This window comes from Mauremys reevesii, linkage group 1 (assembly GCF_016161935.1).
Source record: "Mauremys reevesii isolate NIE-2019 linkage group 1, ASM1616193v1, whole genome shotgun sequence".
In the NCBI taxonomy this organism is placed as follows: domain Eukaryota; kingdom Metazoa; phylum Chordata; order Testudines; family Geoemydidae; genus Mauremys; species Mauremys reevesii.
In genome coordinates this window covers 253,496,501-253,724,995 of record NC_052623.1, presented here as the reverse complement: position 1 = coordinate 253,724,995, position 228,495 = coordinate 253,496,501, and the positions used below count along the sequence as shown (strand labels likewise).

Sequence of the window (228,495 nt, the reverse complement as noted above, 5' to 3'; positions counted from 1 at the left end):
ATCCTCTGGACAGACGACCTAAACTCCCTCACAGATTTCTACCACAACTTTAACAACCACCACCCATCCATCAAACTCTCTTTAGAACACTTCCACACTGGCATCAACTTCCTGAACTCCATGATCAGCTTCAACAATGGAACACTACCGGCTGCTATAGTCAAGAAACCCACAGATCACAACACCTACCTCCACAGATCTAGTAACTACCTCAAACACACCAAGAAATCTGTTAGCTACAGCCAGGCACTCAGATACCACAGAATATGCTCCAAGGAGAAAATCCAGAATACACACCTTAACACACTTAAACCACCCTCACCAAACAAGGACACTCCACCAGAGAAGTAGATCACATCATGCATGGGTCACCCGAATACCCCAAGAGAACTTGCTTTAATATGGGGGAAAAAAAAACCTTTGACGGCACACCCTTAGTTGTCACCTACCACCCCACACTGAAACGCATATGGAATATAATCAAACAATTACCACCCATACTTGATGGGGACCACATCCTGAGAGAAATTTTTCCTGAATGCTCTCTTCTGGCCTTCAAACCATCCTCCAATCTCACTGAGCTCGTCATCAGAAGCAAGCTTCCCACTCACTAACTCAAAACAGCACCAGACTGCCATAACAACCAATGCAAAACCTAACTCCACTGCTACCATGATCAATACCCTCCCCTGCCCCCAAGATACTTTTCAAGATCCATGGGTCTTACACATGCCTACCACAATATGTGGTGTACCTCATTCTGTGCACTAAATGCCCCAATAACAACTATGTGGGTAAAACCAGACAATCAATATACTCTCAAATTACATCACACCAGAAAATTATAAAAGCCAAAAAAAAACAACCCACCAACCCTGTGGGCAAACACTTTTCACAACATGATCACCTATATCTCTTAGTCCTCGTCCTCAAAGGAAACCTTCACAACCCTTCAAAAGATGAGCCTGGGAGCTTATATTTATAACTTTGCTAGACACTAAAAATCATGATCTTTATAGACACTGAATTTATGGCTTTCTACAGCAATCTGTAACCCACTAACCCCTCCCTCCCTTTTTTGTCCTATGACTGCAGAGTGTTAAAGGCCACTTGACTTTGAATGCTTACTTACAATATGTGAGAGACAAGGTGGGTGAGGTAACTTTTATTGCACCACCTTCTGTTGGTGAGGAAGACAAGCTTTCAAGCTTACACAAAGCTCTTCTTCAGATCTTACAGTACGTGTTAACTACCTATGCTGAACAATCTGTCAGTCTGAGTGCTTTTCCTAGAAAACCTTGTCTCTCTCACCAACAGAAGTTGGTTCAATAAAAGATATTACCTCATCCACCTTGTCTCTCTAATATCCTGGGACCAACACCGCTACAACAACACTGCAAATAGCTATGACAGTACAGTTAGAATAGGACGTAGAGGCCCCAGAAATCTTTAATCTGCCAGGATTATCTCTAGGTTTATAACAGTGTTATTACAGTGATGTGAACACGTGTTTGCCAATTATGAAACACAGAATAAACAATGGCCTTTTGCCATTCGATTAAAAATATGTTGAGTATTCATTTCAGTATGTTGTTCAGAAATTTCATTCATCTCATTTTTGTGTATTCACTATAGATTCTGGGACTCCTTAGCAAACCTCTTGTGCTTTTGTAACTGTGCTGTGTTGCTTTGTAATGTAGATGTCTGGCACTTCTCCTTGAAATCAAAGTGCACCAGTGGGAAGCCTGATCACAAATGCTGAAATCACACTTCAGTTCAATTTGCATCAAGACAGACCACACTGAGGAGGTCAATTTTTAAAAGTGCCTTAGGAGAAGTTCTGTGTGACTCACTGACTTATTTTGTCCAAACTGCATGATACTATTAGGCTGAATGCAGCTCCCACTAATGTCAGTGTATGCAGGATAGGGACTTTCTTTGGGGATAGCAGTATGGAAAAAACATGTTTTAACCAGCTTGAAACACCATGTCTTTGCTTAGCTCTACATGAAGGCTAGAATGAATTTTTTGTTATTTTAATCCCAGATACCCATATTGGCTGGCCTAATTCTGTTAAACATTAGTTGTCCACTGCCAAATATAAATGGTCTGCACTAAAGCTTGGCTTAGAATTCACATTTTGATAGTGGGGATACTGCCATACTCTATTACTTCAATCTGCAAAAATATGCATGTCTTAGTTCTTGTGTCACAAGACTTCTGGCACATTACTGGTTTGGACCTTTCCCACAAAACAGATTCTGTGACATCAATGCTAGGAATGTCCTGAGGCCTTGATGTCAGAGATGTCAATGGTTATCTGTTTCCAGGCCTACACTGACAGACACGTGCCATAGGTAGTATATTCCTAACAGAAAACACGTGATCAGTTTTGGCCCAGATAGTCACTGGACTGGAGATTCAGTATCATAACTAACAAACCTTAGTGCATCCTAGATCCAGCACGAGTTTACCTTCATCAGCCTGCAGCAATGCTGAAGTGCACCTGAGGGCCCACACTGGAATGACTCAGCAATGTCTGCCAACACCAACGTTTAACTTAATGCCAAGTAAGAGAAGTGTCTGCATCGTGGTATGACAGCCACAGGGTTTGCTTTATTAATAACGGTGCAGTGCACTTACACGGCACTTTATCTGCAGATCTCAAAGCAGCTTCCAAAGGTAAGGATAAGCGTCATTATCTTCATTTTACAGATGGGGTAAGAACAAAGAGTGTAATGGCCTGATTTATGGGAGCTGAGTATGCTCAGTACTTCTGAAAATCAGGCCTAAGCAACTTGGCCAAGGTCCCACAGCAACTCAGTGACACTGTCACACAGTGATGGAATTACCACAGTGTGGGTGGTTTTGCTTGATGCTCATGGAATAATGTTTTCATCGGTATGTGACAATGCTGATCTATCTAGTCAGCATACTTGCAGAGAGTTTGTCTCACCAGTGGTCACAAAGGACTTTAAATCTCCCATGACCTGAGCATAGGCTGAATACCTTAACTGTCCTAGAACAGCACTTTGGTCTCCATGATTTGGACACCAATTCTATTGGAAAAGGCCATAGGTCTCACATGGCTTCGCTCTTGAGTCCACTGTGTTCAACCAGCGAGTCCACTTCCCAGGCAGTGACAAGAATGCACTGCGCAGGCATATCCGATTTCATTAATCCTCAGCACAGTACTACTATAAGTACTACTGCAGTAGCACAAATCATCCTAACAGCAATCTCAGCTAAATAACATCATGCAAATATTACTGGATGTGTCTGAAACAAACAAAATGCAATGAGCTCCAACCGGTACTGATTTTTATGAATTTGTCATACATGGAAAAAGCCACAGAAACTCCGACAAGATCATTATAGTGTAAGAGATGGCAATGGTAAATCACAGCTAGAACAGTAATAATTTTTGAATGCATTATGTGTACCATTGCTCAATGAATAATTATGCCAGAGAAAAGCACAATGTTTCTGTTCAAGTTTAATCTTTTACAGATATGAGGCTGGCACTGAAGATAAGCCACTCACTTGATTGGGTATTATAATTTGATTTAGTTCAGAATATACGCCTGCAGTATCTGCTTTCTCAGTAATTGTGAATTTGCGCTAGGGGAAAACCTATTAGTTGTGTGGTTTATGCCTACCAACTTGGCTTATTCAGTTTTAAACTCCAAAAGCATACTGAAGTCTCCAATCTATTATTTTTTAAAAGTGTGTTTGCTTCATGCACTTTGTCAGCTGTTCTTCTCTTGCTACTTAATTTGTCTCCTCCCACTTTTGCCTTTGTGCTTTTCTTCTTCATCCTTCCCCCTGTGCTTAGAATGATCTTACTGTCTTTAAATTCCTCCTTAAAACCAACCCACTTCTTTCAGATAGTTCTCCAGTTAACTCCTACACTAATGTGATCTATTTAATTTTCTTATTGTCAAAACTAAAAATCTGTTCTTTCAAGCTTTATACACATTTATTTGCATCTTATTTTCTGTTAGTGTTGTCCCTCCATCCATTCCCTTATGGCACTATCTAACTATTTAGATACAAATAATAAAGACTTTAAATGGAAAATCAATGTGGCCTTGGCAGATGCTGAAAATTCTATGCAGGAAATTTTGGACCAATGTGAGAGATTCAAGAGCAGTATATCACCGGGAACAGATGTCTTTCATTGAAGGATTCTGAAGCAAATGAAGTGTGAGAGAGAGAGCAGTGTCACTGACAAATATGTGCAATATATCCTTAAAACAGAACATTTTAAAAATCTTTCTCTGAAGCACTGGCCACTGGCAGAAGTAGGATGCAGGGCTTGATAGAGCAATAGTCTGATTTTTTTATGGCAAATCCTAAGAGGAAAAACTGAAAAGCGGTGTTAGCATTTGACCCAGTTTAAAGTGACAGATTTTGAAAAGTAAGACTTGCTATGAGATTAAGGAAAGTGCAAGTAAGGAAAGCAAGAAATGGTAATAACTTGAAACTGCTGAGAATTATTCATTGCTAGCAAACACAACTAACTGGAAGAGTAACACTGCCCAGCCAAAATCTTCCCCTCTGACTTCCCACAAATAAGAGAGAAGCTGGTAGTTGGACAGAGCTGTCACTATAGGGATATGGATTAGGTGGGGGAGGGTTCCATATTCTTCCCTGGGCCTGGTTCTCTATTGCCTTTCCCCGTGTGTACTCATTTATGCCCATGCAAAGTGGGGGTAAAATGCTACTAGTGATTTGATCGTGTTGTACAGCCACTGTGCACAGGTGTAAATGACAACACATAGTGCAAGGCAATGGAGAGCCAGGCTCGGGGAAGAATACAGAAAAGAAAAGCTGGGCATAAACTGAATTTCCAGGCCAGACACTGAAGTGAAAAAAGCTGTTGTCACAAGATCTAAGGAAAAGTGTCTGGGTATAATTAGTACCCTGCAAATTGCTAGCTGTGCTTGCTACTGTTGCTACTGAATATTTTGCTACTGTTCCTCATCAAAGATCTTCCAAAAAAACACAGACTCCTGTTAGGAGCCAGGGTAAAGAACAACAAGTAAATCATGAAAAAAAGCAACTTGCTGTGTCTCAAACTAGACCAGTCTGGAGGGAAAGAATCAGACTGGATAAGAACAACTTACACGGGGGGATTTGGACAAGAAAAATCCTGCCCAGAGGGGGCCATGTCACTACTTGCTAGTTCACAGACACTTGACCCAGTGAAGTGCTTGGGAGGCAGCTGGGTCTGCCAGGGTTACTGAGGATGAATTGAGTGATTTTTGCAAGGGACAATGCGAGGCCTGGGGCTTCCTCTTTATTAAAAGAAGAAATGAATACTAGGGTGAAACTCAGAAGGAAGTACCTGGCTCTTCTATTGGTTATGTTGGAGCTATACTTACAACAAGAGGAGGGGTGGTGTGAAGGAGGGATGACCTTAAAGGTAGATCAAGAAGAGTAACGGTGACAGAAACCTGTATGTGTCAAGAGAATGGGTTTGTTGGATATTTATAGTTACAGTCGAAAGGGTTCTGTTTTACTCTTGTTTTAAAAAGTTATATTTATTATTAGTGTGATTGAAATGTCTCTGTACATGAGTAGTGTATTTGAATAAAAAACATTGCTCTGTGTAGGAGATGGCTAAAACACACCAATACAAAATTGCCCCTTACATAAGTGAAAAGTCAGAACTGAAAAGTTACAGTTTTTGAGTACTTCTTTTGGGAGGGAGCTAATTCATATAGCTTTAAATACCTTGTATTTTCTGCTTTTCAGGGATGCCATATCATATACTCATCTCCAGCAGAGAAGCCTGCAACAAAAGAACAAGATAGTATTATCTCAATAAAAAACAGTTTGGTTTGGATGAAATTGAGGGCCTGAGTGAACTCTAGGCATATGATCTAGAGCTGAAGGGCCAAATACTGGGGGGAAGGATAGCTTGGTGGTTTGAACATTAGCCTACTAAACCCAATGTTGTGAACTCAATCCTTGAAGGGGCCATTTAGGGAACTGGGGTAAAAATCTGTCTGGGGATTGGCCCTGCTTTGAGCAGGGGGGGGGGGGGTTAGACTAGATGATCTTCTGAGGTCCCTTCCAACCCTGATATTTTATGACAAGTTAATAAACAAACCCAACTACATAAAGTAACCTAGCTCTTGGTGAGAGGAGGGGGGAATAAAAAGCCACTCAGCTGATCCTACTTACAACAGGCAAAGATCCTGATAAACTCCATGCTGCAGTCAGAGAAATGACAAGCATACTAGCAGATTTTAATTTTTTTCTGTTTATAGAAAAAATATCTGCTGACAATACATCAATGTAAGTAGCTTAAAAGCTAAAAAGGGTGAGCTGGAATGCCCACCATTGAGATATAGTTGGGCATTGGGAGCAGACATAACTTGTGGTCATTAAAAAAGGCCACTGTAATTTGGGGCTGCTTACATAGAAACTTCACATCACAGAGCAGGAAAGTATGGTTTTCTCCACTTCTCCCTCTGCATATGGCTCTAGTGCTATTACACCTGCAATACTGAATTCCGTTCTAGACACTTCATTATCAGAGAGAGATTGCTAAACTCAAGGGAGTTCAAACAAAAACACAAGAAATGATTAGGCAGTTGGAGGAGATGGTTTACAAGGAAAGATTAAAATGTCTAAACGTAGAGAGCTTTGCTAAGTGAAAACTGAAAAGGGACATAGTGGTCACCAAATAATTGAAAGGTATAAACACCAGGATGGGAGAATATTTATGATGATACAAAGATCATGAGTAATAATGGGATGAAATGAACAAAGATAAATTATATGTTGAGTAGTGGGAGAAACCTCCTTACAAATAGATTGTTTAGATGGTGGAATGGTTGTCTAAGACACATGGTGGAAGCCTGACATTTGGGATATTTTAAATTTGACACAATAAAATTCTAGAAAATATAGTGTAGGAAGCAGTCCTGCAAGAGTAAAGAGTGGGGCATATCACTACTGGATAATGGGTCCTTCAGTAGGTATTTTAATTTCTAATGTCTTTGAATCTCAGATTCCATCATCCAAAGTAGGTGATCTGAACAACTGACCTTTCTAAGATTTTTCAGCTATCATGTAATACTAAAACGAGGGGATTAAGGAAATGGGGAGAAAAACAGACTAAACTAATTCCTGGAACACGTCAGAATGCCTATAACCCTCACTGCCTTCACAGCAAAATATAAAACACTTCTTCATTCTCACTCTTTGGCAATAACAGTGCACGTAAACAAACCAAAAAACTCCCTCCACCTAGGTTCTATAGGCCAGATCCTCTGCTAGTGCAAATTGATGTAGCTATGTTGAAGTCAGTGGAGCTAAGTGATTAAAACAGGGTTAGGATCTGTTGCTATGCAGTGTTGCCAATCCCAAACATTCAAAAATAATGAGTCAGGCTTTAAAAAAAAAAAAAAAAGTGAAATCCTGGCCTATTGAGTTTAATAGGAGTTTAAACAATCACTTCAGTGGAGCCAAGATTCATCCCATGTGATTGGCTTAGAAAAATCATGAGATTTTTAAAATAATACCATTTTTTATCCTTTTTGACTTCTGGTTTTTGAGCCTTTGGGGTTCACATGTTCAAGCCTGTCACCTCAATTATAAGGAATAAAAATGTATTTTTTTATATATTTGAATGAAAGCTGAGCCTCTTACACAATCATAGGAGTATAGGAACTGGGACTTTATGACAAAACTGTGAAAACTGTCTCATAAAATTTGTAAGGCATTCAAACACTACAGTGATGAGCATACTATAAAACCCTAGATAAGAAAGAGAAATTAAATAAAAATGTATGTTAAAATCAAATGTATCAATAAACCTTAATTGCAATTTATGATCAGTGCAATCCCACAGAGGGTATATCACCATTTTTAAATGCAGTCTTTTTTCAGGTGTACATGAGTACACTACCATTCTACTATGATTGCAACCTCATAATTATTTTTGTTTCTAAGTTTGTACACAATAAAAGAGATTTTTTGCCAGCATCCTACCTAAATTTTAATTTGGATAATTACGTTCTACTAGCATACAGTAAATTCCTCTTTTTTTCCATATGGATATGATAGTCTTCCCTTCTTTTCCTACACTGTTGGGCTGCTGTGTGCTGCTTAACAATTGCTACAAACTACCACCCTACAGATGACTATCTTTCAATGTTGACCTTAGTAATTCCTATATACAATGGGGGACTACTGTGCCTCAAGCTGGGTGAGGTAATATCTTTTATTGGACCAATGTCTGTTGGTGAAAGAGGGAAACTTTAGAGCTACTACTGAGGCCCAGTCTACACTACAGTTAGGTTGATGTAAGGCAGCTTACCTGGATCTACTTGTGTCAGTGTCTACACTACAGCCCTGCTCCCGCTGATGTAAGTGCTCTATTACACTGACATAATAACTGCCTCAACGAGAGGTGTAGGGCTTATGCTGGCATAGACACTGCATTACTTACATCTGCTGTTGGCTGTCATTCTTGTCAATTTCACGGCTCCCAGCTGGAGCCATGAAATTAACAAGAAAGGCTGGTAGGCTCCCTGCTGTGAACCCAGGGTCTGGCTCACAGCTCAGACTGTCACCCTGAGGATGACAGGGGTGGGGGAAGCCGGGAGCTCTCCCTCAGGCTCCCGGCTTCCCCCACCCAGCTGGGCTGCAGCCCAAGCTCCCCGCTAGCAACCTGGCTGCCCCCAGAGGCTCATGGTTCCCTGCTCCCCACTGGGAGCCTGGGCAGCTAGCGGGCTCCCAGCAGGAGTGGGGAACTGAGAGCCCAGGCAGCAGTGGTCGCTGGTCTCCCAGTAGGGAGCAGAGCTGAGAGCCTGGACTGGGCTCCCAGCTGGGAGTGGAGCTGAGAGTCTGGGCAGCAGCTGGGCTCCCAGCGGGGAGCTCTGTGCAGAGCTGAGAACCCAGACTCTCAGCCCCCCCAAATTTCCCCTCATGTCGGTGGAAGTGCTCCTGGTGAGGATGTGCACCACCAACATAAGGAGGGCAGCGTGGATATGAAAACTGCAGTAATAACTGCATTGGCTGTAAGTCGACCTAATACAGGTCAACTTAAGTTTGTAGTATAGAAATGCCTGCAGAGCATTTCTTCAGGTGTGGGAAAGGTATTGAGAGGGCTGGTCTACACTATGAGGTTAGGTCGAATTTAGCCACGTTATGTCAGTTTTATAAGCAATGCAGCTACACAACCAACCCCGTTCCGTCAACCTAAAGGGCTCTTAAAATCGACTGCTGTACTCCTCCCCGATAAGGGGAGTAGCGCTAAAATCGACTGGGTCGAATTTGAGGTAGTGCAGACACAACATTGTGCAATTCGACGGTATTGGCCTCCAGGAGCTATCCGAGAGTGCTCCAATGTGACCACTCTGGACAGTACTTTCAACTCCAATGCACTAGCCAGGTACAAAGGAAAAGCTCCGGGAACTTTTGAATTTCATTTCCTGTTTGGTCAGCGTGGCAAGCTCAGCTGAAGAGGTGACCATGCAGTCCCAGAATCGCAAACGAGCTTCAGCATGGCGCGAACGGGAGACACTGGATCTGACTGCTGTATGGGGAGAAGAATCTGTGCAGGCAAAACTCCAAACCAGCAGAAGAAATGCTGATATATATGCCAAAATTGCACAGGGCATGGTGGAGAGAGGCTACACCAGTGATACGCAACAGTGCCGCATGAAAGTTAAGGGGCTCAGGCAAGCCTACTACAAGACAAAGGAGGCAAACGGTTGCTCCAGGTCAGAGCCCCATACATGCCGCGTCTATGATCAGCTGCATGCCATTCTGGGGGGGACCCTACCAGTACCCCACCACTGTCCGTGGACACCTGCAAGGGGGGAGTCTCACGCAACATGGTGGAGGATTTTGTGGATGAGGAAGAGGAGGAGGAGAATGCACAGCAGGCAAGCGGAGAATCTGTTCTCCTCGGCAGCCTGGACCTTTTCCTCATCCTGGAGTCGATAACCTCTCAGGGGGAATTGTTCCCGGACCCTAAAGGTGGAGAAGGCACCTCTGGTGAGTGCACATTGGTATCTACACTACAGCAGTTAAAAGCAATTATGTTTAATGATTAATTTGCCTGAGGACTTGGGATGCATTCATGGCCAGTACAGCTACTGGAAAAGTCTGTTAACGTATCTGGGAATTGAGCGGGAACCCTCCAGGGACATCTCCGTGAAGCTCTCCTGGAGGTACTCTGAAAGCCTTTGCAGAAGGTTTCTGGGGAGGGCTGCCTTATTTTGTCCTCCACAGTAGGACACTTTACCACACCAAGCCGGTAGCAAGTAGTCTGGAATCATTGCAGTACAAAGCATGGCAGTGAATGGTCCTGGGTTTTGGGTGCATTCATGCAACATTCGATCTTTATCTTTCTGTGTTGGCCGCAGGAGATTGATATCATTCATGGCCACCTGGTTGAAATAGGAGTTTTGTAAGGGAACAGTAATAGGACCCCGTTCATGCTGGGCTGGTTGTGCTTGGCTAAAAGGGATCAACCCGGAGAATAGCCAGGCGGTGGGGGGAGGTGTGTGCTGCACATCCACCCCAAAACCACAGCCCCTCCTTTTAAACGGCAAACCCAACTGGCATTGCATGCTATGGGAAAGGAGGACACTGCAGTTTGAAAACATTCCCACATGTTATGAATGCGGAAGAAGTCAATCCCCCATGGCTGCCTGGAAACCGAATTCTGTTGCCCAGCCGTGTGTGACGTGTCACCATACTGGCAGGCGCTCAATATAAAAGGCAAAATGCAATCTTGTACCTAAAACACCTCTGCTGCCTGCCCTGAATTGCTTGATTCACTGTGAAAGAGTCTCCCTTCTGTTCTCAGAAATGTATCATCTTAAATTGTACTCTCCCTTTTTATCCCTCCTGCAGGTGCAAATGTTTCTATACTCCCCGTATCAACTCCGTTCCTGAGGTTATCAGATTAGAAGGTGAAAAAAAATGCACTCGCGATGACATGTTTTCAGAGCTCATGCAGTCCTCCCGCACTGATAGGGCACAGCTTAATGCATGGAGGCATTCAGTGGCAGAGGCCAGGAAAGCATACAGTTGAGTGTGATCAGACAATGCTGGAGGAGATGCTGAGGCTAATAGGGGATCAAACGGACATGATCAGGTGTCTGGTGGAGCTGCAGGAAAGGCAGTTAGAGCACAGACTCCCACTGCATCCATTGTATAATTGCCTGCCCTCCTCGCCAAGTTCCATATCCTCCTCACCCAGCCACCCAAGAAGGCGGGCGTGGGGGGAGGGAGGGCTCCAGGAACCCAGCCACTCAACTCCAGAGGATGGCCCAAGCAACAGAAGGCTGTCATTCAAACAGCTTTGATTTGTACTGTGGCTACAATAAGCAATGTGGCCTTGTCCTTCCCTCCTCCCCCACCCCACCCAGGCTACCTTGTCAGTGATCTCTTTTTTAATAAATAAAGAATGGATTCAAAATAATAGGGACTTTATTTCCTTTGCCAGCTGTGGTCGAAGGGGGATTGGCTTACAGGGAATTACATTCAACAAAGGGGGCGGGTTAGCATCAAGGAGAAGCACACACAACTGTCACACAGTAGCCTGGCCAGTCATTAAACTGTTTTTCAAAGCCTCTCTGATGTGCAGCACGCCTAGCTGTGCTCTTCTAATCGCCCTGGTGTCTGGCTGTTCAAAATTGGCCGCCAGACAATTTGCCTCGACCTCCCACCCCGCCATAAACGTCTCCCCCTTACTCTCACAGATATTATGGAGCACACAGCAAGCAGCAATAACAATGGGAATATTGGTTGCACTGAGGTCTAACCTACTCAACAAACAGCGCCAGCGGGCTTTTAAACGTGCAAAGGCACATTCTACCACCATTCTGCACTTGCTCAACCTATAGTTGAACTGCTCGTTACTGCTGTCCAGGCTGCCTGTGTATGGCTTCATGAGCTATGGGAGCAAGGGGTAGGCTGGGTCCCCAAGGATAACTATTGGCATTTCAACATCCCCAACGGTAATTTTCTGGTCTCAGAAGAAAGTCCCTTCTTGCAGCTTTTCAAACAGCCTGGAGTTCCTAAAGATGCGAGCATCATGCACCTTTCCCGACCATCCCATGTTGATGTCGGTGAAATGTCCCTTGTGACCCACCAGTGCTTGCAGAACCATTGAGAAGTACTCCTTGTGGTTTATGTACTGTTTGGCAAGGTGGTCTGGTGCCAAGATAGGGATATGCATTCTGTCTATCGCCCACCACAGTTAGGGAACCCCATTTCAGCAAAGCCATCCACTATGACCTGCACATTTCCCAGAGTCACCACCCTTGTTAGCAGGTTATTGATTGCCTTGGCTACTTGGATCACAGCAGCTCCCACGGTAGATTTGCCCACTCCGAATTGATTCCTGACCTACCGGTAGCAGTCAGGCATTGCAAGATTCCACAGGGCTATCGCCACTCGCTTCTCAGCTGTCAGGGCAGCTCTCATCTTGGTATTCTTGTGCTTCAGGGCGGGGGAAAGCAACTCACAAAGTTCCATGAAAGTGGCCTTACGCATGTGAAAGTTTCGCAGCCACTGGGAATCATCCCATACCTGCGACACTATGCGGGCCCACCAGTCTGTGCTTGTTTGCCGGGCCCAGAATTGGCATTCCACTGTATCTTCCCCACTGCCGCCATGATGTCCCAATTGCCACATCCTGTGCTTTCAGGAACATTTGTGTCCATGTCCTCCTCAAAATCGTCCTTGTGCTTCTTGAGCTCCTTGCCAGGCTCTGCACATACTGCAGAATAATGCGCAAGGTGTTTACAATACTCACAACAGCAGTGTGCAGCTGAGCGGGCTCCGTGCTTGCTGTGGTATGGTGTCTGCACGGATAACCCAGGAAAAAAGGTGTGAAACGATTGTTTGCCGTTGCTTTCAAGGAGTGGGGGGAGGGAGGGAGGGGAGAGGGGAGAGTGATGACATATACCCCAAACCACCCACAACAATGTTTTTGCCCCATCAGGCATTGGGAGCTTAACCCAGAATTCTAATGGGCAGCGGGGACTGTGGGAACTGTGGGATAGCTACCCACGGTGCACTACTCCGTAAGTCAATGCTAGGCACTGTATTAAGGATGCACTCCGCCGACCTACTGCGCTTAGTGGGGACATAGATGACTGACTGTATAAAATTGCTTTCTAAAGATCGACTTCTATAAAATCGATCTAATTTTGCAGTGTAGACATACCCAGAGTGTCACAGCTAAATAGAAGGTGGAAAGATTGTTTAGCATAAGGAGTTAACACATATTGTAAGAGACCATTCAAAGTCAAGTGGCCTTTAACATCTCTGCAATCATAGGACAAAAAAAGTGGGGGGAGGTTAAGGAGGTTACAGATTGCTGTAAAAAGCCAACAATTCAGTATCTTTATTAAGACCATGATTTTTAGTGTTTAGCAAAGGTATGAATATAAGCTCCCAGGCTCATCTTTTGAAGGCATTGTGCCGGTTTCCTTTGAGGACGAGGACTGTGAGGTCAGATACGGATTGATTGTGTTGTGAAGTGCTTGCCCACAGGTCATATGGTTTCTTTTGTCCTTTATAATTTTTTGTGTGAGTTCATTTAAGAGTGTAGTGATTGTCTGGTTTCACCCACATGGTTGTTATTGTGGCATTTAGTGCACTGGATGCGGTACACCACATGTTGTGACTGTCATGTGTAGGACCCATGGATCTTGAATGGTGTGTTGTGGGGGGCATTGATCATCGTAGCATTGGAGATATTGTCTGCAGGTTTTGCATCTGTTGTTATGGCAGAGTCTGGTGCTGCTTTGAGTTGGTGTGTCCTGGTGTATGAGGTGCTTGCTTCTCATGGTGAGATTGAGGGGGTTGTTTGAAGGCCAAAAGAGGGGGGTCGGAAAATGTTTCTTTTACGATGTGATTCCCCCAAAAAAGATGATACCTCACCCACCTTGTCTCTCTAATATCCTGGGACCAACATGGCTACAACAACACTGCAAACTATTGTTAATAGACCACAATAGTCCTGAAGTGAATTTATGATAGTACTGTGCAGTACAGACTAACAGGGTTCCTTACTTAGTCATTTGGCAATGACTGTAGTAAGGAGACTTGTAGGCACTTCCAAAGGCTACCTCTTACAGGCTTTTCTACACATACAGCGCTGCAGCGACACCAATGCAGCTGTGCCGCTGCAGTGCGTCTGGTGAAGACTTTCTGTGCCGATGGGAGAGAGCTCTCCCAGCATAATAAAACCAACTCCACGAGCAGCAGAAGCTGTCAGTTGCAGAAGCTCTCCCACCGACATAGCGCTGTCCACACTGGTGCTTATGTCACTCAGGGGGTGGTTTATTCATATCCCTGAGTGACATAAGTTCTGCCGACATAAGCTGTAATGTAGACATAGCCTTGGAAGGAGGTGGTGAAGCAGCCATAGACTGCTAATGTTTTTGTGGAACTCTTGCTTATGCCTTATGGGTGCCAAGTGAAGGAGGATTGGTAGCTCAGCAGCCACCGATTTTTGACAGAGACTGGTCAGGTATGTTTTTATACTGGCCATAGTTTCCATAAATAGTTTATGAATTTTAAAGTAAATATTAATAGAATCCAAAATAATCTATTCCTCTTCCAATTCTAACCAGTATTACTGACTTTAGTCTGCCTTACATTTTTAGAGTGTCTTAGAGTAGTTTTGATGGCTTCTGGTATTCTTATATCTATGTTGATTAAATTTACTCTAGTTGCTGCTGGAGCTTTGTATAATACGGGGCTCTCTCCAGCACTAGCACTTGTGCAGTTGAAACAATGGTAGTATTGGTGGGAATTTTTCCTACCATCCTCCAGGACAGACAAGTCTCAAGGCACGGATTGCATCTTACTCTTTGTTTACACAGCATCAAACACACTGTCTGGGCTGTGCTCTGTACTCACCCCTCCCCTCTTTAAAATTCCTTCTGAAAACATACTTTACTATAAGCCTCACAAAAACTAAGGCACATCAGTGTCCTGTGTACTCCACAGCAGGAGGGACACACATTCTGGATTCTGCAGCACTTTAGTGGAAATTCTGCAAACTAAATTTTAAAAATAAAACTTTTATGAAAGTTGAATAATACTTTCATAATTTTTTATTATTTATTTTTACATTACAATACTCTATAGAAACACATTTTCAGTTTTTCACTATGCCAAATATTGTTACCTTTAGTTCCCGAGTCAATGGCTAAAATTCTCAAAAGCACCTCAATGACTGTAGTGTAGACAAACCCTAAGTCCCATGTCATTACTGAAAATGGGACTTAGGGTTTGTCTACACTACAGATGCTACAATGGCAAGCTATGATGCTGCCGTTGTACCATAATAGCACTATAGTGTAGACACGTCCTCCAGCGACGGAAAGAGTTTTTCCACTGCTCTAGTTAGTTCACCACCTCTAGAGGTGGTAGCTAGGTTGACAGAAGAACCTAATTCACAGCTTCTCAGTGACATAGCTGGGTCAACCTATGACTATTTCCTCATTAGAAATGCTGCAGTGGCACGCACCAGTGTAGCGCTTTGGTGAAGAGTCTCATTACAGCAATGGGAGCGGTTCTCCCCTTCATTGTGGTTAATCCACCTAGAAGTCTTCCGTTGACCTAGTACTGACTATACCTGCACCTAAGGCTATGACTACACTACTGCCTATGTCAGCAAAACTTGTCACTCATGGGTGTGAATATTCCACCCCCTTGAGCGACATAAGTTACACTGACATAAGTGCCAGTGTGCACAACGCTATGTCAGCGGAGCTCTCCCGCTGACATAGTTTCTGCCTCTCGCAGGGATGGTTTTATTATGCAGATGGGCGAGCTCTCTCTGGTCTGCATAAAGCAGTGGCTCTCAACATGTGGCCAGCAGGCTGCTTGCAGCCCCATCAGCACAGAGCTACGGCCCATGTGACATCCTCAGGGCCATAGAGGTAGTATTGTATGTGGCCCACAATGGTAAATAGGTTAAGAACCACTGGCACAGAGTGTTTTCACCAGATGTGCTGCAGCTGTATAAGTACACATGGCCTAGGTTGATCTAAATGTTAAGGCTTAGGCCTTGGCTACACTGGTGCTTTACAGCGCTGCAACTTTCTCGCTCAGGAGTGTGAAAAAACACCCCCCTGAGCGCAGCAAGTTACAGCGCTGTAAAGCGCCAGTGTAAACAGTGCCCCAGCGCTGGGAGCGCGGCTCCTAGCACTGTAAGCTAATCCCCTCGGGGAGGTGGAGTACGTGCAGTGCTGGGAGAGCTCTTTCCCAGCACTGGTGCCGCGACCACACTCACACTTCAAAGTGCTGCCGCGGGAGCGCATTGGAGTGTCGAGTGTAGCCAAGCCCTATGTCTACACTGGCAATTGAATGACAAAACTTTTGTCTTTCAAAGATGTTTAAACCTCCCTCCTCCCCAGAAGACAAACGTTTTGCCAATGACAAGTGCCAGTGTGAAGTGCCAGAAGCGATATTTGGCGCTTTTTAAAACATGGGCTCCTATTACCCCCACCCCATCCCGATTTTTCACACTTGCTGTCTGGTCACCCTAGCCAAAGGTCTGTGTGGCTGAATGGAGCAGCTGGCACCTCTGGAGCTGAGTGCACACCCCACACTGCACTCACTAGCTGCAGCGGTTACAGGATTGTTTTCCCTACCAGGAGATCCTGTCATAGACTTTTTCTAAAATGAAAGCTGAGACTATGGAGCACAACCGGGCAGCCAGAGGCGAGCTCCAGAATTAGGCAGCAAACTGGGCCGTGAGTCTAACCACGCTCCGTCTTTACCTCTCCAGGCTCTGCTTTGGAGTCCTGCTGGGAGAGACCGCAGCCCCCGGGGGCCACGTTGTTAACCAGGAGCTGCGCAGAGAGCTGCGCGCCGGCGCCGTAATACAGCAGCCTTGGGCTGGGGGGAGGGGGAGGGCCGAGTGTGCCTGGGCGGTACCCGCCCCCCACTCCAGTGCAGTGATTTAAATGTCCCGCTGTGCCCACCCCTTCCCCTCGCTGTGACTGGCTGCTGCAGCAGGGAGGACGCTCAGCCCAGCCAGCGCTGCTCCCCCCTTGCTCAGCTGACAGCGGCTGGGGGCATTGCCACCGCCTGAGCGCTCGCTGCTGGCGGCGCCAGCCCTTCGCTGCGCTCTAGCGCCCGGCGGGGTCCTGCGGGAGCGCGAGCCGCGGCCCGCCCGAGAGAGTCCGGGAGCGGCGCGAGCCGCGGTAACCGCCCCCCTCTCCCCGGGGGACCCGCGCGAGACCTGCCGCTGGGGATGGAGACGCCGCTGCTGTGACCAGCGGCAGGAGCGCGAGAGCGCGGCCCGGCCCCCGCGCGCCGGGGCTAGCGCAGAGCAGCAGCAGCGGCGGCGGCAGCGGCTACAGCAGCAGCAGCAGGGATGAGCGGGAGCGCTGCCCCCGGGCCCGGCTCGGCCCCCTGCCGCTTCGCTCACTACTTCGTGGTGTGCGGGACCGACGCGGACAGCGGGCTGGAGCCCGACGAACTGGCCGGTAAGCGGTGGGGGAGGAGGGGTAGCGATGGGGGGCGCTGCGCTGCAGCGGGCAGGGGACGCCGAGTGGTTCCCAGGCTGCATTTCATTTCCCCTTCATCCCTGGTGCGATCTTCTGCCGTATTCTCCCTGGCTGCCCCCTGGAGCCCCTTTCTCTGCACCCCCACCCCCGGACGGCGGTAGCGTTTGTTTGCCCTCGCTGTCATTGCGATGTATTCTCCGTAGCGTTAGCAGGCGGGGGGGGGGGGGTCTGGGCGGGTGCGTTTGCGCGCTAACAGGTTAATAGCGACTATTAATATCCCGGCGAGAGCAGCGCACCCAGGGATGCTGGTCCCGCGGGGGCTGCCTGCCCGTGTCTCTGCACAAACCTTCCAGCAGGCCTGGGCACTCTCTTCCCTGCACATCGAGGTGCACAGGCTGTTCGGCGTTTTCATTGTGTTCCTAGTCCGCTCCCGGGGAGTCGCTCCCAAGGGATTTGCCTGGGGGGAGGCTGCTTCTGAAATCTCATTTAGTAACTTCTCCTTGTATTGCTCGAACTCTTCCCACCCACCCAAGAAGCCTGAGTTCCAGCCACTAATTGCAGCAGAAGAAACCAACTGGATGCAAAGCACGATTGCATTCACCGTTCTCTGAAAAGGCTTCCGGCTTCCCTCTGCCCAGCGCCCCACTTTCAGTGGCGGTGCTTTATAGAAACCAGCTGCAGTGGCTAGGGCTGGTTATGTCAGTGGGAGTAAGCAGATCACATTTAGATGTGCTGCTGTAATCTTATTACCACTTGGACTTTATCCTTTAAGTTTAGCTGCATTTGCCTCGTACTTCAGAGGTTGCTGTGAAGATGTAATCATTCAGAAACGTGTGCATTTAGCGGTAACTTGGGCTCAAAGAGCAGGAAAGCTACCTTTGTACCTTCTGGCACTGTGAAACAGGCTGTTTCTGGCCCTGCCGTGGTTCTCCTTCTTGAAGGTTTGGGTTTTCTGCCATTAGTAGAAAATCAAAGTAAATTGTTTTGGAGGGTGTGAAGCACACTAGTATTTCATCGCAGGTCTGAGTTAGGAGAGGGTGAGGTAACCGTTGGGAGGGGGTAACTGATGTAGAAGTGGGTCTCAAACTTTATTTACTGGCAACCCCTTTCACACAGCAAGCCTCTGAGTGTGACCCCCGCTATAAATTAAACACACATTTTTTTTTAAATGTATTTAACACCATTATAAGTTCTGGAGATAAGCAGGGTTTGGCATGGAGGTTGACAGCTTTCTACCCCCCTCCCCCCCCATGTAATAACCTGGTGACCCCCTGAGGGGTCCCAACCCCCAGATTAAGAACCCCTGATGTAGAGGGATACAGGGACAACTAAGAGGCCTTCTCCAAGGTGGTGAACCAAGATCTTGGACTGCAGTTGTATTTTAAGTCCTCCAATGCATTCAGCCTCAAACAGAAAAGGAGAAGTGTTTGAGGGTACTGTTAACATCAGTCCTCCTGAATCAAAATGTTTTACTACTTCTCCCCTTCTCCCTCCCCTTTTTTGGGAGGGGAGTGGGGGGGGATGAGAAAGTAATTAAAAGTATCTTTTTTTTTTAAAATGTAACTTGTCCAGCCAGTGTGGAGATAGTAAAATTTTGTTAGAAACCAGTTTATGTGAAAGCACTTTAAATGCTGTTTCCAACTCAATTTGAAGGCCAGTGCAGAAATAATAAAAATGGGGTGTTTATTCATGAATCTTACTGATGAAAACCAAAAAGTCTGCATTTATTCACTGCTGGTCAGTACATTATAAACATACAGTGGTTGTGCTTCACCCAGTGTGGTAGGACTCCCTTAGATGGACATTGCAAAAGGAGAATGTTGCAAATATAAAAATAACTGAATGTTCTATCAAATGTGAAACCCCCCTCCCCAATTTAAGTCTGGAATAAAATAAAAAAAATCTAGGGGGACTGGAAGTTTTGAATAATGTAATAAAATCTTGGAGGGAGAGGGGTTTTGAAAGAATGGGTGAAATAAAGAATACTTTAACTATTCTGGCAGGATTTTCTCCAAAATTTTCATAGAATCCAGGGGGGACTATCCCAATGTAAAAGTGACAAAATTTACTGCAGATTTCTAGAAACCCAAATTTTAACTTTCTGAAATAACTTTTGGAGATAAGGTTACTCATACTTGTTCTTAGCATTGAGTTGAATATTTTGGGAAGTTAATAGAAAATCCATTTAACTGTATTTCAGGATTGTACGTTCAAAGAAAGGCAGGTGAAGTTTAGGGAACAAATAATTAGAAAGTTATTTAAAATTGAATTTTTACTTAAAAATACCAAAACATTAAACCAACCACAGCTTTGTCTGAGGTTAATTGCACAAAGTCAAGAAATTCCACACCAGAGCCCTAATTCTGCAAACTGTTATGCACATGTATAACTTGACTACTCACCTGAATAGTCCCCATTGCTGTCAATGGGACTACATACTTGAGTAAAGTTACCCATGTATGTAAACATTTGCAGGATCAGGGAGTAAGGTTGCTGTGGGAAGCTTAAATCTGCCTGGTGGCATGCATCACTGCAGTAAGGATTGTCATTATATGATGGATCTTGACATACTGGACAATAATAGAAAGATCTTTATTTTCTGAACTTTTTTAGTAAGACTGACACAATTTGAATTTCATTCTCTTGTCTAAAATGCAATTATTTCGAACCTTAGATTAATGTATCTGTCCTGTTGTATTAATGTAAATTGTGTAATCACATAATGAAAGACCCTGTGTGCTGTGCACTAGGCACATAGATAAGGTTATGCTGGGACTGTTAATTTAGAATTTCTTGTCTTAAAATGATAGTTTAAATGTTTAAAAAGGTGTGCAGTTATTGTGTAGCATTGCTTTCATTTGTATATCTAAATTCTGCTAGTTTCAATAGCAAACTCCTGGTTTATGTGGCACCTCACCACTGAAGGTGAACAGTGTACTAAATCTGACTTGCATAATATAACCTTTTAAGGTTTTAACACTTGTTTCTTATTCCTGTTTCTGAAAATAACTTGCTAGCCAACACTGTCTTAAGAAGAGTTTATCACCACCTCATGTATGAATTAGCTGACTTACTATGTGAAACAGCTTAAGCAGAAATTGTAAGACAAAATGAGGACTGTGGGTGAATATAAATATACTGTACTTTTTTTGATGTTTCATTTCACATGTTAATTTAGTGTCTTCAATTCACCAGTTCTAATACCACTACAGTGGTCAGAATTTTTTTTTCAGTAGGAAGAATTGGCATTGTCAGGTCTAGGACAAGGCGTGTGTGTCTGTGTGTGTGAACCTGAAGAACTCATATGGGATGTATTAAAATATTTTGTTTAAAAATAAATGACATGAAAGCATTTAAAAAAAATTGTCTTTAACTCTGTTGATAAAACAGGCATTAGAATAACTCAAGTTTTAATGTAGTCCAATTCCAACAATATGGCTTGAGTATGTACATTACACATTTTGCTGTTCAACTTAGTAACAATCATATAAAAGTAATATACTTTAACTCAATATGTTTTACAGTAACACTGTAAAAACATCCTAAACTCTCCCTCCCTCCCTCTCCTGGTATACCATATTAAACAAAATTGTATGGCTAAGCAATAGATGTTGCTTATTGTGCTTGTTTGTCTCACTGTTACCTTGACCGTCCTCTGCTTATTTGTTGTATCTACCTGTTTTCTCTTGTCATATGCTTTGACTATAAGCTCTTTGGTGCAGTGATTTTTCTACTACATCTGTGCACAGCACCTAGCACAGTGTGTCCCAGATCCTCAGTTGGGATCTCCGAGTGCTGCAGCAGTACAAAAAAATGTTATTATGTAAACTGATCAAGGTTCTTATTGGACCCTTTTGCATCTTACTATAAAGGTGTAATGAGAGCACAGTAATAAGGATAATGTATCTTATTGCATTAAAATAATGTAAATTACTCTTGACATTTTTAATTAGATTTATGGTACTGGAAAAATATTGCAAAACCAGCAGCATGGACATTAGTCTGATTACAGGTCTGGGCAACAGTAACAGCTTCCTTCCTTGGTTATGATTTAATGGCAAGTGAAGTGGCTTGTTGACTACTATATGATGGAGATAGAGGGGGCCTGGAAAGCAACTTTCTTTTTCTTGTTCATACAACATAAAATGTGTGGACTGGCCTGAGGCTGTAGTATAAATTAGACCTTTGAAGCTGTTAAAGAGAAATATGTTCATCTGTATAGATTGTCATCGTCTGTGTGTTTTAAAAAAATAATAAAAAAACTAAATACTGGCATAATGGCATTTATGTAGCTTCGATAGGGTTCCCATTTCAGTCAGACTGCAGTAAATCGTAAGCTTCCAGGAGAAGGACAGTTACTCCAGTGACAGGAAAACTATCTCCCAATCCAGCAAAGTAATTAAGCACATGCTTAACTTTAAGCATGTAAATCCTGTTGTAGTCACTATTCACATGCTGTTAACCACATCTGTAAGTGCCTTGCTGAACTGTGGTCTTACTAGAATTGAGTTACAGTTGGGAACTCAAAATATGTCAGAAATTGGAAGAGGTTAGCTCTCCTGCTATGTGAGTAGTACCATATTTATTTTCCCCTAATGAATTTTGAATGGAAGTTAGATTCCTCCCCACCACACACTCATTTTGGGATCAGCAGTGAAGCACAGACGACTTCACTAAGTCATGGGGCTTACTGACAAGTTGCCAGATGAGTCAGCATTCCAACCTCAACTGGAATTACATGACCTATGTGTTCCCTTTAACTAGGGATAGCCTTTGTAGTACACGTTACCTACATTTAAACATAAATTGGCCATGTGTGTGAATTGTGCTTAATATTGTGGAGACAACCTAGTGACTTATTTTATAAACAATGAGTGTTTATAAATAAGCTGTCCTTGTAAATTAAATTTGCCATCACAATGCAACAATGTCTTATTTTGCTTAGTTCCTCTGTGCTCTCTTTAATGTTAGTTCAGTTTGAGTGCTTATTTATAAAATAGGAAATGGATCCAATGCCATAATATCCAATTAATATTTTTATCCTAAGGGTAATTCACTGGCAGTTTAATTTACTGGAAATGTGTGTCTGGTTACCTGGCCTTTAATGTGTTGAATGCTGGAGGTGTTGTAATGTAGTGATATGTGATTTCAAGCCAAGAAACTACTTGGCACTACTACAAAACTGGTTTAGAGGCTGGAAGAAAATCTCTTATGGTGGGTGAGAAAAAAGAGAATTCAAGCTTGTGCTGGAGCTTAATAGCTAGTTGGCATCGGAAGAAGAGCAATATGTTTGATGTGACCTGTATCCTGAAGAGCATGAAAATTCAGTATTTGTTTGTGTCCTATTGAACTCTATACTAAATAGCATGTATGACAACTTTTCTCCCGTGTCCTGAGATGGAAACACAGTAAATTCAAGTTTATTTTTATCTTTAAGCCTCCTACTTTCAGATAGAAACTAAAGCAGCTATTAAATTGTCAGCTTCAGATTTACATGGCTATAAAATGAATCCATCCTAGTAAATACTGGGACTTGGCCCAAGGTGTAAAAGGAAAGACAACAGTTCAATTTGTGAAATTTATGGACATGAATTAAATAAGTTTGGGGAGTTTTAAACTTTGAATACTAACTGTACTTTGAAGATAGCATTTATCAAAAATGTTGTACTTCAACTTAATTTTTTTATACCTTATTGCATTTATTATGGTACTATGTAATGTTGTTGTAACCATGTCAGTCCCAGGATACTAGAGACACAAGGTGGAGGGGGTAATATCTCTTATTGGACCAACTTCTGTTGGTGAGCCAGACAAGCTTTAGAGCTACCTAAAGCTCTTCAGGTCTGGGAAAGGTACTTAGTGTGTCACAGCTAAATACAAGATTGAAGAGAGAGTTTTAGCATATCTCTATCTCTTCAATCTTGTATTTAGCTGTGACACTGAGTACCTTTCCCAGACATGAAGAAGAGCTTTAGATAGCTCTAAAGCTTGTCTGGCTCACCAACAGAAGTTGGTCCAATAAGAGATATTACCCCCTCCACCTTGTGTCTCTAGTATCACAATAAAACTTCAGAAAGGTTCCATCATAAGCAAAAGAGTAGATTGTAAGTAGGCCTGTCAAGTGATTAAAATCGCAATTAATCATGCGATTAAAAAAAGTAATTGAAATTAATCATGCTGTTAAATGGTATTCTATTATTTTAATATTTTTGGAGGTTTTCTACTTTTTCCAATATATTGATGTTAATTCCAACACAGAATACAAAAAGTGTACAGTGCTCACTTTGTAATCAAAAATATAAATATTTGCACTGTAAAAACACAAGAGTATTTTTCAGTTGACCTCATACAAGTACTGTAGTGCAATCTCTTTATTGTGAAAGTGCATCTTACGTGTGTGTGTATGTATACACACACACACCTGCATTTTAAAAAAAATTTGTAAACTTTAGAGCCTACAAGTCCACTGAGTCCTACTTACTCAGATAAACAAGTTGGTTACAATTTGCAGGAGATAATGCTGCCTGCTTCTCACTTTCAGGTGATATTTTAAACAAGAACTGGAGTTGGCATGGCACTGTTGCAGCCAGCGTTGCAAGATATTTACGTACCAGATGTGCTAAAGATTCATATGCCCCTTCATGCTTCAACCAACTTTCCAGGGGACATGAATCCATGCTGATGACGGGTTTTGCTAGATAACTGTCCAAAGCAGTGCAGACCGACGCATGTTTATTTTCATTATCTGAGTCAGATGGCACCAACAGAAAGTTGATTTTCTTTTTTGGTGGTTTTGGGTTCTGTCATTTCTGCATCGTAGTGTTGCTCTTCTAAGACTTGTGACAGCATGCTCCACACCTTGTCCCTCTCAGATTTTGGATGACACTTCAGATTCTTAAACCTTGAGTTGAGTGCTGTAGCTATTTTTAGAAATCTCACATTGGTACCTCCCTTTCCGATTTGTCAAATATGCTGTTAAAGTGTTCTTAAAACGAACAGCATGTGCTGGGTCATCATCCAAACTGCTAACATGAAATATACGCAGAATGTGGGTAAAACGGGACAGGAGACGTACAGTTGTCCCCCAAGGAGTTCAGTCACAAATTTAATTAACACATTACTTTTTTAATGAACATCAGTATGGAAGCATGTTGTCTGGAATGGTGGCCGAAGCATGAAGGATCATACTAATATTTAGTAAATCTGGCATGTAACTACCTTGGAATGCCAGCTACAGAAGTGCCATGCAAACGCCTGTTCTCACTTTCAGGTGACATTATAAATAAGAAGCAGGCAGCATTGTCTCCCATAAATGTAAACAAGTTGTTTGTTTTAGTGATTGGCTGAAGTAGGACTGAGTGGACTTGTAGGTTAAAGTTTTACATAACTGCACTCAAACACAAAACAATGTAACAAAATATATATATTTATAAGTTGCACTTTCACGACAAAGATTGCACTACAGTACTTGTATGAGGTGAATTGAAAAATACTATTTCTTCTGTTTATCATTTTTACAATGCAAATATTTGTAATAAATATAAAGTGAGCACTGTACACTTTGTAGGCTGTTTGTAATAGAAATCAATATATTGGAAAATGTAGAAAAACATCAAATATTTCATGTCAATGGTATTGTATTGTTTAACCATGCGATTAATCATGATTAATTTTTTTGAGTTAATTGCGAGAGTTAACTGCGATTAATCAACGGCCCTAATTGTAAGGTGAGATATTTTAGTAAGAAAACTGACTCAATGTCTTGTAGGAATAGATGTTTGATAAATGGAAAATTTTCCTTTACTCTGTGGGTTGTAAAATTGAGTAGGGAGCCATTAAAATTCTCACTTAGGCTTTGTCTAAACTGGGAAACTTACTGGCCCTACTATAACATAATTTCACAATTCATTATATTGGTATTAATCCCCATGTGGACTGTCATATTCAGAATAATAGTGACCTTCTTTCAGTTTGGTTCATTGAAGTATAGTGTTATAGTAGTAATGCTGGTTAACTTCCTTGTGTAGACAAGACCATAGAAAGGGATCTTCTCACGGTTGCAGGTCCTGTTCCTGATTTTTTTTTTTCTTGTTAGAATTGTAAATGAATGGACAGCCCAAAGGCTTTATTTAAAAAAAAAAAAAAAAGGTTGGAATTAAGATGCAGAGTCTGGGGCCTTTGTAAATTTGTTAACATAGGATTGTCAAGGTAAACCATCAGGATGTGACCCTGGAAAGGACAGAGAGAAGCTGGTTACTGACGCCATACAGGTCAATGAACTTTTTCTTGCATCTCAAGAGTGTGGGGTTGTGATGGAATTGTTTGGGGACCTGGAACTCAGTCAGAGCTCTTGGAAGTGAAGGAGTTTTAACATCCGTCACTTGAACAGAAGGGGATGCTTTCTCAAATTTAAATGCTAGGAGAGAAGGTCTGTAAGAGGGGTAATGGGTCAACTAAACAGGTTTTACTGAGTCATATACACCATGTGATGTACATATGGATGGAGAGAGTAGACTTTCTATTGTAATAGCTGATAAAGACAAGCTGGAGTTTCCATAATAAAACACTATGTACAAGAAAACATGGGGAAATGTATATATGGAAAATGGTGTTCCTGGTGTGTTTAAAATATCTGTCTTAGATTTTTGTCAATGTAGATGAGAATTGCTTTTTTTGAAGATGTAATCATCTTGTATTTAGCTGTGACACTGAGTACCTTTCCCAGGCCTGAAGAAGAGCTTTAGGTAGCTCTAAAGCTTGTCTGGCTCACCAACAGAAGTTGGTCCAATAAAAGATATTACCCCATCCACTTTGTCTCTAGTATCCTGGGACTGACATGGTTACAACAACATTACATAGTACCTGTCACCCATCTAGTTAAAGGGAATATGGTGATCCTCTTCACTTTCATCTTCTTGTGACATTGCTACAAATAGGACATAAATGGGATAATGTATTTATGTTCCCCTGAAACAGCTTCAAACTTGAGGGTAGATGATGGCAGTAACACCTTATTCTGTAACTTTTAATAGCCAAATCTCCCCCTCTTCTCCCCCCCCCCCCAAAAAAAAAACCTTATGGGTGCAATAAGCAGATGCCCAGACCCAATGAATCTAAGTGAAAATACTTGGGCATTAATGATTCTATCAAATGTAAAGAGACCATCAAATAGAATGAAATTAATTTGAGCCTAATCTACATAACTTCCCACAAACTCCATCCTCAAAAATGACCTGTTTTCTTACTGGCCAGTAGCCAGTAACTAATTCCTGAGTTACTGGGAGTGTCCTATGTCAATGTATTCCTGGTATCATGTGGCAGCTCATAACAAGAGTCAACAATCTCAATATCCTCTGACCCCAAAATCTGCCTATAATATATATTTTTTGATAATGAGACCAATAGCCAGTTTAAAGTGGAAAAATTAGACAAGACTTTTTCTTGCAAAATACACAATCATAGAATTAGTATATAATGGAAAGTCAGTGCACTGCTTATAACTTTCTGAATTACGTATTAAAAATATACTCTCCAAGGAAAACTCTTGATGCTAAAGGAATTAAGGCATCCTTTGCTCATATTTGTCAATGTTCTTTATTAGCAGAGAATCCAGCTACAATAGTCTCCAGTAAGGAGACTGGCTTGTTTGGTTACCCAGCTAACTTATCACTACTGATGTCACTATTTGCTGGACTGTATTGATTTATTCTAACCATAACAGTGAGTTCCTTATTTTCAGTTATACATACTGTAGATTAACTCTTACTATGTTTGATCATGTTATTCTCTGAAACAGGCTTAACCATTCACTTGCATTTGCCTATGAAAATAAATGCCTCCTACACAAATAACTCCTAAAAAATAAACTAAAAGTAACCTGGAATCGTTCACACTACAAAAAAGAGAACTTCTCACCTGCTTTCTACTTCACCCAGCACTGAAAATGAATAAGGCTAGTATCTTTGTAGTCCAGTTTATTTCTGCTGCACTAGCACAATAATGTAGTGGTGTGTGGAAAATCTCCTAGAAGAACATGTGACGGACATGTTAAAAGACCACTATCTAGTAGTAAAGACCTGGAATGTAGTTTGTATAAAGGCTGGAGGGGAGGGGGGAAATGGAGGGGACAGACTTGCAGACATTCACACCCCAAAATTAACAATGTTTTCATAAATGGCTTTTTTAACTAGCCTAGGATACTGAGGTCCTTGCTAGGATCCATATAAAAAAGATAGCTCAAGGATTGTTGACAGGCTGAAAGAATAGTAAATGTTGTACCCTACCTGATGTCTCTTTAATGTACCATTATTCAAGAGCTTGTTTACAAGGACTTGACTGTGTTGCTAACATTACTCAAGATCAGGTTCTCCTTGGCACCTGCAGCAGACAGTTGGAAATAAGGATTCATCAAGCTTTTTCATAGCTGCCTTGTCAATAGTGATGTTCAGGTTGCATACCAAATCAGTGACCTAGTTGGAAACAGATGTCTCTTTACTATTCATACTAAAAACATCTGTTAGGTCACCTCATAATGTAAAACTAAATCTTATTACTCATGGATTCAATGTAAAAAACTTCTGCATTTCAAAGTGACGTTTGAATTTTTGAAGGAGCATTCCCTGATAGAGAAGTTACTTTTTTAAAAATAAGCTTAAAGATCTTTTAGATCTGAAATGACCCTGCTCTGAGTGATGGTATAAAAGTTAAGGTAACTTTAATCAGAATGTACTTGATGGATCTGCAAAGAATATATGCTTTTTGACTACAAAAATAACCTTTTAAAAACTCATATTAAAATATTCTTCTAAAATAAAGAATCAATATGACACTTCTCTAAAACTCTCACTGGGGAAAAATGTATTGATCTTGGAATATGTATGCTTAATTTCAATTAACTAGTAGCTTGCTTGTCTCCTTAATAAAAAAAAAAAAAAAGGTGGGGGGGAACGACTGAAATTTATGATGTGAAGTATCTAGTGCTAGCTAATCTAATTATTTAACAGGTTTTAATTCAGCCATAAAATGCACCCTGCTTCCGGGCAATCTACATAATATTTTCAGGGCTTCAGTGGACCTTCACAGTGGGGAAGCCAGAATTACTCTCCTCACCTCCTCCCCAGCTTTTTCCCTATTCACTTGGATCCTGTAAAAGGGAGAGATGTGGGTTTGGGGGAGGGATTTAATCTGAAAAGCCCTATAAGGCATAGTGACAGCCATTCTATGTAGTTGACAATGGCAGAATTTTTCCTTAATTTGAGGTGTCATTTTACATACACTGGCTGCTGCAAATAATTTTACCTGCTAGTGACATATATAATTTCCATTATTTTAAAAAGTAAGTATTTTGTGCTTATCTACACATTCATGCATGTTAATATTTTCTTGCACAAAATGGCCAGCTATGTGTCTTAACTGCACGCTTGTGCATACAATTGCATGTCTGATTTCTATATGCTATTCCTACAATCACACATCTCTAACATTTGGGCTGTCCAGCAATAAAATGCTTCAGGATTCTTATAAATGAAAGGCAATAGATGTAAAGGGTTTATAGTAGAATCATGAAGCAAAGCATTAATTTACTCAACTACTGCTCATATCAATGAAATGTACTAAGGTATTTATAAATTGGTTGGGGAATGAGCTTTTAGTCTGTTCATTGAAAATTGGGAGACAGATGGAGCCTGCTGCAGTAGTTAATGGAGAACACACATTGACTTTTTTCTTGATTAATGATTGGGGCTTTTTTGTTTTACATCACACACTAAAATAATAAGACAAATGAAAGTTGCATGTAATTGGATAAATCTTTCTTGCAACCCACTCACAACTAAAAGCAAAAAAGGACATACTGCTCAATTATTTAATCATGTGATAGTATATTTTTTCTCTGCAATCTCTAACTACTAATCTTTTTTTTTCTTCTTCCATACTAGGTGATGGTATTAAACAAGTTGTAAAATGTTAGTTTTCAGAATTTTGTATAAATCAATTTCCTTATTTTAATATCTCAGAAGCTAGCATTACAACTAAGTTATGAGTATAGCTGGTTCCCATATATGAATCATTTTTTATTAATCTGTATAAATATTAACGCCCACAACTGAGTACTGAAACTGGGCAGAACATTCAGAAATAGTTCAATACTGAGTAAAATAAGATGTTGATGATGGATGGCAAGTGAAAGGATATTTGGAAGAAATACAGAGTAACCATTTTTACAGATTATCAGGAATGTTTTGTTTCTAAGTTTTTTTTTTTTTTCCAGAGTGAAAACAAGTGCTATCTCTGTACCTTTAAAAAAAAAAAAACAGTCTTAAAATTTCTAATAGTGTATTCTTGTGCAGCTTATTTCATTATATTAAATAAGAGTTGTTATGAAGAACAAGTTTTTAAATATACATAATGCACCACTTTTCATTTTGTGATCTTCGGCTGCAGTCACTACAATTATCATTCAACTAAGTGTTTGTCTACAAAGATCATAATGACTGGCAAATATTCAGCGCAGATGGATTCTGTGATCAGCCTTTTCCCAAGATAATACTACTTTGGGTGGATTGTCTGCTCTACTACTTGCAGATATATATAGACTTTTTCAGGCTTTAAAGATGTGACAACAGATGTTGTGCAATTTTAATCCAAGCAGGAACATTCAGATTTAATATTTTTGTTTTTTAAACTGAGGAATGACTAAGATCTAAATATTCTTTGTTAAAGGAATGACTGCTTAGTAACATTCCTTAAATAATTAATAAAGTGGACCTCTGTTTTGGGTGGGATAAGACGCTTCATTTAGTTATGTCCTATAAATAGACAGAAAGTGCCAGAAGAATGTCTCGTAAATCTTCTATCAGAGTAGTGACTTTTTACCATATTGATCTTTAACCATAGCACTGCAAGATATCGAGTACATCTTTGGTTGCTTGTTCAATCTTTTCCTTTTGAAGCTCATAAAAAAAAATATTGTGCAGTATCATGTAGTGTGTTACATACTATGAAATGGTTTTCTACTCTTGTATGTAATACAGGAGGTCAGATGTCTCATAGAAACAGTTTTCCTGAACTACTCCTGTCCCCTCTTCTGTGCTCTTTGTCCTAACCAGCAGGTGAAAAAGAGCTGAACTTTCTGATGAGGTTGCCCTAATCATGACCTCAGAAAGCTTAGTGCCCTGATTTGTTCCTGCTGACTGCACAACAGCTGAACAAGAGTGAGCCAATGTCTTAAGTGGTGTTTTGCAGTCTGGATGTATGCGGATTTCCGCACCTCTTTCCATCAGAATTAATGCAGTTGAGAGAGCTAGTATAGTCTCGGAGCAGGAAAATAAACACCCGCTCAGATCTCTTCTATGGACTCTTTTGTGCACTAGGAGTTGCCAGTTCCCTTGCAGATGCTCAAGTATAAATGTGCTAAAATATGTCAGTTTGGTGTTTCTAACTGCTCCATAACATTTGGGTGTGATAATCCAGTAACTTCTAGGGCTGTCAAGTGATTAAAAAAATTAATTGCATGATTAATTGCACTGTTAATAATAGAATACCATTTATTTAAATATTTTTGGATGTTTTCTACATTTTCAAATATATTGGTTTCAGTTACAACACAATACGAAGTGTACAATGCTTGCTTTATATTTATTTTTGGTTACAAATATTTGCACTGTATAAAAACAAAGGAAATAGTATTTTTCAATTCACCTAATACAAGTACTATAGTGCAATCTCTTATCATGAAAGCTGAACTTACAAATGTAGAATTATGTACAAAAAACCTGCATTCAAAAATAAAAGCATCTAAAATTTTAGAGCCTGCAAGTCCTAATTCTTCAGCCAATTGCTCAGACAAAGAAATTTGTTTACATTTGCAGAAGATAGTGCTGTCCGCTTCTTGTTTACAATGTCATCTGAAAGTCAGGCGTTCGCGTGGCACTGCTGTAACTGGAGTCACAAGGTATTTACGTGCCAGATGCGCTAAAGAGTCATATGTCCCTTCATGCTTCAACCACCATTCCAGGGGACATGCATCCATGCTGATGATGAGTTTTGCTCAATAACAGTCCAAAGCAGTGCAGACTGACACATGATCATTTTCATTATCTGAGTCAGATGCCACCAGCAGAAGGTTGATTTTTCTTTTTGGTGGTTTGGGTTCTGTAGTTTCTGCATGGTAGTGTTGCTCTTTTAAGACTTCTGGAAGCATTCCCTACACCTCATCCCTCTCAGATTTTGGAAGATGCTTCAGATTCTTAAACCTTGGGCCAAGTGCTGTAACTATCTTTAGAGATCTCACGTTGGTACCTTCTTTGCATTTTGTCAAATCTGCTGTGAAAGTGTTCTTAAAATGAACATGTGCTGGGTCATCAGTCGAGACTGCTATAACATTAAATATATGGTAGAATGCAGGTAAAACAGAACAGGAGACATAAAATTCTCCCCCGCAAGGAGTACAGTCACAAATTGAATGCATTATTTTTTTTAAAGAGCGTCATCAGCATGGAAGCATGTCCTCTGTAATGGTGGGTGAAGCATGAAGGGGCGTACAAATATTTAGCATATCTGGCATGTAAATACCTTGCAATGTTGACTATAAAAGTGCCATGCAAATGCCTGTTCTCACTTTTTGGTGGTGATGTAAATAAGAAGCAGTTAGCATTATCTCCCATGAATGTAAATAAACTTGTTTTGTCTTAGGAATTGGCTGAACAAGAAGTAGAACTGAGTGGACTTGTAAGCTCTGAAGTTTTGCATGGTTTTGTTGTGTGATTAGGTAACAAAAAAAATCAATGTTTGTAAGTTGCACTTTCACCACAGATTGTACTACAGTACTTGTATGAAGTGAATTGAAAAATACTATTTTTTTTGTTTTACAGTGCAAATATTTGTAATAAAAATAATATACACTTTTTTATTTCAATTACAATACGGACTACTATGTGGAAATGTAGAAAAACATCCAAAATATTTAATAAATTTCAAGTGGTAGTCTATTGTTTAACAGTGCGATTAAAACTGTGATTAATCGTGATTCATTTTTTTTTGGGTTAATAGTGTGATTTAACCGATTTAATAGACAGCCCTAGTAATTTCCTCTTGGATTTCAGCTACCGGTAAATATTTTCTGTTCTAAATTCTACGTCCCTGATTTTGAAGGAGCCCAGTGTATTTGTTCTTTTGGATGCAAAGTGGCCACCATAATGGGGGCTGTGGGAAGTGATGGCCAGCACATACCTTGGCTCGCGCTGCTTCCCGCAGCCCCCATTGGCCTGGAATGGTGAACCATGGCCAGTGGGAGCTGCGATCAGCCAAACCTGCGGATGCTGCAGGTGAACAAACCATTCTGGATCACCAGTGGATTTCCCTGATGGGCTGCGTGCCAAAGGTTGCCAATCCCTGGTCTAACTAATAAAATGGGAAACTAAGACTAAACCTGAAACCAACGCCTTTTTTTTTAAACACTCCAGTGTCCTCGGCAGAAACCGGGAGTATTCTCCTCTTTCTCTTTCCCTCCTCCTCTCCCCTCCCCTCCCCACCCTACCCGCAACATTTTAAGGGAAAAATCTTTTGTCTTGCTGTGTGTCCTTAGTAACTTCAGTAGGAGCCGCATAAGTATCTGAGACCACCTGAAGTGTGATTTCATTCAAAGCAAATTCTTAGGACCAAAGTCTCAACCCTGGTATATTTTGGTAAATCAATGAAAGTGTTGCCTAAATCAGGTGGCAGTATCCAGCTCAGTAGCTGGTTTTTAAAATGTACTAAGTGTGGTATCCATCTTTCTTTTGGTGCTCATAGCGCCTCATGCATAGGAAGTGTTTATTGATGCATCATCAAAAATGTTGGAAATAATTTTTGTAATGAGCTTACAGAGGTTTACCATGACTCAGTTTCCACACAAGCACTTCTTTATTAGTCTAAAGGACACTTGGTGTTTGGTTACATCCAAACTAAAATATAGGCATATACACACTTATACTGTATTATTGCTACCATATACTGTATAACTGTTGGCCAAAATACTTACAACAGGATCAGGTCTGTTAGATACCTTCCCATCATGGTACCTCATCAGAGGGGTAAATCAAAACTCTGACAAAGAAATCCCTAAAAACCTTGCCTTTTATACACTGTAACTTTCAAGTGATGTCTTTGCTGGTTACTGGGCTTTAGCCTAAGGCCAGATGAGGCATTTTTTTAATAAATATATTATATTAAAAACCCTATATAGTTACTGCATGGCATACCCCATTAACTGTGTGGTTTTATTTTAATTTCTGTTACCTCAGCCCAAACATTTAAATAAGGGAATGCTGGTATTTCAAGGGACACTACAAGTTTAACACAAACAATTTTCTCATGATTTCACTTTTTTTAGTTACGTGCTTTCAGCATATTACTTGTGCAAACATCCAAACTGAATTAAAAACCATAGTTCACCCAGGACTCGTGTAGGCTTACATTCCTACAGTAAGCATGCATGGTGCTTTATAAATGCAGACAAAGTTCCTTCCTTGAAGAACTTACAATCTTGGGCCCTGATCACACAAGCAGATCCACAGAAATCAAATGGGGCTCCAGGTGGGCGCAAGATTCTTCCCTTCCTGGATCTGCTTGTACGGTCAGGGCCTAAGTTAGAATGTGTGGCCAAACGGAACTGAAGGCGATATGACCAAAGATTTGTATTTTGAGTAGTGTATGTATAGGCGCTTCACTTCAGGTGTGCGTGCGGGTCTCAAGCCCTTGATTAGAGGCTTGTCATTAGCAGTGTCTGTTCTGCCTGCTCAAGTACTCTAAACAACTTTATGCCACACTCCAAGGGTGCATGGGGCTGCATGGGTCAACTGCCCTCAGTTACTTCTGTACCACCTCAGCCTGAGACTGAGCTTTAGCGTGTCTGCCTCATGAGTGCCTCAGTATGTGGTGTTGGTTGTTGTGAGAGGTTTCAGGTTTTTCCTCCTCCCCAGGTTTGCAAGCTGCAACCTTTTGTCCACCTCCCTGCTCATGAAGGCTTCCCCCCCCTTCCCATTTCTAACAGGCCTAGCAGTGTATTACAAGAGATAAGTGAATCTCATGGATGGTATAGCCCAGTGTTTTATAGCCTGCACTTCCCTGTCCCTCTTCAGGAACCCCTCTCATGGGACTATACTGAGTCAAGAAGTATGCTCCCTCCTTTGTTTAGGAGCAGCAGAGCCAGACCCATCCCCTCACAGGTGGAAAGGGTTTTATTCAAAGTATTTGTACCAAAGAGGATGGAGGGCAGGGGTGCTGGAACGGGCGGATGACCGGGGACCATTGCCCTCCATTTTTTATCTGCAGTAAGGGCAAGCAATGGGGGGAGGGCATGGAGAGGAGCAAGCCCCTCAAGAGGGGAAGGAGTGGCACTGGAGGGCTGGGTCACAGTTCAGGTGCCAGTGGCCTCTCCACTTTTAGGGGAGATGATGCTGCTGCTCCTGATGGAGGATGGAGACCGACCTTAGATCTAAGACAACTGAGCAAATTTCTGAAGTCTTAAAAGTTCCATGTGGTAACTCTGGCAGCTATAATCCTTTCTCTAGAGGCAAGAGATAGGTGTTGGGCTGAAACCCAATTTCCATATAGCGATACATCCCCCACACAGGAGATAGCTGTGCTTTGCCATGGGCTGGGATCATTTTCAGTACAGAGTACTTCCCTTCAGCCTGTCTTCATCCCCCAAGAATGTTCTCAAAGATAAATACAATGTTTACATGACCATTGTTATTAGAGGGGTTCACACTTCAACACACTCACAACTCAGGAAACTTGTCTCCATATCAACTTGCTGGAACTCAGGGCAGTCGAGAATGCCTACCTTCAGTTCTTACCCCTCAAGGGCAAATCAATAAGAATCATGATGGACAACGTGGCTTTTATGTTCTATATCAACAAACGGGAGGAGCAAGATCCCACTCTGTGCACTGAAGCTATAAAATTATAGAACTGGTGTATAGCCCATCAGATTCAGATCTCAGCCTTCTACCTTCCTGGAGTCCAGAATGTCAAAGCCAATATACTCAGCAGGTGAGTCTCCCAGGGCTACAAATGAGAATTGGACTCTCAGATCTCTTCATGGGATATTCCAGAGATGTGGACTTTGAGAAGTGAACCTATTTGCCACATCCAGTAACCGGAAGTTCACCTTATTCTGCTCAAGAGGAGGCTTAGGTCTCCTCTCTTTGGGAGACTCCTTTGCCCTTCCTTGGATAAAGGGCCTTTTCTATGCATTCCCTCCAACACTGCTAATTTCAAGAGATGAGGAAAATCAGGCAGGATAAAGCCACGGTTATCCTTGTAATACAGACCTGACTGAGGCAAGCTTGGTATCCTTACCTGCTTTATCTGTGTGTCCAACTGGTGCTCCAGAATCTTACTGTCCCTCATCTACTCTCCCAGGCAGGGGCGGCTCTAGCGTTTTGGCCGCCCCAAGCAGTCATGCGCAGGAGGCGCCGCGGAGCCGCGGGAGCAGCGGACCTCCCGCGGGCATGACTGCGGAGGGTCCGCTGGTCCCGCGTGGCTCGGCTGTACCCCCCGCGGCTGCGGACGGTTCGCGGACGCGGCGGCTCCGCTTGAGCTGCCGCAGTCATGCCTGCGGGAGGTCCATCCGAGCCGCGGGACGAGCGCCCCCTCCGCAGTCATGCCTGCGGCAGGTCCGGTCCTCCAGTGGCTCCGGTGGACCTCCCGCAGGCATGACTGCAGCAGGTCCGCCGGCGCAGCCTGCCGCCCCCTAGATTTGGCCGCCCTAGGCAACAGCTTGTTTTGCTGGTGCCTAGAGCCGCCCCTGCTCCCAGGACACAGATTGTGTGCTTCACCCTAAACTAGGAGTTCTCCTTCTCCATCTCAAAGCACGGGTTCATGGAGTTAGAATCCACCTGCTTGACTAAACAGTAGAAGGGAGTCAACTCCAATTACTTGCCTTCAGAAACGGAAGAGGTTCAACCACTGGTGTCACCACCACCATCTTGTGCCTGAATCTTTTCCGCTCTCAACCAGCTTGGATTATCTGCTGGATTGAAGCCTGACCCTCTTTTTTTTTTTTTTTTTTTTGTGTGTGTGTGTGTGTGTGTGTGTGTGTGTGTGCACACCCTGTGTCCAAGATTTATTAAGGGTCTGTGGAATCTTTATCCCAGATTAAAGATCATACTCAGACTGGGGGTCTCCTCTTAAATACCTTTTTTGGGGACCTTCGTTTGAACCTATGACAACCTGCTCCTTGCTTCACTTATCTGTGAAGACTTCCTTTCTAGTAGCTATCATGTTAGCTTGCAGGGATGGAGAAACTGTAGCCTTAGTGGCTCACCTCTACCCCACATTTATGATTCTCCCCCAACCCCCAAGGACAGTGTCTCCCTGTGTTTACATGCAAAGTTCTTACCTAAGGTGCTGTTGGATTTACATCTTAACCAGTCTGTTCATTCATTGGGATTTTTTCCTAAACTATGTAAGTCTCAGCAGGAGACTTCCCTTCATATGTTAGATGTGTGGCAGGCATTGACCTTTTATCTTGATAGGGCCAAGCAATTTTGGAAATCACCTGGATGCTTTGTCTCCATCACAGAAAGATCCAAGGGCTCCATGATCTCTTCAGAGTCTGAGATGGATCTCTAGGTTTATTTACTGCTTGGTATGTTGCAGCTGGTGCTTTGCTTCCCCAGAGGGTAATAGTACGCTGCCAGATCACAAGCAACTTCTGCATCATGACTCAAACATTCAAGTGCCTGAGATGTTGAGAGCAGATACCTGGATTTCAGTGCACACCTTTTCTAAACGCTACGCTTTGGTCCACACCATCAGATCTGATGTAGAACTTGGTTCTGCTGTACTGTCTTCAGTCTTGGACTTGATTCTGAAGTGCCCTCCTCCCTGTGAGGATACTGCTCAGGAGTCACCTGAAGTGAAACACCCACAGGGACACTACTCAAAGAAGAAAAGGTTACTCACTCTGTGCAGTAACTGTTTGTTCTTAAAGATGTGTCCCTCTGGGTGCTCCACTACCTGCCCTTCTTCCCTTTTGCTTTGGACTGTTCTTGTTGCATGTTGGGGTAGAGAAGAAACTGAGGGCGGTTCACCCATGCAGCTCTCTGTACCCTCCTGAGTGCAGCACGAGGTTGTATAGAGCACATGCGCGAGCGGAACAGATGCTGTGAAGGGAAAATCTCTGATCCCAAGCTTGAGGCACATGTGTCCTTCTATAGATGCTCCTTTTCAGGTGCACATCAGGAAGAACCACAGTTACGATATAAGGTGAGTAACCTTTTCTTCTGTTCTGGATGGTTCTGCTATTAAATTTCTAGAATGGTTTCACTATCGTGTGTGTGTTTAAATTTGTTTTAATTGTGAGAGAGAGTGCACAAACACACACGAGAACACGAATGTGAACGGTCTCATTAAGGCAGTGGTTCTCAACCAGGGGTATGCAGAAGTCTTCCAGGGTACATCAACTCATCTAGATATTTGCTGAGTTTTACCACAGGCTACATAAAAAGCACTAGCGAAGCCAGTACAAACTAAAATTTCATACAGGCAAAATGAGTATTTTTCAGTAATAATGAGTATTAGTATGCTACAATTAGTGATTTGAAAGGGACTATTTTAGGAGACTATTTTAAGGAATTTTGCTTCAGCATGAAACTATTAAGCCTTGTAATGATTATTTTTCAGTAATAATGAGTATTTTTCTGGTTTTTGTAAACAAGTACTTTTTAAGTCAAGTGAAATTTGGAGTACGCAAGACAAATCAGACTCCTGAAAGGGCTACAGTAGTCTAGAAAGACTTAGCCACTGCCCTAAGGGAGAGTGTGAATGTATAACTGGCTCAGACGTAAGTGAGCTCTGAAGGATGCAGTAAAGTGGGAGGAAATAACTGAGTATATTTCATGGGCCGAGATGAAGCAGGGAACAAGAGTGGCTACACAGCTACCAGTGATACTGTAGGTTTTTATCTAATCTTGCATCTAACTCACTGGAAGGATTTAATAAGGTGATGGAAGGCAGTATTGTGTTCACAGGGGAGGGTAACTATAAGAACATACCCCTCAGTTTAATAGAAAAAAAATATTTTCAGATAAGCTTGTGATTGGAAAACACTGCTCAAAAATAAAACAAATGATGTAGAAATGTTTTGTGCCCTTTCCTTCAAGCACACCCCCCTCCCCTAACCAAAAGCACTTTACTATAGTTTTACATGTAGCCCCTAGAAAAACTGTTTTTCTCTGACTCTCTTAAAAGATCAAGAGTAAAAATTAATATAATAGGAATAGCTGAAGATTGCTACAATTTTAGCAAAGTGATTTCAAGTTTGTGTTAAGTGCATTATTTACTTTGAAAATCTGTGTTTCCTAGTAGAAAACATGAAAGTGAATGGCTAATCATGCATTATGTTTTCTAAAATGGCAGTGTTCAACTGAATTTGTTGACTGAACCAGCCTTAAAGATTACAGCCTTTGAACACTTAATCAAATTGTAGTACAGTAGGATATTGGTGATTCACATTTTTACTAATCCACAAACTTCCTAATAGGTACATCCCAAAATAAGTCTTCCCATTTTACAGCATAGCTCAACAGATGAGTGCAGTAATGAGCTCTCAAATTACTATGACTACATTTAATTTGACAAAAATATTATTCCTTTTCCTACATTTGCACTGGCATGAATGGAACCTTATGCAATGTGATTTCCCCCATTGAAGCCAAGGGAACACTGTAAATGGGCAAGGGTCTACTCTATGTGGATCTAATCGCAGGGACTGAGGCCTGTATTGCTGAACATCTACTAGTGTAACTGAAGAATTATAAATTCAAGCTTAGTTATGCTAGACGGATAAACATGTAATTTGTCAAATTACATAAACTGTTATGATTGTACCAGTCTTCAGAGTGAATTTGTCAAGTTATTTTCAACATTTACAGTAGGTCTTAGTTGCCTATTCTGTTTCACTACTTCAAAAACTTGGTTTGTATCACACAATTTGTATGTATATAATATTGAAGAACATTTACATATCTATCTTTTGTGAATGTCACTAGCTGGGCAGCTGCATATTCTACCTGGTCAGAGACCATAAAATGTGGGTGTAAGCAAAAGGTCAGGGAAATCTAGTTAAGTCTAGTGTACGGTGCTTACCAATACTTAAAATGTCTGCTAATGCCTTTTTAATTGATTCGCCACCCCATCTACTTGTCTCCAATCATGGCTCTGAGGGCTTGTCTACGCTTACCAGAGGATCGACGCTGCAGTGATCGATGCATTGGTGGTCGATTTTTACGGGTCTAAATCAACCACCGATTGCTCTCCTGTTGACTCCTGTACTCCACCTGATCGAAAAGCATAAGGAGTCAATGGGAGAGCATTGACTGTCGATGTGTAGTGTGGACCCTGTTACCTGAAACTGGGCCAGCTAGTAAGCTTAGGGAGGACTAATGACCCAACAGATTTTGGCAGAAAGCAGCACGTTTATTATATTGATAGCTAAGCTCAAAAAAAAAAAAGGGGTGGGGGTGTCACATTCACACTTGCATACTCGCGCTCCCAGGACAGGCATGGCACTGGAGATGTTAGGATCCTTCAAGGTAAGTATCCCACAGCACAGCAATGGATGGTGTGATGAAAAGTCTTCCCGAGGCACGATGGAATGCAACGCACCAAACCACTGGTCAGGCAGTACGGGCAAAGGGCCTTCACGGGAGGTACAAACTTGTGAGTGCACTCCTGGGCACATGGCCCCTTCCCCTTTTAAGGACCTGCTCCTCATGGCCTGCAACTAGAGATGACTTGGCTGCGTTTGGTTTAGAGTGGCCAGATGTCCTGATTTTATAGGGACAGTCCCGATTTTTTTGGGGTCTTTTTCTTATATAGGCTCCTGTTACCACCCCCCCCACCCCTGTCCCGTTTTTTCCGATTTGCTGTCTGGTCACCTTAGTTTGGTTGGTCACACTCCACCTCAGCCAGTGTCCATGCATTGAGTGTGTGATTGCTGCCTAATTAGAGTCCCAGACACTTTGGCTATCCGGGAGCTCTTCTGATCTTCCAGCTGTTTAAGCAGCCCATTCATCCCACAAGCATTCCAGGAGGGAGGAGTGGAGGAAAGCCACTTCACAGGTATTCAAAGAGAGAGAGGAGACAAGGGGGTGGGGAGGAGTGTAACAGACCTTTTGAGCATACAGGTTATATGTAGTATACAGACCACTGCTGCTCCTACAACAGACTCCGCGGTAAGTAGATCTAAGTTACGTTGATTTGAGTTATGCTATTCCCGTAACTCAAATTGTGTAGCTTAGATCGACTTTTCCCTTTAGTGTAGACAAGGCTTAATAGTTTCATGCTGAAGCAAAATTCCTTAAAATAGTCTCCTAAAATAGTCTCTTTCAAATCACTAATTGTAGCATATTTAAATTGCATAGCCTTCATCGGTGGGATTTTGTATGGTGTATCAGTTGTCATTCATAGACCATTTGGAATCCTAATGGTTTAAAGAAATGAACTTTCTGGAGACTTTGTTTTGCGGAGTTTCTTTATTTCCTAAGTTGTGATAATTTTCTGAAGTGTCAGATGCATTAAAGTAAAACAAGATCTTTTATTTATCTAAAAAAAATTAGAGAACTTTCACTTTATGGTTATTTAAATAGATGTTTTCCTATAGTAGTCCTGAAAACCTATTATGTAGTTTATTTCACATCACCAGTTTAACATGCTGTTTAAAGTGGAAACTTAAGTCTTTCTTTCTGTCTACAGCTGCAGTTTTAAATAGAGCATCATTGTCATGTGATGAGCATGGATGTCAAAACATTTGAGAGTAATTGGTAACCTGAACAGTTCCTGTACATTAAATATTTATAGAAGAAAATGAACTCCAGAGCACCCTGCTATGCAGGCAGTTATAAACTGTTCAGATACACTGCTGTGTTGGTAATAACATGAACATCCATGTATGGATTTAGGAAGAACATAACACACAATTGTTCACTTGTGTTCAGTTTTAATGGTGTACCTTTCATGCATCTAAAAGCTGACATATGAAAGCTTATAAAAAAGGAACTGAAAAACATCCGAAACTGTAGAGAACCATTTGGCCTTAGCCAAACTAATTGCTAGTCAGCTGCCACAGAAACAGTCCATTATCTCTCCTTTCCAGTCCTCTGGTAGGAGGTAGGAGAGCCATAGTAAAACCTTTAAATAAACAATCTCTTGTATGTCTAGTCCTGAGTTCCAGCATATCTCTGTTTCATGTCCTCTGGTGCAAGCAAGTTGTAAACTACAAAAGAAAAGACAAAGAAGGGCAAGCCATGTTAATTTAAATCTAAAATTAGATTACAATAAAAATTTATTATGCTGGACTCTTTCAGACAAATGCACAATGGCCATGATTATTAAGACTTGGTTGTACAACCTTAATTTATGTAATAAACTTGAGTTGTCAGGCAGGTAATATAATGCAATGCTGTGATACAAGTGTCAAATTCACGTTTGATTTAAATGCCTCTAATTTCGGCTTCATTGTTGCAATTTCCTTATTAAATCAATTTAATGCTTAGGAAATCCAGTAGAGGGAGTTTAATTTCCAAATGAAATCTGTTCGCTTTACTGGAGGAGTCTGGAAAAAACGGTCCAGCCAGTACATTACTGTGAAAACGTGACACACTTGTTTGTTTTTTAATATGAAAGCCTTAACTATCTCGCCATTGGCTCCCTTATGGCCTGGCTTATTCATGAGTATTAACAAAGACTCTTTTCCTTTACAAATTAGTTTTTCCTTTCTGTGATATGGTTGCAGCCAGTACAGATGTTTTGGGTATTCCCTTGTCAGTCAAGTGGTGGTAAATCCAGATAGAGCATTTTCATGCCAAGATTACTTCTTTGTTTCTTCACCCTGCCCCCAGTCCCCACTAGCAGGTTTCCATGTTTCTTCCTGCATTGTTTGGAAAAAAAACCAATGTCTTGAGACAGTCACCATCTCTTCCCCCCCCACCCCTTTTAGTCTCGGCTGAGTCAGAAAAAGATGGGGAGAAAGTATTCCACCTGTTAATTTTCCCTGCAGCTATTTATAAAGAACCTTTATCATATGAATTTGCTGCCGAAAGCTCATGCTCCAATATGTCCGTTAGTCTATAAGGTGCCACAGGACTCTTTATTGCTTTCTGCATGTCAGTGCAGCTCTGCTGCAAAACTGGGTGGGAGGGCAGAGGCTAGATGTATAAATGGGTCAATGTGCTCTGTAGTACACTGGGCCTTGCCTTACAGCTCTGGATGTGTACGCTTGACTAAATGGGCAGTATGGTTGACATACATTGTGCACCTTCGTTAAAGCCAGTGGGGCTTCATAAGAGGTAATCCGTTTTAAAGCATCTGTCTCAAAATAGTGCATCATTCCTGACTGGCAGTGCCTGAGAGTGAGGTTGAACTGTTCTTCAGTGAAGGATCTGTTAAGAACAATCTGCCTTGTAGTTTGGGGGTATAGAAAATCCTTCCCACCCTTTCCCATTGTCTGACTCGCTTGTCTGGTTTAGCATTGTTGTAGAAATAAGCATAATGGATTTGCTAGGGTCAGTGCTTCACAATGTGACCATTGACTTTGATGGGCAATAGAACCTAGTTTGCCACTCTCTCTAGACAAAGGATTTGTAGGTCTTGCAGGCTGCCATCTGTTTCTGGAAGCAAGTGTTTGTGCCGGAGTGATGCAGTTTGCATGCAGAAAGCTTTTGCTTGAGGTGTGGAAAGAACTACTGAGCCTTTGTATTCCGGCTGTTCGTTTCTACATGAAACTCATCCTAATTTATTAAGGGAGAGTTGTTTTTTTTAAAGGCAAGTTGGACATCCAGCTCCACTGAATACTTTCTTAATTATCTGCTAAAGTATCTGAAACGTTTACCTTCAAATAGCTAGGAAAAGGGATAAAACAACTTAAAGCGTAATGTCAGATTAGACTCTGTCTTCACGCTTTGGTTTATTATTGAACAGGAGCTCTGCATCCTGCTTAAAGTTTCCGGAGAGGAGGAGAGATATTACATGCTCTGGAGAGTAAGGTAGATATTAATGATACCTAATTATTCCAGCAGAAGCTAGACATATTACACGGGCCAAGTAACATCTCCATGTATTATAAAACTCTAATTATAAAAGATTGTGTGCATCCCTCATTCATAATTTCTATTTATTAAAATGTATAGTCAGTTGTGTTGCAGCTCTCGTTAGAAGCTGAGCATACCACTGAATTTTTACTGCCTTTTTCTGAAAATAATGGACTCTGAGAAATTAAGCTACTTGGTATATTTCAATATTTATCTTGTAATCTGTTAATGTTGGGAAAATAAATGCTAATGTCCCCAATTTGTTAGTTTGAATTTTTTAAAGTATACCAAAGTCTCTTGCAATACCATATGTTGCAGAAAATTAGAAATGTGTAGTCCTTGAAAATATTGCCAATAAGTGTTTTTTCTCTGCTCTTGGATAACAGTTGGGAATAATGTGCATGCCAATGGACAACTGGATGTGATCGATGTGTCAGTGAACTTTTGAAGTGACCCATATGCTGGTCCTCTTTTCTATGATTGGATTTTGTCTTTTGTAAAACAAAAGAGCTTCTTATTCTCTTACCTAATTGCTTTTAAACCTCATCCAGTTTGGATTACTTTCCTAAATGGACTTTGTACTGTAAAGACTTGTTAATAAAATGGCCTGCCTATATGTAAGGCTTAAATAGAGTAATAAATTAAATACAGTCGCTTCATACTATGTGTAATCTGGCTGCTAGCGGATTGCATTTCTTTGCATAGCTACTCTAAGTAGTACAGAGCTGTGATGCGTGGCCTGCATTGTGAGGAAGATTCTGAAGTCTAGGGTCACAGGACTTTAAAAGACAACTATACAATGAATTTAATAAAGGCCTTACAATTCTTGTTCTCTCCAAATAGGAGAGTCCTGCCAGAGGAGAATGTGTCTAGAGGGCTCTGGCTCTATGCATGCCCCTCTCTGTAGCGTAGCCAGTCATGGGCCTGATGGAACCATGTGGCCTAAAAGCCATTCCTGGACACCCCGTGGCAGGGCAGAGAGGAGCTGAGGTCGGGCAGAGTTGAGGCCACAATTCAACTGCATTTAAACTGGGGCATGGATGAGGTAGGGGTTTGGAAGGTCATGCTCCTGTCCTAAAAGGAGGGGGAGTTACCCTCTGCTTTCCCTGGCTTGGCTGAATGAGCTTCCTCTTCTCTTTGACAGGTTTCATTCTATGCATCCGAAGAAGTGAGCTGTAGCTCACGAAAGCTCATGCTTAAATAAATTTGTTAGTCTTTAAGGTGCCACAAGTACTCCTGTTTTTTTTCTCTTCTCTTTGGTTCATGGGGTGAGAGCTTAACCACTAGAGGCATCTTTGTAAACCTGTCTCTCTCATGTTTTTATCTAGTATGTTTCTTCCATGACACAATAGGAAGGAGAAGGCATTCTGATGGACAGAGGCCTTTGCATCTCTGCTTTCCTCCACGTGCGCCCCCAAGCTGCTGATCTAGAATGGCCTTTTTTGTCTGGTGTGTGTTACAGCAGCACTGCTCTAGTATCTTAGTGTAACAGGATGGCAGCATTGAGGATCCAGATTGGAGCTGGTTTGGGGTTGGAGCAGGAAGCAAAAAGAAACATTTTTTTGGGGGTGGGGGGGAGGGCAAGTAAATGCCAGGGGGTAGTGGAGAAGATTGCAAGGAAGGTCTAAAAAACAGGACTTCAACTTTCAGAGCTGTATCTATGCCGTTACTGTTGCAAATGTGACCACAGTAACTTTGTACAAATGCATATGTGTGTGTGATGGTACAGTACATGGTATGGTACTAAAAGCACACTAACTTTAGGGTGGCAGTTGAGTTTATATGCTACCAGTGAATTTAACTATCATTGTTAAAACTGCAATGATAAAAATTTCTTATAGCTAAAAGAAATTGCCATCTTTTACTCGGTCCCAAACACAACATTAAACTAAAATCCTAGATCCTGCCAGAAACTTCTGCCTCTGTGACAATGATTAGCAATTTAGCACATTACTGCAAAACATCATTTTCCATCTACAATTTTTATTTCTGTGAGTTGCCCGTAACTGGTAGAAAACTGGTAATGTCTCTTTATTCTCATTGCCCATCTAAGCATTCTATTTTTGGTCTCTTTGCATTAGCCTTTCTTAATATCCTTCTTCCTTTTCACCTCCCCCCAGGTGGCATTCACCCACTGTTCCCTGTCTGTGTATAGTTGCCTTCTTGCAAAGAGTTGAGGGGCATTTAAGCAGAAGTGTTGGAACAGTTTGTATAGCAGGGATGCTGAGAGCCATTGAACCAAACTGTAAATCCTGTATATGATGGAAACCACTTCAAGCCAGGGATTGCAGCAGCACCTCTCATTCCCGCACCTGTGCATTTAAACCTTTCTGCTGTCAGCAAGATTCTAGCCAAATGGAGGGAGATGTAATCAGCAGGTGACCGGGCCGGCCCACAACATTTCGGCACCTGAGACGGGGAGCTCAAATGACGCCTTGTTCAGAATTTTTGAGTAACACTTACATTTGCTGTTCAGACATTTGAAAGTGAACTTTTCTTGTCTGCATAGTAAACACTGCCATTTTTATCTGTTTCAATAATCAAAGTGGTGCTTTCCATGCCTTCTTGGTTGGAAAGATTTGAACTGCTTCCTGCTGAAGATCCACAGTCTGGGCCAGCTCATGCCCTATTGAGGTGGTTGCAAGGCCAACCAGCCTCTCATGTGTCATTGTGGAGCGTAGATATGTTTTTTATTAACTTCAGCTTGGAGAAGCTGCGTTCTCCACTGGTAACTGTTACAGGAAGTGTTAGGGTACGTCTACAGTACGAAATTAATTCAAAGTTATTTTATTCGAATTTCCTGAATCAAGTTGATGCATTCGATGTTGTGTCCCCACTAAAGCGCGTGAATTCGGGAGAGTGCGTCCACAGTACTGAGGCTAGCATCGAATGGTGGAGCATTGCACTGTGGTAGCTATCCCACAGTTCCCGCAGTCTCTGCCGCCCATTGGAATTGTGGGTTAAGCTCCCAATTCATGATGGGGCAGAAACATACTCGTGGGTTTTTCTGGGTGTGTGCCATCACTGGCTCCTCTCTCCGTGAAAGCTATGGCAGATGCCATTCTGCCAGCAGATGGTGCAGCACGGTGCACCGCCTGTCTCCTGGTATGTTGAATCCACTTCCAATGTCCTTTCCTCTTTCGTCTGCTCTTTCATCTAACCATTTCCCGCCATTTCTCGGCCATCATGAACAAAGCCGCACAGCTTCCGCTGCTTTTTCTATGTTGTCTGTCCTGGGCTCCTGTGGAAGCTACAGAAGGCAACAATTCCCTCCTGTTTGTCTGTGCGGCCGTGTTCACGATAACTGAGAATCTGGAGAAAGTGGCAGAAGCTGTCCTTTTCACGCCCTTTTTCAAGGATTACCCGGGCAGGCGCCATTGCACAGCAAACATGGAGCCCGCTCAGATCTCTGTTGCCATTTTGACCATTGTAAATAGCTCGCGCGTTATCCAGCAATATGTTCAGTACCTGCAAAAACCAGGCAAGGAAGCGATGACAGTGTGATTACTATACTGATGAGGACATGGACACAGACATTCCTAGATGCACAGCATGTGGTGATTGGGAGATCATGGTGGCATTGGGCCAGGTTCATGCAGTGGAACACCGATTCTGGGCCCAGGAAACAAGCACAGACTGGTGGGATCGCATAGTGTTGCAGGTCTGGGATGATTCCCAGTGGATGCAAAACTTTCGTATGCATAGGGCCACTTTCATGGAACTTTGACTTGTTGTCCCCTGCCCTGAAGCGCACAGACACCAAAATGAGAGCAGCCCTCACCGTTGAAGTGAGTAGCCATAGCACTGTGGAAGCTTGCAGCGCCTGACACTTACTGGTCAGTCGGGAATCAGTTTGGAGTGGGCAAATCTACAGTAGGGGCTGCTGTGCTGCAAGTAGCCAATGCAATCATTGAGCAGCTGCTATCAAGGGTAGTGACTTTGGGAAATGTGCAGACCACTGTGGATGGCTTTAATGCGCTCGGGTTCCCTAACTGCGGCGGGGTGATAGACGGAACACACATCCCCATCTTGGCCCTGGCACACCGTGGTGGCCAGTACATAAACCGCAAGGGGTACTTTTTCCATGGTGCTGCAAGCAAACCACTGATCACAAGGGACGTTTCACCGATATCAACGTGGGATGGCCGGGAAGGGTTCATGACGCTAGCATCTTCAGGAACTCTGGTCTGTTTGAACAGCTGCAGGAAGGGACTTACTTCCCAAACCAGAAAATTACTGTTGGGGATGTTGAGATGCCTATAGTTATCCTTGGGGACCCAGCCTACCCCTTAATGCCATGGCTCATGAAGCCATACACAGGCACCCTGGACAGTAGTAAGGAGCAGTTCAACTATAGGCTGAGCAAGTGCAGAATGGTGGTAGAATGTGCTTTTGGATGTTTGAAAGGGCGCTGGCACAGTTTACTGACTCGGTTAGATCTCAGCACAACCAATATTCCAATTGTAATTGCTGCTTGTTGTGTGCTCCACAATATCTGAGAGTAAGGGGGAGACTCTTATGGCGGGGTGGGAGGTTGAGGCAGCTCGCCTGGCTGCCAATTTCACACAGCCAGATAACAGGACGATTAGAAGAGCGCAACAGGGCGCGCTGCGCATCAGAGAAGCTTTGAAAGCTAGTTTCATGACTGGCCAGGTTACGGTGTGACAGTTATGTTTTGTTTCTCTTGAAGTTACCCGCATATTCTCTCTCTCTCTCTAGAAAGTCAAAATTGTTTAAAAACTGTTCTTTATTATTTGATGCACAACGCATTGAGAGCAATTATAAGGTAGACTGTGGGGAGGGGCGTTAGGGAGGTGGAGGAGGGGGAGGACAAGTCCAGAAACCAAATCAAAAGTTCGCATATCCCAGCTTTCTGGTGCTTGGGCGATCCTCTAGGGTTGAGTGTGTGGGTCCCCATAGCCTCCCCCATCATGTTCTTGGGCATCTGGGTGAGGAGGCTATGGAACTTGGGGAGGAGGGAGTTTGTCGCTGCAGCCCCTGTATAATCAGTCTGTGGTCTTGCTGCCTTTCCTGCATTAGATCCACCATACAATGGAGCATGTCAGTTTCCTCCCCCATGAGCTTGACCATAGCGTCCTGCCTGCTCTCATCACATGCCTCCTTCCTCTCTTTGTGTTCCTGTAATGCTTTACAGGAGTCCGCAATTGTTTGCCTCCATGCATTCAGCTGGGCCTTATCAGTGTGGGAGGATTCCATGAGCTCGGCAAACATGTCGTCCCGAGTTCGTTTTTTCAGCCTTCTAATCTGGACCAGCCTCTGGGATGGAGTAGACAGGGGCCGCGTTGAAACATTTTGCACCTGCGGGAGGAGAAAGAGAGGGCAGTATTTTAAAAAATACATTGCAGAGAACAAAGGGGGCACTTTGGTATGAGTAAACCATCACACACAGCCAGGCAACAGAATTCATCTTGCAGGCAGCCCCTAGGGGCACACAGGGTTCTGCTTCTTCTACATTCATTTCAATGCTTTCAAACTGCTGGGCCCCCTTTCCCATAGCAACCAATGCCTGATGGGTTTGCCATATAAAAGGAGGGCCTGCGGGCTCTCTGGGATGATCACTGCACATCACCACCACCACCCTCCCCGCCCCGCACCGTGTGGCTCCGATCAGGCTCTCACTCGCCAGAAGTACCTTTTCCAGGGTCATGGAACAGGAGCCCACCTTGGGAGTGAGCGTTAAGACTATTTCCTGGCTAGAGGGAAAACGGATTCCCCACTTGCTGCCTGTGCACTGTCCTCCTCCTCCTCCTCTTCGTCCTCCAGTGTCTCTTCCTCCCCGCTCTGTGCAACTCCCCCCTTGCAGGTGTCCACAGACAGTGGTGGCATCACCCCCCATAATTGCATGGAGCTCACTGTAAAAGCAGAAATGTATGGGGCTGTGACCCAGAGTGCCCGTTTGCCTCCCTGGCTTTTTGGTACGCTTGCCTGAGCTCCTTGATTTTTGTATGATGCTGCTCTGTGTCCCTGGAGTAGCCTTTCTCCATCATGACCCTGGAGACTTTAGCGTAGGTATTTGCGTTCCTTTTTTTGGAACATAGTTATGCCATAACAGACTCATCTCCCCAGCATGCGATGAGATCCAGTACCTCCCGTTCAGACCATGCTGGAGCTCTTCTGCAAATCCGGGACTGCGTGATCTCCTGTGATGGTGGACTGTGCTGATGGTCACCTGTGCTGATGGTGACCACACAGGAAATGAAATTCAGAAGTCCCTGGGGCTTTTCCTGACCACCTGCTTAGTGCATTGGATTTGAGAGTGTTGACCAGAGCGGTCACAAGGGAGCATCCTGGGATAGCTCCCAGAGGCCAAGAACATCGAATTGTGTCCACAATACCTTTTAACCCAGGATTGCAATCTCGATTTAAGCGCTATTCCACTTGCCAAGATGGAGTACAGAAATCAGATTAGAGACCTTTAAATCGAAAAAACAGTTTTGGTCATCTAATGGAATCATTTTTTTCGAAATAACTCGGCTAATTCCAAAATAAAAGGCTAGTGTAGACCAGGTCTTAGAAGTATGCGCAGAGCAAGAAAAGCATTTGGAAAGAGGAAGGTCATGTTATATTTGCACATATATTCCAGAACAGCCTTTGGGGTTTATCCTGCTGAAATGTATCTTGAAAAGGCTTTCAGTTCATCACCTAAATCACTTGCACCAATATCACGCATGTCATCGTGTGTCAGCACTGTCTCTAGTGTCCTGCATTGCTGCTGTAGGTCGTCTTCAGGTATAGTGAGGAGTTTTGGAATATCATACAACATCCCAAATATACTGCTGTGTTCCTTGGGCTGCATGAAACATTCTTCAACTGACTGTATTGCACAATCTAGCACCTGGTTAAAGAATTCAACTTTGAATTGTTGTTTGGGGTCTCTTATGGGATCATCTCGTGCCTTGTAATCAAAATGTTGTCATCTTCGGTGACTCTTGTATTCTTGAATGGGTGGGGAAAATAGTTTCAGTGTCAAGTTCCTCTGCCAACTTCTGTGCGCTCTTCAGAATGTCTTGAAATCCCTCATCTGACCGGTAAGACTCTAGGTATGACTTTGCTTTGTCCAGTTGTTCCATTGCTCCAGATATATCAAGGTCAACACCTTGGAGTCTCTGGCTTACAACATTTATTTCAAACAGTATGTCATGCCACAACACTAAGCCACACAGAAATTTGAAGTTATGTATATTTCTGGTGATTCCCTTTTCCTCTGCCACCGTTCTCCCACAAACAGTTCCTGTCATAGCATTATCCTCCATAATGGCAACTATGGCATCATCTATCCTCCCAATTTGGTGTGTGTTAGGCTTTATCGCCTCCACATGACTTTCCAATCGTGTGGCACTCAGTGGTTTCAGTGTCAGAGGATGTTCCCAGATGTTGCTTCAAAATTTTGCCATCGATGAGTTGATGCAGAGAAAAATACATAGATGCTTTGAATTACATTAAAAAATTCAGCAGCCTCACTAGAAGCTGATGCTGCATTACTGACCACCAGGTTCAATGAATGAGAACTGCATGGGACAAAAAAAGCTCGAGGGTTTAACTCTTGGATCTGTGTCTGCATTCCTCTGTTCTTTCTTCTCATGCTGGCACCATTATCAGACCCCTGCCCTGTCATGTCAGCTATCACAATTCCTGTATCTTCTAGCTTTTTAAGAAGCACATTTGTTATACTGGCTCCTGTTTGTTATTCAATGTCAATAAATTCTAGAAAATGCTCTCTGACAGTCACCATTGCAGGGACATTGTCACTAGGTTCTGTTGTTGTTACAAAACGCACCATTAAAGTCATTTGTTCTGTATGGCTGATGTCAGGTGTGCAGTTCAGAATAACCGAGTAATATCTTTCTGACTTCAGATCTGCCACAATCTATTTGACTTTTGTTGCCAGTAACTATGTGATCTCATTTTGAATTGTTTTTCCAGGGTAGTGGTGTATGTACATTTCTTGGGCTGTGACTCTTCTTAGATGCTCCTGGAGTACAGCATCAAACTCAGCCATCAGCTCCACAATTTTAAGGACGTTTCCATTGTTTGGCACATACAGCTGATCTGAAGTGCCACACAGTGCTAGGTTTTGGGTAGCAAGCATTCTCACAATGGCAATGAGCCTTTTCAGAACATTTTGCCAGTAAGGAGACTCTGATGCAATCGTCTCTTGATGCTGATCATCTATGGTGGCCTTTAACCTTAGTCTCATCTCAAGCTCTTTCCACCTATGGAATGCTCTCTATTGATTTACTGCCTTCTCATGGCATGTCAGATTTCTAGCCAGATTTTTTCCAGTCCTTTGTTCCTGTAGAACCCAATGTGGCTGGAACATTAGACTGGAAGAGTTTGCAACAAAAACAGTATGCAGCATTCTGGGTTTTTTGAGTACATAAGCCATGGCCTCTCCACTTTGTCACCATTGGGGATTTCACGCCAGTAATGTGTTGGATAGAAACTTCTTCTATTTTCATTGTCTTTGGGGAACATCAAGTTTTTTCACTTGCTGTGGCCCATGCAGTACAAAGAAGTCCCTCAGGCTACTGCTCAAGTGGGTCCACAGTCCTGGATCATCTAGACTTAAGGAACTAAACTCAGCAGCAGCTGTTTCTTGCGCCTCCACCACACTCTTCTCTGATCTACACTTTTCTTCAGGAATGTGCATGGTTACATCCATTTGAGATGGAGATATGGATGCTGCAGTAGCTGCCAGGTCACCTGCACTCTGACTGGAACATCAGGCATTTCCTCACTGGGGCCGGAAGGCTCACTGTGAACATTTGTGTCTGTGTATCTCAGGAGAGCTCCTTCCTGCTTAGCTAGAAAAGCTTCCCTTGCTTGCTTTCTTTTTCTGAATGCTGCCCCAGAGGGGCGTTTTCTTCTTTCACTAATGACTGCTGTTCTGTGCCAGCTCTAGTGGCTCTCAACACTCAATTGAAGGGGACAAATAAGCAGGCTGGTATCAGGGCCTGAGTGAGGGAAGATATCAGCATCTTAAGGGCCTAGCTGGCTCCTACTACTTCAGCTGATTGCCTGTTCCCCCTCAAGTGGGTTCAGGGAAGTAGCAGGAAACAGGAAGCTCCCTGAGAAGCTGGTGTTAGAGCGGTACATAAGAGGCTCCTCCTCTCTCTCCCTGCAGCTCCTGCTGCTTTGTTATTCCCTCACCTTTTCTCCTGCCTGTCATGTCTCTTGTGCCCCCCTTCCTCCACCACAGCACTCCACCATCTTTGTGCATCTAGAGCAGAGAGAAGACACATGCTCCAGCAGCAGACACAATGTTCTACACTCTGGGTCCTAGTGGTGCCGCCTCCCCCCTTCCCCCCACAGTCTGGCACCTGAGGCAGCCGCCTCAGTTGGCCTCATGGTAAGGCCAGCCCTGGCTGGTGAGCAGCAGGACAAGCTCTAATTCTATACCCTGGCTTTGATCACAGTTTTACAGATGGTTTTTTACACTGCTACTCAAGTAGGGAAGGATTCTCCCTCATGCAGGCACAGCATGGACGGTGGAGGACTTTCTCAAGGAATGAAATGAATATTTCCAATGGAAGGATTTCCCTTGATTGTAATCAACTAATTCTACACCACACTTTTACCAAGCCCTCTGCATGACCATCTTTTAATAACGGTTTCTGTAGAGCCGTCCAGGGAATAGTCTGTCATTAATGAGGCTGATTCAGAGACACCAGTTACCTTTTACCTCCCTTCTCAAAGCCTCCAAGCATAAAAGGACTTCTTCCTTCACGTCTCAAGAAGTAGCTCCAAGAAGTATAGATTCTGCGTTCAACTTCAGCAGCAGTTCTCCTACCAAAGAGAGACAACTCACAGGTTAAGTGTCTGGCAGCTCTGGTAGGAGAGACGCAATGTCCACTGTGGAATTCAATTCAAAACCATGGTGTTTAAGCATCAAAATCCAAAAGGGAACATGCCCAGGAAGAATCCAAGTGAGAAGTGAAACACAAAGCTAAGAAAGAATGCATTCTTGGTGAGTGGGAAAGCCTGAATGCTAAAGAATGAACCACTTCCTCCTCCCCACCTGCCTGAAAGGACGAAATTCATGTCAGGTTTTTGTGAAATTAATAGTTTGGTCTCAGTCTGATTCCCAATGGACAGACCTCCCCATAACAGAATTGTTATCACTCTTGGTGACAGCTCTTGGAGAGAGGAATGGACCAGGGACATTAAATAAGACCTAGGGAGAGGTCCTGCCAGTGAGGTGAAACCTGCTGGCTGCCCAGCATGGGGAAGCTTGATATAGGTCATGACGTGACATCTCTGAACTGTCAGGTATCTTTTTAAGAATACTAAATACATAGTTTGAAGGGGAGGGCTGGTATTTTGATGAAGTATCATCTTTATTTTACTCTTGCATCCGAAATAACACTTCAGATCCTGTTCTTAACACGTATTAAAGCAGATGGGAAAGACTCATGATTGAAGGTAAATACGTTAAGGATCACTGTCGTGCACAGTGGAAAGTTTTTTTCATATCCATTTATTTTGTGGAGGATAGTGGAGAATTCTTTCCCTAACTTTTAATAAGATGCACTGTAGCTTAATCAGTCTGTTTTTAAGTCTCTTGATAGCTTGTGTTTATTAAGCAAAGTACTCAAATGTGACACTCACAGTCCTAGTTTGAGAACAGCCAATTAAACACTCAGAAGGACTTGATGTACCACCTTAGTTATAACGACGCTGATTAAAATGACAAAGGTTAGGATTTTGTCCTGGGTATTTTTAGTAAAACACCAGGAGAGGTCACCGAAATTCATGGAAACCTGCGACCTGTCCTGGACCCTACTAAAAGATACCTGGGGGAGAGGGAGGATTAAAATTCGGAACCCATCCGGGGGCTGATTGCTGGCTGCTGCTCCAGCCCTGACTGCTGGGAGCTGCAGGGAGAGAGAGGAGGAACCTCTAGTGCTGATGGCAGCTGGGGCAGGCTAAAGCTGAAGAAGTCAGAAAGGTCCATGGAAATCACTTAATCTGTAGTGTCCATGACATAACTAAGGATCCAATTCTAACTAGTATTAAGTCAATAAGGCAGCTCAGGTACCATTTGATTGTGTCCTGTGTACACTCAATAATACACATAATACAGTCTGAGAGCCACTGACTTATGCTAGAGTGCCACTTACAAGGGTTCCAACATTTTAGACACTATGCACACACAATAGACTGTCTCTGCCTCAGATACTATATAAGCTGTACATATGATGAGATACAAAAGGTGGATGAAATAATTAACTTGGGGATGGACAAGGTAAACCATGAAACACTGATCATTCTAATAAGCAGCATCTTAATTGGTTTAGCCAAACAACCTTCGGACACTAGACCCTTTCTAGCAGGTTGGGTAATCAAATTTTCCAAATCGTATCAGACTAGCGGTGGCTTATCAGTTTTAACATGTCTCTGCTAGTGATCAGTTCTTCACCTTCCTCTGAAGCTTCAAGATGTAGGTACAGCATTGCTCAATTGTCCTCATACAACAGTTGGTATTGGGAATGACTTCTTGACACTGGTGCAATCTGCTTAAGTGAATACTGGCTTCTTGTGACAGCAGAATCGCACTACGTTGCACACCCTGACTCTAGCTGACTTTGCCAGTTGTGCCCCAGCAATCTCTTTTTCTGCTAGGTTTGATTGGATGTGAGCACAAATTGTGTGAAGTTCACAACTGGCATGACTGACGTTTTCATTGAGAAGGAAACTGAAGATCAGTTTTGGGGAAGAGAGGAGGAAGAGTTTTAATGCCTCTAAAGGAGAGGCATTGGGGTCTGGAGGAAATAAGCACATCGTTTGGGACATGAAACCTGAGTTCTAATCCTAGTCTTGCTATTGACTTGCTTGTGTGGCTTTTGACAGATCACTTTCACTCTCTACTTCCAGTTCTGTGTGTGTGAAACACGGATTCTTGCTTCTCTGGCAGGGATGTGCTGAAGGTTAATTATTTTATATTTGTATAGCGCTCTGAAAGCGTTAAGCGCAATATAAATGTTCAATATTAAGTACTGTAATTTGTGTGCACAGTAGACTTTTTTTCTTTTTTGGTGAGGTATGCTTATGTAAGTACTTTGTGAGCCCTAAAGTAGTGTAGAATACTGGGAACACTACCACAACAGTGGTTATTGTTTCACACTATATTGCCTATTGTATATGCAGTAGGCAAATTAGTCTGGGGCTTGTATGAATGAATCCATTTAAACTGGACCCATTTGGATTAGTGGACAAAAAACTGATAAGTAGGGAGGAAGAGGGGCTACTTTTCTGCCTGATGAACCTATCCTATGTGATAGGAAAGGAGCAGTTTGGCTCCAGGCCAGGAAGAAAGCTTCATTGATGCCTTTTAGATAAGAGTTACAAATATGCCTCTTCCATGAGAAATGTACTAAATGCAACTCTGTTACCTAGAATGACTACTGCTGCTCTAATTTAAAGGTTAATCTGTTAATTTATTTTAATGTACTGTGTTCCTCAGTGTCTGAAAGAGATTTTTGCACAGAAAGATTATATGCAGTGAAAAACTCTTGGTTAAAATTAAAAGGCTAAACCAAGCAGGAAGGGAGTGGATCTGTTCCTCTTATTCTTACCTTTCTTTTTTTTTGTTTTGTTTTGGGTCAGTGATTTGGGTTCTATTTCTATGCACATGCTCACTTCCTTTGAGGGAAATTTCATTTAACTGGCTTAATCTGATACTGTGAGTAATGTTTACTAGCAAGATTCTACTTGTGTGTGGCATTTATAATTCACTTAGTATGTTAGGAAACTGAATCAAGACACATTACTTTACAGCAGTAAAATAGCTTTACTTATTTTAAATAAAAAAATCCTCAAAAGCTTTTCACTTCATAAAACTGAGATCTTAAATCACTTAACCCAATATATGTGTAGAATTTAAAACTGTAAAATTATTTCCTCTGTCACTTACTTGCCAAGTCCAGAGTTCATGTCCTCTGGTCTTTTTTCTTTTCTTTTCTCCTGCATGGCTAATGTCAGTAATGCCTGAAGCAGTATAAGAAAATGTAGCTTTTTGATCTATTTTTAGGTGGTAATTTCAGTTGGAAAAAAACCAAATTGAGGTGGAGAAGGAAACTTCAGGGCTCAAATTGAAGTCTTGTCAGGAAAGACTTTTCAGTTACCTTGTAAAATGCATGTGGTACACCTCTACCTCAATATAACACTGTCCTCAGGAGCCAAAAAATCTTACCGTGTTGTAGTGAAACCACGCTATATTGAACTTGCTTTGATCCACCAGAGTGCGCAGTCCCGCCCCCCCGGAGCACTGCTTTACCACTTTATATCCGAATTCGTGTTATATTGGGACGCGTTCTATTGAGGCAGAGGTGTACTAAGAGAAGTTGGAAGTGTATTTTCATATTTGCAGTCTGTCTGCATGTTCAACCAAATACAGATCAACCATCTTTTTGGCGAGTTAAGCTAAAACTCACATGAGTCACATGGAAGATTATATAGGTTCCCCATGAAACTATATGCAATTTCTCCACTGGATTAGTGTTTCTGCTCTCAATGCTAGAATTAGAAATAGAATTTTCTGATAATGTTAGTCAAAATACTTGTAGGTCAGGCACCCTGGTACTATTAATCTGGAAAAATGTAATACTCTTCTAAACCACATTTTTAGATAGAGGCATAGTAAGAGATGGGGACTGAATTCATTTGTGGATGGGCATGAGTATGTCTGTCTGGGGTTCCTATTTGGCTAAGTGGGAAGTATACATGGTTGGGGTCCATAGGAGAAAAGACTTCATTTTTAATGAGCAGTTGACTGAAGTGATTGGGATTTTGGAGGTTAAGAATGAGTGGATGTATGGCGGTCCTCTCCTAACTTGTACCGTTTTTAAAAATTACTTTAACTCCACATTCTTTGTTTTAAACTGGATAGATAGGGAACTGAACATTTAAAGTACATTATAAAATTGGAATACAGAATAGTGTTGGAGAGCATTCAGTGCTTTTCAAACCAATGTTTCCTAGCCTAGGAAGTAAAACCCAGTCAGTACATGCAAGAGGAAAAAGTAGTCAAAGAATCTGGCCAGGGTTTACTGCTACCAATAGGCATGCTATATAGAATTTTACAGAGCTCAGTCCTTCTATTCCACCAAAGATAAAGACCATTTCTGATGTAATGAAGTTTTTGCATGTTCTCAATATTGTATTGGCTGGGATAGTCACAGGGGTTGAATATCCCAGCTCCTACTTATTTTAATCTTTTGTTTAGAAGCTCCAATTAATAGTGTGGGGGCAGAGGGATGGGAAATTCAGGTGACTAAAAATTTGCTAAATAAAGTTTGTGTTCTGGAGTGTATTTCTTCAAAAGTTGTGAAGTCTGAGTAACAGGACGTGTAACTGCAACATTCCCCTATCAAATCTTGAAGATTAACACCTGTCTTGGAAGAAGTGGATTAGAGAAGTGGGAATTATTGTCGGGGTTAATGAAGAAACTTCACCATGTGGTGTGTTTTGGTTTTTTGGTTTGGTTTTTTGTTTTTCTTTAAATTTTATTTTAAAATTTGAATTCAGATAGCAGTAAGTGGGGCTGAAATTTTGTAGGGGTCATAAATGAGGTCCAAATGTATTTGATACTGAGTAAATAATGGCTTCCTCATATTTATAAGCTTACTCCATTGGAACCCTTGGATAATTTAATTTTAATTTGATTTAACACCAGTGAGTGTGGAGTGGGCCTCCACAATCAGGATTTCCAGAGATAGGTTTGTAGGAAACCTTTCAGCACCTTTCCTTATGTTACTAAGGGTGTGGACATGGGAGACCAGTTTCTTCACTTTATCCCTCAGTTATTAATCAAAAGTTCACGGGTGAGTTTGTGGAACAGCTAGGGGTGCTGGAACAATTTGTATAGCTGCGGTGCTGAGAGCCATTGAACCAAACTGTGAACTCTGTATATGATGGAAACCAGTTCAAGCCAGGGGGTGCGGTAGCACCCCAGCACTCATAGCTCCAGCACCTCTGGAAACATCAGGCTTTTTCAGGTGATCAAAATTTGGTCACTGTTTTGTAAAATAAGACACTGTGTCCAAGTCACTTTCTGTGTTTTGAAACTCTGTTCGTGGTACCTCAAGATAACATTCTTACCTTAATTCTTTCAATACAAGATAAACATTTCTATCTTCATATTTGCCTTTTCTTACTTTATCACCTATTAGCACGAAGTTGCTCTTGCCAGATCTTTCTAAGAGGATTTGTCTAGGTAGGTGTGGCACACTGATTACCCCATATATTAATGCTACTTGACAGACTAATGCTAAATCTCTAGAGTAGGCTGCAATATATGTCGGGTTCTCAACCTTTTTCTTTGAGGCCTTTCTTCCCCACCCCCCACCCAACATGCTATAAAAACTCTACAGTCCACCTGTGCCACAATAATTAGTTTACTGGCTTTTATATGCAGAACCAGCATTGGGGGTAGCAAGCAAAGTAATTGCTCGGGGCCCCATGCCACAGGGGGCCATGCAAAGTTACATTGCTCAGGCTTAAGCTTCAGTGCTTGATAGCTGGACTCAGGGCCCTGGGCTTCAGCCCAATGCCGTGGGGATTCAACTTTCTACTCTAGGCCCTAGTGAGTCTAATGCTGGCCCTGCTTGGAGGCCCCCCCTGAAACCTGCTCATGGCCCCCAGGGGGCCCTGAACCCCTGGTGGAGAACCACTGCTCTAAGTGAATATAGAATTTCCATTTCTCAATGGTATAGAATGTTTTTGGTTTTAAAAAGTGTTTTGCCACAAACTTATTTTACAAAGGATTCGTTTTCTGTTTCTATGAATGTACAAGTTCTACTGATCAGTGCTGTACATCACCAAAATGTGTAGTAAACTTTAGGAGTTTAAGGGACTCATGGTAACCTTGGCTTCTAAATCAATAGATATTGTGCCATCAACCAAAAAAGTATAGATTTCACCTCCTTGTTTGTGTGTCATGGCCAATCTCCATAGTGTCATATGGTTTGTCAAGCCAGGCCATTGTGAGACAAAAGTTGGTCTGAAATAATGCCAAGGCTGCTTATGAGTTGGCCTGCTATGGTAACCTTTACAAAAAGGACTGAATCACCCACTGCAATATCAATGTATTGTAATAAGTGTCGTGGTGGTAGGCCTAACATCAGTTTATTGGTTGTAAGTTATAATTAAAAAACCCACGAAACTTAGCATTCCCATGTAGCTAGTCAGGAGTGGTCAGGCTAGTGATTTGTGGATATCAACAATGTTCATCTAAATAAAAAACATAGCTATGAAATCTAGCCTTTGGGAGCTCTGTATGGATTCTGACATTCTTCTGAAAGCTTGGGTTCAGAAATCAATGAATGGATTTTTGTTCCATAAACTTAGTATTTAAAATACATTGACTGATCACTTTAGCCTTTTACAGTACCTCATCCATATTGGAGAATGTGACAAAATGGAAACTGATCGTACAAGGTAGGGGAAGATGGGGACATCATGTTTGGGCTCTCATGACATGCGACATCTAGCTGATCTGCTTTGGAATATCACCTTGTCTGTGTCTGGCCAAAGCTTAGATGGAATGCCTTGGCCAAAAACACAATGACATGATGTGTTTTTCATGTCCCAAGAACACATCCTAAAATACTAATAAATGTTGCGGTTTGTATTGATTGTGTGTTACTGGGTTAGATGTATTTAGTAGGCTTAGTCCAAAATTAGGCTATTATATTTGTGTCTGTCTGAGTCCGCAAACAATTAGGTCATGCCATGCCTAGACTAGGAAAATACTGTTTTTTAAAAACGAGTCTTTGAACGTCTGTTTATACCCTAATGTAGGTAGAGGTTTTTAACCGTTTTAAAAATACATTTAGCTAGTCACGTTCAACGCATTGGCTTAGTATTTAGCAGTTTTAAAGTCCATCTGCTTGGGAAAACACTACACTGCTTTCATTAGCATTAGCTGTGAAAGGATGCAAATATATTCAAAACAATGGGGGTAGTACAGCTTGTTTGTATGAAATAGTTGATGTTAAGCTGACTTCACAGTGAACTCTTTATCATGAGTGCGCACACACTCACAGTATGGGCCTGACTCTAAGGACTGGTTGCCTGTTTCATCAGATAAAGTCCATGGGAACTCTGGATATTCAGCACCTCCGAAAAATCAGACTCGGTGTGTAATTGTGAACCTAGGGTGACCACAGCTAATATATTTTTACAGGTCTCAGTCAAATACAAAGTTAGTTAGCTATATTCAGCATTTTTTTCTGGCAAAAATCTGCACTTGCATGCTATAATTTATTCCAAAGTGCTGTATCACAGAATACCAGAAGGAACTCGTTCAAATTTTTACGAAGTAACCCACCATCTGTGCATGCCCCCACCCCCCATTTTCGCCTTCTTCTGAGAACTGCTGCAAAAGTATGTGATCTCCCCCCCCCCAAAATGGAAGAACATCACATTTATGCTATTTTGGAGTTCTGTTTGAAATGGTACACCGGTTTCTCAACACATGATTAGTCATGCCCAAGAAGCCAGAGCCTTTCAAATACAATAGAGAACTTTAAACAATGTAAAAAATCAGTAGGCTGAAGTTTACTGTAATCACTGCGTAAATCAAAACTATCCTGCAGTTTAGCTTAAAAAAAGGTGAAACAAAATCTCCCAAAAGGTAATGTGAGGATTTCAATTCCATTGACAATGGCTCTGTCAGTATTTAGTTCATTGGTGTATTAATTTTGTCTAACTTGCTTATTTTCTCTTGACTTTGGTGTTTAAAAGCTTCTCTGCTTTTTCCCCCACTACAGAGTCTCCCCCCTAAATTGGGGGGACACCTGTATAATCAGAGGATAGCTCAGTCTGTTAGTTTAATTTTTGATCATCCTGTGGAGTCTTCCAACAAAATGTTAAGACAGTTGCGTCTGTCAGGCTTGGATGACTATAGAGTAAAACTTTCTGGGTGGCCCCACAAGACCCCTCTGGGCCATAGCAGATTAAATGGAATCTGTGCTTAATCTTTGGTTAGATGTCCTGGCTAGCAGAGGGTCCAACAGAATTTTATCCCATAGTTGGGATGTGAGGGACCACCAATGGCAGAGTGAGGTCAGAGGCATCAGAATTGGGAAAGTCACATAAACTTCCTCTCCATAGCACCATCTTGCTACTAATTTCCCTCAGAACCACATTTTTATAACCTTCCACGCATGGACGTCAGTGTGGACTACTCTATGAAGTAAGGGGCTGCTAAACAAGTGAAAGAATATAGGAATTTTGCCTTTTGTGAGGATTGTACTGAGTGTATTTTGAGAGAGGGGAAAACTTGACTTGCTTAACTTTATGGGGAGGGGAGGAGCAAAGTTTGTGTTTAGACCAGTGGTCCCCAAACTGGGGTGCTCCCTCTGGCAGGCAAGCCCCCATGGGTGGGTGGGGAAGGAGCGCCCCCTGAGCTCTGCTGCGGCTCATGGCTCCCAGCCCAGCTGCAGCTTTGGCCCTAGCCTCAGCCCCTTACCTCTGTCTGTGAACCCACCTCCCCAGGGGCCACGGCCTCACTCGTGGGCCCAGCTCCCAACTGCCGCTCCTGAGGGGGATGCAGATGGGGTGGGGGGCGTCATGACTTGAAAAGTTTGGGAACTGCTGTGTCATGAAATCAAATCATAAGACAGGAGAACTTGGAGACATGACTGGTCTCTTTTAGATTCGCCCTTAACTATCTGTTTATGACATGCTGACTGACCCTACTCTGAATTTTAAGGGATCTCTAGTATTCTCTCTCCCTTTGAAAGTGCACTTTAAGTCGCACTCAGTTTAATATGATGATCTACAAAAAAACTTTGTTCAAGCTGTTCCAGCTTTGGAATCTGTCTGGCCACCTACCATTGGTGGGACTTGCATGAGGTGGTACTTACGGGTGCATCCACACTGCAGCTGGGAGGTGTAATTCCCATCTTGGATAAACATGCATTACTACTTCTGCTCTAGCTAGCACCAAAAACTAGCAGTGTGGCTGTGGTGATAGGGGTGGTGGCTATGGCCAGACAGTGCCACCTTACCCTGGCTAAGTACTCATACAACTAGCCCAAGCTGCTGCCTCTGCCGCCATGGCCATGTTGCTATTTTTAGGTCCTTTTGTGAGCAGAGTTCGTGCATGTACATCAGTGGTTCTCAAACTTTTGTACTGGTGACCCCTTTCACATACCAAGCCTCTGAGTGTGACATCCCCCTCTCCCCCCAATACATTAAAAACACTTTCTAAATATAATTAACACCATTATAAACGCTGGAGGCAAAGTGAGGTTTGGGGTGGACACTGACCGCTTGCGACCTCCCCCCATGTAATAACTTTGTGACCTGAGGGGTCCTGACCCCCAGTTTGAGAACCCCTGATGTACATCTACCTGAGGTGGGAATTACACCTCCCAGCTCCTGTGTTGATAGACCCTTTGAATGACTGTGCTTCAAATTGCCTCGCTTCCTGTGGTCTAAGTACCGTTAGAGTAAGAATACATAATCTTTCTTCCTGAAATATCTGCAGTCTAGTACTTCTCCCTCCACTCATTTCAAAATAAATACTTAATGCCCAATACTGAAGGCTGTATAAGCTATTCCTGAACCCAAGAGTGAAATGACTAAGAGTTGTGGCCTTCAGTACTAAGCTTGCTTATTGTCAAGTTCTTTTTGATATGTAGACTACTGGAGATGATGCGTGCAACTTAATCTTTTATCTCTTAAACCTGAGTAGTATGTTACAATAGAATTCTATTATAATTCCAATATTGTATTCTATTACTGGTTTTGAATATATCCTGTGACTTGCATATGGAAGGCTATCTTAGGTTAAGTAGGCCAACTGGAAGCCTGTGTAAGTACTCAGTTGCATATAATGTCATTTATATATTACACCCTATTAGTTTTAGGGCAAAGCACGGTAATGAGAAATGAAAGGGATTCATTAGAAGTCATCTTCTGACACTAGCTGATGTTAAAGAAATGGTAAATTGATTAGGCTAGTTTTTAATTAGGTTAGAACTAACTTGCTTATAGACTGAGGGCTTGGCTACACTTGTGAGTTGCAGTGCTGGTGGAGGCTTTCCAGCGCTGCAATTAGTAACTGTCCACACCTGCAAGGCACATCCAGTGCTGCAACTCCCTGGCTGCAGCGCTGGCTGAACACCTGGTCTGCTTGGGGTGTAGCGAGTGCAGCGCTGGTGATCCAGTGCTGCTTGTCAAGTGTGGACACACACCAGCGCTGTTATTGGCCTCCAGGGTATTAGGAGATATCCCAGAATGCTTTTAAGTAAATTACTCTTTTGTTTCGTTATGCAGCCTCTCTTTGTTTTGTTGTGAACGCAGAGCTCCCGGAGCTGCTTATCTAAACAAACACAGCTCCTGTTTGCTGTGATCAATCTGTAAGTGACTGTGAACAATCAAATGAGAGAACCCCCTGCCTACCTCATTCACAGGGGTTGAGTGTTTGTTTGAGAGAAAGAGGGTGGGGGGGGAGAAAGGAAGTCCGTGCTGCTTATCTGGTCTGCAGGCTGTTTGCAATTAAGAGTAAGGGGTTTGGAAAATTTTCTGATTTTTAAGGCAGGGAGCTAATACACAGTGTCGGCTCCAAAAATCCACACTCTCTCTCTCTCTTCACCCCCCCCCCCGCTCCCTGTCACACTACACACTACACCCCACCCCCATCTTTTGAAAAGCACGTTGCTGCCACTTGAACGCTGGGATAGCTGCCCATAATGCATCACTCCCAACAGCGCTGCAAATGTGGCCACACTGCAGCGCTGGTAGCTGTGAGTGTGGCCACACACCAGCGCTGTAACTCCCAGCACTGCAACTCTCAAGTGTAGCCAAGCCCTGAATATGGATGCCTAAAAGGCCACAAAGGTTAGTTGATAAGCTAGTGCATGAGTAAAGAGATGAAGGAATGGAGAGCAGCAACATTTCAGGTAAAACTGTCCTCTATCCTTCAAAAATACCTACATCATCTCTTCCCTGGAATGAATAGCTCTGTCAGGTGACCAAGTCTAGTGGGAACAGCTGCTTCTCAAAACTCAAGTGATTAAAGTTCGCTTTTGTCCATTGCTTACCCCTGAGCTACAAAAAGTGCCAACACAACTAACACAACATTCCAGGGAAGATATTGTACTCATAGTCCTGATGGTTCTCCTTCTGTCCCTTGCTAGATTCAGTGCTGTAGAGCTCAGTTGAGCATGCTTAGAAAGTATTTGTCTGACTTCATGAGATGGATATTGTTGGACAGTATTACCTGCACAGCATTTTGCTCCAGAGACTTTTCATCTTCTTTCCGTTTTCAAATGACCTTTTTGTGTCTGTATCCTCTTAACTTCACTGTAGAACTCACTGTATCTCAGTGATTCACCATATCCTCCTTCCTGTCTTCTGACTCATCTTTTCTGTGATGGCCCCTCAGTATTTTGGGCTACTGTTTGTTTCTCATTGCAGACAAATCTGTGAAACGATAGCCATAAGATTTCTCTTATAAACCATTACCCCATTACCTTTCTCACTGAACTGAACCCCTTCAGCTGAATGAGCTTCGTAGAGAAAAGACCGTTTCCTGTACCTCCGTGTTATTTGCTGCTCACAACTGGAGAATGGTGTCTCAAATGTGAGGCTGTAGAGGGTGATCCCGGTGATACAGAAAGAAATATCCTAGAAGGCTTTCATACAAAACTTTTTATTTGGAGGACTTTCTCAATTTGCTTAACTGTTTGCTCCTCTCTGACCTTCTCCTCTTAATTCTGTTTCCAAAAGCAAAATGATCCAGTTTTATAATAGTTACTCTGATCTTGTAGTAGATGGTTTTTTGTTTATAGACACTGTGTTTCAAGGATGAGTCCTTCCTATGATCTTTGGCTGCCTTTTTGGAGAATTCCAATAACTGGCTCTATATAAAAACTTTTTTTCAAGCTGGGCAAATAATTTGTTTTGTTCTGGATTCAAAAATACCTGCCGGGTTTTTCATCAGTTCGCTGGCTAGTACAGTACATTATGAAATATTAAGGTTGAGCCTAAAATCTTTTTATAGAAAAAGGTTCATTAAATTTAATTTAAACCTAGCATAGCTTGGAGTTCAGACGTTTTAACGAGATAGCTGTGTGCAGTGTGCTTAACACAGATAGCAGTAGATCATGATGAAATATCCACAAACTGTCATAACCTTCCTCTTTTCTCCTCCTCTATTTTTTTCTGGGGGGAGTAGAAGTGGTGGGCAATAAGAACTTGGTAAAGCATTAACAGTGCCAGTTAAAGGAATTCCACTGTTTTAGTCATTGAATTATTTACATACTACATGGCTTATTCAAGCATGACCTTCATTACCAGAATATTGTCAGTGATATGTTGGTGCATGAAGTAATACATAATTGATTTATTGGAGGCTGTCAAAGACTTTTATAAGAAGATTAGGCTTCATGACATCCACAGTGATCGATCCCTATTTGATAGATGAGCTGTGGCTCAGATTAAGGGTCTTGCCTATTTCCTTGGGTTAATCTCCTAGACCATGCTACCTCCGTTACCTGCACAAAGTTGGTAGGCCTCCTCCACATGTGGTGGATGGTTTTCTTGAGCAACCTCACAATAGCAAACCAATGTGTTTGTGATTAAAGGTCATTATTCAACGGGGAGAAGACCTGTCTAAATTAATCACACTTTTTAAAAAATTGCTTACATAAGGTAGTTATGGGAAGTCTCTTAACAACCTCATGTAACTTAAAACTGTTTTACTTTTTTAAAAACTTCTCTAAAGTACTGAAAAGAGTAGTTTCCATTGGTGTCTTTTTTTCTCCTCCCCCCCCCCCCCCTTGTGCACTAGCTTTGACGTTTGGACTTTCAAATACTAGAAGTGAATATTTGTTTAAATCAAAACAAAACCGCCATTTAAAAAAATTCTTTTTAATTAATTCTTCCATTATATTGGAAAAATCAAATGGTTGTTTCTTTAAACAGTTTTAGGTGAGCGCTACTGCCTTTTTCCCTCCCCCACCCCCACCCATCTCCCAAAGTAAGTCTGTCTAATCAGAAACTGAATATAAAGCCTTGCTAGCTTAGCATGTGGTACTGTATAATTCTTGGAGGTTTTAATATTACAGTTGACTCACAGATGTTTAGCATGCAAATTTAATATGCAATCCTGAATGCTTGTCATTTTACCATCTGTAAATATAGCAACTGTGGAGTGTCTTCTCACCAGTAAGGAGACTAGTCTATCAAAATAAGTGTGAAAATGTGAATATGCAGCAGGTGGAAAAGAAGAGGTTCATTTATGGAACCATTAATGGAGTAATTTAATTCATTAGTCAAATAGAAGGTTAATTGGAAAATAAAATGCTTTTTATGAGTTAAATAAGGCATGGAATGACAATAAGAAATGGAACCGAAAAATGAAAACTGTGGCTTTTTCCAAAATTCTGAATTTTTGAAAATCTTGGAATGGAAAAGCAAATCAAAACTGTATTTAACAATAACTAAGTTTGAAAAGTGTTCATTGCTTGGTGGCTGCCATTTTGCCTGTGGAAAAAGATAAACTGTGAATAGGATCTTATCCCATTGACGTCTGTGAGGGAGAACTCTTAAATTCCAAAACACTGATGTATTGCTTCACTAGTAACTTATTAGCTTATTTACTATTGGTATTATAGTGCTGCCTAGGGGCCTCAATCAGGGATCAGGGCCTCGTTGTGCTAGGCATTGTGCGCGCACACACGCGCGCGCACCCCTGCTTTGAGCAAAACTGGATTAGAACCAGTTAGTTGCAGGACAGGTGAAAATGTTCACCTCGATAAGGTGGTAAATCTGGTACTGTGTGACTTTAATTGTGAATAGGAAAGTTACAAGTATTCCACAAAGCACTTACAAAAAAATAATAATAGGAACCTGACCACCTATACATCTTAGTGTTGAATACAGACATTCAGTTTTTCTCTTAGGCTAGAGAGAGAGTTATCCTTGCAAAGCTCTCTAGAGCCACCTTTGAGATAAACTTTATACCACTTGGAGGTAAACAATATTGAAGTCTATTGATCTTAGGCCAGACTTTCACAATATTCAGCACTGCAGCTGGGCTGGATTTTTCAGAAGCGCTTAGCATGCAGCCATCTTTGATGGGATCCGCTGGTTGCTGAGCATTTCTGAAAAGATGGTCCCTTGATTTGAGATGTTTCTAGAAGTTAGAGATAAGAGAAAATGAGTCGCAGTGACAAAGCTCAAGAGTTTAGTCTTAAAGTGAACCTACATGATGGAAACAATGATTAAACAGCTTGTCTGGGCAAAAGTTTCTCTCACCCCTCCTCCCCCCAAACTGCAAATAACCTGGACAATGACATAAAAATTATTAAACTATTGTAAGCAAGATGAAAACTGATTAGTGCACTAATGTAAGGTTTAGAATACTTTGTCATGTAATTTTTTAACAGGTTTGGAGAGATGGGTACTCCACAACTTTTTTCCAGACGTACCTTGAGAGCAGTGACATGGATGCCACAGAAGATTGTAGCCACTTTTGCTAAAGCTTCACCAGTTTAGATCCTAACTTGCTCTTTGATTCCTTGTCTCATAATTTCAAGGTCCATTACATTTTAGAAATCATTTCAGATCTTATTTCAACACTTTACCTTTAAATTGTTTGATTTGTACAAATGTGTATATTTAAAGATGAATGTAGAGCAATTATCTGTATTCTCCTAGCAATCTGCATATACTGTAAAACTAGAAGTATTAGCTTTAAAGTAACTGCCATTATATTTATCTATAACCTCCTGAGAATGAGGTGAGTGTTTCTAATGGACAAGCAATAGCCCTTGCTGGCAGAGGCATGAATGTGTGGCCACCTCTCTTGCACTACAGTACAAATGTGTAGTATTTTAAGAAGTTGTTACTGGATAATCTATATCATGTGTTCAGTCTTAAATATGCTTTTTGACAATTCTTACTGTTTTGTGTTTTAAAAACAGCTACTATAAATTCCTGTTGCTTTTGCTTATTTTTACTTTATAAATAGGGAACACTTTCTTAAAGCCCTATTTATGGGATTAACACCTTTTTTCATCTATATACTTTATTTAGTTTTCATTAAAACTTCTAGGCTCTTTCACTTATTCTTCATAAAATACTCATAGATCATAGTTGGTTCCAGTTCTTTAGTGTACTATCCATTTAGTATGTTTCTCTTGTTTTGTTCTGTAACTTGCTTCATACATCATACGCTAATTTTTGCCTTAATAAATCCACACACCATTTTTTTTAAAACAATTGCATGGTATACCTTTGTCAGTTCTGAAATATAGTCATTTTAAATCTTTTACCATATAGCATTTATGACTGAGTGCTAAATAGGTTATAATAATTGAATGCAACAGTCATGTTACCAAAAACTTGCCTTATTTGTGTTCTTGCTCTCAGTCCCCCTCCCTTCCCTCTGCAGTATTTTGCAAAGCAATTATAGGGTAACTATGGTAGTTAACGATCTCTCTTAAACTCAGAATTCTGTGCTGCTCACAGTTTTCTATCTCTTCTACAAATTGTGGTTGTATTGTATTGTATTTATTGTGCCTGCTTGTAGAAACCTGTTGTGGATTTGTTTTTGTTGGTGAAATGGCTTGAATGGGATTTGTCATTCTCCAACTTGCTCTTGTGGCAGTTGATATAATGGGATAGTATGTTCCCCTCACGGATGTCTGCTTTCTGTGGTAGACCTCCTTCAGTTAAGTCTGATCTTTCTGGTGCTGTAACGATGTTTGACTGTTAATATTCTAGCCCAAATGCGATCTCATAATTTAACCTACCAGCAGAAGTGAAGACTCTTAAATTAGACCCTTCATTACAGTTTCTATGGTTACATTAGAGGAGAAACCTGCTAAATGCAAGCCAGAAGGGCATAAAAAATGTGCTCTGGTAACAGTTGCTATCATTATTGTAGCTTTACAGTTTCCAGTTTAATTCCTTAGTTTCTCATTAAAATCTATTCCATTTAAGTGGGAGTCTGTATTTCTGAAGATTAGCTGCTGCTGCTACTTCTAGAAAATATTCTTAATGTTAGGATTTAAGTTTTACAAACCAAACTGAGCATCTCTAACTAGTAAGAGCTATGGCAACAAAGATTTTGTTGTGCTTTTTGAATAGACATTTCTCTAGCTGTCTCTGTAAACGATAGTAGACTTGACTTAAATTGCTTTTTTTATGTATGATTGAATTACTGATCCCGATTGAGAGCCAATTGTCTTTTTATGCTAGTTAAAACTGGTTTGTCGTTACTACACAAAACACCCTGTAAAAAAAAATTAGCCCATGTTATATCCACATATAGTTTGTTGCTTGTATTTGCTAATGCTAATATTTAATTTTTTAAAATCAGTACCTACCTCAGTGCACACTATCTGCTTGAAAATTGGCTTTTTGACTCTTCTCCTGGTTACTGTTAGATGTTGCCCTCACTAAAGTGACCTGTGGTGATAGAGGATTCTGAAGACACTCTTACAGATCTCACAAGGAACAGAATGTAACCAGGCACTGATAAATAATAGCAAGAAAAAATTAAAATGAAGTGTTTTTCTCCCCTAGTTGCTTTGTGGATATGGGAGGAAAGAGGCCCAGTAGTTGAGGTACTGGTGTCAGATATGGGAGACCCAGGTTCAGGTCTCTGCTGTACCACAGACTTCCTGGGTAACCTTGTGCAGGTCACTTAGCCTCTCTGTATCCCCATTTCCCCATCAGTAAAATGGGGATGATAATGCTTCCCTACCTCACAGGGGTCCTGGAGAGGAGATGGGCACTGTTGGGATAAAAATTCTGCCCGCTGAAAGGTCACAATATGATGCTGATACAGCTAAGTCACTCATGGAATTTATAAACATAGGTCTATGGCCACTTCTTGTCTGATCTGTTCTGTCATTGGACTATGGGGTTGGGGGGATGGGGGAGACAAACAGATACTGTGTCATCATGGAGGAGAAGCAAAGAAAATCAAATTATTTGTATAACACACACTTTCTTTCTGTGTGATTTTTTTTGAGTCAAGAGTAGCTAATATGAATAAGCACATGGTAAGACTTCTAAAGCAGTGATTCTCAAAGTCGGGCCGCCACTTGTTCAGGGAAAGCCCCAGGCAATCCGGGCCAGTTTGTTTACTTGCCACGCCTGCAGGTTCGGCCCATCGTGGCTCCCACTGGCCACGGTTCGCTGCTCCAGGCCACTGGGGGCTGTGGGAAGGGCGGCCAGCACATCTCTTGGCCTGCGCAACTTCCCGCAGTCCCCATTGGCCTGGAGCGGCGAACTGTGGCCAATGGGAGCCACGATGGGCCGAACCTGCAGGCGTGGCAAGTAAACAAACTGGCCCGGCTTGCCTGGGGCTTTCCCTGAACAAGCGGCAGACCGGCTTTGAGAAGCACTGTTCTAAAGCATAAGAAAGGGAAAAACATTGTAATATTTTCATAAGGTGGTGTGGTTTGGGGGGAGTACAAACTGAATTAAGGATTTGTGTCCTCCTCCTTTATTAAACTAATGCTGGAAATAATCAAAAGTGGCTGCAGACTTCATTTTAATCTGCCAGTAGTCCTTGCTTCTATTTATGTTACCATGCAAAGAATAAGTGTGTTCATCCAGGAGCATAAAAAATGGCAATAAATAGCCAATGGGCAAAAACCTCTCTATGAACCAAGCAATAGAGATGGCCAGGTCTACATAATTCAACATCATTTTGAAGTTACCACTAAATATTTTTTTGGGGCGGGGGGAAGGGAGAGGGAACACTGCTGTTTCTGCATTCAGTAGAATAGATCTTGAGATATAAATGTTATGTGGATTAATACAAATCTATTTCAATGCCTACTTCTTAACAAAGAGATGACAGATCCCTAAGCAGACTGCTAGTCCTGTATTAAATTTGAGATTTGTACTGTGAATAATAACTTTTTGGCAGAAATGAATTTCAAATGCCAGTGTAGTAAATAATTCCATAGCAACAAATTCACCATGGAGTCAAATGTTTAATTGTGGCTGACTACTAGATTGTAACTGGTATTGGCTTCTTTCCACTCCCCAACCCCCTTCTATTTTGAATCAGCAAAATTGTCATTCCTGAAAGGTGGTGGTTGTTGATTTTGAGATGTTAAAATCTTCCACAGTACTTGATTTTATATCCTTTATAAATAATTTGTCTTGGATATAAAGTTGGAGAGTTTCTCCATGGCAACCACACAAAGTAGTTTGCAAACAGAATTTAACTGAAACTTGGAGTTCAGGTAAATTTCTCTGTTTCTGTGCTTTCTATACAGACACCTAGGTGCTCACTCTGATTTGCTGTGTCTATAACTGAACTTGTGGCTTAAGATTTTTATTTGTCATCTTTCTAACAAGAATTTCTTCTCCTTTCATTCTGCATGAGTGGAAGGGCTGGTCTTTTCTGTGTGAGTAAAATTGTCCGGCAAGAAGGTTTGGGTGGCAGAAGGTATATTCAGTAGTTCCTGGGTCATTCTGCCCTGTCTGTGCTGCTAACTTGGTGCCTCCAAAGCTAACTTCAAATGCCAGATTTCTTTGCTCCATAGCACCAGGCAGAGGTTTGAGGATATAGTGGAAAATGTCCAATTCTTCTCCTTCCTTTCAAGATGTAAATTTAGGGCAGAACTATTCGCAAGTTGGCAAGCAGAGAACTCTGCCAAACTCCCAGTATCAAAATTTTCAGTCATACCTCGTTAGATTATAATGAACACCCAAGGGCCTGCATGATCCATACAGTTGCATTGTCAGACCCTTGTCCACTACCTTGGATAACTTCACCAAAGCGTGACCTTTCTTCCTCCTTGGCAGACACCCAAAGACTGGATGGTTGAAGTGAAAAATATTGGCAATCTTTGTAGACAAGGTGGGTGAGGTAATATTTATTGGATCAACTTCTGTTGGTGAAAGACAAACTTTTTCAAGCTAAACAGAGATTTTCAGGATTTTGCATAAGAGTGCAGTGGATAAGACTTTATGCTTGATCCCTCATGTACTGTTTTGAGATGTATTTGACACAGCTCCTTAATTTATTCAAAGACTCGAATGATAATGGCTGAAGATAAGCATTGACTCATCCTCAGAAATGACCCATGCCTGCTGATTGAGGGGGAGAGGCACCAGAGTGAGGGCAGCCAACTTCAGCAGTGTTACAGTGGAGTCGCATCTTATGCGGGGGGTTAGATTCTAAAGTCAGCGCATAAGGTGAAGATCACGTATAATCAGAATTACCCTTGAAAATCCCTTAAATGGCACGTAAAGTACAGTATACTGGACATGGTTTTGTGTATACAACCCTGTACAGTAATGTATATAACGTATACAGTAATGTACAGTGTATATAATAGAGTACATATGCAAAATATAACTTTACAGTACATGCATCCGATGAAGTGGGTATTCACCCACGAAAGCTCATGCTCCCAAACGTCTGTTAGTCTATAAGGTGCCACAAGACTCTTTGCTGCTTTTACAGATTCAGACTAACACGGCTACCCCTCTGATACTTTACAGTACTGTATCTTTTAATTACAGGGGGTAATCAGGGCTTGATGTTGATCCAGGAAACAGATGATGGAGAGCTTGGGTGACGGAGAGCGAATCGTAGACGAAGTGGTTGGCTCTGGTTCAGCTCGAGAAGTTAATTGCATAGGCTTATCTGCTGCTGGCTGTTTTTTCCTTGAAAAACATGATCAGCAACTGTCACTGTCTCTTGAGCTGCTCAAACATTTCTTGATATGGTCTCAAATAGTCCGTAATACTACATGTGATTTTGAGGCTTCGTTCCACAGAGGGATTGTATTCAGAAATTAAATCCATTCAAGTGTTTCACTGCTTGGAAAACTTCAGCAAATTTTATGAAGATTCCAACTTGCTGGCTTTTCTTGTTTGTCATCATCATCTTCGTCTTCTGTAGATTATTTTCAGTTCCTCTAACTCTTCGTCAGTCAATGTTTCTCTATGGCTCTCAATTCTTCAATTTCTTCCTCAAGGATGTCGACGAAGCTGTCACCACTCACTTGCCTGGCCACCTGAAAAATGCGTTTCACTTCTTTGTCAATGGTCAGGAAACCCTTAAAATCATTCACACATTCTTTCCATAGGTTTCGCCAACATGCATTGACTGTTTCAGGCTTGATTGCATCCATTGCCTGTTTAATATAAGTGATGCAATCAGCAATGTTGAAGGACTTCCAACACTCAATCACATTAAGATTGGGATCAGCATCCATAGTGCTACGTATCTGAGAATGTAAGCCTTGTGTACGTGGCCCTGAAACAGCGAATCACGCCTTGGTTGAGAGGGTGGAGGGATGGAGGTGGTATTGGGGGAGGGGGGGAGAAGGACGACTTCAATATCGTTATGTGCAAACCGGAGTACCACAGGGTCACTAGGAGCATTGCCTACAATCAGCAACACTTAAAGTCAAGTCCTTTCTCTTGGAGGTACTGCTTGACCTCCAGAATGAAACACTTGTGGAACCAATCCAGAAATAATGCTGCCGTCACCCAAGCCTTTCTATTTGATTGCCAGAACACAGGCAGGAGTTTTTTGTTCTTGCCTTTTAGGGCATGGGGATTTGCAGCCCTGTAGAGCAAGCCCAGCTTTATTAAATGCCCAGTCGCATTGCCACTAAACAACACAGTCACACGGTCTTTAGCGTCTTTCAAGCCAGGGGCTTGTTTTTCTGATTTTGAAATGTAAGTGCGGTTGGGCATTTTTTTCCAGAAGAGCCCAGTCTCATCAGCATTAAAAACTTGTTCTGGAAGATGGCCCTTTTCGTCTATGATTTTCTTTAATTGTTCAGGTTAGGCTTTTGCTGCCTCTTCATTGGCAGATGCAGCTTCACCAGTAGTCTACACGTTCTTGAGGTTGAAGCGGTTCTTAAAACTGTTAAGCCAACCTTCACTGGCTTTGAATTCCTTCTCATCAGAAGGCTGTCCCTCTTCGGTGGGAGGTTTGAACAGCGCGTAGAGGGTAAGATCCTTTTCTTGCAACGTGTTGCCATCGATAAGCACATGTTTACGATTCATGTCTTCTGGCCATAAGTTTAATGCCTTTTCAGTCTTCACTAAAGTCTTATCACGCACCTGGCTCGTCACCGTAGCAGTTATTGGAGCACTTGATGCCATGGCTTGACGAATTCTCTCTCTCTTGAATCTTGATGGCACAGATGCTAGATTCGTTGAAGCCATATTTACGCACCACGTTGGAGACCGACATACCGTCTTGCAATAAGTCCAACACAGCCAGTTTTTCCTCCAGCATTGGAACAGATCTGTTTCTTTGGTTGAGTACCAGATGAAATAGTTGGCTTGCGTTTAGGGGCCATGTTGTACAAAAAAACCCGTATCTTTAAACTCTAGAATCTCACTCAGCGCGGCAAGATGCTCACACTATGAGAGGCACACGGGAACTGAGACCGACTGAAGGAACAGCAGATTCATGTCTCCCATCTCGCGCTCACTTCGGGGCATACACTCATTGGGTGGAATCACCCACACTATTTACAGGTATCTTGGTTTTTTTTTTTGTTTGTTTTTTTTTGAAAAGCATATATAGTTGAATTTTGCATAAGTTAAATGTGCATATGATGCAACTCGCTTGTACTTCTTTATTTCATAGATTCCAAGGCCATAAGGGACCATTGTGGTCATCTAGGCTGACCGCCTACATAACACAGGTCATAGGACTTAACTGAAATAATTCCTAGTTGAACTAGAGCATATTTTTTTTAAAGAAAAAGGCCAGTCTTGATTTTTTTTTTAAAAACTGCCAGAAATGGAGAATCTATCCTTGTTAATTTATTCCAGTGGATAATTGCCTTCAATATTAAAAACTTGCAACCTGTTTCCAATCTGAACTTGTCTAGTTTCACTTCTCAGCCATTAGATCTTGTTCTACCTTTTGTCTGGCTGATAACAGACTCTTCATTTTATCAAATATTTTTACTCTTAGACGGATCGTCACCCCTTAACTTTCTATTTGTTAAGCTAAACAGATTGAGTTCCCCAAGTTTCACTATAAGGCCCATTTTCCAGTCCTTTAATTCTTGTGGCTCCTGTTTGAACTTGCTTCAATTTATTAACATCTTTCTTAGAACTGGACAAAGTATTTTGGCACTAGTGCAACCTTTGTGGAACAAGGAGGTAATATGATTTCTCTATTCCTACTCAAGATTCCCCTGTTTTGTACATCCAAGGATCATGTTAGCCCTTTTGGTACAATGTTGCACTGGGAGCTCATGTTCAGCTGATTTTGGCTTTTCCTGAATACAGAAGAGAAATATTTTTCTTGTTTTAAAATAAAAAATAAATTCAACCACTTCCATCAAGTAATGGACAGATACTATTGTTAGTATTCTACTTGTCCCTAAAAAATAAACAAATTTCTTCTTGTCCTTAATATTAATGGCCACAGAGTTCTTGATGTGTCCTCTTGCTTCCCTTATCAATTTTCCTCAGTTCTTAGCTTCTGACTTACATTTATTACTGTAAACTTCTTCTTCATGCTTTCATCTGCTATATATTTTTATTTTTATAGCTACATTTGCTTTTTGTCTAAGCCAGGTTGGTCTTTTTTAAATCCAATTTTAAATCATTTCCTATTACCATTCATATTCTCCTCCCCCCCCCACCCCCCGTTTAAACTCTCTCCTCCAGTGGATTTGGCTCATAATTTTTGGCAGCTTTGTGGAACTGGCCCTTCTAAAGCAAATACACACATTACCAGTTTGATCTTTATTTCTATTTGCACATAAGTGTGATCAAGTAATGATCACTTATACCTAAGATCCACTAATTTTAATTTATAGCTGAAGCTATGACAGCTTGTGCTTAGTGTAATTCCACCTCTGCTAGGGAACTTGCTGTATTGTCACCTGGAATTTTTTCCATGTTACCTCCTAAACTCTACAAATTAGATATGGGTGCCTTATTTTATGTGGCCTTCGGCTTCAGAGTGCATGTGTTAGTAGTCCCTGCAGAGTAGGCTTAGTATGTGGTTTCTATTCAAGATTTCGTTTGGTGTTGCTGCCTAGAGTCAAGTTTCACTATGGACACCTAATCTTGAATCTTCATAATTTCTTCTAATTTGTTCCACCAATGTAAACTCTTCATGTTTTGGGTTATAACCAGTGGGTTTTATGTCTTTTGTGGTGTGCTATTGGGGTAGTTGATGAAACTGTTCTGTTTTTGCTAAATGAATATTTGTGTGTGGGGGGGGGTGCACGTGTCTGGGAGATGGAGTCCCTGTAGCACCAAATCTTACTGTTTGTGTGCCTACACGTCCATAGTGCAGAGCCTGGCTTATTATTGGAAGAAAACAAACCTAGGAGTATAAGGCTAAACTTCTTCTAAAGGTTTTTCTCAATTATTAGAAAGTGGAAAACCACCTTTTATGATAGCACTATTGAGCTTAGAGTAAAAGGGTTAAGATTGCAGTTACATAAAGTGTGCAGAGGGTCTGCTTGCTGGCTTGCAAGATGTACATAATCTAAGGCAAGGAAAGAGGGGCTTTATTGAAGAACTTCTCCCATCTAATCAATTTAATGGATGAGTTGTTCTAATATGCCCAAAGAACAACTCATCCATTAAATTGATTAGATGGGAGAAGTTCTTCAATAAAGCCCCTCTTCTCTGCTTCTGCTAGGCAGTCAGGTTCTGCTGTAACTGATTGATTGATTGGGAGGTAGCCATATTTCATGTGACTGGCTGAGTTTCAACTCTGCATAATTTCTTCCAATGAAATGAGAGCGATAGGAGGAGGAAGAGGAGTCTCAAAAACCGTTTGCCTGCAAATAAACAAATGACTATTTGCCTACCTGACAAAGTATGCATTCTCTCTCTGACCCCAGGAAAACTGCAGGATTACTACCAAAGAAGAGAATATGCTGCTATAGTGAGCTATTCCTGTACAATGTGCACAGATGGAAGGCTTTATTGGGAAAGAGGTTAAATTTGGGGGTTTTATCTTAAGCAACCATAAAACTAAGTGGATTGAGGATTTTTTGTTTGCTGTTTCATGAATGACCTGAGCTCGCATGAAACTGGTGAATTTAAAATATTAGTTCTTAATATTTTTATGTTTTCCTGTCTATTTTTAACTAGATCCGATGCATCTGCAAATAAATATCCGTCATTTTTGTGTTCTCCACTCCACGCTGGGGCCGCCTTATTGGTGATAAAGCTGTGAATAGATATAAAAATCAGATGTAGCACATTTGGTTTGTAAGTTATTGTCAGGGTGGCTCATTTTGCCTCAAATTTGATCACCCTGTAAGGTGAAGGTCTCCATAAACAGAAGTCTTCCTCACTCCCATGTCACACATTGTGGAGTGAGTCATGAGCAAGAATACCAGCCTCAGGGCAGATGATTAAGAAGCAGGACAACCCCCCGCCCCCCTCCCCCCCAACTGTTTGAGTTCTGTGCTTAGATTTCACCAACCAAATAAGTGTAAACGTCTCAGGCACTATACAGCTTTAACATGGAATCACAGACAGTCCCCTTGGGCATTCTGATCTATCTTGCCACCCAGGCAATATTGACTCTGATAGATGGTCACTTTATGCTAAAGATCACAAAATACTCTGGTTACTCCCACCCCCAAAGGACCAGTCACTTACCCCAAGTCAATTTGCCCTTTAGATTTTGCTCCAAAGAAACTGTTTGTAGTTAATCCTGTAACAAACTAACTAGAGATTTATTAACAAGGAAAAAGAAATAAGGGAGTTATTTACAAGGTTAAAACAGATAAGTATATACACAAATGAAATGCAATCATAAGTTCAAAAGGTAATAGAAACTTCTATAAGTAAGCAAGCTTTTATGTCCTTTGGGTTTAACCCAAGCCCAACAACTTGGGGGTCTCTTGCTTATGTTTAGGTATCTTTGCCCCTTACAGTCTAAACAGCATAAAAAGACCTGAATTCCTTCTGGTCAGGGATTTGTATCACTAGCTCCCTAGAGCCCAAGCTGATGGGCTGAGCGCTTCTGCATATAATCTCTTTTCATGGGTAGGTGAAGGGGAGCAACTGACAGTCTGTTTCACAATGGGCTGTTTGGATTCAATTGTCTTTTTGAGAGGCAGGAGATAACACCTTCTGTAGGAATCCAGCACTTTGTGTTATGTGACTTATTTTTTCCCCCGTCTTTGAGTTTAGTCTCAGAACAAACATTTTATCATTATAGAGCAAACACTTAAGTGTTGCCTTTATAGCATGGGATTCACATACTAGAAGTAGGATTAATACATGCAGCATCCTACAAGCATTCCATGAAATCTAAACAGTCTCAGAACAGATCTATTTTAACTATACTAACCCACTGGTAAGCCAGACTGATTTCCAGCTATGCCTCTTTTCAGTGTTCAGCGAGGCTTGGGGCCTTAGCATGAGCTGGCACCTGCTCTGCCAGCATCACATTCCCTTTCCTCCCTCCTGTTTTGAGGGTCATTTGGTGCATGACTGACTGATTCAACAAATATTGAATGATTTTCTACCTCCTCTGCAGACTGATATAAAAATTAACTAATGTGCTGTGCAAGTTAACCCTTCTTTCCCAAATTGTTTTCGAGAGTGCTGAGGGGAAAAATCTGGGAGCTGGAAAAGTGAGGAAATGAGACCGCTACAAAGAACAGAAGAAGGGGAAAAGGAGGAAAAACAGACTGACAAAGCAAGTGCTCAGCTGGAAGAAACAAGCTTGGCGTTATGGGATGGTGGGAGAAGAGGTGAGCTTGTTGGTGAACAAGGGAGCGGTTAGTGGCCAAAAGGGCTTCAGGGGTGTTTGTGATGAAAGGACTCAGTGCTTTGAGCATCAATAGTCTTTTGAGCTGCTTTTAACATGATGCATTGGAACTAAAATACTCTAATGCTGCATCTGTTCAAACATGCTACAGACATTAATTTAAGACAATTAAAAGATCATATGGTCTAGCTGTCTCATCCAGTTGCATAATCCTGACACATTAATTGGCCTAACAGTACTATAAACTGCTGTTTGTGTCATCCCAGCATATGACTTGGGAAAACTGAAGAATTTTAGCCACTTTGGACTCTTTCTCTGAAGAGTACACCAAGTTAGGAAAGATGTGTTATGGAACACACACTACTTTGGAATTCTTATATATCAATGATAACTGGGGCGGCGGGGGAGAAAGCTTCATCATAGGGGTCATGGATTTTAGGTTGTAGAGCACTTAAGCTTTTTGAAGTGCTAAAGAGAAAGAAAGAGGCAACAGAATCTTCCATTTGATATATACTGCAGTAGATTGGGTAACCTCAATCATTTTTTAAAGCTTACCTTGCTCATGCAATTTGGGTGTGCACATGTGGATGCATACTGTAAAGACTAAATTTGAACGAATGCAGTAGTGCTTGAATTATTGTAATATCTAAAATCAAAAGATCTTTGCATCATTTAATAATTCAAATAACTATCTCAAAGGTAATATTTTATGCAACTTCAGAGCAAAGAGTGTATTTTTAAACTAAATATTTTACCATATTTGATTCAACAGTCTGTATCTGTTTAGGCAAATACATGTCCCCAGTCACATATCTGAGTGTCTCACAATCATTAGTAGCTTTTATCCTCTCAGCATCCCTTTGATGGAGAACTGAGGCACAGGGTAGATTAAGTGACTTCCCCCAAGGTCACATAATGAGGCCATGTCTTCACTACAAACTTTGGTTGGCGGAACTTACTTAGTATGGCAGTGTTATGCTGGTGTATGTCATATGTGCTGTATGTAATCACCAGGAGTGCTTGTGTTGATACAGAGCGCAGTGCATTATGGATAGGTATCCAAGTGTGCAATCCACCACCTTTTGGTGCAATACAATTTGACATATTTCTTTAATGCCATTATGAGGCGCACACAAGTTTTGCCTTGGGGCTGGAAGCAAGGGATCAGATTCCCATGATGGACACTTTTGCCATTCCTAACCCATAGCTTTCGTGCCTTTTTTTTTTAAAAAACAAAAAAACAAAAAAAACCCTATGTGGCACTTGTTGCTGTCTGCCATCTCTGACAGAAGCATGGAGCCAACACAGCTCTGCACTGTTGTCATGAAAGTTGAAAAGATGGGCTGACTGATCCTCTGGTATTTGCAGAGCCACAGGAAGTACAGCACAATGGGGGAACATGACAATTTCTTTGAGGGCAGATTGCTAAGGGACATAGCAAAAAAACAACAAAAAGCTTGTTTGGTGGCATTAACAGAGTAGGTGCACATGGTCAAGTACTGCTTCTGGGCCTGAGAAATGAGCAATGACTGATGGGATTGCGTCGCAGTGCAGATTTGGGACAATGAGTGATGGTTGCAGGATTTTTGGATGTGAAAGGCCACATTCCTTGATCTGTATGCTGAGCTCACCCCAGTCCTCCAGCATGTAGACATCAGAATTAGAGCTGCATTGACAGTGTGGAAGTGAGTGGTGATTGCCCTGTAGAAGCTTGCAATGCTGTATTGCTACCTATCAGTGGGAGATGATTTTGGAGTTGCAAAAACCACATTGAGGGCAGCTGCCCTTCAAGTTTATAGGGCCATCGATTGTATTCTATTAGGCAGGAATGTGACTCTCTGCAATGTGTAAGAAATAGTGGCTGGATCTGCAGTGATGTCCTTCCCAAAGTTTGGTGGGGTGATAAATAGCTCACATATCCTCTGTTTTTTGGTACCAGCCCACCTTGTCACAGAGTAAGTCAACAGAAAGGGCTACTTTTCTATAGATAATGCAAGTGTTGGTGGATCAGCAGGGATGCGTCAGAGATCAGTATGGGCTGGTCAGAGAAGGTGCATGACTCATCTTTAAGAACACACGTCTGTTCAGGAAGCTGCAAGCAACTTCTTTTTCCCCGAGGGGCAGATTACCATGGGTGGTGATGAAATGCCAATAGAAAGAAAAGAAAGATTCAGGGTATGGCTACACTGGCGATTTGCAGCGCTGGAAAGCCTCCACCAGCGCTGCAATTAGTAAGTGGCCACACCTGCAGGGCACTTCCAGCGCTGCAACTCCCTGGCTGCAGCGCTGGCCGTACACCTCACTCAGCATGGGGAATAAGGATTCCAGCGCTGGTCATCAAGTGTGGCCACACACCAGCGCTGTGATTGGCCTCCAGGGTATAAGGATGTATCCCAGAATGCTTTTATAAATTACTCTTTGTTTTGTTATGCAGCCTCTCTTTGTTTTGTTGTGAGCACGTTGCCGTTACCGCTTATCTAAAAAACAAACAGAGCTCCTGTTTGCTGTGATCATCTGTACCTGGCTGTAAACAATCAAATGAGATTGCAGGCAGGGAGTGAATGAAACAGTGGGAAGTCGTGTTGGCTGCAGGCTGTTTGCAATTAAGAGTTAAGACTAAGGGGTTGGAAACATGTTCTGATTTTTCAAGTCAGGAAGCTAAACACACAGTGTTGGCTCCAAAAATCCACTCTCTCTCTCCCCCCGCTCCCTGTCACACTAAACCCCACTCCACCACCCCCTTTTGAAAAGCACGTTGCGGCCACTTGAATGCTGGGATAGCTGCCCATAATGCATCACTCCCAGCAGCGCTGCTAATGCTGCAAATGTGGCCACACACCAGCGCTGGTAGCTGTGAGTGTGGCCACACACCAGCGCTGCTCCTACACAGCTGGATGACCAGCGCTGCAAACGGTAAGTGTAGCCATACCCTCAGTTACCAGTTTAGCAAATGCAGAAAGAAAGTTGAGTGTGTTTTTGGCAGATAAAAGGGATGCTGGTGGTGGTTACTTGCTAGATTAGATCACAGTGAGAAATGTATCCAAATGGTTATAGCTGCCTGTTGTGTCCTGCATAATGTGTGAGGCAGAGAGGGAAAAGTTTGCTGCCAAATGGCAGCGGGAGGTGGAGCAGCTGTTGGCTAACTTTGAACAGCCAGACACAGGGGCCATTTGAAGAGGTCAACGTGGAGCTATGCGGTTGAGGTAGGCCTTGAAAAGACTTCTTTAATGGTCAGCCACAGTAACATGATGTGGTGAACTGTGCTCTCTCTGGCCCTGAAGTTTTAGAGGTTGTTCAGAATTGTGCAATGTTTAGTGTACATTTATGAATATCACATTATCTTTTAAGAAACCTATGAACTATGCTGTGCTTATTGTACACTTATAATTATTACACTGTTTTCTGTTCTCCTGTTGTATTAGAAGCAATGCATACTTTGAGAAGTGCTGAGCATTCTGCAATGTTTTAATTAATTTATTAAAAAAAATTGCGTACCAAAACGGTACATAACATTACTGTGCAATTAAAAACCCATACTGTGCAAACTTATAAAATTAATGGAACAAAATTTTAATCTTAAAATGAGCGAGAATGTTCATGTCCATTTCAGCTAAATATAACACTGGCCTGTGAGTGCCACAGTTGGTGATGTGAAGCTGTGGTTTTCCTTACCATCCCCTGGTGTGGAGTGGTAACTATGACAGAATGCACCCCTGTATTCACATTTTACATACTATTGTAGTAATCTTTGTACAAAATATGCTTTGAGGGATCATTTGAAAACTAATAACTCACTGGTCAGTAATATGGGGGGGGTAGTAACATCATAGGTAAAGTTATAAACATGAGCTGAAATTAGGTTTGAAATGTGTTTACCAGACAATTCTGGGTAAACCAGTTTCTCAAAGACAAAGGACAAGCTGATGCTTCGGGTGTCCGCAAAGTGGATGGGTAATCACCATCACAGTGAATGACAAGTGAATGACACAGTGAATGACAAGTGGTCATTCTTTGGCAAGGAAGGGTCAAAGAGTGACCAAAGAAACAGTCTTTGGACTTTGGGGAATTTGGTCAGCAGTGTTACTGGGAACATGTGGTAAGGGAACTTCACCTTGAACCAAGTCGAGTTTAAGTTTTAGCACTAAGAAGCATTTTATCTTTATTTCTCTTGTGACCATTTCTGACTTTAATGCCTTATATTTGTTCTCTCTTAAAATCTGTCTCTTTATAGTTAAATAAACTTAGTTTTGATTAAAGAATAAAACAATCCAGTGTTTTATGTTTAAACTGAATTGTGTGGGTAACTCCATTTAAAGTATCAAACTGTTGGCTCTCAGTCCACTTAGAGAGGCAACAGGCCTAATGTATCTCAGCTGTCCAGGAAAGAGCCAGACAGTGCAGAACACACATTTTGGGGGGAAATTCAGGACTGGGAGTGCATTTTGGAGTCACCCGGCAATTAGTAGCCAAGGCTGGTGGAAGCCAATGTGGCTGGGGGATTTGCTTGGCAGGCTTTTGGGGTCAGAGCTGCTGGACCAGGACCACAGCTATACACAACACTCAGGGTGTGACCTGCATCCTGTTTGGGACAGACTCAGATTGGAAGCTATAGCAGCAAAGCATTGTGAGGCACCCCCGATTGCAGGGCAGGGATAACGCAGCCCATTGCTCATCTGGATTGCACCCAAGAATGCCATAGTAGGGGTAGGGATGTGGCCCAGAATGTCGTATGGAATGTTGGGGGGGGGGGGCAGGGTGAAGGGAGCTGCTGAAATTTAGTTCTTCAAAGACTGCAAAGGGAGGTGAGCCTGTGACTGCTTGACCTGTAAGCATTCATGTGTGCTGCCTGAGAAGCCCTATTATGTCCTTATGCATTCCCCTGCCCTTTTCCTATTGGGGCTCCTGGACCTGTCTCTTGTATGCTCTTTCCTTCTCCAGCCCATCTGCCATATTCACCCCCCCAGGCTCTCTGTTCATGGTCTGATGCAGCAGTAACTTGCAGGATCTCAGTGAACATGTCTCCCTAGCTCACGTCTTTCTCCCTCTCATCAAGTTTCCAATGGCTCTTTATAGATAAAATACAGATTCTCTCTGGGTTTTTTTTTTAAAAACAAACAGGAGACAATCCTACAGGAGGATTCCACACCTTAGCATTGCATAGCTGGAAGAGTAATTTCTCTGGTTGTGGAGGAGGCACTTCTCAAGGCTGCAATGGCAGCAACTATAGATGTATTATTGTATTTACAGACGCAACAAAAAGTGAAAGATAAGCTTCAGAACTCCCTTCTCTTATTCCCAGAAGGGTGTTAAATAAGACATGCTTATTGACACTTTAGCCTTGGAGCAGAGGAACTCCAAAGTATGCCTGATACACTAACTGCACCTGGAGTTGTCCAAATGATTCCCATTGGCTACTGCCAGCTCCAGGAAAACAGAGGGAAGGTGGTGTGGGCCACCTCCCCCTTTTTTTGTCCTTCAATATGTTAAATGGAATGCTGGGGGTTGTAAAAGGAGGTGAAGAGCTTGTACATTTCAGCAGCTGTGGGATTGGGTATGTGTGTTAACAAGACGTTGAAAGGGGAGTGTAAGGTTGCATGGGCAACCTTAACTGCATTTCCAGTCTTTCAGAAGTTTGTTTTGCTCAACTCAATGTTATGCATGGGGGTGACATCCCACCTGAACTCTGCATTAATGTAGTTTTTATTCACTGAATTTCTTAGGGTTTTTTTTAAACAGGAAAGGATACATTGGTAGGAGTTAAGTCATTTAGGCAATTGTACATATCATGACCTGCATATTAAGACAGCCACCCCTTTCTTCCCCGCCCTATTAGCTGGGCCCCACCAACTGTGCTGCAGCACACTTTTCCAGCCATCCCTTGAGCCATTCACTGCATTTCCCCCCTCCAATCTGTATCCTCCCCACTATTGTAACCAGGCCGCACCCCCTGCAAGCAGTAAATGCATCTCCCTGAAGTCTTCACTTTCGTGTGTGTGTGTACACAAACATTTCTATTCCTGTTACTTCCCGTCTCCTGTAACCTGACTCATGTGTAGCGCCTGGAGTGAAGGACGATCATGTTACAGTGGAATTGTGTTTCAGAATGGTTGCAGGGTGGAGTTTGTGGCAGGGCTGGCAAGAGAAATCAGACAGTGTTTCTGTTCCGAACGACTGACAGTTTTGCTTGTCTATAAGGTGTGTGTGTGTGTTTACATTTTCCAGTCAGCCATGAAATTTCCAATTTCCCAAGTTTTTTTTCCAACACGTAGTAACTTTCATACTGTCACTGTAGCAATTGGTCTGCTCAGCCAAATCGGATAAAACTATCATAGCTCCTGGAAGCAAATATCTGACATTGTATGAGGTGCACAGCAGGATTAAGGCCCAGATAATTTCAGCCCAAGTGAAGCACCGCAATGTCTGGTAGATCGCAACCTCTTATGTCACCAGTTCAGTGTTGCAGAGTGGGCAAAACATGATACCAACACGGACCACCTCTCCACCCAAATCAGCCTGTTGTCAGCAATGTCTATGTTCTGTTGTACTCCTTGCTGTCCCGTAAACTTCTGCAACCTCATGATCTAGGAATCGGCCAGGACCCCCATGCTGGCAGTGCACACATTTGATTTCCCTCAGCAAACATCCCCTCTGTGTGTCTTTGGAAACCTCACATTAATCTGCCCTGAGATCAGGAAGTAGCCACTTGCTGCCCTCTCCCCGCCCCAACCCCAGGGGCTAGTAAAATGCAGATTTTTCTCAAACAGGCAAGCCTGCCTACTACCAGCCTTCGTTTCCTGCTTCTGCAATCTCTCTCCCTGTCATAGTCCCTCCACTCCTTGGTCTCCACACTGATGCAACAAATTTTTTTGACTGGTGTGTTCACAGTAAACCTCCCAATAAAATAGAAACGCATTATAATAGAGACTTGTGGCAAGCCGTGTCAGTTATTAAATCTTTGCTGCACAGGGGTACAAAGCTTCAGACTAGAAATGGCCATGGCGGGGTGTTCACTGGTGTAGTGGTGAACATTTCCTTGAACTACCCTTGTGTTTTTTACTTTATTGGTGCATGCACTCTGTAATCCTCCCAAGATACGCACTGTACAAGTGAAGTGAAGAAGTTCTTAAATATTGTTCTCTGTTTGGGTCTCCCAAAGATTTAGTGGGTGCCATGCAGTTCCTTGTGTACAACTTGACAGAATGAGACCATTTTTGACCTTCATTACATCAGTAGTTAATTCCTAGATCTACATTAAATAAAGAAAGAAAGAGAAAGAAAACAAAACAAACACAAACTCCTCTCCTGGAAACTTTTAAAAATGGCTCTTCTATTCAGGGCTTATATTTCTGTAAGCCGTAGATGGAATGACCCCAAATTTGAGTCTCTCTAGTGGTATTCTTCATCTGACTCTGGCTTACCAAATTTCAGAGGCATCAGACTAAGCATGTTGAATTTAGAGGACTTAAAATTGTTTGTGTTTAAACAGAAGTCATGATGCAACCTTAAGTACAGTGCACTGCTGCACCACTATCATTTCCCACGATATCTTGGGTCTCAAATTTTGGCATAAGACTTTTAGTTAGCAGATTCCTTCAATTATGCAAGACTCATTCTTTCTTATCCTCCCTCCCTCATCTTTAAAATGTTTTTAGTAAATATCTTGAATTCTTCAAAATCTCAGAGCAAGAGAAAGCAATCATCATATAGCCTATTAAATCAACCTTTCCTTGCATTTTTTTCCCCCCAATTGTGATTATCCAGTTCTTTCTGTGAGCTCTCCCGGCACTTACAGAATGTTAGTAGCAGTAGCGTCCCATTGGCTTGGTATAGACTCTAGTCAGCCTGGGGCAGGGTAAAACACTGAAGTCTGTCTCCTCATTAATATGTAGTTTCATAGTTAGGTATACAGTTTTGAGTTTTAATACTCTGGTATATCTTTAGATAAAATACAGACTAGATATGCCTCTCTTCTTGCGTGAAAGATGCTCTGATATTAGGGTGAGGGGTGCTAGTATAAAATGGTTTGATAGATGTTTTCTTAAACTGGAGCCAGCCTGTAACTTCCCACAATATTTATAGTGGGGGGAGGGGGAGAATCATAAGACTAGTGTGCTTATGGCATTATGGGGGCCTGTGATGCATGGTGGAACTAAACAACTGGGCCTATAAAGGGAAGAGGAAACAATGTATGCTTGAAGTAAATCATATACTGCAAGTCACTCTTGCTTTGATAACTGAGGGCTTTCCGCACATAACTGATGTTGAGTTTTTGTTACACTTGCAAGTCCTCTTTAAATAATTTAGGAAATAAAATGGTTCCAATTTGAGGGTGCATTTGAAACAAAGCTTTTTTTGAACATGCATTTTGTACTGCTTACCCTACGGTTTATTTCAACCCTAAAATGATCTCTTCCTCACACCATGTCCTCACACCTTTAGACTAAGCTAGTATAGCTGGTTTTTAGAAATTGTTTTATCCTTCTGTCTCATGCTGAGCTAATTTAGCCTCATCTTGGTAAACAAGAAAATGGTTTTCATTCGACTGATTTTGAGCTGCAGCAACTGCAGCTGTCGTCTGGCCTGTGTGCAAACCAATTTTGTTCATTCTTTTGCCTGGCAGGGAGCCTACACCAGAACTGTGTCAGGACTAATCAGCATTAAACCAATGTCAGGATAGCTGCAGAAAGCTGCCCTGCAGTGAGGCAATAGCAACAAGGCTTTTCAGACAGGATTAGTAGGAACACTGCCTAGGCTGCAGCTGTGTACAAAATCTCTGAAGTATTTCACTCATGACTCATGGTTAGGGATTCCTAGCCTGCCACAGAAATGTGGCTGCCCAGTGGCTAATACACTAAGGAATCTAGCATGATCTACAGAAGGGGGTGAGAAATGCTGCAAGACCTATAAAATACAGAGCGATTGTTTCAGAACTTGGATCAGTGGGTTTTTTCTTCTTGGGGAGGAATTCAGTTCCTGGTGTCTGGCCAAGGGTTGTTACTCGTAATGCTCATCCTCATCTTGTACTGGGTAGACGTACCAACCAGCTTTGACTCAAAGGTTCTGTGATCTCTCCTGAATTGCTTGGATCTTGCTTTCACAGTTGAATCAGTGGTCCCCAACCTTTTTGTGGCCAGTAGCACATTCATGTTTTCAGAAGAGTGTGGGCGCCAACAATTTTTCAAGGCTTATTTTGTATTTGTACATTAAATAATATGAAAAACATCATATTTAATACACATAATATATGAATCCATGATATAAAAAAGGTAATTTTACATGTAAAAGGTATTAATTAAATTATTCTGCAATTACTTTCACCTTACCATGTGAATTTGCTCTTTTTTCCCTACCTGTAAGAAAAATTAAGGAGTTTTTACAAAATAAATAAGTTTCCATCGTATTTATTTTTAAAAAGTTAAACATTGTTGAACTGCTGGTCCAAATATATTTTATTTATTATTCTTACTTTAACATAGAATGAAGTCTGCAGCCCCGGAGTTCTGTCCCTGGCAGGCACGGGGCTGCGGCTTCTCTCCCCTGCTGGGCACTAGGCGGGCACACATAAATGCCCCAGCGGGCACCATGGCGCCTGCAGGCACCACGTTGGGGACCACTGAGTTGAGTAGTGCATATTTGGGCTCCTTCCTTACTTTGGTTGGTGGGGAGGGTTGCTCAATAAGGGCCAGATTCACAAGAGTTCAGATCCCATTTAGGCAGAAAAATGGGTGACTAAATTGTCAAAAGAAAAAAGCCTGTAGACAAAGTAACTTTTTTGTTTTTATGGCTGCTGGGTCCAGTTCCCGTCCAGAGTGAAGAGACCACCTCAAGAGTGATTGTTTAAACAACCTGTTTCCTCAAGGCCTCTCCGTCAAAAGTTAGCTCTAGTGAATCTGTCTCCACTATGCAAAAACCTACGGACTCAGCTCATTCTGGACTCCTGATCCCTATTGCAAATGGAGAGCACCTGACACTAAGACTTTCCTTCTTCCCACTCAGACCAAGTTCTTTACAAGCTCTGAGCTGCAAAGTGGTAATGGTAGATCCAGTACAGACTATGGACTTTTTCCAGCGGCCTCTTCTGCTGGCAAAGTCCCTCTTTACTAGAGAAAACAGCTGCATACTTTCCTTGGCCCTCATGGTACTGGGTACTTGTGAGAGAGTAATGCTTAAGAAAATGAGGGTTGGGGCTAGTTACAGCCCAGATTGGGACCTTCAAGAGTCACATGCCTAATGTGATGACAGGCTTAGACCATGTCTACTGGGCTGTACAGTGACACGCCTACAGCACTGTAGCTATGCTCCTGTAGCACCATAGTCTCAACTTTCTGCAGTGACAGAAGGGGTTTCTTTATCGACTTAGCTAAGTGGCTGTAGCTACATGGAAATGGAAGAATTCCATCAACTAAGCTTCCTCTACCCTAGGGTGGGGTGGGGTGAGGAGAGGTTGACAGGTCAATATAGTTATGGTAGCTAACTTTTAAATGTATACCAGGCATTAGATACACTTTTTTGATTTGTGGTGGTGTGCATATTCACCTGCTGTATTATGCACATTCATTATGCCCAGTGGCTCCCCGAATTATCCTGAAACTGATAGCAACAGCTGATGGTTTACATAAGGCAGGCATGACCTTGTACCTTAATTGAACAATTAACAAGTTTGAGGATGGCCCTTGTGGGAAGTGCAGGTCGCAGTTAAATGGGCACTGGCATGATTTCATTCATTCATTCACTGGCATGATTTCATTCTTTTTCTGGCCTAGTGGTGAACCAGGCTTCAGTCTCCCACATGGAACTTATTGAACAGAATCTGTTTCAACAGAGCAGAGAACAGACTCACTTATCCCTGGTGAAAGTGGCAACGATTAGTCACTATGCTGTCATTCCAATCCCCGCAATGCAGTACAGACTGAGGGTTTCACCTGCTGACTCCTGATATCCTGCCTTGAGGTTATGTCCTGTGCTCACTTCCACCCTGAATTTCCATCTGTTTACAAAGCTCTCTAGAGTCCAGCTATCAAGCATTAGGCAGGCCCTTTTTCATTCCTCTCCCTATGCAAGACTGTTTGGTGATTTTTAAACAGGAAAGTCTCCACTAAGGGATCCTTGTGCACCATGAACATCCATGCCAGTGGAGGGAGGGGGTTCATTTAGGGTGAGGGATGATGCAGGGAATAGGTCCTTTTTTTCCTTAAAGGAGGGAGACCTGTTCATGCCTTAGACCTCAAGGCTGTGAGGCATGGGCTAGACAACATGATTATAAAATCACCATAGCTTCTTAGGGTAGGTTTACCCAAGAAAGGTAAGTTGTCCTTTATTAGGTCAAGGTACATGCTACACTACCCTCCTTGGTAAAAGGGCAGTGTGGGGACCCGAGAACCCAGTCTCAGCTCCGCTGGTAGCTCTCAGCTGAGAGCACAGCTGCCTCACAGGCTCTTGGTGGGCTGCCCCCTTCTCTGTTGGGGGCGGGAAGGAGAGAAGCCACCTGGGGTTTATCCAGCTCCCCCCAGGAGTCGAGCAGCTTTGTCAATTTTATGGCTCTCTGAGCTGTGACATTGACAAATTTTGCCTGGCTGAGAGTGGGATCCAGCCTGCCGGGCTTGTCACCATGCTCCCAGGCGACTGGAGCACCGGGGCTCTAGCTGCCCAGCTTTCTTGTCAAAGCATGGCTTCTGCCACAAAATTGACAAGACAGCCAACAGCGGATGTAAGTAATGCAGTGTCTATACAGAGACTGCATCATCCTGATTACACCAACATAAGCCTTGTACATCTCATGGAGGTGGATTTCTATGTTGGTGTAGTAGGCACTTAACATCGGTGGAAGGAAGGCTGTAGTGTAGACACTGACATAATTAGGTTGTCGTAAGCTGTCTTCTGTCAGCCTAACTATGTAGTGTAGACCAGCCCCCAGTCCTATATTCTGCCACAGCTTCCAGTTACAGGTCCCATTGTCACCAGTGTAGATTAGTCAGTAATGGTTCTCAAATTTGACACAGGAGTAAATCTAGCTGTGAACATACCTCCTTTTTTTTTCTCAGCAGATACAGTGAAAAATAGAGTAATTTGCATATGCTGCTCTTGTTGTTTGGGTATTAATAATTCATCACTGAAAGAAAGGGCTCTTCAGGAAAACTTGATCTAATGCGACTTATCTCAATTGAATTCCACACTTGTGTCTTTTATGCATATACAGCTCACACAGAATGAGGCGAGGGGCAGGGGGGAATAGAAAGCACATTCTGGTACCATAAGATCTTGAGGTGTTAAATACTTGAATTCTTAAGTTTTTATGTACATTTTAAAAAAAAGGTGCTGAAGGAAAAGCTCTGTCACACTTACTGTACTAACAATGTTATTAGCATATAGCTTTTACATCTTCCACACTCTCTCTTAATGTTACCTAACCCTCATTTTTCCCCCACTCATGAGTAAGGAAGGTAAGTAATAACATCCCAGTTTCTCAGAGAGGGAAGACTGTAGAGTAGTTAAGTGCCTTGTCTGAGACCACCTAGTATATCACTGGCAAAGCCAGGTTCAGGATTTGGGAGTTCTGGTGTCTTAGCCCTCACTTAATCCCCTACGCTTATACGGTCTCATTTTAATGTTTCCCAAATGTATATGTTGGCACTGTGGCTCAGTAACACCTGCTAAGGTTAAGGTTGAAAAAGTTGGGGGGGAGGTTGTACCATTTTTTTAAAATCTTCCCTCTTTCTCTGTTTCATTAGTTACTGGAGTAGATAGCTTTTAGAAGCTATTTTAAGGATATCCCAGTGGTGTCTCAAATATATCTTTTTGTTAGTCTTACTTTTCAGCTTTTTTGTTCTTTGAATACATTCCTGACAACATATTTAGTGAACTAGGATTGCCTGGGTTACAATACTCTGACCGTGACCTGGCTCAAAAAAGCACTATTTCTAAATTTACTTAAACTGAGGATTAAAGAGGGAGGAAGGCAGTTATCCTTTAAGTTCCAGGGCCGCCCAGAGGATTCAGAGGACCTGGGACAAAGTGGGAGAGCGGACATAAAAAAAATAAATAGGCACCACCTGCTGTGGCGCTTGTACTCACTGGGCGGCGCTCCGAGTCTGCGGCTGCGGCAGCATGTCCTTCACTCGCTCCGCGTCTTCGGCAGCACTGAAGGACCCGCTGCCGAAGACCTGGAGCGAGTGAAGGGCCCGCTGCCAAAGTGCAGCCGAAGACTCCGACTGCCACCGGGGTCAGTAGCCAGAGAAGGGATTCAAAGGCCAGGGCTTGTGAGGCCCTTGCGGGGCCTGGGGCAAATTGCCCCACTTGTCCCGTCCTCCCCCGGCAGCCCCGATGAGTTCACCTACTGTAAGAAATGCTTGTGATTTGCTAGCTGGATGTGGGGTTTTGATTAAGTGCTTTTCAAAGGTTTGAAATAAAACACAAGAGTTTTTTAGGTGAAACGTCATCATTTGGTAAGTGGTTTCTTAGTTGCTATTGTTTTTTAAGCAAATCACCTGAATTTGATCCATCTACCTGCACTTTGAGGGTATGTCTCCCCACACCTCATTGTTCCCCTACACACAAGAAACACAAAACAGACAACAGGCCGCTCCTTAAGGCAGCATGGCACAATTCAGCCCACCTTCCTTTAAGTTTCCTAGATCATCCATGAAACTTAGTGATGAATGGAAAATTCAGCATTTTGGGGGTTAAAATGTACGGTATATGTACTGTATATGTAACCTTATACAGTTTTTGTTTTTAACTGGTATGAGGATTGTGAATTTAAAGTCCTAAAAGGGAGCACTCCCTGTAGCTGTTAACAAGCAACCTCATTCAAACTTTTTTTTTAAATTTTATTCCAAAGCTTAACTGGCTTTGGTTCAGAAGTAATAGTTGAGCTATAGAGTTTAGTAGAACTCTAAATTCCATGAAGCCTCTTGAGTTTTGTAGTAACAAGCCTTCATTTATGTAAGTGCTCAGATTTCTTCATTGTAGAAGGTACATATGTATCCTTTCCTATTTTTGAAATGGGAATTCTACTCCCGGTATGCGCTGTCACAAATTTGCAGAGGCATCTGACAATAACCTGATCTCATGATGTTTTTCCATATACCTGTGGAGCCCTTAATATCTTACTTTGTAACAGCTTGTGGTAAGCTGATGTTTAATTTGTCCCCTTCCATTCTTTTTACCAAAGCTGTTAGCAGCCAAATAACGAAGGGATGGACATGTTCTCAGTGTCTTTCAGTCCTTCTGTCAGCTAACCAGTTCACTGCTTGTTTGTCTTGAATACAACAGAAGAGTTGCAGATCCCAATAATCTCACAGCTGTGTGTCTGTTACCGTTGCTTCACTGACAAATATTTATGGTCTGAGACTTCCCTTTGATGTGCCTTTAAAAAAACAAAAGGGGAAATCCCTGCGTAAATATCTATATACAGAGTACATTCATTTCCTCTTTTTACAGTTTAGACAAGTACACAGGTGCATATACCATCTTTCCTTTTTGTGTTGATAAGAGCTGGTATGTGTTAGGGGGACCTTTTTGGTTTTTGTATATTGCAGAATAATGAATAATACAGCACCAAGAAAACATGTTAATAAAATACTGTTTCCCTGCATGTATAACTCTGCAGAGTGTTATCAACTGGCTGGTAATTTATGATGTCCATATTATAGAAGCATCCTTACTTTGTGTAATATCTTCTCTATAACTCTCAGAAGACTGGAGAACCTTGATTAACTGGCAAGGGTAATTTCTTGACTTGTTGCAATGTTCCATTACAGTGTCCGTATTTTTGGGAGAGATGTATGTGTTTATATGTGCATATAAAGTATCCTACAAAAAGTGGAAATGAACTAATTGCTAAGGAGGAGTACAAAAGAATGGCACAAGGATGTAGGGCCAAAATCAGGCTAAGGCACAAAATGAGTTATACCTAGCAAAGGACATTAAAGAACTTTCTTGCTGCTTTTTAACACATTTGGAGCAAAAGAGAGACCAAAAAAAGTATAGTCCCACTGCTTCGGGGGGGGGGAGCTGATGACAGCAAGAAGACTGAGGTGCTAATATCTGTCCTGCTCCAGTCTTCACTAAAAAGGTTAATGGTGACTAGGTACTCAACACAATTAACATTAACAACAAGAGGGAAGGAATGCAAGCCAAAATAGGGAAAGAAGAGGTTAAAGAATATTCAGGTAAGTTTGAAATAATCAAGTGGCAGGGCCTGGTGAAATGTATCCTAGAGTACTTAAGGACCCAGCTGAAGCAATCTCGGATCCATTAATAAATATCTTCGAAAACTCCTGGAGGACGAATGAGAGGACTGGAGAAGGGCAAAGATAGTACTTGACTCTAAAAAGGGGGACAAAGAGGACTTGGGGAGTTACAATAAGTTGGATTCCTGGAAAGGTACCCAAACAAAGTATTAAACAATCAATTTGTAAGCATCTGAGGGTTAAGTAATGGCTAGAATGGATTTATCAAGAAGGGGGGTTGCACTCAGAGGCTTGCTGTGTGAATGGGAACACCACTACAAAAGTTTGAGAACCCCTGAATTAGAACCTTGGAAATAAAATCCAGCACAAATTTAAGCTCTCTTCCTTCTCCCACCCCTCTTTGCCTACCTTGTAGTCACACTTAAACACATTGGCAGAAGGTGTTTGCAGTTAATTTGTTTCCATAATAGCAGAATGTGAATAGGCTCAAGTTTTCAGTAACAAAACGCTTACCCAAAACCAGCTATCCTGACTAGCAAGTGTGGAGGTAATACATATTACTTGTAATCTGTAACTCAATGTCATATGACTGGAGAATTGCTAATATAGTACCTATTTTTAAGAAAGAGGGGAGGAGGAGAAAGTGATCTGGGAAACTTTAGGCCCATTAGTTTGACCTCAATATGCAAGGTCTTAGAACATTATTTTGAAACAGAAAGTAGTTAAGGACATAGAGGTAAACGTAATTGGGATAAAATCCAACGTTGTTTTATAAAAGATAGATCATGCCAGATCAACCTAATCGTTCTTTAAGATAACTGATTTCCTTTGTCCAAAAAAAAAAGGTGATGGATCGAATCGACCTGGGTTTCAATAATAGCGATACAGTTGTGCATGGGAAATTATTAGTTAAATTGGAAAAGATAGGGATTAATATAAGAATTGAGAGGTGGAAAAGGAATTGGTTAAAGGGGAGACTATAACAGGTCATGCTGAAAGGTGAGATCTCAGGCTGGAGGGAGGTTGCTAGAAGAGTTACTCAGGTCCCAAATAAGATAGGGATTGGTCTTAACTTTTTTATTAATGACCTTGCCACAAAAAAGTGGGAGTGTGCTAATACAATTTTGTGGATAACACAAAGTTGGGGAGGTATTACCAATATGGAGGAGGACCAGAATATTATATACCGGTAAGATCTGAATGGTCTTGAAAACTGTAGTACTGTAGTAGAAATGGGATGAAATTTAATTGTGCATAATTTTGCACTAACAGGAAGAATTTTTGCTATAAACTGGGGATTTATCAATTGGAAGGGACAGAGAAGGAGAAAGACCTGAGTGTATTGGTTGATCACAGAATGACTGAGTTGCCAATGTGATGCAGCTATGAAAAAAGGCTAATGCAATGTTAGGATGCATCAGGTGAGGTATTTGAAACCTCATCTGGAATACTGTGTGCAATTCTGGTCTCCCATATTTAAGAAAGATGAATTCATGCTGGAGCAGGTGCAGAGAAGGGCTACTAGGATGATCAGAGGAATGAAAACCCACCTTATGAGAGGAGACTCAGAGTTTGGCTTGTTCAGCCTAACCAAAGGAAGGTGGAGAGGGAGATATGATTACTCTCCATTAGTACATGGTAGGGATGAATAACAGGAGAGAGGAGTTATTTAAGTTAAGCACCATTGTTGATACAAGAACACATGGCAGTAAACTGGTCAACAACAAGTTAAGGCTTGAAATTAGATGAACCTTCAGAGGAGTGAAGTTCTGGAACAGCCTTCCAAGGGGAGTAGCGTGTGGGGGGAACCCAACTGGCTTCAAGATTGAGCCTGATAAGTTTATGGAGGGGATGGTATGATGAAACTGCCCACAATGGCATGTAGCCGATCTGTGACTGCTAGTAGCAAATATCTCTGATGGCTGGTGATGGGAAGGGCTCTGAGTTACCGCAGCAAATTCTTTTCCAGGTGGTGGGTCTTGCCAAAATGCTCAGGGTCCAACTGAGTGCCATAGTTTGGGTCAAGAAGAAATTTTCCTCTGAGTCAGATAGGCAGAAATGCTTGTCTTTTTTTGCCTTCCCTCTGCAACATGGGGTACAAGTCAACTGCAGGTTTAAACTAGTGTAAATGATGGACTTTCTGTAGCTTGAAGTCTTTAAATCATATTTGATGACTTCCATAACTCAGGCAGAGGTTATGGGCCTATTACAGAAGCAGGTGGGTGAGGTTCTGTAGTCTGCAACGTGCAGGATGTCAGACTAGATGATCATGAAGGGTCCGTTCTGGACTTAAAGTCTGAGTCTATATCAATATCTGCAGGATAAGTACCAAGGCCCTTAAAATATCCAAACAAAAAATACCACCAAATGAGAATTTCATTGAGTTGATGTATTAAGATGTGTGAATTTAACATTGTATTAAAAAAATATGTTTTCATTCTAAGTGCTGGACAGCTTTATTTCTTATTGTATAAGAAGTCCACACTTTTACTATATTTTTTTGCTTTATGGCTTTTTTTGTATTACAGTAACGCCTCACTTAACGTTGTGGTTATGTTCCTGAAAAAATGCAACTTTAAATGAAACTATGTTAAACAAATCCAATTTTCCCATAAGATTTAATGTAAATGCGGGGGGTTAGGGTCCAAGGAAATTTTTGGGGGGCAGACAAAAGGCATTATATATTGTGCTGTGGTGGGGAGGTGCCCCTGGCTTACCCCTGGGGCTCAGGGCTGGGGGTGTGGGGTCTGGGAGGGAGTTAAGGTGTGTGAGGGCGCTCAGGGCTGGGATAGGCATGAGGTGCAGAGCACTTACCTGGGGCAGCTCCTGTTTGGGTGCAGGGGGTGTGCAGGTGCCTCTGCGCAGCACCACCCCATGGCCGTAATTCTGGGAGCCACGATTCTGGAATCTCTCTCCCCCCCCCCTCCCCCCCCCGTAATTCTGGGAGCTGCGATTCTGGGAGCTCCCCTCCCCCGCACCCGGCAGGCAGGGCCACGCAGAACGCAGGGGCTTTAGGGGCTGCAGGGCCCTGGACTAAGGGGGCCCTGGCCTGCAGCTCTAAAGCCCCTTTTGGAATGCGGCCCTGCGAGCACAGGCCAGAGGACTCAGGAGGAGCGGGGCAGCCAGCAGCCGGAGAGAAGAGGCGCTTTCCCCTTCAACTTTGCATTAAAGTTGCGCCGTGTCTCTCCAGCTGGCTTTGAAGGGGAAAGTGCCGCTTCTTTCTGGCCGCTGGCTGTGCGGCTGCCCCTGCTCCTCCTGAGTCCTCTGGCCTGTGTTCACAGGGCCGCATTCCAAAAGGGACTTGAGAGCTGCAGGCCGGGGCCCCCTGAGTCCAGGGCCCTGCAGCCCCTAAAGCCCCTGCATTCCGGGTGGCCCTGCCCAGGGGGAGGGGAGGCAGCTTCCCTGCTCGCTCGCTCCCTCCCTCCCCGAAAGTCCTAAGCACCGCCAAACAGCTGTTTGGTGGCGGGGGAAGTGCTGGGAGGGAGGGAAGGGGAGGAGGCAGGGAAGAGGAACTTGTGTAATGCTCCCTTGTAAAGTCAGCCAAACAACATTAAAATGGAGCGTTGCACAACTTTAAACGAGTATGTTCCCTAATGGAGCAGCGATGTAACTTTGAAATAACATTAAGCAAGAGGATGTTAAGTGAGGAGTCACTGTACAAGGAAGACCTATTTCTTCTCCCTTCCACTTGCATGAAATACAAAACAAAACTCTTTCATTGTAGAAGACTTTAGCGGGATTTTCAAATAGGAAAATTCAATAGGAAAATATTTCCTCCTATTCCCTTTTAAATTTTTTTTAAATGGGTGCCTTTAGAAATCAGGAAAACAGATCTTGAGATAAAGCACTTAAAGCATGAACCAGTGCTTATAGAAGCTTGACTCTTAAATGTTTAGTTAGCTCCTTAATTTTTTGGAAGTGCCAACAAATTTATCTTGGAACATTTCATTACATTTAACCCAAACAATACCACTTTACAGTGAGCAAATCAAGTACATGACTCATCTCTTGTTGTAAGGTAGAAAGATCAAGCATCAGAGGAGTACTGTTCAAAATTCTCTTATGCTATGCAATTGTTCTGGAATGGGAAAATGACGTATTATAATTTTAAAAAACTGAATCTTTTCACATTATCAACAGCAAATTAAAAACTTCAAATTGCTTTAAAAAAAAAAAAGCTCGAGTATAGCATGTTAATATAAAGATCTAGTACTTAAATTTCTTGTGCTAGTTCTTACATAAGAACGGCCATACTGGATCAGACCAAAGGTCCATCTGGCCCAGTATCCTGCCTTCTGACAGTGGCCAATGCCAGATGCTTCAGAGAGAATGAACAGAACAGGGAATCATCAAGTGGTCCATCCCCTGTCCCCCATTCCCAGCTTCTGGCAAACAGAAGCTAGGGACATCATCCCTGGCTATAGCCATTGTTGGACCTATCTTCCATGCACTTACCTAGGGGGTGTGTGGGGGCTTTGTTTGTTTGTTTTAAACCCTGTTATAGTCTTGGCCTTCACAGCATTCTCTGGCAAAGAGTTCCACAGGTTGACTGTGCGTTGTGTGAAGAAATACTTCCTTTTGTTTGTTTTTAAACCTGCTGCCTATGAATTTCATTTGATGACCATTCTTTATATTGACTCTGACCTGAGTTGGGAATGAAGAAGGAAGGGAGATAGTGAGGTAGAGGACAGAGTTGTAATTGGTTGGGGTTTTTTTTTTTTTTTGGTTCAAAGTGACAGCGGGTCCCTACTGGCTGTCAGGCAACAGAAATGCTACAAGTTGAGTAGACCCTTTGCATGTTGTTTAACCTACATATCACAGAATAGGCAGTATCCTGTTGGAGCTGCTAAAATTCAGTGAAATGCTAATTTCTTGATTTTAATTACAGTCTTTGGGTTGATTATAATTGGTAGCTTACTTTGTAGTGTTGTGCAATACTGAGCTTCTAGGGTTTTGGGGCTTTTTTTGTGGTGGTTTATTTTTTGTTTTGTGTTTTTTTTTGTTGTGTGTCAGCTTTGGGTATAGTGATTGGCAACAGAGTGCTGTACAGACCCTGGAGACCTGCTGACTTCTTGAACTTTCCTTGATAAGCCAACGTTTGCTCACACATGAACTTTGTAATATTTGCATATCATCTTGTTAGCCCAGCAACAGAAATCATGTATAGCTGTTTCAGCTGTGACTTTGTCAAGCTTTTTTATGTAGAGGTATTGGCCAAGACTTTTAAGTAACTAGTGATTTTCAGTGATTCAATTTAAGGGTGTCCAATTTGAAACATCTTGAAGAGGCTTGATTTTTTTTCTTCTTCTTCAGGGTTCAAGTACATCTCCTCCCTCTCTTTCCCATGTCCACCAGAGGTTAGAGTGTCAATATAAAGAATAGTCACTAGCAAGAGAAATGAAAGTACCTTGTCTTTACGTTAACATGCTGCACTTTAGCTGTTTTCTTCCCAAGATGTTTACATCCTCTACAATATGATAAAGAAGCTACTAAATGCTGTACCAATCCACCATACTGAAAGTGTATTTCATGCTGTATAAAGAAGGGTTTGAAAAACATCTTTCTTCCACTGAGCAGCTAATAGATTAGCTAAGGGACTGATTTTGATACCCCTCACTCCTGCTCTTTGATATTTCTGTTCTCCAGTGCACTTCAGTGACACTTCTCATGGTGAAAGGTGCTGTTCAAAGAGAAGTAATTGTCAGAATCTGATCCTGTATTTGTGTATTTTTAGGCTAGTGAGATGTGGCTGGGAGGTCAGAGTAAATATGGACTAAAGATGAGCATGGACTGAGGAAAACACTGAAGAACCAACTTAAATCCCATTGGCAAAATCAGTGGGACTAAAGCATGTGCTTGAGAGCTTTTCTGAAGCAGGGACTAAGATGGCAATCAGCATCTATTCTGGGGACTTGATCAAGTATGTAAAGCATGTGAGGTTAAATCCTTTTAGCGCAATATGCAACTACTTAAAAATAGTGTGGTGTGCTGAAAGATGTCAGGAGAATGTATTCAATAATGTATCATGCTTTAAGTTGAAAATTCACTTAAATCTATCACTCAAACTCTGCTCTTCAAGCTAGTACAGATGCTTATTCTTTTTTTGGTTTTAAGGATTCAAAATGCTCACAAGCTTAAGCATAGGGGTACCACAAAGGATAAAAGAGTGGCACTTCTTTGTTTGTTGAATGGGATAGACTAAAGATCTGTGTCCAGATGCTGCCTGTAAGTAATGGAAAGCTGTGGATTGGAATCCCATATTTGGAAAGCTGTTTTCTGTGACACAAATCCAACTTGGCAGCAAAACGGCTGTCTTAGAATTCCATGCGTGTTTATTGCAGAGAAAATGGAGGCCTGAGAGTTAAGAATGACTGTTGCCCATATCTAGAACTGTGAAAAGTCCAGTTTTACACCTGTTGTTACTTCCTGCTGACTGTTTTACTGAACAAAAGCTTAGAATATTCATATAACAGCACTGTACTCTTTAGCAATGAAGCTGAATAAAGGGAAATATGGAAATATTTAAAATATATATTCTGCAGCTACCTGTCTGAATGCAATAGTTAATCTCTATTACAATGACTTTACGTAAAGTGGAAGTTCTTCATTCATTGGAAATGTTATGAGTGATTTAAACTATTTCATAATTTATTACCTGAAGGCAAGGATAAAGTTTATTTATCTAAAACCACTCCAGGTCACCAAAAATACTGTGGCTTCAGTTTACTGACATTGTGCAGTTTAAATAAAATAGATTTAATCTATTTCACATATTTGTTTCCGTATGTAGTAAGAAGTTTTTGTTGATCTGTTGGCATCTGGGAGTGGAGCTGAATTACAAAACAGACACTGTTGATATTGTATAATGTTACTCTGCTGACAGATAGTGGGTATATTTTAATCAGGTCAAAAAGAGTGGGTGATGGGTAAACTGAATCGCTAGGGTCCAATTATTTAGCTTCTTCCTTTTTTTTACCCCTAGAACTATAAGTTTGCCTTTAAAAAACAGTGCAGGTTTTGTTAAAGGTTTTTTTTTAAATGCTAGGGTTTTTTTTTTCACAAGCGTAACTATTTAGTGGTGGTAAACCATAGGTTCATACCATAATTTTTTTCTCTGATTTATACTGACAGGAATTATACTGTACAATATCTTGTATCTGCACACTTACTTCTCCATTATTAATAATCCTCTGCCTTTTACATCTTAGTACAGGGGTTTGCATAAGTTGTTTAGTTGCTTAACCATCTGATTACCTAAATCTTGGTGCTTTGGTTATTCACTCCAGTGTTTCGATACATGTGTCCACAGCACATCGGGCTGCCTCATTTTCCCCGTTATCCTATGTAACTCCATTCTTCTTGCTATCTCTTCCTGCTGAAGATAAGGCAGGTTACTTTAAACATTGTTGGTAGTTGAGAGCCTAACTCCCTTATGTCCATAGGGTATGATTTTTTTTTTTACTTTTTATTTTATTTCCCCCCCCCCCCCCAGTGCTTAAGTTAAGAGTTTTGATGGTGGCAGCCAATTAAAGCAGATACTTGTAGAGTCACTCTGGTTATTTATTAGTGTACAGTGATTACACATCTTGGATTTAACCAAGAGAGCTTGGAGCACTGGGAATTTCATACCAGAGTGGAGTGTGGTTGTATCTGCTTGGACAGCCTCCTTTTGCTGTTACTGGAAGAGACCATTCCTTCCTGGAATAATTGAGTTTTTAGAAGAGGCAAAGTACTTCCCCTCCCCCGATGGAATCTACTGCCACTAAAGAGGGGGAGCTTGTGGGTGCAAGAATCACACACTTTGCTGGTGGTCTTCCTAACTAATTTTTCTTCCTTTGACTCTAGGAATCCCATAGGCAGCAGTATTTCTTAAGTCCTCTATTCTATTTAACGATTAGATACAAATAAGTGGGTGGTTTGGTTTTGTTGCTTTTTGAGGGGGGGTGTTAGGTGTCTCAGAACTTGGGACTGAAATAATTTAAGGTTTCTGGAGTAGAAACCATTGCTTTGCAGGTTGAAAGCGTAACCAGTATGCTGTAACTGATGGAAAGAATTAGAACCCCCTGTCAACCCAAGGAACAAGAAGTTTTCTCCTGATAACCAAAAATTCCATTCTAGATCTCTTTATTGAAAGCACTTGTCTCATTCCTCTGCACATGACTGTCTTTCCAAGTGACAGACAATTAGAAGAAGTGCTCTTTCATGGATAAGGTTGCCAACTTGCCCATTTTTCAAAACCAGACATTACAGGCTGCCCCCATTGCTCACATTCCACACCCCCACCCCAAATTGCTCACTTCTTCCTCACCCCCAGAACTCACCTGCTGCTTGCAGAGCTGGGCTGGGCAGAGCGGATACAAAGCCTGCCTGCCAGCAGGTGGCTGGGGGAGCTTGGTCCCTGGAGCGAGGGGCCGGAGAGAGCCGGGGCCCGGGGATGCTGAGAAGGCGGGATGGGCTGTCATGGGCGGTGAGCCCAGCTGCCGGCCTTGCTCCTCAAATGCCACATGCAGTCCAGATCCCTCCTTCTTTATCAGCAGCTGCTCTTTCTGCCCTTCCGGCAGTGGCAAACGATTGTGGTTACTGCGGTAACCAGATTTTTTTTGGTGTCCGCTCAGCAGTGCTGACTGGATGCTGCACAGGTCACCTTTCGAGCGGACTTTCCAGTCAAAAACTGGACACTTGGCAACCCTATTCATGGATTCTCTTAAGTTCCTGGTGCCATAGACCATTGACCAGCAAGGAGGGCAGTCGTGTGAATCTATTTTAATTCACTTTTTGGAGCCTGTAGTTCAGTGCTGTAATGAACTGCAGATCAAATCCACAAAACTGAAATATAAATTATCATTTATCTAGTGCCCTAGCATGTGGTGATCTGTGTTCTCATCTTGATTTTTATTTCTGGGGTTGCATCTGTTTTTACTTGGGACATGCTACTGTATCTTTAAAGATTTTGCAAACATTTTTCTATGGAAGGGTAACAACATCTGCTGTGAGAACATTTCAGTTAGACATGCTGTAAAAACTTTCAGAGTAGGGCTGAGAAGGAAAGATTTCTTCTACTTGACGTTTTTCTGAGTTTTGTGTATCTTTTGTTTGTTCATACATGCTTTTTGGTTTTGTTTCTGTTATGTTATATAGTCTTATACCAGTGGCTAGAAGCAGATCGCCATGGCAAGAGCTCAGATACCGCAAACAGAACCTCAGGTAAAAAGGGAGTTTAAAAATCAGAACTCCAGGCCCTCTGTGCCTTTTTATATATATATATTCTCCATCTTACAGCTTCCCTTGAATCGACTCAAATTAAGAATCAGAATTAAATATTGCACCTTTAGTCTATAACTTAACTTGAATCAATAGCTATTAAATTTTATTCTTTCCCTAAAGCTCTCTTGGCAAATATGCTTCTCTCTTAGAAGAGAAACTTAATTTCCCCTGAAGTCCAGTCAGTGGTGGAAATCCTTCCATGTGTGTATATATAGGTATATTTTGTCTGCTTAGTGACAGAATCACATAAGTGTTTAGAAGTTACTGTATCAGTAGATACTTTATCACAAACTCCAACTCTGCCAAATATGCAGGTATAAAGCAATGTTTTCAAGTGCTGTCTCTGTTCCCCCTAATTCCTGCTACGGCGGCTCATATGGGTTTTTTAGATCTACTTTGAAAAATGTGCCTCATTAGATCACAGGAAATAGCATGTTTGAGGTTAAGAATTTAAAACTTTCCAGAGAGATTGATAGTTCATCTGACTCTCCAAAGAGTTGCTTGTACTCAGTTAAATCTGATGTTTATGTATTTCTATCAAACATTGGAGAGTAAGTGTTGCACTGAATATACAACCCCACCTACACACAGGCATCCTGTTGAATAAATTCACTGTATATTTTTAATTTTAGTTCTAGAACTATTTTTCATCTGCCATGGCCCCATCTAGAACAACTACAAAGCAGTTGTCTAATGGTAACGAGTATGTGGTGCGAGAGGTGCCCTATAAGTATTCTTCCTGAATATTGAATGATTAATGGCTTGTCCCTAAAAATAATGTTAAGAGGCTACGCACTGCTGTTTTCCAGCTACATCCACTCAGTTCTAAAACCCAGCAATTAACAGCATAGTTGCTCCTTTTCCAAGCATGACTCTTCCCTGCTTCCGCCCTCTGTTCAGCATTCTGTGCACTTAACATCTCATGTAATGTGATACAATTGTCCAGTAGACGTTTTGGTTCTAAAGTTCATTCTACTGGGAGATAGCATGATCATTAGGAAATGTTGAGCCAATTTAATTAGAAATGACAGCTAACGAAAAAGGTGGTAAGCATGATGTGCAGTATTGTGCACGCTCCCAATAGGTCTCTCTAAAGGAGTTAGAAGATATTTTTATTTCAGTATTCACGTTCCAGAATTTGTAATCAACTACACATAGTTAAAATTCCTCAGGCTACAGGGTGTGGAATGAGGGGACTTTGCCAGTTGAATATGCATCTATGTATGCCTCCTCTACCTGAGATAGCTAATATTTAAATGTGTTTGTTTAAAAGCTCAACACTCCTTGTTTTAGTTTCTGAGCAATCACTCCAGAAATGAGACTGATCATGGATGACAGTCTAAGAACTTTTTGCCCTTTATCCAGGTAATTTTATCCTGCACCCTAAATGGACAGTATTTTATCCAACAGCTTCATGGAGTCTATTTAACATTCTAAAATTAAATTAGCACAGTTTCAATTTATTTAGCAGCAGTGTTCATCACCTAGCCACTCACTTGTAAATCTGAACTAAACTGCATTTAGCAGATTTTTTTTGTTTCTCTAAGCTCAAACTTGCAGCATTATAATTCCGATACAAGTATCACTAAGTATAATTAAGTATCCATTTACAGTGAAATTTAATCTGATGTATTATTGTTGATTTGAAATATGCAAGATACTATAAATATTAATCTGTTTTACTAACCTAACAGTTTAAGGGCTAAATTTAGGGCTAGATTGCTAACCTTACTTACATGGAGTAGTCCCTTAGTCTGTGAGCTTGACGTAAATGGAATCTGTTGTGGAATATCGTGCAATTAATAGCATCAGTATCTGGTCCCTAGTGATAAGAAGCTGGATTCCATTTTAAAAGTGAAGTCAGGCTCAAATATAGTACATTCTGCTAATTATAGTTTGGAATCTCTCAAGCAAACATCTCTAAAATTTACATGCTAATTCGATTAAATCATAATTCACTTAGTGTGCCTGAAAATACTGTCAAGTTAGTGTGTCTCTTCATGCTAGGTGTGACTCAGCAGTCCAATACCACCAATGATGGAAGTTCCTATCATAAAAAGCATTTGTATTCAGATGCTGATCCCTTCATGTTTGCCAAGAAGGTTCTGCTTGCTGTGACTTGCCTTTCCCATTTTCTTTCCAGAGTGGATTTGATTAGTCTATCTTTCTGATTCTGTCATAGCATTTTGGTGGGAGTTCTTTTTGTACGTTGATTTAAATGATGACATTTCACCCTCACAATAAAGAGCTTTATTGTAAGGCACACTACAGATGTGCTTCTGTTGTGCCCTCCTCACCTTAATTGAAGTTGCTTATAAATGTCCTTGTTCAATCTCTGGTGCCCCAGAATAGCCTTTCATGGAGGGTGCAATGTTCTGTGCTCTGTCTTGCAATTGATTAATCAATGAAAGATTTTGGTGTGGCTTCTTGTCTTTTTTGTCTTCTTGTCAGCTTCCTTCTGTCTTTCAGTTATTGGCTAAGTAAACAGTGTGGTTTTCCCCCCCCCCTTCTTTTTAAAAAAACAATGCTATCCTAATAAATTGTAGGCATTACAGACTTTCGGTAAAGGTAAGTTTTATTTGTGCCATCCATTTTCCTGGGTCATATGGCCTCAACGTCTTCAATTTCTCAAAAAGTCAGCATCTATAAAAATGCTAAGAAACTAGGCTTTCATACACACAGATGGCTTCAAGAAACTCAGGTTTTGTCAGCAAAAATGCTAGGCTTTCTCATTGCTATGAACATGTAAACTCTGTAAATACTCACTGAATAGACTGGTTAAAAATTCCTGAACTTTCATGATCAACTTGGTTTGGACAGAGACAGATTAGCGTTACCCTTCTCACTAGCTTCTGATTATGTTGGACCATTGTGGGCTTCAGATTGTGGAAAGGAGAACTAAAAACAAAACTCCAAACAAAACCTGTGGTTCATCTTTGCTGTTGAGTCCTTCAGACCTTCATGCAAATCCTCAATGACAGAACCTCTTTGTTTATTTCTGAAATAAAACTGATAGCTATATTTGTTTCCATTTGTTGGGTGGGTGATGGTAGCTTGGTACCAAAGAAGGAAAGAATATGGGTTTTGTTCTGGCTTTTTGAAGGAGGAGCTGTCTGCAATCATATCCTCCACCTTCAATGAAGTCCTAATGTGGCTCTTGCCAGCTGAGATGTTGAGTCCAAAACTCCAACAGTCAATCAGTGCTGCGGTAAGCACTGGCCAAAATAGGATTTGATAGTGACGCTAGTTGCCTCTACAATAAAAGCTGGGTCAATTGGATTAGGGTCAGAGCTCAGATCTGCCTAGTAGGGAGTGCCTGAGGGAAACGAGTATTACCCTATATACTGTATTTGACATCTGCCAGTCCTGGAGCAAAGAGTAATACACAGCACTTCTGAAGCAGCTTATATGCAAGTTTATCAAGGCATTTTACAGTTAGAAGGCTTACTATGTTTCACTTTGTCAGATGGCTTTAAGTAGATAAATAATCAATGGTTCGTTAACATAAACCTCTCAGCTACGGAATTTGGAGGTACGTAACATCTAGTACAGAGTGTATCTCCTGGAGATAAATCCAGCTCTGGCTCTGTTGATGAAATGGTTAGTCATGTGTAGCCTTTTCTTGTAAGTGACAGATCAAATAGCCTTACTAGCAGGATGCTTTTGAGTTACTACTCAGAATCCAAGGAATTTACATATATGGTTCTGCAAGATACAATGGATATTAAAGCTGTCACTTTCTGTAGCACAGAGGGGGCGGCTCCAGGCACCAGCACGCCAAGCGCGTGCTTGGGGCGGCAAGCCGCGGGGGGTGCTCTGCCGGTCGCTGTGAGGGCGGCAGGCAGGCTGCCTTTGGTGGCATGCCTCCGGAGGGTCCGCTGGTCCTGCGGCTTTGGCGGACCTCCCGCAGGCAGCCTGCCTGCCGCGCTTGAGGCGGCAAAATGCCTAGACGCCCCTGTGCACAGATCAGGGAAACACTCTCACAGTGCAGAGAATGGGCTGAAGATGGCAGATATCAGAAAGGACTATTTGAGGAAAAAGTAATCTGATCCTGGCTGTGTTAATAAATTGTATATGTGAGCATCAGTTCAATGTGTCTTCTCTTATTCCCATGTTTTCATGCCCATCTTCTAAAGGCTCACTCAGTCACATGGGTCAAGGGTTTCTAATTCCTTCTACTTGTGGCAAATTCCCTTTATAAAAATGTTTATACTCTTTCTTTGATGACTACAGGAAACACTCTATTAAATGTTAGACAGATTTCTCAAAAAATACAGGGACTGATCTTTCAGAGGTGCTACAGGCCAGTAGCTCCCATTTTGAGTCAGTGAGAAGTATAAGCGTCCAGTACCTCTGAAAATCAGGTCCAAGTTTTTTGGATTAAATTGGCATAATAATATGGTCTGTATCTTCTGAATGATTTGGAAATCCCAGTTCAGTATGGCCGAAGGAATGGAATGCAGATACCTGGATTGCAAGATGTTGTGGCCACAGATTTAATACAAATAAATAAGTTTCTATATTCAGAAGTTGTTTCCTCCAGGTATTACTGATACTTGTAAATCCAAAAGTTTCTTTCAGCTGGCATTTAATGCAACAGGAAGTTGTAAAATAGACTTCTGCTAGTGGAAAACTGCTGTGGCTCTATCCTCCATATACCTTACTAGCATTAACAAGATGACCCAATGCAGCGTTCTAACTGAGTATTTTAGCACCTGGGGCGAGCAAACATATTTGCGTCCTTCTTGGTTTTTTCCCTCATTTTTTTTTTCTGCCCCATTTTCCCTCCCCTGTGGGTTTGCACCCTGGGCAGCTGCGCCACTCACCCCACCCTAGTTATGGCCCAATAGCAGTGAACACTTTCCTTTCAATAGACCTAGCCAAGTGCTGACCATGTGGGAGTCCATTCCTTAACAATGAACAGAAAGCTGCAATACAAGATATCTACAGGTTAGGATTTAAGATTCCTATGACACCCTGTTCCCTGGATTAGTTATTCTGCAAGTGATGTTTCCTCTGTGATTCTTTTCTGTCTGAATGGAGACATTTTTCCAGGAGTTAGTTTCTTTGTATATTTTTTCCCACCTTTCGCTCCCTCTTCAATCTCGTCTGTCTGATGAAATGATGCCACGTGGCTAGATGCAGCATCTTCTTTGCTGGAGGTATTTAGTGCATTGGACAGATGGGATGAAGGGACCTACAAGTGGCTACAGATGTGAAAAATGTACATTTTTCATTCTCAGTAGTTTCTTCAAGATTTAATAGTACATTTGACAGTGTCTTTGATTCCAGTGTACTAATATGTACTGCCAGCAGGAGACTATTGTCCATCACTTTTGTTGAGGCTACAACCATGTCCATATCTTGTTAAATCCTTTTTTTGTTTTGTTTTTGTTATAATCAATCGTCATCGCTGTGTTCTTTCTACCATCATTCCTTTCTTTTGGGGACCAATTTTGTCACCCAAATTGTCTGCAAAGGACCGATTCTGCCACCTGTACTCCCGCTCATTACTACCTCATTCCACAAGTCTGGTTAGTTTCAATGAGATTACTTCTGTGTCAAGTATTACTAAATATGAGTCAAACTGGCAGTATACAACCCATTGCAAACAATTTAATTCTACAGATTGTGTTAAGTACTCCCTAGTATGTGGGGAAAAAAATGTACTTGCCTTCAACAGCTTCCATTTTTTTAAATTGATCTCGTGGGCTGAGGCCAAACAAATTTAATCTTAAATATTTGACATGAAATTTGCTTGTGTCGTCTTAATATATTCATCTGAGATGCATGTACAGTGACTAAGATCCTGTAGCTGCAGTTCTGGCCATTCACAAGTCTTTGTCAAGTAAACCATGTCAGGTGTCTCAGGAGGATAAGATGCTTAGTGTCCAAATAAGACACACAACATCATGGGATATTAACTTAAATCACACAAGCACATAAATCATTGGTTGATACTACACATTGAAACATGCCTATCAATTTTTATTCTTAGTGTCAACTTGGAGAGAGAATTTCCACTCTATTTTTAGTGTGTGAAAATTTCATTTTGTAAAATTCTAAGATTCAGTGGATAACATGTATAAGTTACTCCAAACATCTGCAAACCTCTTGTGACCAATAGTTAGTTCTGCTGCAACATGCTATATTAGAGGCAAATACTCTGCTTTTATGTACTAACATTGCAGGGTAACTTGAAAAGAATCTTTTAGCACTTATGCTAAGGACAACTAAATACAGTATTTGTCAAAACTGGAAAATGTTCTGAGCTAGTCTACTAAACACTTGAATGTTTTTTTTCACTCCGTCCAACTTAGCTGACACCTTGAATTTCCTGCATGGAGTTTCTACCTCGTGCATGCTTTTGCTAGGGATTGGCTTGGCCTGAGAGAGCCCAACGGCAGGCTACCTGGCTCCAGCCAACGCCCATCACAACTTATCTCCAGAACTCCTTCCTCACTCGTAAATTTGACTGTTTCATCTGTCATACCTACATCTTCTAAGGCTTTTTCTACACAAGTGCAGTAAGTGCAAAACAAAAAAACTCTGGTGGAAACCTTAATTTCACATTTTTCATTGAGGATCTTGTTTTTCATGGCAAATAGTCGATTTTGTTTGCCATGAAAAAATGTTAATGAAAATAATAGAGCAGTACTGATTAACTACTCAAGGTACCTAGATGCCACTCTGATGGGTGTACTAGAAATGCCTAAGTAGCCACTTGTCTCTGGCATACTCTTAGAAATGGGAACTTTCTATGGAATAATGCTTATCCACATTTTTAAAATCACTTTGCGAGGGGAAGGGCTGTCAAGGAGCCAATTATGATTCCATGATTTTCTGCCTATCCCCTGGGACTACTCCCATTGCTTTCCCTGACAAGTCCCTTTGTCAAGGGTGGGGGAGAGGGAGTTGTAGGAGCCAGTGATGCCAACACTATTTGGCGGAAATCCGCCACTTTGAAGGGATTTCAAGCTAGGTGTTTATGTTAAATCTCTGCTTCCTTTTGTGCTGCCAGTGTGGGGCAAATGCAGAACAGCTGCCTCTGCACGTGCCAACTGGTTGAGCGACAGTAGAGCTATTTGAGAGTTGGCAGGCGCCCTTGGGCCAGTTTCATCAAATCTGCAAAAACTTTACGTGACTGCTTTGCAATATAGAGTCCTGTCTTTACATGTAATTTACACCTTGAATGCTGCATGTGGAAAGAGCTTTTTATTACATGTATAATTTTAGCTACTTTCCCTTTTGCCATTATTTCTTTAAGCTGATTCTACACCATTGTTTTAAGATAGGTCATTAAGTATTTAATATTTTAACCCTCGTTCTGTTCTGGAAATTGACGTATGGGCCGTCTTAATTATTTAAACATGTTTCTTTCCTTGATACATCTTCAAAGTTCCTTGTACACTTAATCATATTGTTAATTAAATTTCTCTTAGTCTGAAAGTCTCTTTAGTATGAATCTAAGTACCTATTTTCAGAGAGTCACTTTATGTAACTTGTTCTCTGCATGTCACATAGTGCGTTGGTTGAAAAGGACCAAATGGAGTTTATTTGGGGGGTGGGGAGAGTGTTCATACAGATTATATGCCTCAAGGTATACAGGGTGCAGACCTGATCATTGTTGCACCAGAAGGCTTTAAGCTGAATATAACTCTTTAGCTGTTTATTGTGGTATCTTTTACCTGGGTAACATCTCGTCCTTTCTAACAATGAATTTGAGCACCCAAATCTTAAATCTAGATTATACTATCACAGTCCACAATGCCTTCATAAAAATCTAAGTGAAAGTAAGTAACTCATGTTTTCATTTCTCTTGTAGGAATGTATAGTCTCCAGTAGAGCTGGCTGAAATTAAAAATAATTAATTTTTTCATCCAAAATTTTTTTCCAAAACGAAACTTTTTTCACGGAAAAACATTCTGTGCATTTTCCCCCCATATTTAAAAGTAAACTTACAAAAACAGGTTTTGGTACAACAAAACGTGTTTAACTTTCGGTAACATTTTGATATTTTTGATAAATATTTTGAAAACATTGAAAAACTTCAAAATGAGTGTTTTTTATTTTTGTTTTTTTAACCCTTTGGAATTTAAACAACTTAAAAACCTATACTTTTTTCCCCAGAAAGTGTTAATTTTTCTTTCAGCCCTTGTCTCCCAGACAAGAGAGAAATAGAATATTTACCTCAATATCAGCTGTTGGATGTTCATAGCATCCTAGAAATGTAGGGCTGGAAGAGACCTTGAGAAGCTATCAAATCCAGCCCCTTGTGCTGTGGCAGGACCAAGTAAAGCTAGACCATCCCTGACCGGTGTTTATCAAACCTGTTCTTAAAAACATCCAATAATGGGGATTCCACAACCTCCCCTGGAAACGTATTCCAGTACTTAACTGTTCTATAATTAGAAAGCTTTTCCTAATATATAACCTAAATCTCACTTGCTGCAGGTTATAAACCCATTACTTGTCCTACCTTCAGTGGACAGAGAACAATTGATCACTGTCTTCTTTCAAATAGCCCTTAACATATTTGAAGACTGTTTATCAGGTCCCCCCCTCAATCGTCTTTTCTCAAGACTGAATGTGTTCAGGTTTTTTAACCTTTTTTCACCAGTTAGGTTTTTTAAATGGTTTTTATAAGTTTTGTTGCTCTCCTCTGGACTGTTTCCAGTTTATCCACACTTTTCCAGAATTGGTCACAGTATTCCCACTGAGGCCTCACCGCTGGTGAGTAGAATAGGACAACTACCTCTCGTGTCTTTCATATGATATCCCTGTTAATGCACCCCAGAATATTAACCTTTTTCACAACTGCATCACATTGTTGACACATACTCAGTTTGTGATCCACTATAACCCCCCTGATCCTTTTCAGCAGTACTTCCACCTAGCCCAGGGGTCGGCAACCTTTGGCACCCGGCCCATAATGCTAACGCCGCTGGTGGGCTGGTTTGTTTATCTGGAGTGTCCGCGGGCAGAGAGCCCCACAGCTCCCACTAGCCACGGTTCACCAGGCTGAGGGACATGCTAGCCATTGCTTCCCACAGCTCCCATTGGCCGGGAACAGCGAACCGCGGCCAGTGGGAGCTGCAGAGCTCCGTGCCTGCGGACACTCCAGATAAACAAACTGGCTGGCCCACCAGCGTCTTTACCCTGACGGGTTGGGTGCCAAAGGTTGCTGACCCCTGACCTAGCCAGTTGCTCCCCATTTTGTAATTGTGCATTTAATTTTTTTCCTTCCGAAGTGAAGTACTGTGGCATTCAATAAAGACAAGTGCATCTTCTTGAATTCAGACTAATTCTCCAATTTGTCAGTCATTTTGAATTCTAATCCTGTCCTCCCAAAGTGCTTGCAACCCCTCCCAACTTGGTGCCATCTGCAAATTTTATGAGCATACTCTCTACTCCTTTATCCAAGTCATTTAATGAAAATATTGAATAGTACCATGCCCAGGACTGAGCGTTGCAAAATACCACTAGATGCAACCTTCCAGTTTAACAGCAAACCATTGATAACTTCTTTTTAAGTACATCTTTCCACCAGTTGTTCACCCACCATATAGGAATTTCGTCTAGATCATATTTCTCTAGTTTGCTTCTGGGAATGTCATGTGGGACTTTCTGAAAATCAGTTATGTGCCAAAATATGGATTTTTAAGCTTTAGCTTTTAAAATCTTCAAGAGCTAGTGCTAAAAATGAGAAACACTTTGGAAGAGTTGAAAATCATTTCATCTGGGAAATTAGTGCTAATTTCTTCAATCATTTTCTTAATTTATTGATTGATTGTTTAATTATCTGACTACAGGTATATTAACCATATTTCTGTAATGAATTAATCTTTTTTGATTCAAGAAGTAAGGGGTTTGTGGCATTAGACCTGATGTCAAGAGTTTGAGAGAGCTCTACTGGAACTGGAACTCATAGATCTAAACAAATCTTATTTAGATGGAATTTTGTTGCTTACACAATAGCTTTCCCCTGATGCTGTGCTATAACTCCCTTGGCAAGTACAGCATGACACTTATTTTATGTGTAGTCTGTTAATTTGGCTAGATTTTACTAATTTACTAGAGGTTTAACTTCAATCTTGATATTGATACATATGAAACTATGGCAAAATCTGCGTCTCTGAAGTTTGACATGTAGGAAATAAAGACTTGATCTTCATGTGTCACTTGTGTGATGGTAGGAAAAATCCTTTTTTTGAGGTGCACACGCCTTTTTCAATAGCAAGAGGAACTCAAGTGAAATTTTTTTTTAGTATTTTAGTAATATCTGTCAGGTCTTACTAAAATAGATATAAAAAATTGTAGATTCGATTGTCTTGAGGTTTTTTTTCAACAAACTCAAGTAGTAATTCTAAGAACTCTAATACAATTTGAATTCAAGGCAATAAATACTAAGTTATGTTATTATGTTTGCATGTGCTATTTTTTTTCTTGTAATACAAGTCTTGATCCAAGATAATGAAGGTAAGGTTTTAGTCTCCCATTTAAAATGTCTCTTCTGCTTCTCTTATAGAAGTGAGCCTATTAAAATGAAAATACAGTCTACTTTTTCCATAACTGATCATTCAATTGCAAAATAAAATGGCACAGACAAATTATCTTGAAATGACTATTTCTGACGAGCTGTTGCTTCCTAATCTGTTCCAGGAGAAAACTTTGACCAGAGCCCCTTAAGAAGAACTTTCAAGTCCAAAGTTCTGGCACACTATCCTCAGAATATAGAGTGGAACCCCTTTGATCAAGATGCAGTGAACATGGTATGTATGCTGACTTTCTTCATAACCTCTTTGTTTCTGGATGACTATATTTAAGTCTGGAACAGCCTTCTCATTTATTAAAGCAGCACACATAATATGGAGAATGCTGGCCAACAAAGAATTTGAGAAGTAACTTGCTAAAGATGCAAAAACTAATAGTCAGACTTTTTTTTAAGTACTTCAGAAGTAGGAATCCTGCCAAACAGGCAGTGAGGCCAGTAGATGACAAAGGTGCTAAAGGAGCATCAAAGAAGTCAAGATCATGGAAGAGAAGCTAAATTGGTGATGGTACTGGGTTTTTTGCATTGGTCTTCACTGCAGAGGATGTGGGGGAGATGCCCAAAAACAATAGCTCTGATGTTAGACAGTACTTCAGATATGTTGCCACCACTGAAGTGTCAACAGAAGAGGTTTAGAACAAATTGATACATTAAACAGTAATAAGTCACCAGGACCAGATGGTATTCATCCAAGAGTTCTGAAGGAACTCAGATATGAAATTTGTAGAACTACTAACTGTCCTATGTAACCTGGTACTGAAATAAGCCTCTGTATTGGGTGACTGGAAAGTAGCTGATGTAACACCAATTTTTAAAAAGAGCTCCAAAAGCAATCTGGAGACTGGTGAGCCTAACTTCAGTAGTGGGCAAATTGGTAGAAACTACTGTAGTAAAGAACAAAATTATCAGACACCTAAAATGAACACGATTTGTTGGGGAAGAGTCAACACTGCTTTTGTAAAGGGAAATCATGCCTCACCAATCTATTAGGATTCTTTGAGGGGTCAACAAACATGGGTGGTAGCATACTTGGATTTTTGGAAAGCCTTTGACAAGGACCCTCACTAAAGGCTCCTAAGAAAACTTAGTAGTCATGGGATAACAGGGAATGTCCTCTTCTGGATCAGTAACAGGTTAAAAGAGAAAACAAAGGGAATAAGTGGTAGGATTTCACAACGGAAAAAGGTAAATATTAGGGTCCCCCAAAGATCTGTACTGGGACCAGTGCTGTCCAACCTGATCATAAATCATCTGGAAAAGTGAAGTGGCAAAGTTTATAGATGATAGTTATTCAAGATAGTTAAATCCAAAGCTGACTGCAAAGAGTTACAAAGGGATCTCACAAAACTGGGTGACTGGGCAACAAAATGGCAGATGAAATCCAGCATTGATAAGTGCAAAGTAATGCACATGGGGAAAAAATAGTCCCAACTATATATACAAAATAGTGGGGTCTATATTAACTATTACCACTCAAAAAATAGATCTTGGAGTCATCGTGGCTAGGTCTCTGGAAACTTCAGCTCAATGTGCTGCCTCAAAATGGCTAAGGGAATGTTGGGAACCATTAGGAAAGGGATAGAAATGTAATACCACTAAATAAATCCATGGTTCGCCCACACCTTGAATACTGTGTCCTGTTCTGGTGGCCCCGAGAGATTAAGAAGTGAAGTGCTGTTCAGCTTAGAAAAGAAATGCCTGGGAGGGGGTATGATAGAGGTCTATAAAACCATGAATAGCGTGCAAAAAAGTTTGTAGAAAAGTGTTTGCACTTTCACACAATACAAAAAAGGGTCACCTGATGCAATTAACAGGCACAATGTTTAATAAAAACAAAAAAGTACTTTTTCACTCAGCACGTGATTACCCTATGGAACTCATAGCCATGAGATGTGATGCCAAAGGTATAACTGGCTTCAAAAAAGAACTGGCTAAATTCATGGTCCATCAATGGCTATTAGCCAAGATGGTCAGGGGTGTAACCCCATGCTGAGAGGGACCCTAAACCTCTGCCAGAAGCTGGGAGGGGAATACAGATAGATCACTCCAATTGCCCTATTCTGCTCACTCCCCCTGAAACTCAGGTGTCAGCCACTGTCGGAAGACAGGATACTGGGCTAGATGGGCCATTGGTCTGGCCCACTATGGCTCTTACGTTCTTGTTGATCTACAGTGGTTTAATACTTTTGTTGGGACTGGATGGGCTCGTTAAGTATGCTAACTGAAGGAGATCTCAAAAAAAATCTATTGAAAATTTATTTAAGAACAAGAGCGAAATAGTAGCTCTCCCTCAAAGGTTCTAATTTTAAACTAGTATCCAAGATAATTAGTATGTGAGGAAACCAGTCTGCCCTACAGTGTAGTGAACTGTCAGAAGGAAACTTACTCATCCACATTACATATTAGCAGGGGGGAAAAGTCTTTGAGAGAAATGATCTAACATCATAAAAATGGCTGGCTTTCCAGATGGACTACATGCAAATATTACTTTTTTTTAAATAAAGTAAGAAGCAAATTCTTGATAAAGGGAGAGGAATATGGTGAAATGGCATATGTCAGCCACGTGGAGAGGAGGAATCCTTCCTAAAGACTGTATGGTAGGAGTGTTGCAGCTGATAGAATGTTAGAATTCTTAATGGCATCTTGTCACAGGGCGCACCACTCACCTCCGGTCTGGCGCCGCCTCCTGGTACTTTCTGGGGATTACCTCAAGCTGTTTCCAGGTGCTGGGGTTTTAAGAAAAATACCAAGTGTGCAAGATGCATGATAAAAATCACAGGAGTTGTCAACACTGATACCGTGCTAGCAACTGTCACTGTTAATACTAAACATATACAGACAGACATGAGACTGATGATGCTACATTAGTCGTCTTGCACACGGTATGTGGATTTCAATATCTGCTCAGCTCCTAAATGCTGAGCAATGGGAACAGTGCAGTATTTACAGTAGGTCTCTGCAATATCTTGCATCTGCATTAGATTGAAGGAGTCAGGACAGTTAATGTAGTAATACCTAAGCTACTGCATAGGCCGCTTCTGCCAGCCAGTTTAGAGGAGAGGTTGTTAATGTTCATCTCTGAGTAAGCAAAATATGCAAGAAGAGGCAATGAAAAATATTATCAGACTATAATGGGTATTCATGAGAAAGCTGTGATGCTGTTAGTGTACAAAAATAGAATACAAATTATGTAGACTGATACAATCTCCTTATAAGAGCCTGGTTAAAACAAAATAATTGTACAAAACACAATCTTCTGGAAAAAGTCATTTCAGAGCACATTTACCACACATTATATGTTCTGACAAAAGCAGCACTATTTACAAATAGTAGGAATACTCGCTTTCACCTTATCCTTTGAAAAACTATCATTATTTTGACCCAAAATGTCACTTAAAGTAATATTTTTCCTCCTCCTAATCACTTGAGCCAATTATTTGCCTTCTTGATCTCTTCTTTTGTTTTGTCATCCTTTGCCTCTGTCTGCTTTATATAAGCTGCAAGAGGCAATTTCCTTAGAGGAGAAAAAGCACAAGCCTTTGAAGGTTAATCTGTGAGAGTATTCTGTTGTTGCTATATGCTTAAGGCATTACAATGCTTTATGAAATCATTTAAAAAAAAAAAGGGGGCAAAAAGCCAATCACTCCATAACTCTACCATTCTGCCTTGGGCAAACTTTTTGGCCCGAGGGCCACATCTGGGTATGGAAATTATATGGCGGGCCATGAATGCTCACAGAATTGGGGGGTGGGGGGTATGGGAGGGCTCTGGCTGAGGGTGTGGACTCTGGGGTGGGGCTAGGGATGAGGGGTTGGGGGTGCAGGAGGGTGCTCCAGGCTGGGACAGAGGGGTTTGGAGGGTGGGAGGGGGATCAGGCCTGGGGCAGAGGGTTGGGGCGCAGGAGGGAGTCAGCGTGGCAGGCTCCGGGTGGCGTTTACCTCAAGCAGCACCCAAGCAGCATGTCCCTCTCTGGCTCCTACATCGAGGCACAGCCAGGCGGCTCTGCGCGCTGCCCTGTCTGCCGGCACTGCCCCCGCAGCTTCCATTGGCTGCGGTTTCTGGCCAATGGGAGCTGCAGGGGGCAGCGCTTGGGGTGGGGGCAGCGTGCAGAGCCCCCGGCTGCCCCTACGCGTAGGAGCTAGAGAGAGGTCATGCTGCTGCTTCTGGGAGCTGTGCAGAGTGGAGCAAGACCCCGATCCCGCTCCCTGGCTGGAGCACCAGAGCAGGGCAAGCCCCAAACCCCACTTCCCGGCAGGAGGTCAAGGGCCGGATTAAAACATCTGGAGGGCCGGATGTGGCCCCTGGGCCGTAGTTTGCCCATCTCTGCTTTAGATCAAGTTTCCTTTCCAATATTGAATAGTAAAGACAAATACCCTTTGTTTTTTCCATATTCACTGCCTCCTATGTTTATCCCCACCTAAAATCTTAATCTTCTCTAGCACTTCCTCAGCATCCAGTTTTGATGTTACAATCTGGTTGCTTTCAGGCTGAAGTTTTAAGTACAGACAACTGTGAAAACTTAAATACCTTGCTGAACTGGGCCCCAAAATAGGAGTTGTATTTCTTAAGTGCATGTATAGCTCCAATGAAGACAGTGGGCCTCCTGGCATGTTTAAAGTTACACATGTGCTAAAGTACCTTGCTTAACTGGGGCCTTAATGTAAGTATCCGTAATAAGAAAAGGAAAAACAGACTGAAAGGCAGAATCACTTCTAAATTATTTCAGTAACAATGGGTACATTAAAAATGCTTATACAGATGGCAGAATTTATTTGAAAACCAAGAACACACGTCCATTGTGCTTTAATTTTAGATTCTTGCATTTTTGTACAGACCTGCAATGAAGATGACATTAGACTCCCAGAGAAGAAAGTAAAGATGTGCTGCATATAGTCTGTTCACATGTCATTGGCAGATCTTTAAACAAAGAACTTTTATTGAATGTATTTGTAAACATCAGTTGAAATAATTACATGGTTTTATGGCCCTGTTCATGTACTTGCGAAAACTGTGCTTGGAAAGGAGTAGTGAGGAGCAAAGCTTTCCCTAGACAGTTTCCCTTTATCTTGTGGTGACTTGTCTCTGGTATGCCCAGGGCTGGTGCACGAAGTTTTGTGCCCTAGGCGAAACTTCCACCTTGCGCAACCCACCACCACCCTCCTCCCCGTGGCAGCTAACCACGCCCTCCCACCAGAGGAGCCTCCCCTGCAGCAGCTACTTCCTCCTCTGCAGCTAACCCCACCCAGGGAGCCCCCCAAACTCTGTGGAAGCTAACCCCGCCCAGGGAGCCCGCCCCAGCTCACCTCCGCTCCGCCTCCTCCGCTGAGCATGCCGGCGCTGCTCTAATTCTCCTCCCCTCCCAAGCTTGCAGCGCCGATTGGAGGAGAATTAGAGCAGGGGCATGTGCTCAGCAGAAGAGGCAGAGTGGAGGTGATCTGGGCTGGGAGCGGCTCCCCTGTGCGCCCTTCCCTCCCTCCCTCCTCCCCCCCCCCCGTTACTGTGAGCAGCCCTCCCTGTGGCCCCTGCCCCAGCTCACCTCCACTCCACCACCTCACCTGAGAGGTGCTTTTAGGCGCCCTTGACCACTAGGCGCCCTAGGCGGCAGCCTAGTTCACCTAGTGGTTGCACCAGCCCTGGATACGCCAGTCTTAAGGGTGTATTCCCATAGCACTGATGTATCCATCTGTCAGCTGGACCTTGTTGACTGGGTGATGTTGCACTGAAACAATATTAAAGCTCTGCCTTTTGAATGGAAATACTTATGTAGGGACAGAGGGCCTTGGTTTCTTAAGGTTAAAGAACACTTCAGTGTAGACCTTCTGGCATACACACAACCCAAGGTAGTTTCTTGTTTGAAGAAAAAAGCAGGTCCATATTTCTTGGCCAAATTCTATAAATTGCAGATAATCTGTGGCTTGCTTCTGGTTTTTCCCAGTCCATTTTCTTTTGGAACAGGCGAAAGCGTGATCTCTTTTGGGGCTGCAATATTTTTCTCTTCCAGGGGCTCCACTATCATATGAAGTTCAGAGGGTCAGAGTTCTTGCCCATTATGGGTTCAGTCAACTGTAGCTTGATAAGTGCTGGATAAAATGGTCTGTTGGCTATTTTTAGAGTTTCCCTTAATACAGTAGAACCTCAGAGTTATGAACACCAGAGTTATGAATTGACCAGTCAACCATGCACCTCATTTGGAACTGGAAGTATGCAACCAGGCAGCTGAGACCCAAAAACAAACAACAAAAACATGCAGTACTGTTCAGTATTTGCAAATGTAAACTACTTTTTTAAAAAAAAAGGAGGGGGGGAGTTTTGTGTGTTTTTTTTGTTTGTTTTTTTTAAAAGATTTGACAAGGTAAGGAAACTGTTTCTGTGCTTGTTTCATTTAAATTAAGATAGTTTAAAAGCAGCATTTATCTTCTGCATAGTAAAGTTTCAAAGCTGTATTAAAGTCAGTGTTCAGTTGTAAATAGGGCTGTCAAGCGATTAATCACACTGTTAATAATAGAATACCATTTATTTAAATATTTTTGGATGTTTTCTATATTTTCAAATATATTGATTTCAATTACAACACAGAATACAAAGTGTACAGTGCTCACTTTATATTTATTTTTTATTACAAGTATTTGCTCCTGTAAAAAAAAAAAAAAAAAAAAGAAATAGTATTTTTCAATTCACCTAATACAAGTACTGTAGTGCAATCTCTTTATCATGAAAGTTGAACTTACAAGTGTAGAATTATGTACTAAAAACCTGCATTCAGAAATAAAACAATGCAAAATTTTAGAGTCTGCAAGTCCACTCATCCTACTTTTTGTTTGTCTGAGCGATTGGCTGAACAAGTTTGTTTACATTTGCAGGAGATAATGCTGTCCGCTTCTTGTTTACAATGTCACCTGAAAGTGAGAACTGGCATTTGCGTGGCACTGTGGTAGCTGGTGTCACAAGGTATTTACGTGCCAGATGTGCTAAAGAGTCATATGTCCCTTCATGCTTCAACCATCATTCCAGGGGACGTGCATCCATGCTGATGACAGGTTCTGCTCGTTAACAATCCAAAGCAGTGTAGACCAATGCATGTTCATTTTCATTATCTGAGTCAGATGCCACCAGCAGAAGGTTGATTTTCCTTTTTGGTGATTCAGGTTCTGTAGTTTCCACATTGGACTGTTGCTCTTTTAAGACTTCTGAACGCATGCATCACACCTCACACCTCTCAGATTTTGAAAGGCACTTCAGATTCTTGCATCAAGTGCTGTAACCGTCTTTAGCAATCTCACATTGGTACCGTCTTTGCCTTTTGTATAATCTTCAGTGAAAGTGTTCTTAAAATGAACAACATGTGTTGGGTAATCATCCGAGACTGCTATGAACGTGAAATATATGGCAGAATGCAGGTAAAACAGAGCAGGTGACATACAATTCTCCCCTAAGGAGTTGAGTCACAAATTTAGTTAACACAATTTTTTTTATTGATTGATTTTTTTTTTTTAAACGAGCGTCATCAGCATGGAAGCATGTCCTCTGGAATGGTGGCCGAAGCATGAAGGGGCATATATGGCATGTAAATACTTTGCAGTGCCAGCTACAAAAAAGCCATGCAAATGCCTGTTCTCACTTTCTGGTGACATTGTAAATAAGAAGAGGGCAGCATTATCTCCTGTAAATGTAAACAAACTTGTTTCTTAGTGATTGTCTGAACAAGAAGTAGGACTGAGTGGCCTTGTAGGCTCTGAAGTTTTACGTTGTCCTATTTTTGAGTGCAGTTATGTAACAAAACTCTAAATTTATAAATTGCACTTCCATGACAAAAATTGCACTGCAGAACTTGTATGAGGTGAATTGAAAAACACTATTTCTTTTGTGTATCATTTTTACAGTGCAAATATTTGTAATAAATATACACTTTGATTTCAATTATAACGCAGAATACAATATATATGAAAATGCAGGAAAAATCCAAAATATTTAATAAATTTCAATTGGTATTCTATTGTTAAACAGTGCAATTAAAACTGCGATTAATCGCGATTTATTTTTTTGAGTTAATCGCGTGAGTTAACTGTGATTAATCAACAAGCCTAGTTGTAAACTTTTGAAAGAACAAACTACCAGAATATTTTGTTCAGAGTTATGAACAACCTTTATTCCTGGGAGGGGGGGTTGTAACAACTGAGGGTCTACTGTATAATTAGTTGTTTTAATCCCCCCTCAGACGCATTCAGGAGGTAGGCAGCTCAACAGTGCTGAATCATCTGGTTTAAAACAAAAACAAGGAAATTGTTCAGGTCTCACCTCGGAAGAGTCTTTCACCGTTCTTCTAGTTCACTCAAACCTATTTTAGAGTTGAATGTGAATTCTTCTCTTCAAGAACCTTCCTTTAGGATTTAGACCAGGAGTCAGCAACCTTTCAGAAGTGGTGTGCCAAGTCTTCATTTATTCACTCTAATTTAAGGTTTCGCTTGCCAGTAATACATTTTAATGTTTTTTAGAAGGTCTCTTTATCTAAGTCTATAATATCTAACTAAACTATTGTATGTAAAGTAAATAAGGTTTTTAAAATGTTTAAGAAGCTTCATTTAAAATTAAATTAAAATGTGGAGCCCCCCAGACCGGTGGCCAGGAGTGTGAGTGCCACTGAAAATAAGTTTGCACGCCGCCTTCGGCACGCATGCCATAGGTTGCCTACCCCTGATTTAGACTCTGTGCTTTGTGATCCATATGATAAACCTGGATGAGTGTATGCTACTGATTTGCAGGGTGCTTGCCTGAATATAATATCACTGTGCATCAAGCCCACAACATGTTTAAGGCTTTTCTTTTTGGATGAATGCTAACACTTGGCCCTGCCCTTTTGGCTTATCTATAGGGTTCTGCAATTTAATAGTCCCCTGGTGAGCTCTTCCCTCATTGTTAATCTTCCTGTCCTGCCCCTCTCCGTTATCGTCTGCTCCCTTTCCTCCTATCCCGTTCCAAGCCTAATAATATTTGCAGTGTGTTGGCCCTGTATTTTGCCTGTGTTTTGCAACCACTGAGTTGACGTGTTGGCTTACTGTGTGCTGTAGGGCATGCAAAAGATAATGAAGTTTAATAGGTGTTGATTGTGGGGGAAGGTCCCCTACTAGAGGATTTCAGAGAGAAGTGTGGGATGGGGGATGCTTAAGGGTCATACAGAGGTAGTCTAAACACCGTTTGTTCTGACTTGATAAAGCTATGCCCATTGTCTCTAGTGCAGAAGCCCAGTTTTCAGAATTTAACATAGCTTGGCACAGACTAATCCAGTAAAAACTGAGATGCATATTATGGAGCCTAAATTCAATAATTAAAACATGAAATAGGGATTTTACTCCTATTTTCACAGAGAATTTGAATGTAGCTGTAATGACAGAGCTACTATTGAAAAAAGAACAGGAGTACTTGTGGCACCTTAAAGACTAACAAATTTATTTTAGCATGAGCTTTTGTGAGCTACAGCTCACTTCTTCGGATGCATAGAATGGAACACACAGACAGGAGATATTTATACATACAGAGAACATGAAAAGGTGGCAGTATGCATACCAACAGGAAAAGTCTAATCAATTGAGATGAGCTATCATCAGCAGGAGGAAAAAAAAAACTTTTTGAAGTGATAATTAAGATGGCCCATAGAAGGTGTGAGGAGAACTTAACATAGGGAAATAGATTCAATTGGTGTAATGACCCAACCATTCCCAGTCTCTGTTTAGGCCAGTGTTAATTGTATCTAATTTGCATATTAATTCGAGTTCAGCAGTTTCTCTTTGGAGTCTGTTTTTGAAGTTTTTTTGTTGCAAAATTGCCACCTTCAAGTCTGTCACTGAGTGGCTAGAGGTTGAAGTGTTCTCCCACTGTTTTTTTTTACAGACTAACACGGCTGCTACTCTGAAACAGAGCTATTGACACTCCAATAACAAAACTGCAAACCTTTTGAGTTAATATGTGGTTGCTGTTCAAAAAGTGGCTTGAGCTGCAATTTCATGGTTTATGTCAGGAACGCCCATCAATTGAATTAAATCCTTTTATTGACTCTAGGCCATTTATTACCCCATGCATTAACTTTTACAGCAACATATAAAAATGGGTCTGGATGATGCATGGGATTGCTAACTGGATGTGAAATCAGGCTTCTGTGCCATTGATCTGAATCCTGCTCAGGTCAGTCGCAGCTGAAACTTGTTGCAATCTGACTGTTCAGTAGTCTTTCAAAGTGAGCTGGTGTTGATTAGGAATGGATGTGGCCACACTTATAAAATTATCCCGGTTTATCTCTTCCAACAGGAGAAGTGATTACGCCTGGTCCAGGGGAATCTACACCAGTGATGGGCAACCTGTGGCCCATCAGGGCAATCTGATTGTGGGCTGCAAGACATTTTGTTGATGTTGACTATCTGCAGGCATGTGCCCCAGGTCCCAGTGGCCGTGGGTGGTCAACATCAGCAAAATGTCTCCTGTGCCCTGATGGGCCGCAGGTTACCCACCACTGGTCTACACTGTCACTTTCTAGTCAGTTCTATGTTGTGGCTAGGCACTGATCCTTAACAGCGCACCAAGCCAACCTCTCGCCTTTCACTGTGCTCTCTTTGAAGGTTCCTTTCCTTTCTTTGCACCTTCCATTTTAAAAAGAAGTTTTAGTTCTTGTTTTAAAAATTATTTATAGATTTGTTTTGAGCGTAATTTGGTTTCATGCTGTAGCATGATTTAAACATGTTTTGCAAAATTGTTTCACTATTTTGCATTACATGGCTGATTATTTTTCCTAAAAAAGTCTGGAAAATGCCTTGGGCTATCATTCTAGGGCTACATTTCAAAGAAGTACTTAGGTAAAATAGAATCATTGTAAAATAACTTGACTGATTAATCAAAAACTAGGTTTACATTGAATTCCTCCCCCTCCCCCAATCAAAATAGTGTTTTACTGTTTAGGTAAGAAAATAAACTCAGACAGGAGAGAGTTTATTTGTTAATGGATTATTATCAATCATTTATTCAGTTTAATTTTTTTATTTAAAGATAAGCATATAACATAAAGAATCAATTTTGGTTTTGATGGTATGTGATTTTCTTTTGCCCATTTTCATTGTGCACTTCAGCAAATTAAAAGTGATACATCATTGAAAGCAAAAAACTGAAGGCATTTATGTGATGTATTATTCATTATTAAGAATAATTATGGTGCTTCTGACTTGGTAAAATAAAACCAAGTCTAAAAAGATCTTTCTTTAAGCAACATTTTTTTAGTTATGAGGCCAGACTCTTCGTTCTCAAATTTATTTTAAGAGTACATCTTTTAATCTAAACTGTTCATAAGTTAGAATAATTGGCATATATACAATTTGATTTTGTTTCATTGCCTGATCTGCTCATGGAAGCAAAAAATACAAAATCTTAAATTTTTTCAGATTAGATACTGATATGATTATCTTTTTCTTACACAGCTGTGTATGCCTAAAGGGCTATCTTTCAGGACCCAGATTGACAACAGAGACCCGCAGTTCCACTCATTTATAATCACCAGGGAAGATGGTTCTCGTACTTATGGATTTGTGCTCACTTTCTACGAGGAGGTCACAAGCAAGCAAATTTGTACAGCCATGCAGACGCTTTACCAAATGCACAATGCAGAGCAATACAGCAGCGTCTATGCCTCCTCTTCTTGCAGCATGGACTCCCTGGCAAGCAGCATTGATGAAGGAGATGCCACTTCCCTGGCCAAGCTCCAGCAGTACAACTCGTATGATATTAGCAGAGACACATTATACGTATCCAAATGTATATGTCTCATCACTCCTTTGCCCTTCATGCAGGCCTGCAAGAAGTTCCTTATCCAGCTTTACAAGGCAGTTACCTCTCAGCAACCCCCACCTTTACCGCTGGAGAGCTATATCCATAACATTCTTTACGAAGTGCCCCTTCCACCCCCAGGGAGGTCGCTGAAGTTCTATGGGGTTTATGAGCCTATCATTTGCCAGAGACCTGGACCCAGTGAACTTCCGCTGTCTGACTACCCTCTTCGAGAAGCCTTTGAGCTGCTGGGATTGGAAAACCTTGTCCAAGTTTTTACGTGTGTTCTCCTGGAGATGCAGATTCTTCTGTATTCACAAGGTAGGATATCTTTCTGGATTTGTTTGATCCAATCAGACAATTCCTGAACAACTATAGTGCTGAGACTGCTGTGAACTATTTGATTTCAGGGGATTAGCGAGACAGTGTAATAAAAAGAAATGAGGCTTTGCTAATGAAAGAGCTAAGTAATTGTTTCCTCTAGGCATTCTAGGTGTCATTTGTTTAATTATGCATCATATTTATCATTCATGACAGCTAGTGATAGAATTGACTTAATTGTCATCTTTAAACTGCCCTTGATCCGCTTGCAAGACAGCACAAAACACATCCTCCCTTCTGCAGGAAATTACGACATTGGGTAATGTGTCTTGCACAAAACTCACATTTTCTTTTTGATGTGACAAATTTTATTAAGGCGTTGCTGTTCTAACCTTTGAGGCCAAACTTTGAAATTCGTCCGGGAGTTATAAGAAGAAATGAAGTTGTCTCCTTATGGGCCTACTGGCATCTTGAAGTAATTATTTCATGAGGATGTAGTTGGTGGCTTCTGCTTGAGACACCTTGGGACTGCACTCAAAGGGCTGCTGCAGGTTAGATATGTTGACAAAGCTGTCAGAGAGGCATCTTGCACAGATCCTGCCTACTTGTAATGTTTTAATGAGCTTTTGGGAGTTAGGTTTTTCAGGAGAGAAGGTTCAGCAATTCCCATTGACTATACAAGCACTGTGACACAGCTTTCAGAAATGTCTAGTTCACAGTGCATAGGCTACAGTGCTGGAGCATTACATCTTGTATATTACAGGGCTGCTGACTATGGCCCAGATTTACAAAGATACGTAGGTGTCTATGATGCAGATACTCCATAATGTGATTTACTTTTGATGGGAATTAGGTGCCTCAGCTGCTTTTGGATGATTTTGTAAGTTGTACTAGATGCCTGAAATTGCAAATAGGTACCTAAATACCTGAGTTGAACTGGCCCTAAATTAAAATATGTACTTTGGAGAGAAGAGAAGTTGGGGCAGGTTTTCATATGAGGATGACTAAAGTTGGGCATCCAAATAGGTGGCTTATGGTTTTTTTTAAGATGCTGAATATCCACAACTGCCACTAAAGTTGGTGAGAACTCCAGGTGATCAGCACCTCTGAAAATTGGGCCATGTTTGGGTGGGCAGGGAGGGAGGCTGCTGAATATGGATATAGATGCTGAATTTCACGCATCAAGTCTGAAAATGCTGCCCTTGTCATAGACAAAGTGAAAGTTAATAAACATTAAATAATGACACCATTGACAAATACCTTTAGGTATACCAGAAGGGGAAAAGTGACAGTCACCTTTAAATACTTTGAAAAAGATGAAATTCAAACAGTTTTTTAAGTTTTCTGATAGAGCATCTGCAATGAATCTTTTTGTTTCTCCCACTCCCAGAAAAGTCTGAGAGATCTTTGACCCAGCTTTGTTCGCTTTGTCAAGAATTGTCTACATGAGACAATGTGTTGGTGGGGAAGCTGAACAGTAGGTTGTTTGACAAATGAAGCAATTGTGCAGTTATACTGCATCGTAATTCACATTCCTAAAGGTGCAGAGTTGAGGCTAATGTGCAGCTTACATTTTGGTATGTTTGACTTTTTTGTAACGTTTGTTTTTTCATATTTCCAAGAGTTTTTTAAAAAGAAAGTGAGCTTTATTTTTTTGTTTAACTAAATACCACTGAACCTCTGTTGTACTAAGCTCCTGAGATCTAGCAGAGAAAGCTCCTCTCCCGTAAACTCCCGTGCAGCTTTTAACTTGAAAGAAGCTCTTGCCTTGTTGGGGGTGTTTTCTTACAAAATAAACAGTTACAGTGCAGGGTTCATGCAGATCTGTGCACTTGCCAGTGCTTTTCACTGTGCAAATAAATGAAGCCACACTGTGCGCATATGCATGGCTTTCTTTCATCTGCAAACTTCACAAGCTCAGCCTGAGAATCCAGTGCCAAATATACTTCATGTGCACGTGGCACAATTATCAACAGGACCTGACTGTCAATTCAAAATCAGTTTTCACTGGAACACCTAAATGTAGTTCTCAAGGGAGATTATTGGTATGTCAGAACTTGCCTTTCGGCTTCCACCCATTTGAGAAGTAAAGCTGTTGCTATATACCAGGGATCAGCAACCTTTGGCACGCGGCCCATCAGAGCAATCCTCTGGCAGGCTGGGACGGTTTGTTTATCTGCAGCGTCCACAGGTTCGGCTGATCGCAGCTCCACTGGCTGCGGTTTGCCGTTCCAGACCAACGGGGGCTGCTGGCCAGCACATCCCTCGGCCCACGCCACTTCCCGCAGCCCCCATTGGCCCGGAACAGCAAACCATGGCCAATGGGAGCTATGATCAGCCGAACCTGCGGACGCTGCAGGTAAACAAAGCGTCCTGGCCTGCCAGCAGATTTCCCTGACAGGCCACGTGCCAAAGGTTTTTGATCCCTTCTACATACCTTTTAAAACTGATTTTTCCCCCCTCCCACTGTCCTCAAAAATGTCTGACCTTCTTTTTGTTCTAACTTGCCAAAAAGTCAATTCGATTCACTTCAGTTACAAGGAAACTCTGAAAACTTGAGCCTGAAAAAGGAGCTTTGGACAGTTAAGTAATGTTGTAAGGAACCTGCTAGTTGATTATTGGGCACTGTAATCTCGCAGTTAATCTAACAGCAGAGAAGACCATTACCTCCAGAGTTCAGGAAAGCGAAGTAGTACAACCTGAGGTCAGAAGGGCACAGGGTAAGAACAAGTGCTACAGTTGGAGAAGGCAGCAGTTTGGGAGCTGGCTGCAGAGGGGAGGTTTGTTAGCTGGAAGTCAGGGCTGGAGAGCGTGAGAGCCCATCAGAGATGCATCCAGTATCTGGCAGAGACCAGTAGTAGCTGTGGCAGGAGGACAGAGGATTTAACAGAACGTTTTAATTTTGTATTGGACACACACAAATTATTAAAAGTTGAGACCCGATATATCAGCTTTGTGTTTGCTATCATGCTGCTCCTCGTGTTTATATCTGGATTCAGAGTATAAACAAAGTGAAGGCTGGGGCACCAATTGTAACCATGTCATTTGCCACTCCCAGGCACTTCTAGCTATTAGGAACAAAGCAGCTCCCATGGACTCAGGTTAAGGCTTTCTGGATGTTGCAATTAACCCTTTCAGTGTTGCCAACCCCAACCATTTTAAAAATCATAAGCAAGATCCACCAAAATCATGAGACTGAAAATGCTTTTATGTATCTTCTGTTTTAACATTTTAAATTGTGCTTGAGTCACATTTTTAAGCTGTTCTCCACAACCCTGAAGACTAGAAACTTTGATTTAAAAAAAAAAAATAAAGCTGAGATTCTTGTATTCACATGCCTTAAGGAGCTGGGGTTTTAAGAAGCAGACCAAATATCACAAGACTTGGGGGAAAAAAATGTGAGTTGGCAACACAACTCTTCTTGTAGCTACTGAACTAGAGACAGTGTAAAGTATATAGCTAACACTTGCATTTTATAATACAAGACTTTATGCAAAACATGTTCTTATTTGAAACTTATTGCTATAGATTCTCTATAGTTTAGTAAATCAGATTTGTCTCAAGACTTGATTTTTACTTTCCCTTGTGACTACAGAGAGGCAATAGTATGTGTTTGTAATGTATGGGCTTCCAACAGTTTCCAAGTAAATAACATTCTGTTAACATTCTGTCAACCCACCTACCTTAAGCATATTCTCACCAGCAACCACACACCGCACCATAGTAACTCTAACTCAGGAACCAATCCATGCAACAAACCTCGATGCCAACTCTGTCCACATATCTACACCAGCAACACCATCACAGGACCTAACCAGATCAGCCACAACATCACCAATTCATTCACCTGCACATCCACCAATGTTATATATGCCACCATGCGCCAACAATGCCCCTCTGTTGTGTACATCAGCCAAACTGGATAGTAGTTACATAAAAGGATAAATGGACACAAGTCAGATATTATGAATGGCAACCCTAACCCTAACCTGTAGGAGAACACTTCAACCTTCCTGGCCACACAATAGCAGATTTAAAGGTAGCCATCCTACGTCAAAAAAAACTTCAGGACCAGACTTCAAAGAGAAACTACTGAGCTTCAGTTCATTTGCAAATTTGACACCATCAGCTCAGGATTAAACAAAGACTGTGAATGGCTAGCCAACTACAAAAGCAGTTTCTCCTCCCTTGGTTTTCACACCTCAACTGCTAGAAGAGGGCCTCATCCTCCCTGATTGAACTAATCTTGTTCTCTCCACACTGATTCTAGCCTGCATATTTATATCTGCCTCTGGAAATTTCCATTACATGCGTCTGACGAAGTGGGTACGAAAGCTTATGCTCCAATACATCTGTTAGTCTATAAGGTGCCACAGGACTCTTTGTTGCTTTTTACAGATCCAGACTAACACAGCTACCCCTCTGATACCATTCTGTGATAGTTACTGATCCTTGGGAAATTATAGCAACAAAATGCTACTCGTGTAAGATCTCTACTGGAGAGAGATGAATTAAATTGTGGGCTCTGCAGAAACCTAGGCAATCCATTTTGTACATTTGCCTTCCAAGAGATTTAAACATGAGAACATGTGGACAAAACAAAGATTAACTTCTTTAAGCTCAGGCGGTTTTTGCTTACTGTAATTTTGAACATTTCCCAAGTTGTTTTTAGAAGGATTTGAGTAATTGCTTCTCAAAGATTAAATATATTTTTGTATGTTTAAGCTTGGGGAAATAATTCTGAAGAACAAACTTACATGTGTATAACTGTGGCCTAAAGGGGATCTTGGTTCTCAGTATACGGTCTCTGTGGTCCAATATATATTAATCTTGAGCAAACATAAGAACGACCGTACTAGGTCAGACCAAAGGTACATTTAGCCCAGTATCCTGTCTTCTGACAGTGGTCAATGCCAGGTGCCCCCATAGGGAATGAATAGAACAGGTAATCACCAAGTGATCCATCCCCTGTTGCCCATTCCCAGCTCTTGGTAGTAGAAGCTAGGGACACCAACCCTGCCCATCCTGGTTAATAGCCATTGATGGACCTACCCTCCATGAACTTCTCTAGTTCTTGTTTTGAACAAGCAAGTGACTTGCATGAAAATCAGTCCATCTAGGATATAGCTTTTAATACTGTTCAATAAAATACTATTTTCCTTTTTTTAAAAAAAAATTAAGAAAGTTCACTAAAATAACTGACACACTGTAACTTGCTGGGTAAAACAAATTTTACATCGAACACAAATCTGTATAAAATATTTTATCTTTTAATTCAAGAAATACCGAGAACAATTTCCCAGAGGAGTATGTGAATGTTCCCTTCCATCCACCAGGCCTGTGTTTTGCTGATTGGGCACTTTCATTTTTTTTCCCCTCTTGCTGCTACCACTTACTGGAAAATGTTGCTAACTCTGGTAATGGTTAGGCTAGTTACCAGGTGACCTCTTTGTTTTATTTAAACAACACTTTCCCTCCCAATTAGTTGTGTACAAAGTCTGTCCAGAGTGTCCAATGCAGCAGCTGTAAGTCTGTAAGACCGCGCTATACACCAGCAACAGAAGAAAACCCAAATCTCTGAATCTGCCCTTCCCCCATACTCCCAGAGTGGAGACAGTGGCACTCTTCCTGTGAACGCCTGTCATTTCACCTATCACGACTGCCAAGCCTGTTCACAGGTTCCGCAGCTTAGATATACCCTAAGTCTTTTTACATAAAAGATTGGCATTTTCTACAGCCCTTAAATTTGACCTCTAAAACTTGTATGATTATTAATAAGTGTATGACGTGCCTGCATAATACTGCACTTGGTATAGAAAACGTCTTGTGATTTATCAAAAGGCTTGACTAAGTTTTACTGGTAGACTAAATGTTACAAGTTGCTGTTTTAAATGCTTCTTAACACAATACACACTGAGAATAGAGGAAAATATACTCCAGACATGTAAATATGCATCTTTGTATGGGTTGACACTCAAATAGGTGCTCTGTAAATATGCCAGCTCCAGACTTTTACTTTGTTTTACTTTGTGAAGTGTGTTGGTAAGTATGGTTTTGAGACGCAATTTTGAGACTCAAGCTAATTAAATGTTTTAAGACATTCTGACTCTTAGCAATATGGAATGAAAATATGGTTTTGCCAGCCAGGTGACCCTCACTAAATAACAAGGCTATTTTTCCACAGATGTCGACAAGAGGAAGAAAACATTATGAAGTTTCAGATTGTATTTTCATGCTTATTCATGCGTGTCATGCTAGTGAGCTCGCAAAACCAATGCAGTCTCAGGGTGGCAGAGCTTCTGATATAATTGTGATACTTTTCAGAGTCAGTGGTTGGCTTATTTACCAAACGGCATTGACCAGAGTGATGACCTGTCTGCCCACAGTCAGTCAGTGTGACTGTAGGAGAGGTTTTACACATGACTATGTGAGATGTGAGGAAAAAAAATGTCTGAAGAGAAGAGATAGGAAATTAACTGAGCCTGGCACAAATCTGAGTCTGGTGGCAACAGGCTTTTTTGACTGTACACTTGAAAAGATTTTTTTAGTTGCCTACTGTTTCCTTATGAGAAGACATTCTTAATAATTAAGTTTTGTCATGTGTTTACATGTTCTTAGAAGGAAAATTCTATAGAAGTACAAAGTATTTATTTAATTAGAAGTTGCTGCAATCTGGGGGAGGAGTAATAAGCCTGTTTGATAGCTCTCATGAGTCAATGGCCATTTGCCTGTAGTTGGTAATGGACAATTTTGCAGGTGAAGATTTTCCATAAACATTGCAAACCCTTTGATACCAGCATATGCTCTTTACTACACTGCACAGCTTAGATTGTCCCATTTATATAATGGATATCTAGTGGCATTGAATTAATCACTTTGTTTGAATATTAAAGAAAATAATTTGCTATTGAAGTTTAAATAGTTACCAGCTTTATTTTTAAAATGTGGTCATGGATTGGTGACTTGAAATTTTTTACTTGAAGTAGTGCACAAACCTGTCTATATGGACAGGAACAGTACACAGGGCTAAACTCTCTCTACTCTGACATATGAATTTGGAAAAGGAACAGAACATAGGTGTGCTGCATGCACAGAATGTTTTTCTGATATTGTAATTCTCACTAGAGTTTTATCCGCTAGGATTTTACTTAAAAACAGTTGCTGGGCTGAGTTAGCATCTGGAAACGACTGTTAATGTGTGATCTAGATTTCTCTCTTGGAAAATGCTTGAAAAAACTGAAGCAGTTGTGAGTGAAAAAGGAATGAAGAGTATGGAAAAATTGCTGTCAGATCCTTTCTCCTCATGTCCCCTGCACAAAGATTATGCTGTTATTGAACTGGACCAAATCATTTATTTTTTTTCTGCTGTACTATGATGAGCAGTCTTTTAGCGAACTGGTTTTGATTCAGGTCACGGTGGAACAGATCTAGATAAAATATCAGCATTCTGTGTGCAACAATTTCTTGCTGGGATAATATTTTTTAAAAACGTGTATTTTTAAAATGTTTCAATAAAGAGTGTGGTTTATTTAAAATCAAATCTGTAGCATTGCAAAATATACTTAGTTTTGTGGAGATGGGAGCTATAAAGCAACTTGATTTCAAATCTTAAAGCCAAGAGATACTTGAATGCCTTTTTTCTTTCTCTTTAGATTATCAGCGTCTGATGACAGTAGCAGAGGGGATCACCACACTGCTGTTCCCATTTCAGTGGCAACATGTATATGTTCCAATTCTTCCTGCCTCTCTCCTGCATTTTCTTGATGCTCCTGTCCCTTACCTGATGGGTCTTCAGTCCAAAGAGGGAACTGACCGTTCCAAGCTAGAACTTCCTCAAGAGGTAACTACTGCATGGAATTGTCAATCTTCGTGTTTTACTAACCCAACTTAAAATATTTAATCATTATTCACTCTAGTCCCCATTGGAAAGCTGCCACAACATAAACAAATGCTCACAATCACTTTGGCACAGGTAAGTCTCTTCTTAGTAGAGGCTCTAGGCTGGAATCTTGCAGGACAAAATTAAGAGATGCTATGGGAAAGCCTGCACAAGCACTAGTCCACATGGGACTGACTTCAACAATTGCTGTTAATCCCTTTTAAATACCAAACTCTTGCCTTTGCTCCTCCAGAGAGACAGACTTACCAAAGTAAAAAGTCGGTGACCACGATAGAGAAGAATGTTCTGACAATCTCTTCTCCACCAGCTTGTGGGTATGGAGAGAGGATGGAAAAGGACTTTTGCACCTCTGAAGCTCAGAAGGTTCCTCATCTTCTCTGCTTCACATGCTGCCCCTGTAACTCTTTATCAAGGTCACAATCCTTGATAGAATTCCTTTTTAGGGACAATGCAGTAGAATTGATGCAAGGATTGCTGTTAAGTGGTACTGGGCCTTTATGTGCCTTTTCCCCGCAACAAGATGGAATATGCTAGCTGTTTCCTTTGTACTGCCAGACTCTACCTGCCCATGGATGAGTTTTTGGGAATTGAGGCTGGGTCTGCCACTAGGCCACCCGCCTGGCCTCAAATGAGTTATATTTTTAGCTAAAGTCTCATCAGGAGTACATGTGTGAGTACTTTTAAAACATTTATGTGAATTTAATAACTATTATAGGTGCTCAGATTGCAGCTCTGTAGGCGGAAGATCTCTCTTTGCAATACATCATGGAAAGTGCAAACTCTTTTTCCCCCTCCCCCGGTGCCCTATCAGTGTGTGTCCTCTGACAGTGAGAGGGTCTTCTTGCTCAGTCCTTGGCCTCTGAGACTGCTGGCTAGTGAGTTCTTCATTGACTGTGATGGTAGGGAGGAAGTGTCTGAGTAAGAATTGGACTAAGACCACTACATTCATTTCAAATAAGCCACTGGACATCCATCATAATGGTAGTGACTTTGGGTTACTACCAGCCTGAGCCATATTTGAGGTGGTGATCAAGAAGTGAATGGCAGTGGATTACAGAGCCTGTCTTCTGAACTGTCAATAGGCTTTATATGGATTTCCCTTCGCAATAAATTAGAAAAAAATTGACTTATTTGTGTTGCTGTAACACCTAGTCACCTTGGTGCTATTGTACCAGATACTGTACAAACATGTCTGTGGGGTTCCAAAGAGGATGGAGCTCATGTGTTCTCAGTGGTGGCAGATGTCAGAACAAGGAGCAATGGTCTCAAGTTGCAGTGGGGGAGGTTTAGGTTGGATATCAGGAAACACTATTTCACTAGGAGGGTGGTGAAGCACTGGAATGGGTTACCTAGGGAGGCGGTGGAAACTCCATCCTTAGAGGTTTTTAAGGCCTGGCTTGACAGAGTCCTGGCTGGGATGATTTAGTTGGTGTTGGTCCTGCTTTGAGCAGGGGGTTGGACTAGATAACCTCCTGAGGTCTCTTCCAACCCTAATATATTCTATGTGACCAAGAGATGGTTCCTTAAGTGCTTGAGGTTGTGTACTTCAGTAAGAAGCCAGGCAGGAATGGGGCTGGGAAATGTTCTAGGCAGAAATTCTGCAATGAACTGGAGGCAGAGAAATGGTGCTGGGATGATATTGCTTTATAATAAAGATCCTTGTTTAGTATTAAAAGGAAGTGACTGGATCTTTTACATATTATAATAAGGTTGTTGTCAATAAGTCTTCTCTTAAATGAAGTGTCCTAACCATGTGAAACTTGCTGTGTTTTAAACACGAAGCAGTTATCTAGCTATGCTTTTCAATAATGTTGTGTTAATACAGTGTAATTATTGTCTTAATTTATCTGATAACTAAGGAGAGCACAATTACATCTTAATGTAGTGGCCTGGTAATACTAATGGTATGCCATGTTAAATGTCTCCAGTATAGAGAGTAATATTTGGGAGGAAAAACTAACTGTTAATCAACTTAACAGCTGGCATTTCCAACTATTATAAAAGATAGATATAAATATACTTTATATACAGTGCCAAAAACAGTTGTAGAGCTATTATTTTGTTTTTTTTCTAAATATGTACCATATATTTTGGGGAAGTACTATATTAAAGGGTATTTATTTTTTGATGCTTTATTATGTTCTTCCATTCTATATGTGGGCAATGGTTAATCTTGTTTGAAAAATGGTTATAGTACATGGTTGATACAGTATGTCATAACAATTATGTGAGGGGGTGGGGAGAACCTTGAATTTAATAGAGAAGATTTTGAATCTGGGCTTCATGCAGATTAAAAAAAAAAACAAGCAGAAAATCCTCTAACACATGAGTGATGGTGAAATACTGTTCACTTTAGCATTCCTTTATTGTTCAGGCCAAGGGCCAGCTTTTCAAGCCCTTGGTCTAAATATAAACCATTTGTGCATTAGAGATAAAATTCTAACAACTGGCCATCATGCCTTCTTAAGGTTACTAATCTCCCTGCATTTACTTTAATCGTCAGATGTTTTTTGAAGAGGAAAGTGAGCAGGACACCCTAAGGGATTTCTGAACCCAAATCTCATTTTAAAATTTTGTAAATCGTATGCAGAGCAGAAATTAAAAAGCCTTTGAAATGCAATATTGATAGATAAGACCGTCTTTGAGCTAAGAGCATAGAAAGAATTGTGCTACTGCAGGTCATTAACCGTTTCATAAATATATACGTTAAGAAAAGTAGATTGCTTTATACTGAGCAATAATTTTATTTGCATGTGTTCCAACTTTATTATAGTGCATTATCATCATGGTTTTAAGCAGTGCATTTTAATATCATAGAAAGGATTCATGCGTAATTAATATCAGACATGTCCTTGAAATAAAATACTTTCTGAAGTAACTCTAGGGGTTTGGTTTTATGTTTGGTTTGTTGTTGCATTGAATGTTCTCCTGCTGAAAATTAACTCTTCAGAAAAGGGGAAGAAAAGTTAATTTCCTTAACCTGGTTTGGGGATTAGCCTATAATAATATATACAGTAATATAATTTTGTTAGAAATGGAGTGGACATTTAGGATGCACTAGAGAAACCAAAGGAGTCTTGGTAACCAATTAAATATCAGTTCAAAGCCTAACAAGGACATGTTTCTGTTACCCTGTGAATATGTAGGTCTCTTGTTCTGTAGATTTTATGTCAGGCTGGAACATTTTAGAACACAGTACCCTTGAGAAACTGATTTGTTTTAGCACTTGCTTTATTCAGCACAGTGAATTCACAGGCAGTGAATTTCAGATGCAAGCTGTAGTTCAGAAGAAGAAAATCAGTTACTGTTTTCATTGTTCCATTATTCCTTAGGGTGCACTTGCAGTGTAACTAATTTATATATAGGATTTTCTCCCTATGAAGCTTCTGAAATAAAGTGTCTACTAGAGTAGACTGATAACTGCACACAGTTTTAAAATCCACGGCCCAAGATCATCCCTGTGCTTTAAAAGCTGTGTGAGGGGAAATAGAAAATTTCCATGGGGAAATCCTCATGGAAATTTCCCTGCATGACGCATCGGGAATCAAATTTTGTTCCTCAATGGGAATGCCGCTATTAATGCGGCAGGTCCCCGAGGGTCTGCATGGAGGCCCTGTACTTCCCCACTGTGGCTCTGATCCCAGCAGGATCCTCTCCCCACCCCCACTTCTTGGTAGTGTAGCTCCAGAGGCGCCCCTGGGCGGAGTGGCTGCCAGGGAGAATCCTCAGAGAAGTTATTAATGTCTGAAGCTACGTTGACTCTTGTGGCTAATGTTCATGTGGGCAGAGGAAGCAGTGTGATTCTCTCCCCTCCCCCACCCCCATAGACCCTATGGGGGGACTCTCCGGCAGTGTTTGGGCGGTGCGGGGAGGGGGTGTTCCTTTGTACCACATACTCCCCAATCCCTTTTCCACATAGGAGACCATGGTCACCCCCCCATGGAACTAAGGAGGTACATCTACCTCCTTGATTTATAAAGTCTCACATTTTTAAGTATTGCCATCAGTTAGTCCCTAGATTTATTTCAGTAAGGCCATATGCTAGTGGACTCCAAGTCACTTTCCTATATGGCTGCTGCTCTTATGTAGCACTGAAACCCAATAAATATAGTAAGAAGGGATGTCACCAGCTGGCGACGGAATAATTCCTCACTCTTGATATGTGGTTGGTTGGTTAGTTCATTTAAAAATCAAGTTGGAAAACACAAACTAAGATCTGGGATGATTTTCTAGAGGTTGAGAAATAAATTTGGAGCCAATTTCCCATTTTCAAAAATGTATATGTAATTTTTTTATTATTTATTTATTTATTATTATTTTTGTCTTTCAGGCTAACTTGTGCTTTGTGGATATTGATAATCATTTCATAGAGCTGCCAGAGGAATTTCCCCAGTTCCCGAACAAACTGGAGTTTATTCAGGAAATCTCTGAGGTTCTCCTTCAGTTTGGAATCCCTCCGGAGGGTAACCTGCACTGCAGTGAGAGTGCCACCAAACTCAAGAATCTTGTCCTTAATGACTTGGTCAATGACAAGAAGAACGGAAATATACCCAGTAACACCATCAACATGTATGAGTTGCTAAAAGGCAATGAAACCATCGCCCGTCTGCAGGCTCTAGCAAAGAGGACGGGAGTGACGGTAGAAAAAATGACCATCACAGCTCCTATGGCAGAGAAGGAAAGGGACGTAAAACTGCAGTGCGAAGAAGAGGAGCTGAGGGACTATAAACTAAATGTGCAGCTTCGTGAGGTCTTTGCCAACCGCTTCACTCAGATGTTCGCAGATTATGAGTCCTTCGTCATTCAAGCCGCACAGGATATGGAGTCATGGCTGACAAACAGGGAACAGATGCAAAACTTTGACAAAGTAAAAACAACCAGGAGCCTTATGGTTTTGCTGACTGCTATTGGGTGAAATAGCTACAGTTTAGTTATTTATTCATCGCTCATCCACTCCACAGAGAGTCCTGTGCCTTTTGATATACAGAACCAGAACCTCAGTTGATGTAAATTGACATAGCTCCATTGACTTCAATGGAGCTATCAGCGAGGGTCTGGCCTGCAGATGCAAATATAATTCTAGCCGGTGGTTAAGCAGTTGATGGAGCATTACCTGTGACTTTGTTCAAAGCGTAGTGATATAAAAGCACCTCATACTGTGGGAATAGGTGCATTCATGAAATTTAAAATATAAATCCTCTTGTGACCTTTTTTAAAGCAGTACTTCCCTTGCTTTCCATCTAGACTTCCTTTTTTCTTAAGCGGCTTTGCAGTGAAACTTACAATTTTTTTTTCTCCGCAGTATCAAACTATGGAAAGAGAGATGATGTCAGACTCCTGGCATTGTAACTTTACCGTTGTGAAGAATTAGAAGTAGGCTGAGAGAGGGTGGGGAGTGGATGAGGAAAATCTGACATGTTAGTAAAAGAAACATAGAATGACTGTTCACATCACTTTATTTCAGTGTGGCTTTTTAAAGTAAGAAATAGTGCTCTTATAGCGTCAGCTTTGTTTTTTATATCCAAATCCTACGCTAAATATGACACTAGGAGGATTAACATCAAAGAAAAAATGAAAAGATGATTTTGTCAGGTTTGACAAAAAATAGAAATGCTTCCTCTAATATGTTTAGCTTATCAGTATTTGTCACAAGGTTAGTTGTCTGTTCCACTGTGCAAAAAAAAGTGTTTCAACTAGGCTAATTTCTCTAGCATTTCTACAGATGCTGTCTGTTTCTGTGGATTGTCAGGTTGAGATTTTCTAACCTGAGTAGAGGATTTAGCCACCAAGCTCAATTTTAACTGAAGTTATGCAGATAATTCCCTTAGTCAGGTTTAAAAATCCTAGGCTTGGTGTCTTCTCTTTCCTTACAACCTGAGATTGCATAGATGCATTCAGGAGCGTCACCTAACCTTTATCCATGTAGCAAACAGTTCTTTCCTTGTCTCTAATAGATACAGTAGTAGGTGGGTGCTAATTAGCCTTGTCAGCACACGCCTGTGTTTACAAAGGATATCTGAGGTTCCCAAACTGTATGCGCTTGATAGTGGTCCAGAGGGAGATGATGTCATGTGATGCTGGCTCTTCCTGTTTCCAGATGCTAAATTGCGCTAAAAGACGCTAAATAGTACACTAAATACTTCTCCACACAAGTAATTGCTGTAGCTATCAGAAAGATGTCCGGATCCACGCTGTGAGTATGTTTGGGAACCCTTGGATACATGAAGTAGTAGGTCTTTTCTGTCTCTGTTCTATAGCATAGGAGGGGGTTGTTTAATAAGTGTCAAGACACAAAATAAGGATCCGGCACTAATTAACTATCCCTTATTGCAGGCTTCTTTTCTGTCGGACCAGCCTGAGCCTTACCTGCCATTCCTCTCACACTTCATTGAAACCCAGATGTTTGCAACCTTCATAGATAATAAGATTATGTCCCAGTGGGAAGAGAAGGACGCGTTTCTGCGGGTGTTTGACTCCAGAATTGAGAAAATTAGACTGTATAACGTAAGGGCTCCTGCACTGCGGACATCTATATACCAGAAATGCAGCACTTTAAAAGAAGCAGGTATGTCCAGAGCTGTCAGTGCTCAACTTCAAAAATAAAATTCAAGGGTACAATGGAGAGAATGAAGACCTTTAAACAAATTAATTCTCAGCCATTTGAGAGACAGACGAGCGGCTTGTTGAAGTGAAAGCAGTACTTAGTAGTAGCCCTGTTTTCGCTACTGAAGCTTTTTTTAAACACTGAAGATGTAGGGAGAGTAAGCCCATGCCGCCCTCCTCGCCTTCCTGACTTTATTTCATGGGATTTTAGAACGAGTTTGAGATTTTTGTGGTCCCTGTCTTTTCCTGACTTCAAACAGCTTTTGGTGTTGCTCAGATAAGCTGACGGGCAGCCACTTTCAGGAGCAGCACTGGGTAAAAAGGCTGAGTTCCTGAGCCTAGGTCTGGGGCAGCACCCCCCCATCTACTCTCATTAGGAGCCAGCTTTGAAGGGACTGAATCACAAATTCTGTTTTGGGTGGGGTGAGGGGCCCAAGAATCAAATGGGGAAATGTTACTAGAAACAGTTACGAATTGAGCCTTTGGTTGCTCTGGTGATGTCGTATCACTCCTCAATGTGCAGTGCATGAGAGGCTTTTTAAAAATTCTTTACATTCACAGTGCACACTTTCTTCTCTTCCCCCCCCCCCCAAGTCCTACACAGGGATTTAGTCATGCAGCACCCATTGTCTGGGGAATTTGTGCAGCTAAATTCCACCATATCACTTTGGAAATGTATCCCTAAAACTATTAGGATGCTAGAGAAATTACTTTCAAATGTGTTTTTATTTATATAAAGCTTTTTAACTCTTGCTAAAACTCAGCATTCTCCTACCTTATAGAAGAACAGTAGGAATGTCTCATTTGATTTAAAAACCGTTCTAATTTGCAGGTCGGCTATCTATCCAACGGCTTATTTCTGTTGATATTGTGGCACCGGAACCTCATGTTCTCTATCGTGAAAGGCAGCAAGATGATAGTAATAGCAAGTCTCCTTCATGTTTATCGGTCACATGAATCGTGAACCCAGCACCAATCACTTGTTTCTCTAACCAGCTATTTCTGGAACCCTCAGAGTTTAATCTGAGGGCATTTAATCTTCTGTTCTTGTGCCTCCCAGTATTTTGTGCTATCAACGATAGACGACACTAAAACTAAGTGAAAATTAATATTAAAAAAAATAGTTTCTAATACAGAGGTTCTCAAACTTTGTTTGCTGCTCCCACCCCTTTGAAATATTTCAGGTTGTGACAACCCTCCCTCCCCCAAAGTGATAGTAAATTACTGTACATACTCATAGTATTGCCACCCTTATTTCTGTGCAGCTGCTGGCGGCAGCGCTGCCTTCAGAGTTGGGTGGCCAGAAAGTGGAGGCTGCTGTACCCATTTTCTCTCCCAGCTCTCCCTGGCAATATTTTTTGTGATCTCATGACCTCCCTACAATAATCTTGTTACCTTCCCCCCTTTTGGATGGGGACCCCCAGTTTGAGAAACGTTCTAATAACAAAATACCAGAAGATCAGCACCCATTCCATCACAGCTCTCTAAAGTAGGATAAGGGCTGTGGGATGTGCTCTTCACAAAATAGTCTAGGTCACAGCTGTAATTTCTCCATCTTGCATATTTATTCATCTTTAGAGTCATTGACTTAAAAAAAAATTTACTTTAGTGTAGTGGCTGTGGAGAGCTGAATAATCAAAGTAGTGTTTGGCAAATACAAATTTCTCCATTCATGTTCATTGCTTATTGTGACTCAATAAATTAAACTGGTTTGGAATTTTTGGTCCCGTTTTGCTGGAGACTTGGGATGAAATCCTGACTTCATTGAAGCCAATGGCAAAATGCCCATTGACTTCAATGGGGCCTCAGTGTCACCCTTTGTTTTCTGGTGAGTCTTTCTGCCTCCCTGTCATAGCCTTGAGGGCTCCTCATTTTTTTTCCCCTTCATTACACTCCCCACTCTTCAGGCCCCCTGGTAGTCACCAACGTCCCTTAATCCTTATGAGGGTTGGATAGGACTTTCTTCAGAAGTGGTTATCCGTGACTGTTTTTATTTAGATTCAGGAGAATGACTTTGTAATCAGAGGACACTTTCAAGACCAGAGTATGGCCGCCTAGGTCCTGCCTGCCCAAGGAAATAGACTGAGAATACAACCTGGGCCTCTGGTGTAATAACACAGCACTGCTAGCGTTTAGGTGACTGAGCTAGTCTTAGAATAAAAAGTTTTAATGATTAAAGATCGTTAAATCTGACCCATTGACCCAGGTTAAGTGATTGTTCCTTTTTTCAGCAACAACAAAAAGGGGCACTTCCCTCAAATATATATTTGTTACCAGTAGTCTGCACTAAATGCCTGCTTGTTTCATTTTTGTCAGTTTTCCAAGATCTAAAGAATTATTATAACAGACCCATCCATGTACTAATAACTGTTAGTGTGACGTTAAATGAAATAACAGCACAAAATTTCCTCATTTTTCATAAATGAAGCATGTGAGAGAGGTTCTTGTGATCACACTCTGCTCCTGCTCATCCCGCAAAATAAAATGTTGTCATTAGCTGTCAGTCTGTGTATTCATGAACTCCATTCCTTGCTCTGTAGAGTGGCCAATAGGTTGAATAACCTAGTGTTGCACTTCAGTTTTAGAACTCTGTTGATGCCACACTCTGGGTGTTAATTTTCCCCAGCTGACATGACTGAGAAGTACTGCAGAAGGAGGATGCTTACACTGTGACAGTTGTGTTCCTCTCATCACTCCACTATAGCAACTCTTTCCTTTGAGCATTCCCATAGAGTCAGCTGGGAGAGCTGGTCTTGGGGCTGTGTGGAGTGGGGGAAAGGAAAATTGTCTCTAATTTAGTGGTGGAGAGGGAACTCCTCAAGATGCATGCAAGTCCTTCTCTACATTAATATATATATACACATGCTTTAGAAAGTTGACTGCTTGCTGTAACTAAAATGGTCAATTAATTCATTGTAGAACTTGCACAAAATCAGAGCATGGTTAAGTTCCCTGCTGTGGCGCATGCTTTAGATTAGGACACTAAAGTAATTATATATGTATGCATATCTTTTGCAGCCCAATCCATTGAACAGCGGCTAATTAAGATTGATCACACTGCCATCCACCCACACTTACTTGATATGAAGATCGGTCAAGGCAAATACGAACAAGGGTTCTTCCCAAAGTTGCAATCAGATGTGCTGGCGACAGGACCTACCAATAACAAGTAAGCCCCCTCATTATTTCCAGGACTTCTGAAGATGTTTTACTAACCAGGTTTCTCTTACGATTGACTCACTCTATGGACAGAAGCCAGGAATTACGGGTATTTCTTTCCAGTCCAGTGAAATTGGGGCAGCTTTAACCATTTCTATCTTCTCTGAAGTGGCAACTTTTGAGTTTATAGCTAGCTGACAGCTGGCTCTTTAAGCCCTGGCTAATCCTAGTTTTTGAGATGGATACTCAGTGATCTTTTTTTTTTATTCTGTCATATGTGTTCAGTCTCAATTGATTGTTGTAACTCTAACATAAAGCTTGATACATGAGATTAAATATTAACAAGGAAAACATGCATCAAGGATGGGAATGTATGAGCATCAAAGCAATTTGCAGAATGAGCAATGAGTGCCTACAAAGAATAACTGAATGGATTTTTGCCACAGAGACTCTTCTGTCCCTGTTTCCTTTCCCCTAAAGAGGGTGGTCAGTGATAAATGTTTTGCTTACATGTTAATTGTTGTTCCTCCACTCTACATGTTTGGCCCTGTTTCTCCTCTCTTCTCCCATATCTCTCATTCTCTTATCTTCCACCATCCTTTCCTCATTGGTCTCTGGTCTGGTTTTTCTTCCTGCACCACTTCCGGCTGACTTCATGCTCTTATATCTACCTCCTACTTCCTATGTTACTTTGTGTGCCCCTTCTGTAACAATCCTAGACAGAGGGGTAATCCAGCAGTTTGAGCACAGGCCCGGGAATTGGAATCTCTTTTGTTACAGGATCAGCTTTGCCACGGTCTTACAAACTTGGTGCCTCAATTTTCTTGCCTTTTAAAATAGGAATACTGCTTAATTACTCATCTCACTGGGATACCGAGGTTTAGTTAATGATTGTGAAGATGATAATTGCTAAGTAAGTACAGAGTATTATCGTCTGCCTAGTTTCTTCTCAGTGAATGGTCTTCATTCTGGTTTTCTTAAACTAAGTTTTGTAAGCCTATTGGGGCAGAGATCATGTGTTTTGTATATCACTGAGTGCTCAAGAAATATTAATGTTTCCTTGACTTCCCTTTCCACATGTTAATAACCACTTTAAGGATGGTGGCTTTTATAAGGCCTTTTTGAAATGACCACCTAAGCAGCCGCATTGTCACTTTGCAAAGATGCCCCATTCTATGCACTGCATTTCAGTAAAAGGCAGTGAGGATCCATCAACCTGAAATGCAGATCTTGTGTAACCCATAAAAATAATAAAAGAACCCATTTTTTTCTATTTGAAATGTAAATATATTTCAGATGTTCGTTGGATACTTACTTGTCACTGCTCTGCCATATTAACAGGAATGCTCTATTTCAACAATGTGTTCAAATGCTTTTCATTAAGACTAGAATTTGACTTATTCTGACTATATATATATATATATATATATATATATATATATATATATATATATATATATATATATATATATATATATATATATATATATATATATATATGCAGTCTGACTGAAAGTGAATCAGAGGTTGGAACTGGATGGTTTAGAGGATTCAAAACCCAATATTTGAGCATGTTAATTTTTGCTCCCTCGGTCAACCCCAGTCCGAGAGCATTATAATGATATGGTGCCTCTTGCTCTACCTTTTGAGAAATGACTAGATCTACATTAATAAAATGGCTTGTAAAATGTCATGCATGAAGAACTAAAGTTGACATGAAAAATATGCATCCCCATTCCTACAGTGCCCCACAGCGCCATGTACTTATTATGTCTATACCGTGTGTGTGGTGTTTCTGTCACCTTACAGACAAAGATCCTGCCTTAAGGAGTTTGCAGTCCAAACACCACATGGGAGAAATGGTTTAGTACTGAATCTAAGAGAAAAGTGGTAGCTGTGGAATTGTCATCACCACTTCCTGCAGCACTAGGTTGTTTTATGTCATTTCTCCAAATCATTTCCATTTATATAATCTGACAAGATTACAGTGCAAAATAGAATTGCTGCAAGTCACTTTACTTAGCTTTCTCTCCATATTAGCTATTTAAAAGATCTGTTACCACCACAGCAATGAAGTCGCAAAAAAAAAAAATCTATTCTGCCCTGTAAAAAACCTCAGCTCCCTTTATCTTCCAGAGAGTTGAATGTAGAAATCTGCTATAGAAATCTAGTACAGAACACACCTCACGCCCCAAATTGTCACCAAAGCTGTATATTGCAAGGTACTGATCTTGGTTTTGATGTTCCGTTCGGTGCCACTTTGATTTGACGGCTACTAGAGCTTTTGTTCTGTTTGTTGATATTCTAACTCTGTATAGAAGTATATTAAACTGAGCAGATCAAATGCAGAATTGTTTGCATAAACATCTCTCTCTCACACACACCTATACTGTGTATGTACGCGCATATGCCTCCATTTGTTCTGAAGGTGTAATGAATCTCCTTGCTAGTAAATGAATACAAAAGCTGGAGAAGTTGATAGATGGTCACCAGTTTATGGCACAATAATGCTGGCAACAAAAGATCAAGCTATTTCATGCACATGAGAAGATTTAAAACATGTGTAACTTGTGAGTAAAAGGTGAACTGCCAAGGTTTGTAGGCCTAAAATTAATCTACCTTGGCAGCTGCTCTTCCTCGAAGGGCTTATCTTCTATGCTATTGGTGAATGTATTTCTTGTCTCCTTCCTCTCTGTGTTTTGAATGTGTCCATCTTAGTGGTGGTGATGAGGAGTGTTGGTTAAATGAACATGTAACCTATTAAGTTAACATTAAATGCAGTTGCTTCATGTTCTTGTGCCTTGTCACTATGTTGTATATGCTGCAGCACGTGCCGTAACTATGAATTGTAAACTACTTCCACTCACTCCCTTCCCCTTTTCATCTGTTAGAAAGGAAAAATATGCCTGACTGCAATACTGAAGTTTAGTCCTTGTGTATGTGAGATAGCTGTATAAGTATATTGTTTTTATGCCGATCAACCTTGACATTGACTTTCATGCTATTTTATTAGAGAAATTAACCTCCTCAGATATGTTCTGTTTAGAAATGGACATTGTTAATTCCTTCCCACCATGCGCATGCACACATCCTTACCTAAAATTAGTTTAAAGTACTGAAGAGTAACTTATTTACTTTCTACCTGCCAGGACTCCCTTGTCAATAGACTTCTTTTCAGGGGCTTACTCATATGATTCCCCATGTTTGAGTAGAAAAATCCTTGCTCTGGCTCCTCATCTGAAATAATACGCTGACAGGAGCACTTCCTTCATAAATACTGTGGAAGTGAGATGAAAGGAGCATACTGAAGTGACCTGTTGTTCCCTACTCATATTTACCGTCTGTTCCAGGGCATTCCACAAGATGGTCCTCAGAAGTAACTAGAACCATATTAGTAGTAGCATTTTCTTCTTTCTGAGGAATAAACGAAATTGGTCACTCATAGATACAGAAAGTATGAGGTCAGTGTATGTATGAAGAGAGAAAGTAATGTTTAAATCTGATTGCTGCCATTAAATATTAAAACAGCTTAATTTTTCTAGCAATGAGATTTCCAGCAAGACCTGTGTGGCCCGAGAAGAAAAAGGCTTAAATGTTCTAAAATTCCTTCATCTTCCCTGCTTATCTCCTGTTAATTCTTCACAAAATGTTCCAGCCATCTCCCCCAAGAGATTCAAAGTCCCAGTGGGATGCTCAGACTTTCCCCTCTCCTCCCTCATTAGTCACCAAGCTACCAGGAGTCTGCAGTCTAGCTGTGGTAGAACGGTAATGGCACCAGAGGCATAGCTGACCTATGCAGAGTAAATACCTTCTGATTTCAGGCAGGTTTGTACTGTGCACAGCCCAGCCTCTGCTATCCAGTGCTACAGTGGTTTCACTGCTATTTAGACTTGTGCTAGCTTGATGAGTGCCCATTAATCTGTGCACAAGAGAAGTGGAATCTCACCCCTAACTTGTAGTGTCAGCATAGCCTTAGGTGCTCACTCAGCTCAAGCGTGCACCATCTTGACCAGTTTGATTTTCCAATAATTGGGGCGGGGGGAATGAATACATGCAGGTGGAGGGGAACCAAAGATGTGTCCAGAGTTCAGACTAAATATTAAAAGTTAAGTGGGGTTATAAAACTATAATATGAAATCCTCTAAAACTATAAACATTCATTTCAGGCTGCACTACTGTAACTTTGCTGGTGTGCTATGCTTTGTGTCCTGTATACAACATTACACAGCATTTTTATTCAACTTGGCATATAAAAGTTGTTTAAAAACATGCACAAGGACAGATGATATGAAATTCAATCCTCATGCCAATGTTGACAAACAAGTTAATTACAAAGGAGTGGCATACAAATTGAATGTTCAAAAACTTCTAAAAACAATTTTGTTTTCGTTAAGGTAAATAAATACTATTTCCGCATGCTCTGATTTATGTATCATAATCTGTACACAGTCATCAGCCAGTCACTAGTAACTTGCGCTGTGTTACATGAGACCCTGGCAAGCATTTGGCATCTTGTTTTCTTGGGGCTCGCTGGTTCCTCATCTGCCATGAAGCCTTACCTTTACGGTTGTCAGAAATTCATCAAAACTAATACATATTGTAATTCACAAATTTTTAGGCACGTGTGCTTCTTGAAATGCATAATTCCTTCAGACTTGCTGCAACTACCGACAAAAGCTCTCTTCTGATTTCTCTTATTACATAATTTCAGTCGGTGGGCCAGTCGAAGTGCCACAACACAGCGCAGGAAAGATCGCCTTAGACAACATTCAGAACATATTGGACTGGACAATGATTTAAGAGAGGTAGGTGATATCTGCAGGCACCAGGGGACTTCAGTCAAAGAACATAGACTTAATCAAAGTGTATTTTGCCGCCTCCGGCAGTGTTTTAATACTATAAGGTTTTCATTCATCTTTGTGACCATTACATGATGTACACATCATTTATATATAGTATGTAACTTTAAGATATTCAAAACTGTGTACATGCGCTGTAGAGATTTTGTATTTTCTAAACTGAAGAACTGCAAAGCAGTGTATTAGTGTAGATTGTTTAGACTACTACTGTAGCTGAAAATTCACGAACACGTATACTGCAAAATGCAAACGAAAGGGGGAAAAGTCACTTAATATTTTACACCAATTTTTCCATTTTATAACAAATCAAAGTTTTAAAATACTAAACTCTGAGGCTCTACATTGTAATAAAACAGACTGTTTGCCATAAACAGTCTTTTTTACTAATATAGACCCCAATCCTACAACTGTACTTATGCAGGGAGACCCATTTGTGTGGATGGAGTTGTCACTTTTGGGCCAATAAAAAGTATTTGAGTTTTTCAGAGATGTTATGATAAATACTGACCACTTGCAGACAAAAAGGAGGAGGATTTATTGTAAGCATTCTTTTGTGTTGCATAGATTAGAAGCTTTTACTAGTTAGCTCATTTAAAAGAGGAAGTGTTTGGTGTTTGTTTTTTTTTATCTTGTATCCAAAACCATACGTCTTGTAACCCTCAATTACTTGTGTGCTTTCTCCTGTCTCTTCAGTTTCTCCTTTTGATTGTTTAAAAAAAAAAAACATTTTCTGCCATGTGTGACTGTAGTTCTTGTGCTATTTTTATCATTAGCGCAAAAAAAATCTACCAAACCTTTATACTGTTTTGCCATTGGCCTTACTGAATAAAGTTTACCAGTGGTTCTGTTTGAAATTAAAACATTAAGTAAAATTGAATTCTTCAATCACAACTTTAAAATTCAGTTTCATTGAAACAAAGCAAAACAGTCTTTATAAATGTTTGTTGCTATTTTTGTTAATGTGACTTTGTAAATATAGTTCTAAACATTGTGTTGTGTATATCTCAACATAATCCTTTGAGTGCTTCATCATCTATTTAATTTTTTCTTTCTTTTTTTGTTGTGGATCATATGCATGCTTGTTTTGCTTTGTCTCCTCTCTTTCGGGCTTTTCTGCCATTGGTATATCTGCCTCCTCTTAGCCATCGGAGGAGCTTTTGATTCGTCAGAACTCAATGGCATTCTGGGAGTGGGATCAGGGGCCACCCCCTCCTGCACGACCTCCTAAAAAATCCTTCTCTGAATGCTGCCTGGTATGTGGTTTGGGTTTGGTTTTGGTTGGTGTTTTTTTTTGTTTGTTTGTTTGTTTGGTTTTTAGATGTTACTAGAATAAGGAATCACTCTCTTCAACATCACTTCAATCTCTCCTTTTTGTAGGACATACACACACCTCTGTAGTTACTGAAGTGTGGTTATAGTCAGAAAAGCAACACTGAAAATGAAGTCATGGGATTTCATTTTAAGCCTCTGGCTAAATTTATCCTCCCAAAGTAATTTTTTTTCACTGTATTTTTTTCTCAAATACAAGCTGTGTCCTTCTCAGCTGTGATGTTAAGCCACAAGTAAAGATTCTGCAGTGAAAGCTTAGGTAGTGATGGTAGTTGGTTGATACTGATGCACAGGCAGAGTAGAATCCAACTCACTCTTCCTGTAGCAGACTTGCTCTTCTCTAGAACTTTCAGGACCAATAGAGTTAGCAGGACTAAAAATGTTTGCCAATATAATATGTTATGATTTGATGACATGCTAAGGAATAGAGTACGGTTATCTAATTTTTTTTCACTCTTCAGACTATGACCACACTTGGATCTATTTTCTTTATCCCTTTCCCTTTAAAGAGAAGCTTGAATCTATCCCTATTAGCTATTCCCTTTTCACTGTTTTCATGTTTATTATTTTGGCACAAATTAGATGAAACTACTATTGTGAGGCTTACCAGTTGTTGAACAGAATACTTTCATTATTGCCTAAAACAACTTTTTAATGTTTAATTCTTTCTCATCTTATTTATGCATAACAGTGTTTGGGGTTTAATTAGAGATGATAACCAGGCTTATGTGCTCCTCTCCTATCTGATCTATATCAGATCTATTGAACAGGCTGTGAGCTGACTTGACCAAATTTTGCATTCTGCCATGATCTTCCACCATTTTCTTTTCATGCTCAAGTAATTTTGGTCAACTTACAGCGACACCAGTTTTGGGTTTTGTTTTCATTAAACAAACTAGTTTAAACAAGCACAGAATAAGGAATCACTCTCTGCAACATCACTTCAATCTCTCCTTTTTGTAGGACATACACACACCTCTGTAGTTACTGAAGTGTGGTTATAGTCAGAAAAGCAACACTGAAAATGAAGTAATGGGATTTCATTTTAACCCTCTGGCTAAATTTATCCTCCCAAAGTAATTTTTTTTTCACTGTATTTTTTTCTCAAATACAAGCTGTCCTTCTCAGCTGTGATGTTAAGCCACAAGTAAAGATTCTGCAGTGAAAGCTTAGGTAGTGATGGTAGTTGGTTGATACTGATGCACAGGCAGAGTAGAATCCAACTCACTCTTCCTGTAGCAGACTTGCTCTTCTCTAGAACTTTCAGGACCAATAGAGTTAGCAGGACTAAAAATGTTTGCCAGTATAATACGTTATGATTTGATGACATGCTAAGGAATAGAGTACGGTTATCTAATTTTTTTTCACTCTTCAGACTATGACCACACTTGGATCTATTTTCTTTATCCCTTTCCCTTTAAAGAGAAACTTGAATCTATCCCTATTAGCTATTCCCTTTTCACTGTTTTCATGTTTATTATTTTGGCACAAATTAGATGAAACTACTATTGTGAGGCTTACCAGTTGTTGAACAGAATACTTTCATTATTGCCTAAAACAACTTTTTAATGTTTAATTCTTTCTCATCTTATTTATGCATAACTGTGTTTGGGGTTTAATTAGAGATGATAACCAGGCTTATGTGCTCCTCTCCTATCAGATCTATATCAGATCTATTGAACAGGCTGTGAGCTGACTTGACCAAATTTTGCATTCTGCCATGATCTTCCACCATTTTCTTTTCATGCTCAAGTAATTTTGGTCAACTTACAGCGACACCAGTTTTGGGTTTTGTTTTCATTAAACAAACTAGTTTAAACTAATCTTCTCTCCAGACAGGAAAGGTCTGAAAGTGCTGCAGAGACAGCACACTCAATCCCTGTGCATTGTCTTGCTCTAAAGTAAGCCCTGCAGCCCAATTAAACAGCAGTATTATATCTCTCTGAAGGGAAGTACCATCCAGTTATTCTGTGGGGACTTAAGTGCAGAAAGAATTAAATGGATGAAAACAAGTGGGGAATTCTCGAATCTTGTATGGGTGAGGGAGACACCTACCCATAGCGGGAGACAGTTCATTATAGTCTGGGGACATGAGCATCATACTTTTAAATTGTTTAATTCAACAACATTCCAACTTGTAATCATCAGGCCTATTTTTAAGTACTTGCCTGCTGAGTTTAACAAAATTTTATTTAAAAAATGAGTGCCTAAAGTTAGGCTCTTAACTCCACATGTGGTCTGACTTTTAGAAGCGCTAAGCACATAGCGCTCTCTCTGACTGATATGAATAGGTGTTCAGCACTTCTGAATATCAGATCACAGATTTAGATGAACTTTAGGTACTCATGTTTTTAAAACCTTGGCTTTTCACTGTTTGTCTGTACCTTGCATTAATGCTATTTTCCAAAATGAGTCCAAAAATGGAGTTTTGTTTAAAACAAGTCTAAGAATTAATAAACTCCCCAGTGATTGATTAAGTTTGTCAGTAAGGGCAAGGACCAACTTGTCCCACGTTTTTTTTTCCTCAGCCAAAATTCTTTGAAACCAATTAATCCCTCTTCCTTCCCCTTCCCACACATTGTTTTTTCTAGTTTCTTTCAAAAGTATTTTTCATTCAGCTCCATACTATGTTCTTCAGATTATTCAGTTGGGTTTTTCATCCCTTTTATTAGTGAAAATCAAATAAGAATGGAAAGAAATGTTTAATGCAGGTTTGGACTTTTATGCTGACTGAAGGTATCATTTTGGCTAACTCTGTACTACTAGCTAATAACACAATCCACTGGCTAGTTCTGTTTGACGTTTCGATTGCACTTACCACATGGGAGGTTTTTTCTGTTGGCCTGTGGAGTGTTACACTTCTCCACTCCTGTACTTAAAGCTTCAGATAAATCACTAGAGTGCATAGATTGACATGCTCTGAGTCCTTTTTATATCCGTGCTTGTCTGTCAACAGTTAAGGAAGCCAGGGAATCTCTCTGTCATATTAATGCTAATTCTGTTTTTTAGAAATACATGCAGGAGGCAAGGAGTTTGGGGAAAAATTTAAGGCAACCCAAACTCTCAGACCTTTCTCCAGCCGTAATTGCCCAGACAAACTGGAAATTTGTGGAAGGGTTACTGAAGGAATGTCGCATGAAGGTAACTTTTTTTTTAAGTATGTTTTCCACCCTTATATAAGCAGAATGAAAATGTCTTTGTGGAGGAGTTGCAGGAAAGATCCATAACAACCAAAGTCCCATTGGTTTCACTGTTAGTTCTCTGCCTTGAGACCTTACAGAATCAGCCCCTGAGCTGGTCTCCTGGTATGCAGGGCCAGATTAACCTATAGGCTAATAAGGCAAAGCAGTCCCCTGTGGCTTGGAAGGAACTCATCTGGCAGTCAGCTGGAAACAGCAGACCCATCTGCATTTCCCCGCACTGCAGGAGCACCTGGCAAGTATCCAGTTAACACTGGTGACCGGACACTAAAAATCCGGTTACCACGGGAACCCGTGCCAGCTGTGGGTGTAGTTTGAGCAGGCATTCCCCCCACACCCTCAAAGTTTCCCCTACCTCCAATTTCTCTGGAGCTCTGCTTAGCTGTCAGGGAGGGAAGAAGATCCTTCTGTCCCTCTCCTCAGCTGAGGCTGGCAGGCAGCTCCAGGGTGCTGCCTCCTGGGTCCTAGTGCTGTCACTGTTATCGTCTGTGTGTGCTGGGTCCCATTTCTGGACAACTGGTGTGTGCCTGTGGTGGGGGCAGGGCAAGGAGGTGGCAGGAGGAAGAGGCAGTACCAGAACAGTAGAGTGGGAAGCTTGCACAGAACCTGCACACACACACTATGCAGCTCCAGCCAGAACTATTGCCCCTCCCACATATAAGGAACCAAAACACAAAACATCCCATTCTGGCTACCAGTACTTGAACTTTTACAGTACCTTCCATCGAGGGGCTTCAGATTTGATGCACTGTGGTCAGTACTGTATCGAACTATACTAAAAATCAAAGAGATCCCAGTTTTTTTTCTTTTGATGTATTTTTCTATACTGGGATGCACTGGTAACCAAGTTCTTTCCTTATGCTCAGCCTACTTCCACAGGCCAATGCATCTTTGTAGTTTTAAAGGGTTGCAAAAGTATTGGAGGAAGCTCAATGCATAATGTTGTAGGTTTCTCCCTCCCATCTTTCTCAAGGATTTTAAATCCACTTCTTAGCAGGCTATGATAGAAAGACTGGCTGAATAAGCTAAAGGCAGGTTCTGTCCATTTGTTGGTTCTCTAGCAGTTTAATCCATCATAAAAGTACCTCATGTTTGATTTCTGTTGAGTTTCATTCCAAAAACTTAAAGCTAAATAAACCTGAAGTTAGTCCTCATTTTTCTGCCCCAGCTCAAACTAACTTCTTTCCCAAGTGGAAAATGTTGGCTAAGGATGGAATGTGTGTGATTTGAGAAGGGAATGAGAACACAGCCCAATTCTTGCTGATAGTTACACCTGTGTCGCCTTATTGACTTCAGGGAGAACAGATTTTTGCAGAAGAATAGATTTTGATCCCTTCTGCTTTTTCACAGCTGGTATGAGCAGAATCTCATTCGCTTTCCTCCCCTAAACTCTGAGCACTTTAAGGGGGAGTGGGGAAATAAGCAAGATCTGCTTGATCTACACAAGAAAATGAAACAGGAAGCTCTCCCTTCATTCTACACCAGCCCTAAACAAACACCAGACCTGATGTAACAAAGGTCTCACTATAGCAGCCTTGGTTGGACTGTTCTTTTGAAAGATCCTTAATGGTTCTTTTAAGATGGGCTTTTCAATGAAGACTTTTTGTTCAGGGGGCAGAGAACACAACAAGGAATAGCTCTGTTTTGTCAACTTCTAGTCATTCAAAAGCTGAAAGGCTTTAGATTAAGTTTGTTTAATGTTTGTTCAGTGATTTTGAAAAGCTAAATATTATGACTGGGCAACCATCTAAAGATCTGTCACTTCTAGCTGTTATCTTTTTCTTATGGACAGTTTAACACAAACAAATGCAAACTGTAGGGGGCTGGTGCGCACAGAACTCATGCTTAAAAAACCTCATGTCAGAGCTGCTCATCACACATTCTAGAATAGATCATAGAATCATAGAATATCAGGGTTGGAAGATTTCAGAGACCTCAGGAGGTCATCTAGTCCAATCCCCTGCTCAAAGCAGGACTAATACCAACCAAATCATCCCAGCCAGGGCTTTGTCAAGCCATGAGATAATACTTAGTCCTGCCATGAGTGCAGGGGATCGGACTAGATGACCTCTCGAGGTCCCTTCCAGTCCTATGATTCTATTCTGATTCTAATTGTGGAAGAGCTTGAAGACAGAATGGCCTGATGTGGTGAAACCCAGTTTGTGTAGTTAATCTCTGGTGATTCATCCCACAAATAATATTTGGGTTCAATATGAAAACAGTAATTCCTTGTCTTCAGCAACTGCAAAACTGGGAGGCAGCTTTCAGAGCAAGATAGCCTAAAATACAATGCCACCCAATGTAATATTCCCACTATTACTTCCTCTACTTCAGTGTATTTTACACCTTAGTGGTTTTATTTTACATAATAAAAGCTGGCTGCTTCCCAGACTGCAGTCAAAGTCAGATAGGGTATGTGGTGTAGAGGCTATAGCTTGGGGGAAACACTTGCAGGGCTTGGCTTTGCCCTTTGCCATGTGGAGAGCTGAGGGTAGAAGCACAAGGTTGAAAGAGGTGAGCAGATGGGGAATGATGCAGTGTTCATCCTCCTACAGATGAGCACTCCGCTACCTAGGAGGAAGGAGACCTAAGAGAAGAACAGCGTAGCATCCCTCGTGCTACCTCTTACTCAGAAGTATCTGTTTGAAGAATTGAGTGTAGTGAGAGTAGAATAAACTTATTTTACATAAATATGTAAATACGTATGTAGATAAACGTTTGACTTCATAATCTTTTTTTGAAATCTGTTATTCATACTTTGGCCCTTCCCTCCCATTAGCCTTAGGTCCCTCATAACCTTAACCCCAGCTCTGCTGGTAGGCCAGAGATAGTTACGGAGCAGATGCTCCTCTTTCTTGGTATGTCCAGCTGCTAAATGGCATTAAAAGAAATGCATTGCATTTCCAGGCATGGTGTAGAGATTTTATGGGATCGGGAATGGGAGAGAAGAGGTAGTTTGCATGATCGTGAACTGTAGAGAAGGTGTTCATATAAACTCTATTAAAATGTTAACACACTGACAGGGTTTTGTGAGCCTCTACCAAAAAGGAGCAGTCCACAGAGTATAGTGACCATTGTGAATGCGACCCATGAAGTCCTTTTTCTATTATAAAGCACCTCTTCCGTGAACAATAGAAAAGCCCTCCTGCGTAGCTGAAGAAACAGTTTGTAGACGTCTGAGTATAATTTCATCAGTCATAGTTTATGTAGTATCAAATTCCTTATGTTATACATTATATAGAAACTTACCTAAAATTAATATTCTTTTGACTATAGTCATTTTGTAATCAGAATTGATTAAGTGGCCAGATTCAAGTTTACTAATCTGTAGATTTCACAGCTTGCTGGATGACGTACTCTTTAAATCTTGCTGTCTTGCAGACTAAACGTATGTTGGTAGAGAAGATGGGCCGTGAAGCAGTAGAGCTGGGACATGGAGAGGCCAACATAACAGGTCTGGAGGAAAATACATTGATTGCTAGTCTTTGTGACCTGTTGGAAAGGATCTGGAGCCATGGTCTACAAGTCAAACAGGTTGGTAACTTGAAACTTGGTCAGGAAAAAGCACCTGTAGACAGTACCATGTAGCACATATTAAAAGTATTTTCTGTAATCCATCCCTTTAAACTACTTCTCGGCTATATAATTTCTCAGTAGACCTGAGTGTATCTAAACACTTCAGGCACAGCTATTCACTTCCTAAAATTTTTGTGAGGCTTTCAAGAGAAGCCTTTCCACAAATTGTAATAACAAAATAGCTTTTTCCATCCTCAAGCGGAGTGAAGGACTGGGGAGGGAACACTGAGGATAAAAACAGTGGATAGAGCGAGAGTTTCATGATCACAGGAAATTACTTGTTCTGTGAGGGGGGGTCCTTTCCTGTTTTCTTGGTTTCATTGCTCAGGAGCAAAGAATTGAAGCAAGAACCGAAAGTGACTTCCTGGATTCACTAAACCACCAGGCTCTAATCCAATATCTAGTGTTTTAATTTGGCTCCTTTCTTTATTTATTTTAAACTTCTCCTACATGTTCTATTTTCAGGGGAAATCTGCTTTGTGGTCCCATTTGTTTCAGTACCAGGAAAGAGAAGAGAAGCAAGAACATATGGCAGAGTCCCCGGGTGAGTATTCAGGAGTTTGCTCTCCGTATACAGTCTCTCAAACTCAACAGTAAGCAATCTTGGTTCTGGTTGGCCTAAGGCCGCAGCACTTTGTGGTGGATTTTATTTTGTATTTTCAGTGTCATTGATACAGACATCACACTTGTAATTTGAGTTCTTTCAAATATTTGATCTCTGGACTAAACAGATGGCTTATTTGCCTCAAATGATGCCATAACTGTTTCCATCTTCTGGAAAATCATGAGATATGTCATTTTGCTTAGTTTGTTCCATTTCAACTCTGACTAAGCACCAAGTAAGGTATGAAAAGTCCATATGTTTTCTGAAGTGGTTCACAGAAATGTACGGCTGAAAGGCACTTCAAGAGGTCAAGTCCAGCCCCTTCCTCTGAGGCAGGACCAAGTGTACCTAGACCATCCCTGACAATGATAAGGGGCATTTTGTAAATACTAGACAATATTATAGTGCGCCAGACTTCAGTTGCATCCAGTTGGATTTCTTGGAGACATGAGGCTCAACTTGAGGCAGCAAATATTCTTCCATCCGTGAAAATGGTCTGTCCTATAGCATTGCTCAAATAAACAGATGTACAAATTTTTATTGTTATCTTCTATAAAATATTTAGAAGTCTTAAATCTTTTTTTGTACAAATCCATTAAAGCTGTTGAAACTTCAGTGCAAACATTCACGATGCTTTCCTTGCATCAATAACCTGCTGGTTACCCATCCTAACTTGAAGATTGAGTATATTCAGGATAAGCAAAGGACAGACTTCGCTCTTCTAGGATCATCAGACTGTGATGGAACTTATTGGCCAAGAACATACCAAGTGTATGAGCTTTTAACTGATAGGAGACAGATTTTGTAGACTATTTCCAGAAATGTAAATTATTCTCAGAAAGAAGTGATGCACAAAAATCCCTTTGAGATCTAGGTATATGAGGGCATATAAACAGGAACATTAATCTGGCCTCTCGTGTCTAATGGAATTATTTTTTATAAATTTGGTATTCATGCCTATTAATCTAGATCATTATTCTTCGAACAGCAAGGTTGGAATTCCATAGCATGTGGCCTATACAAGCAATCTCAGGCTGGGAGGGAGTGAAGCGAACACTACATTCAGTAGTTACATAGAACTGATCCTCGCTCATTGGCCCAGGCTCTCAGTTCTTGCCTAGTTGGAATTCTCTTTGATTTGGCATTCTAAAGGCATTAAACTACCTCACTGATATGTAATACATGATTCTTTTGGTATGGCATTGAACTCCGCTGCACTGCAGCTGTTGCTCAGCATTTTTTCTGTAAGACTTTTAGCTGAATTAGATGGTCTTCCTGAGTTTCCTCCGATATTGTTTTTTGAATGTAGCAGATATCCCTGGGTATTTCCAGTTTATGCTGATAGCAATGTTTATATATCAGGAATTAATTCAGGATTGTGTTTTGGACAGGCATAAGGTATTTCACAAAATTCATTTGGTGTAAATATGCTACTATGACTGCAATGAGTGTGTATGATTCTTCCCTCTCTCTCAGCAATTGGCTAATCAAGGAGAGTGTTTTGGCAAGGATTCAATACTTTCTCGATGTCCCCATTCAAAGTTCTTGCTGAAATCCCAATAGTAGGATTTGAGAACTCAGAATCTCACAGGATCAGACCCCAAGTATATATCTATGGATAAACTGGTCTTTTGAGTCATGACAGCTTTGTAATAAGCATCTATGACCAGGGACATGTCATCTTGCATTGCAAGTCCCAGAATTAAACGTGGTCCAACTGGTGGCCCCTGAGATGATTCCATTTGGCCCTAGAACTTGCACGGGGGATATCATTTTGTAGAACAAAATAGCATCCTCGGCACAGTGTGACGTTGCACACACTATGTGCGAGATCATGCTGCATGGAGGACACCATTTTGTGGAATGTCACTAAAAGGTATGTAAGTGTAGAATTGAATACATAATGGCAAGCCCCCCTTATGCAAGTGAAGAGAAAAACATCTCTTTTGCATGACTCAGTGATTCAGTAATTATTAATGAGACATTATGCCTTTGTACATTTCTGGCAGATGATTAACTTAAGTGTGCCATAGATGATTAGCATAGCTCTTTGAGGTTTGCATTCTCGTACCATATATCTACTAAAATTTCATCACACATGCGGCTAAGATCTATTCGATTATAGCTATATGGACACATTTGTTGAGTTCTTAAGGTGAATTAACTTAGTGCATTTCTGCATGAAGGACTGAAAAAAGGCATGCAAGTATAGAGCTGAGTTGTCCATGATAGATCAGAGCTAGCGGCACAAACTCTTCATCAGGGTGGGAAGTTTAACTCTGTAATCTAAGTAGTTGTTGCATGTCTTACTAAAAATGTCACTGCATGCCACTGTCTATGACTAATGGACAGCCACTAAGCAATCTGACTGGCATGCATGAATTCCAGAGTGCAAAAGTTAATCTGACTTTGCCATTACATAATACTAGAGTGCAGAAATGCTTGACATTCTTAATATCTAATATGCTAGTTTTACTTCCTCTAAATTTATCAAGTGGGTTTCAGTTGTTAGAGATTTCAGTAAAAATAGTTTTATCAAGTGTCAAGTCCTTATGGAACAGATTTACATATATGTATTTCATATGCAAAAAAGGATGCATTTGATGAATCATCTGAAGTCTCCAAGTTTAGCCCTGAATTAGCTAAAGGAAAATGGGATCTAGATTATGTGTTAATGTGGAAGCAGACAAACTGAAGAACATTTTGCCTGCTAGTATTCCTGAAACTGCATATAACTGTTGCAGTTCTCACTGTTGTATGATTTCTTCTACAGATGTGTAGATGAATGTACTACAAACTACTGTAATTTTTTTTATTCTTTTAATTTTATGTATTTTTTTCTATACAGTTGCCCTGGGCCTGGAAAGAAGGAAGTCTGACACAGGAATTACATTACCTACACTGAGAGTCTCACTTATTCATGATATGAGGTACAGTATTTTACTCTTAAAGCATTTATTATGGCTTTAATAAGGATCATTACACAGAGATTCACATTAACACAAATGCTTTGGATTTATTCAGGTTGAGCAGAACTCATCATTTTTCTCCTGTGTAAGGACCACATACTCAAATCCATGTGGCTTACCTCTTAATACATTTTATAAAACCTTTAGTTTTGCATGCTGCTTTGATTTACTTCAGCTAAAAAGTCATGGAAAGAAAATGTGTACACCAAATGTTGGAAATTGTTATTGCTGATATGATACTTTTAGGTAGCAAAAAATATTTTAATTTTAAATAGAGCTGCTGAAATACCTGGTACGATATTTTATTTGTTGAAACAGGAAAACTTAAGTTTGCAAAGGCAAAACAGAAAAATTAGAATCTAGATGGATGTAAAAATCTGCCAACAATGGCTGAACTATATTAGTTTCTAAATGGATATTACATCAAAAATTGCTATTCAAATGGTAATAGGACCTTGAAAACATATATCGAGCAAGCACAAATTTTAATGATTGTTCTCAGTGAAATATTATTCCTGACATGTAGATTCATCAATAAGCTATATAACAACATCTACTGTATTTTTTGAGATGCAAAGTGTAGCATTTAAGATAATTTATTTGTTTTTTACAAAATTAATCAGCTCATAGAAAATTACTACTTCTGTTGTTTTTGTGTTTTATATACTGGCGGCCCAGAAGAGCTTACGCCATGTTAAGTAATTTGGGGGCTTGGATGACTCTGGGATCAGGAATGAGATTTAAAACTTTTTACTGCTAGGTCACTAGTTCAGTTTCAGTTCAGGCTGGTAGTGACCAAAAGTTGTTGTTGTCTAATGTCAATTAGTCTGTCCTCCCCCCTATGAACAAATATTCACATCATGAATAATGCCATTAATACTACTAACTAGCAGCCTTGTTAATGTTTTTGTGTTCAGAAAGGCCAATGGCTTAATGAGCCACAGAGACTTCTACCATCTCAAATGTGGATGGGCTCCCTCCAGACCAGAGTTCAGGCGCACTGACATAGCCCATGTGGAGGTACAGCGTAGCAGCTTCCGTGCTTGCTGTCTACACTGTACCTGTTCTGTGAATAAAGGGCTTCAGTCTCCAGGGCTCTTTCACAGATGAAGAATTTACATCCCCTGTGTTCATGTACATGTTGGGCGTTAACCGTGAACACTTCAACAGTAGCTTCCGATCCAGAGAGATCCCCTCTGCAGATGAGACGATAGTAGGGTGACCAGACAGCAAGTATGAAAAATCGGGATGGGGTGGGGGGTAATAGACGCCTATATAACACAAAGCCCCAAATATCGGTACTGTCCCTATAAAATTGGGACATCTGGTCACCCTAGAGGGTAGTGTTGTCTCCATGGCTCATTCAGTCTTCGGCTTCTCTGAAGACACTATCAACGAAGTTGCTAGTTACTACCATTTGTGGGGGCGGGGGTTGTGATGTGGACATCTGTCAGTGGGACAAGGATGGAAACTAAATAACTGTTTGTACAATTGACAAAGCACATGCAGGGTTTTTGTTTTTGTTTTTAGGTTTTTTTTTTAAACTAAACCTGTTTAGCTGCTCTGCGTTTTTTTGGAGACTTTTGTGTTGCTGCATACGTTGGTGACTTTTAATTGCTCAGTGGATTAATTGTTTAATTTTTCTCTGGAGAGATCAAGAGTCAAAGTAAATTTTATGTCCCTAGTAATCAGGGATTTCATCACTTTAACAGGGGATAGTTCTGACCAAATGTATGAATAACCAAGATTACAAAGAAAGGGTTCTTTCTAACAAAGGTAGATCATATGTTGCCCTGAGGACTCGGTTGCTGCTTGTACATTTTTTTGAAAGGGATCTCAGGATGGTGCTGGGCTGTTAATTTCTATTGGAATCCTACTTTCTGCTTCTGGTGGATTACCACTTCTCCAATTCATTGCTTAGAAGAAAGTAGTAAAAGGTCGTCAATTTAGTTGTTGGACTATTGGTCTTAAAACTGTCCCTTTTCTTCTGGAAGGCATACTGATTGACTGATCTTTGGCAGGTCAGTTGCTCTTTTAAATCATCAACCAATCAGCAAGTCCAGAAAATAAGCCCAGCAGTGGCTACCTTGTATCTTTTATGTTACTCAAAGGACTTTAAATCCATGCCACTCTTGTTTGGCCAGTGGTATAAACTGACCTCATGGGACAACTGTCAAGCAACTGACTGCATCACGTTCATCAGTTGTAATGTGGTGAGGTCCATTTTGCAATAGCTCCAGTAGAAAACCAGTCAAGAGGTAACTCTAAACAACCCACAGCCTGGTATATATTGTAGTCCTTTTTTTTCCTAAAGCGGTTCAGCTACTGACAATAAAAGGAGGCTTTCCTGGTCTGTATAGAGATTTATTGGCAGTGCTTTGTCATGAATACCCATACTTTTGGGGGGGGGGGGAGGAGGGAGAGGAGGAAGGAAGGAAACTTAAGGATCTTAGAAATTGAAGTGGAGATGATATAATACAAAGATACTTAAAAACTGAGCAATTGACTTAATTTACTGTCTTGCTGTACTCCAGTGGGTCTCACTCATGTAGTAAAGTTTGAAAGCCTGTAGGGAACAAGAAAGCTTGGAGGCTGAGGTGACTGTGCCAGGCAGTTCCTCATAAGGGAATGTTTTCATTTGAGGTGTCAGGGACTGTTCTGACTTACTGCCAGTTCAAACCAACCTTTTGATGTTTTAGCTGACTTCAGTGAGAGTGTTGGTGTCAGAAAAGTACAATAGCAAAGAGGATAAAAAGATGACATGATGATGGCTTTCCTGGAGGGCTGCCACCAATTTACAGATAGAAGAAGAAAACTGAAGCGTCTTGCAGAGTGTTTCCCTGTCCATATAAAAGCAAGATGTAGTCGGGTATTAGCTAACTGCATTTATCTGGCAAAAACGGGTATTAGCAACATGAATTACCAGGTGACTATTGAGAATACTTTCCAGTGATGAGATCATGTAGTTCAGTCAAACCTACAGTACATAGGTTCATCTTACCTATAGTACATAGTTAACTTGTTTCACTACTTGTACGTGGTGATGTTGTAGCCACATCAGTCCCGGGATATTGGAGACAAGGTGAGTGAGGTAATGTCTTTTATTGGACCAACTTCTGTTATTACCTCACCCACCTTGTCTCTCGTTTTTCACTACTAATGTTAGAGGGCAGGGAATATTTACAGTACATTTGGCGGGTATGGTGCTTTACAAGCAAAAGGGAAAAAAGATGGTGCCTGTGTAGAGGGGCTTATGCTCCAAGTTAGAAAACTTGATATGCCACATAGAAATAAGATGACGGATAAAAGAGTGGGAACACTGAACAGGAGGCAGACCTACACACTAAAGTAATGAGGTTACTTGTTTTTGTATCAACATGTCATGTTAATGTCTGTCACACTATGGATGCTGACATACGTTTATCTAAGTTTAGCTCTGTTAAGTTGGCAAACATGGAAAGAGTCAATGACTATTAGAATGGGTTGAAGTACAAGAGACTTGAAATGGAAGTTTGCATGTTGTACAAGGCTAGGCAGGTTATTTCAGGCATAGGAGGCAGCCTGGTTAACACTGCGTGCATGATTTGTGTTTTCCAAACGGTGGCAGAGTTGACTAATGAAAGCATGTCCTAGCTATGCTGCTTGAATCGTAATCACTTCCTACTCCATGGGAAAAATAATTGAAGCAAAATGCCCTCTTCAACTTCTGTACACCCATGAATATACACAAACATACCTGGTCATACAACATGCTAAAGTCTGGATGATAAATTTAATCTGACGTACATAACCCTCCAGCATGCTTTCCTCCCACCATAAGGGAGGTGTGAAGATGTGATTAATGGCTTAACTACACACACAGGTTTATGCTGACAACAATTATCTATCCTTTCGATGAAGTGCTACTGAATGTCATGTGGCACTAAGGGTTTGTCTTCAGATACAGCATTGCACTTCCATGAAGACACTGCTATGCTGATGGGAGAGATTCTCCCGTTGACACAGTTAATGCAACTCCCCAAGAGGCAGTAGCTATGTCAACAGGAGAAGCTCTGCCATCGACATCGCTCTGTCTACACAGTGGGGTTGGTTGGTACAACTCCCATCGCTCTGGTGTGGATTTTTCACACCACTGTGCAACGTAGTCATACCGATAGAGGTCTGTAGTGTAGACCTGGCCTAAGTCTACTAATGGGAAATAAATCTAAGCAATGCCTTAAGTATTGCCTGTTTTGATAGTTATACGGTTATGTAAACACCTTCCAATGATTCAGCCTCGCTTTCTGTCACTCTGAACAAAGTGGTGGTCATTGCACATGTCCAATATTGTGCCCACTGCCTCCCTGGCTCAAAGTTGTGCTTTAAACAGAATATGGAGACAAAAGCAATTTTAAAATGTATTTTGCTTTATGAAAAAACTGTACACTATTTGTGCCTGATACACCTCTACCTCGCTATAACGCTGTCCTCGGGAGGCAAAAAATCTTACCGCGTTATAGGTGAAACCGCATTATATCGAACTTGCTTTGATCCACCGGAGTGCACAGCCCCCCCCCCCCCCCGGAGCGCTGCTTTACCGTGTTATATCAGGCTGCGTTATGTCGGGGTAGAGGTGTATATAGAGAATGGTCTAAGTATGTGGTAGGGGTGGTCTCTAAATGATAGGCTGCTGGATTGAGAGTCAGGAACTGTGGTCTCTTTTCCCAGCTCTGCCGCTGCCCTGCTGTGATACCTTGGGCAAGTCTCTTCACCTCTGTTCGCCCCTCTATCCCTTCCCACCCTTTCTTTTGTCTGCTTAGGGTATGGCTACACTGGCGAGTTGCAGCGCTGGTGGAGGCTTTCCAGCGCTGCAATTAGTAAGTGGCCACACCTGCAGGGCACTTCCAGCGCTTCAACTCCCTGGCTGCAGCGCTGGCCGTACACCTCACTCAGCATGGGGAATAAGGATTGCAGCGCTGGTGCTGCAGCGCTGGTCATCAAGTGTGGCCACACACCAGCGCTGTTATTGGCCTCCAGGGTATAAGGATGTATCCCAGAATGCTTTTAACTAAATTACTCCCTTTGTTTTGTTATGCAGCCTCTTTGTTTTGTTGTGAACCTCCCGAGCTCGAGCTCCGTTGCGTTGCTGGAGCTGCTTATGTAAACAAACACAGCTTCTGTTTGCTGTGATCAATCTGTGAACAAGCTAATGGTCTGCAGGCTTTTGCAGTTAAAGAAGAAGGGGTTGGGTTTTGTTGTCAGCTCGGCCGGGCTCCGTGCACCGGGAGCTGCTTCAAACAGCTCCTGTTTGCTGTCATCAATCTGTAACTACTGTTAACAATGAAATGAGAGAACCCCCTGCCTGTCTCATTCACAGGGGTTGAGTGTTTGCTTTGCTTGAGAGAAACCGGGGGAGGGGGCAGAGGGGGGAAAGAGAGTATGTTGGATGCAGGCTGTTTGCAGTTAACAGTAAGGGGGTGGGAAAATTTTCTGATTTTGCACAGTGTCAGTTCCAAAATCCACTCTTCCTTCCCCGGTCCCTGTCACATTGCCCCACACCCCCCTCTTTTGAAAAGCACGTTGCTCCCACTTGAATGCTGGGATAGCTGCCCATAATTCATCACTCCCAACAGCGCTGCAAATGTGGCCACACTGCAGCGCTGGTAGCTGTGAGTGTGGCCACACACCAGCGCTGGCCCTGCACAGCTGGACGACCAGCGCTGCAACTACCAGCGCTGCAGATTTGTAAGTGTAGCCATACCCTTAGACTGTAAGCTCTTCAGGGGAAGGCGTTTCTCACTGTGTACAGCACCTAGCCCACTAGAAGACCCCATCTGAGGTTGGGGGGTATAGGCTGTACCACTACCACCAGCTGATTTATAGTAAACCAAAATGAGTGTAAAAGGGTAGCTTTTGTTTCTGAAATGTTATTGAATAGGTTAGAAGCCATTACCAATATCTCCACAGTAAATCTTCTGTTCAGTGTTCTTCTGACAATAATGGGAATAAGTATTTATGCTGGGCAATGCTGTACATATACCACTGTTTTTAACCGATTTTAATAAATCATAAGAACTACAGATTCCCACAGGTGCAAATGAAGTAAATTCGCAGCAAAGTCCATGAATGTTCTGTTTTACTTATTACAGTTTGCCTTTGTTAACACCAATATTGATTACTGAGCCTTTTTATAACTTGGGTAGGCTGTATGTTTTTCAAGTGTGCAATCTATGCAAATCCCTGAGCAGATGTCTGGTTCTGTACCATGATGTACACAAGGAGAATAAATTAAGGTTTAGGTACATATCTATTTGAATTTTCTCTTAGGAAAAGAGTATATTCTATTTAGTGTTTCATATTAGAGGCAATTTAAAGTGAGCACTGAAGGGGAAAGATTCTGTGCTTTGATCTTCTCATCTCAAAGAACTTAAATAATAGCAGTGTGCACCTCAACATGCTGTGGAGGAGTAATGTGTGCATCCTATTTCTCAAGGACTTCTGATTACATGCCCAGTTATCTGTGTGGGAAGTCCTAACTGATAGCTGTCAGTCTGATCCAAGCAAGGGGTTTGCTTCACACAGAGGTTACTAGTTCCAGAACAGGATTCAACTGATACAAGTCAGTGTTGAAAGAGGGAAGCCATGAATGTGATGATAAAAGGACAAGACAGTATATGTAACACTAGTCTACTTTTGCAGACAGGCGGGGAGTTGTAATGAATCAGACTGTAAAAACATAGTACATTTAGACTTGGTCTATGCTAGTAATTTATGCTGGTATAAATACATTGCCCCGGGGTAGAAAATCCACGCCCCTGAGTGATGCAGTTATACCAACCTAACTCCTGCTGTAGACAGTGCTATGTTGACAGGAGGGTTTCTCCAGTCGACATAGCTACCACCTCTTTGGGGAGAGGGAGTACCTATGCCGATGAGAGAAGCCATTCCCTTGGTGTAGGTTGCATTTTCGCTAAGCAGCCTCTACAGCCTTCTCTGTTTAGACAGGCCCTTAATCTTGTCCCTCTTTAGACCTGTTCACATTTCATAACATGATGTTGGGAAATTTTCTTTAAAAACATATTTTAAAAAGGTTTCAGCTTATTGGGTTTTGCAGTCGCATTATTTTTTGCTTGTATTGTGGCAGCACCTACAAGCCCCAGCCCTATTATGCCAGACAGTACATAAGAACATAAGAATGGCCGTACCGGGTCAGACCAAAGGTCCATCTAGCCCAGTATCTGTCTACCGACAGTGGCCAATGCCAGGTGCCCCTGAGGGAGTGAACCTAACAGGCAATGATCAAGTGATCTCTTTCCTGCCATCCATCTCCATCCTCTGACGAACAGAGGCTAGGGACACCATTCTTACCCATCCTGGCTAATAGCCATTTATGGACTTAGCCACCATGAATTTATCCAGTCCCCTTTTAAACATTGTTCTAGTCCTAGCCTTCACAACCTCCTCAGGTAAGGAGTTCCACAAGTTGACTGTGCGCTGCGTGAAGAAGAACTTCCTTTTATTTGTTTTAAACCTGCTGCCTATTAATTTCATTTGGTGACCCCTAGTTCTTGTATTATGGGAATAAGTAAATAACTTCCTTATCCACTTTCTCAACATCACTCATGATTTTATATACCTCTATCATGTCCCCCCTTAGTCTTCTCTCTTCCAAACTGAAGAGTCCTAGCCTCTTTAATCTTTCCTCATATGGGACCCTCTCTAAACCCCTAATCATTTTAGTTGCTCTTTTCTGAACCTTTTCTAGTGCTAGAATATCTTTTTTGAGGTGAGGAGACCACATCTGTACACAGTATTCGAGATGTGGGCGTACCATGGAATTATATAAGGGCAATAATATATTCTCAGTCTTATTTTCTATCCCCTTTTTAATGATTCCTAACATCCTGTTTGCTTTTTTGACCGCCTCTGCACACTGAGTGGACATCTTCAGAGAACTATCCACGATAACTCCAAGATCTTTTTCCTGACTCGTTGTAGCTAAATTAGCCCCCATCATGTTGTATGTATAGTTGGGGTTATTTTTTCCAATGTGCATTACTTTACATTCATCCACATGAAATTTCATTTGCCATTTTGTTGCCCAATCACTTAGTTTTGTGAGATCTTTTTGAAGTTCTTCACAATCTGCTTTGGTCTTAACTATCTTGAGTAGTTTAGTATCATCTGCAAACTTTGCCACCTCACTGTTTACCCCTTTCTCCAGATCATTTATGAATAAATTGAATAGGATTGGTCCTAGGACTGACCCTTGGGGAACACCACTAGTTACCCCTCTCCATTCTGAGAATTTACCATTAATTCCTACCCTTTGTTCCCTGTCCTTTAACCAGTTCTCAATCCATGAAAGGACCTTTCCTTTTATCCCATGACAGCTTAATTTACGTAAGAGCCTTTGGTGAGGGACCTTGTCAAAGGCTTTCTGGAAATCTAAGTACACTATGTCCACTGGATCCCCCTTGTCCACATGTTTGTTGACCCCTTCAAAGAACTCTAATAGATTAGTAAGACACGATTTCCCTTTACAGAAACCATGTTGACTATTGCTCAAGAGTTTGTTTTTCTATGTGTCTGACAATTTTATTCTTTACTATTGTTTCAACTAATTTGCCCTGTACCGACGTTAGACTTACCGGTCTGTAATTGCCGGGATCACCCCTAGAGCCCTTTTTAAATATTGGCGTTACATTAGCTAACTTCCAGTCATTGGGTATCGAAGCCGATTTAAAGGACAGGTTACAAACCTTAGTTAATAGTTCCGCAACTTCACATTTGAGTTCTTTCAGAACTCTTGGGTGAATGCCATCTAGTCCCGGTGACTTGTTAATGTTGAGTTTATCAATTAATTCCAAAACCTCCTCTAGTGATACTTCAATCTGTTCCTCAGATTTGTCATCTACAAAAGCCAGCTCAGGTTTGGGAATCTCCCTAACATCCTCAGCCGTGAAGACTGAAGCAAAGAATCCATTTAGTTTCTCCGCAATGACTTTATCATCTTTAAGCGCTCCTTTTGTATTTTCATTGTCAAGGGGCCCCACTGGTTGTTTAGCAGGCTTCCTGCTTCTGATGTACTTAAAAAACATTTTGTTATTACCTTTGGAGTTTTTGGCTAGCCGTTCTTCAAACTCCTCTTTGGCTTTTCTTATTACACTCTTGCACTTAAGTTGGCAGTGTTTGTGCTCCTTTCTATTTGCCTCACTAGGCTTTGACTTCCACTTTTTAAAGGAAGTCTTTTTATCTCTCACTGCTTCTTTTACATGGTTGTTAAGCCACAGTGGCTCTTTTTTAGTTCTTTTACTGTTTTTCTTAATTTGGGGTATACATTGAAGTTGGGCCTCTATTATGGTGTCTTTAAAAAGGGCCCACGCAACTTGCAGGGATTTCACTTTAGTCACTGTACCTTTTAACTTTTGTCTAACTAACCCCTTCATTTTTGTATAGTTCCCCCTTTTGAAATTAAAGGCCACAGTGTTGGGCAGTTGAGATGTTCTTCCCACCACAGGGATGTTGAATGCTATTGTATTATGGTCACTATTTCCAAGCGGTCCTGCTATAGTTACCTCTTGAACCAGCTCCTGCGTTCCACTCAGGATTAAATCTAGAGTCGCCTCTCCCCTTGTGGGTTCCCGTACCAGCTGCTCCATGAAGCAGTCATTTAAAGTATCGAGAAATTTTATCTCTGCATTTCGTCCTGAAGTGAAATGTTCCCAGTCAATATGGGGATAATTGAAATCCCCCACTATTATTGGGTTCTTAATTTTGATAGCCTCTCTAATTTCCCTTAGCATTTCATCATCACTATTACTGTCCTGGTCAGGTGGTCGATAATAGATCGCTAATGTTATATTTTTACTAGAGCATGAAATTTCTATCCATAGAGACTCTATGGAACCTGTGGATTCGCTTAAGATTTTTACTTCATTTGAATCTACACTTTCTTTCACATATAGTGCCACTCCTCCCCCTGCACGGCCTGTTCTGGCCTTCCGATATATTTTGTACCCCGGAATGATTGTGTCCCACTGATTGCTCTCAGTCCACCAGGTTTCTGTGATGCCTATTATATCTATATCCTCCTTTATCACAAGGCACTCTAGTTCACCCATCTTATTATTTAGACTTCTGGCATTTGTGTACAAGCACTTTAAAAACTTGTCCCTGTTTATTAGCCTGCCTTTTTCTGATGTGCCAGATTCTTTTTTATGTGACTGTTTATCATCTGATCCGGCCCTTACATTATACTTCTCATTCCTCTGCTCCTGACTATAACCTGGAGATTCTCTATCATCAGACTCTCCCCTAAGAGAAGTCTGTGTCCGATCCACACGCTCCTCTGCAGCAGTCGGCTTTCCCCCATCTCCTAGTTTAAAAACTGCTCTACAACCTTTTTAATGTTTAGTGCCAGCAGTCTGGTTCCACTTTGGTTTAGGTGGAGCCCATCTCTCCTGTATAGGCTCCTCCCATCCCAGAAGTTTCCCCAGTTCCTAATGAACGTGAACCCCTCCTCTCTACACCATCGTCTCATCCATGCATTGAGACTCTGAAGCTCTGCCTGCCTACCTGACCCTGCGCGTGGAACTGGGAGCATTTCTGAAAATGCCACCATAGAGGTCCTGGATTTCAGTCTCTTCCCTAGCAGCCTAAATTTGGCTTCCAGGACACCTCTCCTACACTTCCCTATGTCATTGGTACCTACATGTACCACGACCACCGGCTCCTCCCCAGCACTACACATAAGTCTATCTAGATGCCTCGAGAGATCCGCAACCTTCGCACCAGGCAGACAAGTCACCATACAGTTCTCCTGGTCATCACAGACCCAGCTATCTACATTTCTAATAATCGAATCTCCCATTACTAACACCTGCCTTTTCCTAGAAACTGGAGTTCCCTCCCCCGGAGAGGCAACCTCAGTGCGAGAGGCAACCCCAGCACCATCTGGAAGGAGGGTCCCAACTACGGGAAGGTTTCCCTCTGATCCCATTGACTGCTCTACTTCCCTGGGCCCTTCTTCCTCCTCAACGGCACAGGAGCTGTCTAAGCGGAGGTGGGACAATTCTACAGTGTCCCGGAAAGCCTCATCAACATACCTCTCTGCCTCTCTCAGCTCCTCCAGTTCCGCCACCCTGGCCTCCAAAGTCCATACATGGTCTCTGAGGGCCAGGAGCTCCTTGCACCGACTGCACACATACGCCACCCGCCCACAGGGCAGGTAATCATGCATGTGACAGTCAGCGCAATAAACTGGATAGCCCCCACTCTGCTGCTGGGCTTCTGCCTGCATTGTCTCCTAGTTAGTGAAAGGGTGGTTTACGGAAAGTAGTTTTGGAATGTGGTTCGGTTTATAGGTTTTGGGGGGGGGGGGCCACGGGGAAGGGGTTAGGGCTGGCGAGGGGCTCCCACTCCCTTCCCACTCCCCTTCTAAACTCCCTTGCGAAACTCCCTGTTAGCAGCCCCTGGTCGCTTGTGCGCGGCTTTATAAAGCCCTGGCCTGAGTGAATGCCCCGCCCACTGATTAAGGCTCAGCCAATTACCAGAGGCTTCGAGCTTTCAAACCTGCCTCCAACTGCCAGCCAGAGCACACGGTCCCTCAAACAAACAGACTGACAAACACAACCTCAGCACACAGCAAGTAACCCCCAAACACAAACAAACACACACTACAGTCAGTCACTTACCCCACAGATGCTGTATTAGCTCCTCCTTCACCTGGAGAACTCCCTTGCGAAACTCCCTGTTCACAAAGTATACAAACATAACACAGTCCCTTCCCTGAAGTGCTTACAACCCTAATTTGGGGGGTGAGGGGACTGCAGGGGCAGAATACAAGGTAATAATGAAACTATCCTAGTTAGCATAATAAGCAGCAGTTGCAGCACAACTTCATCAAACAGTTTTTTGGAGTAAATGTAAAATTTCACAACTTGAGACATTCTGTAGAGCACATGGGGCCTTCAAGGGTGTTACGTGAGTTAGAAAGCAGGTGTTAACAAAGCTCACTTCAGTTGTGCTGGATGAAGCTTAGAGACTTGCACAAAGGGATGGAGCATTTTGAATTGCCTGTGCACTTAACATGCAAACTGAGTGAAAATTAACAAGTTTGCAGCCACTTTTTCCATGCACTGAAAACCATTATTCATTTTTCCTTGTAGTTATTTATTTTTTTAAAAAGGCTACAATCTGCCATGCCAGTCTTTTTCTGTTCTAAAGCTGCTTGTATTCTTTCCAAGTTGGAACATGGGAAGTTTTTTAAAAAAACTGTTCAGAATACCTCTGCTTTCTTACAAACAGACATGTGGAAAACCTACTGGGCTTGACTGTCATTTACGCAAGGCCCTTTTTACACTTCTCTGGAAGTGTGAAGGGGTATTAGTGTAAATATCTGGGGGGAAAACTAGCATTTTAGATACCAACTGCACTGGTGAAAACTATTTTTGTTGGAGGACTCTGTTATAACACAGTAGTCTCCTGACAAGGTTAGCACAGATAGGTCTAACAGCGTAGGTAGGTCTGAGTCATGTGTTCAGTGCTCCTGGAACACGTCGGGTCTCTGGCTTTGTCTACTGTAGGCCTCTTTCTTAAATTCCCATCATTGCCACCGCCAGTGATAGCTACAATGGGCATGTCAGTGGCAACTGACATTTTAACCACTGTTCATCTAGACCTGCTTTTGGACTATATCATAGTTTAGGAGTGCAGATGCAAGCTTCCAAAACATACTGTATTTGTTAACGCTATCAAGGGAGCTGCTGTTGCATAACTGGGTTTCCCAATGTGACTGTGTTTCTTTTTTGAAGTGTATTATTACCTTAGTCTCTATGCTATAGATTAGTGGTAGCCAGAACAATGTTCAAACTATTTTTTTTTCTTTTTCCCCCTAGCAAGGTGCTAACTGCATTCCTCTGGTCAATGCAGATAGGGCCAATGCAATTCTAAATGGCTTTGCAAAACTGTATTATAGACTTTCTAATAGGTTTTAAAACTATTTAAAAACTTTTCTTAACAAAGTTTGGCCCTGTCTCTATGCTAGCTTTCAAAGAGCGTTTTAAAAACAGGTTTTTTTAATATTTGCTGACAGCTGTGTGAATTCTGTATTACTTAGTTCTGGTAAGACTTCTCTAATTTGGGGGGGCGGGGTGTGGAAAATGTGTTTTTGTGCATCTTGCAAGCAGTTTTAATTTCCAGGGATATTTTCAAATTAAATTCAAGTTCTGCAACCTATTTGATGCTGCCATTTTAAATGGGCAGGATTTTGTGATTTTATTTATTTTTCTTTTTTCCCTGTTTCAGGCATATTCAGAACATGAGTGAGATAAAGACTGATGTGGGTCGAGCTCGAGCATGGATAAGGTTGTCTCTTGAAAAGAAGCTTTTGTCTCAGCACCTAAAGCAGCTTCTCTCTAACCAAGCACTCGCTAAGTAAGGGTTACTTATTGTTCTTAAAGCTTCATTATCACAGTATCCTGATTAGGGTTCTAAGGTTGCCCTGTGAACCAAGCTTTATGAAAAGCTATCGGCCTCTTCAGCTGGTCTGGGACTGGAGCTAGCTAGTACCAATCAGAGAGAGGGCATTTCCTACCTGGGTCTGGGACAGGCTATTACTTGACACCCTCTATGAAGACCCTGTCAGTTTTTGGATTACTGAAGACCACATGCCTCCTAAAACTAGAAGATTTGAAGGGGAGCCGCCCAGCACCACTTGCAGACCCTCAGCAGAGAAACCCAATCAGAGGACACAGTGGGAAGAAGGTTAGGACATCACACACTCCCCACTCCACAAAAGGGAAGGTCTGAGGAAAGCCTGAAGGATGAGAGGCTCAGATGGGGTGGCTGTACCTTTTTAATCGAATTAGTTCATGTCCATTGTTCTTAGCAGACTTAGCTAAGACCTCAGCTCACGTTAGCCCATTTGGTCTTGGTTGGAAACAAATTACCCCAGTGCATTTACAAATACTGACATGTCAGACTTCACACACATGTCAACTTACAGTCAGTGGTTGAACTAGTTTGAAATAGGAAGGGAAGAGCTCTGGGTGTCAGCTGCAAAGGGGGTGGAATCCCCTTTGCCTCCCCCCCCCCCCTTATTAACCCTTCATACAGCGTATATACAATATGTATAAAAATTGGAATCGGTGCACATCACCACTGGGAGAACAGTAACTCCTCACTTAAAGTCATCCCAGTTAACGTTGTTTCGTTGCTGATCAGTTAGGGAACGTGCTCATTTAACGTGTAATGCTCCCTTCTAATGTCATTTGGCAGCTGCCTGCTTTGTCTACTGCTTGCAGCTAGCTGGTGGGGGCTTGGAACCAGGGTGGACTGGCAGCCTCCCTATCAGTTCCCCACTCCCCTAAGTTCCCAGTGCTGCAGCCGCCCAGCAGGCTAGCAATCAGCAGTTCAGCTGTCCTTCCCCCGACTGCCATGTACTGCTCCTGCCCTCTGCCTTGGAGCTGCTTCCCGAGCCTCCTGCTTGCTGTGAGGAGGGAGAGGAAGAGGGGGGCTAATGTCAGGGTGTCCTCCTCCCCCCTGCTCCTGCACCCTGCTTACCCCATCTTCCATAGAGCAGGGGGGACACACCAGGGCTGCGGTCTCAGCAAGCTGATCTAATTAACAAGGCAGTGTACTTAAGGGAAATGCAGATATCTCCCTCCATTCCTGCTGCCCTGTAGAGTGAGAGAATTAACCCTTGAGGGCTCAGCCAATTGCTAGTTCATTATTTAGCAGTAAGGGAAATATCCCACCCTCTGACTCCTCCACTTAACCAAGTTTCACAATCATCATCACTGTGTACTAGTATTAAATTGTTTGTTTAAAACTTAGTGTGTGCGTGAAAAAAGTTGCCCTGGAACCTAACCCCCTCATTACATTAATTCTTACGGGGAAGCTGAATTTGCTTAACATGGTTTCGCTTTAAGTCACATTTTTCAGGAACATAACTACAATGTTAAGTGAGGAGTTACTGTATCTGACTTTGTATGAAGTTTATTTACTGGTATTAAATACGGTTAGAGCTTTTGCTGGTGTAAATCAGCATAGCTGCACTGACTTCAATGGATTTCTGCTAGATTACGCCAGTGGCAGATCTGGCCCAAAATACTTTGTATATAGGTAGGTTAGCCCTTAGTTTCGTGTTCCGGGGGTTCACAGACCTTTTAATGTTGGTTTAGTGTCTGTTTTTAAAGAGACAGTAATATTTTTGTTTCTCACAGGAAACTTTATAAACGTTATGCTTTCTTACGCTGTGAAGAAGAACGAGAGCAGTTCCTCTACCACCTTCTTTCACTCAATGCTGTGGATTACTTCTGCTTCACAAGTGTCTTCACCACAATCAGTGAGTTGGAGACTCAAACTTTGTCTTAAACGAAAAATAATCACTGTCATGGTGACAGAGGAATGATCCTGAGACAACACATTGCTGCATGATCAGTGTATCTGGGCTCTTACCAAGAAGCCTGCAGTCATGGCTACTGAGATCAGCACCTCTGGGTGTTGCTTTGGGTAACCAGCTAAGTGTAAGATCGCGTGTGAGTGCTTTGGATAACTGAATTGGATAGTGGTTATCTATATTCTAGCATTTAAGTGTCCTAGTACAATTTCTATATCTCAGAATTATGTAGCCCTTCATCCTTTTTTTTTAACCCAGAGAAGTCCTCCACATCTCAAGGCTCCCCCATATTTCTCCACTATATGTACACCATCCTTGTAGCCTCTGAGAAACAGATAGGACTCCTTGGGGCCTGTTAAAGAGCACGCTTTGAGGGATGAGGCACTTCGTGTCCTTTTTGTGTACACTATGTATTGTTGCCCCTTTTGACCCAAGCAGCTAATTGAAGTTTGGGGCTTTGGGGATGTTCCATTTGAAAGTAGAAATTGGGGATAATCAGGTATTTCTTCCATGCAGTTTTGGTTGTTTACGAGGAGTGTTTGAAGTCACATGTCTCTGAATGAAGAAGGAGACAAGAACAGAAGGAAGGGTTTCTTAGCTTACAGCCTCCAAGCGTCTGTAGCCAATGCCAGCCCCGAAAGTTCTCCCTAGCTTTTTGCAGGGTCACACTGTGCTTAAAGGCTCCTGCTTGACTTTTCTTGCCAGTTTTCCTCTGCTTCTCCCTCTGATTTTTGTCTGTTGCCTTGGTTTCTGTGTGTTCTCTTTCTCACTCGCTCGAACACACCTACACAAAGCAATACTCAGCCCAAAAACTCCTGGGTGGGTTCACACACACACCTTTGTCTTAGGTGGGGCTTAAGCATAGGTGCTGAATTTTATTTTTCCCTGGGGGTGCTCAGCCACCACTCTGTCCCCTCCCTGAAACCCCACCTCATCTCCACCCCTTCCCTGAGTCCCTGCCCTCACCTCACCTCTTCCCCCTCCCCCAAGGCCCTGCCCTCACTCCGCCTCTTCCTACCCTTGCTCCAGCCTGTCCCCTGAGGCCCTGCCCACCTGCCACTCACTGCTTTCTGTCCTCCCCCAAGTGCCTCCCCCAGTCACCAAACAGCTGATTGGCAGTAGCTGCCGGAGTACCCACGGAGTCAGCGCCTATGGGCTTAAGTTTATAGTTCTGTTAACTGAAAGGTGAGTTCACACCTGTCAGCCACGTGGACTTTAACCCACCAAGCTGTTTCAGCATTTTCATTGACATGTGCAGTTGTGCAGCACCTCTGCAGGCCACGTACAGAATCAAAATGGCATCCTCTGCATAATGTGCCCTCGCATGCATTTTATGTTCAAGGTCCCTCTGTGTGGTGGAAGCCATTTTGTAGAGCATGTCTGCTTTGGGGTCCCAATGGAATTGTCCCTTTTGGCCGCCTGTTGGACTAGTAGCTTCACCTTCTCTTTCCTTATCCCTCCCCACATGACTGAAAGGCTTGTTTCCCCTCTTCTTCCTCCTCCTCTCCTATATACTCAAGGAGTGACAGTGGGCCAAAACCTCGACATGAACTTTGTTTTCCCCTCCCTAACAGTGGGGAGTGCTACCATTAGGTTGCTGTGTTGACCTTGGTCTCTTTATTTTCACATCCTTATTTCTTTAGATGGTGAAGTAAAGTGAGTCTTTACCTAATCATCAAAGTTTGGGCTCATCTTTTACCTTTTCCTCTTCTTAAACTTTCATTAAGGAAATGAGTGATTGCAAAAGAATGCAGTGTTCATGGAGGTTTTTACTGTATCGTGTTTTCTGGGCCATCAGTGTTGGCAACTTACTCCTCTGGGACGCAAGAGTGAATTTGTGGCATTGTGTGTACGGTATTGAGATAATGCATGCACCAATAAAAAGGGATGATTTCCTTAATCAAAGGAAATGGCAGGTTTGCAAAACATCGGGAAAGCAACTCTTGCAGTACAAACGAGTGTGATTCCACTCTGTCCAGCGCAAGATGAGACAAGTGGCCAGCCCTGTTTTTCTCACTCAACTATGCATTAAGCATCAAGCCGTACTGAGATTCCCTTAGATTTTAAGTGGGGCTGAGAGAAGAGTGTCCACTGAGTCTGCTTCATAATATTTCCACTCAGCTAGAGGATGAAAGCTCCAAATCTGTGTCTTCAGTCTGACAACCCCATATTAGCAGCTTTGCCAGTATTCTGATACATAGGGGTATAATGTATTTGAATTATAATGTTCCACTCTTAAAATGGAGATGGGATGAAGCAGGCATTTTCTGAAGTTCTTTATCGCTTTGAACTGGTTTTATTGCAAGGTGAATGCTCCTAGTTTTCATTGTGGTACAACAGCAACACCTGGTGGTTATTCAGATCAATCTCATATATTGTTTATCACAAGTAAGGGAATGCCTCCCCCATCTCATTCTCTGACTTTAAATGTGGGACACTATCTCAGTTTTATACTGGGGTCCATTTTCATAGTTTCTGACTTACTGGCTTATGCATCATGTTTGGCTCATATACCTACTGAAAAATGTTGGCAGGTCTTCATTTGAGTATATTAACTCCAAATGTTGCAAGAGAACAGCAAAAAACCCTAAAGGACATTGTTTAAATTTTGAAGGGCAAAATGCTCCTGGTCTCTTCTCAACGTGCAGATCTATGAGATCATTTTGTTTGCAGTGGCAGAGACTTAAGGAACTGGTACTTGAGGCTGCTCTTACGGACAAGTAATAATTGGTGCCTGTGTTGAAACCACCCAAAAGCTGCTTTGCAGATCAGCTTTATTTTAATATAATTATTCTTTTTCTGTCTATAACTGAGCTGTCTAGACTTGAAATGGTTTCATGACCTCTTTCTTTTATGATCAGAATATCTGTTTTCATAGTTGGTGCAAATACTGGATGCTGGATACTTTTAGAATTGTCTCATTTACCTTAGGTATTGAGAAGGATTTTTACTTGTAATGCTACTGAGATACAGCACAAGAGAAAAGTCCTAATTATACTATATTGTGTAAACAATGTTTTTAAAAATGCACTTTTAATTCTGGTTTGTTTTTTCTCATTTTAGTGATTCCATACAGGACTGTGATAATCCCAATAAAAAAACTAAGCAATGCAATCACCACATCAAACCCATGGATTTGTGTTTCAGGAGAACTAGGAGATACGGGAGTAATGCAGATTCCTAAAAATCTTCTAGAAATGACATTTGAGGTGAGCACGCTCTCCTTTTTTCAGTAGTCAGTATTGAGCACTACTACCAGAACATTTATTTTGCTAGTTTTTTCTGTGTGTTCAGAGCACAACTGTCATAAATAGTTAGTTAAGGGTTAAGTTTCTACCTGTAAAGGGTTAACACATAGTACCTGGTGAACACCTGACCTGAGGACCAATCAGGGAAGAGAATTTAAAATTCCTAGGAGGGAACTTTTTCTCTCTGTTCTTGTGTGTGTTGTTCTTAGCCGTTTGGAGTTACAAGGGTCCAGATGTTTTAATCAAGTCTTCTGCAAGTTTCCATCTTTCTGAACTAATTTCTTCTAGTCAAGATAGTGAGTATTAGAAAGGTACTTTGTGTCCTCATCTAATAATCCTATGTTTGCAATTCTGTGTGTTTGTTATTGATTATCCTTAATTCTGCCTGTATTGTTTGTACTGAGAAGGAGAGAGGATTCTCTCCAGAACTTAGCAAGGTTATACCCTATGAGTGTCCAGCTTGGACTCATAGAGATTCTGTATTTTCTTATTTTTCTTTTAATAAATTCTTTCTATAAAGATTTGATTAAATCCCTCTAATGTGGATACAGGGGGAGGGGGCTAAGAAACTCTCTCTTGGTGGTGAGACAAGCTTATCTCCGGGCAAAGAGGGGAAGGGGGAGGTTTCTCTCTCTGTGAGTTGATCTGTGTTTCCCCAGGGAACGTCTTTGGAAAGAGGCAGGGGGGGGAAACAGGGGTGTCCCGGCCCACGTATTCGACCGGGTGGTGGCAGCAAAAAGGGGACCTACCCTAGGATTTAGGGTGGGGGGGATACATGCAGGTCCCCACATTGGAACCCAACAGCTCCAAGTGGGGGTGAGACCTATGACAACAACTCTCTTTAAATAGCATCTGAGTGTCCAAAGTCACTGTAGATTTTAAATGAAAAGCAGAAAACTAGTGCTTGTAAAGTTACTGTCCTCACTGATGGACAGAACATGTCACTCTCCTGTCAGAACTTTTTCACTGGCTTTTGCTTACCAACCACGTCTAATTTATACTTGTCCTCATCTGAACAGCTCTGTACAACTCACCTCAACCCACATCCCTCGTCACATTTCTTTCTGTTCCCTGCCTTTCCTTTGCTCTGCTGGTGACAACAGCCTCACTATGCCACTCTTACCCGCCCTTCCATCTTCAAGCTTGTCTCCCTGCTGCCCCAGATCTATTTGAGCTCCCCATGCTGGATATTCAAAAGACTTGTAGAGGATCAAAATGCTGAATCCCACATGCCCTTAGCCTGCGGGGGCAGGGCAAAGTTTAGGCAATGTGCATGGCAGGGGGCTTCTAGGCATGCACTTCAGTCGTACACCTTGTGTCTGACATTCCTCTTGGCAGTGGGGACTCCACAGTCCAGTTTCCTAGGTCCTGAAACTAGTGCCATCTTCCCAAGCCTAACAGCAGCTCTTGTATGTTCCCCAGAATCTCCCCAAAGGAAAGGTCTGCTAGTTTACAGTTTACCTCTTCAGGGGTACACGACAGTGAAAGCCACCCCCCCCACTCTCTCTCTCTCTTTCTCTCTCTCTCTCTCTCTGCACAGAATTCTAAAACACCAATGTTCTTCATTTAATAACACAAGAAACACACATCTATACAAAATAATATACCCCTGTATATATTTCTCTGCCTCTCGTTCCTCACCACTCTGGAGAGTTCTTTTGGGTTTGGGCAGAGTCATCTGGGGTGTCTAGAATCCTTCCCCTGGAGTTCATGAGTCTTTCCAGCCCAGCTGGCTTTCCCTGACCATGGTTAGGCCACAGTTAAACCAACCCCCCTGCTAAGAGAGCCTTCCCATCTCTTCCACACTCCTGCCAAAGCTTCCTGTCCCTCCAAAAGCCTTCCCCCTTTTGCCTTCTGAGAGTCCTTTTTAAATCCTTGCTCTGTCCCTTTATTCTGTTTGGTGATTTTCCACACTCTCCACTTCCCCTTTCTTGAAGACAAGCTGGAGAAAGCAGCTTCTCCCAGCTCGCATGCCCATTAAATCCAGAGCACAGTCATTACAGTTAATGACTCTTCTTTGTTCCTGGTCTGGTAAGATGTGCTGCAACCCATGTCAGCAAGCAGTGCATTCCACAGCCACCTGAGGGTACTGCTACACTGCAGCTGGAGGAGTTGCAGTTCAGGTAGCTCTGGCACAACTGGCAGCTTGGGCTAACGGCCCAAGTACAATCCCTTCTGATATCCTAGGTATAGACTCAGGCAGCTAGTCCATGCCACTGCTGCTACACTGCTGTTTGTAGTATACTGACTCACTCAAAACCAGTGTGTGTACATCTCCCCGAGCTGGAAATTACATCTCCTGGTACAGTGCAGACATACCCATAGAAACATACTCTGCATAACTTCATAGCATCAGATATAATTAATACCTTGATTTCTTCAATCAATTGACAATTATGGACTGATAAAAACATTGCATTTGCTACCAAAATGAAAATTTATCATACCAGCCTACTAACATTATTACTCTATCTTCTGGAAGCAGCTGCATTGTATGAAACAAACATCAGAAGGCTGGAGACAGTAGAAATGGAAGATTGAAGGTGTGAAGTGGAATGATTTTAAGACCAATTATATTAAAAAGAGTAGAATGTGAAATGAGGGTACTGGATTGACTCCAGCAACAAGATTTATGATGGTAGGGACACTGCAAAAGACAAACAAATGATAGGATGCCAAAGAAAATAATGCAACCACAGTCAAGGTCAGTCTGACCTAGAGGCCAACTACTGACTAGATACTGAAGGCTTGTGTACTTAAAGGGACTGATGAGCAGCAATCGCTGCATCGGCGGTCGATTTAGCAGGTCTAGTGAAGGCCTGCTAAATCAACTGCAGATCCCTCTCCTGCTAACTCCTGTACTCCACCAGATCAAGAAGAGTAGAGGGAGTTTATGGGAGCATGTCTCCCGTCGACAGCGTGTAGTGTGGACCCTGTGGTAAGTAGATCTAAACTACATCAATTTGAGTTACGCTATTCACATAACAAATTGCGTAGTTTAGATCGAATTTCCCCTGTAGTGTAGACAAAGCCTGAGATATCCTACGTGGGGACATGACCAGACTAGGCTTAATGGAGGAACAGGCACTGGACAGGAATGAATGGTGATGTAGTGCTTCGTCTTGTGTCGGCAAAGATACTCTGGAATGAAAGACACAGATCATCCCTTCGTAAACACAGTGATCTCCCAGTATGTCAGACCTTTTATCCCTCGTCACTCAGATCCCTTGTAAAGACCCCACCTCTTCTGCAATGCTCACAAATGCTTGTCCACATTAGCTATAAGACATTTGGGTGAATAATGTATTTAACCAGGGAAGTCTTTATGTTGACCTCTAAAGCACTGTTCCGAAAAACACTTCATGTGAGTAGTCCCATTGAGTTCAATGGGATTACTTGTGGGTGTAAAGATGCTCTCATGTATAAATGTTTGCAGGATTGGGACCTTAGATTGTAACTCCTTTTGGAGAAGGACTGCCCTTTATATGTTGTATAGCATCTAACAAAATGGTGCCCGGTCTTCATTGGAGCCTCTGGTCATTACTGTTATGTAAATATTAAATAACATTGCTCTGGACTTTGCAATGTTTTCTACTTGTCTGTCTTTAGTCGTCATAAACTTCTCAGGGAGGGTACTTTGTCTTATGAAGGACTGAGCACATTGACATTTAATAATAATTGATAACTAGTTTCCTGCCACAGAATGATTCCTTATTCAAAATTACAAGATATTTTTGAGAAGCTGAACATATTGAAAACAAATTTCAAAAATAAAAACAGCTTTTCTTGCCTTTTAGCTAAAAACACTGGTTAACATGACTCATAATTATGTATCATAAGCTCTCACTGCAAAGAATATACATCTATTAATGAGCTAATAAATTTGTGAGGTCCTAACTGAATAAAATAAGAACAAAGAAACATCAGTTATGCTGTTTTTAGCTGCATTTGCTTAATTAAGAATCCATACTTCATAAAGCAAATGAAATTAAACAAAATAATGAACTAAACTGTTGTGGGCCATCTTTCTATAAAACTGAATAAAATCTGTTTTTTGGGTTTTTGTTTTCATTTGCAGTGCCAGAATTTAGGAAAGCTAACAACTGTTCAGATTGGTCACGACAACTCAGGATTATTAGCCAAGTGGCTGGTAGATTGCGTCATGGTGAGAAGTGAAATCACAGGACACACTTACAAGTAAGCAACAAGTTTCAAAGTTTCTGATTTTCTAAATCTGAAATCCCTGCCTGATCGACAAAACCCTAGAGATCTCTGGTGTCCTTTTTGGGTGTGCTGAACTATGATGCAGACAGGCAACTTGATTTAGGCTTTACAGATGGGGAATTTCAAATTGAAATTCTCTAGGTTTCAAAAACTACAACTGAATCTGATTAGAAATACACGAGGAGGCTTGAAAGTAGGAGATTTTATTAGTCTGCTGAGACAGGACAGACTGAATATTTTTAAAGTGCTTATCACTATTGCCTCTAATAGCCAAATTGAAGGCTTATGTCTGTCCAGCACAGCTGTATATAAATAAATTCCATTTTTATTCCCAAAAGCTTGAATGGCAGTTTTATTTTAGGTAAATCTTTGTAATGTAAGTATAAACAATTGGTTTAAAAAAAGCCATTAAATGTCAGAATATTTGAACAAGAATACAGAAGTATAGCTTTCAAGAAAATGAGTTCTTCAAATGGCTGCAGATGTGCATACCACTCCATTGTGCATGTGCCCAGTGTACTGAAACCAGAGACCTTGCTTAGGAGTTCCAATCAGGGAGTCTCTCATGCCTTCTGGCCATTGTAGTCCCTCCCATGGCTATGAGAGTTGGCACCTCCCAAAACCAGGTCCTTTTCCCCGTCCACAGCTTGATTTGGAGCATTCAGTGTGCTGTCTCACCCCACGTTCTTTGTCGCAGTGTTTGTATTTTTTTCTGTAAATAGTTAAGTTGAGTAGTACCTTAGGATTTAATTTAGCTTAGTATATTTAGTAGAGTTTTAGCCCAAGATGATGCCTTTTCTGTCCCTACTAGTGACCCCACACACATACACCCGAAGTTCATGTGCCTTGGTGAAGGGCACCCTACTTAAGACTGCTGTACCAATAAGTTGTTTGAGAAGAGAACACAGGTGGCAAGGGACTTGTGTTTGAAGGCAGTACCTTTATGGAGAAAGCCAGGAGTCTCACTTCAACTCGGAGGACCACCACAGATCATCAGGCCCTCCAGAGAGTGCCTGAGCTAGAAGGGACAGGAGCTCCATATCCAGATGTGGATTATTCACCCAGCAAAAAGAGGGATTGTTCTCCTTCCTCTGGCACCCTAAGGAAAATGAACCAGGGCAGCTCCAGTGTTCAGAGACATTTATCCTCCTCGTCTAGGAGGCGTGCAGACTGACACGAAGTCTTTTGGGATGTGGATAAAGCTGGTCCTTCAACCCACTCTCCAGTGCCAATGGCTGATCAACTAGACTGTACCATTGACGCTGGTACCACTCTGGGGGCATCTGCTGAGACCGGCACTGACGGTGGTGTCCACACAGACACACTCCACACCACCGATGTGTCAGGCAGCAGCAGACTTGCTATGCCTGTCCGTTCCTGACTCACCACTTAAGAACACTTGACTTTAGTGCCTTCATCTTCGGTGTCCTCTGCATTCCCTGGATTGCTGGCTGACTTATTGTCAGCACCTCCTCATATCCAGGGTCCTGAATTATAATCTGCTTCCTGTATAGTAGCTAAGGGACTCCTGACACAGATGCTAATCTTCAGTACTGATGACAGTTCCAGAACAGTGTACATCTGCAGGTCATGTACCTACTTCACTTTCAGTACCAACTGTCCGGTTCAGTACCAAGTGTGATGCCTTTACCAGCACTCAGAGTGCTTTTGACTGGCACCAATGGTGGTACAATGAGGCTGTTGTGTTGGACTGCAGATGATGTGGGCCATTTATTGGTCGCACCTGAAATGGCTCCTACACTACTGCCAGACTACGTGGAAGGGTCTTCAAGATTAAGTGCTGAAGCCTCTTCCTCTCCTTTGCCTTCATGATACAGCTATCCAAGATCGAGATCTTCTGGGGGTCACCATGGGTACCGTGATCAGTACTGCTCCCACAATCGGCTTCCTGGCATACCTCCTACTGGCCACCAATGTCACATTCACAGTGGCCTCCTTGGAATTCCTGGGGGGTTCCTCATTTGAGGTCCCAATTGTCTTCTCAGTCCACGGCTAGATCACCTGTTCCTCTGGTGGTTTCTCCACATGGGCCAACTGTGCTTTAGCCATGGGCTGAGAAGCTGTCCCTGACTTGGTGGAGTTGAACCTTTGGTACAATCAAATGCATTGCCACAAGAGCAGTGGTTCTCAAACTTTTGTACTGGTGACCCCTTTCACATAGCAAGTCTCTGAGTGCAACCCGCCCCCTTATAAATTAAAAACACTTTTTTTTAAATTATGTAATAGCATTATAAATGCTGGAGGCAAAGCAGGGTTTGGGGTGGAGGCTGACGGGTCGCGACCCCCCCCCATGTAATAACCTCACGACCCCCTGAGGGGTACTGACCCCCCAGTTTGAGAATCCCTGCACAAGAGATTACAGTGATTCCATTTCCCTTTTCTTCCTCTTCACCAGACAATGCTACCATGCCTGAATCCTCATATCTCTGGTACCAGAGGACATGATAGGATTTAAAGTCATCCTGAGATAAATGGCATCTCCACTGGATATTCAGACTGTGTTCAAGAGAACACCCATTAGTTAGTGGATGTTCAATCCTCCGCTCCTAGGGAAGTGGCTCTTCCTCTAAATTAAGCAATATTGGATCCTGCCAAATTTCTGGAATACCCCAGTGTCTAGAACACCCATGGCTAAGCTTACTGACTAGATATTATGTCGCCATGGAAGAGTTTGAATATTTCCCATCCACCTGCAAATTCCCTGGTTGTGACTGACAAATCAGAGTACGACAGAGAAGGTATAAATCTACTTCTAATCAGAGTCTAAACGTTAGATTGGGTGAGGATAAAAGTGTATTCAGCGTCCATTACAAATGCACATTGCCAACCTGCAAGCATTATTGTCTAAATGTGACTGTAAATTGGGATGCTATGTCCAAACTTACAGATAAATTACCAGAATCCTCCAGGGAAGAGTTTAAGGCATTTATTGCAGAGGCCTGTTTGGTGGCCAAGATGTCTTTACAGTCAGCACTGGATGTGGCAGATGTTTCATCCAGACATATGGTTGAAGCTGTGATGAGGCCCTGATGGGTACAGGACTTCAGCGTAGCTCCTGAAGTTCACCAGACCAAAGAGGACTTAGCATTTGGTTAGTTTTTGTTTTCTGAGAAAACTGGCAACTTTTATTTTAAGGATTCCCAAGCTACTTTACAGTCTTTGGGATTTACACAGGCCATCCCTCTCATCTCACAGGTTATCCTCATCTCACAGGTTACCATGTAAAACTGATACTTATTGTGCCAGCTTGGCCAAAACAATATTAATTCTCCAACCTTCTCAATCTGTCCAACCTCCCAAATCTCTTCCTCTCCTTCCCGGCCTGCTGACTCAGCACCATGGCCATGTTGTTCATCCTAAGCAAACTACACCTCACTGTGTGGATGGTACATGGCTAGATGAAGAGGAAGAGCAACGTTTGGAAAGAGTTCATAAAATCCTGCTTAAAGGTAGAAAACAGTCTATGTATTTGGCTAAATGGAGGTTTGTTTGTTTTTTAGTTTGGTCAGTATCTAAGGGAATTCAGTCTGTCAGCTCGTGTTCAGGACATTTGAGATTATTTGTTACATTTGAAGTCCTTGGGTCTTTGAGGGTTCACTTGGCAGCAATCTCATCATTCCATCCTCTGATCCAAGGAAAGTAGTTTACCCAAACTCCATAGTAGCAAGATTTCTAAAAAGGTATTTTCTACCTGCTTCTGCCTGTGAAGGAAATGGTCTCTTTGTGGGACCTTAATACTGTGCTGGTCACCCTCACCCATCTTTCATTTGAGCTTACAACAACCTGCTTGTTGTGTCTCCTCTCCCAAAAGACAGCCTTTCTTGTATCTATAGCAGAGTCAGTGAGTTACAAGCCATTAAGGGCAGAACCTCCATGGTGGTTTCATAGTCTCACCTTAACCAGGTTATTTACTTGTATATATTTTTTTCCTAAGCCACACTCAAATGCAGATGAGCAGCGTCTGCATGTTAGATGTTGAGGCAGTGCTTGGTGTTCTTTCTGGAAAGGCCTAAGCCACTTTTATCTCCTGTGAGGATTGGATGAAAGGTCAGCTTGTCTCCACAGTTTCCAGGTGAATAACTTCCTGTATTACCACAGCTTATGGAGTAACTCAGACTGTGCCCCCATGGACATTATACACTCATTTGACAAGAGCCTAAGTGATATCAATTGTGGTTCTCGGTGATGTTTCTTGGTGTGGTTCTCGGTGATATTACACATATGAGGGCTATGTGGTCTTCTGTGTATACTTTTACCAAACGTTCTGCTATTACCACAGCATCTCTTTCAGATGCAAACTTTGAGAAGGCAGTGCTGTGGTCACTGTTGAAGTAAACTCAGAGCTCTACCACCTACTGGAATTGCCTGTGGGTCACCTGAATCCATGTCGGCAACCATGGATTCAGGTGACTCACCAGCAAAGAAAATATAGTTATTTACCTGTATTGTAACTGTTGTTCTTCAAGATGTGGGTGCAGACATGTATGCCACAACCCACCTTTCTTCCGCTCAGCTTCAGAGTCTCCAGCACTGGAATCTGGGGCAAAGGAACTGAGTAGGGTCAGAGTGGTGCCATTCTTGCAGAGCCATGGGAGGGTATATTTGGGTCAGAGGGTGTAAGTGCGCCCCAATGGATAATGCTGAACAAATTTTTCTGGCTTTGGTGCACTGTATGCGCACACACATGAGTGGAATACATGTCTGCACCCCATCTGGAAGAAAAATAATTACAGTATAGGTAAGTAACTGTTGTCTTTGTTCCGTCTTCTAATCTGCAGTTGGGCTATACATGCTTTCATTTTGTATATTGTGACAGACCCAGGCCAGTGGGGTACAGGAGTCTGGTAGAGGGCAAATATACTGGTCACTGGATGAGTAGTTTCCTGTTCCCTGAGTGACCAGAGCAGGGGCTGCACTAGAGTAATCAGGAACCTGCTAGAACCAATTAAGGCAGACAGGCTTATTAGAACACCTGCAGCCAATCAAGGCAGGCTAATCGGGGCACCTGGGTTTAAGAAGGAGCTCACTCCAGTCAGGCGAGGGGGAGCCAGAGGAGAGGAAGTGCGTGTGAGGAGCTGGGAGCAAAAGGTGCAAGGAGCGGAGAGTGAGAGGGTGTGCTGCTGGAGGACTAAGGAGTACGAGCCTTATCAGACACCAGGAGGAAGTCAGACACCAGGAGGAAGTTCCTGTGGTGAGGATAAAGAAGGTGTTTGGAGGAGGCCATGAGGAAGTAGCCCTGGGCTGGAACCCGGAGTAGAGGACAGGCCCGGGTTCCCCCCAAACCTCCCATCTCCTGATCAGACACAGGAGAAGTTGACCCAGACTGTGGGGAAGATCACTGAGGTGAGCAAATCTGCCACATAAGCACACTTTGTCACAATATGTAGAAACCTAAAAGAGCCCTATCAAATACTTTTGTATAACGCACTTCTGTCTTCTACCGTCTAGTACTTTCATACAGGCTTGAAGGTTATTTCCTTTTGATTTGACAAATGTAGATGGTTTTTCTTTGTTTTTAATGGAGTTAAAGTTAATATTGCTGTGTCTTAATTACTTTTTGCTGTCAAGAAATATGGATGGTTAGCACTGCTCTGATAAAAGGGATGGCTTGTTGCACAATCAACAGAGAGAGGTCTCTCTCTTTTTCCAAGACAGAATTTTTTTTCCGTTTCTTAGAAGTAGAGGGGTTTGGTTTTTTTAAATGGAAGTTTGACTCTGAAGATTATTTTCCACTGGATAACAATGTTTACGTGGGCCATAGAGGAGCCCTGAAATAGTTACGTCCCTTAACTTTGAATTCAAGTTAAAATGTTCAGCTAGTTGAAACTCTTCTGTTGGGTGGTACCACAGGTTCCCATGTGGACGATGGCTGGGGAAGGGAGTTGATGATGGCAGTCTGGAGAGAATTCTTATTGGAGAACTGATAACTTCAACATCAGATGAAGATCTTGGGAAGCAGTGCCGTACCCCGCCTCAACAGAAATCCCCAACCACAGCTCGCAGACTGAGTATCACCTCCCTTACAGGAAAAAATACAAGTAAGCCCCTGCTGTTTCCAGTGCTCACAGCTATAACATGGGGGTAGTGATTACTGGGAAATACATTACTTTATTTTAGCCCTGTAGCATCTTTAACAGGATTGTAACCTGTAAAAGCTAGGTCCGGTCTGAAGGAACAAGGGTTTCTAACCCTGACTCTGCTTCTAATTTGCTCTGTGACTTTGGGCAAATGACTTAATCTACCTGAATTTCCCCATCTGTCAAAAGTGGATAAAACCTCACTCAGAGCACAAAATTTTGAGGCTTATTGTAAAGTGCTAAGTACTAAATGTTTTATTTCAGTTACCTGTGTCTTTCTCTCTCCGGGCAAAACATAATCTAAAGAGAGCAACATGAATCCAGTGCCACTTCCCATGAGTGTGGTTCCATGTCTGTGCACGTGTTTGGAGCATTTCCTGAAGGGTGGGGACTGCAAAGCTCAGTGATTCAATTGCCTTTCAGGTCACATGAGGCATTACTTTGGACACGTGGAAGGCCATCAGTATTTTAAACAAAAACACTGACTTGTATTATGTTGAAAAATTGGCAAGTGTTTGGGGGGGAAAAGCTCTGAGAATGATTCAGTGTGTTAAAGTGAGAGATTAAAGAAGCTTTATCTATTTAGCTTATCAGAACAAATGTTAATAAATTACTCAATGACATCCTGTAAATACCTACATGGGAAGATTTCTGATAGTAGAGAGCTCTAATCTAGCAAGATCCAATGGCTGAAAACCGGAGCTAGACAAATTCAGACTATATCGAGCACTTTTTTTTTTTTTAAGTTAGGGTAACTGACCATTGGATTGACATATCAAGGGATGCTGTGGATTCTCAGTCACCTTGAAGTCTTTTTTTTTTTTTTTAAAGAAAAGAAAAAGCATCCAATCTAGATTTAAATATATGCTCTAGTTCAGCAAGAAGTTGTGGACTTGGTGCAGGAATTACTGGGTGAAATTCTTTGGCCCGTGTTATGCAGGAGGTCAGTCTAGATGATTCTAATTGATCCCTTCTGGCCTAAAATCTGTGAAACTCTTAGTAATAAGAGAGTGCTGGATGTATATGTGATGGACAGAGCTTCATTAGTTGAAATAAATTATTTATAAAGGAAAGTCCTTGGCCTGTGCAGTTTGGCAATTAATTTGGTTAGTTTTGATGTTGTTCCCCGGTCATTTGTAACAGATTTGTAGATTTGCTTAATGCAAATAACTCCATGCACTCTTCCTGTATTAAAGATAGAATGTTTGAACCAAGTCTGGTAGTGTGTGAATTTGATTAACGTGCATTGTCTTAATGTTCTCGTAGTCAACGACTGTGCTTTCCATTAATTTACAGAACCTAATGCAGGGCAGATCCAAGAAGGAATTGGGGAAGCTGTGAACAATATTGTGAAACATTTTCACAAGCCAGAGAAAGAGGTACTATCTATCATTAAATATACTGTAATTAGAAGAGAAAATAGTATGTAAACCTTTTTATAACCTGGAAAACAGGGATCAGCGTACCAGTAACAAGTGTTACACCTGGGCTTTGAAGCTTGTTGTACTTAAGAACTGTATCTTTTTGTTCCATAGAGAGGCAGTCTTACCATTCTGCTATGTGGTGAAAATGGCCTGGTTGCAGCACTGGAGCAGGTCTTCCACCATGGATTCAAATCAGCTCGGATTTTCCACAAGAATGTATTCATCTGGGATTTCATAGGTAAACTGAAGTTATGTTGGGGTGAGATGGGAGAAAGGGTTGGAGGGAAATGGCCACAAGTGTGCATACCTCAGATTTTAATAAGCGTGGCCTCCATTCAGTTTCTACAGAACAAACTTTGTCTCCTGATCTAACCCTGTGTGAGTGTTGTTTAAGTGCAATTGTGCTCTGTGTTGTAAAAAAAAATACACTCCCGGCAGCAGCTCTCAATTTAAGACAGGCACAGATGAGATTATGTGAACTGGAAAACCCTGGTGAGGTGTTAACTTGGGATAGTAACCGTTTTGGTTTGTTTTTTTCTTTGTCACCAACACATATGTAACATTGGGATGGACTGGGGAGGGTCTTTAACTGATGTGGATTAATAATGTATTTACGCTTGTAGAAGAAGGGTGTTAAGAGACATTAGAGGGAAATGGCTGGCACAGTTTGGGAGGTTACCCAAGCAGAGGGGCAGCATAAATGAAATCCCAGTAATAGGAGTTGAAGAAGGAAATAGTGTGAATGAGGCCAGTGTCTTTTGTCAGTTTCTAGTGAATGGGGTGTGGAGGGGTGGGGATGGGAAATTTTAAATTTGATATAGTGGGCAGGAGTGAGCCAGTGGAGGGGTTTGAGGGAGGGGAGTGATCTGGTCTGCTCAGGAAAGGATGAAGATTTTAGTGGCTGCTTTCCTTACTCAGTGGAGAGGGGCACTATGTGGCAAATGGGAAGGCAGTACAGGTGCCACTTTTAGTAACCAAGGGAGGGGAGGATAAAATTGTCACAAAGCAAAGGAAGGAAAGGTTGTTTTTTTCCATATGTGGCAAAAGAAGCAGTAGCAAGACTTCATAATAGTCTGGATATATGAGGAGAAAGAAAAAGTAGTCAAAGATGACCCAAGAACACAAGTCTGAACCCCACAGCAAGGATGATGATTTGTATACAGCAACAGCAAAAGGGGGGTGTGGGGAAGGCTTGCTGGGAAAAACAAGGAATAATTTACATACAATAATTCAAGAGCTACGTCTTCTGAGACAGCAAAAGATGAGAAGATATGGTTTTAGGAAGGAGGTGACAAGGAGGAAATATACAACCGCAGCATGTGACTAGAAACGAGCTTTGGAACCACTTTTGGAAATGGGTTCAGATTCTGATCCAAATTAAACTCGGCTTCTCTCAAATCCAAATTTGTCCACTTCACAAGAACTGCTACATGTTTGACAGCCTTTTCTCAGACAGCCAAGACATGAAATGATAGAGGGTTTTGCTTCTCAGATTTGAGACTTACTGATACAGACATACACTGCTACCTCGATATAACACCACCTGGTATAACATGAATTTGGATATAACGCCATAAAGGAGTGCTCCAGTGGGGCGGGGCTGCGCACTCTGGCGGATCAAAGCTAGTTCAATATAACACAGTTTCACTTATAACATAAGATTTTTGGCTCCCAAGAACAGCGTTATATCGAGGTAGAGGTGTATTTGTAGGGGTAGCTCGCATGCCACCTGTTAGAACTGCATTTTCATAAACAGTAATTCACTGAAATATTTTGATAAGGAAAGGTGAAATTTGCCAAAGAATTTTCCTAAGATACAAACCTAGTAAATGAAGTGTTGGGAAATGGCTTTCAACTACAATCTGATGGAAAACGATACTGACTAGAGACTAGTCTTACTCAGTGGATGTTATACAGGTGATTATTTATTTGTCCACACCGCTCTGCCCTTGGGTCTCAGGAATAGATTTTAAGGGAATAAATAAGTTAAGACTCTTAGCCTGAGGGAAGATCTCACCCAGGAAATCCATAACTAGTAGCTAATCACGTTTATAAAATGGGAATAATTAAACTCTTTAGAGACATTTTTGTGGTGCTAATCACTAAACTAATTCATGATGCTAACTTGTTACAGTACACAGTGACCACATTTGCCAACTGTCACCATGCAGTGGTTTCTGAGGCTACCACACTTTATTTAGATAGGATGTATAGTAACCATGAGGTAGCTTTGGGCACATGCTGACTTTATTTTTTTTAAATAGCTTTCTTTGCATAATTGTAAGGTGCTGAGGTGGCTTCAATTTTAAAAGTGTTTCGTATTAATCATTGCATGGTTTTACTTTCTTTCCGCAGAGAAAGCTGTTGCTTACTTTGAAACCACTGACCAGTTTGGGGACAACGAAGAGGACGTCTTGCTTCAGAGATCATCCTGCAAAACTTTCTGTCACTATGTAAATGCGATCAGTACTGCACCAAGGAACATCGGGAAGGATGGCAAATTCCAAATCCTGGTTTGCCTGGGGACTAGGTACAGAGCAGCATTCTTCACTGTGGTGTTCTCGAGTGTTGGAATAGTCAGTTCAACACTCTGTGTCACTCTTATTAGGCACCTTAATTTACCAGCTTAAAATATCTTGGACACATAAATTGGCCAGTTCATACTTTTTAAATAAATGTCCTTAAGAGCAGAAGAGAAATTTAAGTAAGATAGGTATTATTTCAGATGATTAGCATATACATTTCTGCAAGTCACTTTTTTTTTCCTGTTTTAATGCAATTCTTGGTATCTCTTTACATGATATTATACACGAAGTACAGGCCTTGTGAGTTCAGGGTGCCCTCAAAAGAGGAATCAGTCCACCTCTTCCTCCCCCAGCTCTCTTTTTAATAAGCCAAATGAAAACGGGCACATGGCTATTTCTGTCTTTGCTAAATCTGCCTTTCCTAATAGGATTTTGAGCACTTCTGTTGATATTTTTTCCTTTTTCTCTTTTTGTCTTTATGTATCTAGATATTTTTAAAACTGCATTTCACCAATACAGAATTCCTGGACTTTTTCCCTTGCTAATGGCCTGGGAATTAAACTGAATCTTTCCCTGTGGCATTACTCTGACTTCCTTGATCTCTTCCCTGCCTTTTTACTCTCCCATGTCAGTCCTCAAAAAAATGAAATCATTATACCACCTACAGTGTGGTCAGGGATTAATATTAAAGTAGGCTCTAGACGTTTTGTTTTCTTTTTTTTTTTTCTTCCATTGACTCAAATACAACAGTGTACTTCTGTTTCTCAGAACATAAATAGGGAAGTAGTAAAACAAATGAATTATTATTACATGCTTGTGCAACATCTAGAACAGGCCTGCACAACATATGCGGCCCGCGGAGCCTCACGGTGCGGCCCGCCAGAAAATTCTAAATCCCCCCACACGGCGCTCTGCGGGCAGTCCAGAGCCCTTTGAATCCCAGCCCCTGGCCGCTGATTGCCCCCTCCCCAGACCTCTGCCCCACTGCCCCCCAGGACCTCCACCCCCTATCTAAGCACCACTGGTCCTTGTCCCCCGATTACCCCCTCCCAAGACCCCCTACCCCTTGGGACCCCAGCCCCTATCTAAGCCTCCCTTCTCCTTGTCCCCAACTGCCCCTTCCTGAGACCCCACCCAACTTCCCCCCAGGACCCCACCCCCTACCTGTCCCCTGATAAACCTCCTGGACTCCCATGCCTATCCAACTGCTGCCTGTCCCCTGACTGCCCCTCCGAACCTCTGCCCCATCCAACCCCCTGCTCCCTGTCCCTTGACTGCCCCCCAGAACCCCCAACCCCTTCTCCAACCCCCAAACCGCTTACTGTGCCACTCAGACCAGCGTGTCTGGCTCAGTGCAGCTCCAGACAGTTGCTGCCATGCTCCCTCATGGAGCCCACAGCCCTCTCCCACCCCCAGCACCTGCCCTCCGGATTTGAACACCTCAAAATTCAGGAGTGCTCAAGCTCGGTTTGGGCAGCTTTTACTTCATTTCTCCCAAATCAAATATACTGATCCACTGTAACTTGCTGTAGAAAAAGTAGGATAAAATTGATCAAGAAATGCTTATTAGCACTGGAATTGCTATTTTCAACAGCCATTGCCTTTTTGTTTGTTTGAAAGGAAGACGGTGATATTGCATTGGCAAATTCCCCATAGAAAGAAAGAGTGGAACAAAAGAATAATAAAGGAACCTCAACTTTTCCTCATTTATGGAGGACAGTCTTATAATATGCATCCAGATATCCTCCAATCACACAAGCTGAAAATTGTTCCACTTTACTGCAGCTCTGTAACCATATGGGAACCAATCCTGTCTGTGTTTTGTGCACATCCAAAATTCCGGCTGAATGACTCGCCCTGGGAGCGAGTTACCAGTGACCCAGGGCTGGGGCGGCAGGAGGTGGGGGGAGGGGGGGCACTGGTGGGGGGGAGCCCAGGGCTCGGGCAGCAGTGGGGTGGGGGGGAGGGCACTGGTGGGGAGGAAAGGGGAAGCCCAGCTCTGGGGTGGCAGGGGTGTGGGTGGGGGGAGAGCCCAGGACTGGGGCAGCAGGAGGGTACCGGGGGAGCCCAGGGCTGGGAAGGGGGACAGCCAAATTTTTTTTGCTTGGGGCAGCAAAAAACCTAGAGCCGGCCCTGCCGGGTTCCCCAGCTGCCGGAACCCTGGGCCCTTTAATTTGACCCTGAGGGCTCCCAGCTACCTCTTTAGCTGGGCGCCCCTGGTTGATTTAAAATAAAGTATCACCTCCCCACCCCTAACCTTCCTTTTTGACCCACAGCTGTTTTGGTGGGGCGGCGCTGGGGAAGGAGGGTTTGTTTCCGCAGGGCTGGGCGGCCCTGGGGCGGGGTGTTTCCTCGGGCTGGGAGGTTTCGGCCCTCAGCTGTTTTCTTTGGAGGAATGTGGCCCTCGCCGCTTTACGAGTTGTGCAGGCCTGATCTAGAACAATGTGGTACTCACCTGATTGGGCCTCTAGATGCCACTGCATATAAATTATATAAACAGGATCCCGATTATCATATGGGGAGCTTTTGAGTGCAAGTGACACGCGTCACCTATGCAAAAATGGACACTGTGTTCTGGGGTGTGCTAAAGGCAAGAGTTCAGATTAAGTTCTGCTGGACACAGCAGACTGTGTTAATTCCATTCTTCTCTCGGTAGGGATCACTTCCTTCCTCAATGGATTCCATTGCTAGCAGAGTGTCCTGCCATCACAAGGATGTATGAGGAGAACGCCCTTCTGCGGGACCGCATGACAGTGAATTCCCTCCTCAGAGTCCTACAGACATTACAAGATTTCAACATCATCCTAGAAGGGTCACTCATTAAAGGAGTGGATGTTTAGCATGGCTTTGATGAGAACTTCATTATTTCTCTGCTAAGCAAGCAAACAAAAATTGAGGACCTGTTAGAACTTGAATGCTGCGGTAGTGCATCACTGTAAAGCGGAGCACCCTGTTATCGGGTGGGAGTGGGAAACCCAGTTTGCACCAGATTCAGGACTGTTCTTAAAGCTGCAGACAAGCTAAAATGCGGTATTGTAGTTTATTTGAATCAGAATAAAATAGAGTATTTTCATGTGTTAGATGTATGTAAATATGCTATCTTCTTTAAGAAATTATATTACTCTTAAACTTTTTCTTAGACAATGTTCTCGTGCTGAAAATAAGTAGCTTAAAACCATGGGACAGCTGTGGGGGTTGTGGGGAGAGATGTTGCTGCTTGATAGCAAGGAAGAAGCCAGTCAATGTGTAAATACAATGCAAACTCAGCAGGGCTTTTTTCAGGTGTTGCAAAAACACAGCAAGTATCAATATGTAGCCACTGCTATCATCTCATTCTTGGAAATGTTGTGAATGTATACTGTTTACCCTACTGTACACTGTTTCCCTTATTTTATGTTTTAAAGATCCAAGCCCCTCCATGCATATAAGCTGAGAGTTGTCATATTTAAGATCTTTTGTGTAATTTTTATCAATCAGCACAAGGTGAGGTGCAAATGAAATGTTTAAACACTGGGCATGAGGAATTGTTGAACCTCCAAGAAAACCCACCAGGACCTGATACCTGTTTTTAAAAAATCCAGTACAGCACCAGGCTATATTTGGGAAACATCAATAACTTGATTTGTCATTTTGTCCCTCTTCTGTCTGGGTTTTGTTCAGATGTTTTTTTCCCCCTGTCTGCGTTTGTACTGTGGATGATGACATATGCTTCAAGAAGAGGTTGTGTCTGCTTCTATAGGTTTGTTGAATAACTTGGTTCAGAAGATGAACCAAGCTCTGTTTCTGTTATGTTGCTGTAGAACCACAAATACTGACTTTGCTGTGCTACAGGACTGTTTCAACCAGTTGTAAAATACTGGCAAGTTACTAGTCTTCCTTTATCCTGGGGAGTAAGTGTTCCTGGGAGGCACAGGATCGCTTTGGTTTTGAATAATTCAGCTACAGAAAAGAAGTGAGGCAAGGAGAATTGGTGTCAAGGCTTCTGTCTCATACTGTTTCAAACTAATAATGCGTTAAAGAAACACACATGTCACAGGCACAGAACTCGGAGAAACTGGGAGCTGCTGAAGTTCCACATGCTAAAATAAAAACTAAATCAGTTGGGGGATAGCATGCAGCAAATATCTGGGATGTCATTCAGTTTTCCTTCCACTGAGATTTGATTTATGCAAAGCTGGGGTCATGTTAACTCAGCCATTAGCCACCTTTGGAGATGGGTTTGAAATCCTTTTATTTCACTGGTTTAATCAATTTGATCACAATTTATTCTTCAGTGGATGCCTGGGGACATCACACAGCTTGGTATACATAGCAGTATTTGCTTTGGAGAGGCCCTTACTAAAATAACAGATTACATTGTAGGTCAGAACTGCAGTGCATTACAAAAGATTTTGGCTGAATCTTGAACATTGCTTTTTGTTATGTCTGGGAAGCTAGAGTGTCCCCCAAATAAATATAATGGAGAGGAACAAGATCCAGAGGAAGGGCTTAGAAATCATGTCTCTTTCCTGCTTGCACGTTGCCACCTTCAGAACAGTATTAGAAAATTGGCATTTTAGTCACTGCCAGCCTGTAGACAAGGTTTAATATCTCCAGTGAGCTATGGTGAGGTAGGATGAGGGTGGTGCTCCTTCAAAGTATTTGAAAAAAATTAAGGATAAGGGCAGGCTGAGGGAGATGGAGGCAAAATGAAAATTGGATAATACAAAAGTATTAAGTATTGATAGAAAAGAGATGGCACTAGCTTTTGGGAATGATGGCAGTGTAAAGCACTGTATAGGATATCTGCAACAGAAGGATTCACGTCACAGGCTGCTGAAGGTCATGCATGTTGTGACGGTGGTATACTCTCTCCTTCTGTAAGCTAGTAAGAAACATCCACTCTGCTACTGCCCTCCAGCTGGGCAGTTCTTGTAATAGATTCATTTTGGTGTCAGAAAGGAAGTCCCACCCCATATCTCCTGGACAGATGAAAAGCAGTCAGATGGCATCCATCTTATTTGAAGAAAGGGTTGTAGTGTATAAATAGAAAAATGCTGACCAAAAGCGAGGAGCCTAGAAAGATACAAGGATCTCATCCAGACTATACCGGTCTGTGCTCAGCAGAGCTATTTCGATATCTGAACATTTATGTGCAAAACAATCACTATACTGACATACTATTCAAATTGCTATCTTCAACCCTTGAGGTTGTCATGGGAGAGGTTCTGTGTTGCTTCTTGATTTAACCAAGGCAGAGCTTTTACCAAATTGAAGCTGTTTAGAATCCATGAATTTGCTCTTGCTTGAATTGACCAATGCCATCCAAAACGTTCTATGCAGGATGGTAGTATCAATATTGGAGTTATGGAGAACAGATTTGGGGGGCTATGAACAATGCAGAGGGTTTGTACCAAAAGTCCACATCTGTACATTGACTCTAAATTAATCTTTACATCTTCAGAAGGGTGTATTTTGGGATGGCCACACCACTCCAGTTAAAGTCAATAGGCGATATGGCCAACAACTGAAAATTCAAAAATTGACTTTTTGAATGAATTATAAACTAAGTATCAGAATCCATACAGCACTATTAGGTGATACTGAGAGCTTAGAAAGTTATAATTTTCATTATTTGCAAATCAATTTTATATCCTATAAAAAGTTCCCTGCCACCTGACATCCCAATCTTCTAAATGATCTTCATTACACCATGAAAAATGATCCATTTTGTCATTGATCTGTTGGCTTTTTGCATGTGGATTATATTTCCTTTCCAGAGGAATCTGCATTCTGGTAGTTGTGCTTTGTTTTTCTAAATACTTATAGCTGATGAAGGAAGGTAGCCGTGACACTGGGCCACAAGGAAATTAAGTGGAAAATATATGTGGCTTAGGGTAGAAATGAAAATGAAGGCATCCTTAAAGGGCAGGCATAGAGGGTAAGGACTGTCCACAGAGGGCAAGTATGAGACGAAAAGGACTTCTTAGTCTTTTTAATCTAAAGAATAAATCAAAACTTGACTAATTTAAAACTTTTATAAGGGAAAATCCATATTGAAGTAGATGTAAAAATCCATGGTATTTAACTTAATATATAACTTCACATGGAAAACGTTAACTTATGGGACACATTTATTTTGTCAAGTTTCATACCACATGAATGATATGGGAAGAATATTATGTCTAAAATTCCCTTGTATGTAGTAAAACACTGTAGGTGCCCTAAGCTAAGGTATTTTGAAGCATGAGGCACAGCTGAGTGCCTCTCATCCTTAACACACTAGTTACTTGACATCCTTGGGGGTATGGTTCTTTGCAATGAAATTTTATTCTTTCATTTATTTATTATTTTTAGTAGATTACTTTGATAATTGGAAACTGAGTATTTTTTTCTGTGAGGTCTACAGAAATCATTCTAGCCCTTTAGAATGGTGAGAAGCCAATCAGGATTCTCTTAAGCTAACACAATTTATACTTCAGTATTAAAGCACCTTCATTGGTTGAGAAATGGAATCTTGGGAAAGACCAAAGCCCTCTGGCCCCTATTTTTACAAAGCAAACTCTTTAACCAAATTTTGCCTGTTTCTAGTGTCTGAGTTCTGCATAGTATTATTACAGTAACATTCAGTATACTAGCTTGAAAGAGTCAGAAAATCAAATGCATCACTGAGTCTCTATAAAACATGTATTTATATTTCTCTGAAACTAACTGGATTCCATTGTGTTCAGTGAAAAATCTGTTTATTCTGAGCTGACATTTGTAATTAGTTTATCTTTGTTCAAAATGATTCTCTTTTAAAGTAGTTATGTGAAGGCATATTTAAGAAATTTCTGTCTTTCAGTCAAATGAAGGTGTGAATCTCATAGGGAAATGTTCTATGTTACACTTGAAATGTACAAATGTGCCCTGTATAGTTTAAAAAAAAAAAAACTGTCTCCATAGTAAGTTTATTATTATTTGTCTTTACATTATTACTAACTGAATCAAAACTGGATTATTTTCAGAAAGAAATTAGTAAAAAGTATTGTTATATCAAGCACTTTAACATATCATAAACTGACATCAGTTTTTCAGGTTTTGGAGTACATTTAAATACAGCTTTTCATGCTATGTTCTTTACAAATAAAACTGTGAAAATAAGAATTTGTCATTTTCTCCTTGCAGAATAGCAACCAAAAGATGCCCGACAAAACTTAATGAGCTGATTGAAAACTGGAACACAGGTTCTGTAGATAGGACAGGTTGAATATAACTATTCTAATGATAACTTTCTGTGACACTGTAGAGAGGAGTTCCTGGGTATTCTGTGTTTGTATCCTCCTTGATATTTAGCTCCCCTGAGCAACAAAGTCTGATCTTCATTTTGAATGCTTAGGCTGAAATATTTTTGTCAATCAGAGGAGAGAACCTTGAACATGGTGAAATTTAACTCTTCAAACAAGAGACACAAGATGGGTGATATAATATTGTTTATTGGACCAACTTTTGTTGGTGAAAGAGACAAGCTTTCAGGCTACACAGAGCTCATCTTCAGGTCGTCTTAGAACAAGGGCCTTTTTTAGATTGCCATCTGAACTGACCACCTTGGGTTGTGTTTCCCTTCACATCTAGCCTCTGACTCTTTTTTGGATAATGGGATGCACTTTGACTGGCAATGTCCTAAAGGTTATGTTTCGTTCCCTCTGGAGCTGGGGTGCCCAAAAGCTTTGATCCAAAGTGCCACATATCATCTAGCTCCATCAGATACTTTGTATAAAGAATGCAGTAGTATGAAAAGGGGAGATGGACTGTGAAAAGGGGAAGATGAGAAGCACTATGGAAAAAGGTGCAAAATAGCAGTGACAAAATTGTTCATTGTACTGTAGAAGAAAAAGATAAGGGTTGATTTTCAAAAGCATTCAATGTTGGCTTAACCCTGCTTCTGCTGAAATTAATGACAAAAACTACCTTTGATTTCGGTGGGAGCGGTTAGTGATTTCTGAGCAGTTCTGAAAATTGTACCCTTAAAATACACCTAACAATGTCCGTCTTTAAAACAAATTTATTTTATTTTATTTTTTACCATTGGAAATGAAGAAACAAATCCAGCATCGCCAACTCTTAATTTTTTTTCACAACACTAGCAAATTTGGGATATTTTTCCGTGTCTCAAGAAAACATCATGAAAGGCTGAATTTTTCCTTATTCAAAATGGCTACCATCTATTACTGTCAATGGGGCTGAAAGCAGCAAGATTGCAGGGAGATGGCAGCTGCCTGCATGTGAAAGTGAAACTGCCCTCAGTAAAGTTGACTGCTACCTCCTATTGTTTTCAATTAGATTGAAGCCCTGCCCACTGGCAAAATGGGTGCCCCACTATGGCTCAGGGGTACCACACTACAGTGCATAGCGTGTGGACTGTGAAGAGCAGTAGAGACACTGCAAAGTGAATGGGGAGTATGAGGAGAGCAGGCATGAGGGTGGGTCAGAAGGCTCTGTGGGAGATTCTTAGGGCTGTGTGGGAGACAGACCTGCCCTGCCACTGAGCCCTGCCCTCATGTATGGCCCTAGGGCAGTGAAGGGGGAAGTTAGGCAGCAGTTGCTGCTTGATCTGGGTCCCAGGACCCAGTAGCACAACTTCCCTTCTGATGCCTTGGAACGTCTCCTTTATTTGGTATCCAGGCAGAGAAGTCCCAGAGGAGGCTGGGGAAGTGGTGCTGCTGGGTCCAGGAAAGCGGAGAACCCCCTGGCCAGCAGGAGATAGGAGACGTGGGGAGTCAAGTCAGTAGTAGGGGAACTGCCATCCAGTTCCTATCGTAGGGATGAAGCGCGAGGGTACATGGAATTTCCATCTGAGCAGCCAGGGAGAGGAGTACATTTAAAGGTGGACTTTTCAACCTGAAATTCTCTCATACTGGCAGAAGAATAGAGGGGGAGTTAAAAAGCCAAATGACAGATTAAAAAACATGGTTTGACACTTAACTCATGATTTGCGAGGCCAGTCTCATGGTTTTTTGGGATCAGAGTTGTGATTTTTGATCTCTCGAGGCTGGCAAACCTGCAAACCCAGTGAAAGGTTGAACCTCCCAGTAGGGACCATTTCTGTGAAAATCCCCAACAAAACATTGTTTTTAATGTTCACTTCAACAGCAGGCCTGTGCTGTACCCACCACACCTGCAGGATCTCATGAGGCAAATTTCAGTAGAAGTGACAATATGTAATACTGTTTTCTTACTATATGTACATCTAAAACTAGACTGTGAGGGATCAAGGACTGCGAAAAGAGCAAAATGCAGCTGGAGCTGTTCTGATGCCATGTGTTCAGTGACCTTCCTCAAAAATGAGGGAGGAGAGAATAAGCAGTAGTTGGCAAAACTGTTCGCATCAAGAGCTTTTTGTTATGTTTTGAAGTAGGAGCATCGGTGCCATCTGTTCAAGGTCAGCTGCAACATTATCTTCCTTGTGGGAGACGTTAGCAATCCTCTCCAGTAACAGGACCAAGAATAAGCCTTTGCCATCTATGATAAGTATCCAGATCACAGATAGTGTAACACAACTCCCTAAACACAGCATATTTTTGTATGTAAAGCAGGGCTCAGCTCAGCCAGATGAAGTAGTGCAGATGACTTCTTTCCTCATACCACAGCCCATGCTGCCATCCAGACATGCCCAAAGCCCATCTATATTGTCGACAAAGTAGATGGAAAATTCTCTGTAAGGAACGCATTCTGGGAATAGCTAATGCAACAGACACTGGTTGTTTTCCAGCACTTTCAATAATTGTATTTGGTCAGACATGGCAATGAGAGAGGGAAAGCACTTTTTCTCCATCTGTTACCATCATAACGTAAAAACTTAGTGACTGAAGTGGAGACAACTTGACACTGTGTTTGCTTTTCTGCATCAGCACTCCTGCCTTCTCCCTTATCACTTCCTCAGTCAGTGACGAGCCTGGTTCATCTGAGCCAGTGATGAGAAGGGAATAGATATGTGCCCCAATCTGTCATTCAGTGGTGGTTCCACTAAGCCACTGATAAAGCTGATCAATGGCGGAAGAGAATAAACCTTCAGGAAGGTCTGGCACTCATTAGGTCTGACTATATTCTATGGCCCACCATTAAAGAATAGCGCCTCCACTTCAACAAAAAGGGGGAGAGGGAGGCTAGGCCCTCGCTTCTGCCGGAGTAGATGATGTGGTTATCACACTGACACAAGATTTTTCCCTTTCCAGCTCTATCCCTAATAATAAAGATCTGAAATGTATCCAGAAACTTTTGGCTTAAAACCCTCACAACAGCATTGTATTTGTCATGGTGGCCCTGAAGTCTCAAGTGAAATGTAAGCTATTCTTGCCACGAATCTCGAAATCTAGATGTTACTATGCTGATTTTCACATGCAGAGTGCTTTCTGTCAGAAAGTGTGAACATGTTTTTCACACTATTAAATGATGCCTCTGAGCACTCCAGAGTTGTCATGATGGTGAGATCCACCCTTCACCTAACTTCTCTATGCCACAATGGCCTGATAAGACTTGGATGAGTCATGTGTTCAGGGGTAGGAATAGAACCCAAAACTACTCTTCTTTTGCCTTAACTAGAAGACCTATTGTCCACTTCCCAGTTTGGACCCATCCTTCTCCCATGATCCATTCAGTCTGACAAGAATTCCAAGTTAATGTCAATGAATCTCTTAGCGTAATGGGAATGGTCTATACACCAAGATTCCTGGGTTAACATTATCAGGACTCCACCTAAATGAACATCTTGCAATGAGTAATATATATATATACCAGTTTCATTTACAAAATACAAATGAGAAAAATGTACTACAGATTCATTTCTGAAGTGTTTAAATAGCTGCTGCTGAGTAATTACTCTACAAATAAAAGGCTATAAATGGAAACTAATGAAATTTAGCAACAGAAGAGGAAAATTGCCAGTGATTTGTACCTCAGTTACAGAGCCATCCAGAGAATTTAAGGCAGACAACCCTACATTCATGCAGCATATTCGGTCTCAAATTCTCACGTACTCCCATAACCATCAGACCAAGTCTAAACTAATTCAAAGCAAGTCTCTGCTAAGCTATTACCCAGATGTTAGGTTGCATACTCTGCAGTCACTGCATTCTCCTTGTTTCTAAGAGCCCCAGACTGTCTCATAGAGGAACCCAGAGCTACCCTCTCATCGATAGAAATAGCCGCTTAAGTCTGGGATACAGCATGCTGATGGCCTGCTGTAGTGAAGCTTGCCCGCATGTTGTCTGTGCTGTCTGTTCTGAGGATAGAGGAATGTTTTTAGTGCTGTCAATCACGCTGTTTGTCACAGACATTGAGGCGAGGCGGGGGGTTTCAAAGGAGTCTATGGGCATTAGGTGTCCAACTCCCCTTAAAACCCTGCCCTAAATGTTCTCATACAAGCACAGTGGTCAACATGTCAGTTTTTCTTGAAATGCAAAAACTGACAGTCCCTGGATGATTCAACCAAATTCTATGAGCTATGACAGACTTTTACTTCACTTCGTAATGTACAAGGACTCTGAACTCTACAAGTCTAAAGGCTTCCTCCATTTGATGTGTGTGGCTGGGTGATGCATTACATATTGCACTCTCAAACTGTGCATTAAGTAGCTTATCCCAGCTTCCAACAACTTGTGGTGTCCGTGCTTACAATAAAGGGAGCTTAACAAAGTGATGTGAATTTATACACTTTTTTAAAAAAAAGTATCTCCATTCAGTTTCACAGGCAGGATACTGCTATAGTCATGAATAGAAGTGACTCCTTTAGTAGACGTACAGTTATTGGTTCATGTCCATTTCAAATGCACACAATTTGATCTTTGGGAAAGTCTGCTCTGGATGCAAACTTTGTGGCTTGAGCTCATTTCTGCTATTCCATGGTTGATACTACTTTATGTATTGGTATGTCCCTTATCCACGCCAGGATAAAAGGAATCTGGAAGTTACTGAATGTGTTTTGCATTCATGGTTCAGGTATTTGACAAATCAGAGATAAAAGATGGTCTTGTGAAGGCACTGAACTGGGACTCGAATGATCTAGATTCAGTTCATGAATCGGTTAAACTTCCTGTGTGCCCTTGGGCAAGCCACTTAGGCCAGATCCTCAGGTGCCTAAATCCCACTGAAATCAATAGGAGTTAGAGACTTTAATACTTTTAAGGATCTGGACCTTAATCTCTCTATTCCCCATCATAAAAGGGGGATGATAATTCTTCCTTTTCCCCACCCTGTGTGTGTCTTGTCTATTTATAGTGTAAGCTCTTCAAACCGAGAGCTGTCTCTGACTGTGCGTTTGTATAGACCCCTAGCACAATGGGGCCCCAATCTTGGTTGGGCTTCTAGGTGTGACAGTGATACAAATAAATTCTAAGAAGCCTAGAAGGTAGTTAATTTAGGTTAAGTTGCTCAGTGCTATGGTGATTAGCACCACGGACATGCCTAAAAGCAACACTCACCTGGCTGCTGCTTTTGACATCTGAGCAGTGGGTGAGCGTGACATCACATGGGCAACAAGATGGAGTAGGAAGAGAAAAAGGAGCCACCACTGGAGACTGTTTAGGTAACTCCCTGCTCCTTGGCTTTCTGATTGCTGGCCAAGGCTCTTCTAGGAGAGCAGGGGCTTTTTAAAGTCCAACCACAAGACTGTTGCCGCTGGGAGTGTGGAGACAGGCTGATAAGACCTGATGGGCCTGGAGCAGTTCCCCTCTTGGGATAGAGATGATAGGGAGGCAGGCAAGCCCTACCCACTGCCTTCCTCCCTGGTTGTTTGGCTGCTTTGCCAAGAATGATGTGGGCACCTCCCTTGCTGCATGCAACTGTTTTAGTTTGATCCTCTCTTCCCTTTGCCCCGAAATATCTGCCCAGCTATAAAGCAAAATCTGTCGTCAGTGTGCCAGACATACACTGTTCATTGTATGCTCCATGCAAAGCATAATTTCTTTACTAATGGTGCATCTTCTGTAATACTCAGAACACCCACAATATAACAAACTCTTTTCCTTGCAAGAAACTAAGATGTTCCATTTAAAATACACTGCAGCATCATCCCAAACTCTGATCATCCCACAATGAGAGTGAGTGCTGGTCTAGCAGAAGTGCTGTGGTCTCTGTAGCAAATCCCTGGGGTCCCACAGGACAGTCACATTTCGGATGTCCCTTCCCCTTTGTAGCCACTGAGGAATGTTCTCACCTGGATGAACTTTGCCGGCTTTGCAAGATTTGCAGCCTTTGAACTATCATTCCACATTGAAATACTTGTGTTGTGTTCTTCTAAATCGGACCATATAATATAAAACCAGCAGCTTGGAGTTAGAGTTGTGGTTATGGGTTTGCTTGAGATCCAGACATGCTACAGATGGGCTGTGGTTCCTGACTGTATAAATAGCACCAAGTTGGCAGAGGGCAGGTGTGGTTTATAGGACAATTTTTCCCTCTAAGTAAAATTATTTTTAAATGAATTTCATTTAACCAAGGGATTCTCTTTGCAAATACAGTGATTGCACTTAGACTATTTCTTTCCAGGTTTCAAGTTTTTAAAGGTGTGAGATATGTCTTGTATGTGATGGGAGCATGGTAGAAACTCTTAGATTGGTAGAATCTGTTTAAGTACATCCATTCGATGCACATTTATAGAAGAGAATGTCAGCATACTTGCAAATTAGTGTTAAACGCTGGCAGTGAGTGAGTTTGGGGTGAAAGGTGTGATAACAGCTCTATGCTCAGTTGTTTATTTTTAATTGGGTGCAAAATTGCAGAGATGGGTTTGCAATAGGTAAACCATGGATGGTCTCTACTATGATGTAAAGCCAAGAAGAAGGTGCAGGTACACTTTAGATCCCAGATGAGGGGTAGAATCCAGCACCTGTCCTACAAGCTGCAGGCACAGCCTAATCCATCCTGGAGGTGAAATCTTGGCTCCATTGAAGTCAATGGGAGTTTTGCCATTGATTGTAAATGTAAAAAGCAATGTAAAAAGAGCTATATGCACACACAGACATGTATAAATTAGCATGTTTGTTCTTCTCTTATCCAACCTGATTGGCAATCTCTCTTGTTGCATAGCTGATAGGATTATTGTTGCAGTCTGCAATGTGTTTACATTGATTAAGCCCATCCTACTCTTAGGGCACAAGAGTTTGCACCGCTTATAGCCCGTTTCAAGATGTACTTCCTGAGCACTATTCTGCATCCTCCTTTTCTGTTCTCTCCTCCCACTCAATGGGATATTACTGTGTGGTATTAGTTGACCGGTTAGATTCATGGCACTTAACCTATAAAAGGCCTGAGATTAATTTTCCTTCATTCCACCTGGAGAAAGAATTCAAGACTCATTTACTTAACTGTTTTTAAAGACCGCTTGGTAGCCATGTAATAGGGTGGTTGGAACTTACAAAATAAGGGTTAAAAGTGAAGTCTTCTAGATTCAAAGCATGGATTCTCAATTGGGGGGGTCATGACCACCCTGCCTTTCCAGTATGGTTAAATGAGAGGGAGGTCCTGGCTCGATGAGAAGGGGATCCCAGAAGGGTCCCAATAGAGAAAATATTGAGACCCTCCTTTTGTAGAGGGTGGGAATTCACACCCATCAGGGAAGGGGGTAGGAGTTAATTTGGGTGTGCTCTTCAACCCACCCCACAGTTGACAGTGAGCTGCAGGAAGCGCCCTTAGTGTTGCTAGTTAGCCACCAGGTGCTACAAGTTTCATTTGCATTTGGACTTTGGTCAAAAGAAGCTTTCATTTTACATTAAAGACTAAATCAGGTTGAGGTGGTGGAACTAGCTATTGCACTTACCCAACTTGTTATTAACCTGTTATCGTAAACTGAGAGACTCCTGGCTATAAAAATGAGGAGTCATATGTAGCACTTTCACATCTTTCCATCTTACCCTCTTTGCTGACGCAGTTCAGTGTTCTGATGACAGCTAATGCCTCTGTTCATTAGCAGGAAGGGTGTTGATGGATCTTCTGTTGTGGTCTTCTAATGGTAAAATAAAAAATACTCTTGACCCCTTTAGTTGCATCCCTAATACTTGTCTACATTCCACCAGAGAGCTAGGACTGTAGCTGGAACACTAGATGTAAAGCCAGACTTGGCTGTCAGGTGGAATCTGTTCTGAGAGCCTCTTGTAATGTCACACCATCTCTTGTACCAGAGTCACTGACCCTTGATGAAAAGGAGGTTTTGTTCACCTTCATAAGACAGGGCATTCAGACTGATGTGCATCTTCCTACTAAGAATGGGGCTTAGGAAGGTAGAATAGAGGGAAGCTGATGATGCTTCTGCCTATGGTAGTGGGATGGTCAGATCACTGAGCAGATATATTCATTGAAACTGTGTTGCCAGAAGTGCCTTTTGCATACAAGAAACAATAGCACCCTGGTTAGCAGTCCTAGAAGAATGTAGGTAAAGTACTTACGGCTCTCAGATTGATAGACACTAGCACCTCACCCACTAATATCCCCTCCTAAAGAGAGAGAGAGAGAAATCTCTTCTTAGGCTCTAGTTACTTCACCTGATAAGAGATCAGGCATTCCACATGGATGGCTTGGTCCTAATCAATTCTCCCACATAATTCCTATTTTGCTGGGTTTTCCCTCTAACAAATAGTTAACTTCCACGAATAAGGTATTTTCCTACAAGGGGTTGTAATATTTTCTCAGGGTTTTAGTTCCTTTAACAATTAGAAGCCTGACCAGGAAGTTCGTTGATAATGGTAGCTGGTCTGTTTGGGACCAGGCGCTCCCTGATGCCTCACTTGCCCTGTTTATTAAACTGGAATATTTCAATAACATATTGTGGTGTAAAGGTAAGCAGGTCAAAGCAATGTTGTGAAACAGAATTTCACATTACAAAGGGGAATAGGTATGTGAAGCATAGTGAAAGCAGGTGCTTCCTTAATTAAAGTGTTAACAAGCTGTGAAAGAACAAAGGTGCATCTAATTAAAAATGCATACCACGGCACAGACAGAGGTCAAGGGTAAACAAATGGCAGAGAACTAAGTATGGAGGCAATTTGAGTACAATGCAAGGGTGTTCAGCCCCAGGGATGTGGTACAAAAACAATCATTTTGCAAAAGTATGTTGCTCTCAGCGCCAATTGTGAAGAAATACAGAGGTAACAATGTATGCAGAACCATAAAGCTGTAGGATAAAGCTTTGATGATGTCAAAACTGAGTTCTTTCTTGGGCCTTTTACTAAGATTGATAAAGCCAGGTTCTGTAACAGGGTGCTGTGTGACAGGAAATAAATGAACAAAAGGTGAATTTTGAAATAGATACTGGAGCTGTGTGCAACAGAAAAACAGCCAGCATTTACAGCAATTAGTCATTGCCCAATGTTAACACTGAAATCTAAGCACGTTTCAGATAGCAGGCACAAAGCAAAGCCAGAAAGTGGAGCTACTTCCTCTCTCCATACTCGGATAGAGATTTTCCATAACTGGTGTGGGTTTAATTCTACCCTAAGTGCAGTAATATAGTTTGGTTTGCAGTGTTATAGTAGCCGTGTTGAGCCCAGGAGCATATTAGACAGTCAAGCTGGGTGAGTAATATCTTTTACTGGCCTCGTTTCTGTTGGTGAAAGAGAAGCTCTTCAGCTACACAGACCTGAAGAGCGCAGTGTTTCAGCCTTCATAACGTTTCATGAAAACAGATTACGGCCCATCTTAAAAGTTAATCACACTGATCATTTCTTCTCCGAGTCTCTCTCCCTATGAGTGCTCGACCATAGTGTGTGTGTGCAGCCCAATGCACTCTCAGCCAGAGATTGTAAATAGCAGTGTCTAATGCGCCGTGCCTCATGCTCCTAGGTGTGGGCACATAAGGAGGCATGACCCTGCCAGCACTCTGGTTCCTTCTCAAGCGCCTGTTGGCTCGAGCTGGAGCAACTGTGCTGTCCCTGCTTCTGAGCTGTCCTTACTTATTTACTCTTAGTTCTGTTAATTTTTTCTTCTCGGTAGCACCATTTTGTGTTTGGAGTAGTTCCCCCTCCAAATTTCTTGCCCCCCAAGTCTTTGTGGCCTACAGCACTTCCCTGGGTTATTACTACACTAGAAGTGCTACGTGGGCACAGCTGCAGCACAGCTGGTGAAGACACTATGCCAACAGGAAAGAGCTTTCCTGTCAGCATAATAAATCCACCTCTGAGAGTATATATCGACACTATGGGATTATTCCGATTTTACAGAAACCGATTTTTGGAAACATTGTATAAAGTCAAGTGCACGCAGCCACACTAAGCACATTAATTCGGCAGTGTGCGTCCATGTACCAAGGCTAGCGTCAACTTCCAGAGTGTTGCACTGTGGGTAGCTATCCCATAGTTCTTCTTTGAGTGATTGCTCCTATGCATTCCATGTAGATGTGCGCGCCGTGCGTGCACGGCTCCTCGGAACATTTTTACCCTAGCAACTCCGGTGGGCCGGCTGGGCGCCCCCTGGAGTGGCGCCACTATAGCGCTGGATATATACCCCAGCCAGCCCGTCCGCTTCTCAGTTGCTTCTTACCGCCCGTGACGGCCAGTTGGAACAGTGGAGTGCTCCGTTTACCTCCACAGCCCTAGTGTTCTCCGTTTGCTAAGTGTATATAGTTGGTTAAGTTAGTTAAGTTAGTTAAATAGTTTAGTTAGATATAGTGTAGTTCGGGAATTAGGGGGGTTCGCCCCTCTTCTTCCACAGCCGGTGCGGCTCATGCCCAAGGCACCGGGGTTCAAGCCCTGTTCGGCTTGCCAGCGGCACATGCCGATCGGGGACCCGCACGACTCCTGCCTGCGCTGCCTCGGGGAGTCCCATCGGCCAGACAAGTGCCCGATCTGTACGGCGTTTAAGCCATGGACTAGAAAAGAGCGGGACTCTCGGCTGAAGCAGCTCCTTATGGAGTCGGCGCTTCGCCCTGCCGCACCGACCCCGGCGGCGCCGAAGTCTTCCTCGGCGCGCAGCGCACCAGCAGGCTCGAGCCGGTCCGGTACCGAGACTGTTCGAGCTCCACAGCCGGCACCGGCATCCCGGCACCATTCCCTCTCTCCGGCGAGGAAACAGAAGACGGCACAGACGGCCTCTAAGCCTCCTGCACTGGGACCGCTCACCCAGCCACCTCCGGCACCGACTGTGGTGGTGCACAAGCCGTGCACGCTTCCGTCAACTCCGGCACCCCAAGAAAAGCCGTTGAGTCCGGTACCTCCCTGCTCCCCGGTGCCAACCGCGGTCGAGCTACCTCTCCCGTCAACGCCCGAGACCTTCTCGACGGCGAGAGAGCTCATCGAGCTCACAGAGGCATCGAGCCTCCGGCCCCCGGCACCGCCGGTGCGGGCTGTTCAGTCAGCAGGCAAGCCGGCTATGATGCGGCCCCCGTCCCCTGACAGACGGGATAGAAAGCGCTCCAGGTCTCGGTCCCGATCCCGGAGACGGTCGCCGTCACGCCAATCCCGGTCCCAGCACTGATCACCATCGCGGTACCGCTCCCCGTCTCGGCGCCAGTCGCAGTCCCGGTACCGCTCAGCATCGCGGTACCGGTCGCACTCCCGGAGACGCTCCCGGTCCCGGTCCCGGTCACCTGACCGCTGATACCGCAGGAGGTCCGGCTCCCGGTACCGTTCCCGGCACCGCGACTCCCGAAGCCGCTCCCGCCACCGTCGGTCGAGATCGCGGTCAAGCTCCCGGCACCGACACAATCGATGGTCCCGCTCTCGCTCCCGGCACCGTGACGACCGGCACCGATCCCCAGCACCGTCCAGGGACAGACTGGCGGCATCGACGGCGCAATCTCTGAGCGCCTCTGCCCCCCCATGGCCCTCTCGCCAGCCCTCGATCGCCTCTCAGGCGGGCAGCGGTGGAGATCTCTGGGCCGACCCCCAAGGCCAGGACCACGGACCACAGCAGTGGGGATTTTGGGCCCCCTGGGCCTACCACTAGGCTCAAGGGCTCCCCTTCCCCGCGGGCTCCGAATGCAGGATGCCGGAAGCCACGGTTAGCAGGCCTCCCCCATCACCACCGGGTGAGGCCCCACCGCCACCTGTTACGGCGGAGCATGCTGTGGCCGAAGCGGCTTCCCACCCCCTGGAAGACCCACCTCCAGAGGCCGTGGTCCAGGGTCTGTCCTCGTCTTCGTCGCCAAATGAGGCGGTGGCGGGGGCTTCTACGGCAGATCCCCCTCCAATTGACTTGCGGGCCCACCAGGACCTTCTTCGCCGGGTAGCGAAGGCTATTGACCTCCTCATGGCGGAGGTCGCTGAGGATGACGACCCGGTGACCAATGTGATTGGAGCTGAGGCCCCACTGCGGGTGGCCCTCCCATTCATCCGCACTATACAAAAGAACGCCACTACCATCTGGCAGTCACCGGCGTCCGTCCCTCCCACCACTCGCGGAGTCGAACGCAAGTACTCGGTTCCTCCCACCGGCTACGAGTACTTATATACGCACCCGACTCCGGACTCCCTCGTGGTGCAGTCCGTCAATGACCGGGAGAGACATGGGCAACCAGCTCCGGCGCCAAAATCTAAAGACGCTTGGCGCATGGATCTGTTGGGCCGGAAGGTCTATTCGGCAGGGGTCAACCAGATTGCCAAACAGATGGCTCTCCTCGCTCGCTACACCTTTGATATTTTGGTGTCCCTGTCTACGTTTTCGGAGCTGATCCCAACAGCCTCCTGACAGGAGTTCTCGGCCCTCCTTGAGGAGGGCAGGACAGCCTCCCGGTCCTCCATCCAGGCCGCTCTGGACTCGGCGGACTCAGGAGCCAGAACTCTGGCCTCAGGAGTGACCATGAGGCACATCTCCTGGCTGCAGTCCTCCACCTTGCCGCCCGAGGTGCAGTACACCCTGCAAGACCTCCCCTTCGACACTCAGGGTCTCTTTTTGGAGAAAACGGACTCCAGGATTCAGACCCTGAAAGATGGTCAAATCGCCATTCGCACCTTGGGTATGCACACACCGGCTACCCAGCGGAGGTCGTTCCGGCAGCAGTCCTACCGGCCCTTTACTCAGGCCAGGTTGCGGCCGTATAATAGTCGAAGAGGCAGTCTAAACCGCCGTAGACCGTCGGGCAACAGGCGCAACCAGGCCCAGGCGCCTTCCAAGGCCCCTCAAGGGCCCAAGCAGGCATTTTGATGGGACGCCCGAGGGCGGCCCATCAGTCTCTTTACCGGATCCTTCCCCCTCATTTTGCAACCGCCTTTCCCACTTCCTCCCGGCGTGGTCCCAAATAACAACGAACAACTGGGTACTTCGTACAATCCAGTATGGTTACTGCCTTCAGTTTGTTTCGCCCCCTCCTTCCCACCCACCTTCCCCGTCCCTCTTCACGGACCCCTCTCACGAGCAATTCCTCTTGCAAGAGGTCGAGACTCTGTTGAGCTTGGGTGCCATAGAGGAGGTGCCGCACGACATGAGGGCAGGGGATTTTATTCCCGATATTTTCTCATCCCCAAGGCGAAGGGAGGTCTACGACCTATACTAGACCTCCGGGAGCTCAACAGCTACCTGCTCAAGCTCAAATTTCGCATGGTCACCCTGGGGACCATCATTCCCTCCCTGGATCCGGGAGACTGGTTTGCCGCCCTTGATATGAAGGACGCGTACTTCCATATCACGATTTACCCTCCCCATCGACGCTACCTGCACTTCGTGGTCAACACCATGCACTACCAGTTTGCAGTGCTACCCTTCGGCCTTTCCACCGCGCCGAGGGTCTTTACCAAGTGCATGGCAGTGGTTGCCGCAGCCCTCTGCCATCGTCGCATACACGTCTACCCGTATCTCGACGACTGGCTGATTCGCGGGCCATCCTGACAGCTGGTAGCAGATCAAATGGCCGAGATACTGACCCTGTTTCGCTTCCTGGGCCTTCTCATCAATGCCGAGAAGTCCACTTTAACTCCATCACAACGAGTGGAGTTCATCGGAGCAGTCCTAGACTCCGGTTTGGCCAGGGCCTGCCTCCCTCGACCTCGGCACCAGACGATGGTCTCCATCATCCGGGACCTGCACACCTTTCCCACGACAACGGTTCGGTCCTGCCTACGCCTCCTGGGCCACATGGTGTCCTGCACGTTCGTGACCGCGTACGCGAGGCTGCGCCTTCGCCCATTTCAATCTTGGCTGGCGTCGGTGTACCGTCCGCACCGCGACCCTCTGGACATGGTAGTCACGGTCACAAAGCCAATCCTCGGTTCGCTCAGCTGGTGGCTGGACCCAGAGGTCGTGTGTGCAGGAGTCCCGTTCTGCCCTCCTTGCCCATCCGTCACCCTGACCACGGATGCCTCGGCATTGGGATGGGGGGCTCACCTGGGCGATCTCCACACCCAGGGCCTCTGGTCGCCCCAGGAGCTCTCCCTCCACATCAACGTCCGGGAGCTGCGAGCGATCCGCTTGGCGTGTCACATCTTCCGCGCCCATCTGCAAGGGCGCTGTGTGGCGGTGTTCACAGACAACACGACGGCGATGTTCTATGTGAACAAGCAGGGCGGAGCCCGCTCCTCCCTACTTTGCACGGAGGCGCTGTGCCTGTGGGACTTCTGTGTAACCCACTCGATTCACCTGTCAGCGTCCTTTCTTCCAGGAGTGCAGAACACGCTAGCGGACCATCTCAGCAGGTCATTCATCTCCCACGAGTGGTCCCTTCGTCCGGATGTGGTGCTCACAATTTTCCAAAGGTGGGGTTTTCCCCAGATCGACCTGTTTGCCTTCAAGGAGAACAGGAAGTGCCACCGGTTTTGTTCCTACCAAGGTCGCTCCCCGGGCTCCCTGTCGGACGCATTCCTCTGCTCCTGGACGGATCACCTCCTCTACGCCTTCCCTCCGTTCCCGCTCATACATGGGGTGCTACTCAAGCTTCGGAGGGACAGGGCCCGCCTAATACTCGTCGCTCCGGCCTGGCCGAGGCAGCACTGGTACACCCTGCTGCTCGAGCTCTCCGTTCGGGATCCCATTCCCCTTCCGTTATGGCCGGATCTCATCACGCAGGGCTTCGGCAGACTCCGCCACCCGGACCTACAGTCCCTCCATCTTACAGCTTGGTACCTACGTGGTTAACTAACGCGGAGCGGGACTGTTCAGCAACAGTGCAGCAAGTCCTGCTTGAAAGCAGAAAGCCTTCCACTCGCTTCACCTACCTCGCGAAATGGAAGCGTTTCGCGCTCTGATGCGATCAGCGCGGCCTTAATCCCTTCCTAGTCCCTATCCCTACAATCCTGGACTACCTCTGGTACCTTAAGGAACAAGGACTCGCAATCTCCTCCTTGAAGGTACACCTGGCAGCCGTGTCCGCCTTTCGTCCATCCATGGGAGGCCGGTCCATCTTTTCCAACCAGATGGTTTCCCGCTTCCTTAAGGGCCTGGACCGCTTGTACCCGCCGATACGATGTCCTACCCCGGCCTGGGATTTAAACCTCGTTCTGGCCAAGCTTATGGGAGCACCCTTCGAGCCCCTGGCCACGTGCTCCCTGCTCTATCTCTCCTGGAAGACGGCTTTTCTCGTCGCTATAACGTCGGCAAGACGAGTTTCCGAGCTCCGTGCCCTAACGGTGGGTCCACCATATACTGTCTTCCATGCAGACAAGGTGCAGCTTCGACCACACCCAGCCTTCCTCCCTAAGGTGGTGTCGGCCTTCCACCTCAACCAGGAAATCTTCCTTCCGGTCTTCTTCCTGAAGCCGCACGCCTCACCTCGTGAGCAACAGCTTCACACCCTGGACGTCCGCAGGGCCCTCGCTTTTTATATCGACCGGACGAAGCCCTTCCGGCGTTCGCCCCAGCTGTTTGTAGTGGTTGCTGATCGCATGAAAGGCGAGCCGGTCTCCTCTCAGCGGATTTCCGCCTGGGTGACGGCATGTATCCGGACATGCTACGAGCTTGCTCGCGTGCCAGCATCCCGCCTCACCGCTCACTCTACGAGAGTGCAAGCCTCATCTGCCGCCTTCCTCGTCCATGTTCCCATCCAGGACATCTGTAGAGCGGCCACCTGGTCTTCTGTCCACACCTTCGCTTCCCACTACGCATTGGTGCAGCAATCCAGAGACGATGCAGCCTTCGGCTCAGCAGTCTTACACTCTGCCACGTCTCACTCCAACCCCACTGCCTAGGTAAGGCTTGGGAATCACCTACATGGAATGCATAGGAGCAATCACTCGAAGAAAAGACGGTTACTCACCGTAGTAACTGTTGTTCTTCGAGATGTGTTGCTCCTATCCATTCCAGACCCGCCCTCCTTCCCCACTGTCGGAGTAGCTGGCAAGAAGGAACTGAGGAGCGGACGGGCCGGCTGGGGTATATATCCAGCGCTATAGCGGCGCCACTCCAGGGGGCGCCCAGCCGGCCCGCCGGAGTTGCTAGGGTAAAAATGTTCCGAGGCGCCATGCACGTGCGGCGCGCACACCTACATGGAATGGATAGGAGCAACACATCTCGGAGAACAACAGTTACAACGGTGAGTAACCGTCTTTTCCCACAGTTTCCCCCCACCCATTGGAATTCTGGGTTGAGATCCCAGTGCCTGATGGGGCCAAAAATTTGTTGCAGGTGGTTATGGGTAAATGTCATCAGTCAATTCTCCCTCCGTGAAAGCAACGGCAGACAATCATTTCACACCCTTTTCCCTGGATTTCCTGGGCAGACGCCATAGCACAGCAACCATGGAGCCCGTTCAGCCTTTTTTCACTGTCACTGTATGTGTACTGGATGTTGCTAACAGACGCAGTACTGCAGCGTTACACAGCAGCATCCCCTTGCCTTTGCAAGTTAGCAAAGACGGTTACCAGCCCTACTGTACTGTCTGCTGCTTTGCAAGTTGACAATGACAGTTGCCAGTCATACTGTACCATCTGCTGCTGTCATGGGTGCTCCTGGCCGGCCTCGGTGAGGTCGGTCGGGGGCGCATGGACAAAAATGGGAATGATTCCCCAGGTCATTCTCTTCTTTAAGTTTTGTCTAATGGAGAGTCAGTCCTGCCTAGAATATCTGGTACGCTTGTCTCAGCTCCTTTTCTCAGCTCCTTAGTTTCACGCAGCACTGTGTTGAGTCCTTGTTGTGGCCTCTGTCCCTCATGGCCTTGGAGCTTTTTTCAAATGTTTTGGCATTTCATCTATTGAAACAGAGTTCTGATAGAACAGATTCATCTCCCCATACAGAGATCAGATTCAGTAACTCCCATACGGTCAATGCTGGAGCTCTTTTTTGATTCTAGGACTGCATTGTCCCCTGTGCTGATCAGCTCTCCACGCTGGGCAAATAGGAAATGAAATTCAAAAGTTCCCGGGGCTTTTCCTGTCTACCTGGCCAGTGCATCCGAGTTCAAATTGCTGTCCAGAGTGGTCACAATGGTGCACTGTGGGATAGCTCCCGGAGGCCAGTACCGTCGAATTGCAGCCACACTAACCCTACTTCGAAATGGCAATACCGATTTGAGTGCTACTCCCCTCATCGGGGAGGAGTACAGATATGGATATTAAGAGCCCTTTATATCGAAATAAAGGGCTTTGTTGTGTGGACGGGTGCAGGGTTAATTCGGTTTAACCGTGCTAAATTTGAGAGAAACTCGTAGTGTAGACCAGGCCAGAGAGACAGTAGCTATGTTGGCAGGAGAAGCTCTCACATGGACATAGGGCTGTTCAGGTCAGTATAACATAAACTCATGCAGGAGGGTGGTTTATTCACACCTCTGACCAATGTACGGTATACTGAAGTAAGTGGTAGTGTAGACCTGGCCTAAGACTCCACGGTTTAAGCCTGTCAGGCCTGCCCACAGTAGCAACAGGCATGCCCAGCTGTCTGAGGCTCTCATGTCCCATCCAAGTGCAAGGGTTTAAGGGCAGGTCCCACAGGCATAGAGAGGATAGACTGAAACACCTTCTGATGGAAGACTCCTTAACTCATTGGGGTCCAATTCCCTCTCTTTACCTCCGTCTCAACCTCTCAGGCTGCACCAGTGACTTCCAGAGCTGGTTCCAGGGCTGAGGCCCTCAGAAAGAAGAAAGCTCCCCAAGTCTGCTGTGATGGGTTGGATCACAGAAAACCCCTTGCGAACTGCCAACTGATGTGCTGAGACTACCTCTGAGCTGTTTCCCCTGCCAGCTTGGGACTTCAGAACACTGTCTGGTTTGAGCCAGACACACTTGCCGGCTGCAAACCCAGACCCAGGTCTGAACCATGTCCCCACAAACTACAGGCTTAACTGAAAGCAGCTTAAGAAGTGTTCCTGTCTCTAATACTCAGATGCCCAGCTCTCAATGGGGTCCAAACCCCAAATAAATCCATTTTACCCTGTATAAATCTTATACAGGATAAACTCATAAATTGTTCACCTTCTATAACACTGATAGAGAGATATGCACAGCTGTTTGCCCACCCAGGTATGAATACATACTCTGGGTTAATTAATAAGTAAAAAGTGATTTTATTAAATACAGAAAGTAGGATTTAAGTGGTTCCAAGTAATAACAGACAGAACAAAGTGAATTACTGAGCAAAATAAAATAAAACATGCAAGCCTATGCCTAATACAGTAAGAAAGTGATGACAGATGAAACCTCACCCTCAGCGATGTTCCAGTAAGTTTCTTTTACAGACTAGCCTCCTTCTAGTCTGGATCCAGCAATCACTTATACCCCCGTGGTTCCTGTCCTTTGTTCCAGCTTCTTTCAAGTATCCTTTGGCAGTGGAGAGGCTATCTCTTGAGCCAGCTGAAGACAAAATGGAGGTTTTATAGACTTTCTCTTGTGGGTAGACACCCCTCCCTCCCACTGTGTAGAATCCCAGCTACAAGATGGAGTTCTGGAGTGTCATGGGCAAGTCACATGTCCATGCATGACTCAGAACTTACAGGTAGCAGCCATTGTTCACATGGTACCTTGAACATCCTCAGGTAGACCTCTCCCGCCGACATAGCACTGGTGTGTACAGTACTTAGGACACTGTAACTTGCGTGGCTCGGGGCGGGGGGATCATTTTCACACTGCTGAGCAACATAAGTTACATCGATTTAAGCAGTAGTGTAGGGCAGCCCCAAGAGGCACCTTCCTCAGTACCATCTGACACCTCTAAGCACAGAGAAGGGCAGTTGTATACACATCCTCTCAGAGCTGCAGAGACCATTCACACTGATCCCTGGCTCCCTCCCCACTCTCCTCCGCACATAAATACTCTAAGCACAGAGACGTCATCTTGTCAGCCTCTTTGCTACCACATGCGTCTCCAGCCCTGCAACCATCACCGTTCTGGGCCTCGGTACTACCTCAGGCTTCTACCATTCGCTACCATAGCACTCCAGATTTCTTTACCCCAAAGATCTCCTTATCTCAGAGAAACTGGGGTCCCGTCTCTTAAGGGGAATTGTGAGAACTTATTCCCTGGTCCAACTCACTAGTTGGTGACTGAACCCTTACTCAAAAGAACAGGACTTGGTCTGCCACCTCTGGTACCACACTGGTACTGATGCCCCAAGCTTCCCTGCAACTTGGGGGAAGAGTCTCAGAACTGTACCATCCCACACCTCTAGGGACGTACCTTAAGGAGGACTTTTGCAGAGTCCAGCAGATGGCCCAGGAAGATTCCTGGGCACAAATACCCTGGGGACTGTGACAGAGTGCTGGGAACCAACAGTTGAGCCAGCCCACTAATTCCTTAAACATCTGTTAGTTCCCCCAGGGTGGACCTGATGGGGCCAGATTAGTGGATTAGAATGAGTTGGGGGAAGATTAACGAGCAAATTGGCCCATTAACACAGAATGTATAAGAAAGCATGGGAAGGAAGGGGCGGGGAGGCTAGCAGGGCCAGAACCAGGAAGTCTCTGAGTAGAGAGATCACTTCCCTATCCTCTCCTTGGCACAGAGTTCTCACCCTACTCGCTTAAGGACTTGAGGGCAACACTACAGTTGCTGGAAATATATGTCCCAGCAACTGTCAAACAACACAGTGTTCTCAACGCTTACAGTACCACCTGCAATAGATCTACACTAGATCTATGATGCTCCCTAGAAGGATGGCCAGACCCCAGGAAAGGGGCCCAATTTCCTCCAAAACCTCTCAACCTGCTCCCTCTCTAGTGAACACTTTGACAACCTGGTTGAGGGCCTCAAACAACCTCTTCCTCCAGATATTCTGCTGCACAATTCCAACATCTACCCTCCATTTGGAGACCACCTATCCCACTTGCTATTTGCCTGGGAGCTTATCTCCACAGACAAGTGGATCACTGGGAGGTGCTCACTATGGGGATACTCCATTCATTTCTGTTCTATCTCCCCACACGCCCTCTTCACGGATTCTTCTCATGAAGATCTCATAAAGCAAGAAGTCCAATTTCTCATGCTCATGCGGTCAATTGAGCTGGTTCCTCCAAATTTGTTGGAAGAGGGATATTTCCACATATTTCCTGGTACCCAAATGATATGGCGGGAGGAGGACTATATTACATCTCAGGAACCTGAGCACCTACATTCTATTGCAGTACTTCAGGATGGTGATGTTAGCTACCATAATCCCATCCCTGGCTCTATGGGGCTGGTTTGTTACCCAATTGTCCAAGATTCATCCCTCCCACAAGTATTTTCTACTTTTTGTCATAGGCTTAGAACATTACCAATACCATGTCCTCCCATTTGGGCTATCCATGCCCCCTAGCATCTTTATGAAGTCCTCTCAGCAGTAGAGGCTCACCTGCATCAGGGGGCCAGCACAGTCTTTCCATATCTGGATGATTGGCTGCTCAGGGGCTTCTCCACTCAAGAGGCCCAGATAGCAACAATCAAGGCCCTAGCCTGATTTCAGTCTCTGGACCTTGGTCAAATTGAGGGAATGGCTATCCTGATAATGCCCTGGTGGCTAAGACAAGTGTGAGACTCAGATCTGTTTCATCTCTCTGTGGCAATACCTCTGCCTTCCTGAGGGGTCTCTCCTATCACCCTGAACCACCCCCAACTCTTTTCTCTGAACCTGAAGTCAGGGTTCCTCAGTGGTTCATGGGCATAGAGGTGAACTGCTCGGCTAATGTTCAGTCCGTCCTTTTGTGTAGCAGGAAACCTACTACTTGTCAGACTTACCTGTAAAAGTGGAAATGCTTCCATTCTTGGTTTTCTCACCTCTCTTTGCAAGCCTCAAAAACTCCATGCTCAAGGAGCACAGATTATTTGTTACATCTAAAGGCACAAGGTCTGTCAATGAGCTCAGTTAGAGTACACCTGGCTGCCATTACAACCTTCCATTTGCCTGCCATAAGAGCTTCAGTCTTTGCCCATCCAACCACAGCCAGATTCCTTAATGGTTTATACAGTGTACTGTCTCTTGTCCAGAACCCCACACCTCCATGGCACCTCATTCTGGTCCTCAATGCCTTGAGAATACACATGCACCAGGGTCTCCCTCTCACCACAGGAAGGACAGTTGTTGGGGGACTCCAGGAACTACTTCAATAACGCACCCATTCCCACAGCTCCATATATATAGCATAGCATGATTGCATCTACATAGACCGTCGAGTCAAACATGTTTGTGTTTTAATCATTCCATGGCTGAGAGAAGGGCATTGGCAAGTCCATAAGGAAGCCAGTGGGTACAGCCTGAGTTTGTAGCCAATGTCTTCTAACTGGCCACAGCTGAAAAGAGTGGAATCATGAAGGCCCCACTAATAGTCATTAGCAGAACATGTGATCACTCCACATCTGAAGTGATTGCATTTTACCCAAAGATGGCATGGACAGCAAAAACCAGGGGCTGAACTTTTGGATCTGTCACAAGATGAGCATTAGCTATGTCCAAAACTTGTTCTTGTCACCTAGTACTCCACCTGGAGATGATATTAAGGTTCCTTAGGGGAAACTGTCCAAACAAGATGCCTTGAGCTGAGCCAGTGGCTCAGTGGATTAAACACATCTTTCAACAGGGGTGGATGTGGCATATCTTGCACCTGAAGGAGCATATTCTGCAAGAATGTGATACAGAGACCCATTGGTGGTTCACTACTCTTGTCAGGCCTGACACACTCACTACCCCTAACACACTGTTGTCATGACATATACCCCAAAAGTGGCATGTAATATATCATTGGAAAACTAATAACTCACTGCTCATTAATATTATGTGGTATATGTACAGGGTGTGCACAAAGCATTTATAAATATGCACTGAAATTATGTTCTTAAATTATGTCCAGGCAGGACATAAGATACTGCACCCTAGACACAGGAATGTGGTTCCATCTGCTTGAAGGTGCCTCCAAGGTAAATTGAAAGACATTGGGGTTCACTGTTTTTTACCTGCTAGGCAAGCTTTGGTCTGGCAGAGTCCTGAAGGGTTTTCTGGCAAGGCAGACAGGCTGGTGCTTCAGGAAGTTGTCACACAGCTTAGCAATAGCACACCTTTCACTTGCTGACGCTGAGACAGGCAGCACAGTAACTCTCAGTTCTGGGAACCCCAGAGGACTGTCACACTGGCAGACAGTTCTGGGGAAATTCAAGTCTGGGAGCATGTCACTCTGCAAAATGTAACTGGGCAGCAGGGTGTGACCTACCTGCTTGAATGCAGGCTGGCAGTGTCAGGGCTGTTAGCCATTACAGTATAGCATTGAAGGCACCAGAGTTGCAGGGCAGGGGGTAATACGGCCCCTTACTGGCCTGGGTTGAACCCAAAGAATCCCAAAGGTGATTTGTCATCTGATGTCATAAGGGGCAATGTTGGCTAGGACCAGCAGCCAGGCCAGATTGGTCAGTCTCATTATACCCATGGTTCATTCTGCTGAGTGTTACTAGGCCTTTGTGAGAAAAGTGTAGCCACTCTGAGGAGCAATACTCTGGTTCAGAATAGCGCAAGGCAAGCCCACAAGTTTCTTAGTGTCTGAGCATTGGCTTCCCAGGTAGAACCAGCTAGTTTGCTGATCAGGTAGTTTCTTATCTTTATTTTCAGCAAGGTCTTGGTAAGGTGTTCTTTGAAAGTCAAGGTACACCTAGATACAAGGCTTTGGGTCATGGTCCAGCCTGTGTCCAGTCAGGAAGACATCAGTATAGTTAGATGTGGTATAGATATAAGCAGCTTGAAACTGTCTTTTTTATACTAGGTTTAAGTCTCCATCTTGTACAATAGTGGGTCACCTCTTTCATGTCAGAATTCAGGACTTTGAAATCCTGGTCCTATACTGCTGGACAGATGTCATCCATGAAGGTAAGACACCTGGCAGTGGTGAAGAGGTTAAAAAGTGTAAATGCTAGCACTGAGCCCTGAGGTAAACTGTTGTTTTGGGACCTCCGGGAGCTGGACTTTTGTCCAAGTGAAACTTGGAACCAGCAGCCTCTCAGGAACAGTTCTGCAGCCATGACAACCCACTTTGGTAGGACCAATGAGTCTGTGCAATAGGCCTGTATGCCAGATCATGTCATAGGCAGCAGCAAGATGTAGGAATTCTGCGCCTGTCTTCTTCCAGGTCTGGAAGTTATTCTCGATGTGAGTGGTGAGGGCTAGCATTTCATCACAGGTACTGTGGTCTGGTCTGAAACCTGCATGATCTATACTCAGGCTATCATCAATGGTGAGCGCAATTCTTTGCAGGATAAGCCTTTCAAATAATTTGTACATGCAGTTTAGCAAAGAGATGAGGCAGTAACTTGTTGTAAGTTGAAGGTCTTTTTTGGGTTTTGGCAAGTCTTTTACTTCTTCTCTGTTCCAGATCTTAGGTATTTTACTCTCCAGGATGACTCCAGACAGAAAGATAGCTAGCCATTCTCTGCTAGTTTTTCTCAGGTTCTTCAGGAATTCAGGAGAGATGTTACTGAGCCCACAGGCTTTACCTATTTTCACCCTTTCTAGTTCATCTGTGGAAAAAGGCTGGAAGTCTTCTTCCATTTCAGATTTGCACTGTTTGCAGAACTCCATGCGGGAGCTGCCAACTTATGTGCCTGGTGGGAAGTGAAACCAAAGTCAAATAAAGGCTGGCCCACCAGAAACCCGCAACCTCCACAAATGGTAGACAGTCATGGCAGTTAGCGTAAGGGTGGGACATGAGAGTGTGGCAGTGAATGGTATGGAGCCCGAGTGTGTACAGCTGTTCTTGAGGGGTGGCTCACAGGCAGACTGGTTGGATCTTACAAAGCTGGCTCAGATGCTGTTTTGGAAATAGGTGTGTGTGTGTGTGTGTGTGTGTTGGGGTTACTGATGGGCCCATCATCAGGAGACACAGGCAGGTGTGGAAATGCTATTCACGGGGAAGTGTCAGAGGTAGAGGATAGGGTGGCCTTCACCTCCTGGAGCACACAGTAGTTTGTGCCAAGGGATCATGTTGCAGTGATTCAGCTGCCAGGATCAAGGGAGACTGGGCTATGTTTAAGGCACAACACTTGGATGGAGAGTTTCTGAAGGAAATATGGGCGAGTTCAGGGTAAAGGGGAATGGAAGTATTAGCAATTTTTCTAAGTGCTCCAGACATTAAAAAAGTGACAGTCCTCTTCAGGAACTACTGGGTTCCCTATGACCTGACTGGAGGATGGCTGAGGAACCATACAATTATTCTATCAAAGGGGTAAAGAACTATAGTCAGTTGGGAATCTGGATTGGGGGATACATTTTCCTGGTCAAATTGAGAAGAAGTGTGGTGCACAACAGCCTGGGATATTTGCCCGGTACAGTGGATCTGGCTGGGGATAGGGCTATCTTAGCTATGTGGGTCAGCCACAGGCCTGCTATAGGAACTGCCAGAGGGTACAGCAGCTCTGTGCCCCAGGAGGGTTCTACTTCAGTAAATCTAGTATTTGTAGGAAGTGCTGGCTTCACAGGCCTGTCAGCCTCAATGTAGCTACAACACAGCTAAAGGGTGGGCAATGGCAATGCCTGCTGTGCTGATATGACTCCACACAGACATGGAGAGATTACAGGTTATTACACTTCTTATCTGCTGTTGTGGTCAGATGTCCAACACAGGTGCCAATTACTGCAGTGGCTTCTGTGATGGGGAAACTTATCGACTAGGAACTGGACTGAGATCAATTGTCATAGGGTGGCTGGCCCTTTCTGGGGAGCTGATCAGCAGCCTCCCAGCTAATGGCTTAGTCCTTATAACAGCCAGTAAGGAGCTCAGCTGAGTGCTACACTGAGTAGGAAGGGTTTGTAAGTAAGAGACCCTGGGACGCAGGAAGGAATCCAGCTTGTATGTGACTCTCAGGCAGATGGTCTGCGTGTTAGCCTAGAAAGGAGAAGGGAACAGAGATTCTCCTTGACTCCCAGGCAGATGGCCTGAGGAGTATAATCTGGTAGGTAGTAGGTGGGTTCCTGCAGGAGATCCCAGGTTAGGGGAAAGGAGACAACGGTTATGTTGAACTTGCAATAAACAGCTTTATTTTGAAGAAATAAAACTGAAGCCTTGAAGAAAAGGGAACTGCAATCCTGTGGCTGGGGAGTGTTGTTTTTTTTTGGTGCCTGGGCTGGTGAGTCAGCTCACTGGCTCACACCAGCTATGCCATGCTCTTCACTGAACAGCAAACAGACCATGGGCAAAATGATCAAAAACGCCTAAATGGCTTAGGAGACGCATTCTGTTGTCAAAAGTGACTTTGGGCCTGATGATTTTTGAAGGTATTTAGCAGGGCCACCCAGAGGATTCAGGGGGCCTGGGGCAAAGCAATTTTGGGGGCCCCTTCCATAAGAAAAAGTTGCAATACTATAGAATACTATATTCTCATGGGGGGCCCCTGCAGGGCCCGGGGTCTGGGGCAAATTGCCCCACTTCCCCCCCCCATCCCGCCCCGGGCAGCCCTGGTATTTAGGCACCTAATGATGTTGCTAGTCACCTTGTGTAGTTTTCAAAAGCAACTAAGTATGTTGGGGCCTGGATGTATAAAGGGAACTAAAGGCATTGCAACAGCTAACTTCCAGGTGCCTTGAAAATCACTGAGATCCACATAGCCTGAGTTAGAGGGGCTTTGGCACCCTATGCAACAAATGGGGAGCAATAGGCCCCTGAGAACTAGAGCCACAAAAGCCAGCATGCTAGGCAGGGAGCTGCCTAAACTAGCCAATGGGAGATGCTGACAAGAGGCGTGCGTCCCTGTCCCTCTCATGGAGTTCAGCACTGAAGTCTACACTGCAGGGAGGCACCTAACTCTGCTTGCAGTCCAGCCAGGAACGCCTTTCCTGGAGACAGGCAAGAAACAGTTTAGGTGCCTGCCTGCCTCCACCCATAACATGGGTGAGGAGGAGGCGGCCTCTCCTATAACCTTTAGTCCAGTGGTTAGGACACTCACCAGGCTGTGGGAGATGCTGGTCCAATTCCCCCATCTGCCTCCTGAGGAGAAAGTCTCCAAGCCCTTGCTGCCTTAGCCACTGGACTACAGGGTATTCTGCTGTGGGTCTCCCTCAATCTCGCCTGTTGTAGCAATTAATTAAATAATTGAATATGAGTTGGGCCTGAGAGAATGAGAATCACTGTATAGTCCAGTGGTCAGAGCACTCACTTGGGAGGTGGGAGAGCTCTGTTCAAATCCCTTCTTAGCAGGCAGATTGGGGAACTGAGCGCAGATCTCCCCCACTGGGCTAAAGGATATAAGGAAGACTTCCTCCCCCATTTGTGTGGAGTTGGGCATTCTCTGAGCACGCCTGCTGGACTGGGCCCTGCAGGCAAGGTAGGTGGGGGGATGGCTATTTTCCCCTGGTTTGGGGATTGCACAGGGGTTTAGGCATGAGATAGATAGCTGGGCGCTTGGAGTGAAGCAGCACTGCTCGTGTGCAGAGGCAGAAACGTAGGTGCCTAAAGCAGTGGGTCTCAATCATGGGTATGCCTACCCCTGGGGGTACGCAGAGGTCTTCCAAGGGTACATCAACTCATCTAGATATTTGCCTAGTTTTACAACAGGCTACATAAAAAGCACTAGCGAAGTCGGTACAAACTAAAATTTCATACAGATGATGACTTCTTTGTACTGCTCTACATACTATACACTGAAATGTAAGTACAATATTTATATTCCAATTGATTTATAATTATATGGTAAGAATGAGGAAGTAAGCCATTTTTCAGTAACAGTGTGCTGTGACACTTGTGTATTTTTTATGTTTGATTTTGTAAGCAAGTAGTTTTTAAATGAGGTGAAACTTAGAGGTACACAAGACCAATCAGACTCCTGAAAGGGGTACAGTGGAAGAGTTGAGAGCCACTGGCCTATGGGACTTACACAGGGTTAGGCGACATTCAAGTGGCAGTAGTAGAATCTCAGTGGTGCCTAAAACTGAGATTTAGGCACCAACATCCCTTTGTGGATCTGGCCCCTAGTCCCTAAAGGATTTTATTTTCAGTGCGGCATGACAGTGTGCGCAGACAAATTAACACAGAGTAAAGAGCACTTTGGGAGTCTATTAACCACACCATATAAAAGAGGTTTTAAGGGTTGCTGCCTTAAAGAACAGCGCATATGAAATCCTTCCTGCTTCCTGTGAACGGTTACATATATTTCAATCTGCAGCAGGATGCATTTTATAAGAGTTTAAAGCTGGCGCACATTTACATGTGTGTGATGTGTGAGCCTGGAATTTATGCAGACCCTTATCTATGCATGAGCATCTGGCGTGGTGTGCATGGATGTCAGGCAAGCACAGAAGTAAGTGTGTGTGTGTATGTGTGTGTGAAAATGTAAAACCTTCATGTTTTAAAACAACTTGAAATTTTAGAAATATAGGATTTGCCACATTGGATCAGACCCATGGTCAGTCTAGCCCAGTATACTGTCTCTGACAGTGGCCTGTACCAGCTCCTTCAGAGGAAGGTGTAGGAAACCTGCAAAGCACAGGTGTGAAACAATCTGCTCCTCATGACAGTTAGAGAGTGGCTTAAGCCCTGAAGCAAGAGGGTTTTTATCCCTTCCAGACATTTTATTAGCATTAACTATTATAGCTGGGTATTCTTATCATCCACATAGATATCCAGTTCCTCTTTGAATCATGCTAAGTTCTTGGTCTCAACCACAACCCACACAGTGGACAGAGC

The 228,495-nt window shown here is 42.5% G+C and overlaps 1 protein-coding gene and 1 long non-coding RNA gene across 7 annotated transcripts; one reads left to right on the top strand and one right to left on the bottom strand.

Moving 5' to 3' along the window:
* The first annotated feature begins 17,007 nt into the window (after positions 1-17,007).
* DENND5B (DENN domain containing 5B) lies at positions 17,008-196,644 on the top strand. 6 transcript variants are annotated; one of them, XM_039547889.1, is made up of 24 exons: positions 17,378-17,492; positions 79,165-79,317; positions 103,664-103,729; positions 114,452-114,561; positions 125,798-126,464; positions 134,117-134,304; positions 138,695-139,231; positions 140,698-140,929; positions 141,800-141,886; positions 143,986-144,136; positions 148,838-148,931; positions 153,324-153,455; positions 156,896-157,048; positions 157,556-157,634; positions 160,543-160,624; positions 173,951-174,079; positions 175,870-175,991; positions 179,109-179,254; positions 183,372-183,490; positions 189,389-189,576; positions 190,912-190,994; positions 191,151-191,277; positions 193,395-193,569; positions 196,221-196,644. In XM_039547889.1, the coding sequence occupies exons 2-24, from the start codon at positions 79,206-79,208 to the stop codon at positions 196,402-196,404; spliced, it is 3,963 nt and encodes a 1,320-aa protein (XP_039403823.1). In that variant the 5' UTR covers positions 17,378-17,492; positions 79,165-79,205; the 3' UTR covers positions 196,405-196,644. The 6 variants fall into 6 exon arrangements, with proteins under 6 accessions (XP_039403813.1, XP_039403832.1, XP_039403846.1 ...); XM_039547879.1 differs by lacking the exon at positions 79,165-79,317 and having other exon boundaries at positions 17,008-17,492; XM_039547906.1 differs by lacking the exon at positions 103,664-103,729.
* LOC120409580 lies at positions 147,478-223,112 on the bottom strand. The gene is made up of 3 exons (XR_005601357.1): positions 222,791-223,112; positions 219,072-219,219; positions 147,478-147,540 (listed from the first exon to the last, which is right to left on the bottom strand). It is a non-coding gene; the product is annotated as an uncharacterized LOC120409580 (long non-coding RNA).
* Between the last annotated feature and the right edge of the window lie 5,383 nt (positions 223,113-228,495).

Coding starts and splice junctions, on each gene's coding strand:
- DENND5B (XM_039547879.1), top strand. CDS start 17,381: ATGAGCGGGAGCGCTGCCCCCGGGCCCGGCTCGGCCCCCTGCCGCTTC. Junction 148,932..153,323: donor TGGACAATGATTTAAGAGAG/GTAGGTGATATC, acceptor TCTGTTTTTTAG/AAATACATGCAGGAGGCAAG. Junction 175,992..179,108: donor AAGTGTCTTCACCACAATCA/GTGAGTTGGAGA, acceptor TTCTCATTTTAG/TGATTCCATACAGGACTGTG.